This window comes from Ochlerotatus camptorhynchus, unplaced genomic scaffold (genome assembly GCF_037179485.1).
Source record: "Ochlerotatus camptorhynchus isolate MF236.1 unplaced genomic scaffold, CSIRO-AGI_Acam_v1.1 ptg000158l, whole genome shotgun sequence".
Taxonomy (NCBI): domain Eukaryota; kingdom Metazoa; phylum Arthropoda; class Insecta; order Diptera; family Culicidae; genus Ochlerotatus; species Ochlerotatus camptorhynchus.
Window position 1 is genome coordinate 809819 of NW_027040648.1, and position 235097 is coordinate 1044915.

The 235097-nt window shown below is 42.2% G+C and overlaps 5 protein-coding genes across 5 annotated transcripts; 2 read left to right on the forward strand and 3 right to left on the reverse strand.

Annotated features, from left to right (window-relative positions):
- Positions 1 to 32580: 32580 nt before the first annotated feature.
- LOC135701377 (pancreatic triacylglycerol lipase-like) lies at positions 32581 to 36435 on the reverse strand. The gene is made up of 4 exons (XM_065222153.1): positions 36248 to 36435; positions 35297 to 35562; positions 34419 to 35232; positions 32581 to 33026 (listed from the first exon to the last, which is right to left on the reverse strand). The coding sequence occupies exons 1-4, from the start codon at positions 36369 to 36371 to the stop codon at positions 32617 to 32619; spliced, it is 1614 nt and encodes a 537-aa protein (XP_065078225.1). The 5' UTR covers positions 36372 to 36435; the 3' UTR covers positions 32581 to 32616.
- Positions 36436 to 43400: 6965 nt separating this feature from the next.
- LOC135701395 (uncharacterized) lies at positions 43401 to 44796 on the forward strand. Its single transcript, XM_065222179.1, has 4 exons — positions 43401 to 43414; positions 43475 to 43565; positions 44559 to 44706; positions 44780 to 44796. Exons 1-4 carry the CDS (start codon positions 43401 to 43403, stop codon positions 44794 to 44796), a joined length of 270 nt encoding a protein of 89 aa, XP_065078251.1.
- Positions 44797 to 56202: 11406 nt separating this feature from the next.
- On the reverse strand, positions 56203 to 66695 carry LOC135701388 (pancreatic lipase-related protein 2-like). The gene is made up of 4 exons (XM_065222172.1): positions 66117 to 66695; positions 57550 to 57977; positions 56707 to 57485; positions 56203 to 56643 (listed from the first exon to the last, which is right to left on the reverse strand). Exons 1-4 carry the CDS (start codon positions 66232 to 66234, stop codon positions 56346 to 56348), a joined length of 1623 nt encoding a protein of 540 aa, XP_065078244.1. The 5' UTR covers positions 66235 to 66695; the 3' UTR covers positions 56203 to 56345.
- A 17973-nt stretch (positions 66696 to 84668) lies between these two features.
- Positions 84669 to 205805, reverse strand: Grip (Glutamate receptor interacting protein). Its single transcript, XM_065222155.1, has 10 exons — positions 205615 to 205805; positions 180520 to 181390; positions 116400 to 116525; positions 115446 to 115643; positions 99771 to 99961; positions 99408 to 99703; positions 99176 to 99342; positions 86428 to 87244; positions 85247 to 86246; positions 84669 to 85176 (listed from the first exon to the last, which is right to left on the reverse strand). The coding sequence occupies exons 2-10, from the start codon at positions 180842 to 180844 to the stop codon at positions 85066 to 85068; spliced, it is 3231 nt and encodes a 1076-aa protein (XP_065078227.1). The 5' UTR covers positions 180845 to 181390; positions 205615 to 205805; the 3' UTR covers positions 84669 to 85065.
- On the forward strand, positions 122183 to 123327 carry LOC135701390 (uncharacterized). The gene is made up of 2 exons (XM_065222173.1): positions 122183 to 122191; positions 122257 to 123327. The coding sequence occupies exons 1-2, from the start codon at positions 122183 to 122185 to the stop codon at positions 123325 to 123327; spliced, it is 1080 nt and encodes a 359-aa protein (XP_065078245.1).
- Positions 205806 to 235097: the final 29292 nt, after the last annotated feature.

Here is a 235097-nt window from a genome sequence, read left to right on the forward strand (position 1 = left end):
GTATCGATAAATTTTCTGTTGAAAATTGCCACTTGGCGCTACCAGCACTTAGTGTCTAGTGTAATTTGTGCAACTCCAGCGCCTTCAGGATGTCAAAGAGAATTTTCAAGTGGGGAAGTCGCCGTTAGTAGCGCTTAAGTCAAATAGGAATCTTTACACAAGTTTTTAGAGAAATTTTGTTCGAGCCTCAATGTCTGTTCTCTGTGGTGTAAGTACAGCTGATCTGACAATAACAGAATAGCAACCGTGGGCGGTCAATGGGTAAACCTACTTTACTTCATATTGAGTGAAATTTTACTCAATAATGGGTACTATAAAGTTAGAGTGTAATCATGAGCATGAGCATGATTGACCGCCCACGGTTGCTACTCTGTTGCTGCAATTACACAGAGAACCAATAGACGATACTTGGGAAAACAATCATCCTCAATGTGTAAAAACTGGTGATCTCAAACTAGGCAATACCACAAAGAACAAACATCCAATTTCCACCGGAAATTTGTGTAAAGCTAAGTGGGAACTTCACCGTTACGTAGCGCTAGCACCTCCTGATCACCGACAAACCGACATGAATGACCATAGCAAAAACAATAAAATGTCTGACCAAAGCACACTTATGACATCTGGCTCCGGGTTCGCGGGAAATATTTAGCTAAGCCATGAACCCGCATGCAAAAGTTATGAATAAGTTAGTGTCTGATCTATTCTGAACAAATTATTTTTATCTAGATCAAAAAATCCTATGGTTTTGACAATTCAGATCACTGTACATTTAAATCGACCGTTTACGATTTTCGGACATAAGTCAGAATTAAGTGTCATGTCGGTTTGTCGGTGTTCTTATTTCCTCTATAAATTTTCCACTCTCGACCGATTTGGCGCTAGTATCGATAAATTTTCGGTTGAAAATTATCACTCGGCACTACCGGCATTTATTTATTTATTTATTTATTTAATACAAGTATTAAGCGTAGTACAAATAACCACATGTGTTCTCAAAGCTCGTACTACACTGAGAGATGATCAGTTCCGTCTCGAAAATAATTGTTTACATTGATTTTTAAAGTATACGTATGAGGCAGCTTGTTTGCAATTCATAGGCAGTTCATTCCATAATTTCGCAGCACGTTGATGAAAAGAGCATCTGTAGACCTCTGTACGACATCTAGTGAGTGTTAAATTTCTTGAGCGAGATGACATCAAAAATGAAAAGAAATTATGCAAATAAACAGGACCTTCATTCAGAATTTTGTAAGTTTGGGTACATACTCTCAGCTTCACGTAATTTTCATAAGTGCACCTAAAATCCCCTTGTGATTGATGCCAATATGTTCAAAGCGAGGAATTTTATAAACATATCTTGTAACAGCATTAAATGCAAGTTGTAATTTTCGAGTATTATTGGAGGAAGTAGATGTATATAGAACATCAGCATAGTTAAATAGCGGAACTAGAAGACTTTGAGCTAATTTCAAACGAATATGTTTAGGAGTACAGTCTCTCAACAGCACTAATGAATGCAGACCAAAAAATACTTTTTTTGAAACACTAATTACTTGTGCAGTCCAGTTCAGATGTGAGTCCATTATTATTCCCAAATTCTTAACAACATCTGAATATGCTATTGCGGTACCTCCTATCATAATGCAAGAAGCATCTGAAATGTTTACTGATCTATTTTTAAATATGATTGCTTGAGTTTTGTTTGCATTTAATTGTAAGCCGTTTGTTACACTCCATTCACAAATTTTTGAAATATCCGAATTAACACAACGTACGATATTTTGTAAATTTTCGACTTTACCAGAGAGGTATAACTGAACATCATCAGCATAGAGATGGTAAGCACAATAATTTAAATACTTGGAAGGTCATTGATGTACATGAAAAATAACAGTGGACCTAGAACAGATCCTTGTGGCACACCACTTGTTACATTCAAAAGTTCCGATTTTGTATTATTAAATTCAACATATTGCGTTCGTCCCGTAAGATATGAGGAAAGTAAGTTTATAGAAGTTGTATCGAGATAGAAAAAACTACGTAGCTTCCGACATAAAAATTTATGATTGATAGAATCGAAAGCTTTACTAAAATCCAAAAGAACTAGAACTGTTAGATTACGTTTGTCAAGCGCAGTTTTTATATCGTTTTCTATTTTAATCAAAGCTGTTGTAGTACTGCAATGTTTACGATAACCAGATTGTAAAGAACATAGAAACGTATTATGAATCAGATAATCGTTTAATTGTTTAGTCAGAAGACATTCAAAAATTTTGAAAATAGCAGGTAGGATGCTAATCGGTCTGTAGTCCTGGTTGTTCATTGGATTATCAATTTTGCCAATAGGTACAACACGTGCTATCTTCCAAAGCTGTGGAAATGTTGAAGTTGTTATAATGTGATTGTATAAGTTCGTTATGGTAGGAAGAATGACAACAAGAGTTTTTTTTTTCAAAACGCTGAGTGGTAACTGGTCAAAGCCGATAGAATCACTGGACGCGGAATTGAATTCGGTCAGGACTTCTTCATTCGTGACATTCCTAAATGAAAAAGAAGATGACGAGGACCTACCAGCCACAGATTGTTCATCAAAAATAATAGGAGGTTGATTTGACATGAAGAACTGATTCAATGATTCGGCAGTGATGTTACACACATCACCACCACCTGCTCTACTTTGAGTTTTTGAAAGTCCCAAACGTTTTATATTCTCCCAAAGTTTATTGGAAGAAAGAGAAGGGTTAAGGAGCCGAGAGAAGTAAGTGTACTTAGATTGTTTCACTACACGGTTTGACCTATTTCGCAACCTTGCAAAAGCATTCCATTTAGCTGCGCTGGGTTTATCTGTTTTCCATTTATCATAAGCTTCAGATCGTTTTTGGAAGAGATTTTTGATGTATGGATTAATCCATGGAGCACTAGGATCAACAGTAGTTTTCATTTTCAACGGGGCATGATCATCAATGACAGAATAAAGCATATCGTTTAAAATTTGTAATTTTCCATCAACTGAGTTGCAGTAATAAATAGCATCAAGATTGTACCTTTGCAAGTCGGCTATTAAACTATCGGTGTTTATCTTGTGATATTCTCTTATCCAATACACAGCTGGAGGTTGATGAGGTACCTTAACTCTGTAATCGTAGCAGATCAAATCATGATCGCTAACACCTCCTATAGAAGATTGAAAGATGTTGCTAACGTTAAACGTACAATTTCCAAGTGCATAATCAATAAAAGATGAACTGCAGCCTGATTTATGACAAGTGGGGGAAAGAGGTAAAATTTTAACAGAAAGCGATTTAACCATATCGATTAACTTGTTTGTAACAGGTGAAGAAGTGTCACACAAATTTATATTGAAATCGCCCATCAATACGAAATGAGATTCAGTAGCACTGATTTCCAGCGCAAGTTCGAAAATACTGTTAAGTTTAGAAACCCTTACATCTGGAGGTCTGTAGACAATGCCACACACAAGCTTTGAATGAACTAATTTAACAAAAGATAGAAAGCAACTCCTCCGCCTCGCTTCTTATTGTCTAAAAGTCGATCAGAACGAACAATTTTGTAGCCATCTAACTCAACAAATTTGTTTGTTATTGAAGACTTCAACCAAGACTCAACAATCCCCAACACAGCTAGCTTTGAGTTCTGAAAGAAGGTTCTGTAATAATCAATATTTTTAACAATGCTGCGAACATTATGGAAGGCAATTTTAATGTAGTTCCTAGCGGGTTTCTCAATAAAGTGTTTCATGATCGTATCCGAAATGCAACGTGAATTAACCGATTCATAGACATCATCGGGCCTTACCTCGGAACTGATCATCATCTCATTTGTTAGGACTGCTGAAGGCTCAGTGGTCGATTCGCGTTTTTTGATTCGAATTCACTGACCTGAACGCCTTCGGGCCAGTAGAAGGAATCACTGACAATACCAACCAGGTCATCAGATACCGTCACCTTGAAGGAGATGAATGTTAGCTCATCGATGTTTTTGTTTCTCGGAACTAACTTGGCACAGCGAAGTGTAGAATTCTCAGCGTTCGAAATCTCTTTGATGTATTCCAGGATGTCGACTTCTGTTTGATCAATGGCGAATGGTGTTACATAGAAAGACCTCAGCACTTCTTCAGTCTGATCACGTTGACGTTGGTTCCTATTTGCAACTCTCAGACGACATTCCGTTTGTGGGTTTCGTTGTTCATCATCTCCCAGGTTAGTGGTGACCGTTGCAGTAGATGATGAGGAAGAGAGAGCGGTGGAGGTGGAAGCAGTAGCAGCAGTTGAAGTGGAAGCAGTAGCAGCAGTTGAAGTGGCAACAGGAGTACTGGCAGCAGCAGTGGCAGTAGCAGTAGCAGTAGACGTGGCAGAGGTGGCAGCAGTAGTAGTGGCGGCAATGGTAGTTGGAGCAGGTGTAGTGGCAGTAGCAGCAGCAGCAGCAGTAGCAGCGGTAGAAGCAGTAACAGTTGCAATAGTATTGGTAGATGCAGTCGAAACGGAACTTGCAGTATTTTGGGTGGCTGTGAGTTGGTTCACAGAATTGTTTTCCACGATAGGTGATAGAGCTGCCAGACCATCCTCACCAGCTGATGAGTTCTCCAACTGCGATTTTAAGGAACTGTCCAGGTTTATCCGATCAATACTCGAATGAAAATCCGCAAGACCGCCACCAGAACAGCCGGAAAGTAATTGCTGGAGACGATTGGATGCACTGGATTCCCTTCTGTTAGATGGTACAGCCGATAACATAGTATTGAGAACTTTCAAATTTTCTCCATATTGTCCGATGCGCAGGTCCATGGAATCCACACGTACCAGAAGATCCCTTAAAGTTTTCAGCAGCACTGTCTCTCGGTCCATGACAACAGGATTGAAATTTACTCGGCAGATGTCACAAAACCACAGTAGTCCCACATTCGCCGTCCAGGCTTTGTGATTTGTCGCGTTTAATCCAACACAGCAGGGATGAAAAAATTTTGCGCATGATCCACTGCACAGGACGGTCTTATCCGTGGGCTCAGTTTGATTGCCACAAATTCTACATGGATCCATGATCATCAAATTCACCCTACGTTTCTGCAGCACACTTTCAGAGAGAAGTCCCTACCAGGAGAAGTATGTAAATTCAGTTGGAAACAGGAAATAGCAGAACTCAGACATCTACCCTGAAACTAGAACTGCACTGTACAATTGCAAGCTAGGTTTCCTATACAATGCGAAATAACCGTCTCGCTCAGAATCCACCAAAGCATCCGACCAGAACCAGAATCTAGCCGAGCTGATGTATACCAACTTTTGAGACCGCCGATATACACAACAACAGCGACTCTATTCACGCATCAGCACCGCACGCACTGTTTAACTTCTGACCAGGACTGGCTCAGGTTGAACAACACGACTTTTGAGATTGTCGTATATAAACACCTTCGCTATCCCATCTAATCGTAAACACTGGAACGTGTGAATAACTGGAGCAAAACCGAAACAGCAAATTCTAGTACTACCCAAAGAGCAACTAACACAGATACAGTATGAGCACAAAGCAGATAATGAGTAACACCACCGATCGTTCCCTAAAGAAAACACAAACACTCCTGGCAACGAAGTATCACCATAGAGGTAACTCTAAGACCACTGGGTCCCGAAGAAAATCATTATTATTTTTGGCTCACTCAGTACCAGAACAACGGTCCCAAGCAGTCCCAAGCTATTTCACTCACCCCTGCATGTTCTGCATGAATCCACACACCCCTGATGTTATCTGTCAAACTTTCATAGCGAATCAAAACAAACATAGTGTAGTAATAGAATTTCAACTAGAATAGGGTACGTTAATCGTTTGCTTGGGACCAATAGGCTACTAAAGTGGTGAGCCAATTTAAAATCGTTAGTTTCGTATTGATTGTTGGTATCACTATCAATGGCGGCAGAATAGAAGCAGGGAGTGAATTTTCAAACCAGCTCACCACTTCGATCTGAGCAAAACTCGATGCGTACTTTATGTTGGATGGTACAGGAGCTAATTGTTTACCGATTCACTGAAGTTGCAGTCCAAATGGTATTAAACGATACTATTAAAACCGATTCGAAAACAGAGCGCTTATCTATGCAGGTTTGACGATTTAGCCGTTACGTTACGCTTAGTGTCTAGTGTAAGTAGTGCAACGCCAGCGCCATCATGTTGTCAAAGAGATTTTTAAGTGTGGAAGTTGGCGTTGGTGGCGCTTAAGTCGAATAGGAATCTTTAAACAAGTTTTTACAGAAATTTAGTTCGAGCCTCAACGTCTGTTCTCTGTGGCAATACCAGCGCCGGCCACACCCGAACACAGGTCAAAAAAGGAATGGGTAGGAATGTGTTGACGTGACATTCGCTTTGATGGAAGCCGAGAACACCACTGCACTTCCACGAGGATTCACTGGGATATTGGATAAGCGGGTTGGGATTGCAGCAGGGTTCGTTTTGGTAAACGATAAGCTGAATTGATGTCCTAGCCTTGGTCCTAACGATCATATAACGGGAAGGAGCTTGGGATTGAAACCACGATATTCTGCTCAGTAAGCAAAAACGTTTGCCACTAGGCAAACGAGCTCCTTTGTATTCACATTAACAAATAAAGCGATTAACGCATCTTGAATGTGGAGGGGCTTGAGCATGAACTCATGATGTTCTATTCAGTAAGCAAAAATAGTCGCTCTAAGGCCACCAAGCCCCTCATATCACATCACGATCGCATTGTTATTGTATCCATTCAAAATCAGCCCCGACGGTGACTTTAATGACGATGTAAAGTTTCCCAAAACACACGATAATCAAGCAATGTTACTTACAACAAAATCAACAACCAGCACCAAAATCAAAGCAGAAACGACAACTAAGATGTCTACTTCTACAACAACAGTCGTGACAGTGATAATAGTGACATCAATCCACAGAGAACAGACGTTCAAGTTCGGTCAGAAACTTGTGTAAAATAAGTGGGAAAGTCGCCGTTATGTGGTGTTAGCATCTCCTGATTTGAATTTGGCGCTAGTATCGATAAATTTTCTGTTGAAAATTGCCACTTGGCGCTACCAGCACTTAGTGTCTAGTGTAATTTGTGCAACGCCAGCACCATCATGTTGTCAAAGAGGATTTTTAAGTGGGGAATTCGCCGTTAGTGGCGCTTAAGTCAAATAGGAATCTTTACACAAGTTTTTAGAGAAATTTTGTTCGAGCCTCCATGTCTGTTCTCTGTGGTCCTACTAAGCACAACCCGCACTTTACCTCTCTTTTCTGAACGAGCTCAAACAAAAAATTGAATATTTCTTCTAAATTTATTCACCTTTCCATACGTACTGTTGGATTTGATAAAGAGTTACAAATTGTTGAGATATTGTTTAAAATCTGATACTGCTTCTTGATTCTTAATTCGTTCTACGAGTTTCAATTCCGTCCAAACGCCTTGAAACGCCATTAGATTTTCTTCGTCCTACGGATAAACGTAGAAAAAGGGGATTCGGTAGGAGCGGGCATTGTGCAAATTCTGTCTGGCTCGAACAAAATTTCTCTAAAAACTTGTGTAAAGATTCCTATTTGACTTAAGCGCTACTAACGGCGACTTCCCCACTTAAAAACTCTCTTTGACATCCTGAAGGCGCTGGAGTTGCACAAATTACACTAGACACTAAGTGCTGGTAGCGCCAAGAGGCAATTTTCAACAGAAAATTTACCGTTACTAGCGACAAATTGGTCGAAAGTGGAAAATTTATAGAGAAAATCAGGAGATGGTAACACCACATAACGGCGACATTCCCACTTATTTTACACAAGTTTCTGACCGAACTTGAACGTCTGTTCTCTGTGCTAGCGGTACGTAACGGCGACGTTTCCACTTAACTTTACACAAGTATCTGATCAAACTTGGACGTCTGTTCTCTGTGCTGAGTCTCGTCAATTGTGAAATCTTTTATTATGATTTTGGACAACCTTGTAAGAAAATCGACCAAAACTGAAAAAAAAATCCTTACTTGGAAGTAAACAATGTAGAAACCCTTAGCAACGCTTGTTTTATATTATATGCTGTGTAATAATTGTCATCGTGTGCTCTAACGTGCCAATCAGTGCGCTACGATGTGCTTCGGCACAGTGTGCAGAGTTGATAACCCCTTGAGAATTCATCTGTTGACAAATGAAAGAGAAGGCAATCTTTCGAAAACCGTGATGCGAGTTCTAATGCTTTTCTGTTGACGTGACTCATATACACCGACTCTATATGTAGCTTTTGCCAAGACGGGGTTGAGAGTGCTAAGGTTATTTGAAGGTCTGCACAGAAGCTAGAATCCAGTATAAACATGCGTTTGAATAAATTGTGCCGTTAATTTTGAGCTTTGTGCTGTAAGCAGAATGTCTGTTTGTTTTGATTTTGTAGTATGGATTTGGCCGTCGGATTAGCGAATCAAATCCCAATAGTCCGGCCATGGTTCAGTCGAATGAGCGGGGGAATATTGTAGTTCCCCTTAGAAATTTTAACAATTTTATGGCCGTTTTGGCGCTTTCATGCAGGTAACTGAAAATTTTATAACTATGTAGTCATTTATACTTATGATACTAAACACTACAATTGAGTACAAAATTTGCAAACAGCGGTATTCAAAAACTACCCATGTGTTCCACATCCATTAGATTAATTTTGAAGCCATCAACAAAGTCTACAAGTCACTCTGCAGATGTTCCAGTGAGCTGCACAACGACGATGCACGACGGCAGACCAGGCTTTAATGCATATTACATTCCGCTCTTGATTTATGGCTACCACCTGAGCGTGACTCTTATCATCGAAGCTTGTCGTCAGGTTCGATTAAATGATGCACATTTTTCATAAAACCTTATAATTTCGCTTGCTAAATATTTACGAGACCACGGGGGAAATCAAGCATGGTGGTATTTAAATTTTGGTACCCGAAGCTCAATTTGCATCATAATTTTCCTTGTTTATCGTTCGCAGCAAGTGACACCTGTCAGAGTGCTATAAAACAAAAAACCAAGTAACCTCTGGCTGGCCGAACCAATTTGCTATAATGAACGGCGCAACGATCTTGATGGGATATCGTTATAAATTTCGAAAATCACCCAAACCGTATAATTATTCACTTTGCCCCGTTTTGGGACGAAGAAAACCACGCCAACCTCGCCAATCAAAAGGCGTGAATGAAAGTTTGAAACTAGGAATTTACGGTTTCAGAAAAGAGAAGAAAAAATAAGAATTATAAAAACACACAGATTAAGGTATGGAGAATGGGATGAAAAATAAGCGCACCCTTCTCACGTCAAACCAAACAATCACACGACGAAACGAAGGCACCACAGTCAGGGGAACACGAACCCGAAAAAAAAATCGAGAAAAGATAATTGCTTGATTTATTTACGCAAGAAAAAGAAACCAAATAAGGCGTTGAAATGTTAAATACCGGTTCCATGCCAGAGGATGACTGTTAACATGCAAAATCGGACGCGCTCTCATGCAGCATTGGAGCACTGCACACGAAGAGAGAGGAAGATGCACCTTGTGCCCGATGAGTTGGAAGATTGAAAAAAAAAAAACGTGATCCTCCTGATCAGGAAGGAAGGATGCATACAGGGAGAGAGAGGAAGCGCAACATGTGTTTGGGAGATTTTCGAAGGATTTGCAAGAGCCAGGCGTCTTCGAGTCGGAAAACCCGAGAGGGACAAGTGCTATTTTGAGGATATATTTGCAGGGCTAATTTATGCCCGTAATTATGTTACGTTTTATGTTTGCACTCATTTTTCATGTTGAAACGACCGATTGGCAGCAACAGCAGCAGCAAGAAGAGCCAAGGAACGGAAGCCGAAGGCTTCGTCTGGAAGGTGCGAATTGTTTACCTTTTTTTTTCTCCTGAGTTGAAGCAAGAAGTTTGAATGAATTACAAACGAAATTCAATTTACATTTGTTCGGCAGTGTAAGCGCAGCGCTAATGATTTAATTAGCGGGGGTCCAGAAAACAATTTCCGCAATTTTCTCGCTCAGCTTGCTTTGATTGCCGTGTTGTCCTCAAAATTGCATCGCACAATACGATCCCAGTGGTTCGAGAGGTGTCCACAGGAATTCTTGTTCGACAAGTTTTTTGTTTTCTGCCATCAGGGAAGGAATCATAATCACAAAACTGATTGTCATCATCGCGCGCGCACACCAGATCTTCATTCAAACCCGTTCTGCCGGCTCGGCTCAACCTCCACCACCACCACCTCACCGAAGCTACACACAACGCTCACACAAAAGTTATGCTCAATCCAATTAGCGCTGAAAAATGTGACATTTTTATTAACAATTTCGTTCGGTGTAGAACTCGAACCCTAATGGGACTTTTCTCTGCTCTGGCGCGGGTTCATTCCCGTCTGGCGTTGAAGTTTTATTCATACCCATGTTGTTTTGTTTCGTTTTGAGTTTTAATTGGTCATATTTTTGCTCCACGGGATAGCAGTTTACAGCTGTCGGTTTTTTTTTTCGATCTTTATCTGATTTTCCAATGGGGTTTGTTTCCGTACTTATCTGCCAATTGAAATCTTGATTTTAACTAACTCGTTTGGATCGCTTGATGTGACGATTCTTCGGAAATAGTGCACTGCCATCCTTACTATCGTTTCTCTATGCTCCCGCTTATTTTCAGTCCGGTCTGACTATAGTCCCATCAGCTTCCATCTATCCGCACTCCCGTCTATGTTCCTTCCTTACTCTCATCTCTCTGAACTTCCATCTACACTTAACGTTCGCTAGCTGAGAAATGTTTACTTTTGGTTGGTTCTCCGCACAGTGTGCCTAAAACGCAGTTGGAAACACCTAGGCACACTTATTGGCACTGATTGGAACCCATGGTTAGAAATTTTTATGATCTTTGAACATACTGGCAACACTGTACTATCTGTGCGCTTGCGCAGCGCATGTGTCAAATAATTGTTGTTGACACATTCCAATTTATGGATTCGGAGAACCACAACCGCGAATTGTCAGCCCACTATAGATTTCCCAAAACTAAGAACAGATTCCCCAGCATCGACCTGCTGCTTGGTAACAGCTGCTTGCCACGGTGACTGTGGATTTGATATGTAATCAGATGCGTTTCAATATTCCTTTTGCCGAGGTCTTTGTCAAACAGCAGTCGGAGGGACTTGAGGAGATCCTCCAGTCGGGCCAGTTTGTCCAGTGCCCAGTCTTGGTTCGGATCCCACTGATTTTTGTGTGTTGTTTCTTCGCCTTCAAAACAATACTGACAGTTCAATCAGATTAACCGGGTTGCCACAAATGCCATTTATTCGCACTGGGATTGGACCAATTTTCAAAACAAATTTCCACAGTGGTGTAGTATTTTACAGCAGTTTGAAACTAAATTTATTTTTATTAGTTTCAGTTCATTTTTATAATTAATTTCACCTTTTTTTTTATCTAGTTCGTTTATTTGGAAGGCTCAATCGCGTTAGCTTTACGGAGCCGATAATTCATTGTTCACTGTGTGTAACAAAATTCACTTAATTCTATGTCTAGTAGGAGTTGGGCCGATTACTCGCGGCTTACTCGAGGTTAGAAGGGTACATTTTCGAAGGATAGGATCAGGGGAGGAGCTTGGGGTAGGGTAACGTTGTCTCATCAGAGCGTTGTCGCCAGTATGAACGGTAGTGCTGTTCTAGCTTCGTCCGGAGTTCGACCGGCTATGGTGGGTGACCAGTGGGCGACGATGAGACTCATCGAGACGGGGGGACAAGACAAACAAAAACTAATAAAGAGAGACAAAAGACAAAAGGAATTAAATTCTTATACTAGACATTTGAAGAAAAACATAAACGGAATGCATATAGCAGAGATCACGGGTTGCCAACACGTCTCTGATAGGAACATAGGGTTGTCTTCCTTGGGCCTCGAGGGTATTCAAAAGTCGCTCTCTGGCGGCGTCATTATCCGTACATTGCCAAACTGCGTGTTCGATGTCATCGTAACCGTTTCCACACTGACAGATGTTGCTGTCCACGAGGTTTATTCTATTGAGATGAGCATCTAGCGAGTAGTGGTTGGACATAAGTCTACTCAATACGCGAATGAAGACACGACTTAAGCCCAAGCCTTTAAACCACGCTCTCGAAGAAACATTAGGAATAATCGAATGTAACCACCGTCCAAGATTTCCAGTGTCCCAATCGGTTTGCCAACTCGAAAAGGTACTCTGACGCACTAAATGGTAAAATTCATCGTGTGAAATTTGCCTGTCATACAATTCGCCTTCCTGCGCGCCCACCTTTGCGAGAGAGTCCGCCTTCTCATTGCCTGGGATTGAGCAATGTGAGGGGACCCATACAAAGGTAATCATATATGATCTTTCGACCAGCACACTCATCTGCTCCCTTACCTTTGAAAGGAAATAAGATGAGTGCCTACTTGGTTTCATCGACCGAATAGCCTCAATAGAACTGAGACTATCCGTGAAGATGAAGTAATGGTCTGCGGGCATGTTGGAAATCATCCCCAATGCGAAGTTGATTGCTGCCAGCTCAGCAACAAAAACGGAACAAGGTTCCTGAAGTTTGCGGAAGGCGCTAGAGTTTTCATTGAAGACACCGAAGCCAGTGGATCCATTGAGACGGGACCCGTCTGTAAAATATCTTTTCATGCAATTGACTTGTTGGTACTTTTCAGTAAAAATACGTGGGATAATAATAGGTCGAAGTTGATCGGGAATCCCATTAGTTGCTTGTTTCATGGTCAGATCATATTCAATTGAGGAACTGCGATTGGTGAAGTGAACACGGTCTGGAGTATAACAAGGAAGACACATATCTGATGATATGTAGTGGTGGTAGATTCTCATAAATCGAGATTGTGTGTTCAGCCCAAGAATTTCTTCAAAATTTGCAATTATAAGTGTGTTCGTCACTCCGCATTTGATTAGTATTCTGAGAGAGAGCTCCCAGAAACGGTTCTGGAGGGGTGTTACTCCTGCCAGAACCTCGAGACTCATGTTATGCGTTGAGTGCATACAGCCTAGAGCAATACGCAGACAACGATATTGAATTCGTTCCAATTTTATTAGGTGACTTTTTCTTGCCGAGAGAAAGCAGAAAGAGCCGTACTCTAGAACAGAGAGAATAGTTGTTTTATAAAGCGTTATGAGGTCTCCCGGATGAGCACCCCACCATGTGCGAACGGAGAAAGTTGATCCTCTGCTGACATTTTTGCTTCAAATACGTAATATGGGCATTCCAAGTGCACTTTGAATCAAACCAGACCCCAAGGTACTTGAAAGACAATGATTGGGTAATGTTTCTGCCCAAAAGATTAAGCTGCATTTGGGCTGGGTACCGCTTTCGAGTAAACACTACCAGTTCAGTTTTCTGCGGCGAGAAATCGATCCCTAGATTCCTAGCCCAAGACGACAAGTTATCTAAGGAACTTTGCAATGGTCCTTGCAAGTCCTCGGCATGTGGACCTCTTACGGAAACCACACCGTCATCTGCAAGTTGTCTTAGCGTGCATTGTTCTGCCAAACAGTTGTCGATATCTTTGACATAAAAGTTATAAAGAAGAGGGCTGAGACATGAGCCTTGGGGTAGGCCCATGTAGCTAATTCTGGAAGTTGTCAGTTGTCCAAGGGAAAAGTTCATTTGCTTTTCTGACAACAAATTGTACAAGAAATTATTTAAAATTCCAGAAAGTCCACATCTGTGCAGATTGTCTGACAGAATTTCAATGGAAACTGAATCAAAAGCCCCCTTAATGTCCAAGAATACTGAAGCCAATTGCTCCTTGTGTGCAAAGGCCAGTTGAATATCTGTGGAAAGCAGCGCTAGACAATCGTTTGTTCCTTTGCTCTTGCGGAACCCAAACTGTGTATTTGATAGCAAGTTATTTGATTCGACCCAGTGATCGAGTCTCCGAAGGATCATTTTCTCCAACAATTTCCTAATGCACGAAAGCATAGCAATCGGACGGTATGAGTTATGGTCAGACGCTGATTTGCCAGGTTTTTTAATGGCTATTACTTTGACCTGTCTCCATTCAGGCGGTATAATGTTGTTTTCTAGCAAGGAATTGAATAAATCTAGCAAGCGTCTTTTAGCGATATCTGGGAGATTTTTCAGAAGATTGAATTTAATCATATCGCTTCCCGGTGAGGAGTTGTTCGATGAAAGAAGAGCCATAGAGAAATCCAGCATTGTGAATGGTCTATCCAGAGAGCCGCCGCTAGGAGACGCTTCTCGAAGAATATTTTGTGCTGGAACTGAGTCCGGACAGACCTTTTTAGCGAAATCGAATATCCATCGGTTGGAGTATTCTTCACTCTCATTGAAAGATGAGCGGTTACGCATGTTGCGAGCCACCCTCCACAAGGTGTTCATTGAGGTTTCTCGTGAGAGTCCCTCGACGAAATTGCGCCAATAACCGCGTTTTTTTGCTTTGATTAATTGTTTCAGCTTTGTCTCAAGCTTTGAATATTCCTCGAAGTAAGTGGAGGTTTTGTGTCTACGAAAAGCTATGAAAGCATCAGATTTTTCTAAATACAATTTTGTGCATTCTTCGTCCCAACCAGGTGTGGCTGGTCTCCTTTTAAAGGGTGCACTTGGAACTTTTCTTTTTTGTGCTTCCAGTGAGCTTTTGTAAATCAAATCGGCTAGGAATCGATATTCTTCCAATGGTGGAAGCGCATCTATTGATTCGACACCGATTGTCACCGCCGTTGCATATTTCTGCCAGTCGATGTTCTTTGTAAGATCAAATGGAACCCGAGATGGTTCTGCAGAGTGAGGGCCACACTTTATTGAAATGATGATTGGCAAATGATCGCTACCATGGGGATCATTGATAACCTTCCACTGACAATCCAATGATAGCGATCTTGAACACAAAGATAGGTCGAGTCGGCTTTCTCGAGCCGGAGGTTTTGCTATACGTGTCGCTTCACCAGTGTTCAAAATAGTCAAATTGAAATCGTCACATAAATCGTAAAAAAATATTAATTTCACCTTACATTTATTGTTTCCTGATTTTACTTCTTTCTTTACAGGTTACGTTCACCGCAGCACAATCTTTCCACGGTTCACTATGAAATATGTGTACAAACATCGTAGAACTTGAGTTGTGTGCTCTTGAATTTGCGATGTGTGATGGAAAAATGAACTCTACAAGGAAACACCTTAAAGAGACTGAATTGGTAAAGAAGCGACATCTGACAGGTCTTCTGCTCGATTGGAATTATTTTTACCTATGACTTTGACATAGTCGATTGTTTCAATTTCGACATTGACTTAGGATTGGGCTATCTTGGATCGATCTTTGGAAGAACGATCTTTTTCATCCCGATTTCCTTTTCAGATCGATTCTTTGTTCACGAAAAGATCGAAAAAAATCGATCTCTTCTTTCGAACTTTAAAAAATATATTAGTTTTTTTTAAGTGTATTTACATCGAAAAAAGGATTTACTCTCACCCCAGACTGCGTGGTAAATTTAAAGAACATAACGTCAACATCTGCATCGCTCCTTACAATTACGTCACTTTTTACGTTTCCGATATTTACGAACACAGCAACATTTGAAGGTTTGTGCAACCTCCCTCCTGTGCTCATTGCTCCTTACCGTCACGACAACATTTAATTGAATATTATAAAGGAAAGGATTTCTTGGGGTACCAACGTAAGCTAGCCGTTTTAAAATAAAAATAAAAAGATCGATTCTTTGAAACCGATTTATCAGTGGATCGATTCTAGAGTCAAATATAAGATTAATCCGTCAAGATCGATCTTTCTCTGAAAACCTACGCCGCAATATCTCACTAATAAAACGTTGTTAGTGTAGCCATGTAAAATCGATTTCTAATCTAATCTAATCTAATCTAACACAAATGCAGCCAATACGAGAAAGCATCCTTGAAAATGATTAGTTTAGATAACGCCTAATTATTTTTTCTTGTCTGCATTGATGTTTGTCAGTGATGAAAAATATTGTATTACTATCTTCGTCACACTGCAAACAGCGCATGACAAATTGGGTTCTTTAAGGGTATTGAGGTAAATGCATATTCGTAATCTGCATTAAAAATGGAACCCAAACCCGAAATTTCATCAATTTTGGTACACTGGAACAATTTCAAATAAGAACGATTACATTTGCAAAAATAACCTTATTGGCGCCCCTCGGTGTCACTTTGTATGGGAGAGAGCTGTCAGTTTGTCAGTTTAGTGTCAAACAGTGAAGTTATTGTTTTGCTTTAAATTTTGATTTAAAAATCGAGATGAAAGTGTGTGGGTTCGAAAAAAATATCTCTGTGCTCAGCATATAAAACCGATATATTTTTTTAAATTAAAGACCCCAATTCCGAATGAAGGCAGTCCTCTTTCATTTACGTCGTAAAAAAAAAACTATCTCAATGCGTTCTCTCTCTCTTAAGCTGGGTTTAGACAGGGCAAGTCAATTGATCAAGTCAGTTGAATTCAACTGACTTGAACGCAAATTGAACGTGTAAACCATGCCATTCAACTGACTTGATCAACTCACTTGAATTGAAAAAAAGTTGAACCAGGCTCAACTTTTCAAGCCAATTGAATTCAACTGAGTTGATCATTTCTCGATGAACATTTCAAATGGTCCTATCTGCTTTAATCGATTCTCTTCATCGACTTTCTCTTTCGTCAATAACTCAGCTGCAAAACCTTTCCCTGTTGTATTTGACGTTTTGGACGCTAGATAAGAACCTCCTTTATCAAACTATGTGGTAGAATTAACGCGAAATCTGTTTGCATAGCAGTGGTTATGAAAAGAGAAAGTCGATAAAGAGAATCGATCAAAGCAGATAGGACCATTTGAAATGTTCATCGAGATTTGACTTGCCTAGTCTAAACCCAGCTTTAGATCTGTCGGTTACTCGGAGAGGATAAAAAAGTGATCGTTTTGTTTTTTCCTTTAGTCACCCTCAAACAACTCCTCCTCCAGCGACTCCAACCTCACAATAACCAGATATCACTTCTTCCCCGCAACTCACTCCCCTAACAAAATCAATGCACATCGCAAAAACCCCAACAATAGATCCGTGCGGTCAAGTCACACCGGCAACAAAGAGAAGCGAGAACACACCAAGCACCTAATGGGGTGTTTACATCTGTGCGGATTGTATGTACTAGCCAACTATCACGAATTTCAGTTGCTCCTGAAATCTCATGCTGGTAGACGCTGATGCCCTGTTTACATTATGCTAGTGAGCTTTTTTGCTAGCAGCTAGCTCATTAGCGCTAGTGAAATAGCATAAGTGTAAAGACCCCATTAGCAACAGGAGGGAACAAAAGCTCAAACCTAAGAGGAAGAGGAGACAACTGGCTTATTTTTGTCTGTGACATGTTCTTCTTCTCTCGCGGGAACGACCGTGCAAAAACTATGTTGTCGACTGTCAAAATACTTGAAAATAGATTCCCTGTTGTAAAAATTCTCGCGTTTCTTTACGTTCTTCTTCTTCTTATTTCCTTTATTCAACGTCGGTCACCGACGAACATCGATTGCCATCCATTGACGGCAATCGAATGTGCAGAAAGGCAGCTTCCACACCTGCGTAGAATATCGCACCCATTCAAACACACATGGGTCGGGACCAACGGCTTTACTTCCCTTCCGAAGGAAGACGTGACCAGAGATTTTTATACCTCAGACAAATCCCACCGACCTCGGCTGAGATCGAACCCAGACCAATTGGGGTGATAAAGCAGTCACGCTCACCACTACACCACCGGCGCCGGCTTCTATACGTTCGCCCGACCAATCGGGCGCTGATTCGCTTTTGACAGAAAATTGGTTCATAAAAGTCCCCCTATTATCTCCTCTTCCGCTTAGGCACAAACCCCTCCAAATAAAATTATCGCGCCCGGGACACATAACCAATCAAATGCGAGCAACGAAAACTCCACGCCAGCACCATTAAAGAACAAATCGACATAGGTATAAAAATGAAACTCCTTTAGTTTACTTAAATCTTTGGTTTTTATTATTTAGGTAGGTTCCGATTCAACACATTGTAGTTTCATTTTTATACCTATGATCTTGACTTTTTTACCTAGGGGGTGAGTACTTAAGGGGGTTAGATTTTGATAAGTTCTTTAGTGGGAATGACACTGATCAAGACTGCACATTGTAGTCGAAATACGTATCTGTCATGGATACCAAAATTAATTAAGTGGAATTAAATGGAAGATAACCTTTTTTGCTGTTTTATTTAGCATTCCGCTAACAACCCAATTTCATTACTTCATTTCAGCATGCCTTCCTGGCCTGTCATGCTAAGACAAAAAACTCTAGCCTTACAAATGAATTCTCCTTTACATATCAGCTTTTTAACCTTTACAGCATATCCGTGGGTACGCAGCATACCCGGTTATCGAAAGATACTTCGTCTAAAAACAATAAATTTTATAGCCCCAGTTTAAATTGTTCAGTTCGAAGCAAAATCTATAAATGTCATCCTGTCTTATTTGGATAGCTTGCCGCTCAAGCCTTTTCCAGGTAAAGCCATCACTAGGGAGAATCCGACAATTGAGACAGAAATACTAATGTTAAAGTGCTCTTCAAAAGCAGTTCTGGCTTCGTCCAGTTAAAGCAACGGACGTTTTCTGTATAGATCCACTAGCCACAGCCGTTGTTCATAATTGAATTTCCGCGCAATAGCATCATGCTGTATCCGGTCCAAAGTTCCGCTTCGTTCGTAAGTTTGAATCCAGTTCAACATCGTTGTCTTGCCGTAAATAAAAGACAGTTGAGCTCTGTTCAATCCAAGAAAGTAATGCCCATACAAGGCATGATACATAGTATTATCAACCGGTGGAAACTAATGATTTAAAATTGGCTCACTACTTGACTAGCCTATTGGTCCCAAGCAAATCGATTAACGTGCCCTATTCTAGTTTAAATTCCAGTACTACACTATGTTTGTTTTGATTCGCTATGAAAGTTTGACAGATAAAATGAGGGGTTCGCGGATTTTCATATGTTTCGAGGGGTGCATCGATTAGCTTGGGACCGAAGAGAGTACCAGAGTTGAGCCAAGAAGTTGAGCTCGTTTCTTCAGGACCTTCTGGTCTTAGAGTTACCTCTATGGTATTATCCGATGCTCTTCGACATTTTACAGTATTAATTATATCAGCCATTCTGTAATGAATTGTATTCATATTCTAAATTTAGTCAAATGCAATGCCAGATTAAATTCTTACTCGATATGAGAACGGCCATGGGCAGTTGCGGTGATTCAATACCAAACGAACGAAAATTATATACCTACTATCAATAATAAAATAATTGAGAAACAGGAATATGAAATATTAACATTCGTTTTTATATTTATTTGGATGATTTTTTCTTTTATTTGTTGACAATTTCAAGATGACAGTATTTATTTTGACAACCAGATGTGTGCCAAGGGGTGAGACAAGTTTACTCTGAGTTTCTTTTTTGCAGCGAGTAACTCGCGAGTAACTAAATGTACCTCAATATTTTCTCTGCCTACTCCGTTTACTCCTTTTAAGCATATACGTCTCATATTAGACGTCAGTTTTGATAGTAAATAAAGGAATCCCAAGTGTATTCTGAGCCTTTCGAATAACTGGAATATTATGGAAGAACCTGTGCCGGTGCCTGCTTACTACCAATAACAACCTACACTTCCAACCAGCTTTAAGGGTTGTGCTTTCTCTTCAGCAACCAGTCCCAGTCGTCACTCCGAAAGGATCATCTCTGATCAAAAAAGCTCTCCAATATTCTTCTAAACACCTGAAATTCCACCTATAATGCAGCGATCCCATCATCTTAGGTTTCTCCAGTCGTAACAGCTGTCCTATTGGAAAAGGCATCACCAGTCAATGTGGTAATAACTAACTTCGATCCCCTTTCGACTATCATTCCCGTTTGCACCATGGCAAACATAGAGTACCCTAGCAGCACACTTCGATCGAAATAAGCCGCTGCAACTTGATTGTGACTGGAATAAGTGGCACACAAGTAACCACAATTGTTCAGCGACATGTGTGCTGCTAGGGTAGTGAGTAATATTTCAACCATGGCCCCTCCAACGGCACCCACCGCCACAGTTTTCGGTATAGAAAATATCTTCCGGTGGGGCAACAACCGATTTACACCCAATTCCAGCTCCGAAGGCAACGCAACAAACCATTACCCCGTGGAATGTTCAGCCAGAGCATCAATGCAGCCGCTGCCACTGCCGAAGCCGAAGAGGAGGATGACGATGAAGTAGCTGCTGTTTCCGGTGAGTGCGATCCTCGTTTGAACTTCATACCCATTAACGATCTACCGGACGAAACCGAAGTGAAAACCCGTCAGGAAGACGAAGCACAAATCAAGTTGACAGATTCTCTTCATCGACTTTCTCCTGGAGACTTCGGTCGACGGCCGCAGCAAAATCTCGGTGGTGTATAGCAAAAACGGGCCCGAATCACGACCATCCGTAAGGCCCAGCAAAAGCACCAAAATCGAGGATGGATGTCCCCCGTCAGTAGAACGGCGCCGTGGTATTTCAAAGCTCGGTTCGCAGTTCCATCCAACGGCAGTTTGTCAAGCGATGGGACGGGATTGCTTCGACGAGTATCGATTTTGAGTATTTGGTCAGGCAGATCGGGTTTTTCTACCAGATCAACCAGATAAGCATTCGACCGTCGTAAGTGTAGGGTTGCAGCAGGTTCCTTTCAGGTTCACGGTTGGTAAGGGTCAAACGAAGGTTATTAAACTGAGATGATTTAAATATCTCCGAGTTCCGCTTTTATAGTTGTTTCATTTGACAGCAACCTTTTGGCTTCGCATGAAGGTGCACCTTCAAATGTTGCTGTGATGCGAAAAGTGAGAAAGCAAATGAAAGCGATCTTGCTCACTGAGCAATGTGAGTTACTCGAGGTGCCTCAAAGCAATTTTGAAATTGCTCATGATTAGGAGCTGTCTTGCCCCTTGATGTGTGCAAATTTTGTTTTAACGTTTCTGAATAAAAGACAGAAAGTCTAATACCCTGGACAGACTATGGCTTATATCATGTAATATAGGCTGTCTTGCAATGAGCACTCATACATGTAGTTTTCACTGGAAATCCTATGTATGAGTGCTCATGATATAAGCCATAGTCTGTCCAGGGTATAAGCAACAATCAATACGAAACTAACGATTTTAAATTGGCTCACTACTTGACTAGCCTATTGGTCGCAAGCAAACGATTAACGTATCCCATTCTAGTCGAAATTCTAGTACTACGCAATGTTTGCTTTGATTCGCTATGAAAGTTTGACAGATAAAATGAGGGGTTATTGGTTTTTTCTATGTTTCGAGGGGTGAATCGATTAGCTTGGGACCGAAGAGAGTACCAGAGCTGAGCCAAAAAGATGAGCACGTTATTTCGGGACCTTCTTGTCTTAGAGTTACCTCTATGGTATAAGTAGCAATGAAATCGACAATATATTGACATGAAATTTCCTCCTCATATTGGAAAACCTATCTGACACTTGCTAATCCGATGACTCGATAATCTGAATCCGGAAAATGTTGGATTAAAAAGTATAAACACGCATTTGCATACATTGTGCTTTAATTTTTCAGATTTGTGCTGTAGTAGTATGGGTTTAACAGTCGGATTAGCGAGTGAAATCCCGATATTCCGGCTATGATTTCGAGAATACTGTAATAGATGTCTTAAAAATATATATAGGGGAAATGTTGGCTTCGGCAATACCTTAACCTATTATCGTCAGGGGGGTAAACAAAGTCCTAGAGCACTTAAATTTGGCCAATGGATGCTCTCGAACACAATGTATCCACATACCAAAATTGAGCCCTCAAGGACGTTGTTTACCCCCTGACGATAATAGGTTAAGGTATTGCCGAAGCAAACATTTCCCCTACCTAGTTTATGCACTATTGGAACTCATTTTTCAAAATTTGGGTCTCATGACCAAAGCAGCATAATAATTCATGTTTCTGTAACTCAAGCAAATAAATTATGAAGCTTTGTAAATGTGGGCTCAGGCTTCAACTAAACAATATGTTGCAAGAATCTCGAGCTTGAACAAACATTTTTTTTGCTGAGTTATGGGGGGCTACGCTTTGGGCTACACCCATGGGTGACGATTTCAAAATTGTTTGATCAACACCCTTTCAATCTATTTCAACGTGGATTATACACTCGAGTGCCCTGAGGGCGCCATCATGCTAATTACCGACACAAATTGATATGTTCTTAACAAACGAGAACCGAAGGAACTGGATCATCACGATCATCCACCTGTTCCTGGGCACCTTTCCTCTTTTACCACGCCACGCATACTGAGTTCAGGCTTCCGAACCTAATGAGTGATGATTAATCGATAGAGAAGTTGATGAGCATGGACTACTGTGATCGGCCCTCTATTTCCCCCCGCTTGCACCAAAACTAAGAAGATTAATTATAGCTGCAAACTTGACCTCAAATGCTTTCTCGAGTGCAATCCAACCCAGACGCGAGCAGTGAGCATGTCAACGGCCGGAACGACTTGCGCTCAGGCTCAGACGACCACGACGACGACGACGATATCCTCCTTTACCGAATGAATAATTCCCAGGTGATTTAGATAACTCGCAACATGGAATGACCATTTAAATGTTTGGTTATCGCAGTCCAGTTCCTTTCTGCGCACTTGAAGGATCGATGCACCCGACAGCCAGCCAACCAGCCAGCCAGTCTGAGCAGATATCCACACTTCCTAGACTCTTGCTGGCAGCAGCGCACTGGAACAGCAACAACAACAACAACAACAACAACAACGGTCGAAAGCCCAATAAAATTTATTACTTATAGTATAATTAATGCGATTAAAAGCACCCAAGAAGAGTTTCCCAATTTTTGCGCACGCGGGAGTGCCTATATGCGAGAGTGAGGTTCTTCTGGCCGGAACAAATGCATTTTGGATGTTTTCTGTAGCGAGGCCCGATGACGACGACGACGACGATGCACTTTATTTGCCGATAGCATGCGAAGCGCTTTTAATCAAATTTATTCAGCTTTTTTGTTGCCTTGTTTGAATGTGGGGCTTTTAAATGCCTCCGACCTGGGACAGCACAGCGGGGAAGGGTGGTAAACTGCAGGGTGATTAATTATGCCGTTGATAAAAACATACTGCAGTCAATTAAAGCGTTTCGGAGTGCGGCCGGTACCGTGGCGCTAATTAATTTGGTCGAGTGAATTTGGCGAGTGCGATTTTAAGAATTAAGAGCGACTAACTTACAGTTTTCCTAGATTAATATTTTTATTCATTTAATATTGTATTTTAATAGGCCTTTTTAATGCACCACCAACGTGAAGTGCACCACGCGGGTTAGAGAGGAAACGTCAACCAAACCGTTAGTTTACATCAGAATAAGGATTTTTCTCAACGTAAATTACAGCATTTTTCATTATTTCATTTTTACCTAAACTATAGGCTCTTTTGATGCACCATCAATGTAGAGTGCTCTAGGAGATATTGAAAGGAAATGTCATCCAATCCATTTGTTTACAACATAATGACGATTTTCCAATCTCTAAATAATATGTTTTATTGCACATCTTGCAAATTGCCATCGGTAGTGGTTTTATTTTTCGATCTGAACGGATTTACAGCTCAAATAGACACACATTAAAAATCCGGAAGATCATAACCGCTGAGTCTATTTTATCAATCTTCATTTTTCTAATCAAAAGTATATGGAAGCATCAGTCATATCATTGCAAAATCGATACCGAAAACCAAATATTCAACGTGGACATCAACTTCCAGCACCTGTGGTGAATAAATTAATCAGGAAAGGCACAGAGAGCAGACGTTGAGGCTCGAACAAAATTTCTCTAAAAACTTGTGTAGTAGAAAATTTGTAGAGGAAATCAGGAGATGCTAGCGCCACATAACGGCGATGTTCCCACTTATCTTTACACTAGTTTCTGACCGGAGTTGGACGTCTGTTCTCTGTGGGAAAGGTGAACATATTTTCCTCTTCCTATAGGCTTTTTTCATACACCATCAATGTAGAGTGCGCTAGCCGATTTTGAGAGGCAATGTCATCCAATCTGTTTGTTTACATCATAATGACGATTTTCAAAACTCAGAATAATGTACATTTTGTTGCACAACTTGCAAATTTCCATCGGAAAAGTTCTTATTTTTTCATTATCTACAGATCTGAACCAACAAACGATTAACGTATCCCATTCTAGTCGAAATTCTAGTACTACGCAATGTTTGTTTTGATTCGCTATGAAAGTTTGACAGGTAAAATGAGGGGTTATTGGTTTTTCCTATGTTTCGAGGGGTGAATCGATTAGCTTGGGACCGAAGAGAGTACCAGAGCTGAGCCAAAAAGTTGAGCACATTTCTTCGGGACCTTCTGGTCTTAGAGTTACCTCTATGGTACAAGAGCTGAGCCAAAAAGTTGAGCACGTTATTTCGGGACCTTCTAGTCTTAGAGTTACCTCTATGTCTGAACTGATTTACAGCTGAAATATTCACACATTAAAAATCCGGAAGATCATAACCGCTGGGACAATTTAATAAATCTTAATTTTTCTTATCAAAAATATATGGAAGCACCAGTCGGATCACTGCAAATCCGATACAGAAAACGAATTATACCTCGTGGATGATGATTTCAAGCACCTGCGGTGGATAAATTAATCAGGAAAGGTGAAAATATTTTCCTCTTCCTATTGGCAAATCAAAGTTGGCACTCGTGGAGAATAGAAGAACTATGAGAGTGATGATGGTTTCAAAATTTTCCACGGGGAGGTATACGAGTGCAATCTTAAAATGCTTTTATTTTGCAAATGGAGCATTTTATTTAAATCTGGTTGATGCTATTTTAGTAGAAAACTTTAAGACTACTCAATAGACAAATAATACAGAAAAATTAATTTCTTTTCAGATTTTTAGGTGTACACATAGATTCGAGCTTTTCTACCACTGTAGCAGCAACAAGATTTAAATAAAATGTTCCATTTGCAAAATAAAAGCATTTTAAGATTGCACTCGTATACCTCCCCGTGGAAAATGTTGAAACCATCATCACTCTCATAGTTCTTCTATTCTCCACGAGTGCCAACTTTGATTTGCCAATTCTAATTTTACATTTTTCTCAACAAAAATATTCATGAACACCAGCAAGATGCTTGCAAAAACGATACAGAATTAAATTTTTCGACTGTAGATCAAGTTTTGTAGCACCTCGGATGAATCAATTTATCAGGAAAAGTGAAAAAGTGTTCCGCTTCCTATGTCTCACGGCAAAAAATTCTGCTCACACTTTTTTCGAGGTTCTGCTATTCATCACCAGAGGTTGAATCGATCGCTTAGTTTCTATTGAAAAGGCGTATTGGATTCTCCTAATAGCACAAAGAACAGACGTCCAACTTCCACCAGAAATTTGTGTAAAGATAAGTGGGAATGTCGCCGTTACGTGGCGCTAGCACCTCCTGATTTCCTCTATGATTTTTCCACTTTCGACCAATTTGGCGCTAGTATCGATAAATTTTCGGTTGAAAATTACCACTCGGCACTACCGGCACTTAGTGTCTAGTGTAAGTCGGCGTTGGTGGTGCTTCAGTCGAATAGGAATCTTTACACAAGTTTTTACAGAAATTTAGTTCGAACCCCAACGTGCTAATAGGCACATAAGAAATCCGAAAGATCATAACCACTAAAACACTATTCTAATTTTTCATTTTATTTAACAAAAATATTCCTGAACACCAGCAGGATCCTTTCAAAAACGATACAGAATTAGCACAGAGAACAGACGTCCAAGCTCGGTCAGAAACTTGTGTAAAGTCATGTTGTCAAAGAGGGTTTTTAAGTAGGGAAGTCGCCGTTAGTGGCGCTTATGTCAAATAGGAATCTTTACACAAGTTTTTACAGAAATTTAGTTCGAGCCTCAACGTCTGTTCTCTGTGGAATTAGCGAATCAAAGCAAAGCCAAAACTGGTTATGCGAGAGTTTTTAGTTCTGCAATTACAAAAATGATGATGTACTGCAAAAAAATCATGCAATTTGACAGATATCAAAATGTCATTACCATTTTCACCCACTCGCCATCGGTGAGTCAATCGTCATTTTGATTCTTCAATTAAATTTTTCAACTGTAGATCAAATTTTGGAGCATCTCAGATGAATCTATTAATGAGGGAAAGTTAAAAAGTGTTCCACTTCCTATGTCTCACCACAGAGAACAGACATGGAGGCTCGAACAAAATTTCTCTAAAAACTTGTGTAAAGATTCCTATTCGACTTAAGTGCCACTAACGGCGACTTCCCCACTTAAAACCCCTCTTTGACAAAATGATGGCGCTGGCGTTGCACAAATTACACTACACACTAAGTGCTAGTAGCGCCAAGTGGCAATTTTCAACAGAAAATTTATCGATACTAGCGCCAAATTGGTGGAAAGTGATAAATTTATAGAGGAAATCAGGAGATGCTAGCGGTACGTAACGGCGACGTTTCCACTTAACTTTACACAACTTTCTGTACGAACTTGGACGTCTGTTCTCTGTGGTCTCACGGTAACAAATTCTGCTCACAACACTCTTTTCGACGTTCTCCTATTCATCACAAGAGGTTGAATTGATCGCCAAGTTTCTATTAAAAAGGCGTATTTAAACATAAATATTTTAGTTTTAAACATGCTTTCAATTTACTTTGAATAATTCATATGTTTAAAGTATAAACATTTATATTTTTTATTTAAATGAACAAAATTCGTATCCATGTAGAGTAACTACTTTTGAGGCTTCTGAGGCTGTGTTCCATTTGGTGAATTTTAACTTAAATTTGACAGATGGAAAATTTTCAAATAAACCTGCTATTCCAGCAGACTAATTTGTTAATAGGGGATCAGACGGACCCTCCTACAATGCCTTCGATCCCTGGTCTAGCCACGGGGACCATTGAAGGTGGGCTCTCAAGGCCTCTTTTGATTGCTCCCGGCAAGCTCGAGCTTGAGGCACTTTTGCGCTCAGGGTCGGCTTTTATCAAGGGAATCTGCTTAACAAGAGTCCAGTCACCAGATAAAAGCTACACAACGCAAACTAAAGTTAAACACATTTTTATTCTGACTTACAGCAATGGTATGTGTGTGTGTGGGTATGATGGGCCGGCCGGCTACTGCTGCGGATAGCATGATGGGACGTCGTAGGTTCGCGATCGGTTGTTGGTCATGCGGACCGAAAAGCACCTGATCGGCTGCGTTCGTTGATCTGCTGGCTGGATACGACGGCGTCGGTACCCCTGGCCTAACCTCTGTGGACGGAGGCCACGTGGGCTGTGGGTCTATTCGTGAACCTGCGATCACAATGGACCTTTGGCTGGTCGAGGCACCGACAAACCGACATGAATGACCATAGCAAAAACAATAACATTTATGACCAAAGCACACTACTGACATCTGGCTCCGTGTTCACGGGAAATATTTAGCTAAGCCATGAACCCGCATGCAAAAGTTATGAATTGATTCGTGTCTGATCTATTCTGGACAAATTATTTTTATCTAGATAAAAAAATCCTATGGTTTTGACAGTTCGGATCACTGCATATTTAAATCGGCCGTTTACGATTTTCGGACATAAGTCAGAATGAAGTATCATGTCGGTTTGTCGGTGGTCGAGGTTTGGGTTTGGCTACGCACCTCGCACGGGACTTTTATTCCAGGTCAGCTGCCTTAGCTAACCGGTAACGGAACGACTTCAACCGGACTACAATGGGTCCTGGTTGGGTGAGGGATATATGAAAGGGGGCAGGTGTTACCATAGAGTACTACTGGTTTTGGATCCGGGGTCCATAATCGTTTTATGGGTGATTAGGCCTACCTGGTTCGACTTTCTCCAATTTAACAATATAAATTGAGATTATAGTCACTTTTCCACTTCACTGTGCACAACTGGTCTAGTTTCGAGATGTTTCTCACTTGAGGTGTTACTTGGAAAAGAACATTCCATCGCTAATAGGACCACCAGTAGCCTCTCCCTTTCAGATATATCATTTTTCATCGTAGTCCTTTGCCTCCTCTGTGGTAATGCATTTAGCTCTGCATCAGCTTTTCCCAGGGTATCGGTTTTCGTATAGTGTAGTGGAACAAATTGTGTTCTTAGGTTATCAATTTGAATTTGTTTCTTGAGTGTGCATGCAATTAATTTAATCCTAGCTAGGCTTTTATTTAAGAATTATTTAATATAGCTGCATATAATATTCAATATGTAAATAAATAAACAATAAACACTTAGCAACAATAAAAGTTTTACAATTGAACTACTTTTTGACTGACAAACAAGGGATATTATGTTCCAACGGTAACAAATTTCTGACAGACAAGGAATCAATTTTGACAGACGCTTTCTCGAAAATCGGCCGATCAACAGCAGAGGGATTTTCGAACATCTTAATTTATTTTCGAAGTGTCAAATCTAAGTGAAAATTTTCCAAATGGAACACAGTCTGAATGTTTGGCTCTCGTTTGACAGTTCACGTTGACTCCCAGTTGACAATCGCAATGAGTGAGTCCGCAGTACTCACAGTAGGTACACAGAGAACAGACGTTTAAGTTCGATCAGAAACTTGTGTAAAGTTAAGTGGAAACGTTGCCGTTACGTACCGCTAGCATCTCCTAACGCCGCCGGTGGTGTAGTGGTAAGCGTGATTACCTCTCACCCCAGCAGGCCTGGGTTCAATCCCAGTCGGCGCCGCCGGGATGTTCTGAGGCATAACATCTCTGATCACGCCTTCCTTCGGATGGGAAGTAAAGCCGTTGGTCCCCGGTTCATGAGTTGATGGGTCGATAGGTAGGGTCCAGGTGTGCACTGATAAATTGAACTATTCCCATTTTGCTTGAAATTTAATCAATTTGACATTAAACTCAGTTTAATCATATCGAATGATTAAAAATTAATCCTCTCTTTCTAAAAATTAAGCATCTGATATTAATCCCAGTTTAATCATGGATGATTAGATTGTAGATTATCTTTTTTTGAATAAACTTTAATCATTTTTGATTCTATTTTAATAATTTTTGATTGAATTTTAATCTTTTTTGATTATATATCAGTATTGAAAAAGAATAAAATTTAATACTGGAAAGATTATTTCGAATTTAATCATGCATGTTTACTGCCGAAGTAATCATGGCTCGGACTCAATAAGGTGAAGCGGGAATCTGCATACTTTTTAAGCTTTTTTGATTTAATTTATCTTTGAGTGTGGGAGCTGCCTTCCTGGCACGTCGGTAGCATTGGTGCTCAGCACGGAAAACAAGATCGACGGAAAAAAACAAAACAAAGGAAAAAAAAAACGTACTGCTAGCATCTCCTGATTTCCTCTATAAATTTTCCACTTTCGACCAATTGGGCGCTAGTATCGATAAATTATCTGTTGAAAATTGCCACTTGGCGCTACCAGCACTTAGTGTCTAGTGTAAGTTTTGCAACGCCAGCGCCATCATGTTGTCAAAGAGGGTTTTTAAGTGGGGAAGTCGCCGTTAGTGGTGCTTAAGTCAAATAGGAATCGTTACACAAGTTTTTAGAGAAATTTTGTTCGAGCCTCAATGTCTGTTCTCTGTGGAAGGATGTCGACCAGCTTAGGAGTCCAAAGTTAGGACAGTGTTGACAGATCACAACCTACAGCCTTGGTTTAAGCTTTGCAGCGTCGGAACAAAAATATGTGCCCCAGGCTGAAGGAGTACAAGGCTATCGGAAGTTTCCTGAAGGACAACAAGGTGGATTTTTACACGCATGATTTGCCATCGCTGAAGCCACTGAAGGTAGTTTTGCGAGGTTTGCCGTCATTCGAGGCGGTCATTGTGAAGGCTGAGCTGGAGCGGCTTGGTCTACAACCAGAGGCAGTGTATCCGATGAATCGGCGACCCTTGCCGAAGACCTGCTACCGGGACCAGCTATTCCTGGTTCACTTTATCAAGGGCTCCACCACACTTGACGGGCTGAAGGACCACATCCAGGATCTGTTCCAAGTCATCATCTCTTGGCAGTCGTATAGACCTCAACACCGTGATGTAACGCAGTGCATGAACTGCCTCTCTTACGGCCATAGCACGAAAAATTGCCAAATGAAGCCACGCTGTGACAAGTGTGGAGGTACACATGCGACAGCGTCCTGTGGTCAAGCTGATGACAACGAGCCAAAGTGTGCCAACTGCGGTGGAAACCACCGTGCGTCCACTCGCGACAGCCCCAAGCGAGCGGAATTCATTAATATTCGCCAAAAGGCGGCAACAGGCAACCAGACCGGTCGACACCGCAATAATCGTGCGCCCCCGACTATCACTGATGATCAGTACCCTCACAGAGAACAGACATGGAGGCTCGAACAAAATTTCTCTAAAAACTTGTGTAAAGATTCCTATTCGACTTAAGCGCCACTAACAGCGACTTCCCCACTTAAAAACTCTCTTTGACAACATGATGGCGCTGGCTTTGCACAAATTACACTAGACACTAAGTGCTGGTCGAAAGTGATAAATTTATAGAGGAAATCAGGAGATGCTAGCGGTACGTAACGGCGACGTTTCCACTTAACTTTACACAAGTTTCTGATCGAACTTGGACGTCTGTTCTCTGTGATTTTAGCAAACACTGCCCGCAAGATGTTCATCAAATAATAAATGGGATCACGGCACTGTAGTGAAACGATGTTACCAGATCAACTGTATACTGTGACTTTTTTTTAAAATAAATTATTCAATAAAAAATCATGCATTAAATACAGTCACAGAGAACAGACGTTGAGGCTCGAAAATTTTTTTCTAAAAACGAGTGTAAAGATTTGCCGGCGCCGGTGGTGTCGTGGTAAGCGTGACTGCTTTCTAACACCCCGATGGGTCTGGGTTCCATCCCAGCCGAGGTCGGTGGGATTTTTCTGAGGCATAAAAATCTCTGGTCACGTCTTCCTTCGGAAGGGAAGTAAAGGCGTTGGTCCCGGCCCATGTGTGTTGAATGGGTGCGATATCCTACGCAGGTGTGGAAGCTGCCTTCCTGCACATTCGATTGCCGTCAATGGATGGCAATCGATGTCCGTCGGTGATTGGCACTAGATTGCGGAACAGAGACCGACGTTAAATAAAGGAAAGAAGAGTGTAAAGATTCCTATTTGACTTAAGCACCACTAACGGCGACTTCCCCACCTTTACACCCTCTTTGACAAACTGATGGCGCTGGCGTTGCACAACTTACATAGGACACTAAGTGCTGGTAGCGCCAAGTTGCAATTTTCAACATATAATTTAACGATACTAGCGCCAAATTGGCCAAAATTGCAAAATTTATAGAGGAAATCAGGAGATGCTAGCGGTACGTAACGGCGACGTTTCCACTTAACTTTACACAAGTTTCTGACCGAACTTAGATGTCTGTTCTCTGTGGTATCTCTCCCTGAGTGGGATTGAAGGACCGTGCACAAAGTGAGTAAAATTTTCCGAGCTTTTCCAGGAAAAACTTCTTGAATATGCACGGCAGATGAGATCAACTCCAAATTGAGTGGTTTTTCACTCAAACCTGCAAAAACGTACACTCAGAGATAAATTAAATAAAAAAAAAATTAAAAAGTAAGCAGATTTCCGCTTCAACTTACTGAGTCCGAGCAGTAGTCATGCATGATTAAATTTGAATTAATCTTTCCAGTATTAAATGTTATTCTTTTTTAATATTAATATATAATCAAAAGAGATTAAAATGCAATCAAAAGTTATTAAAATGGAATCAAAATTGTTTAAAATTCCTTCAAAAGAAATAATTTTCAAACTAATCAACCATGATTAAACTGGGTTTAATATCGGATGATTATTTTTTAGAAAGAGAGTATTAATTTTTAATCATTCGATATGATTAAACTGAGTTTAATAACAAATTAATTAAATTTCAAGCAAAATGGAAATAGTTTAATATATCAGTGTAGGTCATTCATAAACTGAGTAAAATTGTCTTTGCTTTTCCTCCAAAACCGGCTCGAATATGAGGTAACTTGACGAAAACTTTACCCAGCCTAGGAGCGTGCTAATAGACTCAGTTAAACCTCTCTCGATTTTCCTCATATTAGAAAAGTTTTTCCATGGAAAATAAAAGGAAAATACTGCTTAGTCTATGAGTAACCTACGTTTTTGAAAATTTGAGTGAATGAAACTCAAATTTGGGTTGGTTAATTGGCCGTGTGAGGAAAATCGAGAGAAGTCTCGCTCAGTATATTAGTATACTGCTTGAGTGAGTAAAATTTTCATCGATTTTTCTCATATTCGAGGAGTTTTTCCTGGAAAAGCTCGGAAAATGTTTACTCACTCTGTAAGGAAATCCACTTTTTCACAATTGAATCGAACTCAACTCAATTTTGAGTTGATCTCATCGTCCGTGTAGGTACTGCGGAGAATTTAATGTCGCGCAATTTATCTTACGCCACTCACCGCTAGATGGCAACAACTGTTGCCTATGGAGTTTGTTGCGCGACGTGAATGTGATACATTCTAGTGCCAACGGATGCACGTGTTTCAATAAAAAAAATAAAACGAACAAATCACTCATTTCACCGCTTTATTCTAGAATACTCAACACTCAATCAGTGCAATAATCCTCCCGAAACTCGTTATCGCGATCGGCTTGAACCGGCAGCTGGTTCAGGGGACACAACTTCTGTTTCGACCGGTGCTCCAGCGTTTGGATGATCACGTAAGCCACGTAGACGCGGGGTGCGGCCAGCAGTCGCCAGGTAAGTGGATTCAACGGATTCGTCCGGTACTCCCAGCTGAGGAATGCCTTCTTCGGCATTCCGACATCCTTGCCGGCCATGACGGCGGAATAGTTCTTGCCCGGTTCGAAGTAGATCGGCTCCTTGGAGAATTCCATCTGTCCGGAGCGCTCGCGCAGCTGGCCGAACACTTCCAGGATCATCTTTCCGATTTCACCGCCGTGGACGAGGCTTTCGTCGCTATCCGACAGGGCCAGGCTCACCTTGAAGTGGGTTCCTGTGAAAGAGGAGGGAAATGAGCCATTTGACCGCAGACCAGCAGACGTAACGCTTTGAATAAGTTTTTCTTGAAAACATTGTCCCAAAAAAAATAGGACCTCAGTAACGAAATTTTTGTTGTTGTTGTTGTTGTTGTTGTTGAAAGATGCATTCGTATCACAAGTAACGTGTAACAAGTAACATCTCTCGAGCTTCTCGCGGAAAACAAGCTAGGTCGATAAGTCACTAACAATGTTGCAAACAAGAAAGATTTTTAGGATAATATCTTTTATTTCTGGGCAGTTCCATGAAGAATCAGGGAGGTTCAAAATTGTACAGAACCAAAGAACTGTTAAGTTTGATAGGCAGTTTCTTTTTTTTTTCTGCAGAGTTGTTACTAGTAGTAGATCAGTGAACTTCAAAGCAGTTCGAGATGTTACGAGGGATTACGAAAAATCCAAGAATTTCAGGCATGTTCCAGTCTTCAGGGCATACCATGAATATCAGGAAAATAGATGGAACGATAGAAAAGTACCGAGAACTTTTTGAAAATATAGGGATCTCATGAAGAAACGAAAGCTTCATGCAAGTGAGAGAAATTGAGAGGTGTTAAGGGAAGCTTCGTGAGCTTCAAAGAAGTTTCGAAAACTTAAGGGAAAATAACTTCAAGGCCGAACGGAAAATTGCGGGAACATTTAAAAAGTTCTAAGAAATTCAGAGAAGTTTAGTGAGCTTTATTGAAGTTCAGAGATCTTAAGAGTAGTTCCAATAACTTAAGGGATGCACCGGAAGCTTCAGAAAAGTCTTTCGAGTATCTTTAAATATCTTGAATAATTAGCAATTTATTTCGGATGAAGAAAAACGGAGCGCATGAATTTAAGGTGGGCGGGGTCGCTCATATAAAATCAGTGCTCTAAATCTACCAATACTGTACTGAAATCCATTAGAGTTCTTTGTTCTAAAAATGTCTACAGGAACTGTAAGGAGAACACAAACTAGTAACGAAAGTGTATAAATCTTGGAACGTCCACAGCGCCTTTACAGGGAAGTTTTACGAAATTCTATGAGTCCACAGGATCAATTACCGAAATCAGGGTCAATTTAACACATCTTTGGTCATTCGTGACTTGTTCAGTGATGAGATTTGAGCTCACGACCTGTTTCGTGGTCATGGATGGTGTGGATTCTAACCACTACATCAGGTCCGTCCACATAATTTGAAATCTTCAACATTTTAACCAAAACAATGCATCGTTAAAAGAAGATATTCAAGTCCAGAGTCTTCACTGACCAAGTCCAACTACATTTTGGCTATTTTTCACCTAGTTAGTTCACAGAAGTGTCTAGCATGAACCTAAGATCGGCGATCAATCTAATTTGAACATCTCCTGCAAAAACAAAAAATACTCACGACAATACGGTGAATCATCCCCGGTGATCATGTACGCCCGAATCGGCCTCGGTTCGATCATGATCCCATTCTCGATCAGCCTCCGGTAGCTGTTATATGCATTCGGTCCAAAGTCGATACAGTAATGGCCATCCACGTCACACTCGAAGCAATCGCCGGCCAGGAATTTCTCGTACGACTCACACCCTATGGCCACAAACGGACACTTCTGCGGAATGGCATCCGTGAACAGCTGGTGACACCGCAGGTGATTGCACCCGAAGAACTCCTGGAAACCCCAGAAGAACGAATCCTCATGTTTGGTGATGAACTTCTCGATCGGATCGTTGCACCCGGCCTGGTTGCTGCCTCCGTTCGGGTAAAAATCGACGTGCCCTATGGCCTGGTACATGCCGAGCCCACCAGGGCGAGGCCACCGCTCCACCCATGGTGTGGCATCCGTGTGAATTATGTCCACAAACTTGGCATCCGAAGAATCCAACCGTACGATCGGATCCGTATCGGAAAACATCGGTTCGGCCGGGTCCATACCGGTAATGCGTCCCAACTTCAGGCCAAAGTCCCTCTGAAGATAGTACCCGACGTATCCGCAGACGTGTGCCCCTAGTGAATGACCCATAACGTGCACCTTGTCCAAATTTCGCATTCCCAGTTCCTGGTAGAGCATATGGACCACGTGGGCGGTGATCGCGCCAACCAGCCGTATATCTGCCACGCACTGCGTGTACGGAGGGACGGAAGCCTTACGCCAGTCGATGATCATTACGGTAGCCTCGGGATCGTTCTCCAAGAAAGTGTTAACGAAACCCTGAACCTGAATGTTGAGAATCGATTAGTCATTTGGCATTCAGTCAGGGCCGTAAATACCGTGAACTTACCCAAGGTCGATCGCCAGACTCGATGTACCCATGGGTAACGATGAACAGCCTTCCCTTGGGATTGATTCCAAGACGTTGGACTTCGTCCGGATCGTTGATGTCTACGAACCGGGGATGCTCCCGCACCGGTATGTTGAAAATCGGAAACCGGACGTCCACCTGCGCCGGTGACCGTGGAGCCCAGGCCAGTGGGCGCTTTTCGTCGACCCATGGGTATCCGAGAGGGAAGCAACCGTAAACACCGTAGCATACGGTTTCCTCTGAAGCTGAAAAGGAAAGCATTAGTAATAGTAGTAATAGCATAGAGGTAACTCTAAGACCAGAAGGTCCCGAAGAAACGAGCTCAACTTTTTGGCTCAGCTCTGGTACTATCTTCGGTCCCAAGCTCATCGATTCACCCCTCGAAACATAGGAAAATCCACTAACCCCTCATTTTATCTGTCAAACGAACATTGTGTAGTACTAGAATTTATACTAGAATGGGATACGTTAATCGATTTGCTTGAGACCAATAGGCTAGTCAAGTAGTGAGCCAATTTAAAATCGTTAGTTTCGAATTGATTGTTGGTAATAGTGTTCGTTAAAATAATTTGACAAAATCACCGATATAATGATTTACTACAGTCACTAATTTGCTTTCTCGCTAGAAGTCATCTGAAGTTGATGCTAAATTCCTCTGTTGCCAAGTGAAAGGGAAGGGAACCTTTCGAAAACCGTGATGCGAGTTCCACTGTTTTTCTCTTGACGTGACTCTCATACAGAGACTCTAATTCCGCCACTGTGCACTGCACCAAAAGTTCACCATGAATTCTCGTCACAATCATTGGAAATTTGTTTTCCATCACCCTTTCTCACTATTTTTAGCGCAATCTAGTCCTTTATTCTAGCGATAAGAAGGCAAAAATAAACTAACCATAGGTCATGGCCACCATACAAACTCATATTACTCACGCTCTGTTGCGTTGCTCGTACTGGACACATTGTGGATCGTATTATACAGGCTATTATTCCACTGATGATTCGACATAAACAGCATAGTTTGCAACAGGAATCCTGTCGTGTTGGTAACTTCCATGACGCTGATACTTCTTATCAGTTTGGCACTTCACCGATCGATGGCTACCACGTCCACAGGCAACTCGCTAATTTCGGGATCACGCACTTGTTGACTAGCTGACGATTTTAATCACTTTCGCACCCAAATTAACCAATTGACGAACCTTAAATTGAGCGCACTCTCTTTCCGCTTTGGTGCCTTTCTTCCAATTAATCCACATCCGCGACTACAACGCTTCTCTCCGCACTCGATGGCTTTCATCCGAAGACTGTCGGCCGATCGGTCCGCTACTCTTCATTATCAATTAAAAGTGATGTGTAGCGAAAAAATCATAATTGTTATGATTTGCGCCAACCGAATCACCGTTGTGATCGTCGACTAGTCCCTATATTTATAGCTGTCGAAGCGAGAGAATTCACTCGATTCTACGAAATTGAATTTCGTTAACAACAAAGCCGACAAGGGATGAGTAATAAACGGATCTTCGGTCGGCGAAAAGCCAAATTTCACGAACTGATTTCAGTTAACCATTTCAAACATTTTTTGATAAGGTGGAGGTCAGCAGCGTGACAGACATGTGCGCACTCCTGTTCTGTGCTGTGCTGATGTGTTGCAAACAATCTTTTGCAGTAGGCCATGTGCTCCCGCTTTTGCACATGTGTGAGTGCAATGTGGGGAGAATATTGTCAGTGTAGAGCAAACTTGACAAACGCGTCGAATTTGTAACATTCCATTTTCCCTCAAAAGAGTCTTTGTACAAAGTTTCACGTGGCCTTTGCTCTTAGAAATGAACAACCGCGCCTAATAGTAGGCCACAATGTTATTACCCTTCTACCATAGAGGTAACTCTAAGACCAGAACGTGCTCAACTTTTTGGTACTCTCTTCGGTCCGAAGCTCCCTCGAAACATAGGAAAATCCACGAACCCCTAATTTTATCTGTCAAACTTTCATAGCGAATCAAATCAAACATAGTGTAGTACTAGACTTTCAACTACAATGGGGTGCGTTAATCGATTTGCTTGGGACCAATAGGTTAGTCAAGTAGTGAGCCAATTTAAAATCGCTAGTTTCTACCAGTTTGTCATGGCAGCCGTAGCAACCGTTTTGTCTGTATCGTTGGTTGCTTTATGTGTTTGGATTCGCTGCTTGGGACCGAAGATAGTACCATAGAGGTAACTCTAAGACCACTGGGTCCCGAAGAAAATCATTATTATTTTTGGCTCACTCAGTACCAGAACAACGGTCCCAAGCAGTCCCAAGCTATTTCACTCACCCCTGCATGTTCTGCATGAATCCACACACCCCTGATGTTATCTGTCTAACTTTCATAGCGAATCAAAACAAACATAGTGTAGTAATAGAATTTCAACTAGAATAGGGTACGTTAATCGTTTGCTTGGGACCAATAGGCTACTAAAATGGTGAGCCAATTTAAAATCGTTAGTTTCGTATTGATTGTTGATAGTACCAGCATAGAGGTAATTCTAAGACCAGAAGGTCCCGATGAAACGAGCTCAACTTCTTGGCTCAGCTCTGGTACTATCTTCGGTCCCAAGCTAATCGATTCACCCCTCGAAACATAGGAAAATCAACTAACCCCTCATTTTATCTGTCAAACTTTCATAGCAAATAAAAACAAACATTGTGTAGTACTAGAATTTCGACTAGAATGGGGTACGTTAATCGTTTTCTTGGGACCAATAGGCTAGTCAAGTAGTGAGCCAAATTAAAATCGTTAGTTGTGTATTGATTGTTGGTTATATCGTCTTTTTTAGATCGAATTTACCATGAGGTAGCCACCCGAGCACAGTAAAATAACAACCTGATATAAGAGACAAACCAGCTAAAGACTAAAAGTCTCTAGAAAAAAAACAGCATGATCTTATCTTGAAAACGAGGCTTGTTATTCCAGATATCACACAAAACAGGGATGCCATTTTATATTATATTGTGTGTCATACTAGTCATCGTGTGCCATAACCCACCTATCAGTGTGCCACGATGTGTTTCCACACAATGTGCAGAGTTGATTACCCTTTGCACCGTTCGAAAAATTCATGTAAATTTCTGCGATATATAGCGCACATAAAATTAACGCTAGATTTGGCATAAATTAACGCGATATTTTGTGTAAATTTAAGGGCAATATCGCATAAATTAGCAATATTGTATGCAAGCTTGGAAACGGTTTCGCTGTTTATGCCAAGTATAGCTCAAAATTAAACGAAGGGAGATTTCACGCGTTAGTTAAAATTCAGATTTTTTTTCAGCAATCGATGTTCTATGCTCTTTTGAAAATGTTTGTATACTGAGCTAATTTGTAACCAGTTGGTTACAATCCGTGGATTTTCGTTTGTATGAGTTGTTGTTGTTTGGAAAATTCACGTATTTTAATTTAAAAGACAGAAGGCAACACACAGCAGCGAGAGGGTTAGTACCGCTGCAAAAACACTCGAACGATACTAAAGGGAGGACAATTAAGCTAAAAATGGAGAATGATCGGCAAAAGGCATGCGAGTGGCCATGTTGTAAAAGGAAAAAACCTTCTAATTGGCAGAAGTAATCAGGCGTCCGTGTAGACCGGTATCGTGAAGTGTAGTGCATATACAATAACTCCCCCCCCCCCCCTTGTGGGGGTTTGGGCTGGAAAGCCTACCTCCGTTCAGGACCTCTTGTGCTCTTGTGCTCTTGTGCTCTTGTGTTCTTGTGCTTTGGTACAACATGTACACTTCGTACCGTAAATAAAACGGTCTTACACGGCTCGGCTCGGAAGTCAAGATGGCTTCCGGGCCTAATAGTAAATGATACTCGATCGACCGTCAGGGACGATTCCCTCAGGCCGGCGGCCTTAATTGCCAAGGAGGGTCCCGTCTCGGCTCGACCAAGGTGGCCATGCCACGGTCAGCCGATGCCGTCAACGACGGAAGACGCCTGCCAGCCAAACGAGCCAGCAACGCCTGCTGAGCCGTATGTGGCTGATGAACGCCCCCAGATCCGCCATTCTCCCAACACTGCAACAACACTGTCTGCAGCCCGCGCCGCAAGTTTCCGGCCACACGGTAGTGCAGGAGCAGCCGTGTGGGCCAACGCCAGCGTCGCGACGCCGTAGGAGATCCCGCTGCAGCAGTGAGTACTACATTTTAAACCCTCGCATACACGCCACATATATGTGAAAACCCACACCCACACGCCACAGAAAAGGGCAAATAAAAGTGTTAGAAAATGTGAATATTCCTGTGTGTTTCATACTTTGTTCGCGTAGCCCCTCCGAATACCCAGTAACATGCCGGCCCTGCGACACAGTTCAGGGGTCTCATGCTACTGAGCTAGTTACCCGGGAGTGTCTGGTCATGCCATAGTCACAAATTCACATGCGGTTATTAAAGTACAAATACCAAAAAATAATCTAAAGGTATTTTTTATGGATGTTCTACGACGTCCACATTATTCTGGAGTTCAGAACAAATGATCTACCAGATCAATCATATAACAAGGCCCTTAGTAACGAAACAATTGCAAACAGATGCATAGAGATTGTGCATATCATTTCCGTTTCAATTCCATGTGTGTAAGATGTTCTAGATTATCCAAATTGTCCAGGAGTTAAGGCGTCTTCAGTTACGACACCTGTCCAAACATGTTCAAAGAGTTTTTGGGCATCACTTATAATCTATTTTGATCATTTGTGAGTGGCTACCGACCGAGTCGGACGTGTGTGCTGTTGCTGAGGCGTACAGTTTTTTGTGCTGGTTGGAGGAAAATGTTCTGCGGAAGCCGGTCTGGTGATACGGATTAGGAAGCGGTTGGATAGAGTGGCGATCCGGTGAAGACCGGAGTATTAAATGCGAGGAGTAGTCCATTGTCCATGAAAGAGCCAACAAAAACATTGGGGGTTATTCCGAGAGTCGAAGTGACTTTTGTCTCTAGTGAAGTGAGAAAAGTCACGGGGGGAGAGGTAGCTCATCGATTCTTCCGGTTCGCCTCCTAGTATCGTGCTATAAGGTACCAGGCGATAACCAGGGTAGTTGATCGATAGCTCGATGACGTCAATTCGTTGGCGTCTGCAATGGGAAATTCTCATAGAATAGCAACTATCGTGGTAACTCACCGATTACCTGTCGATCTGCCAAATTTGGAAAGACGTCTGCATTGAATTGTCTCATATAATAATATTCTGCCCACTATATCACAAGAAATTGCGAGTAGCTGAGAAAGAAGATAAGTTAAGCATTGGGTACAGGACCAAGTCTCCCCTGGGTGGTGCAAGAAGATGAGCGCAATAGAATCATCAAGTTGCCATAAGGCACGGAATGAGACTATTGCATGATTGGGTAGTCGAAGTCTTCCATTCGTTAGTCATTTCAGGTGGATTAGAACAGGTTTAGGTTTAGGGTGGGCGTTGGCCAGATTTGGATTTTTCAGATATAATCCTAAATAGGACCTAGATTATTTAATACACTAGTAACCTCAACTTCTGTCACAATGTTTCATTGTGACTAATCAACACTCAATGGGTAAAATACGACGATTCTGAAGCATGACTAATATATATAGATACATTCATACCATTGGCATTTTGTATTTGAGATAAGACAGAGACAGGATGCGGAGGGCCTGCTTAGGGGGAGCGTAACCCATGTTATGGCTTCCATTTACTAAATAGTTCAGATAGGCTGGAAATGATAGGTTCATGGTGAGAAAATGTACCATAGGGTGCCCGTTCACTGATCAAAATTAAATTAGATTCAAATCGTCAGGCCCTGCCCTGTAATAAGGGGATTGACGATGATTTGTCAAGTTTCATTTTACATTTGCATATATTGCATAATTGTAAGTTTAGGTTTGCTTTTGTAATTGTAAGATAGATAGTTTGGCTCAATTGAAACATTGAGTTGTATAAACTTGACGAATCATACCTCTAAAATAGTAGTAGTTACAGTGCCGCATTATCTAACAACCACTGCCTGCAACTAATGTTGGAGGGGTCAGCAGGGTTGATTACGGATCAAAACTAACATAACTCTAACACTGAAATGATCCCGAAACTAACGCTCATCCATTGCACTTTGAGTCATAAAATAGTTTTATTTATTTTCCTACTAATCTATCTACACACTTAGTTTTTTCTACCTAGCTCGGCTGTGCGGGTCTCGGCGGAGTGGTGGTTTCGCTGAGATCTCGGCGGGAGTGACATTTGATTGCCGAGTCTCGGATAATGCCTTTTCTAATAATCTGCCTACGTTTCTTTTATTTGTTATCTACTTCATCCCTTTTTTATTTGTCTGCTCTTCTTTCCTCTTCTCTTCTTTTGTTTTGTTTGTTTACATATAACTAATACTAATACCTCCTTGTTTTCTCTCTAATTTGTCTACTATGTCCCACCATCACGATGAGAGATGAGCTACCGTACATGGTACACGCTCATATACACTCCCAAAATAGTATGCCGCAAGTAAGTATATCACAGAGGCAACTAAAGATCCAGAAACGTAAACCGATAACGCTGAAGATAATGAGCTGTGGTGATTTATATGACTAAAAAGTATTATTTATTTATACTAACCTAAACACAACGTGGGGTGACCCAAATCCAAACGATCACTAACCAAAATAATAGACTTATCTTTTTTCAGCAGCACTACACGAGCCAGCAAAGTTCAACAATCCATCGTTGCTTATGCCTTTGTTGTCGTTTGGAACCAGTTTTGCGAGGTAGGCGACGATTGTGCGTATTTCTCGCGTAACTTTTGAAAAGAGCCTATTTATAGCCTGAACAATACGTAAAGAGCAAATTGAAACATTGAACGTCGCGTGAAAGTGGAACTTAATGAAGGCCTAAGTACTTTTTCGTAGTTTTTAGTTTTCGGATTTGAAAGATCGTCGGTTACAGTGGCCTGCTTACTGAGCAGAAAAACGCGGTCCCAGGTTCTTACATATCAAAGAGATTTATGGTAAAATCGCTTGTGTATCGTGTATTTTGCGAAACTCGTTGTTGTCGTTGGTTCCGGGTTTGAATCGATACAAAAATTTGAGCAACGGTATTATGTGATATGAGGGGCTCGGTGGCCTTAGAGCAACCGTTTTTGCTTACTGAGCAGAACATCATGAGTCTAATCTCAGGCCCATCCACATTCAAGATTCGTCAATCGTTTTATTTGTTAATATGACTACATGGTAATAACAGAAACTCGGTGATTAAAAAGGTGCTCGTCTGCCTGATGGCAAACGTTTTTGCTTACTGAGCAGAAGACCGTGGGTTTAGTCCTAAGCTACTTCGCGTTATATGATCGTTAGGACATCAATTCAGCTTATCGTTTACCAAAACGAACCCTGCTGCAAACCCAACCCTCTTATCCAACATCCCAGTGATTCCTCGTGAAAGTGCAGAGGTGTTCTCGGCTTCCATCAAAGCGAGTGTTATGTCAACACAATCCTTCCCATTCCTTTCTTGACCTGTGTTCGGGCGCGGCCGGCGCTGGTATTGCCTAATTTAAGATCACCAGTTTTTACACATTGAGGATGATTGCTAGTCCCAAGCATCGTCTATTGGTTCTCTGTCTAATTAAAGCTGATCTGGCAATAACAGAGTAGCAACCGTGGGCGGTCAATCAAGCTCAAGCTCAAGCTCAAGCTAGTGAAGTGAGAAAAGTCACGTCGTGGTGACGTGACTCTCTGTGCAAATCAAATGGAGAGTCACGTCACCACGACGTGACTTTTCTCACTTCACTAGTGACAAAAGTCACTTCGACTCTTGGAATAAACCCCATTCAGTCACTCACGAGCAGGCGACGCACACCGCTTGCCTTCGCTCACACAGCTTATGTTTATTCCGCTTCTCGTGTGACGCGTACCGAGTCGAGTCGTTTATGTCACCCAATTCCCGTACTCGAATAGAGTGACAATTGTCGATACGAATGAGCTCCGATGAACTTTCGGTGTATTCCCATAGTCGATGTATATCGACAAAACTCGGATCGGAATGACTTTTTCATGCGAGTGTTGTCGATACGTCAGAAGCAATCGAGAGCGTTTGAAAAGCGTGAAAATGGAAATGAAACGGTAAGTTTTTATTTGTTATGCTTTTGAAAATATTTTGGTAATAAAATCATATTGTTGTAGAGTCCGTGTGACACACCATAAGCAGTTTGCTTTCTTGGTTGATCGGATGGAAGCACATCCGTCGGTTGTTAGAGGGCAAAAATTTTGCGAGGTAGCTGCAATGGACCGGCAAACGTACCACGCTCGCTGGACGGAATTTTCAACTAGTTAGGGTGGAGCGCTACTTCGTCGTAATCGCCCATTTCCGTTCTATCGATCAGAAAAGATCAATAATATCAATGATTTCACCGTGCACAAATCAATAATAGGTTTGTTCCGATGCGTTAGTTCATTAGCTACAACATAAATCCTGTTAGAGCGCATTGTATGAATATTTACGCTCATTGTTCTCAAAACAAAAGAAGCGCTCCTAGCGAATCCCCTTTTTCTACGTTTATCCGTAGGACGAAGAAAATCTAATGGCGTTTCAATGCGTTAGGACGGAATTGAAACTCGTAGAACGAATTTAGAATCAAGAAGCAGTGTTAGATTTTAGACAATATCTCAACAATTTGGACTTTATCAAATCCAACGGTACGTATGGAAAGGTGAATAAATTTGCAAGTCATTTTTGATAGAAATATTCCATTTTTTGCTTAAACTCGTTCAGAAAAGAGAGGTAAAACGCGGGTTGTGCTTAGTAGGACGGAAATTAGATCAAAAACCCTATTAAATTTATTTTCATGCCGTTTTCAAAGAAAATATTTTACCGTTATGCGTGCTCTATTTTTCTCAAATGCAAGCTGGTATAATACGTTCAGACTACAGAGTTATAACATGTTATAGCGCTATCTTGATGGTGGTCTCTGTGTTGCAATTATTTGACAACCGTTATAACATGTTATAACTCTCCAGTCTAGACAGCGTTTAAAACGCTGTCCAGACTGAACAGCCTCTTACATTTATACTATTCGACTCGAAACACTCACCAAATGAAAGGTATGACCACGGTCCCATAGAAAGAATAGTTTCGGAATCGGTCAGATTTCGTCGTCAGGGTTTGCGTAGAAATGAGATTGAGAGTTTCGTGTCCTTCGGCCTCGCAAAACCTGCTTTTAATCTTTCTGTATTATTCATTTTTTAGTATTTTTTTCTGTCTTTGCAGGTTTGGATAGATCATAAAAACACAATTAAACAAAAGTTATCCTACAACAATCGCGAGGCTATAGCTACCGGTGGTGGGCCGAATACAACGATATTATTATCACCAAATGAAGATGCAGTTGTTAAACTGCTGTTCCTGGACAAGACGGGTAATATTTCCAGTATGTATATGCAATCTAAATCAGTTTGGATATGTACAATACATTCATTTCAAGGTTCTAGATTTGGTCTGCCTGTAACTGTAACTTCACCACCATGTCCTGAACCAGGTCCCAGTCAGCCTCGTAATATGCCGTCGTCACCGGGACTGCCAGTTCTCTCCAGTACAATGGAAGCTCACGTCAACCCATCTGAAGGAGAGGACCAAGTTGACGAGATGGTAGAAGAAATTGAGAACGACAATCATAACAGCAGCTCTCGTACCGCGCAACGCAAACTTTCTCCAGGTCAAGAAAACCAAAAAAAGCAGAAAACTCACAACTATTCGGAAAAACTTTCCACTAAACACCGGGTTTGACCACGATTGATTGATTCACACAAAAAACAGATCTTCGAATTAACAACATAAAGCCTCCACCCCTCTCAAAAAAGGACCAAATTACATAACCGGTGGTGCTATCGAAATGGCACAGAAAGTTACTTGGAACCTTAAGTTATAATTCTCAAATGACAGAAAAACGTGTGCTCTATTGTTTTTATCCGTATCTATGATTTTATTTATTGAAAAAAACTGATATTTATACCAAAATGAAATTACTGATTTATCATAGCTTCCGCGATGAACTCTTTCAGTTTAACGTTTCTTGAAATGAACAGCACTTCGCTGTCGATTCATCCTTCCTCTCGATGCAAAATGAACATCTCGCGTCGTGCGAGTCGACATTCGGAATAGAGTGAGAATTGTCACGCGAGAAGGAAACGAGAATGGTCATCTCGATTCGCGCGAGAAGTGGAATAAACACAAATGAACCTGACTGATCGGTGCACTCGTCCATGGGAGCTCTTCGAAATCGCCGTGAAGTCATGGATTGCTTTGCAACACATCGGGTGAGATCTTTCCTTCATTGTTCTCTTAACATTCATTCCATTATTATATGACACATTCACCCCTATTCTGTATTTCGTTTCGAACGAAATTCTCATACAAAAAAATATTTTTTTGTATGAGAATTTCGTTCGAAACGAAATACAGAATAGGGGTGATTATATGCTGGGTATGGGTCCAACCAGGACGACGATCCAACAGTCTCCAATTTCTTGACCGTCCCACATTTCCAAGATCCTGCTCCACATGGTCTAACCACCTTGCTCGCTGTGCTCCTCTTCGTCTTGTACCGGCCGGATTCGAGGCAAACACCATTTTTGCGGGATTGTTGTCCGGCATTCTTAAAACGTAACCCACCCATCGTACCCGTCCAGCTTTCGCAACTTTCTGGATACAAGGTTCGCCATAGAGTTGCGCCAGCTCGTGGTTCATCCTTCGTCTCCATACACCGTTATCACATACCCCGCCAAAGATGGTCCTAAGCACTCGTCGTTCGAAAACACCCAGTGCTTGCAGGTCCTCCTCGAGCATCGTCCACGTCTCGTGCCCGTAGAGAACTACCGGTCTTATCAGCGTCTTGTACATGGTACATTTAGTACGGAGGTGAAGTTTACCCGACCTCAGGGTCTGTGGAATCCGTAGTAAGCACGACTTTCGGCAATAATACGCCGACGAATTTTTCTGCTGTAGTTGTTATTCGATGTCACCAATGATCCGAGGTACACATTCATCCACCACCTCGAACTCATCCCCGTCGATTGTCACGCTTCTGCCTATGCGAGCCCTATCCCGCTCGATTTCTCCAGCTAACAGATACTTTGTCTTCGACGTATTCACCTTTAATCCAAACTTCTCTGCTTCACGTTTCAGCCTGGTGTACTGCTCCGCCACGGCCTAAAACGTTCTTCCGACAATGTCCACTTCGTCAGCATAGCAGATGAACTGCCTGGACTTATTGAAGATAGTGCCCCGCATGTTAAAGCCCACATAACACCTTCTAGCGCAATGTTGAACAGGAGGCAGGAAAGACCATCGTCTTGTCGAAATCCTTTGCAAGTTTCAAACGAGTCCGATAACGCACCCGATATCTTCACGCAGCACTGTACACCGTCACACGTTTCATTTCAAACGTGTCAGCCGGCGCCGGTGGTGTAGTGGTAAGCGTGACTGCTTTCTCACCCCAATGGGTCTGGGTTCAATCCCAGCCGAGGTCGGTGGGATTTTTCTGAGGCATAAAAATCTCTGGTCACGTCGGAAGGGAAGTAAAGCCGTTGGTCCCGGTCCATGTGTGTTTGAATGGGTGCGATATCCTACGCAGGTGTGGAAACCTTCCTGCACATTCGATTGGCGTCAATGGATGGCAATCGATGTCCGTCGGTGATTGGCACTAGATTGCGGAACAGAGATCGACGTTAAATAAAGGAAATAAGATTTCAAACGAGTCCGTTAACGCACCCGATATCTTCACGCAGCACTGTACACCATCCATCGTAGCCCTGATCAGTCTGATCAGCTTCCCGGGAAAACCGTTCTCGTCCATAATCTTCCATAGCTCTTCACGGTCAATAAGTATCATAAGCTGCCTTGAAATCGATGAATAGTAGGTGGTGCGTAGGGACTTGATATTCACGACACTTTTGGAGGATCTGCCGCAACGTAAAGATTTGGTCCGTTGTCGATCGCCCGTCCACAAAACCGGCTTGATAACTTCCCACAAATCTGCTTGCTAGCGGCGATAAACGGCGAAAGATGATCTGGGAAAGCACTTTGTAAGCCGCGTTAAGAATAGTGATCGCTTGATAGTTCTCACATTTTAGTTTGTCACTGGGCATATTACTCCCTCTTTCCACTCCTCCGATAGCTGTTCTGTATCCCAGATCCTGACTATCAGTCGGTGCAGACAAGTGGCCAACTTATCCGGGCCCATTTTGATAAGTTCCGCTCCGATACCATCTTTCCCAGCTGCTTTGTTGTTCTTAAACTGTCGGATAGCATTCTTAACTTCACCTATCGTGGGAGCTGGCATGTCCCACTCATCCGCTGTACCGACGAAGCCATCCTGCCGCCTTGGTCCTCCGCCTCTGCGCCGTTCAGATGTTCATCGTAGTGCTGCTTCCACCTTTCAATCACCTCACGTTCGTCCGTTGTGATACCCCTTCCTTATCCCGACACATTTCGGCTCGCGGCACAAAGCCTTGGTGGGATGCGTTGAGTTTCTGTAGAACTTGCGTGTTTCTTGAGAACGATACAGCTGCTGCATTTCATCGCACTCCAGCTCGTTAACTGATCGTGAATTGAAGGCGGGCTCTTCTTCCCCACTCATTGGGACATCCTCTCGTGCGATGGCTTGTACATTACCGGGTTGTAGGATTTTAATGTTGGAAGGAGATTCTCTTTGATCCCGCGGACTAAGCGTAAGTGTCTCTGCTTACAGGTTCGCCCTCCGTTTTTGGCCCTTCATACAATGGTAAATTGAATACAATCAGGTGTTGTACTTGATCAAGTCGTACGAGGTGGACAGTCCACTGTCTAATGGTTGTGCCTGCAACAATGAGTGGTTTCCTTTACATACATACATCACTTATAATCTATTTTGATGTTCTGGCAAACTGATCTGGCATTCGGTATTTGTTTTTTTTTTTTTTTTTTTTTTTTGTTAATAACTTTATTTGTACAGGCTCAATCGAATAAACTTTACAGAGCCAAGTTATCATTTTCTTTATACATTATAAATGTCTTAAATCTAAAATTAAAGGATTGGAACTGATTACTCGCGGTCTTCTCGAGGTTATTGGATGACAATTATTTGGATCGGGAGAGGGAAAAGGAGATTTGGAATATGATTTATGATTCAAAAATTTCACTATTTCTAAAACATATACTTAATCCTTTCGACGTTATATCAACTCTGTAATTATACAATTATTACAGAAACAAATCTACAAAAAAAAAATACACACACACATACAAAACACAAACTAAACACAAAGTTAATCAAACTTACAATCTATGGTTAATATTCTTCAAGAAAACATATATGAGTTGCATAAACTCCAGATCGCGTCTAGCCAAAATATCCCGAACTGGAACATTAGGTTGTCTACCTCGAGCCCGAAGGGAATCGTACAACTCGGATCTGACTCCACGGTGCTCAGCACATGACCAAATAATGTGATCTGCGTCCTGGTAACCTTGTCCACATTCACAGAGATTACTGTCCCCCAGCTCAACACGGAACAAGTGAGCGTTTAACGAGTAGTGATTGGACATGAGGCGAGACATCATACGAATGAAGTCTCGACCCACATCCAACCCCTTGAACCAAGGACACTTCGACACCTTGGGGATGATTGAATATAACCATCGTCCCAAACTCCCTTCACTCCATTTATTTTGCCAGCTGGCGAGTGACTGTTGACGATAAATGAAGAAAAATTCGTCGTAGGCGATTTGTCGATCGTAAATATCGCCATCCATAGCGCCCACCTTTGCAAGCGAGTCCGCCTTCTCATTGCCCGGAATCGAGCAATGAGATGGGACCCATGCAAAGGTGATGACAAAAGATCTTAAAGATAAAGCACTTAGAAGCTCTCGTATTTTCATGAGAAAATACGAGGAGTGCTTTACCGGCCTCATGGAGCGAATAGCCTCGACAGAACTGAGACTATCCGTAAAAATAAAATAATGATCTGGTGCAAGTGAGGCGATCGTTTCTAGCGTATAATGTATTGCCGCCAGTTCAGCAACATATACGGAACAAGGAGCATGAAGCATTTGAGAGGCGCAATGAAATTCGTTATAAATACCAAAACCAGCGGACGCCTCTATTAGTGATCCATCTGTGAAGAACGATCTTGCGGAATCTACTTGGCCAAACTTTGCAGCGAAAATTGACGGAGCAATCATGGAACGATGATGCTCTGGGATTCCGCGAATCTCTTGCGTCATGGATAAATCAAAATGAACAGAATTGTCGAAGTCGGAGAAGCAAACACGATAGGGATTATGCTGCGAAGGGCTGACATCCTGTGTTATGTACACGTAGTACAATGACATAAAACGAGTTTGAGGGTTTAGCTCAAGAAGCTTCTCAAAGTTTGCAATCACCAGTGGGTTCATAACTTCACAACGGGTGAGGAGCCTGAGGGATAATTCCGAAAATCGATCCGAGAGTGGCAACATGCCCGCTAACACTTCGAGACTCATCGTATGAGTCGAGTGCATGCATCCTAACGCGATACGAAGACAACGATACTGGATACGTTCCAGTTTGATGATGTGAGTTTTAGCCGCCGACTGGAAACAAAAACTACCGTATTCTAAAACCGATAAAATCGTTGTCCGGTACAACGTTAGAAGATCTTGCGGATGGGCTCCCCACCACGTTCCGGTAATTGTTCGGAGAAAATTGATCCTTTGTTGGCATTTCCGCTTCAGATACTCAATGTGGGATTCCCAGGTGCATTTTGAATCGAACCAGACCCCAAGATATTTAAAAGACATGGAATGAGTGATCGGCTTACCCAAAAGTTGAAGCTTCGGTTGTGCTGGGCTATGCTTCCTAGAAAAAACGACCAACTCAGTTTTCTCCGTGGAGAATTCGATACCTAGCTGGATAGCCCAAGTAGACAAATTGTCTAAGGTATCCTGTAAGGGTCCTTGCAGGTCGGCCTAACCTGGGTACTGTCAGAGACACTACTCCGTCATCTGCACGTTGTCTCAACGTGCAGTTGTCCCTTAGACAATTGTCAATTTCTCTGACGTAGAAATTATACAAAAGGGGGCTTAAACATGAGCCCTGGGGGAGACCCATGTAATTAAATCGAGAAGCTGTAGAGTTTCCATGAGAAAAGCTCATATGTTTCTCTGACAGCAAATTGTACAAAAAGTTATTAATTAATGGAGAAAGGCCACAAGCGTGGAGTTTGTCTGAAAGGACTTCAACCGATACTGAATCAAAAGCCCCCTTGATATCCAAGAATACAGAAGCCATTTTCTCTTTTTTAGCAAAAGCCAACTGAATTTCAGTGGAAAGCAACGCGAGACAGTCGTTCGTTCCCTTGCCCCTACGGAAACCAAATTGAGTATCTGAGAGTAGGTGGTTCAACTCAACCCATTTGTCCAGGCGAAAAAGGATCATTTTCTCCAACAATTTTCGAATACACGATAACATCGCAATGGGACGATACGAGTTGTGATCTGACGCGGGTTTTCCAGGCTTTTTAATGGCTATAACTCTCACCCGCCTCCAATCATCCGGAACAATATTTAGCTCCAGAAACTGACAAAACAAGTTCAACATGCGCCTCTTAGCGACGTCTGGGAGGTTCTTCAACAAGTCGAACTTGATCCTATCAGCCCCCGGAGCCGAATTGCCACACGAAAGGAGCGCGAGTGAGAGCTCCAGCATTGAAAAAGGCTGGCTGATCTCGTCTACCGAATTCGTCGTTTCGCGAGGAATCATCTGTGCCGGCACGGAATCAGGACATACTTTTCGCGCGAACTTGAGAATCCACCGATCCGAGTACTCCTCGCTCTCGTTGTTTGAAGACCGGTTACGCATCCTTCGCGCCGCATTCCAAAGCGTATTCATCGACGTTTCGCGCGATAATCCGTCCACGAATTGCCGCCAGTATCCGCGTTTCTTGGCTTTGATGAGGCTCTTGAGTTCGTGTTCAAGAGCCGAGTATGCTTCGAAATGTACGGGTGTTCCACGTTTCCGGAAAAGCTTAAACGCGTCGGACTTTTTACGATAAACCTCAGTGCATTGCTGGTCCCACCAAGGGGAAGGAGGTTTCCTACGGAAAGACGTTCCTGGAACCGGCCGAGTTTGAGCTTGAAGCGCGCTGTCCAAGATCAGATTGGAGAGGAAGTTATATTCCTCCAACGGTGGAAGCCCTTCTACCGACGTTAGGGCATCTTCTATCACATTCTTGAACTTTGTCCAATCGATATTACGGGTAAGATCGTACGCGACGTTAACGGGTTCCGACGGATTGAACCCACTGGCAACTGAAACTTTGATCGGCAAGTGATCACTACCGTGGGGATCTTGGATCACATTCCAAGTGCAATCTAACGATAATGAGTTAGAGCAAAGTGTGAGGTCTAATCTGCTTCCATTCGAGGATGGGCCAGCCAAACGTGTTACTTCTCCATTGTTAAGAATTGTCATATTAAAGCTGTCGCAGAGGTCATATATCAAAGTAGAACGGTTGTCATCATACAGTTCCCCCCAGATATCTGAAAGTTGTTTTCGATTAACAACGGCTCTAGGAGGAATATAAACAGAAGCAATACAAAGGCTCTTACCTTTAATAATAGCCTGACATGCGACAACTTCAATACCTGGAAATTGTGGAAGGTTCACTCTATAGAAGGAATGGCACTTTTTGATCCCCAAAAGTACTCCTCCTCCACGCGAATCCTCACGATCCAGTCGAATAATGTTAAAATCATAAAAAGGAAGATCGATATCTGAAGAGAGCCAAGTTTCACAAACAGCAAATGCATCACAATCATTATTGTGAACTAAAAACTTAAAAGAATCTAATTTAGGAATGAGACTTCGACAATTCCACTGTAGAATAGTGATCAAATCCCCGACCTCGTTTGGAAAATTATCCATCGAAGGAAATGATTGCTGCAATGAGGGGCCACTTCAATGTCAATTGCTTCAAGAGGGTCTTCACAGAAGGAAGCATTGCCAGAACAATGCTTTTGAGAGGATCAGAAATATTGAGGTACTTGAGAATATCGTCCACAATTTTATCAAATGAGAACAACGCGGATGAAGAAGGGGCTTCTGTTCTTAAAAATGGGCCATCAGGGGTTTTTGATGTCCCCGGGAGAGATGGAAAATTCTGGTTATAGTCAGTTCTGCGGAAACCAGGAGGAGTTGAAACTTCCTTTTTTCCATCACTCCTTGATTTGGGTAAGCTGATTTGGGGTTCCTTATCTGCAACTTTCCGCGAACGGATGCGTTTTCGTTTCCGTGCAGAACCTTCCGGAAAACTGAAAGAAACTCCCTCCTCAGCCAAGTCAGAGTCAGACTCGTCATCAGACAAAACAGCAAAGGGATTTTTGTCGTTGGTTAATGGTGTTGCTGTTTTTAGCATGGCTGCAAAAGACTGCCTGGAACGCTCCTTAAGAGAGCGTTCTAGTTTCTCCCCGCGTTGTTTGTTCGCCGGGCACGACGAGAGACCATGAGGAGTTCCCTTACAGTACACGCATTTTGGTGCAGTGACTGTGCAGGCGCCATCCTCGTGCTTCTCCCCGCATTTGGAACAGCGTGCCTTGCTGCCACAGTGAGAGGCCGTATGTCCCAACTGTTTGCAGTTTTGGCAGTTCATGACCCGAGGAACAAACAAACGCACAGGTAGCCGAAGTTTTCCCAACTCGATGTAGTGAGGAAGGGCTGAACCAGAAAAGGTCACCCGAAACGAGTCTGTGGGGGTAAAGCTCTTTTTACCCTCGCTGAAAGATACTGAGTTCAGCTTCTGGACTTCCAGTATCTCAACCGTGGGAAGCAAGGGGTTCTTGAAACGGCCAACCGCTTGCTTCGCCAAGATCTCGGGGGTCAGACTCGCTTCGGTGACCACACCTTCGATCTCCACATTACGAGCTGGGATGTACACTCTATACTCGAGTGTAAAGAGCTGGGAGGCAGCAATCTCGTTAGCTTGTTTCAGGTTAGAGACGACAACGCGAAGTTTATTGTACCTCACCTTCGAGATTTCGGTCACGGCCGAGAACCGCTTCGTCAGATCATTAGTAATTTGCATTACATTCAAAGGTTTCTTTTTGGGCTGAAAGTAAACAACCCATGGGCCAGTCGAGTCTTCTGGGTAGGCTCGCGATCGGGGGCTTATCTGTCCCTGTCCATTACCAGACTGAGATGACGAAGCATCATCTGATTTCTGGGATGACAGACGTTTTCGACCCTTCTTGCTATCGCGTGGCAAAGTGGTGTCATCTTCCGACAAAACGTCCATTTCGTCTTCCGACAAAATGTCCATTTTGCCGTACTAGTGGGAGCGAAAAACGCTCTACCACTGCAACGATAATCAAAATTACTCGGACACAATACACGAAGAAAAAAATACTAACACAGAAACACAAACTTAAAATTTAACAGATGGGTGAAAGAAAGAAACAAGAAACAAAAACTTATCTGATATTCCTATACTACTATCACCGAGCGTTTACACAGCAGCGGAGCGACGCGCAGCTTTGATGATCTTCGATCCGCGTGTGCGGGCGGTCTTCGTTGGTGTGTGCTTGTATGAAGCTCAGCACTCAGCTGAACACACGATGATGGATGAGCGGTTTGAATGTGGAGGCAGATGCTGACACTCGATGACGATGATCCGTGTGCACAGGTATGCGTGACCACGCACCGATGGTGCGCAAAATGATTGGTGAATTGCCAATCGCAAAAACAATTTTTGATGATGCCGAAAACACACTTTCTTCTCAGAAAAAAAACTCACTTTTTGATAAATTTATCGGGAATTATGCCAGGAATCACTAAGCGAGAAAAACTGATAATTTACGTCAGATAATAGCGAGAAAACTTCCAAATTAACGGAGCGCGAAACAAGCCGACCGTACTTCTTGCTAGGACGCAGTGGAGTGTGATTCGGTATTTGTGATGCTCATAAAAAATAAAAGAAAATCCGATCGATGAGCTTTCCGCTTGACGAAAATAAAGAATGGTCTACTTTGATCGATTCGGGTTGCGCCGCGATAGAGCGTATCGTGTTTTGCGAGAGCAGAGAAAGCTCGGCAACAGGTCGGTTAGTTGAGCTTCCGCGTCTTCTGATCGGGGAGAAAGCGTTTAGACCGATGTTCAAAAGAGTACCAAGTTCGCGTGTGAAGAAAAAAACGAATTGTTTAATGAAGAAATACAACAGAACTCTAAAGCGCTGTCCAGACTGGAGAGTTATAACATGTTATAACGGTTGTCAAATAATTGCAACACAGAAACCACCATCAAGATAGCGCTATTACATGTTATAACTTTGTAGTCTGAACGTACTATAAATTCAAGTTTTTTTTAATTTTCCTCAGAATTTCCTTGCCATTCTCCTAAGTAAAAGACCCTTAAGGGTAGCCCACATTAGATTCGGGTCGGACGCTAAATGTATTGTATAACTGTCAAATTTATGTCAACGCAACGCAAACGGATCTAATGTGGATGGCACTTTAGGAAAGATTCTCAGAACTTTCATTCCAAGGATGAATGCTCCGGATTCATTTTCTCCCACAAACTTCATAAAATTATCCTCAGAATGCCATTGGAATTTTCCTCTGACGGTCACAGGAGTTCTGCTCCTTAGAAATTTCTACGAAATTTCATTAAAATTAAAATTTACTTCGAAATAACTTTAGGGTTTTCTTTAAATTTCACTCAAAACCATCTCAGGCTACACATGAAATCAGAAATCGTAGAACCAAGCGGTGAAAAATAACGATTTTAAATTGGCTCACTACTTGACTAGTCTATTGTTCCCAAGCAAATCTATTAACGTACCCCATTCTAGTCAAAATTCTAGTAATACACAATGTTTGTTTTGATCGCTATGGAAGTTTGGCAGGTAAAATGAGGGGTTCGTGAATTTTCCAATGTTTCGAGGGGTGCATCGATTAGCTTGGGACCGAAGTTAGTACCAGAGCTGAGCCGCAAAGTTGAGCACGTTCCTTCGGGACCTACTAGTCTTAGAGTTACCTCTATGGTTGAACTACCTTGACCTTGTTTTTTTCTAATATTCAAAGTTAAGTATTTCAAAAACTTGTTCAACTTCTAATGTGTGGCAAATGTGCATATTCCAGAACCAAAAAAAAACATTTCAAGTCTCTGAATTGAGAAAATTTATTTGCTACTGTCGATTATGTAATCCACTCTGTAAAGTTCAATGTGTGAATGAAAATATCTAGCAAAATTAAATGCTTGTGTTTTAAAATGCATTACTTTCTATAGATTATCCTTTGTTAGAAAATTATTAAATTCCCTACGACTTCCTGGTTTTTTTTTTCAAGAAAAACAAAATTCCATGCATTGATCGCTAACAGCCCTGAAATCCATCCAAATCCAATCCATGCGTGTCGTAATTTATGGATGGCCCCTTTAGTTGAGTGAACGATGAAACTAATACAAATACTGTCAGTATGCCCAAAAATAAACCATGATAGGTCTGCACCACCATCAGACCCAAGTGACCTCCGGTATCTCCGAAATGATGCATGGAAAAATTTCGTTTCAGATCAGAAACCGGATTAAACTGCCCGGCTCTCGGTCGCAGAAATCCACGGTCAATTGCTTGGATGGTTCATCTCGCATCGTACCCCAGAGCCAACGTAAACAACCGTCAGGCGCTTGATGTCAGATAACTACAAAAGACAGAGCTTATCAGTGCGTTCTTTGTACCCGCAGAGTTCCAAGATCAATTCTTTTCGCCGCGCAACCTCCGGTTCGTAATCTCTGAAGGCGCTTTATTATGACGAAATCCCGCACTGTTGTAACAAAATAAAACATTGGACTTTGACGCCTTCGGCAGGGGAGAGGGATTCGTTCTTTCCACTGACTGTCATGGTCCGCTTGATTGACGTACGTTATAATAATACATGGGATGCTTACAATGTTAAATATTCTAGTGCTATTTTCTAAGAGTAGTCTAGTTTACTGGTAAAGTTGCATTGATGCGGTGCGAGTGGCTCAGAGGCCTTGACAATCGAAACTGCTCAACTGAGCACGGTTTCCAACGGTTCCGGATAGTAGCGGCAGTTGTCCTGCGTAAACATACTGTCCACGTTGCTCGTGACTGGCATGTTGTAGTTCGGGCAAAGTCGGATCTTACTTCGGTACTCCAACGACTGCAGGACGATGTACTCGACGTAGACACGGGGTGAACTCAAGATTCGCCACGTCAACGGATTCAGGAAACTGGTGTTGTACTCCCAGCCGACCGTCAGCTTTCTGGGCTTACCAACGCTGGTACCGGCCAGCACTCGGGTGTAGTTGTGACCCGGTTCGTATAATCTGAAATGATGAAGCAGAGGTTAGAAACGAAGTTCTGAACAGCAACGTACAGCAAGAACTTACTCTGCTTCTTCGGTGAATGTCATCTTATTCGAGTGATCTCCCTTGCTTCCGTAGATACTCAGATGGAATCGGCCGATCTCTCCCCCGTGCAAAATACTCTCCTCCGTGTCGGACATCTTGATCAACACTTTGTAGTGCGTCCTGCAGTACGGTTCGCCCGGTCCCGTAATGAAGAACGCCTGAATGGTCTGCTTCCCAATCAACTGATTGGCTTCCCTCAAACTCCGATAGCTGTTGTAGCTGTGGAATCCAAACCGGAAACACAGATGCCCATCCCGATCACAATCGAAACAATCGCCAGCCAAGAACTTCTCGTAGCTTTCGCAAACAATCGCCGTGTACGGACACTTGGTGCGGATGCTCTCGACAAAAAAGTCCACCGATCGAACGTGACTGCAGCTGAAGAACTGATACATGCTGGATATAAATGAACCGTCCTTCCGCTTCCACAGAGTCTGATCGCAACCGGGTTGTTTAAAACCTCCGTTCGGGTAGAAATCCAAATGTCCGATCGGCTCATACAATCCTAACCCGATCTTCGGCACGAACGGCGTCGCATCGCTGTGAACGATGTCGACGAACTTGGCATCCGTAGTGTCCAACCGGACAATCGGATTCGTTTCGGTGAATGCCAGCTCCGCCGGATCCATTCCGGTGATGCGACCGAGCATCAGACCAAAGTCCTTCTGCAGGTAGTATCCGGTGTAGCCGGAAAGGTGCGCTCCCAACGAATGGCCGATCATGTGTACGTTGTCCAGGTTTTTGAACCGGAATTCTTCCTGCAAATGTCGGAAAGGTTAGTTCAATTGGAGTTCGATACGAATCATTTTCAAAACAACTCACCGCAATCAAGAAGATCATGTGCGCCGCGATCGCTCCGACCAGCCGAATGTTGGCACTGGCCTGATTGTACGGTGGGCTTGAACCACCACCCCAGTCTATCACAATACAGGTGGCCGTACCGTCAGTGTCCTGATCCAGAATCAGGTTGATCATCCGCTCGATCCACTTGGCACTGCCCGTCTGCAGGAAGCCGTGGGTGATGATGTAGATCTTTCCGGCCGGGTTGATGCCCACTTCGTGCAGGTAGTCCGGATCGTCCAGGTTGATGAACTTGGGATAGGACCGGGCGAATTGGTTGAACACCGGAAAGCGAACGTTGATCTTGGCAGGGTTTTCCGGATACAGGGCTATGGGCCGGCGCTCGTCCGTCCACGGCGGGGTGATCGGAAAGCATCCATAGACTCCGTAGCACACTATGTTGTTGGGGTCTGGAATGATAGGAGGGAGATTTTGAAGATTCATTTTGGACGTCACGATCACTTCAAAAATTCCAGTAGTGACTAATTCAGTGACAATTTTGGAAAATTAAGGGACTGATATTCCGAAACTCCCACCTACAAAGATCCTCTAAACTTCCCGCGTAGATCTGGAGGACTTTATTAGGTTTAGGAAAAGAGTCCGAAGAGCCTCATTTACAGATTCACAGATCATTCAGAGAACTACCAATTCCGATTGATCGAGCTTCAAGAGTGAGTTCAAAGCACTTCGAAAGCAGAGCTAGGACTCCGTTTGCGTTAATTTCAGAGATCTTTGCGATCATATTTGATCTTCTAGATATTTGTCCTGAGCCTATGGTTGCTGATGACGTGTCTCAGATATTCTGTCAAGATGACAGTTGGATCAGGAATTATTCTTAACAACTGAAATTGATCACAAATTTGAATGAAGTTCTATGGATATTATTTCGATGCAACAATATGATCAGGAACTATTGTGAAGATCTTCAACGGATCAATAACTCAAACGAACTCCATCAGATATTGTCACAGAAAGTCAAATTCTATTCTGAGCTATTCTGAAGATGATCAAGTGATCAAAAATGTATAAGAAGTTCTTTTGGGAAATATTACAAGAGGATCAGGAATGGGTTTGAAGATCTCTAACTGATCAATAATTAAAATGGAGTGCCTCAGATGGATACCTCCAACTGACCAACAGGTCATGAAAAGTCTTGTGAATAATTTTCTCAAACAATCAGGTAAGGAATCAGGAATTATCCTAAACATCTCCAGCGGCTTCAAAATGCAGGTGTCAGACAATCGCTTATAAGATCAGGTTAGTCAGGAATTATTTTAAAGATATCTGAAACCTGATCAAGTGTTGACATAGATTTCGCAATTTCTGGCACGTTCTTTGAAGTATCGTAAAGATCTCTAATCTTCTGTGAAGTTCTGAGAATTTCTGGAATGTTCTCTGAACTTCTGAGGAGTTCTTGGAATTTCTGTGAAACTCGTCGATCTTCTGGGAAGTTCTCGTATTTTTAAGGGAAATTCAAAAATCTTCTGAACAGTTCTTGGAAGGAAGTTCTAGGAAGCTCACAGAAATTACGAATAGTTCTCGGATGTTCTTCGAAGTGCACGCATCTTGTAAGAATCTGTTGGAAATTCTGGGCAGTTTTCGGAACTGTTGGGAAGATCTCAGAATTTCTTGTCAGTTCTCGGATCTTTCGGGAAATTCGCAAATCATCTGAGATGTTCTCGGAATTTCTGGCAAGCTTTCGAAAACTTTTGAAAGCTGTCGAAACTGATGGGAAGTTTTTGAAATTTGTGGGAAATTTTCGCATCTTCTGGGGAAATTCCCAGAAACTCTGGAAATTTTTAAATCTTCTGGAAAGCTCTAAGAATTGCGAGGAAGACTTCGAAATATGTTGTAAATGCACGGATTTTTTAAGAAGTTCGCAGAACTTTTAAGAAATTCTCGGAACTTATGGAATGCTCTCAGAATTACTGGGAAGTACTCGGAACTTTTAGGAAGTTTATAGAATTTCTGAGAAATTATAAGATCATCTGGGAATTTTTGGTAATTTCTGGGAAGTTGCTGTAACTTCTGGAAAGCTCTCGGAATTTGTTGTAAATGCACGGATTTTTTGGGAAGTTCTCCGATCTTCTGAGAAATTCTCAGAACTAATGGGAAGTTCTCGAAAATTTCGGAAACCTCTCAGAATTTCCACAAAGCACTCGGATCTTCTAGGAAGTTTATAGAATTTCAGTCAAATTCTAAGATCATCTGGGAAAATTTAGGAACTTCTGTAAAGTTTCTGGAACTTTTGGAAAGTTTTCGGAATTTGTTGTTAATGCATGGATTTTTTCAGAAGTTCGCAAATCTGAAAAATTCTCGGAACTTATGGCAAGCTTTCCAAAATTCTGGAAAGCTCTCAGAATTTCTGGAACTCGTTCTGGAAATCTTCTGGGCTTGCTCTGAAAATGTTATGAAGTTGCATTGAAACGATTTCAGAACCTGCACAGGACGTCTTCTGTAAGTCCTCTGAACGTATCCTGAAAGGCTTCTCGACTAATTTTGGAATCCTTCTAGACTCGTTCATGAAATGGGCCAAACATTTTCAGAACCTGTACTGAAACCCCTGAAAGTTCCCTGGACCAGAAGTCATCTGAACTTGCTCTGTAAATCTTCTGGACTTGTTCTGAAAGTTTTCTGGACTCGTTCTGGAAGTCTTTCGAACTTGTTCTGAAGATTATCAGCACTTGTAGTGAAAGTCTTCTGGAAGTTCTCTGATCGTGTTCTGGAAGTTTTCTGGACGTGTTCTGGAAGTCATCTGAACTCGTTTTGAAAGCCTAGCTAGTTGATATGTCTTGGAAGTATTTTGATCTAGAAGTTGTCCAGACTCGTTCTGGATTTTTTTCTGGCCACGATCTAAAAATTTTCAGCACTTTTACTAGAAGTCATTGTTCTGAAAATCTCCCAAAAGTCCCCTGAACGTAACCCGGAAGACCTCCGGGTGTATCATAGAAGTCTTTTGAACCAACTAATGATTCTACTGGATTTGTATGAAAATCTTCATAAATAGTTATGAAAGTTTTCTGGAAGGCCTCTGAAAGTAATTTTGAAATTCTCCTGTACTCGATCATGAATTGGTCTAAAGGATCTCTGAACCCTAAAAGTCTTCTGGATTAGATCTGAAAGCCTCCTGGACTTGTTGTGAACGTTTTTTGGAATTGTTCTGGAAGTCTTTCTGACTAGCTCTGAAGATTATCAGAACTTGTACTGGAAATCCTGAAGTTCTGAGAATCCGTCTGAAACTCTCCTAAAAGTCCTCTGAACGTGTCCTGGAGGTTCTCCGGGCGTACCATAGAAGTTTTTTGGACTAGTTAATCATTTTTCTGGACTTGTTCTGAAGGTCTTTTGGAAGTCCTATTCTAGCAGACCTCTGAACGTATCCTGAATGTCTTCTGGACTAGTTCATGAATTGTTCTGGAATCGTTCTGATCATAAGAATCTTCTGGAAGTCCTCGCGTCCTCCGACGTCTATGTGAATTTGCTTTGAAAGTCGTTTGATCTAGTTCTAGAAGTTGTCCAGACCCGTTCTGGATTTTTTTTTTCTGGACAAGTTCTGAAAATTTTCAGCACTTGTACTGGAAGTCTTTGTTCTGAAAATCTATTTAATGTCATTCTGGATTTATTAAGCTACCGGAAGTCCTCTAAACGTGTCCTAAACGTCCTGTTGATTTGTCCTGAAAGTCTTTTGATCTAGTCCTGGAAGTTAACCAGACTCATTCTGGATTTTTTTCAGGACATGTTCTGAAAATTGTCAGCACTTGTTCTTTTCTGGAAGTTCTCTGAACGTGTTCTGGATGTCCTCTGGACTCGTTTTGAAAGTCTTCAGGGCTAGACGTCCTGTGGATTTGTCCTGGAATTTTTTTGATTTAGTTTTAAAAGTTGTCCAGCCTTGTTCTGGATTTTTCTGGACTTGTTCTGGAAATTTTCAGATGTCATCTGAACTTGCTCTGTAAATCTGCTGGACTTGTTCTGAAAGTTTTCTGGACTTGTTCTGGAAGTCTTTCGAACTTATTCTGAAGATTATCAGCACTTGTAGTGAAAGTCTTCTAGAAGTCCTCTGATCGTGTTCTGGAAGTCTTCTGGAAGTCCTCTGAAATCGTTTTGAAAGCCTTCAGGGCTAGTGGATATGTCCTGGAAGTATTTTGATCTATTTCTAGAAGTTTTCCGGACTCGGACACTTGTACTAGAATTTTTTTTTTTTTTTTTTCTTTATTATAGAGATTTTTAGCCTGAGGCTAGTTCATCTCTTACTTGTACTAGAAGTCATTGTTCTGAAAATCTATTAAAAATCCTCTGATCGTGTCCCGGAAGTCCTCTGGGTGTATCATGAAAGTCTTTTGAACAAACCAATGATTCTTCTGAAAATCTTCAGAATTTATTTGGGCAGTCTTCTGAACGTATCCTGAAAGTCTTCTGGACTAATATTGGAAGTCTTCTGAACATCTACAACTACTATCCTTTAAACGTGTCCTAGACGTCCTGTGGATTTGTCCTGGAAGTCTTTTGATCTAGTTCTGAAAGTTGCCCAGACTAATTCTGGAGTTTTTCTGGACATGTTCTGAAAATTATCAGCACTTATACTGGAAGTCTGCTGTAAGTCCTCTGATCGTGTTCTGGATCTCCTCTGAACTCGGTTTGAAAGTCTTCAGGGCTAGTTGTCCTGTGAAATTGTCCTGGAAGTATTTTGATCTAGTTCTAGAAGTTGTCCAAACTCTTTCTGGATTATTTCTTGACTTGTACATAAAGCTTTCTGGATGTCTCCTAAAAGTCCTTTAATCGAGTCCCGGAAGTCCTCCTGGTGTATCACAGAAGTCTTTTCAACTAGCTAATGATTCTTCTGAACATGTTGTGGAAATCTTCATAATTAGTTATGAAAGTCTTCTGAAAGTCCTGTTCTGGCAGTCTTCTGAACGTATTCTGGACTACTTTTGGAAGCCTTTTGGATTCGCTCATGAATCGTTCTGAACATCTGAAACTTCTGGAAGGCCTCTAAACGTGTCCTAGCCGTCTTTTGATCTAGTTCTGGACACCTTCCGTCTCATTTTGAATTTTTCTGGACATGTTCTGAAAATGTTCGACACTTGTGGTGGAAGTTTTCTGGAAGTCATCTGATCGTGTGCTGGATGTCCTCTGGACTCGTTTTGGACGTCATGTGCGTTTATCCTGGAAGTTGTCCAAACTCATTCTGGATTTTTTCTCTTTCAGGAAATGTTCAGCGCTTGTACAGGAAGTTTTCTGGATGTCTTTGTCCTGAAAATCTCCTAAAAGTCCTCTGATCGTGTCCCGGAAGCCCTCCGGGTGTATCATAGACGTCTTTTGAACTAGCTAATAATTCTTCTGGACTTGCTCTCAAAATCTTTGGAATTTGTTGGGAAAGTCTTCTGGAAGTCTTCAGGGCTAGACGTCCTGTGTATTTGTCCTGGGAGTATTTTTATCTAGTTCTGGAAGGTGACCAGTTTCATTCTGGATTTTTTCGGGACTCGTTCTGAAAATATTCGTAACTTGTACTGGAAGTTTTCTGGAAGTCATCTGATCGTGTTCTGGATGTCCTCTGGACTCGTTTTGAAAGTCTTCAGGGCTTCAGACGTCATGTGGATATATCCTGGAAGCTGTCCAGACTCGTTCTGGGCTTTTTCTGGACTTGTTCAGGAAATTTTCAGCACTTGTACGGGAAATTTTCTGGATGTCTTTGTCCTGAAAAACTCCTAAAAGTCCTCTGATCGTGTCCCGGAAGCCCACCGGGTGTATCATAGACGTCTTTTGAACTAGCTAATAATTTTTCTGGACTTGCTCTTAAAATCTTTGGAATTTGTTGGGAAAGTCTTCTGGAAGTCTTCAGGGCTAGACGTCCTGTGTATTTGTCCTGGAAGTATTTTGATCTAGTTCTGGAAGGTGACCAGTTTCATTCTGGTTTTTTTCTGGACTCGTTCTGAAAATATTCAGCACTTGTACTGGAAGTTTTCTGGAAGTCATCTGATCGTGTTCTGGATGTCCTCTGGACTCGTTGTGAAAGTCTTCAAGGCTAGGCGTCCTGTGGATTTGTCCTGGAAGCCTTTTGATCTAGTTCTAGAAGTTGTCCAGACTCGTTCAGGAAATTTTCAGCACTTGTACAGGAAGTCTTCTGGGTGTCGTTGTTCTGAAAATCTCCTAAAAGTCCTCTGATCGTGTCCCGGAAGTACTGCGGGTGTATCACAGAAGTCTTTTGAAATTGCTAATGATTCTTCTGGACTTGTTCTGAAAGTCCTCAGAATTAGTTATGGAAGTCTTCTTAAAGTCTTCAGTGCTAGACGTCCTGCTGAGTTGTCCTGGTAGTCTTTTGATTTAGTTCTGAAAGTTCACCAGACTCATTCTGGATTTTTTCTGGTCATGTTCTGAAAATGTCCAAAATTTGTACTGGACGGTTTCTGAAAGTCATATGATCGTGTTTTGGGTGTCCCCTGGACTTGTTTTTAAAGTCTTCAGGGCTAGACGTCCTATGGATTTGTCCTAGAAGATATATTTTTAAAAGTTGTCCAGACTCGTTCTATATTTTTTCTGGACTCATTCAGAATATCTTCAGAACTTGTCTTCTAGATCACGTTTTCTGGGAGTACCTTGGAACTCTTTTGAACTAGTTTTGGAAATCTTCAGGACTCGATCTGAAAGTCTCCTGGATTTGTTCTGAAAATCTTCAGACCTTGTACCGAAAGTCTCTTGGACCTGTCCTGGAAGGTTCTCTGAAAATTATCATGACGTGTGTACTAGAAGTCTTCTAAACTCGTTTTGAAAGTCTTCTGGGCTCTTCCAATATCTCTTCAGAACTTGTTCTGGAAGTCCCCTCGACTTGTCAGGAGAGTACTCTTTCGGACTTACCATTAGTATCTACTGAAACTGCACAAGATCCACTAGACTTTCTTCCCAGGTCTGGACTCATCCGTGAAGTTATCTAAGCTTACTTCTGAGATCCTCAGAGATTTCCCTGAAAGTTCTCGAAACATTTCATCTGCCATTACACTTGCCCATACGCCTCGGAAGTCAAGTCTATTAATCCACAAAAATCTCAGAATTTCGTATAAAACTCAAAGGGTTTTTGAGGACAAGGTTGATAGAATCTACAGATGGCCGTTGTAATGGCTGAGTTGCCTTGTAAAATCAGCCATGATAGTGACCATTTATGGATTGTCCTTTAACCTCCAAAGTCAGATTTTCCGCACGAAAAATTCTTCACATGTTGATCGTAAATGTGTTGATTCATGAACTATCACGAAATTTTAAGAATCTGAAAATTTTATGAAGTTGCATTGAAACGATTTCAGAACCTGCACAGGAAGTCTTCTGTAAGTCCTCTTAACGTATCCTGAAAGGCTTTTCACCTAATTTTGGAATCCTTCTGGACGCGACTCCTTCATGAAATGGGCCAAACATTTTCAGAACTTGTACTTAAACCCCTGAAAGTTCCCTGGATCAGAAGTCATCTGAACTTGCTCTGCAAAACTGCTGGACTTGTTCTGAAAGTTTTCTGGACTCGTTCTGGAAGTCTTTCGAACTTGTTCTGAAGATTATCAGCACTTGTAGTGAAAGTCTTTTGGAAGTCCTCTGATCTTGTTCTGGACGTGTTCTGGAAGTACTCTGGACTCGTTTTGAAAGCCTGCAGTCCTAGTGGGTTTGTCCTGAAAGTATTTTGATCTAGAAGTTGTCCAGACTCGTCTACAAATGGCCGTTGACTCGATCTACAGATGGCCGTTGTAATGGCTGAGTTGCCTTGTAAAATCAGCCATGATAGTGACCATTTATGGATTGTCCTTTAACCTCCAAAGTCAGATTTTCCGCACGAAAAATTCTTCACATCGTAAATGTGTTGATTCACGAACCATCAAGAAATTTTAGGAATCGTCAAAATTTGCAGTGCTTGTCTTATAAATCTATAGAATTAATTTCCATGTTTGTGTTAGTGAAATGCGTGAAAAGGAACGACTCACTACCACATGCAAATATTGGCTAATATTTTCCAAAATGCTTACAGATTCTCATCGATTTTTTGTTGGGATTTCGCTAGTTTGAAGTCCGCCCAACTAAAAAGCAGTTATCGGTCAGACAATTGTTCCAAGCTAGATTTTACATTTCTAGATAAACATTTCAAAAGGTCCTATTTGCATTGATCGAATCTCTTTATATACTTTCTCTTTTGTTTATAACTCAGTTGAGAACCTTTTTGAAATGTGCATCTTGTTTTCTTTGTTCATACTTGGAAATGATCTACTGAGCTGTTTTGCATGAAAACCCTTTCCAACTGACGAATGACAATCGGTAGATGAAGTGAGGTTACACCCAAACCAGCGAATGAAGACTGTAAAAGGGTTTAATTTAAGAGCTTGTAAACATTAGCAGTGCTGATAAAAGACCAATTAGTACTATCGCGTCCGCTTTGAAGCTGACTTTAAACTAGTAACTAAAGCTTATGCTTACTCGAATCACCATCTACACTAGCTTTACATTGTAAACTCACTGCAGTAGCTTTGAAATTCTGGACCTCAAAAACCTTAAAACTACCGATAGAACACTTATTCCCTCACCTGCTCGGTACTCCTCGTTCATGGCCGGATTCCGCGTCACTAGACTCTCGTTCTCCTTGTAGTTGGCCAGGTACATCAACGTAGGAAACAGCAGTCCCGTTCCGTTTGACAAATGCATCCTGCCTGTCTGTCACGCATTCACCACGGCCGAAATTTCACACAACTCTTCGCTCGAAACGTCACACTTTCTGCGGTCACATACACTGCCCGGATTAGGAACGTAACTTGCCTGCTCACGGCGCCTTGTCAGTGGATCAAGTTCACCCCTTGTAGAGTTCTAATCTTCTATCGCTTAATCGACAACTTCTGCAACTCACATATAACAACGTCACAAGTAAATTTCGGTCAAAAGTTCAGACACGATGCACGCAAACGACTTCTTCTTAACTGAATTTCTTCACCCGAACTGATAAGAACGAACTGTGATACGGGAAGAAAGTTATAGCTCTAGTTACTTCCTCGTTCTCTGATGGTGGGAGATTCGCGTTCTAATTAATTGTATCAAGAGGAGAGGAGATTATTTTTTGTTTTGTAATTTGCGATGTTAACGCGACCAGCTTCGTTGAATGACTGACTGCGGACGTTGCAAAACTGCCAGTATTTAATCCCGACGCAAGCGCGCGTATCCTAGTAGGCGCAACGTGTGAGCTGAGGCAAACACGCGGACGCCGCTTCTCCATGGAAATGTTCCTCTCTCCTTGAATGACGGATGAACTTTCAAATGGAGAGAGGGAACAGCAAGCCGGGAGATTTTGGTTCATTAGTTCATTTGAGCTGGTGAATTTTGAACTGTTGATTGAACGATAGGCTGTCGGCTCTATATTTAGGTGCGGGAAAGTTCATTCTGTTACAGAATTTGATTTGAACACGTGTCTGTTGATTTATTGATTTGGGTGGTGGTAAAAATAACAACGAACTTTGATCTCAATCATTGTAATCGGGAGAAAAATAGCAGGACAAAAACATGTTATTTACAACTATTATCAATATTTACTGCATCGATAGGAATAATGGTTCCATGTGGGCTTGTTGACTGGCGAATGAATATCGTTGTAAGTGAAGAGTGATGTCCTGTTTACACGTTGCACGTCACTAGAGTTTGCGCTCAAGCCATTATCTTAAGGTAAATGCTGTTGAATGACAACCGACCGATGCGTTGCATAGCAACCTAACAATCTAGATATTGAGATCCTGGTAGGCCTTGCCTTCTTCGAATTATGAATTGTTCTCTTTTACCCAAGCTACCGTTCAATAAAGACGCTTTAACTTTGCTCTGCCTATTTTATTAGGTTATAAGCCCAGCAGAGTAGAAGGGAAATTTGAAAAGTTTCGTTTCGTTTGTTCGCGGAAATGGGTGAAGAAAAGTTGTGGCTGTTCGATGGAAGCAACTTCGAAAACTGGAAGTTCCGAGTGGAGGTTCCAATGGAGGACAAAGATGTGTTGGACTGTCTGGAGAAGGCCATTGAAGACGAGGAGTACGCGAGGGAACTCCAAGCGGACACCGTGGCAGTCAAGGCGGAGAAGAAGAAGAAACTCGAAGAACGCATGGCCAGATACCGGAAGTGCAAAAAAATGCTCATCAACCGAATAGCAGAGGACCAACTGAACTACGTGAAGGACAAACGGACGGCGAAGGAAGCTTAGGACGCTTTGAAGAACACGTTCGAGCGGGTTGGGATCACCGGGAAGCAGTACTTGAAGATGCAGTTCCAGGAGCTGCGTCTAAAAGAAGGCGAAAACGTGAGTTTGCAGTTTGAGAAAGTGGTGCGTGAGATGAAGGCTGCCGGGTAAAAACGGAGGACGAGGATGTCGTTTGCCAGCTTCTGTTAGCGCTATCAAAGTCCTATGATGCGTTAATCACGGCTTTGAAAACTATCCAAGCTGACCCGTTGACCCCGGAGTACGTCAAGAAACGGCTGATGGACGAATCTGCAAAACGTGCGAATCAAACGAGCCGCTCGGAGGAAAATTCTGATGAGTCGGCTTTCGCTGGGAAGAAGACTGGTTTCAAAAGCTTCGAATATGGTCATTTCGGGCACAAACGTGTGGATTGTCCAGAATTCCGTAATTCAGCGGCGAAAGAACGGGAGAGCCAAGCGCAAGCAGAAGGGAAATGCAAATGGAAAATGACCTAGTTCCGAAGCCGGCAGGAAAGAACATCGTAGATTGCAAGTGGGTCTTTAAGGTGAAGCGTGATGATGCTGGAAATGTAGATCGCTACCAGGCTCGACTGGTGGCGAAAGGCTATTCTCAGTGGAAGGGGTTCGATTTCGACGAGACGTATGCACCTGTAGCCAAAGTAACCACAGTGAGAACGCTGCTTTCGGTGGCGAACAAGAAGGGGTACTATATCCATCAAATGGACGTGAGAACCGCCTTCCTCAATGGTGTTCTAAAAGAGTAGATATATATGCGACAGCCTGAGGGCTTTGAGAGCGTGAACCCACGGCTCGTTTGTCGCCTCAAGAGATCTTTGTATGTCCTGAAGCAGGCAACGAGAAGTTGGAACGAACAAATCCATTCGTTCGTCCTTATCCTCGGATTTAAGCGATCCAATGTGGATAGCTGTTTGTACTGGAAGAAGGAGAAAGGCTTTGTTATCTACCTGCTGCTGTACGTGGATGATATTATCCTTATATCCAACCGGATGGGTCTGGTGACAGCCATCAAATCCCAGATGTCAAGGCGTTTCGAGATGGTGGACATGGGAGAGCTAAAGCACTTCCTGGGTTTGAAGGTCGATCGAGGTTCGAGCGGAGGTGTTATGAAAATAAGCCAGCCAAAATACATTGGGGATCTTCTTCAGCGATTCGGTATGGCCGAATGTAAACCGGTGGCAACCCCGTTTGAACCTAATCTGAAGCTTGCATTTAGGAAGGACGAGAACGTGATGAAGAAACCATATCGCCAGCTCATTGGCTGCTTAACGTGCTCACTGGTGCCACCTGAAGCGTGTACTTCGGTAGCTGAAAGGTACCGTAAACATGGGTTTGGTCTATCATCAACATGGAGAAGAACAACCGCTGATCGGTTTCGCAGATGCAGACTGGGGAAACAGTCAAGAAGATCGACGATCGATATCCGGCAACGTATTTCAAGCCTATCGAGCAACGGTTTCATGGATGACACGAAAGCAAGCGACTGTATCGCTATCGTCAACGGAGGCCGAGTATATTTCCCTTAGTCAAGCGGCGTGTGAGGCGATTTGGCTCAAGAACTTGGAGTCATCTATCATCATCCGATACCGTTATTTGAAACATGTCGACATTCGGTATAACATTATTCGAGAGAAAATCCAGAATGGTCTTTTCAAGATTATCTACAAGCCAACGACTGAGCAAGTTGCTGATATTTTTACGAAAGGACTGCCAAGGGGACCGTTCGAGGAAATGCGGAACAAACTAGGGTTTTTCGGTTGAGCGGAGGTGTTGAATGACAACCGACCGATGCGTTACATAGCACCTAACAATCTAGATATTAAGATCGTGGTAGGCCTTGCCTTCTTTAAATGATGAATTGTTCTCTTTTAACCAAGCTACCGTTCAATAAAGACGCTTTAACTTTGCTCTGCCTATTTTATTAAATAGTGTCTTCTAGAATGTTTTTGTTTTTAATTTTGGTCAATCTTTTGATGTGAATGAAATTAGGGTGGCCCAGAAGGCTATTGAGTTAAAAATCAACTTGTTAGCTATTTGAAATAGACCAGCATAATGCTAGCCAAACTTGTAGAACAAGCTATTTGAAGCAACTTTGCACAAGATACACGTTTTCTATGTCTAATGGATCTCGTTTTATGCTGGTTTTAAAAAGGTTACTTAGGGTGACCCCCATTAAAAAATGTCACCACTCCCCTCCCCTTCGTAAAACCTGTCACGAATATTAAGGACAGTGGTGGCAAATGTACATTTTGTTACAAAACCATTGGCCGAAGCGAAGCAAAACAGCCAGCAGGATACGGATGGCGTACCGTCGAGAAGCCGAAGGAGAAGTGGAAAAAACACAAGGAATAAGGAAATGAAGACGAACAGAAGAAAGAGATACCCAGGACTCGTCGGGAGCAAAGTAAAGGTCCATTTAGACTATCTCTAGATAGAGCTGGAATTAGGGCGTAACATGATTTCTCGAAAGTCATGGCTCTCGCTGGCAAATCGACATCACCATCGAGTATGGGAAGAGTTCCCGTGCTTGATGGATATGTTGGTTAGTGTAGGCGTGCCTTGAATTGTTACTAATCAACGAGAGAAGTCATTGTTTACAAAGGCTGTTACGCCCTTATTCCAGCTCTATCTAGATCTGATTTCTTGGTCTGATTCGAGCGGACTGCTCGATAATTTTGTCGGATGCAATGTTCGGATGCGTTCACACTTTTTCGATATGATGATTAGATTTGACGTTTGTTTGTCGAACGAAAAAGGTTTGTGTTTAATTTTCATTCGACTCATTCAGCAAAAAAAAATTCTAAAATTTCACAGATTTGAATTGCTAAAGAACGCTTGATTTGTGTTTTGATGGCATCCAGCAGCAAGGTTTTGGTCGAAAGATGCCGTAATGGCTTTGATCATGGCCAGGTCAACAAATCAGCATGTTTTATATAAGAATAAGCACGCCAGACAGTAGGTCTGAGAGCCTTCTAAGATATTTTTAGAGCTTCAGAGAGGTTCGGAGATGTACTGAGGAATTTGTTGAGCTTCAGGGTAGTTCGTAAATCTTGAGAACAAAACTACAAAACTTCAGAAAATTTTACAGAAATTTAAATAAATTCACAGAATTTCAGACAAGTCCAAAAATCTCCAGTAAAATGTAAAGAATTTCACAGAAGGTTCGAGATGTACTGAAAAGTTATTGAACAACAGAAAAGTTCGTAGATATTCAAAACAAAGCTACAGAACTTTGAAAAAAAAATACAGAACTTCTGAAAAAAAAATCACAAGAATGGTCATAGATCTTCAAGTAAATTTAAAGGCCTTCAAGAAAGTGTGCAGATTTTCTGATACATTTTTAAAATCTCAGAAATTTTAATGGATCTTCAGTGAAATTTGCAGAATTTTAGGGAAGTTCGGTGATTTAAAAAAAAAATATTTATACGACTTCCGAGTATCTTGTAAATCTTGAAAGAAACATTTAAAACTTCAGAAATTTTCAGAGCCCGAGACCCTACAGAGGAATTTACAAAACATCAGAGAAGTTTTCAGACCTACTGAGAAATTTATTGAGCCTCAAGGTAATTCGTAGAGCTTGAGAATAGAACTACGGAGTTTCAGACAACTTAATAGAACTTTAAAAGTATTTGCAGAACTTCAGAAATGAAATCTGCAGACCTGCAAGAAATTTGGCAGATTTTCAGAGACATTCATTGGTTCAGAAAGCTTCACAGTTTCAGAAAAATTTGAGATCTTCAGGAAAATTCATAAAATTTCAGGAAAATCTTCAATTCCAAAAATAAACCTAAGCCATGTACGAAAGTCCACGATTTTGCAGAACTCCATGGAAATTGGAAATAGATAGATCTGAAGAACTTCAGATGTGTCCTCACACCTTAAAAGAAGTATATAGAATTTCAGGACGTTCGTACATTTTTAGAAAAATTTGCATAACTTCAGTAGTATGTAGTTAGAAGTATGCTTTATGGAAGTCCAAGAATCCACAAATAAATTTATAGAACTTTAGAGAAGTTCGAAGATCTACTGAGAAATTTATTGAACTTCAGGGCAGTTATTACAAGTTGCTATTATGACGAAACAGACTTGTAGGTGGCTTGATCTTGAAGTTCTATCCCTATCAGTCACCTGGGCTAAAAGTGGCTCGTGGGTGTCCACAGATTCGTATCTCCATAAATGATTCACGAGTGTTAGGTCCAATTCGGGCAGAAAGATAACGCAAAATGAAAACGTAACTGAACGGTAAGGACATACGACATACAATGTAGTAAATAAACAATTAAACATCTTCCTGGTACTCACATTATATTCAGCAACATTTTATCTGCTTTCCTCTTTACGCTAACCCTTTTTACTCTTACCACCATCTTCAGGGGCGTCCCCCTAGCACCGCTTCTGCTGCTCCTCCATAACCGCGCAAGACCATCATACTACAATCCGCTTTCCGTTCCTCCACTACTTGCACTTCGTGGGAATTCGCCCAATGGACGTAACTCAGCTCCTCTTCCGGATCTAACCTCACTTGATCGTCGACCTCGCATTGTCCTCCTCCTCCATTACTTGCACTTCGTGGGAATTCGCCCGATGGACGTAACTCTGCTCCTCTTTCGGATCTAACCTCACTTGCTCGTCGACCTCGCATTGTCCTCCTCCATTACTTGCACTTCGTGGGAATTCGCCCGGTGGACGTGACCGTGCTAGATGTGCTCAACCAAGGACGGGGATGAAATGGATGCCACTAGAATGGTCCTTCGCCGGAAGAAGGCAACCAGAAAAATACTCCTAGGAAGGCCTTTTCTGATCGGTCGGTAGCGGTTGAAATAAGCTGAATCTTGCGTCGAGCCCAGTGTGCAATACAGTAGTTAGAGTCGATTTGTATGAGCCCAGGTTATCCCAGTCCACACTGGCGAGTGCTTTTGTTTTCGGCTTGTGCTGCAAATGTAATGCCGTTAGATTGGTTTCGTATAGTAATTTGGAGGTTAGCAATTTACCACTGTCACTTTCACTTGTACACTGTTGTATGTACGCTGTCAAGAGTTTTAGTACTTGTCGGAGCGCTTGTTGGAGTCTACAGGGACAGTGCTGCCAGTGCGTTTGGTGTTTGATTTTTCGATGTTTATGAAGGAAGGGGTACACTCGCAGAATTGTTACACAGTTCGTGGATCTTCACACGGGAAAAAAAGAGTTCCCATATTCATGAACCACAGCCGTGAACCATAGTTCACGGTGTATATTTGGGAAAATTTTGTTCTGGATAGTTGGCCGTGATTTTTAGTTCATGGTCTGTTCCCGTTTTCGGGAACGGATTTTTTTCCGAGCAGAGCGGAAATACAGCATTTCAGAAAACTTAGCAGAATGTTAATGAAATTTTAGAAACTTCAGAAAAGTTCAGAGGGTAGATCTTAAAACTACTGACAAATCTACAGATTTTTGAAATATTTTTCAGAATTTGATTGAGGTTCTCGGATTTTAAGAGAAATTTCACAGAACTTCAGGGAAGCTCGCTGATCTTTAACGATATTTGCACGATATTCATTTAATCATGAGAAGCAACAGAGAAAATTACAGAACTTTCGAGAAGTTCGTAGATTATTAAAAATTTAGTGAACATCAGAGATAATTGTTGATATTTAAGGATCTTGAATCTGCATAGATTCAGGAACTTTGTAGATTTTTAGATTAAATTTGCAGAACTTCTGAAGAACACACAGAGCATATCGCAATTCTTGAAAGACAAGATGAGTCAGATCCCTTCCGGTGTTCCTGCAGAGCAACCATTTCCTACTGCACAAAGTTCCTCCTTCTCCTTCTCATTCTATTTAAAATAATAAAAGCAAATACGCCTGCCGAAGCTAGAGCAATTTTCCGATACTTCATTATGGAAGTATTTACTTTTGCTTCCTGATACAGTTTTGTTTTGAAATCTTAATTGACAGTTCTTTCGACATGTGTAAGTAGTGTGAACACCAGCAAACAGGGTGGTTTGACAAATGTGTCGAAAGTAAAATCGAGCAGATTTTTCATTATGGCGGTCAAAATCAGACCAAGAAATCAGATAGTCTAAACGCTTAAGCGCGATGCTCTGATCGTCGAAGCAAAAGACAAAACGACGTATGCAGCACTCCTCCGGAAGGTTCGAGAGGATCCGAAGTTGAAGGAACTAGGAGAGAACGTGGTGAAAACCAGGCGCACCCAGAAAGGCGAGGTATGCTCTTTGAGCTGAAGAAGGATCCTTCTTCGATCAAGGGCTCAGTCTTCAAGGAGCTCGTCGAAATGTCTCTTGGTGAAGGGGCGAGCGTAAGGGCTCTATCCCAGAAGACAGTGGTCGAGTGCAGGGAGAAGGAGACGGGCAAAGTCAAGGTTGGGTGGACAATGTGCTCGCTGAAAGCTACTCCTCGGGTTACCAAGCAGCTGGATGGGTTTCGGTCACCAGGCGAGGGACTGCAATGGCCCTGACATATATGATCTGTGCAGGAAATGCGGGGAAAAAGGCCACATTGCAAGAGGCTGCGCGAAGCAATCGAGGTGCATGCTCTACAAAAAAGAGGACGGAAACGATCTGTCGACAACAGAAACAAAGTGCAACGTTGCAATCATTCCGGAGCCGTATCGAGTCCCTCCCGATAACGATAACTGGGTGGCGGCTATACAAGTTATGGGCAGGTACCCTATTCAAGAAGTGATTGCGAGCTCATAGGAAGTCTTCGTGATAAGATGGACTAGATGGACGATGAAGTAGTTCCACGAGATGCTGGATGGACTTACCGAAGAGCTGTTCGGACGAAGACCGGTAGTCATCGGAGGAGACTTCAATGCTTGAGCAGTGGAGTGGGGAGGCAGATGTTCCAACGCAAGAGGACACAATCTGTTGGAAGCTCTGGCAGAAGTTAGACTGTCCAACGAAGGCATCAGCAGCCCTTTTCGCAAAGATGGCCGGAAATCCATTATCAACGTCATTTTTGTCCGGTCCATCGCTGGTGGCAAACATAAATAAGAGCGTTTGCGAAGGATATACACATAGCGACCATCAGGCGGAACGGAATACTGTGTCAGTATGGAGGACGAGAACTTGCGACCAGTAGTGGAACACGAAGGCTTTCGACAAGAATCTTTTCGGGGAAGCACTCCGTGTGGATCCCGCCGATCTGAACGGGGACGAGCTGACATAAACGTTAGTGAGAGCATTTGACACGACCATGCCGAGGAAACTGTAGCCAAATAACAGACGGTGTTCAGCTTACTGGTACGAGGTACTTAGCACCCTTTGTGCAAGTTGTTCAGAGAGCAAGAACAGAAACATGCCAACCCCTGGGGAGACGCATATCGAGTCGTGATAGTGAAAATCAGAGGTTCAACGAAGCCCGCTGAAATGTGCCCAGAAAAGCTTAAAGTCATCGTGGAAGGACTTTTTTTTTCCCGTAGCATGACCCAATGACCTGGCCATCTACACCGTACGGAGAGGAAGAAGGAGGCGTGACGTTGAAAGCGGCAATCCAGGCGTCACCGGACATGTTCAGGATGATGCTGCAGAAATGCTTAGACGAGGGTCACTACCCTGACAGGTGGAAGATACAGAAGCTAGTGTTGCTGCAGAAACCAGGAAAACCGCCGGGGGATCCAGCTTCGTACAGGCATATATACTGGATACACTCACACTGGATACACTCGAAAAACTTCTCGAGAAGATCATCCTAAACAAGCTGAAGAAATGCACGGAGAGTGAGCACGGATTGTCGGAGAGGCAGTTCGGATTCCGGAAAGGGAGATCAACAGTGGATGCAATCCGGACAGTGGTCGAGAGAGCCGAGAAGGCGTCCAATCAGAATCGGAGAGGAGATCGATATTGCGCCATGATAACGATCGACGTCAAGAGTGCTATCGCCAAAGCGCTGCATAAAATAAGGGTCCCAGAGTAGCTGTGCAGGATGCTGAGAAGCTACTTCCAGAACCGGGTTCTACCCTACGAGATATACATGGGACAGAGATCGATTGAGATCACACCGGAAGTTACACAAGGCTCCATCCTTAGTCCAACGCTCTGGAACGGGATATACAACGGCGCGCTAACGCTGAAGCTGCCCAAAGGAGATGCGATCGTTGGCTTTGCAGATGACGTCGTCTTGGCTGTAACAAGTCAGACGCTGAAAGAGGTGGAAATGTTGGCGACCGAGGCGAACGACATGATTGGTAACTGGATGCTAGGACCGAAGCTTCAAATAGCCCACCACAAAACGGAACTGCTGTTGGTCAGTAATTGTAAAGGCCCAAACACAAGCGGAACGGAAACGGCAAGTGTGACAGTTGTCACAAATGACATCAAGATGCCTAGCCTAAGTCGATTAGGTTCCAATTAGTTTTCAGTCCGACAAACAGGCTTACTCAGATCGGGATTTTTGCTGGCGTTGCCGTTCCGCTTCCGCTGTCATTGCGCTTGGGCCATAAAGTGGTGCAGGGGGCAGAAAACACCGTCGGGGAGCACGCCATACCTTCTCGTCGGAAGAAGTATGCGTTATCCTCAGATTGATCCCTATCGGCATCACCCTGGCGGAGGACAGCGAGTGCTACAGGCAGAGAGAAGCCGGAAAAGTACGGAAAGTGGTGAGAACGGAGTCGTTGGAACACATAGATTAATACCGATTCTTTCGACCTGGGGGAACATAAAACACGGCGAAGTCAACTTCCACCTAACGCAGTTCTTGTCTGGCCACGGCTGCTTCAGGAAATACCTGTATCGGTTCAGACACGCTGCGTCACCCCTCATGCCGGAGCATGTGGTCTTCGACTGTCCAAGATCGAAGCAGGGCGAAGGGAGATACCCGTCCTTAACATGGAGAATGTCTTCGATAAAAAGTGTCAAGGGGAGAGCACTTGGAATATGTCGGAGCTGCAGCGTAAATGATGAGAGGATCAGCCTAGAAACGGCACCTAGCGCTAAGAGTATGAGCACAGCGTTTGGTATCCATAACAAATCAAGCTGAACATTGCATTAGGTCCTAAGTAACAATGATCGATTCTCTTCGTCGACTTTCTATTTCGTTGATAACTTGAGCACATAACCATTTCTTGTTGTGTTTGTCGTATTAGATGCTAGACAAAAGCTGAAAATACCTGGGAATGTCTTTACATGGCGGAGAGAATCTGTCAATGTTACTTAGGACCTGCAATGTTCAGCTTGAAATGTTCAACGGAACATTGAAGTGTAACCAGTTGGTTACAATCCGTGGATTTTCGTTTGTATAAGTTGTTGTTGTTTGGGAAATTCACGTTTTGTTAAACCTAAAACAGTAGACACACACAAGAGCGAGAGGGTTTGTGCCGCTGCAAACAACAACGTAACGTTACTGAAGGGAGGAATATCTTGGCTTTAAAATAACAATGGATGCGCAAATTGGATGATGAATAGCTAGCCATCTTAGATTTGGAAGATTAGGCAGAAGTTGAGTGTTAAGTGTAGTACATATATAATACAACCCCCCTCCCCCCCCCCCCCTTGTGGGGTTTGGGCTGGAAAGCCTACCTCCGTTCAGGTAATTGATTTTTATTATCCTGACGGAAATTTTCCTGACTGAATTGTGATAATTCTCAGGACCTCTTGTGCTTTTGTACATTTTGTACACCTCGTACCGTAAATAAAACGGTCTTACACGGCTCGGCTCGGAATTTAAGATGGCTTCCGAGCCTAATAGTAAATGATCCTCGGTCGTCCGTCAGGGACGATTCCCTCAGGCCGGTGGCCTTTATTATCAAGAAGGGTCCCATCTCGGCTCGACCAAGGTGGCCATGCCACGGTTAGCCGATGCCGTCAACGACGGAAGACGCCTGCCAGCCAAAAAGGCAACAACACAGTCTGCACCCCGCGCCGCAAGTTTCCGGCCACACGGTAGTGCAGGAGCAGCCGTGTGGGCCAACGCCAGCGTCGCGACGCCGAAGAAGAATCTGCTGCAACAGTGAGTACTGTACCGTTTATAAACTTATAAACACGCCACATATATGTGAAAACCCACACCCACACGCCACAGAAAAGGGCAAATAAATGTTAGAAAATGTGAATATTCCTGTGTGTTTCATACTTTGTCCGCGTAGCCCATCCGAATACCCAGTAACATGCCGGCCCTGCGACACAGTTCATGGGTCTCATGCTACTGACCATAGTCACAGAAGTGTGCACAGTAGGGTGGTTCAAAATACTCTCCTCAATCGATTCTAAATCAGGTCCTGATAATTCTTCCAAAATTTGAGTTTATTTGGATGCGAACTCACACAGCACTGGCCCTTTTAAGTTTATATGGGAATTACAATGGGAAAAGTGAACTTTTTGTCCTCAACGTCCTAGCCCTTCTTCTTCTTCTTATTTTCTTTATTTAACGTCGGTCTCTGTTCCGCAATCTAGTGCCAATCACCGACGGACATCGATTGCCATCCATTGACGACAATCGAATGTGCAGGAAGGCAGCTGCCACACCTGCGTAGGATATCGCACCCATTCAACACACATGGGCTGGGACCAACGGCTTTACTTCCCTTCCGAAGGAAGACGTGACCCGAGATTTTTATGCCTCAGAACAATCCCACCGACCTCGGCTGGGATTGAACCCAGACCCATCGGGGTGTTAGAAAGCAGTCACGCTTACCACTACACCACCGGCGCCGGCTATTAATTGGTTTCGTATCCGATAATTTTCTGATGTGATTAATCGACTGCTTTCAGGGCAACATTGCATCTTAGTCTTATGACATAGTAGCCTGGATCTTTTGCCCTATTCTTCCCACCAAGCACACCAATGTTGCTTGCTGAACAGTTTGTGGCAGCCCAGTGGCAGGCGCGTAGGCTACATGTTATACAGTGACAGCGGGCCCAGCACAGCAAAATAAATGATTTGAGCCCGGGACATGCGGCCTACTGTCAACGCTGCTGTTGGTATAGGCCTTGTCACTGACCTGGTTTGTGGAGGATGTCAGAAGAATATCATCTTCCTAATTAATTAATAACTAGTTATCCTAAAGGCCCAAACGCAATGTGGACGGAAGCGGAACGGAAACGAAAAGTTTGACAGTTGTCACAAATGACATATCAAGAAGCCTAACAGATGTCGATTTGGTTCTTAATAGTTTTCATTCCGACAAGAAGACTTACTCAGATCGGGTTTTTCCACTGCCGCTGCCGTTCCGCTTCCGCTGTCATTGCGCTTGGGCCTTAACGTTCAATTAAAATGCGGTCTTCAGCAAAGTTGCAGCGGCGAAAATTTCACATTAGTACAGATTACACACTTCAGTGTTCACTCGGCTGTCGACAAAAGCAGGCCACTCTCGATGTGTGCTACGCGATCGTCTGTTTTCTCGGCAGCAACCATTGTGTGGTCCTCCTCATTGTTCTTCATCAGCAGTTCTTTCGGTCGATGCGTCGTCGACTTTGAAAAGCAACCGTTTCCACTGGAAGCGGCTCCAGTTCTGATGGAGGAGGCTTTTTGGATAGCGGAAGATAAAGTGTTAATAGTGTCGTACCTTTTGACTATAGTTTTAAGATCTATTGTATACTGACCAAGAATCCTCGGCTCTGTAAAGTTAATTCGGTTGAGCCTTATCAAATAAATTAATAAACCAAAAAAAAAAAAAGATTACACACTTTTCCGTAGATCATTGCAGCAAAGAGCTTATTAGGGTGGGAGGCAACAATTGCCGAATCCCTAAAACAGCCGAACCCCAGCAGCGCAAAGCTTGTTTGCGTGCTGTCAAAGCGAAAGCACATCTAAGGCTCTGAACCATTTGGTGGATTATTTTAACTTTTGGTTAAAATTTGACAGATGAAAAGTTATCGATTAACCCTGCTATCCGAGCATGGTTATTTCTGACAGACAAGAAGTTAAATTTTGACAACCATGGCTCGAAAACCGGTCGATCGACAGCACGGGGATTTTCGAACATAGAAAATAACTTTCGAAATGTCACTTTTAACCACGAGTTAAATTTAACTCGGCAAATGGTTCACAGCCTAAAAATAAGAGACGCTTTTCTATGCGATTGCGTTGCATTGCATACGATAATTCTAGATAGAGCTGGAATTAGGGCGTAACAGCTTTTGTAAACAATAACTTCTATCGGTGATTTCTAGGAACTAAAGGCACGCTCACACTGACCAACATAACCATCGGATAGGGAAAGTCTTTCCCTACCCGATGAGGAGGTTGGTTTGCGTGGGCGAGCCTTGAGTTTCTAGAAATCATCGTCATTGTTTACAAAAGCTGTTAGGCCCTGAAGTCATTGTTTACAAAAGCTGTTAGGCCCTAATTCCAGCTCTATCTAGAATTATATTATATATATATATATATATTATATTATATTATATATTGTTGTACGTCGACTATGTTGATTGTGAGTCCCGACAACAACGAATATGAGAGGAGCTACTACTAGCTGTCGAAAAGATTCAGGCTCACGTGCCTGGGGGATGTCACCAACTACCTCGGCATACAGATGAAGCAAACGTGTTCCGGCAGTTTCTTGTTGAACCAATCAGCTTACATCCGGAAGATTGCTGAAAGGTTTGACATGGGCCAAGCGAAGTCATCGAAAATACCCATGGATCCTGGGTATCCAAACGTGAAGCAAAAGGAGGAGTCGGTGCTTTGCTATACGTTGCGGGGTGCACCAGACCCGATATTGCGATTGCTGCGTCTATTCTGGGACGAAAGGTGAGCCAACCTACCGAAGCGGATTGGTCCGAGGCAAAGAGGACTTTACGGTACCTCAACGCAACAGCTGACTTGAAGCTTGAGCTTGGCAGAACCGGCGGTCTCGAAGGATTTGTGGATGCAGACTGGGCTGGTGACAAAACGGATTGAAAATCAAATTCCGGGTTCGTTTTTAAGCTCGGAGGTGGTCCAATCAGCTGGGCCGCTAGGAAACAGCAATGTGTCAGCCTGTCGTCACAGAAGCTGAGTACGTTGCGCTATTCGAGTCTAGTCAGGAGCTACTCTGACTGTTGAAGCTAATGGAGGACATAGCATTGGTAGGAGCAACGATCGAGATGCTCTTACCATCAGAGCTGTGCTGTCAAGAATGAAACTTTCTACCTACACCGACAGCACCGCCTTCCTTGTTTTTCTACATTCGTAAAAGCACCATTCAAGTGAGAGCATTGTTGTTGCTAATCCTTAATTAATAAAGTGTTTAATTAACTACAGTAGATCGGAGCTTAGTACTTAATAGGTTATGGGCCCAGCAGTATCGTGGAAGCTGTAGGACAGGAACATTTCCGGTAAAATCGCGTTTGGAGCTCAAGGACATTTTTTTTTCTCGGTTCGGCAGTGGCGTTCCGTTCGTGTGTGAAACAAAATGGCGGACGTTAAAGTATCTTTCGAAAAGTTGAATGACAATAATTTCGCGGTGTGGAAGTTCAAAATGGAGCTCTTCTTGGTGAAGGAGGAGCTGACCTCTGTTGTGATGGTAGCCAAGCCTGCTGAACCGACGGCCGAATGGATCCAGAAGGATGGAAAGGCTCGTGCCATGATCGGGCTAGCTGTGGAAGATTCGCAACTGGTGCACATCATCAGGAAGACGACGGCGAAGGAGATGTGGGACTCATCGAAGAAAATTTATGAGGAGTCGTCTCTTTCTTCAACTTTGCACGTACTGCGGAAGTTGTGTTCGATGCAGTTGTCTGAAGAGGGCAATCTGTTGGAGCATCTGAATGACATGACAACGTTGCACAACCAGTTGGAAGTGATGCGAGAAGGACTAAAGGACAGAGTGTTCATGGCGTTGATTCTCTCAAGCCTTCCGATGTCGTAGCCTCATCAACGTGATTGAGAGCCGACCAGAGCTTGGAAGTGACTGTCGAGTTCGTGAAGAGCAAATTTGAGTGGTAAAACCAAATTCGAAAAGAAGAAGAAAGAAGTCATTTGCCATCATTGCCACCAACACGGACATTTTTCGGCGCGATTGTCCGAAGCTTGCGAAGGAAAAGTCGCAAAAGGAGAAGAACGATGCTGGAAAAGCGAACATAGCGGCAGAAGTTTCTAGTGGTGTGATGGAAATGTGTCTGGTGGTTGCGACTCCGTGTGATGCTGGAAAGTGGTATTTGGATTCCGGAGCGACGTCGCACATGACGAGTGACGTGAACTTGTTGAACAATGTGGACCGTAGTAAAAGTGTTGAGATCTGTTTGGCCGATGGTACACGCATCAGGTCCGGTAGTTCTGGAACCGGAAAAGTAGTGTCGCTAACTGGAAGTGGAATCCGGATGAACGTCACGCTCAACGATGTGCACCATGTGCCTTCCCTCGCAGGTAATTTACTGTCCGTAGGTAAGATTTGCGATCTTGGGTACAGTGTCGTATTCGAGAAGTCTGGTTGTCGAGTCCTACATAACAAGGAAGCAGTACTGGTAGGCGAGAGGAATGGAGGGTTATATCGGTTGAAGCAGTTTCCAGAGCAAACATTGGCGACCACTGTGAAGCATCCTGAATTGTGTGAGCATTTGTGGCATCGTAGGCTGGGTCATCGCGATCCGGAGGCTATTGCGAAGATAATGCGACACGATTTGGGTTTCGGCCTGAAATTGCAGAAGTGTACTGTAGATTGCGTATGTGAAGTTTGCTTGAAAGGGAAGATGTGTCGGAGTTCGTTTCCGAAGCAGTCCCAGAGCAAGTCATCAGCGGTTGGAGATCTGGTGCACTCGGACGTTGGTGGTCCGATGGAAGTTGCCACACCCAGCGGCAACCGATTCTACGTTACTATGGTGGATGATTTCAGCGGTTACACTGTAGTGTACCTGTTGAGGTCGAAATCAGAAGTGGATTCGAAAGTGCGCGAATATTGCAGTATGGTGAAGAACCAGTTCGGACGTTTTCCTCGGGTGATCCGCACGGATGGAGGAGGAGAATATTCCAGCACGTCGTTCAAGAAGTTTCTTGCTGAGAAAGACATCATTCTGCAGCAAACGGCACCCTATTCGCCGCAGCAGAACGGCAAAGCGGAGAGGAAGAACCGGTATGAGGTCGAAATGGTCCGATGTTTGCTTCTGGAGGCAGGATTGGAGAAGAAGTACTGGGGTGAAGCGTTGAACACGGCGAACTACCTGCAGAATCGTCTTCCGTCGTCTGTCATTGAGAAGACACCGTATGAACTGTGGCAGGGCAAGAAGCCGTCGTATGTTCATTTGCGTATTTTTAGTTCGGAGGCATACGTGCATGTGCCAAAGGAGAAGCGAAGAAAGCTGGATCCGAAAGCAGTGAAGTTGGTCTTCGTTGGATACGCAGAGGGTCGCAAGGCATACCGTTTCTTGAATCTCGAGAACGATACGATTCTGATTAGCCGTGATGCGAAGTTTGTGGAAGTGCGTGAAGAAGAGGTGCCCCACGGGTGCCGGCAGGAAGTTCCCGAAGAAGAACCGTTTCTGTTTCCTGAAAAAGTGAGTGAAGAGGTTATTATATCGCTTGAGGGGAAGAAGATCGAAGAGGTTACTATACCCGAAGCTGTTGAAAGTAGTGATAGTGAAGAGGAAGCGGATCCAGAAGAGTTGGACAGTTCGCAATATACGATCGCGTCTGATGGTGATTCATCGTTCCATGGTTTCCCGTTGGATGAAATCGCTAGGCGGTCTTTGAGGTCATCGAAGGGCGTAGCATCACGTCGCCTGACCGAAGAGATTTTCGTGGCAGGCACGCTTTCCCCAGAGGAGGAGATGGAGCCGAGAACGCTTCAGGAAGCTTTGAGCTGTGGGAAGGGTGCTGAGTGGAGAAAAGCCATGACTGACGAGCTGCGATCTCACGAAGACAACGAAACGTGGGAGTTGGTAAACCCCCCTGCTAGGCGAAAGCCAGTAGGGAGCAAGTGGGTTTACAAGATAAAAATGAAATGCTGCTGGAGAAGCTATTAAGTATAAGGCTCGTTTGATCACCCAAGGTTTTAGTCAAAAGTATGGTCAAGACTATGATGAGGTCTTCGCACCTGTTATAAAGCAAACCACTTCGTACCATATCGACAATGTTCAAACCAACCGAACGTGGCACCATATCCAGAGACAGGAAGAAACATAATGACGCTTTCAACCAAAAGCACGGCGCAGCCCAGAGAGGTTTTCAGCAAGGTGATTTCGTATATGTCAAGATACATCGAGCGAATTCTTAGCAGTGGGAACATTACCAGCCATCTGATCCCTTAAGAATAGGCTAGTAAATCGTTTAACGTTTGATGGATACTATTGACGACAAACAAAACGTCAAGATTCCCAATTCCAAGGGATCTTTTGCATTGTTTTAATCAAGCAAAAATTCCCACGTTACAAATATGGGACATCAAATCCATCATTGCGATAATCCCGCATCCCCACTACCAAAGGGAGATAATGATGCAATAACAATACTCAGCACAAGATCCGCCTTCGGAGTAACGTTTCGGACAAAGTTCACTCCTCCTCCGGTCGAGTACGGCGTAGAGGTAGTGCACTTTCTACACAATGTTTTTGTTTTCATATGTAAACTGAATAATGTTGTTTACCCTTGGATGCTCTGGAGGAGGAGAGCAATCGGATCGGTTGTAGCCCATAGCATTCAAACAACAACAGTAACCACATTCTGGATTGATTGTGTATAGTACAAACCACCTACCGCCAACTGCATCGCAGTACGGAAAGCGATTAGTGCTTAGAGATAGGAGGCCGATTAGCGCCATTCATCTCCGGAGATTGCTCGAAAATAGCACGACCTATCGGACGGGACACCGACCGAACACACCTCCCGGCAGGAGCAATGACGTAAATGCACTCCTTTTTTTCCATTGCTGAGGTTTGCAAAAATATAATAACATTTTGTTTAGCGGATTTCTCTATACACAGTAAAACATATTGGAACAAATTTCAGTTGTAAAAATTGGCTTGTTTTTTTTTGTGTTTCAATAACTACTATAATAGACCGTGATGCCTGAAAAACTCTTGATGGAGAACTCGATAAATCTGCGAGAAAAACTTGCACTAACTTTGGTTTTATTGTCCTAGGAGTATTGTAAAAGTTTGGTGTTATCTAAGTTCTAGAAAGTCCTAATTTTAAATGTAGATAATAAATACGATACAGAGAAGGGTGTATAAAATGGCATCGATGAATAGTGAAGAGTGGGAAAGGGAAAAACTTCGAGTTTAAGGAAGAATGATGCAAATGCGCTTACGTGTAAAATATTCTTTGGGACTCGGTTTGGCACCTTCGTTTTGGTTTTTGGTTTTTGCTTTCAGTTTGTGTATGTGAGTTACTTGTTTTGGAAATGGCACTTGTTTAGTATTCGTTGATTCACCACCGGCGCTATTCCACCGTCAGGGGCCGCTGTATGACCAAGTCGATTTTGTCTCCAGCGGCTGCGATCAGAGGTACGGTGAGACAGCAGTCAAAGTCCTGCGTTTTTGTCCCGTTGACCTACGAAAATTAGAAATGGGATTAATACCATCATCGGTCAATATCAGCTCGAACAAAAAAAAAATGCTACCTGAACAATCCTATCGAACGGCCTCAGCATCCCGACTAAATCTGCCGGTCCACCGCTGCGAATCCTGTTGATGTAAACCCCCCGCTCGTACAGACCATCCGACACGGAAAACCCATAGTCATCGTAGACTCGATCCTTGAACAGTGTCACGTGCAACGTCCGGCAGTTGCCAGCCCCGCTGGAGTTCGAGTTCGTTGACAAGGCATCCGTTATCGAAGGACTCCGCGGTCTACGCTGAACCTTTGCATAAACCGCCTGTGGTTGTGGTTCACCTCCGATTCCTCCCAGTCCGTGATTTTTCGAACCACCAACGCACTCTGTCCGTGAAATCTGCAAGTCTACCACGTTTTCAAATTTATGCAACAACTTCGTAGCCGTCGTCAACGGAACACCGCAAATGCTCTCTCCATTAATGGCCAACAAACAATCGCCGACCTTCAACTGACCGGTGTTGTACGCGATTCCACCCTCCGTGAGGGCACTGATCTTGATAGGCTTCTGTAGGTCATCGCTTCCGGCCAAGGTGATTCCCAATGGGCCTCCATTCGGTTCCAACCGAACATTGAAGATAATTTGGTGGATTTGATCGCTGGAACCATTGCTGCCTCCACTACCACCACCTCCGCCGGCAATTCCCGCTCCACCACCACCACCACCTGCGGCCGACACATAGTTTGTGCTATTGATGTTCATCGATGCCATCTTGTAGTGGACGATGTCGTCGTAGCGATCCTCACAGAGTTCCCCCTCGGCGGTGAGAAGCTGGCTCGACTGATGCGGAAGGTTCTCCGTACTGGATGACTGCTGCTGTGATGAGTGATGGATTGCCTTCAACGTACCGGTGCTCTGAGTCATCGGATTTCCCGAACACGGCAGTAGGTCGTACGTGGTAGGCCGGTTCCACATGGGTCGACGTAACTGCTGCTGGTACGGTGAGTTGTCTTCGATTTGAAAGTAGTCCACGTTGTTGTTTGATTTTAGGGAAGGCGATTCGTTGTATCTGAAAGGGAGATGGATTATATGGGATCGATGAGGAACATGCTAGTGGAATTTATGTATTACCGGTACAGTTGAAAACTGGAATAACTTACTAGCGACAATCGACTGTACCGATAATAACATATTTGATTGGTGTGCATCGGAGAACACCCAAAAACAGTGCTGCCAATGTTTCAACAAACCTGTTTCCGTAAATATAGGCATTGTCCTCAGTGCTGCCGTACAGGAGATTCGTCTTTTGCTGGGCATCGAACAGGAAGTCCGGTAGCGAATTCCTCTTCACCGTCAGCGTAATGTACTCGTTCTTGCTTTCCTTCAGCAGCAGATCCAGATTGTAGTGCTGGACGGGATGATTGTCCACCGCCAGCAGAACATCTCCCGCCCTCAGCGATCCCGTCCGATGGGCGGCGCTTCCCGGTTTGACTTCCGATATGACGAACGAACCGTGACTGTTCCCATTTACCGTTATCCCCAAACCGCACTTGTTCTGCCGGATCAGCTTTATGTTGAACACTCCACTGGAAGGAATCACCGCGTCCGCTACATCAAACTCCAGCTCCAACTCCACCCAATTCGTCGTCTGCGGTTGGTTGTGGTAGTGATTGGCAGCCGTTTTCGATCCGAAATCCCCCAGTATCTGCCGGATTGTGTTTGCATCCAGATTGTACATCTTGTTGACGGCCAAAATGCGATCGCCCTTCTGCAGACATCCGGACCGTTCCGCCACCGAATCCGGTAGGATCTGGGCGATGATGTAGCCACGGCCGCAGGGAGTTTTCGGCCCCAAACAGATACCGGATCCCTGCGAACAGTCCAGTACCAGCTGGATCGTTTCCGCCTTGCACAGGCCCACGTTCGGATGGAGGGTGGCTCCGCCGTTTTCCGCCGGCTGCGGCAGGGAACTTTTGCGCACCAGACGGCGGCTTTTGGCGGCAGCGGAAAGGTTCTTGCGTGAGTCCACCGTGTTGAAGCCGTACTTTGGACTGGAACAGGCGATGCCTGGAAAAGAGATGGGTAGGTGATTTTAGAATGACTATATGCGTTGATTAGGGGCGTGCGTAAGTACAGTAGCATTTGCTGGAGCGAAGCTATAGGGGAGGGTGGAACTCTTGTTTGGTTCCAAAAATAAACCAATGCGACGCAGTTTATGCGTCTGTGTCGTGAAAAATAACATACTCATCTCATTAAGTTGAAGTGGAAATGAGATCTTAGCTTGCAAGTTGTTCTCCAATGACTAACAGTATTGGTTTCATTTTCTATAGAAATCCATTTTTGACTTATTGAATGTGGGAATCGACAAGTTATGTTTCTTTGGAACTTCCTGCGCTAATGATAGACTGATATTGTTCGTAGGTATCCATAGAGAAATCAAAAGCTGATAAAACTAATTCTGCTAGCCCGTGTCGTGTACCCTAGAGCCTCGAAAAAATAGTTTCCTACCACTCGAACTTCGAAATAAAACGAAATTTTTAGATTTATCTTCTAGAATCACAAGAAAAGTAGCCAAAAGTGTCATTTGTTGGTCCAGTTTCGTAAAATCGCTGGTAGAAAGTGACGCTAAAACTTCTGGGAATTTAGTAGAACTACCAGGAAGTTCGTAGAACTTCTGGTAAATTAATAGAACTTTTGGAAAGTTGAAATAATTTTTGGGAAGCTCCTCAAACTTCTAGGAAATTCTTAGAACTTCTGGTAAAATCGCAGATCTTCTTGGAAACTGGTAGTTCTTTTGTGAAGTTTGTAAAACTACTGTGAAATTCGTAGAACTAATGGGAAAAGTTGAGAACAACTGTGAATTTTGTTTAGAACTTCTTGGAAGTTCGCAGAGCTTCTTGATAAATTGCAGTACCTCTGAGAAATTTGTAGACCTTCTGCAAAATTATTGGAACTTCTGCAAAATTCGCAGAACTTCTGCGAAATTCGTATGACTTAAATTTTAGTACTGCTAGGAAATTCGTAAACATTCTTGGAATTTTGTAGAGCTTCTGGGAAAATAGTGCAACATACGAATAAGTTGGTAGATCTTTAGAAAAGTTCGTAGAACTTTTGGAAAATTCGTAAAACTTCTGAGAAAACCGTAAAACTTCTTAGAAAACTTTAGAACTACTGATAAGTTTGTAAAAATTCATGGAAGTTTTGTAGAACTTCTGCAAAATTTGTAAAACTTCTAGAAAATTTGTAAAACTTCTAAGAAAATTTTGGAACTAATGAGAAGTTTGTAGAAATTCATGGAAGTTTGTAGAGCTTCTGTAAAATTCGTAAAACTTCCACAAAATTCGTAGAACTTGGTTCGAAAGAGTTTTTAGATCTTTAGAAAAGTTCGTAAAACTTCTGAGAAATTCGTAGAACTTTTGAGAAAATTTTAGAACTACTGAGAAGTTTGTAGAGTTTCTGGATAAATCGTAGTGAAACACATGAATAAAATAATTGATTTTCGTTTCGTGTAGAACTTCTGGAAAATTCGTAAAACTTCTGAGAAAATCGTAACACTTCTTAGAAAATTTTAGAACTACTGATAAGTTTTTAGAAATTCGTGGATGTTTGAAGAAATTCATGGGAGTTTGTAGAGCTTCTGTAAAATATGTAAAACTTCCGTTGAGCTTGGTACGAAGGAATTGGTAGATCTTTAGAAAAGTTCGTGAAACTTCTGAGAAATCCGTAGAAATTTTGACAAAATGTCAGAACTACTGAGAAGTTTGTAGACACTCGTGGAAGTTTGTAGAGTTTCTGGAAAAATCGTAGAACTTCTGCAAAATTCGTAGAACTTCTGCGAAATTCGTTGAAGTTAAACTTTAGTACTGCTAGGAAATTGGTAAACATTCTTGGAATTTCGTAGAGCTTCTGGGAACATAGTGAAACTTACGAAGAAGTCGGTAGATCTTTAGAAAAGTTCGTAGAATTGTCGGGGAAGTTTGTAGAACTTCTGGAAAATTCGTAAAACTTCTGAGAAAATCGTAAAACTTCTGAAAAAATTTTAGAACTACTGAAAAGTTTTTAGAAATTTGTGGAAGTTTCTAGAGTTTCTGGAAAAATCGTAGAACTTCTGAAAAATTCGCAGCACCTCTGTAAAATTCGTGGAACTTCCGCAAAATTCGTAGAACTTACATTTTAGTACTGCTAGGAAATTTGTAGAAATTCTTGGAAGTTCTTAGAGCTTCCTGTTAGATCTTTATAAAAGTCCTTAGAACTTTCAGGGAAATTCGTAGAAAACCTGGAAAATTCGTACAACTTTTGAGAAATTCGAAGAACTTCTGATAAAATTATAAAACTGCTGGGATGTTTGTATAAAGTCTTGGAAGTTCGTAGACCATCTGGAAAAATCGTAGAATGAATGCAAAATGCATAGAACTTCTGCAAAACTCGCAGTACCTCTTTAAAATTCGTAGAACTTCTGCAAAATTCGTAAAACTTCTGAGAAAATCGTAAAACTTCGGAGAAAATTTAGAACTACTGAGAAGTTTGTAGAAATTCATGGGAGTTCGTAGAGCTTCTGTAAAATTTTAAAACTTCCGCAAATTTTTTTGAACTTGGTATGAAGGAATTGGTAGATCTTTAGAAAAGTTCGTAAAACTTCTAAGAAATTCGTAGAACTTTTGACAAAATGTTAGAACTACTGAGAAGTTTGTAGACACTCGTGGAAGTTTGTAGAGTTTCTGGAAAAATCGTAGAACTTCTGCAAAATTCGTAGAACTTCTGCGAAATTCGTAGAACTTAAACTTTAATACTGCTAGGAAATTTGTAAACATTCTTGGAATTTCGTAGAGCTTCGGGGAACATAGTGAAACTTACGAAGAAGTCGGTAGATCTATAGAAAAGTTCGTAGAACTGTTCGTAGCTTCTGGAAAAAACGTGGAAATGCATAGAACTTCTGAGAAGTTCGTAGATCTTTTAGGAAATTCGTAGAACTTCTGGAAAATTCGTAGAACTTCTGAAAAATTCGCAGTACCTCTGTAAAATTCGCAGAACTTCTGGAAAATTCGTAAAACTTCTGAAAAATTCGTCGAACTTACATTTTAGTACCGCTGGGGAATTCGTAGAAATTCTGCGAAGATCTTAGAGCTACAGAAAAATCGTCCAACAACATATAAAGACGTTGGTAGATCTTCAGAAAAGTCCCTAGAACTTTCAGGGAAATTCGTAGAACTTCTGGAAAATTCGTAAAACTTCTGAGAAATTCGTAGAACTTCTGATAAAATTATAAAACTGCTGGGATATTTGTATAAAGTCTTGGAAGTTCGTAGAGCTTCTGGAAAAATCAAAGAATTAATGCAAAATGCATAGAACTTCTGCAAAACTCGCAGTACCTCTTTAAAATTTGTAGAACTTCTGCAAAATTCGTAGAACTTACATTTTAGTACTGCTAGGAAATTCGTAGAAATTCTTGGAAGTTCTTAGAGCTTCCTGGTAGATCTTTATAAAAGTCCTTAGAACTTTCAGGGAAATTCGTAGAAAACCTGGAAAATTCGTACAACTTTTGAGAAATTCGAAGAACTTCTGATAAAATTATAAAACTGCTGGGATGTTTGTATAAAGTCTTGGAAGTTTGTAGACCTTCTGGAAAAATCGTAGAATGAATGCAAAATGCATAGAACTTCTGCAAAACTCGCAGTACCTCTTTAAAATTCGTAAAACTTCTGAGAAAATCGTAAAACTTCTGAGAAAATTTAGAACTACTGAGAAGTTTGTAGAAATTCATGGGAGTTTGTAGAGCTTCTGTAAAAATTTAAAACTTCCGCAAAAATATTTGAACTTGGTATGAAGGAATTGGTAGATCTTTAGAAAAGTTCGTTAAACTTCTGAGAAATTCGTAGAACTTTTGACAAAATGTTAGAACTACTGAGAAGTTTGTAGACGCTCGTGGAAGTTTGTAGAGTTTCTGGAAAAATCGTAGAACTTCTGCAAAATTCGTAGAACTTCTGCGAAATTCGTAGAACTTAAACTTTAGTCCTCCTAGGAAATTTGTAAACATTCTTGGAATTTCGTAGAGCTTCTGGGAACATAGTGAAACTTACGAAGAAGTCGGTAGATCTATTGAAAAGTTCGTAGAACTGTTCATAGCTTCTGGAAAAAAACGTGGAAATGCATAGAACTTCTGAGAAGTTCGTAGAACTTCTAGAAAATTCGTAGAACTTCTGGAATATTCGTAGAACTTCTGAAAAATTCGCAGTACCTCTGTAAAATTCGTGGAACTTCCGCAAAATTCGTAGAACTGCTGCAAAATTCGTCGAACTTACATTTTAGTACCGCTGGGGAATTCGTAGAAATTCTGCGAAGATCTTAGAGCTTCAGAAAAAATCGTCCAACAACATATAAAGACGTTGGTAGATCTTCAGAAAAGTCCCTAGAACTTTCAGGGAAACTCGTAGAACTTCTGGAAAATTCGTAAAACTTCTGAGAAATTCGTAGAACTTCTGATAAAATTATAAAACTGCTGGGATATTTGTATAAAGTCTTGGAAGTTCGTAGAGCTTCTGGAAAAAATCGTAGAATTAATGCAAAATGCATAGAACTTCTGCAAAACTCGCAGTACCTCTTTAAACTTTGTAGAACTTCTGCAAAATTCGTAGAACTTAAATTTTAGTACTGCTAGGAAATTCGTAGAAATTCTTGGAAGTTCTTAGAGCTTCTGGAAAAATCGTACAACTCATGAAGAAGTTGGTAGATCTTTAGAAAAGTCCCAGGGAAATCCTTAGAACTTTTGGAAAATTTGTATGACTTCTGATAAAATTTTAGAACTTCTGATAAAATTATAAAACTGCTGGGATGTTTGTATAAAGTCTTGGAAGTTCGAAGAGCTTCTGGAAAAGAACGTAGAACTTCCAGGAAATGCATAGAACTTCTGAGAAGTTCGTAGATCTTCTAGAAAATTCGTGAAACTTGTGGTAAATTAGAGTAGAGCTTTTGGAGATTCTTAGAATTTCTGGGAAGTTTGTGGGGCTTTTGGTAAATTCGTAGAACTTCTGGAAAATTTTTTGAACTGCCGGAAAGTTCGTTGATATTCTTGGAAGTTCATAGAGCTTCTGGAAAAAACGTAGAACTGCTGGGAAATTTTAAGATCTTCTGTGAAATCTTGGAAGTTCTTAGACCTGCGATTTTTCCGTTAAACTTCTGGAAAATTTTCGAACTGCTGGAAAAATCGTAGCACTTCTGGGAAGTTTTTAGATCTTCTGTGAAATTCGTAGAACTGCTGGGACACTGTTGGGAAGTTGGTAGAAATTCTTGGAAGTTCGTAGAGCTTCTGGATAAATCGTAGAGCTTCTGATAATTTTTAGATCTTCTGTGAAATTTGTGGAACTTCTGGGAAACTATTGGGAAGCTGGTAGAAATTATTGGAAAATTATAGAATTTTTTGGAAATTCGTAGAGCTGCTGAAAAAAATTGTAGAACTTCTGGGAACATTTTAGAACTGCTGGAAAGTTCGTATACAATCTTGGATGTTCGTAGAACTTCTGGAAAAATCGAAGAACTTCTGGTAATTTTTCAGATCTCTGTGAAATTCCTAGAGTTTCTGGGAAACTGTTAGAAAGTTGGTTGAAATTCCCGGAAGTTGGTTGTAATGCTTGGAAGTTCGTAGAGTTTCTGGGGAAATCGTTAAACTTCTGGGAAATTTTTAGGACTTCTGTGAAATTAGTAAAACTTTCGGGAAAATGTTGGGAAGTTGGTAGAAATTTTTGGAAGTTCGTAGACATTCTTGGAAGTTCGCAGACCTTCTGGACAAAACGTAGAACTTCTGATAAATTTTTAGATCTTCTGTGAAATTTATAGAACTTCTAGGAAACTGTTGGGAAGTTGGTAGAAATTCTTGGAAGCTGGTAGATATTCTTGGAATTTTTATAGAGAATCTGGAAAAATCGTAGAACTGCTGGAAAGTTCGTGAAAAATCTTGGAAGTTCTTAGAGCTACTGGAAAAATCGTAGAAATTTTTACATCTTCCGTGAGATTCCTAGAACTTCTGGGAAAGGTTGATTGAAAGATTGATATTCTTGGAAGTTCGAAGAAATTCTTGAAAGTTCGTAGAGCTTCTGGGAAAATCGTAGAACTTCTGGGATTTTTTAGAACTTCTGTGAAATGCATAAAATTTCTGGGAAACTATTGGGAAGGTGGTAGAAATTATTGGAAGTTTAAAGAAATTTTTGGAAGTTCGTAAAGCTGCTGGAAAATTGTAGAACTCCTGGGAACATTTTAGAACTGCTGTAAAGTTCGTATACATTCTTGGATGTTCGTAGATCTTCTGGAAAAATCGTGAAACTTCTGAAATTTTTTTAGATCTTCTGTGAAGTTTTTAGAACTTCTGGAAAACGGTTAAGAAGTTGCTAGAAATTCTTGGAAGTTCGTAGAATTTTTGGAAAAACCTTAGAACTGCTGGAAAGTTCGTTAACAATCTTGGAAGTTCGCGGAACTCCTGGAAAAATTGTAGAACTTCTTATAAATTTTTAGATCTTCTGTGAAATTCGTAGAACTTCTGGGAAACTGTTGGGAAGTTTGTAAAAATTTTTGGAAGTTGGTTGAAGTTCTTGGAAGTTCGTAGAGCTTCTGGGGAAATCGTAGAAGTTCTGGAAAATTTTTAGGACTTCTTTGAAATTCGTAAGACTTTTGGGAAAATGTTGGGAAGTTGGTAGAATTTTTTGGAAGTTCATAGAAAATCTTTGAAGTTTGTAGAGCTTCTTGGAAGTTCGTAGAGCTTCTGGACAAATCGTAGAACTTCTGATAAATTTTTAGATCATCTGTGAAATTTATAGAACTTCTGGGAAACTTTTGGGAAGTTGGTAGAAATTCTTGGAAGCTGGTAGATATTCTTGGAAATTTGTAGAGAATCTGGAAAAATCGTAGAACTTCTGCGAACATTTTAGAGCTGCTGGAAAGTTCATAAACATTCTTGGAAGTTCGTATAGAGCTACTGGAAAAATCGTAGAAATTCTGGGAAATTTTTAAGATCTTCTGTGAGATTCCTAGAACTTCTGGGAAAGATTGGAGAAATTCATGGAAGTTCGAGGACATTCTTGGAAGTTCGAAGAAATTTTCGGAAGTTCGTAGAGCTGCTGGAAAAATTGTAGAACTTGGAAAAATTTTAGAACTGATGAAAAGTTCGAAAACATTCTTGGATGTTTTCAGAACTTCTGGAAAAATCGTAGAACATCTAAGAAATTTTTAGATCTTCTGTGAAGTTCGTAGAACTTCTGGGAAACTGTTGGGAAGTTTGTAAAATTTTTTGGAAGTTGGTTGAAATTCTTGGAAGTTTGTAGAGCTTCTGGGAAATTTTTAGGACTTCTGTGAAATTCGTAAAACTTTTGGGAAAATGCTGGGAAGTTGGTAGAATTTTTTGGAAGTTCATAGAAAATCTTTAATGTTCGTAGAAATTCTTGGAAGTTCGTAGAGCTTCTGGACAAATCGTAGAACTTCTGATAAATTTTTAGATCTTCTGCGAAATTTATAGAACTTCTAGGAAACTGTTGGGAAGTTGGTAGAAATTCTTGCAAGTTGGTAGATATTCTTGGAAGTTTGTAGAGAATCTTTAAAAAACGTGAGATTCCTAGAACTTCTGAGAAAGATTGGAGAAATTCTTGGAAGTTCGAGGACATTCTTGGAAGTTCGAAAAAATTCTTGGAATTTCGTAGAATTTTTGTGAAAATCTTAGAACTGCTGGAAAGTTCGTTAACAATCTTGGAAGTTCGTAAAACTCCTGGAAAAATCGTAGAACTTCTTAGAAATTTATAGATCTTCTGTGAAATTCGTAGAACTTCTGGGAAACTGTTGGAAAGTTTGTAAAAATTCTTGGAAGTTGTTTGAAATTTTTGGAAGTTCGTAGAGCTTCTGGGAAAATCGTAGAACTTCTGGAAAAAATTTAGGACTTCTGTGAAATTCGTAAAACTTTTGGGAAAATGTTGGGAAGTTGGTAGAATGTTTTGGAAGTTCATAGAAAATCTTTAAAGTTCGTAGAGATGCTTGGAAGTTCGTAGAGCTTCTGGACAAATCGTAGAACTTCTGATAAATTTTTAGATCTTCTGTGAAATTTATAGAACTTCTGGGAAACTGTTGGGAAGTTCGTAGAAATTCTTGGAAGCTGGTAGATATTCTTGGAATTTTGTAGAGGACCTGGAAAAATCGTAGAACTTCTGCGAAAATTTTAGAGCTGCTGGAAAGTTCATAAACATTCTTGGAAGTTCGTATAGAGCTGCTGGAAAAATCGTAGAAATTCTGGGATTTTTTTAGATCTTCTGTGAGATTCCTAGAGCTTCTGGGAAAGATTGGAGAAATTCTTTGAAGTTCGAGGACATTCTTGGAAGTTCAAAGAAATTTTCGGAAGTTCGTAGAGCGGCTGGAAAAATTGTAGAACTTCTGGAAAAATTTTAAAACTGCTGGAAAGTTCGTATACATTCTTGGATGTTTGCAGAACTTCTGGAAAAATCGTAGAACTTCTTAGAATTTTTTAGATCTTCTGTGAAATTCGTAGAACTTCTGGGAAACTGTTGGGAAGTTTGTAAAATTTTTTGGAAGTTGGTAGAAATTCTTAGAAGTTCGTAGAACTTCTGGGAAAATCGTAGAACTTCTGGGAAAATTTAAGAACTGATGGAAAATTCGTAAACATTCTTGGAAGTTCGTAGAGCTACTGGAAAAATCATATAAATGCTGGGAAATTTTTAGATCTTCTGTGAGATTCCTAGAACTTCTTGGAATGATTGGAGAATTTCTTGGAAGTTCAAAGAAATTCTTGGAAGTTCGAAGAAATTCTTGAAAGTTCGTAGAGCTTCTGGGAAAATTGTAGAACTTCTGGGAAATTTTTAGAACTTCTGTGAAATTCCTAAAACTTCTGGGAAACTATTGGGATGTTGGTATACATTATTGGAAGTTAATAGAAAATTTTGGAAGTTCGTAAATCTGCTGGAAAAATTGTAGAACTTCTGGGAACATTTTAGAACTGCTGTAAAGTTCTTATACATTCTTGGATTTTTGTAGAACTTCTGGAAAAACCGTGAAACTTCTGGAAAATTTTAAGATCTTCTGTGAAATTTGTAGAACTTCTGGGAAACTGTTAAGAAGTTGCTAGAAATTCTTGGAAGTTCGTAGAATTTCTGGGAATTTTTTAGAACTTCCGTGACATTCGTAGAACTTCTAGGAAACTGTTGGAAAGTTGTTAGAATTTTTTGTAAGTGCATAGAAATTCTTGGAAGTTTGCAGAGCTTTTGGAAAAATGGTACTTCTGGCAAATTTTTAGAACTTCTGCAAAATTCGAAGAACTTCTGGGGAAATTATAGAACTGGTAAATTCTCAGAGCTTTCTTAAACTAGCAGATTTTTTTTCGGATGTTCACAAAATTTCTCTGGAGATTCCAGAATTTCTCAGATTTCTCTGAAGCTCGCATAATATCTCTGCAGTTCTCAGACTTTTACAGAAGTTCCTAGAATTTCTCCGAAGTTCGTTGGATTTTTCTGAAGTTCCCAGAACTTCTTCGCAGCACTTTTAGGAAGATCATAGAATTTCTCTTAAGTCTTCGAATTCCTCTGAAATTTGTTTTCCTCTGCTGTTCTTAGATTCTCTATGGATGTTTCTATAATTTTTCTGAAGTTCTTTTATTTTTGTACTTTTATGGAGATCCCAAAATTTCTTTAAAATTCCCAGAACTTCTCTGAAGCTCAAAAAACTTCTTTCGAGATCACAGATTTTTTTTTCAGGAGACGGAACATCAGGAACATTGAAGTTCTTGTCTGAAGTTCCCAGTGCTTCTCGTGAGATCCCAGAATCCTCGGAAATTTAAAATGTGTTGCTCTGCTGTTCTTAGATTATCTTTGAATGTTCCCATAATTTTTCTGATGTTCCTTGATTTTTGTACCTTTATGGAGCTCCCAGAACTTCTCTAAAATTGCCAGAATTTATCGGAAGTTCGCAAAACCTCTATCGAGATCAAATAATGTCTTTCCAGTAGTTCCCAGTACTCATCTTGAGATACCAGAAAATCTGTAGAGATTCCAGCATTTCTCTGAAAATCTTAGAATTCCTCTGAAATTTGTTCCCAGATTATCTTTGAAAGTTCCCATAATTTTTCTGAAGTTCTTTGCTTGTTGAACTTTTCCGGAGATCCCAGAACATCTCTAAAATTCCAAGAATTCCCATAATTGCTCTGAAGTTCCCAGAACTTCTCCCGAAATCACAGATTTTGTTTTAAGGAAATCTCAATGGTTCAGAATTTCTCTGAAATTATCAAAATGGTTTTACAGTTCCTATATTTTTTGTGGAAGTACCCAGAGCTGCTCCGAAGATCAACAAGAACGACAAGAAAGCTGCGAACAGTGTGTGATCAAGTGTAATTGACGTTTGAACGGTGTTTAATAGTTTTATCTTGGAATGATTTTTTGACGACTAAAGTGTGAGTGCTTGAAAATGCTTGAGAATCTCAAGTGTAAGTTTTTAATTGTAGATTCACACCTGAATGTATTCTCTCAGGAGGGCTCAATGAATGTAAAAGCAAAGCCACGATATTATCAAGCCGTTGGTGGTGGGCTCGATTCCCGGTCCAGTCGAGGAAATCTTTCGGGTTGGAAATGTTCTTGACTTCTCTGGGCATAGAGTATCAGCATAGAGGTAACTCTAAGACCAGAAGGTCCCGAAGAAACGAGCTCAACTTTTTGGCTCAGCTCTGGTACTATCTTCGGTTCCAAGCTAATCGATTCACCTCTCGAAACATAGGAAAATCCACTAACCCCTCATTTTATCTGTCAAACTTTCATAGAGAATCAAAACAAACATAGTGTGGTACTGGAATTTATACTAGAATGGGGTACGTTAGTCGATTTGCTTGGGACCAATAGGCTAGTCAAGTAGTGAGCCAATTTAAAATCGTTAGTTTCGTATTGATTGTTGGTATCAGCGCTTGCCACACAAAATACAAATTCATGCATTGGTTGGCATAGAAGCTCTCAATTAATAACTACGCAAGTGCATCGAGAAAACTATGTTGAAATCCAGCTAAAAGCTCGCTACAGAAGTATGTTAAAAGCCTAGAAGAAGAAAGAACGGCTCAATTAATGAGATTTGAGAATGATTTTCCGAGCACTGGCTACCAAATCGAAATTTTCTTAGGCTGGCATCGCTGTTGCAGGCATTCTAGCTCTATTAAAACTCAACGATGAAATATGAAATACTATTATACACCAAATGAAAAACGCAAAGCCAAATCACCACCGATCCCAAAGCGGATGACGCATTTTAGAATTAATTAGTTTAGACGCGTGCTGGAAAAGTCCCTTCCAATTGCATTTGACATGTTCTGACGTCTCCAGCTTCTATGTTTTTTTCTTCTCTTTCTATTCCATCAGAATAAAATATGGTGCAAGAATCTCGGCGAACGACGACGAAATGACTAATGAAAGTGTGCCTCCACAAATATATTGGGACAGAATTATTGAGGAAAGCGTCGCACAGCACACGATCACGATACTGTACAGTAGTAGATCGACGAAATGTGTCACAAGACGGATTGCCGTCGTCGTCGTCGTCGTCCTCCATTTCTCGGAAACAGTACCCAGCAGGTAACGCAAAAGACAGCAATCTGCCTTTCTCCAATCGGAAAAAGGTTTCAAAGCAGCGAGGTTGTACTGTAGCAGGAAAATAAAACAACCATAATGTTACATCAACCGTGATTTCAGTCGGTTTTTTGCTCCGTAATGAAAACAACATTGCAAGTGGGGTGTTTCCCCTCTACCGTAAATCAGCGCAAACAGGAAGTTGTGCTAGTGGGGAAACGAATGAGCATGCAAAAATAAAAACGCCACCATTGGGAATAATATCAACAAAGCTGCCACCACTTCTGTGGGACAGGACAGGAGACGATTCAAGTGGCGACGAGGACGATGATGAATCACGGCGATCCACTCGGCCGGTCGGCATGTTTGTATTGGCTGATGTCATGAATCCGCGATTAATTAAGCTGGTACGTACCTCTTCTCCGAACTAAAGTGTGAGCCGGCAAAATCTGCAACTGGGTGTAGCCTTTGGTACAGTTGGCGTCCAGCAGGGAGGACACTTCCTCCGGTGAAAAGGCACTGTTTTCCACGATTGTTTCGTCCACGGACAGCAGCTGATCCCCGACCGAGAGGGCACCACATCTGCGTATAAATTTTAAAGAATTTAATTACAATAGACTCTTTTTTTTCGGGAAGCAAAAACATACCGATCGGCAATACTGGCCGGCAGAATGCTAGCAATGTAGATCCCGGCCGGCTGAACCTCGTCCAGCTTGCTGTGATAGATGTCACTCTGATTGACAGCGCTGGAGTAGTTGCTCAGAATCAGTCCCAGCTTTTCGTTCAGCGGCCGTTCAATCTCCAACAGCAGCGGGCCCATGCTAAACTCGACGCTCTGCATTACCGACACGTCGTACTCGATCGTGAGATTTGTATAGCCGGACATGTGACCGTTTTTCAAAATGTGCTGCGCCTCCGACAGGGTTTTGTTGACCAAGGACGTCTGCAATGATAAAGGATCGTTCTACCAATGGCATAGAACCTTCGAAAAGAAAATGGAAAAAACCTACATTATCGACCCGGAGCACCCGGTCACCGGGCTTGATCTGGCCGGTTTTGAATACCGGACCGTGCATCCGAACGTTCGTCACGACCAGTGGATATTCGCCGCCACCGCGCAGCGTCAGTCCCAGGCAGCCATTTTCACGCTCCACCGTGATCTGGGCCAGCTTGGTGGTCACGCATAAGCTGTTCTGTGAAACTGGAACGGAACGGACAGAGAGTGGGAGAGATAGAGACGGGAACGATCAAAGAATGGCGTTGGTTAGTCATTTGTCTTTGGACAGGGAGGGGGGCCTACGCACAAAACGGTTTAGCTAGTGGAAATGGACAACTGTCAGTGTCGTAAATTATCACAGCAATGGGTAGACGCTCCTGCTGCTGCAAGCGGTGCGATACATTTTGAGCTAGTTGTTTTGACACGGGATTGAGTTTTTGAAGCCGTTTAATGGAGGTAAACAGACCGGTATCCTTCGTTCTTGAGAGCTAGGCGGTAAATTATCCATCAAAATGGAATTATGGAATTGTTGAATTTGTCATAAATTTACGCTTGCTAGTCTTGATAAATGTTTACATTTCACCTGGAGGTGGGCAGTTACTGACTAAAAGTACTTCGTACATAAATGGGCACGATAGTTAGTTTGTTATTATAAGATCAGGTAAAATTCTAATGATTACTCTCAGGCCTGTCATGATGGTTACTCATGATTACTACATGAGTATGAATAATACGCTTTTGATCAAGGGGTGTTCACTGTGCACATCCAATACTTTATTTGTGCCGAAAGCTAGGTCAAGCGTTGTGCCGAACGTGCCGAAGTGTGGCAATCAAGGCATCAGTCTCAGTAACCCGTGAGTTTGGCAACCCTGCACTTATAACTTTTGAGATTGTGTTTTTACATTTTCAAGCCAAGAACGGAAAAAAGTTATGAAAACTTAATTCTAAGATAATGTTCAACGAGCTCCTTGCCGGCCATTCGCTTCAAGAGAGTGGCACTCAAAGTTTAGCCCCTCCGCGAGATGGAGAAAGGTGACTGATGGCAGAAGCTGTCCATCCAGGAGAAGACAGTTCGGTACGGTGCGTCAATCTGGCAGACGTTTTCCGAAATCAAGTACCCAACCGGCCACTGGAAGATGAATTTTGTCGGCATTATCACCATGCTACTCGGGCAATGCTACAATCTGAAAAATAGGAAGGACTCGACCTAAAATGCCCATCGGTGGTAGTAATAGCAGCAATAGACCTGCAGTAGTTTCCCAGTGTCAGCAGTCGTGGTTAGGTACTAAATTCGTAAATAATTGGCCTTCCCATTTTTATGGGGAGGGGGTTGGGCGTGGGGGTTCAAACTACTTGGTCCATGGTTTGAAACCTTTAAACACCCTAATAAATTTACAGGAGACCCAGGAAACCACTGACATTGGCCATTTACGGTAACAAATTAACTAGTGCTGGTCTTCTTCTTTCTCATTATTCTCAAATTCTTACTTTTAATCCGTTTATCTACATCTTCCATGCAATAATTTCCAGCATTATCCAAATGGCGGTCCAGGATCTCGATACTGGTTGTAGTCGTTTGATGACTACCTCCTCCTTGTATATGCTTGTCGTTCCTTCATATTTTTTTATCCTTGGTCATGCATCGCATATTAATCTCCCTGAAACTGATGCTGGTTCCAGTTGCGTTCAATAATACCGCGATTCAGATTGGCTCCGTTACCTCCGGCGTGGTTACCTTCTCAATTCTGGTAGCAGGATCTTTCTTAATGTTGCTGTTGCCGTCGGTGATACGAACAGTTGTGAAAGAGTGTAGATGGTCTGCAATCAGGTAATACGGGGTCCACTGACTCCACCAGCCTCCACAGTCAATCGAATCCGAGTTCAGTCCATAGAATGAGCTTATACGGCTGACTGATTGGTCAACCATTAATCGTACCGGGTGGTTCTGCGAAGAAACAGCTGTGATTGCAGATACATCTGAAGAATGGTAGGATCGTTCGACACCAGGCTGTTGTTGACACCGTACATTAGCGCTGCAATGCTTCTTACCCATACAATTGACTCTCGGTCCGGATCCTATGGCCATCGAGCTAATACCTATTCTGACCTATTTTGCGGGGCGTGGTGACTCTGACTAATTTGTTTGGACTTCCCTGAAGCTATGGCCATCTCTCAAAAGTCGTGTGAACTTTCTGTAGAGATTTATCCCATTGAAAATAGTACATAGAGTTTCTTTATTGACGTAGGACTACCTCTGTGATTTCTATATGGATGTAACCTTTGTGAAAACCGAAATTGGAACATGTAACAAAATTTGGAAAGATTTTGAACGTTAATAACTCAGCTGCCCCTGGACTAATTTCAATAATTTTATGACCAATCTATCAGAAATATTTCTACGCATCTGTTAAATTTAAGACTTCATCATTTTTTTTTTTGTCAAAATGTCACTATTGAAAATTGCACGAATGATAATTAAAATTATCATTGATTGCCTGCGAAAAGCGATTTCCCTAACACAGATTTCAAAGTTTAATTCCATCCGGTCTCACCAAACGGTGTTTATTCTATCATCGCATGGTGAGTGGTGGTGTTCATTATTACGCAACGAAAGGCTCCCCGCTAGCAGCTAGCTATCAAGGCTGCCCTCAACCGCTGATCGGATTTAGTCCAATCACCGTGTGTGGTGGTGTCCGGTCGTTGGCATCAGCATCAGCAGCAGCAGCAGCAGTGCTTTCGGCGCGTGGCGTTGAACCTAGTTCTCCAATACACAATGAAAGGCTGCATGCATGAGCATCCATAGAAGGAGGAAGAAGCCGCACCGCTATTGATCGGAATCAGTAGCTCTTCGTGAGTCGCTGTAGGCCATCTATGTGCCAATCGCGTAACCCTCATTCCAAACAACATACAGCTCACCAGCCTCATCTGTGTTTAACACCCTAATAGCTCAGCATTACTCAACCATCACGACTAAAGGGTCCTTTTCAGGACCCCCATAATTTTGCAAAAGAATAGTTTTTGAACATTTGCCAAGGTCATCAATCGGATGTCAGTTCCTATATGAAGATACATAGAGCTGGAATTAGGGTGTAACAGCTTTTGTAAACAATGACTTCTTTTGATGATGTCTTGAAAGTCAAGGCTCGCCCACGCAAATCACCATCACCATCAGGTAGGGTAACACTTCCCCTACCCGACGGTAATGTTGGTTTGCGTGAACGTGCCTTGTATTCCTAAAAATCATCGAGAGAAGTCATTGTTTACAACAGCAGTTACGCCTATTTCCAGCTCTATCTAGATATGAATTCGCTTGTCCATGAAGAGGCGGAAGTTCTCCGCCCTGAAAGCCGGGGCCTTATCCTTCCTTCGTCCTGGTTGATTGTTGGTGGACGCCTGTTTTCGGAAGCGCTTGAAACCCTCTCGTTTAGGGAACTGGTTGTTGGATCCTTGGTGAGCACCACCACAGTTGACGCATTTGGACGTCACAGCTTTACCCGCAGTACATTCGGAGGTGGCGTGGTTTTGAGCGCAATTGCTGCAGCGTGGCTTAATGTTGCAGTTCCGGGTGCCACGTCCAAAATTCAGGCACCGTTGGCGCTGAGTCACATCGCGATGACCACACGATATGGCTCCCAGCGGACGATAATGGAATCGATGGAGCGCGTTGAGCGTCTCCGTTCCCTTCTGGAAGTGTACCAGGAAAAGGCAATCCGGATACGCCTTCACACACTCGTCCCTCCTTGAAATCCGATAGACGGCACTTGGGGCCAGCTTGTACCGGTCCCTGATTTCAGCTTCGATAAACTTCGGGTCGAAGTTCCGTAGGCCCCTGATGACGACATCGAGCGGTTTCTCGCCGGGAATGTCATGGGTGAATAATTCCACCTTGGAAGACCAACTTTGGGTAAATATTATAAGACAGTATTGTTTTAATCCTTAGTTGGCTTAAACCAATAGAGCATTTTATGAGATGTTTCTGATCAGCTGGTTTTCCAATTTATGAATGAACTTTGACAGGAGACAGTACCTTAGCGGCTGTGAGAAGTAACATCAATTGCATAAAATTCTGTCAGGCAAACTGGCTCCTGTCATTTTGTAAAATGGGCTGTGTGTTGTTCTATCAACGTTGTACTGCTGTTAAACTCCGTCATACATTTAAACAGTAGGCGAACAAAAGAGCCAGCAAATTTATATCGACTCACCTGTTTACATCATCATTTGTTGCACTCCTGCTCGGACTCTAGCAACGCACTATTGAATATTTTCGGTGTCCAATGGGAGATGGAAAAGTGTTCTCATCGATTTTGAGAGAGCGATATTTTCATGCACTCACTACGTTACTTATCTTGCAGCTGAGCGAGAATTTCGATCAATGCTATCGACCCATCAATTCATGGACCGGGAACCAACGGCTTTGTTTCCCCCGAAGGAAGGGGTGATCAGAGATTTTATGCCCCAGAAAAGCCCGGCGGCGCCGACTGTGATTGAACCCAGGCCCTTTGTAGATCTGCGAACTTGTCGGAAGCTCTGTGAACTTCTAAGAAGTTCTGGGGACTTGTCGGACGTATTGCGAACTTGACGGTAGTTCTATTAACTTGTCTGAAGTTCTATTAACGTGTCGGAAGATCTGTGAACTTGTCGGAAGTTCAGTGAACGTGTCGGAATTCCATTAACCAGTTGGAAATTGACGGAAGTTCGAAGTTCAGTTAACCTGACGCATGGTATGTGAACTTGTTGGAATACTCTAAGGAAGCCTTAGCGTGAAACTTTAAAGGCACAAATGTCAGCTTCCACAAAACATACAAATTTGAAATTGCTACTCCTTGTTTGCTGTGCTACTACAAACAGAGAGTACCAATTTCATAATTGTATATTTTGTAGAAACTAACATTTGTGCCTTTGAAGTTTCACGCTAAGGCTTCCTTAGAGTATCACCTGAAGTGGATTTATTAGAAGTTCTATAAACACGAACAAGTCAGAAGTTCTATAAACTTGATGAAAAATCTGTGAACTTGTGGAAGGTTCTGGAAACTTGCCAGAAGTTATGCCAACTTGACGGAACTTCTGTGAACTTGTCGGAAGTGCTGTGGAATTGTAGGAAATTCTGTAGAATTGTAGGATCTTCAACTGTTCCAAAAAAAAAAAAAAAACGTCTCACAGATAAAGATCTCCCTAAAGTCCTTTGGATATTTTTTCAAGACTTCAGGTTGATCGGATATTATTCTGAAGATCTTCAACAATACAACACTTCAAGTCATCATCATCTCTCAGATATTTTTTAAAAATATCAGGTTGACCAGGACAACGACTTAGAAAGATATGCCATAATTATTTTCAACTTTACATGATATTTGCAATTAAAAAAAACACATACAAATTTTAAAACCACCTTCAAATATTAGGACTGTTGGGGGAAGGAGGGAGTGTCCGGAAATCTTTTCAGCAGAAAAAGGAATCACATTCCGCTTGCAATTCACGAACGCTCCCTCCTTCCCCCAACATTCTAAAAGATTGGTTGAGATCAATCACGATGGCGAATAGTACTAGCAGTATTGAAAGTGGCAGAGTAAAAAATCACTGCAATGCCTGCAAAGATTCCGATTCTGACCGGATGGTGAGTTGTTGTCACTGTGGTTCATGGTGGCACTATGGTTGCGTAGGTGTAAACGATAGCATTGCTGAGCCGGATCGAACGTTTACATGCCCGACTTGTCAGAAGTCATCGCCTCAAGCTCCAGTGACCGTCTCCACGAAAACCCAGGTTGGTAGCAAAGCGAATTCTGCCTCATCGACCGGCCGCACGCGGACACGAAAAGCTCGCTTACAGCTTGAGCAGCTCGAGGCCCAGAAGGCATTAGCGATGAAGCGATTGGAGTTGGAACGCCGGGAACAGGAACGCCAGAGGGAACATCAGAGGAAAGAAGCTGATATGTTGTTGGAGCAAGATAAGCAAGAAAAGGAAGCGGAATTGGCCAAACTGCAGCTGCAGCTGGAGCAGACGATGCTGAATGAGACGTTCCGCCTACGGGAGATAATTGAGCTAGATGGGGAAGAAAACGATGACGACGGAAGCGTTACATCTGAGCAGAGTTCTTTCAGCAAGGTGAATAAGTGGAGAGAGAACAACTCGACGATGTTGACCTCGACGGGAAAGGCTCCAGAGATTGACCTGAATACCGGAAAAGCGACCGCAACGACCAGTGGACAAGCTAGGCAGGACGGCAAGCAGCAACCAACTAGCAACAACCAAGGTATTTTGTTAGGGCAGACAGATCTGGAGCAAACGTTAGGAGGACTTATCGGACGTCACACAGTCAATCTGAAAGTTGTTAGGGGACAGCCAATCTCTTCTATGGCTCCATACGTTGCGCAGGGACCTAATAAAAACAGTGCTCCCCTCCAGAAACCACCCATTCAAACCTCTTCTAATCAGTCTCTCGGAGGCAATAACGGGAATCCGGGACCCTCAAATATTACGTCAATTTCCGAAGAAAACCAAAGTGGAGTGGGTCAAAGAGAAGGTGTAGTGACATTGGAGGATCTATTAGGAAAATTGTTTCCACAGCCGGTAGGAGGACAGCTAACATCGTTATTGGTGTACAAGGAAGGTGAAGCCAGTGTTGCCACAGCCACCACCAGGGCAGCCGGTATTGCCACCGATACCACCGGGGATACAACCGGTTTTTCCACAGCTACCACCAGGAGTACAGCCGGTGGTTTCGCAGCAACCGCAACCGGTATTCCTTCCGCACAAGCACCGCGGGAGCATCCTCCAGGGATGGGTGGGCAGCCTGACTGGGAACCGACACCACGACACCTAGCAGCAAGACACGTGATGGCTAAAGAGTTGCCGAAGACTGGCCGCTTTTCATAAGCTCGTACACCAATTCGACTCGGGCGTGCGGTTTTTCGGACACGGAAAACTTGGCAAGGCTGCAGAGGTGTTTGAAAGGACACGCGCTTGAGTCGGTACGGAGTAGGCTGCTAATGCCAGCTGGCGTTCCACATGTTCTCGCTACTCTTGAGACATTGTACGGCAGGCCGGAGCTACTAATTCACGCGTTGCTGCTGAAGATTCGAAGCGTTCCGGCACCGAAACAGGACCGACTCGAAACACTGATTGGGTTCGGTGTGGCAGTGCAGAATCTTAGCGACCATTTGGAAGCCGGGGGACACGAAGCGCATCTTAACAACCCGATGTTACTGTTCGAGCTGGTAGAGAAGCTTCCAGCCCACTTGAAGCTGGACTGGTCGTTATACAAGCAGCGTTGTATAGGAGCAAACCTTCGCACCTTTTCGCAGTACATGCAGACGTTGGTGCGAGCAGCGACGGATGTGACATTGAACTACGATCCAAAACAGCAGCCGCAGCAGATGCAACTACGGGGAATCAAGGAGAGGAGCAGTAAGGACAAGAACTTTTGTGGGGCCCATTGATCTGAAGATTCAAGTCTGCTGGGAATCAAGGACGAAGCGGGAGAGAACACGACGCGTCCACCTGGCCCAGCGTGTCTTATTTGTAAAAATCCGGAACATCGGGTGAAGGACTGCGCTGAATTGGGCAAGAAGACTGTCGATGAACGCTGGAAGGTGATGCAGCATTTCAATTTGTGTCGAATTTGTCTTGGAGCACACGGAAGGCGTCCATGCAAGTCACGCAAACATTGCGAAATTGAAGGATATCAACGGCGGCACCACCCATTGCTGCATTCCAGACAAGATCAGTTGGACATCAAATCAAGCAAGGGCAACGGCAAGCAGATCAACGGCAAGGCGGAAAAGAACGAGAACAGAATAGGTTCGGAGGAAGTGAAACCGACTGGATCTAAATCCCTCAACCAATCGACCGTTCCCAATCATCATTACAGTGAGAAGACGACGCTGTTTCGTATCATTCCGGTGACGCTGCATGGGTGCAATCGCTCCGTGTCAGTGTACGAGTTCTTGGACGATGGCTCGGAGAAAACATTGATAGACGAGGAAGTGGTGAAGCAACTGGGCGTTGTAGGAGAACCGCAAGCACTGTGTCTCCAATGGACAGCGAATGTAAAAAGGATGGAAGCTAATTCGCAACGAGTTACCTTGAGAATTTCGGGTCGTACGAGCAATGTAAAACATATTTTGTCCGATGTTCGTACCGTGAGCAAGCTGGATCTGCCAAGGCAATCGTTGAGGTATGCGGAGTTAGCGAAAGCATTCCCTTATCTGGATGGCTTACCACTCGAGGAATACGATAATGCACTTCCTCGTATACTTATTGGGAACAACAATGCCCGTGTCACGTCGACGCTGAAGCTTCGCGACGGTCATCCAGGAGAACCAATTGCAGCGAAATCACGATTGGGATGGACCGTGGCAGGATCGCTCCGTGCAAAAAGCGCATAACTTCCACGTCTGCGAGTGCCAGGATGACGATGCTGCTCTACATGGGCTTGTGAAGCAATTTTTTTTCGGTCGAAAGCCTGGGGCTAATGGAGGTGGAGAAACTACCAGACGAGTCAGCCAGCGATTCGAGACGGGTCTCTTATGGAAGTACGACAGCTTCGAGTTCCCAGACTGCTGCCCGATGGCCGTTCGGCGACTCCAGTGTTTGGAACGGCGCATGCTGACTGATCCAGTAATCGGTGAAAGTGTGAAGTGACAGATTAGCGAGTACCAAAAGAAAGGGACATCACAAGGCACAAGGCAACGCAAGAAGAGCTCCACGATGCTGACCCTAGACGTACTTGGTATTTGCCGTTAGGTGTCACCATCAACCCTAAGAAACCATCAAAGATTCGCATCTTTTGCGATGCGGCTGCGAAGGTGGATGGAATTTCCTTGAATACGAGGCTGTTGAAAGGTCCGGACCTGCTGACTGCTTTGTTGGATGTACTATTCGGGTTCCGGGAGAAGCGGGTTGCCGTCAGTGCTGATTTAAAGGAAATGTTCCATCAGCTTCTGATACGATTCCAAGACCCAGTTGTGTATCTGATGGATGTCGTGACATTCGGAGCAACTTGCTCACCGAGTTCGGCACAGTATATGAAAAATCGCAACGCCGAAGAGTATCCAGAAGCCGCCGATGCAATAGTCCGGAAACATTATGTTGACGACTACCTGGATGGCATGGATAGTGTCGATGAAGCAATGAAGTTAGCGCTTGAAGTCCGGCACGTACACTCACTCGGAGGGTTTCATTTGCGGAACTGGATATCAAACTCCAAAGAGGTTCTCGCACGGGTCGGAGAGAGTGATCCCGTCCTTGAAAAGTGTCTCCTTTGGGATAAGAACGACGATGCGGAACGCGTGCTTGGGATGTACTGAAAGCCTGAAAGGGATGTATTCACCTTCCTAACGACGCTGGTAACCACAACGGACCATCCTACCACAGACAAACAGACGTAGCTCTTTGAAAAAGTTTTTCTTGAAAACATAGTATCTCAAAACATAGGACCTCAGTAACGACATCTCTCGGGCCTCTCGCGGAAAACAAGCTTGCTCCTTAACTCGCAAACAATATTGCATAAAAGATCTATAGAATGTATAGAAACGTCAAAGTGATCCGATGCCAGCACTGCGGCGAGTAGTTCGCGGAACTGATAGTATTCAAATCAACCGTTAAATGCGTTAACGAAGATACACAATGAAGTTTACGTCTGTTTGTCTGTGATCCTACCAAGCGGCAAGCGCTGAGAATTGTGATGAGCCTTTTCGATCCTCTCGGATTGCTGAGTTTCTTCCTCATCCATGGTAAAATCTTGATCCAAGAGATGTGGAGAGCCTAAACCGAGTGGGATCAACCGATTCCAGAGAAGATACTTTGGACAAAATAAATATTCCACGTTGTTACTTTCTTCAACATGGACGCGAGTGGCGCTGATGGGGGGGAAAGTCTAAGGTGGCTCCGTTAAAGGCTCTCTCCATTCCACGTTTGGAACTCATGGCACCGGTAATCGGTGTGCGTCTGATGAAGTCTATTGTCAACGGACATTCACTGCTGGTCGAGAAGGTGGTATTTTGGAGTGACTCTAAGACAGTGCTGGCCTGGATAAACTCGGACCATCGGAACTATCGGCAGTTCGTTGCTTGCCGTGAGGGAGAAATCATATCCAAATCGAAAGCGGAGCAATGGCATTGGATATCTACCAAGAAAAATGTTGCAGATGAGGCGACGAAGTGAGGCAAAGGGCCATGCCTATGCCAGAGCGGCCGCTGGTTCCGTGGAGAAGATGATTTGTATCTACCAGAGGATCAGTGGACTGCGAATGTACATCCAGTCGACGAGACGACCGAAGAATTGAGGGCGTGCATGGTGCATCAGGAGATCAACGTTCCGCATCTCATTGATTGGGATCGGTTCTCAAAGTGGACGCGCTTGTGCCGAGCGGTGGCGTCCGAAGAATTTGCAGCGGATGGTGAAGAAAGAAGCACAATTGGACGGATCATTGACACAAGAAGACTTGAACAAAACGGAAACAACCATTTTGCGTTGGGCTCAACTAGAGCGGTTCCCAGACGAAGTAGCGACTTTGACAGAGGTGTATGGGAAGCAGCCAAGGCGTCAGGTTCCACTGGAGAGAAATAGCCAAATTCGCAAGCTGTCCCCTTATCTGGATGAAGTGAGCCTCATACGTTCCAATAGTCGAATTGCCGCAAGAACGTTCGACACCAAGTTTCCAGTAAGGCCTACCGAAGGAGCATCGAGTAACACGTCTGCTTGTCGAATGGTACCGAACGGCGAGACTGTCGTGAATGAAATAAGCCAGCGATTCCACATCCCGCAGCTACGAACGGTTGTGCGCCAGGTGGCGAAAGAATGTACGTTGTGCAAGGTGAAGAAACCAATTCCAGCAATACCCCGGATGGTTCCGCTTCCTAAAGCTAGGTTACAGGCATACGTGCGACCGTTTTCCTACGTGGGAATCGACTCCTTCGGGCCGATTGGAGTGCGAGTGAACCGAAGTACCGCCAAACGGTGGGTAGCGCTGTTTATGTGCCTGACAACACGTGCGGTGCACCTCGAGGTCGTTCATACACTTTCGACGGAATCCTGCAAGATGGCGATTAGGCGTTTCATTGGACGCAGAGGCGCACCCGTCGAGATCCGAAGTGACAGGGGAACGAACTTCGTGGGCTCCAGTAACGAGTTAAAGAAATAGATGGATAGCATCGATTGTCAGCATGCTAGGACGTTCACCAACGCGAACACGAAGCGTCACACATGGGCGGCGTATGGGAGCGATTAGTACGGTCGGTTAAAGTTGCCCTCGCAGCAATGGACACTACACGTACCCCGAACGAAGAGATTCTAGCAACGGTACTGGTTGAAGCAGAGAGTGTGGTGAATTTTAGGCTCCTGACCTACATTCCACTGGAGAGTTCACAACAGGAAGCCCTAACGCCGAACCACTTCCTTCTCTTGAGCTCGAGTGGCGTGGCGCAGACTCCGAGTACAATTGCTGATCCTAAACAGGCCTGCAGAACCGACTGGAACCTTTGCCGAGTAACGATGGACCAATGTTGGCGCCGGTGGGTGTGGGAGTACCTTCCGACCATCGCACGACGCACCAAATGGTTCGAGGATGTTATGCCAATCGAAGTGGGAGACTTGGTCATGCTCGTGGAGAAGAAGACTCGCAATGGGTGGATTCGAGGACGCGTAGCCGAGGTGGTCGTAGGAAAGGATGGACGAGTACGTGACGCGGTAGTGCAGACTGCTGACGGGATGATACATCGTCCGGTGGCAAAGTTGGCGCTTTTAGACGTTGCAGAGAGTAAAGCAGGACCAACCTTACGGGTGGGGGAACTGTTGCGGTAATTCGCGCCAAACCCCCTCGGACAGTGAAGGCGGTTAAATGACCAAACCGGTGCCATAACGTTGAAGAAAACAAACTGACAGCTGGAGGAGTGTCTTTGATAGGCGACACCGAAAATGTCATGCCAATTTTCTTATAATGTTTAGAATCAAACCAAAATTTTAGGGTAGTTTTATACATACATTTACTTCAAAAATCAAAAGAAAAGTTAATCGATGGAGCCTTGAGTGTAAAATTGAACGCATTTTCGCTTGATGCCCTCCATCAAAGTCTTTACAGTGTCATCCGGTACCAGTTTCTCAGTTTTTTTTCCATTTTCTTAACATGTCCTTCTCGTCTTTGACTGTCTTCTTGCTCTTCCGAAGTTCCCGCTTCATTATTGCCCAGTACTGCTCCACCGGGCGCAGCTCCGGACAGTTTGGCGAATTCATGGCCTTTGGAACAAAATGGACAGAATTGGCCTCATACCACTCCAGGACACTTTTAGAATAGTGGCATGATGCCAAATCTGGCCAAAATAGCGGAGCTTCGTCGTGCTGCTGCAAGAACGGCAAAAGGCGCTTCTCGAGGCACTCAGATATGTAGATCTCGCCATTTACTGTGCCCTTTGTCACGAAAGGCTCACTCCTCAGTCCGCAAGAGCAGATGGCCTGCCAAATGAGATATTTGGAGGTGAACTTCGACATTTTCTTCTTCCTACATTTGTCGTCCACATCGAATTGCTCTTGCCGGTGAAAAACTCCAACCCCGGAATTTGCTTAAAATCGGCTTTTATATACGTTTCGTCGTCCATCACACAGCAGCCATATTTTGTCTGCATCTTCTCGTAGAGCTTCCGTGCCCGAGTTTTAGCCATCGATTGTTGCCGCTCATCGCGGTTTGGGAAGTTCTGTACCTTGTATGTATGTAGTCCAGCTCTCTTCTTTGCATTCTGGACGTAGCTCTGCGACATGCCGATCTTTTTAGCCAAATCACGGCTTGAGACGTTGGGATTTGCTTTAATCATCCGCTTCACCTTTCCCTCCGTCTTTTTGTTCTCCGGTCCCGGTTTTCTTCCAGCTCCTTTGCCGTGGTCCAACGTCAACCGCTCTTGGAACCGCTTCAACACTCTGGAGACGGTTGAATGGTGAATGTTCAACATTTTTCCCAACTGCCGGTGCGACAGGTCAGGAAATTCCAGGTGTTTGGAAAGAATTTGTTCTCTCAACTCGCGTTGGTTCACCTCCATTTTCGTTGAATCGAAAAACACGACTTCGAGTTTGACAGCATGTACACAATACACATCAATGAGAAAGTGTGCAAAATTTGGTTGATTTTTACCCAATGGTAAAAAAGTTATGCCCTGTTGAATGTGTCGCAATAATTTCGTGTTCGCCCTTTACTAGGAAGAGTAGACAGAAGAATCGCAAAAGAAGAAAGAAATAGCAATTCATGCTGCTAAGAAGGCTAGAAATTGTTAATTTATTTAAATTGTATTAATTTAGTTTATATACCGTGAAAATCAGTTGGAGGAGGAATAAAAGGAGTAAGGATATATCAATGTGAGTATTTTTTAAGGAAGAAATAAATATTTAGTATGTATTAATAAGGAAATATAGCTTTTAGTGTTCATGAATTGCACGCCGAATGTGATTCCTTTGTCTGCTGAAAAGATTTCCGAACACTCCTCCCTTCCCCCAACAGCCTTCCAGAAAAAAAAACCTGATAGCAGTTTTACCATCGTCAACGTTTCGATCCAGGGGATAAGATATGAAATCTTCAGCAGGGCTACTTTTAGATTAGGATCGTGATACCTTTTGCGATGAACGGCAGGCTTAACTTGATGTTCTCTGAGAAAGACCAAGTCCAAAAATCGAAACGTTTTAATTAAAACATCGTAGTTTTAACCGTACCTTAGTTTTAGCACAAACGAAGTAACAGACGACTAACTGGCGAAGAGATCAATTAAAATAATGTGGTTCGCTGTAATAGAATTTTCTTAGAAGCTTGTGCCACCAGCCACCAGATGGGCTAGTATTTTTGTTTTGATTTGAAAATAGTTGATTTTGTGTGCAATATGATCTTTGACAGTGTGCAAAGAGTGTATCATTTTGTCATTTTTTTTATGCATTTCAGTTTAGAGTAGAGTGAAAGAGATAGAACCAAAACATTCTAGCACATTTAGTGTTGCCATGTGGTACAATCCATTAGTAGTGTTGCCATGTGGTACAAGCCAGTAGTAGTGGTGTTGCCATGTGGTACACTGAAAAATTGCAATAGCAGGTGCGTCACCAAAGTTTTCGAGCCGCTCCGTCTGTCACTTCGTTTGTGGTTTTAGTTAGACGGAACTAAATTGTGTGTGTATAACAATCAGTGTCTGTTTTTATCATTTACCATCACACGCAAGGAGTATCGCTTCAACCCAGTGTAGATGAATTGCGTTTGTTTTGAAAATCTTCGCTGTTACCTACGAGCGGAATGAATAAATGAGTTCAAGAGCAAATTTTCATTATGTCGTAAGTAACATTCGCACCAATCCGAGAAAAATAAAGTTTTGTTTTGATGACCGAAAAGTTATTCCTATTTCCAAGTAAACACATATAATCTCATAGTGATAGCAATGTTTAACATATTTAGCAGGGTTTTAATCATACAAATGCAAATCGCTAGCTTTCATGCTAAAAAATACTGGTTTTTGAGTCAAAAGTTATTATACGTCGTTTGGTGGCCCCTATTGTTACTTAAGTCAAAGTGTATTTACCAGGATATTCGGGAGAATTATCAATTACGTCTCCTTACGTGCAGCCTATTCATCATTTTAGGACCACCGAACAAACAGTTCGATTTATTCACTTTAATAATGCGAAAGCGAAACGACGAACGTACACTTTTCACGGGTTTCTACGCGCTGTTACTTTTAAGTCAAACGGCATCTCCATAGAAATTGGGTGACTTAAGTAACATCGAAAACTATTTTGATCGGAAGGTGATTACGTCAAAAAGCAATTTGGCTGGCAAATAAATTTAAAAATGGGATTTGATCCTATATTCGGACAGTATATAGTGTAATAGCAGGAGAATCGATTGGCACTGATAGCTCGACTTTGTTTACCTTTGTTACATTCGACGTAATGAAAATTTGCTCTTGAGTTCATTATACATCAACGAGTACACGTTTGTTGATATTCTCCAGTGCTTGATTATCCAACCCAAAATTGTCAAAATCAGAAATGATCCTCAAAAGCAAAATAATCAAATTCATTTTGGGTAAAATGATTATTTTAAATACTGTCGACTTCAGAACCTAAAACCGGGATTTTATCATCAGTTCACCTTGAGGCAATAATTTGCCATCGGTTTGTGTGTAAAAATTAACACGACTCCTCCTTCAGCGCTATATTTGAGTAAAATGAAAATAATCATTTTGCATTTGATCCTCAAAATCATCCCCACCAAGATGAAGACGAATATTAATATTGACAACAACGGAGGCGATAATGAACATCCAGCCACGAACGAATGAAGAAAACGAGAAAAACAAATGTGGACTACGATACTCAGAGGTTGCCTTGATCAAGAGAATGTTGTTATTGTCAAAATTCAGATTCATGCATGTAGTTGATCTATCTGTTAAGGTTGTCTTCATTTTCAGCTATATTGAGTGTAGAAGGAATGATTTTTATCAGCACTGATTACAATCATGGTCGCTCCTTAAAGGAGGCGCATAAATTTGAAATAGTCGGGCGCAAGTATGAAAAATCAGTTAGTAAAGAAGCTCATCATTTACCATGACAAGCACTGATTACTCGGTCTTTATAAATATTGTCCTACTGATTAAAGTCTTTATATAGATTTCCGTTTTCACTTAATATTAGTCAAAAGATTAAGAATAATCACACGAAAATACTCACTATACTCCGGAAACGAGTACTCGATCTCAATCACGGCCGGCCCATCGCCGTGGGCCAATATGCTGAACAGATGCTGATTGGTGAGACCAATCGTCGAAATGCCATCGATCTGGTGAATGCGGTCGCCCGGTGCCAGAATGTCCGCCGCCGGCCCGTTGATGGACTCCACCACCGGTGGATACGAGAGGTCCAAACGCTCTGCCATGGAGAAAAAAAAGGGAAAATCATCCAATAAAATTTGCATATCTTTCGACGATAAATAAAACAAATGGCATGGAAGGATTACGTAGCTGGCAACACTACAGCTATGTAACCCATTTTTGACAGTTAAACCTCGACATTCGTATTTTTTTTTATGAAACTCGATTCATTCTATGGGAAACTCATCCGCAGCCAGCTCCAGTCGCATTAATTGGGGAACTTTTCAACGGTCCTGTTTTATGCACATTTTACGGCATCCATGATCCGCAATCCGCACGCAACCCCTTCCTGCATGCTGTTGTTAGGCAACCCCTTCGCTCTGTCTACAGACGCGCATCGCCCAGATTTTCGCTTTATGGGATATTTTGTGGCTGCCATCCGCCCGGCGAGATGCATTCTGAAGCATCTTAATTGGATTAAACCAATTCGTCTTTTATTGGCGGCGAAAAATCCCACTCACTGACTGACGACGGTGGCGGTGGCGACGGCGCTGACTGCTGTTGCGGTCCTAACTCAAATTAATGACCTCGTTAAAGTGAATAAAATACGCAATACAACAGCCAAATATTTCGCTTCCCCATCTGAATTGGAGAGAGCGGCGCAACTAGAGCTCATTCATCACCCACCCCCCCCCCCCCCCCCCCCCCCCGATTCGGATTCGGTGTGTGTGTGTTTGGGCCCACTGAGATTTGGAAACTGTACTAGAATGGATGCGTAAACTTTCAAAACAGGAAAACGGCGCACGACACTCACCTGTGAGTATGATCCCGAGGGACGCTCCCTGGTCGCGTGGAATCGAAATCGTTGCGTAGGTTGTTCCGCGATCGGCCGCCAAGCCGGAATCCTCGGACTGGGCCGGACTCATGGCCCGATCGATTGCTGCAATGAGCAGAGAAAAATAAAACAAAATTAATGATCAATGTAAACCGAGCACCACTAGATTTTTTTTTTTGCTATCAACAAACAACGGTGCTGCTGCTTGCGGGGAATGAGCACGTGTTGGAATTCCATTTCGAGTTCGAACGTGTTAATTAAGAGGCGGAAAATATACTTTCATGCTTGTTTGTTTTCATTTTTCCAATAGAGTGTAAATTAGGTAGTTCTGTTCTATTATTGCAGTTGTGAAAAATGACAAACTTCCATACGTTGGAAAATCAATATTGGTTTCCATAGATTCCACACACTTGGCTTTGGCTTGACTTTGGTTGCCGTGGCCGAGCTCGGGCAGAGTGGGCCATGTGTATGCGTTTGTTTGCAACAATTTACGACGGGATCGTGTTTTTTGACACCCAGCACGCGTGTGTGTTCTCGGATTGGAGCGTGGAGAAGGAATTCGGTCGTGCTCGTATTGGGGAGAGCAACAACAAAGTATGCGCGGAGAAATGGCCACATGGTAGGAAGAATCCGTGTCGCAGGAGGTGGGTTGTTGTAGAGCATAATGTTTTTCGTGAATGTAGAATGAAAACAACACTAACTAGACACCTTTAGTTTTACAGGGACTAGGCAGAGATGGGAATGGGGACGCACGGCACTCGGCGGCAGCCAGTTCGCTCGTCGCTGTCAGAGTCAATTTGTTTTCGAATATTTCCACCGTCGTCGGCCGTCTGGTGTGCCTTCTTCCGTCGGACCGATCTAAATAGCGTCCCTCCGAGCGTCTCTTCTTCTGCGGTTGTGGTTAATTGATAGGAGGTAGATGTTTTTCACGCAGTCCAGTTGCCTTTTTGTGTTTACTTATTTTTCTTCTTCGTTTTTTTCTTAAGTTACTGTCCATTTACGAATCAATCGAAGTAGGCGCCGAGTGAAAAGTGATTTCGGAAGGCCAAGGTGACTGTTGTATAGAAGAGTTTGAATGCATTGAAGGGCTGCCATCTGTCAAAACAAACTGGGCGCCAACGGATTTTTTAATTTGTATTATTGTTCGTGTAAGCGACGGTTACCCTAAAGGCCCAAACGCAATGTGGGCGGAAGCGGAACGGAAACGGAAAGTTTGACAGTTGTCACTAATGACATCAAGATGCCTAACCGAAGTCGATTTGATTCTAACTAGTTTTCAATCCGACAATAAGACTTACTTAGATCGGGCTTTTCCGCTGCCGTTGCCGTTCCGCTTCCGCCGTCATTGCGCTTGGGCCTTAACCCAAAAATAGGTGTAACCGCGGCTGAAAGTCTCCTTAATAAAGATATAAAAAAAAAGGTGTAACCACTTGATGTTTATTTTTCAGAATTTGTTATTTAAAAAAAAAAACCAAACCTTCCTCCGGTTTGGCCAGTCTGTCCGATATCAGCTGAGGTGCCTCTGGAGCATCGTCTTGGTTAAGATGGTTAGGATCTGGGATAGGATTCCACTGCTTGTCGTTTTGTTTCCTCAAAACAAAACTGTCAAACCGGGTTTTGGCAACCCATTACCAAACCATTATACAAGCAAACAAATTCAGTCTTACCGATACCGATTTTCTAACTTACTTCCGATTTTTGAGTTAGAATACCGATGTACACCGATTTTTTATTAATAATCAAAATGATTACTGCCTGCCCGCACTGAACTGTTAGTGGAAACTATTGTGAGAGACTTTTAACTTTCTGAAAATTAAAATTTTTGAGCCTGCTCTGAAAAAATATCATCTTCAAAAATTCCTTATGCTTGATACTCCTTCAACTAATGCTTTAATTTCCTCGCCGTTTTTGGTTACCAAGGAGTCGAGAAACATATGATGGCTCATCCCAGTAATTTCTGGAAATCGGGAAATACTTTTATACAGTGGAAAAATAGATCCATAAAAACGTTAATTTTGGAACTTCCTGAAATTTCTTTAAGCTTCCCTTCGAAATTTCTTCCAACTTTCCAACCTAGGAATTTCTGTCCACCTTACCCTGTAAATTATGTTACGATTCCTTCCGGAAAGCTATTTCGACTTCCCTTGGAAGCTTCTTCTGGCTTCGCTCGAAAGGCTATTCCGTCTGCTCCAGTCAGCTTTTTTTTTTCAACTTCCCCGGAACTTCAGAAATGCTTCCAGAGTTTTATTGCGGTTCCATTAGTTTCAGGAAAACTTCAGAAACTTTTCAGAAGTTCTGAAACTTCAGAACAGTTCGAACTTTTGGGTAGGTTCTGATAAATTAGACAGTTTCATCTACTACTGTTCATATCCGAGAACCCGAAAGCCCAGAGAACTCCAATGAACTTAAGGAAACTGAAATATTTTGGAAACTTCACAAGCCCAAAGAACTTCAAAGAAATATTATGGTTTTCAGGATACTTCCATTTGTTTTAGGGAAATTAAGATAACTTTAGGGAATCATTAGTACATTTAAATTCAAAGAAATTTCTGCACCTTTAAATGAGTTGCAAGAAGCTCAGGAATTTCCGAAAACTTCAGTTAAGATCCAAGAGGTAAATGAAAATTTTGGAAAGGGAAGGGAAGTTACATGAACAGAAAAAAATTGGGAGAACATTTTGAGGGAAGTTCTGTGTTTTTTATCGGCAGTTTCGAGACCTTAAAAAAATAGGGAAGATCAGATAACTTTAATGCAGATGTTTATTAATTTAAAAAAAAAGCGCTAAGGAAGATCCAGGGACTTTCCGGTAGTTCCATAATAATCAGGGAATTTACGAGTACTTCGAGGATGATCAGAGAACTTCAAAACAACCCCATTAACTTTAGGAAAATTGCAAGAACTTTCAAGGAGTTCCGAAGAATTATGGGATGTTCCGAAGTGCAATTCAGGAATATTCCGAAAACTTCAGGAACATTGTGGGATTTTCAGGGGAATTTTATGAATATCAGGAAAATTGCTGGATCAATAGAGAATGTGGGGATCTTCAGGGAATATTGTGCTAACATCCCCCAGGAATCTATTTATTCCAGATATTTCCCCCATCTTCTCCTTAAAGTATCTTTCGACTGTTCCGTAATCCCTCTGGCGTCCGACTTTTTCCAGAAGTTTCTCCCAGTGTCTAATGAAAGTTTCTTCCGTCTTCTCCAAGAAGTTCAATTAAAGTTCTACCGGATGTATCTATCGAGTTCTCCCAGAAGTTTCTTTCGTCTTCCTCTGGAAGTTTCTCCATAAGTCACTCTCCGTAGGTGTATCCGACTTATTGGAAGGTTTTTTCGAGCTTCTCCTAACTTCCCCTGGAAATTGCTCCTCCGGGATTGGCTTCCGATTTCCAAACTTTTCTGGCTTCTGGATTCTTTCCGAAAGTTTCTTAAAATTTTTGCCAGAAGTTTCTCAATATTTGTCTAGGAAGATCTCCATCTGATGTTTTTTAGACATTTTTTAGAACTTCCTTCAAACTACCTCCACAAAATCTTCTTTATTCTTGGTCTGGAAGTTTTGTCGGTACCATTAAGAAACTAGTTCAAATATTTCCCAGAAGTTTCTTCCGACTTACATGGAAAGTACATCTTTCGTTTTTAGTCCAAAAGTTTGAAAAAAAATTACAATTCGACAGTGAGCATGCATAAGGGCGTATACGCGATGATCGATTCTCTTCATCGATTTTCTCTTTACATTGCTACAGCTAAGCGAAACAATTTTCTGTAATTTGTTCAATGTAGTGCTGTAACAGATTGTATTGGCTTTCAAATGCACCAGCAAACGCACCGAGAATCGTTAATCCAAGCGAGTTATTAACAAAGGAGAAAATCGACGAAGAGAATCGATCATCTTGTTTACGCCCTTATGCATGCTCACTGTCGAATCAATTAAAATAGTGAATACCGATAAATACCGATTTTTTAATCATTTGATACCGATAATCATGAAAACAATCTGGCAACACTGCTTATGACCGACACTTTCGGCACTGTCGCCACAACTGCCGGATACGTGTGCACACTGAGAAAAAAGTTGGTGCAAAATAGGTGTGTTTAGAGTGACCACCCCTTGGAATGAGCCCTATTCAAAATAATAAAAAAAAAAACTACAATATTTGAAACCAATTTAAAAGTTCTGTTTGACTGTTCAGCAGGGTGGTCACTCAGCACAGTGTTTGGCACACTCATTTGGCACTGAATGGCACCCGTGTCAAGCGGATATGTCAAAATTTGTTTGTTGACATAAACAATTTTTGGTATCCGCAACAGATTATTTCGCCGGACCTTGACCTTATCAATAATGGTAAAAAGTTGTTTATAATCCCTGCTAAACTTTAACGGAAATGGTTATGGAGCTTTACATGAACGTTTGTGAGATAAATTTTTAACCTTATGTTTTTTTTTTGAAGTATACCTTACAAATAATGGGTTGTTAAGAACCATTAACATTCCAAATTCTTGTTTTCTCCATACATTTTCGGAAAAGATATTATATTAGAACCTTTTTATTTATGGTTTTATAACTTTAATGGTAATGGTTATGGTAGTCAGTAAGGTCCTTGGATGGTTTTGTAATATCGATCAACTTTATGTGGAATATATCGCGAATTGGTTGCTTGTAAATTAATGATTACCAATTCGCGATATATTGTCTGTTTCATTGGTAACAAAACGCGACGCTCACTTTTTGACAGTTTTAGAAACGTCGCATGAAAATGCGCACGAGTTTTTATCTTTGTGTTAGTGAAACGTCACATTCCAACAGCTAATTGATAAATAAACAGAAGTTTTTTTTTTCTCCTCACGTAAGGGGCTGTCCATAAACTACGTACAGTTTTTTTTTTGGGATTCTTGACCCCCCCCCCCTCCCCCTGCGTAGACAATTGTCCATACAATAAATTTAAAATTTGTATGGACCGTGGATAATTGTTACCCCCCCCCCTAAACTGTCTACGTAGTTTATGAACAGCCCCTAAACTCGAAAGAACCCATTAATGGATAAAATAACAGCAATTAAAAAAGTGGCTTTGCTCATAAAATAAACAAAATTTTACCAAATTAATGAGTAACTGTTACTCGTAAAATGACAGGTAGCAGTTATTCATAAATTAGTAAAAGGCACTCATTAAAAGGGTAGAACATAAAACATTTTCAATGATTTAAACCTCTTTTCATAAATGGGTGAAAATTTTCCAGTTATGGTTTCTTTGGAGTTAGTGTGTTTGTTTTCATTCGTATTTATGGATATTTTTTTTCGTTAGGCCGTTCGCAATGCTGTTGTATTTTATAAGGATTGTTTCAATTTGAAACTAGAACAGAAACGCACCTCTCGCAATGCTGAGTTGCAGTTTCATTATTCGAGCACTATTTTGCACCAGATTTGCAACTGCTCGACTATTCTGTTTTATTTCTGAGCGAGTTTGAAACACGAATGGAACTCTGTTTCAAATTTCTTTGGATGTGTTGAAGATGTTTCGAAGAGCTCCACAAATAAAAAACGGAGAACTTCATAGAGAACAGTAAAGTTTATGGAACTTGATGATTACAAACATGTTTTAGAACTGTGCGTTGCGCTGATCGTGTTGCAGTTTTATTTTTGACAGTTTCAAATTATAGAATTGACGAGTAGTTTAAAACAATTTTGAAACTCAGCATTGCGAACGGCCTTAGTAGGTTCATAAGTTGTTTCAAAACTGTAAAAAACAAGTGACTACGAACAAGGAGATGGAAGCGGTAAAGAAAATGCGGATAGTAATGTTATTTTCATACATATTTACGAAGTTTATTTTCACTTTCAGCTTTCATGCTGCAGCATAAACCTGGAGCTGGATGCTTCCGATGCCGATTATGCAGCTGAGTTCCTTGACGAAGACGATCCTATTGGGAACATTGATAAGTTCCCGGACTACGACGAGACAGAACCTGCAGAACCTGAGCAAGAGCCGGAAGCTGATCATCCTTCAAGTGTTTTGTCAGCACCGAAACGTAAACGATTGGAGGAAAGTACGTTTCATTTCATGATTTCCTGCTACAAGAAGGATTTTCGAGGACAACATCACGACAAAGGTAAAGCGGATGCGAAGGAATTTCACGTTTTTGGCAATTCACCGGAGGAGGTGTTGGAGCAAACTTGGGAGGCTATTAGGAGTCACATTCACCGGGAGGTAACTGTTTATGATGACCAAAGTTTGAAACGAGTTAAGTGGACTGAAGGAGCGGATCCTGAGTTCAAAGACATGGATAAATTTGTGCTGTTCAAGGACCTTCAACGTAAACGCACATATCGAGTATCTGATTTGCAGGAAAAACCGGATGTAATGATAAGATGGAGAAGCAAGGTTATTGATGTTTACCTTCATGTGTATTCGTTGGCGGTGGCAAATCAAAAACTGTACGATCTAGTGAAGAAACTAGAAGCCCCAGATGACCTGGACAGATCAGGAGCATGCAGTAACAAATCATTTCAAGGGTTAATAAACGAGCTAAAGAGAATGCATCCAGAAGTATCAGCAGATTCATTCGTGTGGAACAACTGGGCGGAACATGTGGAAGCAGCACCGGGATACAGACGTGACGATGTGAAGCTGAATCCACCAGAAGACATTCAATCGCACTTGAGACCTGCACCGAATGATGATTCGGCAATTCTGGAAGAAACCCGTCGAGGACTATTTTTCACTAAAACTATAATTCGTGCCATTGAAGTTCACATTCAAGAGCTCAGAGAACAGTCGGGAATGGATATACAGCTTAAAAGCTACAACGAAATGCTGACTTCAATGCAACGTTCACTTGTACCTGTGGAAAACGAGCTCAGTCGAGCACTGGCGAACTCTGTAACAGACGCAGGAGATGTTGATCATGTGTGAAGAAAGATAAAATGGCATTCGAAAGAACCAGATCGTTCAAATTTCCGGATGTGATTGTCATTTGTTTGTTATGTTGATGTTGTAAAATAAAAGCTGTTGAAACAAAGTTCATTTATTTCCTGTATCTGTGATAGAAATAACTAGAATGATGTCCTACATGGAGTCCTTCCTCAGATCACCTCTTTTGATTCGAGTTCCGAACAAAAATCGAAGTCTTCAATAGGTTGATTCAGCCCAACTTTAGGGTCAAATTTTCGTCCTTCTTTATAACCACACTTTCTCATGATTTTTGTGCAGTCATTATTTTTGAAGCTGAGTAAAGCATCGCTCACAACTGTCTTGAGGTCTTTAGAACTGTTTTCTTCGTAGTGCCGTCGTAAGTATCGCTTGATAATTCCAAAAACAATTTCAATGGGGTTGTAAAAGGGACAGTACGGAGGCAAACATATTGGAACAATGCCGATAGACCTTAGGTACATAACAATGTGTCTATCGCAATGTATTCGAGCTCCGTCCATTATCCAGAACGAATAGAAACCCGGGTATGTCTCTACATTACCAGATTCAAGGGCAAACGTACGACAACACATTTCTTCCGTGTAAATGTCCTCTTGATTGTTAGAAAGAACCGGAACAGCAAAGTTTAAAAGTAGAATGGATTTTATTTAACGACTAGCTTGAGTGGAGTCTTGAACAGGAATGAAAAGTTTTTCACCGTTGTTTATTTAAGAAAACTTAGGTTGCTAGGGGTGACGTTCGGTCTCCAAGGAGGTGATCAGCACACTGCGTTACCGATTTACTCCAACACCCCCCCTGAATCGGTCAGTCCTAGGAGGGTCCTCAGTTCGCGGAAACGTCCAGGTTCCAGGGGCTTGGTGAACGTGTCCGCTATTTGGTTTGCTGTATCAATTGCTTCGATTTGAAGTCTTCCTTGTGCCACATGGTCGCGCAAAAAATGATGCTTTACATCGATGTGCTTGACACGCTTGCTTTCGGTGTTTGTGGCCATTGCAATGCACCCACGGTTGTCTTCGTACACCTTGAATGCCGTGTCCGGTCGAACTTGCTTCAGGTCTTCAAGGATTCCGTGCAGCCACAGCCCTTCGGAGGCCGCGGCACTTAAAGCTGCATACTCGGCTTCACACGACGACAGTGCAACGGTTTGTTGCTTGCGGCTTGCCCAAGACACGGTGTTCCCAAAGACCTTAAAGACGAAGCCACTAACGGATTTCCTATCCTCAGCATCCGATGCCCAGTCAGCGTCTGCGTACCCGACAAGTGCCTCGGCGTCGTCGTTTTGCTTGTACTGGAGCTTCAAGTTCTTCGTTCCCTTCACGTAACGGACCACTCTCTTCAGGGCTTGCCAGTGGGCCTCATCAGGTTGAACTTGGAAGCGCCCTAGGTATCCAACAGCGTAGCATATGTCCGGTCGAACACACAGCATCGTATACATCAGGCTGCCCAGCAATTGACGGTATGGATGCGACACAGGATTCGCAGCTTGTGGTGGCAGGAAACAGCCTTTCTCCATTGGGGTTTTGACATGGTTACAGTCTTGCATGCCGAACTTCGTCAGCACACGGTCCACAGCAGCTTCTTGCGCCAGGTACATGCATCCGGTGGCGCGGTCGTATCGGATCTTCATTCCAAGGAAATGATTAACCACGCCGCAATCCGTCATCTGGAGCTTCTTGGAAAGAGCACGCTTGATCTCCTTCACCAGGTCCAGTCGATCGCCAGCAATGAGCAAATCGTCCACGTAGATGATTATGTATACCCCCCCTCGATCGTCGATCCTGGTATATAGACAGTAATCATGCCGGGAACGGGTAAAGCCGAAATCCAGTAGAAGGTCGTTTAGCTTGTTGTTCCAACAGCGGGGGCTTTGCTTGAGTCCGTACAGCGATCGATCCAGCTTGCAAACGAAGTTCGGCGGTGCTGCAACTCCTTCGGGTATGGCCATGTAGACGTCTTCTTCAAGCTCACCGTAGAGGAATGCGGTCTTCACATCGAGTTGGTGAACGTGCATCCTTCGGTGGGTTGCTACAGCAAGAACGGTTCGTATCGTGGCTAACTTTGCTACGGGGGAATATGTTTCGTTGTAGTCGACTCCGGGCTTCTGTTGGAATCCCTTCGCCACCAAGCGTGTCTTGTAACGGATCGGTTCGCCATGCTCGTCCGGCTTGATTCGGAAGACCCATTTCGATTTGAGCGGAACCACACCAGCAGGGCATCTCACCAATCGCCAAGCATGGTTGTCCGCTAGCGACTGCAGTTCCTCACGGACCGCTTGCTGCCAAAGAGCTTCGTCGGCTCGTCCAGCGATCTCCTTGTACGCCTCCGGGATATCGAAGATCGAACGCTCGGCCTCATCTCGTCCAACGGAACCGTCAAATAGTACATCGGAAACGTTATGGGGAACATCTGCAGAATGGGATTGCGCGGCAGTGAAAATTTTTCCAACCAGAAATTCTTTCAACTTACCGGGGAGTCTGCGCTCCCGTTCGCTGCGCCTCGGGGTTTCCATTTCGAGGTTTGAACCACGGTCTAGTTGCGAAGGGAGCGCTCCGGTTTCTTCAACACCGTCGTCTTCAACCTCGCCTTCTTCATCATCAGTCAGGATGTCGTCATGTTGAGCCACCAGCGGCTCATCGGGTTGAACGGACTGTTCAGGGGTTTGCACGTCTTCCTCATCTTGATCCTCGAACTCGTACGGAGCAACAACCAAAGGAGTTTCGTCACGGATCTGGGTGGCAAACGGAAAACTGTTTTCATCGAACTTGACATCTCTGGCTAGGAATAACTGCTTCTTCTCTTTGTTCCACAGGCGGTAGGCGTTCGGCGCATAGCCGATCATCACAGCAGGCTTGCTTTTCGGATCCAGTTTCTTCCTCTGTGCCGTGGACACCCAAGCAAATGCTTTACAGCCGAACACACGTAGTTTACTAACGTCCGGCTTGTGACCAGTCCACATTTCCGCAGGAGTCTTCCAATCAGATACCGCGGTGGTTGGACTTCTGTTCGTCAGGTATACCGCCGCTAGAACCGCTTCATTCCACAGATTCTTCGGAGTTTGGGCTTCAATCAGCATCGCACGCACCTTTTCGACGATTGTCCGATTGAACCGTTCGGACACTCCATTCTGCTGTGGTGTGTACGCTGCGGTTGGCTCGACTTGGATCCCCTTGGAAACGTACCAATCACGCTGGTCATTGGAGCAATACTCGCGCCCTTGGTCGACAGTCAGCTTCGAAATCGAATGTCCCAGAGCGGCACTCGCCATGGCCTCGTACTCTCGAAACTTCTGGAACACCTCGGACTTCTTCTTGATGGGATATACTACTGCAAAGTGCGTGTAAAGGGTGATACGGTCAAAATTTGGTCAATATCAACTTGACGTATTTCTTTCAATTTTGCATTTAAAAAACCTGAACACCCCTCATTTTGAAGGTGTGTGTGTGTAGAATGTTGCTCCTATTTTGATTTTGGAATTCACTCTTCAGTTGTCAAAATGCCGTCCAAGCAAGAAGAGCAGCGTATCAAAATTTTGCTCGCGCATCGCGAAAATCCGAGCTACTCGCACGCAAAGTTGGCAAAATCGCTAAAAGTTGCCAAATCAACCGTTACAAATGTAATTAAAGTGTTTGGGGAACGTTTGTCGACAGCCAGGAAGTCTGGATCGGGGGGAAATCGAAAACCGGAAGCCGCTGAGACGACAAAGAGAGTTGCTGGTAGTTTCAAGCGAAACCCTAACCTCTCTCTCCGAGATGCCGCAAATAAGCTGGGTGTATCGTCTACAACCGTGCATCGAGCCAAAAAACGAGCCGGACTATCGACTTACAAGAAGGTAGTGACTCCAAATCGCGATGATAAACAAAATACGACGGCCAAAGCGCGATCCCGGAGGCTGTACACGACGATGCTGACGAAGTTTGACTGCGTGGTAATGGACGACGAAACCTACGTCAAAGCCGACTACAAGCAGCTTCCGGGACAGGAGTTTTATACGGCAAAAGGAAGGGGAAAGGTAGCAGATGTTTTCAAGCACATGAAACTGTCAAAGTTCGCAAAGAAATATCTGGTTTGGCAAGCCATCTGTACCTGTGGCTTGAAAAGCAGCATTTTCATAGCTTCCGGGACTGTCAACCAAGAAATTTACGTGAAAGAGTGTTTGAATAAACGTCTGCTGCCTTTCCTGAAGAAACACGGTTGTTCCGTACTGTTTTGGCCGGATTTGGCATCTTGCCATTACGGTAAAAAGGCCATGGAGTGGTACGCCGCCAACAACGTGCAGGTGGTTCCCAAGGACAAGAACCCTCCCAACACGCCAGAGCTCCGCCCAATTGAGAAATACTGGGCTATTGTCAAGCGGAACCTAAAGAAGACCAAAAAAAAACTGCTAAGGGCGAGCAGCAGTTCAAGGCAAACTGGCTTTCTGCGGCGAAGAAGGTGGACAAGGTGGCTGTACAAAATCTGATGGCAGGGGTCAAGCGTAAGGCCCGGCAATTCGGATTTGGAAAAGTGGAAGCCTAACTGAATATTTTTCCTGAATTTTATACTAATTGAACTTGAAAAAGAAATTTAATTTGATTTTTTAAATAAACGATTTCACCGATTTACACGCGTTTTCCCTTGACCAAATTTTGACCGTATCACCCTTTAATCATCAATAAAGGTGACGAAGTACCGAGAATCATCCCAAGCCGCTGGTGTAATTGGACCGCACACATCGGAGTGCACTCGTTCTAGAGGTCTTGTAGCACGGACTCTAGTACCCGTGAATGGTTCTCGGCACTGCTTTCCGAGAACACAAACATCACAAAAATCCAATTTATCTGGTTTCTCGGGAATACCTGTTACCATGCCATGCTTCGCGAGTGTCTGCAAACTCTTGCTCCCCAAATGAGCCAGTCGACGATGCCACAGGTTACCAGTCACAGCTCCACACATGTTGGCCGCCACCGTATCGACACGGAGATCGAGCTCGTAAAAATCGCCCCGCATGGGACATCTCGCAATCAGGTCACGACCTTGCTTCATGATCGCTTCCTTTTTCGTGAATGTGACATCAAGATCCGCTTTTGCCATCTTCTTCACAGATAGCAAGTTCGCTCGAAGATCTGGTACGAAGAGGACGTTCTTCAAGCTGATATAGTTACCTTCCTTGTTGACGCCGTTGATCGTGCCACTTTGCCGGGAAATCAGGGATTGATCATCCTTCGCCACGTTTATGACGACAGGGTGCTTCAGCTTCGTGAGGTCGGCGAAACAGTGCTTCACATTCACAAGGTGGTCCGAGGCTCCGGAATCCAGCTTAAAGGAAACTGCTCCCTCGTCCTTTGTTTGGGAGCATATCCCGGTCATAAAAGCCACCGCCTTACCTCCAGCAGCAGCGTTAGCTTCAGCGCGCCCATCTGTCTTCAACTTCACACGACAGTCCTTGGCCTTGTGCCCCTTCTTCTGGCAACGGTTACACTTTCCGGTGAACTTACCAGGCTTCTGCTTCGATCCTTGGAATGCTGCAGGTTTCTCTTGGCAGGAATCCGCTGCCCGGTCGGTTTTCTTGAGCTCCTCGGCAAGAAGGCGCTCGCGAACAACATCCAGTTTTAGGTTTTCCTCACCTAGATTTTCCAGTGCCGTAACCAACGGATCGAACGACTCGGGAAGGGTAGCAAACAGCTGGGACACAATATCGTTCTCTTCAAGCTTCGCTCCGGCCAGCTTCAGTTGTCGGATCAGCTCTTCGAAGGTTTTCAGGTGATCTTTCACAGACGAACCTTCCATCATTCGTAGCTTCGCAAGTTGCTTCCTGACGAATGTCTGCGACGAGACGGACTTCTTGGCGTAGGCGGATTCAAGGCTCATCCACATCTCCTTGGACGTCTCCTTGTCCCGCACCAAATGCAGCAAATCGTCATGAACAAATGACGTCAGCAGGAACGCCGCCTTACCGTCATCTTCCTGGAACTTCGTGAGCTCGGCCGCTTCCATCGGAGGATCCTTCTTGATGATATCCAACAGCTTCACGGACTTCAGATACTTCTCCACTCGAAATTGCCAATTGTCGAAACCGGTGCCCGAGAACTGCGGGATCCCGTGGACCAAATCCTTGCGTGAGTCGCCCATAACCTCTTGATTGTTAGAAAGAACCGGAACAGCAAAGTTTAAAAGTAGAATGGATTTTATTTAACGACTAGCTTGAGTGGAGTCTTGAACAGGAATGAAAAGTTTTTCACCGTTGTTTATTTAAGAAAACTTAGGTTGCTAGGGGTGACGTTCGGTCTCCAAGGAGGTGATCAGCACACTGCGTTACCGATTTACTCCAACATGTCCCTTTCGTCATGAATGAATCAAGAAGGCCACCTTGCCCTAGAAAACAAAGAGCTGAAACTCTCGGACGGCGACGAAATTCGCCACGGAAAATTAGCTTTTTTCCAACAAACCCATATCCCCTATTGCGTAGCATATCGCGGCTATCAAAAGCTACTTCATCCAGAAAAACTAAATTAGGTAAATCCCACTGAAATGATAACTCCTCGCAATATTTTGAGATATCAGCATTACGGATCTGCATGGCGCGACGTTCCAGTTTCTTCCAGCTCATACCCTCCGCGTGCAGGATCCTTACTATCGAAGATCTACTAATTGATGTTCCGAATCTATGAAAAAACCGTTTCTGTGCCTCATCGAGAAACAAGGTTGGTTCGGTCATATACAACTTTACAAGCCACTATCGTTTTGCCACCCCAAACTTTCTGTATACCAATTTCCGTTCCTTTTCCGAAAGGACGCCGTTTTTCTTGTACGATGTAATCCAGGCACTTATTGTAGATTTGCTTTTACCATAGATTTCGCAGAGTCGTTGTCTTGATAGTCCCAGAAAAAAGAATCCATAAATGCAATGATATTTAGTATTGAGACTGGCACGTTGTCGTCGTACATTATGCCAAATAATGTTGGACATTTTCTGAAACAATAACGTCACTTTTTGGAGGAATTTTCATGTAAATAATGTTCATACTTACTGCTAATGTAGCGATACTGATGGTGATAATATTTCTGATTTTTTTTTTTATTATTAATGTAATTCGTCACAATTAATATTTATTTATTTTGATTGGCATGCAGATAAGTTCATCAGCTGTCAGTCAACTTGACACAACCCATGACATTTATACACCCGCGACGATTCCGGCGACGATTTCGTCAGCGACGATTCGGGTGGTTCGTTTCCCAAGCACGCTTTCGTCACTGTTGTTGCTGCAGCCGCGTCTGACCGTTACTTTCGCTCGGTGAATTGTATGGACTGGTGGCGCCACCAACGCAACTGCTGCTACTGGACGGATCGTGCCGAAGTGTCCCTTCCGATCGTTCCATCCCCTGGTCGTCAGCATCACCATCCAACACCACCAGCAGTATCTCACTATCTTCTGTATCACAATTGTTTTCTAGTAATAATAAAGCTCTTGTTGTTGATTATTGGCCAATTCGATCGCCATCGACCAGACTAATGTACGTTCTGTCCGGGTGCCTCAGAGACAGAATGGTTAGACCGGTGGATACAATATTCATCTCTCTGCCGGAGATATCGTCAGACCAAACTCATCCAACTCCTCTACATCCACAAATGGGTTCTCGAAGAACATTAACACGTACAGTCTCACACCGAGAGCCCACATTTCCAGTTCCGGGCTGGAATTGCGGTTGCCCGCCAACATTTCCGGACTGCAGTACTCGATCATTCCGTAGAAGGTAGGAAAAAGATGCCGATCCGGGGCCAATCAGCTTGATATGGAAATTGTGTTCGATGATAACGTTCTAGTATTTCTGCAAATGTATAGTATAAGAATTTAATTCGTTTGTCTTTTGTTTCTCTTTATTAGTTTTTGTTTGTCTTGTCCCCCGTCTCGATGAGTCTCATCGTCGCCCACTGGTCAACATAGCCGGTCGAACTCCAGACGAATCTAGACCCACACTACTGTTCATACTGGCGACATCGCTCTGATGAGACAACGAAACCCTACCCCCAAGCTCCTCCCCTTTTCCTATCCTTCGACAATGTACCACTCTAACCTCGGGTAAGCCACGAGTATTCGGCTCAACTCCTACTAGAGATAGAATTAAGTGGATTTTGTTACAAACAAAGAACAATGAATTATCGGCTCCGTAAAGCTAACGTGATTGAGCCTTACAAATAAATGAACTAGATTAAAAAAATTGAAAGATCGAACAACCCAGCTTCTCCGTCAGCACGGGACTTCGATCGATAAACTCGAACAGATTCATCCCAAAGCCGTGGATTTCCATCACATCCTGGAAAAACTTGTCGTTCTCGAACCAATCTTATGGGCAATAGGCGGACATTTCGAAGTGGAAACGATCGTAGGGAATTCGTAATCACGTTCATACAAGTATAAATATCAGACTTGCAAAACAACGTGTTTTTATTTCGAACTCAACAAACTGATGAGGTTATCTTACTGATGAGGCTGTAATTTTCTCTACTCGCTGTGCTGCCAGCTTCGCTGATGGGGGTTCAGTTGATTCAGCGTCCCTGTTACACATTTGCCAACACTCCTCGCTGATTCACTGAACAAGTCCTTGCTGCTTGGCAAACTGCATCATCTTCGCTGGCCCAAGTAGCTTTGTGAAAGCATCTGCCACCATCTGGTCAGAAGGACAGTACTCCAGCTGAATGACTTCCTTGGAACACAAATCCTTCGCGTGATGAACTTTCGTATCGATGTGCTTGCTCCGCTTGTTCAGCTTCTCTAGAGACACAAAATCGATGCAGCTTCTATTGCCCTCGTGGATGACCTTTGCCTTTTGTGACACGCAACTCGCTCAGTAATCTACGCAGCCTCACAGCATCGGATGCTGTGGCCGATAGCACCACATATTCAGGCTCCATCGTAGATGTGGTGATGCAGTCCTGCTTCCTACTTGGCCAGCTGACTACTGCTTCACCGACAAGAAAGCCGTATCCGCTCGTTGCTTTACGGTCTGCTGAATCTCCTCTCCAGTTAGCATCCCTGTAACCGGTTAGGGTCAGCCTTTTTGTTCAATCACTGGATAGCTTCAACTCGTATTCTGCCGTACCAATCAAATATCGGACGACGCGCTTCACCTTAATCCAATCGCGCTGAGTCGGATAGCTGGACTTCCGACTAAGTATTGATACTGCTACTGCTATGTCCGGTCTCGAGTTTGTCGCCAGGTATAGAAGAGCTCCCACCAAACTTAAGTACTGGATGTTGTTCGGCAAACCTTCACTCTCCTTATGCTTCAGGTAACCTTGGAGCTCTTGGAGATCTTAACCCCTTCAAGACCGAAACGTTCCGCTATTTGCGATTGCTTAGCTGCCTGCTGACTCAGATAATAGAATCCGTTTTTGTCATTACGAACTCTGATTTTTAAAAAATGGTTCACTGTTCCCAAACAGGAAATCTCGAGTCGCTTGTGGAACTCCTGTTCCAGCAGATCTAGCTGATGCTTGTCTCTGCACGCCACAATCATATCGTCTACGTAAATTAGTAAGTAGACCTACTCCATCGGACAGACGTCGGACTTGGACCGCCGGAATTCCATCTCCAGCAACACCTTCTTCACGGTCAAGTGCCAAACCTTGCTTGGCAGACTGTTTCAGTCCATACAGGCTTCGGTGTAGCCTACAGACCAATTCTTCTTTTCCCGGAACTGCACACCCCGGAGGTTGCCGCATAAATACCTCCTCTTCCAGACAGCCGTTGAGATATGCATTCCGAACATCGATATGACTTACTTGTAGATTTGTGTGTCCCACCATTGTCAAGAGAACTCGAAAAGTTGACTGTATTGCGACTAGCACAAACACTTCTGCACAATCCGCTCCCGATCGCTGTCCGTATCCCTGAGTGACCAATCTGGCTTTGCACTGCGCTACATGCCCTGCTGCGTCGCTTTTGTATTTGTAAACCCACTTAGATCCAATCGCTAGTCGTCCGTGTTCATCGGCGACAACGACTGATATTCTTCGTCCATAGCACGGACCCATTTCTCTTTGTCTGGGCTATTCACGACTTCGGTGAAACTAATCGGCTCCATTACAGCAACTTGAGCTATTCCAACCACGAAATCTTCGAATCTTCCCGGTAACGCTCCTAAATTACTACGCTGCAACCTTCTTGGCTCGCTGTTCTCTTGGAACAATCCTTTGAATTCAAAATACTCGTCGTCTGAATTCGAAAACCTTCGAAATCGGCCTACTCAGTGTCGCTACCCGCATGAATTTTTCCCCCAGAAAAATCAATCTCGACTTCTTCTGCATCGGTCGATCATTCTTGGTCTTCGGCGCATCTCGCTTTGGATTCGATTCGCCGAGCTGCGACTCGTCCTGAAGCTCTGAATCAAGCTCCACAAACTTGGCGTATCTACTAATCGTTATTCTATTGGTGCGTTTGTCCAGAAAAAGATATGCCTTTGAACCGCAAGCGTACCCGACGCAGATTAGCTTCTCGACTCTGCTCTGCTCTGCATCTTTCCGCGCTTAGCGTCCGGAATATAGACGAAAGCGTCACACCCGAAAACCTTCAAGTGACTCAGGTCTGGCTTTTCGCTATTCCACAACAAGAACGGAGTCCTCTCTACCGAACGCGATGGTAGACGATTCGGACGCGTTACGGCAAAGTGACAGCTAAATCTATTGTCTAACTGTCAAATTTACGTCAACGCAACGCAAACGGATCTAATGTGGGTGGCCCTTCTCCCCAGTAACGCTTGTCCATGTAGCGTCAAGAAGCATGCAGCCTGCTATTTGCTGCAGATAGCGGCTCCGCCATTCCGCTACACCGTTTTGCTGGGGTGCATACCTGGCCGTCAGCTGCATCTCAATTCCTTCACCCTGGTAAAATTGACTCAATTCCTTGTTGACATATTCTCCGCCCCGGTCGGAACGAAGGTTTTCTTCCGAACTTATTCTCGACCAGTCGCACGAAATCCTTGATACAGCCTTTCGCTTCCGCTTTGTCCTTCAGCAGGTAGAGCACCACCCTAATAAAATGTGTATGGTTATTTTGCTTGACGACGTGTTCGGGGTATCACCCAAACCATTTGTGGAATAGTTCGATCATTTGGGTAATCGTTCGTGTATAGTATTTTACACTTGCTCATTTCAATCAATCACCCCTTGGTTTGACGTTAGGCTGTTACCAGATTTCTAGCTATGGGCATAGGAATCTTTGATTAACAAAATAAACGTTTGAACTGACAGATAATTTCCATCGAAAATCCTGGACAAAAATTCAGTTTATTTTACAATGGATGTTGATGCTTGTAATTTTTTCTCTAATATAATTATCTCATTAATTCCGGAATTATATTTTCAAAAAATAAAAATGTCATTCGACCCACGCTGGTATCCTGGTTGGCAAGGTTGGCAACTTCAACCCGGACAGTTCTAGTGTTATCTGCGCTGGAACCGGGGGCAAGACAGCTGCACTCAGAGTAAATATATTTGCAGCGAGTAAATTTGAGTTACTCATATCATATTTACTCAAAAATGAACAAAGTAGTCTCGATTTTCTGATCAAAGAAATATCGTCTGACAGCATATTTCGTTTGAAGCATCTGTTCGCACATTTGACAGATCGAATCGCTCGTTTAACAAATCGAATTGTGGACAAACGAAATGCTACTGTGGTGGTTTGACTGCACGACGGTTTTACGGGGCTTGGATGCCTTTCAGGCGCCTTCCCTCGTTGGTGAGGATTGACACGGCCTAGGACGATACAGGATTGTCTGGAGTGACCCGTTCCAAAAGGGGAATGCTCCTTTTCGGTTAGCTGAGGTACAACCTGAGCTTGAAACTTCGTTCGTGGTCAATATAATTGGTCCTTGACTGCTGATTGTGGTATATTATGTAGCTGCTGATTCTAGGCCAGATTAGGTCAGCTCTGGCCAGCTTCGCCAGCGGAAGAAAACCACTTCAACTTTAGCGCTTTGCCAGCAATCGTAAATGTATCAGTGAAAAAGCGTTGCCAGATGTATTGCCTCTAGCAATGAATTAAAGTTTATTAAAACAAGCAATTGTGAAGTTTGACTGGATCTATTTAATGGTGAATAAATATCAGAAACTGAATAAATTAAAAAAAGACCATTTAAGGCATTTTAGCGGTTCAATTACAGAATTACAGAAGATTGAATTCAACGCTAACAGGCTCTAAGAATTGAATTTATTGAATTAATTTAGCCTAATCCGAACCTATCGAACCACCCCAAAAGTCCCTACACAGAAATTCCAAGAAAGCACGTCAACTAACTTTGCTTGACAGCATCGGTTTCAATTTTCAATATAACAATCAGGTTGCTATGAGTATATCAGTGCTAACATTTGAAAACGGCACAAAAGCCATTTGTAAACAAATGGTTTGTAGGCCCTTTACTCACTACTTGAAGTACACCCACGCGACACAACAGCAACATCGGGTAGGGGAAATTTTCCCCTTCCTGACGATGCTGTTGGTTTGCGTGGGCGTTCTTCGGGTAGCGAGTAAAGGGCCCACAAACCATTTGTTTACAAATGGCTTTTGCGCCGTTTTCAAATGTTAGCACTGATATAAGACATTGAGCAGCGTGAGTTACTCAGAGTTACTCAAAATTAACTTCGGTTTTACTCATGATCGATAGCTGTCTTGCCCCAGCGCTGGAACTTCGAGCTAATCAAGCATATTTGATACGCATGTTTCGCTACGAGATAATACGCAGGTTATGTTATCCATACTGTTTGATGACCTTTCAGTGGGTTTAGTGCCAGTAATGTCTACATCTTTTTTGTCGTTTCTAATGACGAAATGTGTGAATATTGGGAGCCGTGAAAGTATTTAGTTCGTCAGAAACATACTGTGCAGGTTCAATAAGAAAGCTGGCATCCCTGGTTGCATCTGTCATCTGGCAAAGTTCTCCTTTTCCATGATAACGACAAAATAATGTAGCTACTGAACAACGAGGGCAGCGAGCCGACGCGGTGCCTACTGCGAGAATCACTTCTGCAACCAGTCCATCTGATTACGATCAGAAAAAACGCCAATGCGTGCATGGAAATTTGCCAAATATGGAAAATATAAACGGCAACCCTCTCCCCCTCCCCTCACATGACATTTCCGTTTCGGTCGCCTTCACGCAGTTGCCCATCTATCAACGACTGCCGGGCGATAAATGTGTCATGAGAGCCTCCGTCTCCGGTTTATTACCGGCATCAAAACTGATGGAACAACTCGGTTGCTTTTATCGAAATCAGATGCAAGTGTATTCATGGCATGCTTTGTTGTGACGGGCTCGCGAGTTTCTGTCACGACAAACTTTAAGAGTTCATCTAATGTTTTTAACCGAAGAAAAACAAAGCGAAAAACTTTTGAAAGTGAAAAATATCACCCATTTCAGGCGACGCCGTAGAAAGCGTGAAAATGATTTACGATGATGGTGGAAACATTTTCCCCACATACAGTTTCTTCGAAAACGCTCTGAAAACGGTGAGAAATTCTCCACCCGGCCGTAGTTGAACGGGGTAAAATCAATTACACTTAAAATATTCCACATTGAATTGAAACATAAAAATGTCACTAGGAATAGTCATTTGTTTGTTTTTCGACATTTTTGTCATTCGTTGCTGTTGTCGTCGTCGCATAGAAATGTCATTAACCTTAGAAAAAAGTAATCGAAAATATGTCGTCGTCACGTTTAATGTGGCTTTCCGAATCCCATAATCCCGAACAATCATCATTACACACATAGAGGGCATCAGACAGACAGGCGGACGCTTCCCAGCACTCGGTACCTTCAGTACCCGCTCAGTTCACAGCCTCCTATTCCTAATATATGACGAGCGCGATGACGTACGTTTCAATCACCCGAGCATGAATTTTCATTCCATAATTAGAATTTTCCTTTCCCCCCTTATTTCCACCTCGTGGTTTGTAGGGTTCCCCCCTTCGTCCACGGAACGGTGGATCACAAAATCGGGGAAAACTACCAGTTCATACCATGGGCGCCGCGAGAATAAGGGGGGAAAACCGAAAATAAGTGAATAACAAACACAATACGAAACACCGACTAAAGACAGAAAGCAAAACACACACACCCAAAAACCGTCACTGGAAGAAGGGAAACATTTGTCTCCCATTAAATCACTTAACAGTGAAGCATAATAAAAGTGGAAAATTTTACTCCCATTCCATCTATTCTCGCTGTGCGTGAACAACCGAGAAGAAGGAGTCACTTTTGACTTTGACAGAAGGATGTGGGAGGGGGGATGGTTGGCAGGAGTAAATGAGTAAACAACAAAACGCACGTGGCTACCCGAGCAAAACTGTTGAATGTTAAATTGCATTGAGAAAGATTTGAAGTTCAAATTTCCTTTTTAATCATGTCGAACCTCTAAAACGGAATTCTGGTCTGTTTGGAATTGTTGTTGTCTGGTTGTTGGATTTCCGGATGTGACCAATGCACAGTTAACCCATAGAGGTAACTCTAAGACCAGAAGGTCCCGAAGAAACGTGCTCAACTTTTTGGCTCAGCTCTGGTACTATCTTCGGTCCCAAGCTAATCGATGCACCCCTCAAAACATAAGAAAATCCACGAACCTCTCATCTTATCTGTCAAACTTTCATAGCGAATAGAATTTTGACAAGAATGGGATACGTTAATCGATTTGCTTGGGACCAATAGGCTAGTCAAGTAATGAGCTAATTTAAAATCGTTAGTTTCCACCGGTTGGTTGACCAGGAACCAGGAATAATAACGATCTGGGATTACATCCAATTGAGTTGACGTCCTTAGCAAAGTTTGTTGACTTAGTTAGCACCACAAACTAAGTGACAGACGACTTACTGGCGAAGAAATCCATTAAAATAATGTGGTTCACTGTAATAGAATTTTCTTGGAAGCTTGTGCCATCATCCACCAGATGGGTTAGTTTTTTTGTTTTGATTTGAACAAAGTTGATTTTGTGTACAATGATTCTTTGACAGTGTGCAAGAGTGTATCATTTTGTCATTTTTTTATGCATTTCAGTTTTGAGTAGAGTGAAAGAGATAGAACCAAAACATTCTAATACATTTGGTGAAAATGCTAGTACAATCCAGTAGTAGTGTTGCCATGTGGTACAATCCAGTAGTAGTGGTGTTGCCATGTGGTACACTGAAAAATTGAAATAGCAGCTGTCTGTCACTTCGTTTGTGGTTAGCACTATAATTTGGTGGACAAGATTAGTTAAAGTTTTTGCAATGCCACCTTTTTTATTCGATACACTAGAGGTTTGCTGTCTTGGGCAAAGTTGTAGAGCGTAACATTTTATGAAAAGTTGCTGAAGCCAAAAAAGCTTTATATCTTTAAACAACACGCTTATACCAACCGGTGAACACTCTTGTTTATTTCAGTTACCATGGGGACGTAATTTATGATAAGCCCCGGTCCCTTTCAAATTGTATCATTATTTATGTACGGTCCTTATATTTGAAATGACGTTTCACATTCATCAAGGGATGGCCGTATTTCATTCGAATAATTGATAAATCTATTAACGAACCGAAAAGTAAAATATATGTAATCGGTTATATCGTGCCGATATAAGCATTAACATCTCCATAGGATCATCACCACCGATCGTTTCAAACATGTGCTGCACTCAAGGTTGCAAATACTCATTTCAGCTAAAACAACGTTTATCTAAATTATGAAATAATTAGATGCCATGATCAAATTTTGAATTGGTAGGATACAAGAAGAGGTTGCAAAGAATGTGTTTGACATATTAAACCTGTTTATTTCACTTCATGAGAGTCACAATCAGCGATTTTTCACAAACTCACTCACTCACTCACTCACTCACTCACTCAGCGATCAGAAAATCGCTGATTGTGACTCATAGAAAGCAAAATTTACAGGTTTTATGTTTCAAACGCATACTATGTAACCTCTTCTTGTAAGTTACAAGTTAAACATGCCATCATACCATATTTTGGTTTTATTATTCCGAAAAACATTATTTTAGCTGAAATGAGTATTTGCAACCTTGGCTGCACTCTTATTGGTTGAAAAATGGCAGTACAGCGAACAAAAAATAATCGATTAGTTGTTAATCGAGTAATTAAAAAATGGGACATCTCTGATTTTGGTGTGTTTGTTTTGATAAAAATGAGCGCAACATTTCATCTCTACCAAAGGGGCAGCAAAACCACAAAATTACCTTGAATACGGGGGGTATTCATTGGATGAAAGGGACCGTGAAAGAGGACACTAAAATAGAAAGTTTTTCTTCCGGCAGTTTCATCTTAGTATTCATCATTGCTTATACCATAGAGGTAACTCTAAGACTAGAAGGTCCCGAAGAAACGAGCTCAACTTTTTGGTTAGCTCTGGTACACTCTTCGCTCCCAAGCTAATCGATTCACCCCTCGAAACATAGGAAAATCCACTAACCCCTAATTTTATCTGTCAAACTTTCATAGCGAATCAAAACAAACATTGCGTAGTACTAGAATTTCTACTAGAATGGGGTACGTTAACCGTTTGCTTGGGACCAATAGGCTAGTCAAGTAGTGAGCTAATTTAAAATCGTTAGTTTCGTATTGATTGTTGGTATTACCAACTACGATACATTTAAATTGTCCGTATTTTCCACTTTATATTATGAAATTAGTTCAAAATTATTTAACTGACAGAACTCTACAGGTAAATTATCAAAATTCCAAATCTAATCGGCTACCTGTTAGAGCAGGAGTTCCTCAGGGTAGCATTCTTGGGCCTATATTGTATAACATTTTCACTTCGGTCCTCCCTGATTTGCCTCAGGGTTGCCACAAATCTTTGTTCGCTGATGACACAGGCATTTCCGCTAAAGGAAGAAGTCTTCGTGTTATTTGCAGCACACTGCAGAAAAGTTTAGATATTTTCTCTTCTTATTTACAAAAATGGAAGATTTCTTCCAACGCTTCCAAAACTCAACTTATAATATTTCCACATAAGCCTGGAGCTTTGTTTTTGAAACCTAGTAGTAGTCACATAGTCACTATGAACGGAGTTCCAATTTCCTGGTCAAACCAAGTGAAATATCTTGGATTCGTTCTTGACCAAAAATTAACTTTAAAAGATCACATTGAGGGCATTCAAGCCAAATGTAACAAATATATAAAATGTTTGTATCCTCTTATAAACAGGAAATCCAAACTTTGCCTGACGAATAAACTTCTAATATTTAAACAAGTTTTTAGACCGGCCATGCTTTACGCTGTGCCAATATGGTCTTGTTGTTGCACTACTAGGAAAAAAGCACTTCAAAGGATTCAGAACAAAGTTCTGAAAATGATTTTGAAGTTGCCTCCCTGGTACAGTACTACTGAGGTACATAGAATTTCGAATGTTGAGACTTTAGAACAAATTTCCAACAAATTAATTAATAATTTCAGGCAAAAATCGTTACAATCCTCAATTGCAACGATTAATTCCCTTTATACTTAGATAAGATTTAGTTTTAGTTTTTTAGTTTTAAGATATCAATTGTTATACTGACATGCAGGCTTAAAAAAACCTGTTTAAAATACTGAATTGCCAAGACAGGAACACTGTAAAAACACTTAGATATATATCCTAACAATTAAGGCTGGTAAGTTACTGTAGTACCTAGGTGAAAAATGAAATGTAATTTATTTTGAATTTGGAACAAATAAAGTAAAAAAAAAAATTAAATTGTCCGTTAAATGCTTGTTCGATGAACAACTTTAGAGTGTTGTCTGTTTGTCGTTGCTGGGTTGTATTAAGGGAAAAGATCGAGAATTCCTTCGTTTTTATTTTCTTAAAATAAAAGAAATAGTATGCACTTAAAAACCGTTTTCAAACCCGTTAATTTGAATCCGAAATAGACCCAAATGATGTTGTTCCATTGCTAAGTGGGCCATGCTTTATTCCTCAAAATATCTCAGAGGTATATTGAGCTATATTTGAGTTATTTGTATTTGAACCAAACCGTGACATTATAATTCCTCATCTTTTCGTTTTCCATTGTCTTGCTTCCTTTTTTAACTGTTAAATTCCTCTCTAAGGAATCCGAAATATCCTTTAGTTCCTTTCCTTATACGACCACTAATGTGATGTAAACAGGGGATGTGGATGTCTTTCGTTTTCCGCTGTTTAAATGGATGTCAGAATTTGACGGTTTGATCCCACATCAACCATTCAAACAGCGGGAGAACCTAAGAGGAAGAGGAGACTATAGTCGCTATATTCATAGTCTAGCGGATAGAATCTCGGGAACCAATTGAGCTGTCAAATAGCAGAACCAATCGAGCAAATCACTACCAACAACAGAAAAGCGCACATCAGCTATTGCGAACAAAACTTCGGAAACCCCCCTTGTGACTCAAGGCTCGCCTACGCAAACTAACACCATCTTTGGGTTGAGGAAAGTTTCCCCTATCCGATGATGCCGGTAATTTGCGCTCGATTGGCGAGGAAAGAATATTCAACGTTTTGTTTATAAAAGTTGATAGTACCTTTTCAATTGTTGGTCTAAAATATATTGAATTGGTTCCGCTTTTTGATAGATCGAAATTCTATCCGCCAGACTAAGAATCTAGCGACTATAGAGGAGACAACCGGCTTTTTTTGTCCTGGTGCCGTGACCAGGAAACGCATTGGAAATGGATTTGAAGACGTCGAGTGAAAATCGCCATCGAGGTTCGAGAGATCGATTGTTTTCGCCATGACTTTTATCTATTGAATCAGCTGTAATATCGCCATCATGCATGTATTGGATTATTTTTGGAACGTAACGTACTTACGTATGTGTTGGTCCCTGTCGGATTGCCTATCATCCCTGTCGGACCCCACTCCCAGAATCCCTGCCGGAATATTAATCGTCCCTGACGGATGCACATTGTTACCATCGAACAGACAAGTAGGGTCCCTATCAGATTCCAATATCACCGGAAGAAAGCAATTTCCCCGTCGGACTATCAAATGTCCCTGCCGGATGCCCACCATTCTTGTTTGATCACTTCGTTCCCGTCAGACCTCTGCGTCTCTGTCGGATAGCTGTATTTTGTTGGAAATCGGACACCAGCGTTCCTGCCGGACCCTTGTGTCCCTGCCGGACCACAGCGTTCATTGTTCGGACCAAACAGTTCACCTACTGGACTCCTGCGTCATCATAGTCCGAATTATAACATCGTTGGATCGATGCGTGTACTTGCCAACTCAATGTAAACCGGTGAAAACTAACGATATTAAATTGGCTCACTACTTGACTAGCCTATTGGTCCCAAGCAAATCGATTAACGTACCCTATTCTAGTCGGTATTCTAGTACTACACTATGTTTGTTTTGATTTGCTATGAAAGTTTGACAGATAAAATGGGGTGCATCGATTAGCTTGGGACCGAAGAAAGTACCAGAGCTGAGCCAAACATTTGAGCACGTTTCTTCGAGACCTTCTAGTCTTAGAGTTACATCTATGATGTAACTGCCGGACTCCTGTGGCATCCTACCGAATCTTTCTGTTTAGTAGCCGGACCCGTGCGTCCATCCGTCGTTCTATTATCAAACGAAAATGTCCTACCGCACGATTGTGTAGCATCCTTCTATTGAATGGGATCGGACAGCAGATTCGTCGAAAATCAACATCGGATTCGGGTACCGCCATGCGATCGATAATTCAACTTTCATTATCATCACTGAATCAACTCAAGATCAGCTAAACTGAAAGACTTTATAATTTCTTAAATCGCTAAAAAATTACTTCTATAAGCAGCTTCAGCTGCATTATTTTGGAGAGTTAAATAAAAAAACATTTGTTTAAGGGGGCCGGGATATTGTTATTTGTATTGTTTGCTAATCATCTCTTTCTGTGAGTGAGCAGGCGAATCAAAAGGCCTTTCAGAACACAAGCGAAATTGTCCACGCTTCATATTTGTATGTGTAGGCTGTATTGTAACTGGTTCATAAAATTGTGTTGCATTGTTATTTTCTAATATAATAGGATTTAGACGACCAATATCCAAATTTGCTTATCTCCACAAAACACAACGTAGGGCCACATCCTGGACATGACATATTCTTCTCTCGCGGAAACGACCGTGCAAAATCTATTTCTTTGTGGGCGACGCAGTCGACTGTCAAAATACAAGAAAATAGATTCCCTGTTGTAAAAATTCTCGCGTTTCTATACGTTCGCCTGACCAATCAGGCGCTGGTTCACGTTTAACAGAAAATCGGTTCATAAAAGTTCCCCTATTGTCTCCTTTTCCTTTTAGCCCAAACGAAGTGACAGACGGTGTACCAACAATCAATACGAAACTAACGATTTTTAATTGGCTCACCACTTTAGTAGCCTATTGGTCCCAAGCAAACGATTAACGTACCCTATTCTAGTTGAAATTCTATTACTACACTATGTTTGTTTTGATTCGCTATGAAAGTTTGACAGATAACATCAGGGGTGTGTGGATTCATGCAGAACATGCAGGGGTGAGTGAAATAGCTTGGGACTGCTTGGGACCGTTGTTCTGGTACTGAGTGAGCCAAAAATAATAATGATTTTCTTCGGGACCCAGTGGTCTTAGAGTTACCTCTATGGGTGTACCACATGGCAAAACTACTACTGGATTGTACCATAGAGGTAACTCTAAGACCAGAAGGTTCCGAAGAAACGAGCTCAACTTTTTGGCTCAGCTCTGGTACTATCTTCGGTCCCAAGCTAATCGATGCACCCCTCGAATCATAGGAAAATCCACCAACCCGTCATTTTATCTGTCAAACTTTCATACACGGTAAGAAAAAATACTCAAAATTAAGTTAAAAAAAAGTCAACGCTGGGTTCTATCATTTGAGGTCCGCCGTTGAGTGAATCAGAAAAGCGGCGTTGGTTAAAATTTGCTCAACTATTGAGTTATAATAAATGAACTCAAATATAAGTTTATTTTCATTGAGGTTGCTTTTATGCGCCTTTAACCATTTCATTTTCACAAGCGTTGATAGACGAGTGGTCAACACACGGGCCCCGTAATCTCAACGTCCATGGTTCGGTTCCAGTCTTCTCCGTTTTATTTTTTTTTTGTCAACTTGGTCAACGCCAGGATTACTCACAATTGAGTTTTCTTCTTTAACTTAATTTTACCTAGCCCCACGGAAGCCACGTGATGAGTGAAAGGAACTCGAGGGGGGGCAACACATCTAAATCTCAATTTTAGATGCTCAAAAAATCTCACGCTAGCGAATCAATCTTCGAAAAATCTTCTTGCATTTCTCGCATCTGCTTGCATCGAGCATCATCTTTTTGCAGGAAATCGTCAAAATCGTCTTCAATCTTCTTTCTATCTACTCAGCGTGCGAGCAGCTAGCCACAGCACAACACAATCTTTCCTGCAGCGTAGATAGAGTCGTCCCCCTCGAAGGAACTCAATTTTGGGTACTTTTTTCTTACCGTGTAGCAAATCAAAAAACATGATGTAGTACTAGAATTTCGACTAGTATGATGTACACGGTAAGAAAAAATACTCAAAATTAAGTAAAAAAAACTCAACGTTGGGTTCTATCATTTGAGAGGTCCGCCGTTGAGTGAATCAGAAAAGCGACGTTGGTTAAAATTTACTCAACTATTGAGTAATAATAAATGAACTCAAATATAAGTTTATTTTCATTGAGGTTGCTCCACGGACAAACCGACATGAATGACCATAGCAAAAACAATAAAATTTCTGACCAAAGCACACTACTGACATCTGGCTCCGTGTTCGCGGGAAATATTTAACTAAGCCATGAACCCGCTTGCCAAAGATTTGAATTGGTTCGTGTCTAATCTATTCTGGACAAATTATTTTTATCTAGATAAAAATATCCTATGGTTTTGACAGTTCGGATCACTGCACATTTAAATCGGCCGTTTACGATTTTCGGGCATAAGTCAGAATTAAGTGTCATGTCGGTTTGTCGGTGGTTGCTCTTATGCGCCTTTAACCATTTCATTTTCACAAGCGTTGATAGACGAGTGGTCAACACACGGGCCCCGTAATCTCAACGTCCATGGTTCGGTTCCAGTCTTCTCCGTTTTATTATTTTTTTGTCAACTTGGTCAACGTGGATTCATGATCAGGATTACTCAAAATTGAGTTTTCTTCTTCAACTTAATTTTACCTAGCCCCACGGAAGCCACGTGATGAGTGAAAGGAACTCAATTTTGGGTACTTTTTGCTTACCGTGTACGTTAATCGATTTGCTTGGGACAAATTCTAGCCGAAATTCTAGTACTACACTATGTTTGTTTTGATTTGCTATGAAAGTTTGACAGATAAAATGAGGGGTTCGTGGATTTTCCTATGTTTCGAGGGGTGCATCGATTAGCTTGGGACCGATGAGAGTTCACCCGCATAAACGATAACCAACAATATGCGGTACGGTGGCACGATTTGTGGTATCGTTCATATATGGTGCTCGTTTATTTAGGTAAATAGAGTTGAGCCAAAAAGTTGTGCACGTTTCTTCGGGACCTTCTGGTCTTAGGCTTACCTCTAGGCTAACACCACCACCAGAAATGGTAATGTTTCTCCAACAATATCGATGTTAATTTGCGTGGGAGTGTCGACAAATTTTCAATCTTTGCTTACAATGAATGTCCTATGTTCATTTGAAAAAATAATCGAGAACTAATGTATAAAATTTTAATCGGGTACTGCCGCGGCATCATCATCATCCTCCAATTCTTTCTCCACCCTATCCTCCCCAACATTCCTCCGCTGCTCATAAATATAGACAGATCAGCCAGCCTACTGTGCGTGTGTTTTTGTCGAGGAATGGAAATAATAACAGTAGGCACTAAAAACAATAACGCCATCATCCGCTGGCGAAAGACACACGTTTTATCCGGTCGACTTTTACTGGCGGGGAAAATGTTTTATCTACATGAGCGGTTGAGTTGAGTATACACGTTCAACTTGAAAAGGTCGAAGCAGGTTCACTTCACTTCTGGCCGTGTTCAAATTTATGGAGCTCCTGTAAATCAAATGACTCTCGCCGATCTAAAGTGGCTTCATTAGATGGTAAATAGAGACATAAAGTATAAACTCTTAAGCAAACAAAGCTCGAACGGGGGAAGCAAGGCACAAGAGCTCAATCGAGCTGCGTTCAGAGTATACATCATCGAGAGAAATGGTTTGTTTACAAAGTTTGTTTACGCTTTTCTCAAGTGGAAGGTTTCCCACTTGTTGCCGGTTATCCGAATTGGAATGTATCAAACTTCTGTCGTTGCGCTTTGACAGATCTATTCTAGTACTTTTTGTCTCTTAGCTTGGCGCCGCCATCTTTCCTTCTTTTTTGTACTTCTTTCGCCGCAACAATTTAAACTATTTCCCTCGCAAATCACTTATCATCAATCTGATCCGACGTGCTGCTAACTGCAATTTGCGCTACTCGAGACCGCTGTAAATGGCTAATGGCGCTTTCCAACTTGCCTCCGGGGATCGTCGGTATGTCTGTTTTTACATTTGTTCTCGTTTCGTTTTTTTTTTGGTCTCATTAATTCCTACATTTTCCACTTCACAAAGTACCTCCACAAGAGATGACTAACCAGGAGGAGGAAATGCACTCTCAATCGAAGCCATTGTTTGTGATGGAAGGGGAAGATGCATTCAGAGCTGAAGATGCTAAGTAGCGACACGCTAAGTGACACGTGCTTGGTTACTTAGCAAGTATCGACTTGACAGTTGGCGATCGTCGATGTTGGATTTTAGATTGACCCGCAGAGAATGCTTCTGAACGACAAGAAATTGATAAATTGATCATGATTTAGCTCATGTGACAAAACACTTTATTCTCGGATCAGAGAAAACTACGACAACGAGATGGTTAAGTCATGGGAGGCCAGGTGGGAGGCAGATCTAGACTCGAAAAGTATGAACGGTAGATCGAGTCAAACACAAACTGTCACGAACTGTCATCACGAGCCAAACAGTTTGATGATGCTTTGCTTATATTTGAGCAAGAATACAAAAGGCGGTATTGACATCTTGCGTACAGTAATTTATGAAAAAATATTTTTCGTGCTACCTTATTCAATGGAACACCGTTTTTTAATTTATGTCATTGAACAAAACAAATGTATTCTTAGGCTGTGAACCATTTGCTGAGTTAAATTTTACTCGTGGTTAAAAGTGGCATTTCGACAGTTATTTTCTATGTTAGAAAATTCCCGTGCTGTCGATCGACCGATTTTCGAGCCACGGTTGTCAAAATTTAACTGCTTGTCTGTCAGAAATAACCACGCTCGGATAGCAGGGTTAATCGATAACTTTCAATGTGTCAAATTTAAAAAAAATCGCCAGCAGGCCAGTGACAAAGCCTATATCAACAGCAGCGTTTGACAGTAGGCAGCATGTCCCGGGCTCAAATCGTCTATTTTGCTGTGCTGGGCCCGCTGTCACAGTATAACATGTTGCCTACGCGCCTGCCACTGGGCTGGTTCAGAGCCTTATTGACCAATGCACGGAATGAACTGCATGAACAAATTTGACGTTTGAGCGGTGCCGTGTTTACTAAAAATGAACTCATGAATAATACTCTCGTATCATTTAAAAATGGCCTATCAACTTATGTACACAAAACTTGTTAGGCATTTTTCGAGCGAACAGAAGTACGCCCATAGAAACCAACAACACCATCGGGTAGGGTGAGTTCTCCCCTTCCCGATAGTGGTTTGGTTTGTGTGGGTGTTCTTCGGTTCGCGAGGAAAGGGCCTAACAAGTTTTTTATGAAAGTTGATAGGATCTTTTCTAAAGTTACGCGAGCATTATATCATGGCTTCATTTTTAGTAAACACGGCACCGTTCAAAAGTCATTTTTTTTTCGTGAGTTCATTCCGTGCATTGGTCAATAGCAAATTCGTTTATTATCGGGGTTGGAACCAGTTCCAACCCAATGCGAAACCGAACTTTTTGTCAGTGCGAACCTCAACCTGAGCTAGGTTTTAAAAACAAACGAGCAAACTGACGTTTGTCAGAAAACAAACAGACCCAATCTTGATACCCGATCCAGGTTGGAACTGAATAATAAACGAATTCGTTATTAGATTCATTTTCTCACTGCACATTGAACAACGTCAATCACTACACGCTCAAATAAAAACAACCAAATTTGCTACGTCTGTTTTGATTTAAATTCAAATGTAAAAAATAAATCACGATAAGAAGAACAATCTATGAAATGAATTTCACGTGCTCTAGCTGTGTCTCCCTCCCAGGTTATGTCTATTTCACAAAGTCTAAGATGCCTTGGATGCCCATATCAAAACCACATACGTTTTTCAGCAACCATTGAACGTTTTTTGCGTTAAATAATTCATTGCTACAATTTATGAATTCGCATCAAAAAATCAACAAAACGCGCAACATAAGGCGTGTATGATCGCTGCTACTGGGTTATAAATAAACCACGTATATCAAATTTCTCCCCGCACACTTGACGGCTGTCAGAAGGTTAACATAATTTATAACTCATCACCAGATTGTTTTTCTTTTTTTGCTTGGAAATGATCTTCCTAAACGAGAGCACGAGTCTGGCTCATTATGCTTGGGAATTCCAAATATACTTGCCACTGTTTTTATGCCTTCTGATATGCGACATACTTGTGTCTAATTAGCAGCGACTAACTTCTCAATCCAGTGGGGTTACTCGGAGAGGACGAAGTTCCATTCACTGACGGTACTTGTGGAACTAAACTGCCGAAAATGGAGAAACATGGATTATCGGAGATGCCTACTTCGTTTTTATTGTTGTTGATTTTGTTGTTGTTTGTTCTGCAAACAGCTGACGCTGTCAACGTCTCCGCCCTCTGTCTGAACGGCATGATGCACACAGAAAGAGAAATGCATTTGCGGCGATGCGTCACTTTAATTAAGTGCACGTGGTGATGTACTTTTCGGCAGTCAAACATCGATCAATGTGAAACTTCGTTTTCGGGTGAATTTCATCAAACTTTTGCTCGGTCCAAGCCAAGGTTCGCAGTTGTTTCCTTCCACACTAATTTAGACTAAACCATGCCTCTGACCGCGACCGACGACCGCAACCGACCGCAGATTTGTGTAGGACGATGAAAATGACGGGCTAGCAAAACGAGTCACGCTCGTTACGTTTAGTGAGCGTGTAATTAAAGGCGAAAGTCTTTTGAAAAATACACCCCCGGTGCCGCTGTTTAGTCTTGGTGTGTGACGAATCGGCAGGCAAAATGGCAGGCAGTTTGCAGAAACCATGACATAGACTATCATAAATGTTAATTTTGATTCCCAGAACGCTTTATTTCATTAGCCGTAAATCAGTGTCCTCTACGAAGATTATTGTTTAAACATCTTCCAAAGCATAACAACTTTGCCGAAGATTTCAGAATTTGTCAAATTCGTTAGTTGGAAGGGAAAATGAGATCTGGATTTACTTTGGAAAATGATGCGAACTTTTAAAGCCTGCCTGACAAGAAAATGATGCAACTCTATCAACTATGTAATGTAAAGGAGCCTGGGATTGAACCCTCGATTTTCTGCTCAATAAGGGAAAACGGTCGCCACTAGATCAGCGAGCCCTTTACATCACAACAAACCACTATTATCGACGATTGTTCAAGCCCGAAACCACGCAAATTAAATGAAATTCAAGGAATAAGTTAACTAACTATGTTTTCGATTTGTTTGGATTTAACAAATGTCACAGTTTACCGAGAGAATCACTTTTCTACGTTTTCATCTACAAAAATATGCTCTGACCAGGGATGGAAAATCATTTAAATTCATTTCGGGCATTCATTTACATTCATTTGCCTGTAACTTTTTCCATCATTAACATTCCATATTAACTACAACTTTTGTAAATAATTAAAATCTGAATCTCTTATGCATTACGAACTAGAGCTGGAAGAACATGTTATTGTTTTTCAATGGATGCAATTTACATTCACTGAAAAACAATGGTGGATTCTTATCGAACTGATTCATCATGCATCAGAGATACCGATTTAAGTTGTTTACAAAAGATGTAGCTAATATCAAAACCTACAAAAGCTTCGAACACTATTTTACGGAATTCTGTTGATGAAAAAAGTCAGAGGCAAATGAATGTAAATGAATGCACGAAATGAATGTAAATGATTTTCCATCCCTGGCTCTGACTTTTATTATGAGAAAGACCCTGGGATTGAGCCCATCATCTGCTGAGTAGGTAAAAACGGTCGCTTCTAGACCACCCAGCACCTACAATAACAATAACAATTAGGCCGCTGTTATTGTCGTTTCATACCGGCGGTGACTTAATCGCCAACGATAATATCTCTGTCACGCTAAAAAATATCAGCATGAAAACGACAACAAGGATGCCAATCCGATTGACCTTTCTGGAAAAAAAGTATCAAATTCGGGTTTGTTTTCAACTGCAAGTTGACATCTAAAAAAAATACAGTCTCACAGATCCAGTCGGACCTGCTCATGTGGGGTCTTTGGAGCATCCCAAAAGGAAACCTACGAAATCCTCCCGCTTCTTGAAGCACAGCCCATTTGCATTAGCTCAACCATTTCCATTAAATTGTGTTTCACCATCAGTCAGTCTACGACGGCGAGGGATCGTCACACGGGGACCATAAGAGCGTGCAATTCCCCACGGCCCCAAGTCCCCATTTGCCTTCACGTATACTTATTTCAATTGCGATAAACAACAACAAAGATGCAAAAGTGTAGTCGTCGCGTCGTCGTTCTAACGTTGATTTTGTGTCTCACTAAAACACTCCCTCTCTCTCTCTCTGCTAATGGCCTAAACTGCACAAGCGTTGCATTGCAGAATCGGTATCATCGTCGTCTTCGTCGTCGGTAGGTACGCAAATGCACAACCGAGATGACAAATGCCGCGCGGGACCACTTTCAAGCGGGTTCCAATTTCAAACAACAGAGGGCGGCTACGTCGGAGGCGGCATAGATCACAGGAAGCGTGAGTGAGCTCCGAAAAAAAAAAATGAAGTCAGTCTTGATTTGATCCGAACGACCCAAATTAGACCTCTAGGAAATGGTCGTCACAGTCGTTGGTCGACTATAAAACGATTTCATTAAATTAGACCTCTTAGAACACCAGAAGTCCAATTTCCGCTGCTCCCATCTCGTTTGCCACACGATCGCGTGTAACTAATTTGAAACCCTGCATTTCGCTCAGTCAATGGGATGTGTCACTATCTGTCCCTCTATCTCTCCCTCTCTCCCTTTCTCAGCGACCGGGGGGGGAAATAATAGTTTTAATTAGATCGAAGCGTTAACAGATTTATGTCTCACTTGCTCTTTGATTCTGTTTATTATTATTCGGTCTTGATGTGACATAATTCGCTTCGCACTCTCACGGATGCCAATAAAAAGTGACGAAAATATCAACACCGACCGACTAGAGCAGGAGGACCGAGTCCCTAGTCCGTTTGTCTGTGGCAGTAGTGCAATTTCACACTATTTTCCACGCCCCTGATATGCATGTGCCGTGGTGTAGCCGTGTCGTTCGGCTTCGAAAGATGCAGCCACCTTCGTCATTTGTGTTGCATGGTGCCATCATCTTTTTGAACTCATGTGCATCAAACTCAGGTACCAGAGAAACGGGTTTGAGTGACACTTTGCCTGGCCAAATGAAGGATGGACGAAGAGTAGGCTACGCTGCGGCTTACGCCAGTCATCAGTCGACGGTATATACTTTCCGACGGTTAAAGTAACGGGCGAAACTTTTGCAATAGCAAAGAAAAGCAACTCGTTTTAGTGAACCTGGTGGTAACTGGTTACCATGTAACCAGGTAATTCTCACGCAGACTTTGATTAAAACCTTTCTTCTTATTGACCGCGACCGCTGAATGTGGAAATCAAGAAACTCACCTTGAATTTCCGATTTTACTTTTCTACAAATGCATCCAGTGTTGGCAGACAAGTTGAATTGAAACATGAGTGTAATTTGGTACAATCAGATAAAGCCGTAGGGTTCCTGCAACTTTCCAGATCTTCATAGACCAGCCCTGAAAATCCCAGAATTTTCCTGAAATTCTCGGAACTTCCCTAAAAGTATCCAAACATTTGTGAAATTATCTAGACTTCCTAGAAGTTCTCAGGACTTACCTGAAATTATCTGGGCTTCCTTGAAGTATACTGAAAGCCCACACAACCCCTTAAAGGAAGCATAATTTTTCTGAAATTAATGGAACCGCCTTGAAACTGTTTAGAAATTTTTGAACAAAAAAACTCAGATGCACATAGGACAACTCTAAGGCTAGAAGGTTCCGATGAAACGTGCTCAACTTTCTTGGCTCAGCTCTGGTACTATCTTCGGTCCCAAGCTAATCGATGCATCCCTCGAAACATAGCAAGACCAACAATTGAAAAGGCCTTAACTCCATTTTGTAAACAAACCTTGTAATGCCATTTTCTCGAGAACCGAAACCTACATTCGTAAACCTAAAATACAATCGAGTAGAGGAGAAGTTCCCCTACCTGTTCATTTTGTTGGTTTGCGTTGGCGGACTTCGGCTCGCGACAAAATAGCCTTACAAGGTTTGTTTACAAAATTGAGTTGAGGCCTTTTCAATTGTTGGTCTTGCAGGAAAATCCACGAACCCCTCATTTTATCTGTCATGGATTTTCCTATGTTTCGAGGGGTGCATCGATTAGCTTGGAACCGAAGAGAGCACCAGAGCAGAGCCAAAAAGTTGGGCACGTTTCGTCGGTAACTTCTAGTCTTAGAGTTACCTCTATGGTACTAAAGGGTGATACGGTCAAAATTTGGTCAAGGGAAAACGCGTGTAAATCGGTGAAATCGTTTATTTAAAAAATCAAATTAAATTTCTTTTTCAAGTTCAATTAGTATAAAATTTAGGAAAAATATTCAGTTAGGCTTCCGCTTTTCCAAATCCGAATTGCCGGGCCTTACGCTTGACCCCTGCCATCAGATTTTGTACAGCCACCTTGTCCACCTTCTTCGCCGCAGAAAGCCAGTTTGCCTTGAACTGCTGCTCGCCCTTAGCAGTTTTTTTGGTCTTCTTTAGGTTCCGCTTGACAATAGCCCAGTATTTCTCAATTGGGCGGAGCTCTGGCGTGTTGGGAGGGTTCTTGTCCTTGGGAACCACCTGCACGTTGTTGGCGGCGTACCACTCCATGGCCTTTTTACCGTAATGGCAAGATGCCAAATCCGGTCAAAACAGTACGGAACAACCTTGTTTCTTCAGGAAAGGCAGCAGACGTTTATTCAAACACTCTTTCACGTAAATTTCTTGGTTGACAGTCCCGGAAGCTATGAAAATGCTGCTTTTCAAGCCACAGGTACAGATGGCTTGCCAAACCAGATATTTCTTTGCGAACTTTGACAGTTTCATGTGCTTGAAAACATCTGCTACCTTTCCCCTTCCTTTTGCCGTATAAAACTCCTGTCCCGGAAGCTGCTTGTAGTCGGCTTTGACGTAGGTTTCGTCGTCCATTACCACGCAGTCAAACTTCGTCAGCATCGTCGTGTACAGCCTCCGGGATCGCGTTTTGGTCGTCGTATTTTGTTTATCATTGCGATTTGAAGTCACTACCTTCTTGTAAGTCGATAGTCCGGCTCGTTTTTTGGCTCGATGCACGGTTGTAGACGATACACCCAGCTTATTTGCGGCATCTCGGAGAGAGAGGTTAGGGTTTCGCTTGAAACTACCGGCAACTCTCTTTGTCGTCTCAGCGGCTTCCGGTTTTCGATTTCCCCCCGATCCAGACTTCCTGGCTGTCGACAAACGTTCCCCAAACACTTTAATTACATTTGTAACGGTTGATTTGGCAACTTTTAGCGATTTTGCCAACTTTGCGTGCGAGTAGCTCGGATTTTCGCGATGCGCGAGCAAAATTTTGATACGCTGCTCTTCTTGCTTGGACGGCATTTTGACAACTGAAGAGTGAATTCCAAAATCAAAATAAGAGCAACATTCTACACACACACACCTTCAAAATGAGGGGTGTTCAGGTTTTTTAAATGCAAAATTGAAAGAAATACGTCAAGTTGATATTGACCAAATTTTGACCGTATCACCCTTTACCCTTGGAATCGTTAAACTTCCCTGAACTTATCTGGACTTCCTTCAAGATCGTGGATCTGCTCTGAAGTTCCCGCAATTTTCCGGAATTTAAGAAACTTCCTGAAGTTCGGAAAACGTCACTGAAACTTCTAAAAATTTTTTTGATATTTTCCCTGAAGTTAATGGGACGGCCCTGAAGTTATTGAAAGTCCCTGCAATTCTGTTAAAGTCCTTGGTACTGTTTTTTTATGGAGCAGGGAAAATCCTGCTGGAGTAGAACATTACAATGTATCCCATTAGCAAGCATAAAACCTCCTCATCTTTTCTTATATTACAAATATAAGTTCATAAGTGAGTTTGCGCTCTTTTAAGGAGATGAGATTATGAAAGCTTTTCTAATATTGATACAGATAGGCAGTTAGATAGTATCTAAGGACGATTGTCGGTGCACAGTTCAACTGATGAAGGTGGACAGATGCTAGTGAACGGAACGTGGACTGCGATTAATCGGCCAGACGTCGAAGGTATATGCCAAGCTAGAGCGTCGACTTAGCTAGACATTGGAAGCTTAGGATACCATGCTGACAGAGCGTTGATGATCAATCAGACCGAAGTGCAGATGATGACCACTGGGAGCGTTGGAACAGCTAAACGTCAGGAACGAAGGATACCAATCTGCGGATCTGGAACCATTTGTTGTACGAACCATAAGGGACGTAGTATCACTGGCGGCTTCGGCCAGACATATACCAGTCTAAGTTAACTGACAGAGACCTGGTGATCAACCAGACCGAAGGTGATGGCCGCTTGGAGCGTCGACTCAGTTACACGTCGGGGCGTAGGATGCCATGCTATCAATGTTGCTCACAGAGAGCTGATGTTCAAACCGATCGAATGACAGATGAGGGCCGGTAGGAGCGTCGACTCCACTGACAGAGACCTGGTGATCAACCAGACCGAATATGATGGCCGCTAGGAGCGTCGAATCAGTTACATGTCGGGGCGTAGGATGTCATGCTATCAATGTTGCTGACAGAGAGCTGATATTAAAACCGATCAAAGAACAGATGAGGGCCGGTGGGAGCGTCGACTCCACTGACAGATACCTGGTGTTCAACCAGACCGAATATTATGGCCGCTAGGAGCGTCAACTCAGTTACATGTCGGGGCGTAGGATGCCATGCTATCAATGTTGCTGACAGAGAGCTGATATTTATTTATTTAATTGATTCCATCAACAGGCTTCAATAAGCCCCAATGATGTTAAGTAATACAAAAAACAACATGATTGTCTGTGCTTAAAACTTAAACATTACACTGCTATTCACGGTTACCTGTGCCCGAAAATATCGAAAATCGAACACTGAGGCAACTCTGTTGAAAACTCGCTGCAGTCCGTTTATTGCTCCATTCATTCCGTAGTTCGTGCGACGAAAGGGAAGTCTCAGCATAAGACTGTTTCTTAGTGCACGTGGTCGTACATTCAAATCGATTTTTTCGAGGATAGTAGGACAATCGATTCTCCCTTGCAATGTATCGGCAACAAGTAAAGCCCTTGCAGCGTCTCTTCGGGTCGAAAGAGTTTCCAAACCAATCAGCTGACATCGGCTTTCATAGCTAGGCAAACGGAAAGGATCTCTCCAAGGCAATCGCCGAAGGGCGAAGCGTAAGAATCGGTGCTGGACTGATTCGACTCTTTCAACACCATTGTTGTAGCTTGGATTCCAAACTGCTGAGCAATATTCAAGGACTGATCGGACCAGTGAGGAGTACAATGACTTCAGGCAATAAATATCAGTAAAGTTTTTGGTTATTCTAAAGATAAAGCCTAGTGTTCTGGAAGCTTTATCAACGACATACGAAATATGCTGCTTATATGTGAGTTACGAATCCAAAATGACTCCCAAATCCTTCACGTGGCTCACTCGTTCAATTGCTGAACCCAATAGGTTGTAGTTGAAGATGATTGGTTCTTTTATCCGAGAAAAGGAGATTACTGAGCATTTCGCCGGGTTAACTTCCATTCGGTTCAAGGTGCACCAGTCAGCAAAAACATGAAGCTGGCGTTGAAGAAAGTGACAGTCGGCAATGGAACGAATCCGAAGGTAGATTTTTAGATCGTCAGCATACGATAGTCGAGGTCCGTCAAGCACATAATTCACATCGTTGAAGTAGAGCAGGAAGATCAAAGGTCCAAGGTGGCTACCCTGGGGTATCTCCGATGTAGCAGGATAAGTATCAGATCGGTAATCGCCTATGGCAACCATCAGTTGGCGACCGGTTACATACGATCGAAACCATTGTAATAGGTTACCATTGATCCCAAGTCTGTCTAGTTTAGCAATAGCAATAGCATGGTTTAGCTTATCGAACGCTGCTGACAGATCGGTATAAATCACATCCGTTTGAGCCCGGTCAACCATGCTATCAGTTACATAAGATGTGAGGCATAGCAGATTGGTGGTGGTGGAACGACCTGACATGAAGCCATGCTGATCATCACTCAAAACATGCTTGCAGTGAGAAAGTAGCGGTTCCATTATGACTAGTTCAAAAAGCTTCGATACGGTGCTCAGTGAGGTAATTCCACGATAGTTGTTGACATCTCGTTTGTTTCCTTTTTTGTGAACAGGAAACATGTGAGCAACTTCCAGCAAGAAGGAAAAATACCACAGCGAAGCGATAATTGGAACACGTGACAGAGCGGAGTCAATAGACTATCGATATTCCTCTTGAGAAAAACGGACGGGATTCCATCGGGTCCAGGGTTGCAAGAAGATTTCAGCTTGGAAGCAGCTCTTAAAATAGTCACATCGTTGATGTCGATGCCATTTAATGTATCGCCGTGCATTGGAACGTTGCTTGCTGCGAGGTTAACATATTCGTCAGATAGGCTCTCGTCAGTGAAAACATCGGCAAATTTGAGAGAGAAGAGTCGGCAATCTCCTGATTTGTGGATCCCACTTCGCCATTGAACACCATGGACGATGGAAGACCGGATTCCTTTCGCTGCTCGTTTACATAGTTCCAAAAGGATTTCGGATGTGATCTCATCCTGCGCTGAATTCCCTGCTGATATCGCGAATAGCTTTGGCGACTGATCCATTTGAATTAATGGTTTAGTCGAACATAATAGCATTTTTATTAGAACGTACGGTACTTGGTGTATTTGCGTAGTGCAGCTCTTTTAGTAGATTTCAGTCTACGGAGCTCCTTAGTCTGCCATGGATGATGAGCTGTTTTCTGGTGACTTATCTTCGGGACATGTCTGTCGATAGTATACGCCAAAATGTGTGAGTACGTTCTTGCGGCTACCTCGACATCGTTTTCCCAGTCCAAGCTGGAGAGCAAGTCTGAGATGCTGCGGTAATCTGCTTTTCGAAAATCGTAGGAAACAGCAACGGGCGTTTCGTCGAAATTGTGAAGTAACTTGCTCTCCACAGTCACAATCAAAGGAAGGTGATGTGGAGTTGGTTTCACTAGTGGAGCGGGTGCACAGGAGATGAATGGAGCGACATCCTGAGAACTGACGAAACAAAGGTCCAAGCTGCGGTTGTTCTCGTTGACTACATGATTGATTTGCGATAACGTAGACGTACTGTAGCTATCAAGAAGCATAGTGGCTCCACAATGGAACACTGATCGTTCTGGATCCGGATACAGAAAACCGCTATGGGATGGTTGCCACGAGATACCAGGTAAATTGTAGTCTCCCAAGACAATAACCTCGTCAATAGCAGTTGCGCTTTCCAAGACAGCTTGAATTGAACGACAATGGGCGTCGATTAAATCTATATCTCGAGCTCGGTTTGGAGGTATGTAGACCACACATACAAACAACGTGCGATCCGCTAGGTCCACAGCTGCCCAGACCTGCTCTACGCTGTTCAAACCGATCGAATGACAGATGAGGAGCGTCGACTCCACTGACAGAGACCTGGTCTGCCTGCCTGCAGTCCCATATGGAAAAAGTAGGCATTGAGAAAATGGCAGTCGAAGTTACAAAGTGCAATTCCCATGTAAATATGTGATAAATGATAGCAAATTAATTGAACATTTTTTCAGGTTAAAATCTGTTGCAATGAAGCTTGCATGTTTTGTTATATCAAGGAAAAATATGGCAATTCAAAAAGCAGACTTTTAACTTGAACTATGGGTGATTGAATTTCAGGATGAGACTGATATGCGATTATTTTGCTTGATGGGACAAACTGACCTGATGTTGTTTTCACATTTTTCATGATCAAAATCCATAGTTTTATTACATAATATGAAAGTAGATGCCAATTGATAGTGGATAGCGTTGTTATCTCAAATTTGACGAAAATCCATCAGTTACATGTCGGGGCGTAGGATGCCATGCTATCAATGTTGCTGACAGAGAGCTGATATTCAAACCGATCGAAGGACAGATGAGGGACGGTAGGAGCGTCGACTCCACTGACAGAGACCTGGTGATCAACCAGACCGAATATGATGGCCGCTAGGAGCATCGATTCAGTTACATGTCGGGGCGTAGGATGCCATGCTATCAATGTTACTGACAGAGAGCTGATATTCAAACCGATCGAATGACAGATGAGGGACGGTAGGAGCGTCGACTTCACTAGACGTCCGAAACGTAGGATGCCATAGACGCGAAGTTAGCGATGTCACCTAGAGCACACTGTCTTCTTCTTCTTCTTCGCATTTCAAGCTTATAGCATATCGCATATTAGCTTATTGAGTGCTCTCAACTTAGTGTTCTAGATGCACTTCCACAGTTATTAATTGAGAGCTTTCGATGCCTGTACCATTTTTACATTGGTATAATTGTGTTGCAAGTCCAATCATACTTCTATGCCCAGGGAAGTCGAGAAATTTTCCAACCCGAAAAATTCCTAGACCGGACCGGGAATTGAACCCAGCCACCTTGCTTTGTAGCTGCGCCTTTACCGACTGAGCTAAGGAAGGCGCCATGTTTGCACACTGTCCTGAACATAATTGAACTGTACTCAGAAATCCCCAAACTTCTGTGAAGTCTGCAGTTTTTTAAACTCTCTGAAGTTCTCTGGACTTCTTAAAAATCTGGGAACATAAATTTTCTGAGTTGCCGGAACTTTTTTAACTTCTTGCAATTTCCGTGAAATTTACTTATTAACTTACTTACTTACTTACTTATCTATGCATTTCTGTATTTGTGTATTTCTGTATTTCTGTATTCTGTATTTCCGTGCTGACCACCAATGCTACCAACGCTAGGGAGGCAGCTCTCACACCTGGACCCTACCTATCGACCCATCAACTCATGAACCAGGGATCCAATGGCTTTACTTCCCTTTCGAAGGAAGGCCTTAGAACATGCCGGCAGCGCCGACTGGCCACTTGCGTGCACAGGAATCTTGTGAAGGAGGGGCAATTGTTTTTTCTATGGTGCATTTAATCTGGGGATGGTGAGTACTCCAAAGTGCGTGGGAGATGGTGATGTCCACCCACCACTGTTTCCTTACTGTTCAATTTAGCTAATTTTTTTTTATTTTTTACTCCGTTGGTGGTTCATCTTCTTCAATGGATACTGCTTTCAGACAGCCAATGGAATTGACAATTTAATCCCATGTCGATGATGATCAGTTCGTCAAATGGTTGCAATAGTAGGGCTTTAACCGAAATGATACATTTGCTGCAATGTTGTTGCCTTGGTGGTTGGATTCAGCTGAAGTCACATCAGATGGTGGTGATAGGTGGTACAAACCGATATGAATGACCAATAAGAATCGCATTCTCCTTTCGCATGCACACTGCGTCGACAAGTACAAGGTTCAAACAGTGCGCATAGCAGTTAATACAGTATATTGCTCTTGATCAATCCAATCTTGATCAGTGGTGTTGAGTACTTGGCACTGATGAAGTCTGCAAGTAGTAGACGAAATACACGTATCTGTCAAAAGAAAATAAACACACACACTCAAAGTTCTTCATAAAAGTATATTGCTGTTTTCGTCCTTGCACTTGGCTTGTACTCCAGCAGTGCTGCCATCCATTGGGCTGCCACCGTCAAAATATACTGCCAACACCTGCTCCCAAGAAATCTGCATCGCTGTCAGGACCTCAGCAATAGTATTGAAGATCGTCGTCACGTCTGTTGTCAACACCCGTCTCACACCCACGAATGTTTCCGTCGGCTGATCATTATCAATATACCTGATGACAATCGCCAACTGCTCGTGGTGCCCACAATCGCTCGTATCATCTGCAATGATTACCACTGGTTTTCCTCGCAAGGATTTCGCAATGTTCCGCAACATTACATTGTGCAACGATGTAATCATGTCATTTTGAATACGGTTACTTGTGTACTGGAAATTTTTGGCACCTTCCTCCAAGTGTTTTTCCAGCACAGGATCGTAGTTAGCCACCAACTGGGCGGCACACTTTCCGCTCCTTCCTAATGTTCACGAAGTGGTCGGCCACCTTTACAAAGTATGCGCAAAATATCGATTAAACGTTCCATTATATAGCGATTTTGTAGCCGCTTTGCCTTACTAGCAGCAATCATACCTCTTTTTTTGGTGGTCCAGTTCTTCGTCGATACCCTTCCTGATTTTGAAATTCTTCCACGCGTCCATACTACCGACATGGGTATCACTGCGATACCTTTCTGAAATTTTGTGCAATACGTTTTTGTATATTTTGAAGGTATCGTTACAGTTTATTTTTGACTATTTCAAGGTTTTGTAAGCCCTTATATGCTGTTGTAGTTACACTTAACTATTACCGTTGCGAGTAATACGATTATTAAAGAGGTTTAACAAATATGTAACGTCTGGAACAAACACGCACAAAACTATTTTGACAAGCGAGTGCATGATTGTTAACGGAATGACGACTTGTGCGAAGGATTGAGCATGTCAACCCTGTTCCAAAGTACCGCCAGTCGGGGTGACAAAAAATAATGCCGAACATTCAACATGTTTTAAAGATGGTATAAAGGACAAACCCGAATTTATTGCAACGCACATAAACAGCTGTAATTTTTTTACCACGGTAACAAATGACTTTAAATTTTCTGAGAAGATTCTTAGACGAATTTTTAGTAACACAACAATGTACCAAAGTTCAATGGCAAACTAATACCCACTTTTCAATTAGGGAATCCAAAAGCTGTCTTTAGACTTTGTAAAGTTGCAAAAAAGTCCATCCTCAGAATTCTTTGAGGTTCTTTTTGAAATTTTTAGAACTCTATGAGCTTTTTTGAAATTTTTCTCAGAAGTCCTCTGGAATTAATTTTAGAACTCTTCTTGACTTTTACTCAGAACACCTTGGAACTAAAATTTCCTTTGGAGTCTCAGAAGAATTTCCTCTGTATTCTCCAGAAATTCATCCCAGAATTGTGTGTGTGTGTGTGTGTACAATCTAACCCCCACTGTCCGGCAGTGTTATTATGGAAGAAAACTGCTTTTTATTACCAATTAAAGCAGGTTTAGTCCGGGAGTTAGAAGGTGTTAGCTCTATTGCAGCTCCAGTGACCCATTTCAGAATGCCTGGTAATTCACGACCACTCCGAGGTCACTTTTACTTACAATAAGCCCCGCATGTTCACTCTACCTTTATCAAATGGATAATGGTATCATAAACACACTTCCAGATTTAAAAAATATTATTTCCAAATCTGGCACGTATATAGTTTTGAAATTTGTTCAACTGTATTAAATCGATTTGAATGGACATTTCTTACCAATTTTGTTTGGAATACCTCTTGATTCATCTGTTGGCAGCACTTACTGGCCCTTACCGGCGACCAACTCGTCTGCCCGCAAAAGCAACAACGCCTAAATCTCAAAGCTCTTCGGACGTCCCCTCGAAAATGCAATCGAGATAGGTTTAAGAACAATCTTCAACTGGAACGTACTCACCAAATCAATACATCCGGGAGCACATTCCCGATGCTTATTTTTCACTCGCATGCCCGTCGTCGTTGAACGGCAAAAAAAAAACGGGAACTCGGTGAGCAATTTTGTGATACGGAATTTTCACTGAACATAAACCGCGAATTTACGAATTTCACCACTCCCAACTGCGAAACACGTTCAGAAGCACTTTTGGTACACTTTTGATCAATTACTTTTGAAAACACAAAAAAAAAAAAAAAAATTGCAAGCAGCGAGCCAACATCAACACCGATTATGCCAAACTCTTTCACGCACCTTGCAGCGCGTAAATAAACTGAAATTAAAAATTATCACTCGTGATGCCACTAATTTCTGGTCCGGGAGAAAATCAAATAACGCAGATTGCGACCTCTCTTGTGATGCTTGCAAACATGTTGAATCACGTTTTCTTTCTCTATTCTAAAACTTCCCGGAAAGCGAGAAAACTACCAATCACACACGTATAAACGTCCGGGTGGCAGAGCGCCAGCGCTAATCCGGCAAATGCAGCCGAAAACTATGAACGCTAACGCACGCACAAAACAGAGAACAAACAACCGTATCCAAAGGCGTTCGAAACTGTCAAGAAATTCATCCCAGAATTAGCTTGAAATTATCCTCGGAATTCCCTTGAAATTATCCTAACATTCTTTTGGAATTTCATTCAAAATTTGATTATCTCGGTATTCTTAGAACTATTTGCAGGATTCACCAGAAATTATTCGCAGAATTTTCATGAAATCATTCCCAGAAATATTTTCTTTTGGAATTCAATACCCTTTACGTTCTTCTTGGAAATCAAGTTTAATTTGTCTGTCCATTCACCAAAACGTTGTAGTTTTTCTACCAGAAATGTTTAATAAAACTTGCCGCTCCATTCACCAGAACTGTTCAATTTTTAGATCAGGAATTCTCAATTCAGCTTGCCCCTCCATGCAGCAGAATGTTGCAAATCATACACCAGAAATTTTCAATACAAACTTGCCCCCAGAAAATTTAACACCAGAAAATTTGAATTGACCAGAACGATGCAAATTTTCCACCGTTAGTGTTCAATTAAAATTGCTTCTCCAATCTTCTGATTGGTGCCGATTTCCTTTTTCCATTTTCCACCAGACATTTTCAAATAAAGCTTGCCCCTATTTTCACATTTTTCACCATAAATTTTCAGTAAAGCAGCTTCCCTCCAATCATCAGAATGGTGCAAATTGTACACCAGAAATTATTATTAAAATTTGTTTCTCTATTCAGTAAATTTAAGACCAAAAACTTTCCGAAAAGCTTGCCCATCCGTTCACCACAATGGTGCAGATTTTTCACCAGAAATTTTAAATTAAGCTTAATTTTAAATAAAGCTTGTGCCTTCATTTACCAGACAAGTGCAAGTTTTCCACCAGAAATTTTCTGTTCATTTCATTTATCAAAGTGATGCAAATTTCGCAACAGAAATTTGCAATAGAGCATGCTCCTCCATTCACCAGAACGGTGCACCAAAAATTGTCAGTGAAGTTTGTGCAATTTTCAGGCTTTGCCTCTTCATGCAGAATGGTGCAAATTTTCCACCATCAATTTTCAATGAAGCTTGCATTCATCAAAACGATGCAAATTATGCACCAGAAAAATTAAGAAACCTTGCTTTTGCATTCACCATAGTATTGCGAACTTTCCACCAAAAATTTTCAGTTAAATGTGCACTTCCAAATTTTTAGCGCGATTCAATTTTAGAATTAGAACCAGAAATATTCAATAAAAAGCTTTTTCTTCGATTTACCAGCACGATGGTGAATTTTGTTGGCCTTAAATTTATCCTTTTCCTTAAAACCCTCCATGAACAATCTTGAAAAAAAATACACCAGAAATTTATTGTATACACCAATGTGGTGCAATTTTTTGACCAAAAAATTTCATTGAAGTTTGTCCCTTCATGCACCTTTGTGGTGCAATTTTCAGGCACCATATCAAAGGAATTGACGCAATAAAAGGGTTTCAATTTTACCTTCAAATCAAGTTATCAAGAACTCTTTATATTTTTTTATCATAACTTTGAAAATGTGGAAAATAAAAATCTTATTTATAAAAGGTGGGGCAATTTCCCCACCTTGCCCCACCCTGTGCACGCCAGTGCGACTGGCATTGAACCCAGGCCTGCTTCGGTGAGAGGTAATCACGCTTACCACTACACCACTGGCACCGCTTTTCTGTATTTATGTATTTCTGTATTAAAGATATATTCGAGATCAAAATTGAGGATGATACGGCATGATGCTTAGTAAAATCGATGATAATTTGAGATTGGCATATTATCGAAGACAACAAATCAAGAAGACTGGCAACTCTTCCATTTTCTCATACGAACGCTATGAGACAGGTACAATCGCGTCATCTGCCGCTCAAAGATAAATGCTTCGAACGAATTTGATAGCAAAGATTACATCCTCAGACAAAGGGTATGTGTATTTACTCATTTTTCTATGCGTTGCTTCCACCTTCACTCAATCGCAGTGCTACACAGTAATCTGTCATTTGGATTCTGGCAGAGTTGCCAGTCTTCTTGATGTGTTGTCTTCGAGTCAGTAAATGAAAATATCGAAACATAGTTTGATATACTCAGTCGAGGTGTCTGGCCTCCTGGTTCAGTCCTCTGTATATGTATTTGTCTCAAGACTTCAGATTGATCAAAAAGATCTTGCACTGATCATAAAATTCAAATGACATTTCTTAGATATTCTCTCAAGATTGCTGGTAGGTATCAGATATTATCATGTGAATCATTTTTTTCTGGCCAAATTTTCAAAACTTCATGTTGATAAAGATGAAAATTTGAAGATCTTAATACTCTCAAACATTCAAATCTCGTCTTTCAGCTATTCTGTCCAGATGACTGGTTGATCAGGAAGTATTTAAAGATGACCAGCTGATCGAATATCAATAATATCCTCCGTATATTTTTTCCAAGAATTTTTTCAAGAGTTTAGGCTAAGCGCTTTGGAATTACGAGTACTGCATATAAATGGTTTGAAAGCTATTTATCCGACAGAACTCAACGGACTGTTTTTGATGATTCTGTTTCCAGTCCCGTGGGAAATAACCTTGGAGTGCCCCAGGGAAGTGTATTAGGGCCCCTTTTATTTATTATGTATATTAATGACATGAGACGTGTTTTACGATTTTGCGACATTAATCTTTTTGCAGATGGTACTGTGTTATTCGTTGCAGCTAAGGATTTAGATGATGCCTTTTTACACTTGAATGAAGATTTGCGTTCTCTAAGTAGATGGTTGAAGTATTAGCAGTTGGAATTGAAACAAGTAAAACTTAATTTATGGTAATTTCGCGGAATCGAGTAAATGAGAACGTCTCTGTTGTAATTGATGATGATACTATTGATCGCGTTCGGGAGATTAAATAGCTTGGCGTGATTATTGATGACAAACTTAAGTTCAACTCTCACCTTGACAATGTCATCAAGAAAATAGTATGGAATTCTATGTTGACGGAAAAACGATTTAACTATTTCTAGTAAAATACAGCTATACAAATCAATCATCTCTCCTCATCTAGACTTTTGCCCTTCCATTTTATTGTTGGCCAATGCAACACAAATATCGAGATTACAGCGCTTGCAGAATAAAATAATGCGTTTGACTTTGAGATGTAATAGATTCACTTCCTCAACTTTGATGCTAGACGCCTTACAATGGTTGTCGGTGAAACAATGAATTGTATATTTGACTATGGTGTTCATGGTTAAAGTATTTAACGGTTTGCTGCCCCGATATTTGTGTGATCGAACTGAAAGAGAAAGTGACTTTCATAGATATAATACTAGAAACACAACTGGCTGAAATAAGAACACCACATTTCTTGACTTGTGCTTCACAAAATTCATTATATTTTAAAGGAATAAATGTTTTCAATTCGATGCCTAGACATATCAAACGTTCAGCAACACTTAAAGAATTTAAAAGACACTGCATTTCACACGTTAAAACTGTCTTTTGAACAGTTATCCAGTGATTTTTTTTTTATGAATCGACAAATTATGTATCTTGGCGAAGTTATCTCTAACACGTCGCAGCATTTGGCTACACAATACAAGCGCCGATCACGTAAGCAAAAGAAGAGCAAGCGGACAAACCTCCGAAGAAGCAGCCGAAAACTGATGCTGAAAGAAATCGGTGTTACCGAGACAGGATCAGAGCGGCTAGAGACAACATTGCTTTATCTACTGGTTGGGATGCTGGAGAAGGGTCTTTAAGACAAGGTACGACATTTGACTATATTCCTTTGAAATAAAGATGTACATTGTTTGTAACGCATCTGAGGTTAGTGATAATTCACGATTATTTCTAGAAAAATACGTTTCAAAAGAATAAATTGGTAAACAACATGAGTAAACCTGTTGTTTGATTTGCGGAATTGCATTGCAGATCGTTTTGTATATTTGCATCAGTAAAAAAGTGTTATTGCTGATTTTAAATATTATAAATAAGGATACAGTGATGACTCGATTCTATCGCCCCCTCTGCGCATCATACTTTTAGTTCTCAATGATAACACATAACCGTAATTTTAAAATCTTTCTCATTCGTCTTAAAGATGGATGTTTATGGTGCACTTTGGTGCAATTACACCACTGGACAAGCGCATGGTTTTCGAAGAATATAAGAAATTATTTTCAAAAACGGGGGTGTTAAAATCGAGTTATTACTGTACACATTTACTGATTCAAATATAAGCTTTTGTTTAGTTATTCTTTATTGTTGCGTTGGTAAATCAATGTTATTCCACTGTGTAATCATTGTGTCCAATTATTTTAAACCACCTTTAAATTAAAACTAAAACCATTAGGCTGCATAGCCACCAGTCATATAAAAGAGTAACTGTTATAGGATTGTATTTTTAATTGTATGGTATATTTATGAACAATTCATAACCTTTTGATTGAAGGTTTCGTTTATATATTGGATACATTATCATGTGTTCAGGATACCCGAGCAAAGTAAAATATCAAATTATCAAACAACTTCTATTACCCGATAACTGAATATGTTATCATTATGGTTGAATTAACAGCCAACATAACAAAAATGATAACAAAAAATTGCTTGTTGGATATCACAAAAATAACTAATTTTGTTATCATTGATAATATCTTGATAACAAATTCTGTAAGCCATACAAATTTATTCATAAATTTCAAATCATGTTATCATTTTGATATCAAAGCCTTACGCTGATAACTGAAATATGATTAGGGATTAAAAGCACTATTTTTTTATTGTTTCAATGCGAATAATATTTAAAGTTTTGAACTAACCTTGCATCGTTAATAAATATCTAGTGAATTTTTCATGATAACAACTGATAACAAAATTGATCAAGGCTGATAACTAAATAAGTTATGCGATAACAACTTAAAACAAAATGATATCTGGGATAACAAGACTTGTTATCTAGATGATATCGGATTGTTATTCTATTTTGCTCGGGTACATAACAGGCTGTACAAAACAAGATAAACTTGTGCCTATAAAGTATGATATTTAATTTAATATCGCCAAACCAAGCAGCTCAATATATATTCCACTAGTAGCTCAATACAAAATCAATTTATTATATTATATTTTTATTATTATATATTTATTATTTTTTATAATCAATACAAAATTAATTTATTATATTATATTATATTTATTTAAACATTACGTAGCGTCTTCCACAGTAAAACCAGTCCACAGTACAACCAAAATCAATAATTTGGTAAATATACCGTAATCGTTCACAAAATGTTGAAAATTCTAGTATATAAATATTCTTTCAATCATTTGACAGAATCTCAATCATCTGTATGCATCGGATGAATACTGCTTGCACCTTCTCCAAAAACATCACTATGCCAGCGCCCTTCACCAAACTGTTCACCGAAAGCTCCAGGTGCAACGCATGAGCACCGCTATCATCTCCAAGAACATCGAGGAAAAAATTCCACAGCATTGTTTTAAACTGGCTTCCAAGCATCGGTCCTTTTCAGGACCACAAATGATTGATAAAAGAGTTTACTAAAGACTTCAAATAACAGAGAGAGCACCTCAAAAACAGAACTCTCAAATTGCTTCCGAATTTCAACCTATCGAAATTTTTCACTAATAACGAGTTGAGAAATCATTTTAATATTTACAATACTTTTGCTGTGACTACCTTTCGTAATCCTACGGCAAATCTAGGTCGTGTCTTGGATACAACCTCTTACTTTTTTACTGTTCAAACATTCAAATGCCGTCCTCAGATATTCTCGCTAGTCCGCAGGTTGATCGGAAAGTATTCGAAAGATTTTTTCTAGACTTCAGGTTGTTATTCTGAAGATCTTCAACTGTTCAACTAGTCGGCAGATTGATCAAAATCTTAAGTAATGCCCTGTGCATTGTCAGGTCAATCTATTATTATTCATAGAAAAAAACACTGATTTTGATTCGAGGGGGACGAAAGTCCCAGATTTATTCAAATTTTATCCAAAAATATCTTTTAGTTTGATGAATTGATTTAAATCCATGCACATTTATTTTATCCGAAATAATCGCGTTCAAATCTTTAAAATGAATAATATCGGCTTTTTATCGATTACATATCTAATATATCGGGTCACATCTCTATCTATCTTTTTTTCCTCATGATTGTCGTAAGCGTGATTGCCTTTCACCCCAGCAGGCCTGGGTTCAATCTCAGTCAGCGTCACCGGGATGTTCTGAGGTATAACATCTCTGATCACGCCTTTCTTCGGAAGGGAAGTAAAGCCGTTGGTCCCCGGTACATGAGTGGATGGGTCGATAGGTAGGGTCCAGGTGTGGGAGCTGCCTACCTGTCGTTGGTAGCATTGGTGCTCAGCACGGAAAACAAGATCGACGGAAATCAAAACAAGCAAAAAAAACAACTCTCTGTTGCTTTTTCATAAGGGCCAATGTTTAAAACGTAATCAATGACTTCTTCCGCGAATTTCTCGAAGATGAAAACTCGCTCAAGTAAAATATCACAATGATTGTGTAGAGGGAGTGTGCTCCTATCCGATAGAATTAGTGGCTTGCATGGATAGAATTTGAATTAGGAAAATTTAAGAAAAAAACCCATTGTTTACGTTTAAAACATTGGCCCTTATGAACGCTCAGTGTAGAGATGTTGAGGTTGATTTCGTCAGAGTTCGATGAGGAATATGGGTGCTTCGAGCTCACGAATCGCAACCTGGATAACGGGTTCTGCCCAAATAGGTGCAACCGACGTCTGACCGAGCAGCACCAGGTTTGCTTGGATACTTGCATGGCTGAGAATCATTAAATAATTGAGCATCCTCCGGGTGGGAGGCTGAGGTGGTTGTAAAACCCTCGGTAAGACCAAACGAGTTTTGGTTAACGGCTTGATTTCGGGAGTACTCGTTGAGGGGTTGTCTCGATATTGAGAGGGAGGTTGTTAGTTGGGAGTGGTTTAGGCGGAGTGCCGGAGTTAAGCTTCTTCTTCTGCTGCTGATGGGTTGCGAACCGGGGAGTTGTTAGGGGATTTGCCAGGCGTTGTCGCTGATATTTAGGTAGATTAGCGCGATCGGAATCTGTGGGTCAGAGAATGGGACGGCGGTAATGGACCAGAGAGGATGAGTATTTAAGCCGGATACCCTTTGGAGTGCAGATTGGCTAACTTGACCCCGGGGGTGGACTAGTCCTCGATGATTTCTTTCAAACGTTGGAATTCAATTTAGAGAACTGAGAAGCGCATTTGCTGGATCCTTTTCCGGTCATGTTTCCAGTAATCTAGTATCCGATCGTCTGCCACTGTTTGGGGTCCAAAACTGCATTAACTAAACGGAACTGCTTTGCTGAACGGAAGATTGGCAGGTAAGGGTGGTTTTTGTTGTTGCTCCGGGGAAGAGTGTAGTGGCTTAAAAGAATCTTCCGCTCGATTTGCGATGTTTTCGAAATTGACGGAATGTGAAATCCACGTGGTCATGAATGTGACAGTAAACATAAACACACTAAAACATATTAGAGTAAACAGATAGATAATTCTAACTCATCCAAGATTATCGAAGAATAGTGCATGAAATCGGATGCTATCGGCAGGCGCGTGTTATTATTCATTATGAATCAAGTTTATTCCGAAAATCTGAATTATTTAGCTAATTTTGGTTAAATCTGCTAAAAGAAATGTAGAATGGATTACTTTCGTCCCCCTCGTTTTGATTACATTATTATTCTAACATTTTCACAAAACCTGGAATGTCTTCAAAATTTCTGCTGGAAAAAAATGTCTTCGAAAGTGTGGCAACCCTGGACGGGACGCCTTCCCTCAAGAAGACATGCCACAGCCAGACCGAACGCATAGTACTTGATGAGAACAAATGAGGCACGATCAAGTACCAGGAAGCCATCAGCTTGCAAGATGGGAGATGACTATAAAGATAAAAATTGTATGGTGATAAATGAATTACTGTTACCAAACAAACCACACAACAACAGAAGCCGCCGGAGATACATGAGCGCGTATACAAATAAATAATTCAATTAAACCAAGTAAGGGCCGGGCCGGGGCAGAATCGCTTCCCTTGTCTCGACGATATCTTGCTCAATACTCATCGAGTTAAGTACACTGGCTCTGTACTCCATTCTGTTGCCACATAAAGTTCTGACAGAGGGGAATGAATGAACCCAAAGTCGGTGAGTACATACTAACTAAACAAACATGCTCTCAGCATAGCTTCGAGTGCACACTTCACTTTGGCGAACAATCGACTCTCTTCCTCCGGAGGTTCGATTTTCCACGCTCCATTCCCATACCGTGCGATCCGCGCTGATCGTACATATTACATGCGTGGGGGAGGCAACGACCGGCCGAAGATGGTCCGTTAAGTGTGTCATCTGGCGGCGGCCGAGGGGACGACAATCACCAGAAATGTCAGAACCAAAGACTTCAAAAAGCTTCGGCCGAGAAATTTTGAATGCCGCCAAAACTCCGCTCATTAGTCAAAGAGCATAGCGACAAATTGGTCGGTCGCATTGTGCGGAGCTACAATTTGTCATTTTAATTCACTAATTAACGTCACTTTCGGGCATGAATTATGCGCCGGTGTGTGATTTGTAAACGTCTTAATTTGCCTCTCGAAAGGTCAAATTTCGATGGTCCGTCTTCCTGCATGCATGTAACCCTCAACTGCGCTTGTTAAAAGGAATCGAAGGCGAGAACGAGGGCGAGAAAATTATCAGAATTTTTATTGATGATCTCGACTCGGCCAGTCAGTGCAGTAGGTGTTCCCCGCTCGAAGTGTATACGAGATGGCAAGATGGAAAATGGGCGATAAATTTAATCGAATTAGGCCTTGTGCATTTCCGACGATGTGGACGAAGTGGAGATCGGCCTCGGTCAGAACAGCCGGTCCTGTGCGGGGAAATGTTCACACTTGTGTTGAGCAGCGTAGCCAACTGACAAGTGGGCCTGGTCGCTCCGGTCCGGTCTGTATTCCGCGGATATTGGAAGAGGCGGTTGTGTGGGGATCACTTATGGTGCAGATTATGATCGTAAGTTAATGTTGCAGTTGTGCATTGGTGGTGGATCCAATGTGATATGTGGAGACCATATTTTAGATATGACTAGATGTTGGTTTTGAAAGTAAGTTCTGAGAGCTGAACAATTAGGATAGAACTGGGGTACTACTGAACTGTGCACCTTTTGAAATTTGGAAAGTCTAAATAAGCAGTATGCCGACCATCTATCCACTTGCTATATAAAGAGACTTTATTATAGAGACATTCAGCCGTTGACTAGTTCGTCTCTTTAAAATAGGGAGAGCCTTAATAATATTTGAAATACTTACTTAACGTCAATATCAGACTGATGATAGATGAGGGGATGTAAGCATAGAATTGATAGTTCCGTTATAGTACGGCAGCGTTAAAATTGTATATAGAAAGTACAAAGCGAACAAAGGACAATTTTGAGGAAAGTACGAATTGTACGAAACCAAACTTTACCAAACTCATCCGTTTATGAGGGGCGGTGAGGGGTGTTTCCCTACACCACCACTGGTCCTGAATTTATTTAAAATTACAGGCGCTCAGCGCTTAATAGCTGCAGGTTTTAGAAATTTCTCATGCAACTGAGGTGAAGTAACTCTCTCTCTCTCTGAGTTATTCTCATTGGCCGTGTACTCTTCGTTTTCAGTGACTGAGCATACATTCTCTATAGTCCATTCCAAGGTGACTACATATAGGTGTTCTAATGTGTCAAATTTATGATTCAGCCATGTTGGATTTTTGTATGGGACAGCGACCGAGTTTGTTTACAATTTGCTCTAAAAACGCACCCTGACCCCCCCCCCCCCCAACCTCCTCGCCTATATAGTGACAAAGCTGTATCATCATGTATATACCCACCATAGTCCATTCTATGTGTACTAGACTGATGCAAAATTTGAAATTTTCGCTCCTCAGTGTTCAAACGATTTCAAGTCGGGTCCTGATTAGCCTCCGAAAGTTTAAACTCATTTGATAAGAAACTGACTTGGCACAAACCATTTGAAGTTTATATGGAAAGTACTATGGGAGAACAAAATTTTTTGTTCATTGTCTTCTAGCCTTTTTACATATTGTACTGTTAACAAATTCTATTACTATTCTGATAGGAATTTTTATAAGCTACAACTTTGCAGGCAATAGTTTTTCAGCCAAACGTCAAATTAAATAGTTATTAATTGTTTAAGACATTGATAATCTTATGGCAAGATTAAGCAACTGTATTGTGGGCAACACTGTATTCTGCAGTGTGACATAGTAGCCATGATTTTTGTCCTCTATTCTACGCGCCATAAACACCAATGTTGCCTGCTGAACAGTTGATTGAGCATAATCATAAGACATCTGTGACTTGAATCATTAATAATTTTTGTTCCTTACATTTGATCGAAAAGTTGAAGATGAGAAAATTTTCAATAAGCTCAGCTATCATTTTTTAAAGTAGAGTGAACTGGTGAATTTTGAGATAGATATGAACCGAAATTATGGTTTCTCCATAGTAATTCCCATATAAACTTCAAATGGTTTGTGCCAAGTCAGTTTCTCACTAAATGAGTTCAAATTTTGGGAGGCTAATCAGGGCCCAATTTGGAACCGTTTGAGTACTGTGGAGCGAAAATTTCAAATTTTGCATCAGTCTAATGTGCACGAGTATAGAGTTCTCTACGACCGGTAGTATTAGTGAGAAGTTTCACTAATACATGCATTTTGCTGGTTTAAAATAAAAAAAAACAAACCGCTGTCAAGTCGAACACTTTGACATCTGATTTCGTGGTTGAAAATAATAAACAAATCGATTTTACACGGCTACGCTAGCTAGGTTGTATTAGTGAGATACTGCGTCGAGAAGTCAATAAGGCTGTCCACGAGACAGTTGCGATCAGCTGACTTTTTTGTCTACCAAGAACTTTTGACAGTTGACAGATCACAGTAGAACTGGCAGTTTATTCTCATATAAATTTCTGCTTTGTTTATGTTTACATTCAGCACCATAAACACCAGATCACTCACACACTCTAGATTTATAGCTATTAGTTCCACTGAGAAACGTCTTTTGGATCACCTTATTGATGGTCGAAAAGTGAGGATAACAATAACAAACCAAACTTTTTGGCTGAAGCGAAAGTGAAGATAGCAAAATTGGCACTTGAAAATGGGATTGAGCAAGTGTGCGTGTTATAGTACGTTCAGACTACAGAGATATAACATGTTATAGCGCTATCTTGATGGTGGTTTCTGTGTTGCAATTATTTGATAACCGTTATAACATGTTATAACTCTCCAGCATGAACAGCGTCAAAGCGGACTTCCGGCAGCTTCCGGGGCTACTGTTCTTCACCGTCCAGCACAAGTTTGATGTTCCGGAGGAAGTAAAGAAGCAGAAACTTTCAAAGTTTGCCAAAAAAATACATGATTTGGCAAGCGATCTGCTCATGTGGCAAACGGAGTGCGCCGTTCGTGACTACCCGGGACTGTAAACGGGGAGATCTACCTCAAGGAGTGTCTACAGAAGCGTCTGCTTCCTCTTGGATCATCTGGCCGGATCTAGCTTCGTGCCACTATTCAAATGTTGTCCTGGAGTGGTACGAAGCCAACGGGGTCACTTTCGTACCCAATGACATGAACTCCCCCCACGCACCGGAACTAAGGCCCATCGAAAAATACTGGGCTATCATGAAACAGGCACTACGGAAGCATCCCAAGGAGATCAATCTGAGGAAAACATGAAGAAAAATGGGGTTTCCGTACAGAAGAAGCTGAAGCCAGATGTTGTTCAGAACCTAATGAGTGGAATTAAGCGTAAGGTGAGAGCGTACGGTTATGATGGTATTGAAGTTGAATGAAGTAAATATGCCAAAATCTTACTAATGGGTTATATTTTATTGTCTGAAAGTTTGAAAAAGATCGGTCAACTTGGTAATTTTTTTACAGCGCTTTTTTCCGTGATGCAATTTGATGTGGGACACCCTTTAGAACTATTTTAAATAAGTTCGACTTCATTAGTAAAAATCATAATAAATAAAAAAAATAATAAATAAATAAATAAATAAATAAATAAATAAATAATGCGCAAAATTTAAAGTAAGTTGAATTGATCTAAAACAGAATTTGAAACTAATGATTTGTGATTGATAATCCTCAGACGAGTTTGAGTCATCCGAGCGGTTAGTGCGGAACATGAAGAAATGCGTTGAGGAGAAAGGTATTCTCTGTTCACCCAATCCCAAAAAAGGCCATCCTCTTTCACTCCACTTTTTTTCTATTTTGTACCCAAAATAACTAAAAAAAATAAACATTTATATTTTAAATTCGAAGTGTTTTTATGTTACTTCATACGCGAAGTTTCCCATTTTCAAAATTGGTTGGAAATCCTATCTAACGTGAAGCTTTAGTGTTTTAATTTATAAGCTAGAGAATGGTCTGGAATGGAATGGAGGTTAGGTATATAGTTTCGTTAGAGTACAGCAGTATGAAAATTGAATAAAAGTTGAAAATGAGCGAAGGGTCATTAATGCGACAGTACGCACACTTCTTTGCATAACGCGTACCATGTACACAGAGATTTGAGGTATGTCTTCAAATCTACAGGCAAAAAAATGTGCGCTTGACTCATATACTGTCTGCAGCTGTGGAATAGTTCTAGCGACGTTTCATCACTACCTAATACCTCGTTCTCATTACGCTTTATATCACGTGATATAACGAAATGATATCGATATCAAGTTGAGGTGTTCACATTACGGTGACTTAATATAGTTTGTCATTTATGAAAGTGAGAAAAAAGAACAACTTTGTTATTGTTTGCATGTGCCGCATCAGGGATTTGAGTTTGCTAACCTATCCTTGCTAAACCTATTCTGACGGCGGTATCGTGTGGAAGCTTTCAGAGCGTACGAAGCCAGTACCGAGGAGATCCGGATACTTTTGACCAATGAGCATCGAAATATTTGCTGCAGCCTGACCAGTTTCATATCATACAAATGGAAAGCTGTTCAACGCTGCATTTTCACTTTCAAAACGATGGCTTCCTGGATTTTGCAGGCTACACAGGACAGCCAGAGCAAGGAAAGGAAAGCCCACATGGGCATTCTTTAAATACGGATCTTTTTAGTATCATCGAACGTCTGAGGCGGAAACAATATGCGCAGCGCTCAGCACCATTGATTACAGTTGGATCACGCTCGTGAACAATCTCTTATTTACCAACTTTCACGTTGATGTTGATGACTTCCCATCGGGAGAGCTTCTTGATTTCCTCCTACGGTACCAGGGCAGTCGACACAAAACGGCGTCCGTTCTGGTGACGGGACGTTTTGGTTGGGTACCGGAGAAAATCTTTGATTTGCTACATTTTTTGTTCGACGGGCACACTCCGAAGGCGATCACCACCGTGAAACCTTCCATTAGTTGACGACAGTTGAATGGAGCCAATCCGATGGTATTGATTGCGGAAGAACTTCATCTCGGGTAGGTGGGTCAGGAGATTTAGAACGGTTGCTTGAAACTGCCAGTTCGGATTTTTTTAAATGTTTTTATTGACTCGACGGAAAAGTGACATTTGAAGCTGTTGGCGCTTTCCCCTGTTACGTTGTTGGGAAGCTCTCCCTCGTGTAGTACAGACGTTTAAATAAACTTTTCTCCGTTTTTCCTGTTAAACCGTATACTTCGTTTGGAGTCTCCCGTTTGTCCCTTCAAGAGGTTATGGGCACCACCGCGAAGGATGTTTCGTCCTTCAGTCCATCCCGTTGCTGCGTGGAAGCGGAGCTGACTTCCAAAACTGGAGTTATCGAGTGCGCCTGTTCCTGGAAGCCAAAGGCGTCGCGGATGTGCTGACCGAGGTGGCTCCAACGGAACAAGCTGCAAAGAAGAAGTTTGAAGAAACGGACCGGATCTCCAAGGCGTTGCTGGTGGGTTGCCTGTCGGACGAATGCCTCGAGATCGTTCGAGAGACGGCGACCACGAAGGAGATGTGGGTCAGTCTGGAGGCGGCTTATGCGAAGAAGTCTGTCGCGAGCCAAACGTTAGTACGGAAGCAGTTGGCTCGTTTGCGGAGAAAATTGAAGACGACCGGAGCAACTCTGGCGGAAAGTGATCTGGTGTCGCAGCTTTTCTTCACGCTTCCAGACTCTTTCGATCCCCTAGTCACGGCCCTGGAGAACTTTGCGGAAGAAGACCTGAATTTGGACCTCGTCAAGCAGCGTCTATTGGCTGAAGAAAGGAAGCGATCCGACCGGCAGTTGAAGACAAGTCGGCAGCGTTCTCGGGTGACTCAAGATCCCAAAAGAAGTCCCAGAAATTCCTCGGTAAGTGCCACAAATGCGGGCGTCGCGGCCACATGAAACAGGATTGTCGCCAGCGTGAAGACAATTCAGCGAAGAAGGATGCCATCAGTTTCATGGCCGATGCAAACATTGCGGAAAAGCGGCCTGGACGAATCCTTTTCAAGCTTGATTCCGGGTGCAGTGACCACCTGGTTGGCGACAAGTTCGTTTTTGCTGCCCTGAAGAAGATGACCAGTCGCGTGGAGAACAAGGTCGCCAAGGAAGGAGAAGCTATGCTTGCTGAACAGATTGGTGAACAGCAACAAAGGTGTACATTTCAATCTGAAGAATGTGCTCTACGTTCCAGAACTACGTGAAAACCTGATATCCGTCAGGAAGATGGCCAATGCTGGGATCGATGTCTTGTTCTCTGGAAACGTAGCAGTTCTGAAGAAAAGTGGTAAGTCACTGGCCACTGGACACCTGCGAGGCAGCCTGTACGAGCTTGAGCTGTCGTTGGAGGAAGATTGAAACGATTGTAAATCTGAAGAAAGCCCTGAGTTCGACGTTCAAGATGACGGACTGCGGTGAGATCAGTCGAATTCCATGAAACTCTCTCAAGAAACGAATATCGACAAAATATTGATACGCTTTAAGATGACGGATTGTAACCCGACCAAGACGCCTATGGAGAAGAACCTGGTGTTTCTCGTGATGGTGAGTCAACCCAAGAACCGTACCGTGAGCTGCTGGGCACAATTATGTACGTAATGCTGGGCACAATTATGTACGTAATGCTGTGCACCAGGCCTGATTTGTGTTTCCCCGTCGGATTTCTGGGCCGTTACCAACAGAACCCAACAGTTAACCATTGGCAATGCCTCAAGCGTATAGTACGGTATTTGAAAGGGACGAAAACGGGACCACATTGCGAATGGACGTGTAGCGGTGAAGTATATCAGTACCGAGAAGCAACTGGCGGATTTGTTCACCAAACCGGTGGACGCGGTGCGCATGGAGAAGCTGTGCCAAGGCCTTGGAATGGCCGATTGAGAGGGGGTGTTGGCGTAGTAGGCAATCAGCCGTCGCTTTCCCCTGTTAAGTTGTTGGGAAGCCCTCCCTGGCAACGACCCGTTACCTGTTTGTGAAAATTAATAACTGTTCATTCCACAATCGCACTTCGTGTAGTACAGACGTTTAAATAAACTTTCCTCCGTTTTTCCTGTTAAACCGTATACTTCGTTTGGAGTCTCCCGTTTGTCCCTTCAAGAGAAGCCAAAAAATAGCAACCAGCTGTATCGTGGCCTGGTTGCCAGTCACTACTTTTCAGGATTTTATCAAGTACACAACATGATATGAGCTATATCAAGAACTATTCATGATATAGATTGACAAATCGTTTGTATGGGATATCACGTAATATAGAACATGATATAGCTGCTATATCACGAATCACTCTATATCACTTGATATAGAGCGTAATGAGAACAGGGTATAAAGCCCCAAGTGCGTTTGACTTTGTACTGTCGCATTAATAACCCTTCGCTCATTTTCAACTTATATTCAATTTTCATACTGCCGTACTCTAACGGAACTATCTACCTACCCTCTTCTAAGACCATTCTCTAGCTAATAAATTATCACACTAAAGCTTCATGTTAGATAGCATTTCCAATGTATATTTTTCCTAAAAATGAATTATTAATTCCTACAACAGAGATTCAAAAGTTTAGCTCAAATGTAAATGATTGACCAAAACAAAAAAAAAATGTCCAAAGTTTCATGCAAATCGAAGCAGGACCAGTCTGATTTTTTTTTTGGCCTGGAAATTGCGAAAGATTTCTTAGACCGGAGCGGAAATCCAATCCGGCTTGCTCCGTGTCATTATCGACTGGGCTATCTGTGGCCCGACAAAGCGCACTTCTAATCTTGGAATCACCCCCGCAGTTGGAGAGGGGGAAACCGTTTCTTATAAGGTAAGTTGCATAATAATGACACATTCCATGAAATTATGCACCACTACTATTCAACTACATTTCAAATTTTCTGTCGTTTATTACTTTTAATTATAATTTATTTAATTAATTTACCAAAAATTTTAAACACATGTTTGAAACTATCCTACTAATTTCAAGACATATTTCTTTATCGCAAAATTTCTCAAAAAACAGAGCTAAATTTAAAAAAAAATGCCATTTTCAGCTCACGTTGTCACATCATGCAGTGTTTTACTTCCAGTAGCATTTATTAGTGACTATATTCGTAGCTATTGATTGGAAAACAAAGTAAATCATGTCTACTTTCTATTACTGCACATAACATTACCATAGTAAGAAGTTCAGTATAGGTTTAAAACTAATCACGAACTGAAAATCTAGTTGTCCCATCACCTGGAATGAGTCTAACAATTTTTCAAATTATGCTGATGCTCAAAAGATATATATAATCCATAAAATGTATGATTTAAATATTACGAAGCATCGTAAGTTGGCAGGCTTTTTCAAAGTGGATCGTTTGCAACAAAATAAAAAAGGCTGCTCTAACTCAACTTGAAGCCTAACCTGCAAACTTTAATCATGCTTCCAAACCAAACTTCTAAAAGTTAGAGAGAACGTGCTTGGTGACCTCACAACTGGATCTCAAACTCCGAGCTCCATCGTCGAATCATCAGAAGCCAATATCAACGGAAATCCGAGGACGAAATCTGCAAGCGAACAGTGCATTGGAAACCAGCTGGACATCAACAAAGAAACCAAGCAAATCGACAGAAATCTGACCTGTGCCCAGGTTAAGGCAAAAGCAAGCAGCCACCAAAATGAAAGTATTTCACGTTCACTGGAGATGCGCAGGAGATATGTGTGACATGAGTGAGTGAGTGAGTTCATAATTTACAATCACTTCAATGAAAGCTTAATGGCACGAAAATTATCCCAGAAATTAACTCAATTAGCCGTGTGGGCATTGTTTTTGGCCATCCCGTCATCCAACGACGGATACGTCGAGAGCTACTGAATTCAACTCTCAAGCTCAGCAATAGGAAATAAATGCACAATTTCATGGTTCAACGAATACATGCGCCTTCGTGAAGCCAAGTACATACCTACAGATATGTACACAGATTAATTCGACCGGAACATTGCGACCGACTGGCGCGCGCTTCGGTATGACCTCAAAACAAAGCCCCAAGCACAGGAACCTAAACGGTACGACACAATGACAATACAAATTTTGTCTTCATTGTTTAGAGGAATTAATGCTGCTGTAATAATCTTGGGAGATATCATCGTCATCATCAAGAACATAATGTTACAACGAGCGAAGCTCCAAACGTTTTTCTGAAAATATGCTCGCCGTCACAAGCGATTCCAACCCGGCTAGCAGCAGCGTGCGAAACAAAAAGCCCAAAAATAATGCCAACTCACCCGACATCATGCTCCCGGTGGTGCCTGCTCCTGCTCCTGTTCCTGCCACCGATGCCGACTGCATCAGACCAGCCGACGGCGTCCCAGCGGTGGTTATTGCTGCCGTCGCCACTCCACCACCGCCCGTCGTCGGGTTGATGAACGACGTCTCGACGCTATTATCCTCGAAGCTGTTGTTGCTGCTGTGGCTATTGAAATTGCAGCTTTTCGATAATGTCCCTCCCTTGCCACTTCCGCCGGCACTGGGAACGCAACTGCTGCTGCTACTGCTGCCCGAGCCCGAGCCGGAGCCGGAGGAACTTTTCTTCGATTTCCACAGTTTCATGGTTTTTCGCACAACTCGTGTTTTTTTGGCACAACTCTTCCCTTCTCAATGCGGTCTTTTTTTTTTATTTTGGGAGATTTATCCTTGCGGTGGGAAAATTGCTTTTCACTGTTATTTCCTTCCGACTTTTTTTTTTGCGCTATTCGATTGCTTCTAGGAATTGTACGAATTTCACTTGAACAGATTTTCTGCGAACGCACGCACGGATTTCCGTCGCCAGCTTGAAAATCAATCCGTCAACAACTTTGCGCTTTTTTTAATAGGTTATTCACCACTTTTATTCGCGATGAGCGCAAATAAAATCCCGTCGTAAAAGCGACATCCCTGCCTCGCAACGTCAACAAATCACTACACTGTTTGTTTTGAGTACCCCACCGCCTACTGGAGGTGTCTTCATCGACTACCAGCTTGTCAAAAACGACGCACTCCTCGCTGCCGCCATGTTGCTAAAATGACTGACCGTCCGCCATTGTTGTTTGACTTATGCTTTACTACAATGTTTGTTTTTTCCGTGTGTTCTACAAAATCGCTGAATGAATTTCCACTCTGAAAAAAAGACCATTTTCTAATGAAAAAAAAGAACACCACGCTGCACCGCAAGCCCCATTCAGAGACCGACCACTCTCCTGCGTATTCTTCGGCAGTCTTCACCTTCTTGTCATAATTTTCCAAGCGCCAAATGTCTATTTTTAAGACCCTTCTCCGAGGAAAAAAGAAAAATCACTGCGCCGTCCCTTGCAACCGACCAAACGACGACGACTATTTCATAACCCAAGTCTCCCGCCATAAAGTAGAGGTACCAACGACCGATCTACCTTCTTTTTGTTTTTTTTTTTTTTTTTTGTGGGCCCCATAACGTAACGATCGCTTTTTCTTCTTGCTTGCCATGTATTTGGACATTAATTAACTCTCCTCCCGCGATTGACCACTTTCGCGTGCGACAGCCACGATGGGGCAAAATAAACTACTCTGTCGAAGAGGGAATAAGAAAAGTGTCCACCCACGCGTGCCCCGCGTCGCGACAACCACGACCGACGTCGGCGATGGGTTTTACAAATTTTTCATTCAAGAATTGATCGTGGCAGGATCGTGTCGGGTCGTCCGGTGGGAAGTCACGTCCAAGCGAAAAAAAATAAGTTTTTGTTTTGTGTAAATATAATGTTGGAAAGAGGCTGATCTGATGTCGAATTGAATTCGCTTCTGCGATCTTGACCAAGCCCAACCCGTTGGCTTTCGCTAGGTATTTCAGTGTTATACCCTGTTCTCATTACGCTCTATATCACGTGATATGGAGGTGTTCACATTACGCTAGCGTGATACAGCATGATGTTCATACCAGATCATAAACGAAAACAACAATGCTTCAGAATCATTTGAATCAAAACATAAATGCGATCAATGCGAACTTTTAAGTGTTATTTAACTACAATATTTACCATTTGTGTGCTCGTAATACATATTAACAGGATGTGTGTGGCACGGTGAAGAATCTATAATTATTCTTGTTCTGCAATACAACCGATTCAACGGAAATGTGTTTCTGAATTAATCATTATTATTATTTAGTTGAATCGAATTCTAATCAAAATATCAAATCTCCGGAATTCAGTGAATAAGTGATAATTCATCACCGATTTTTATCCAAAGCATTTTTTACATGACGTGACGAAATGATCATTCAGAAAATTAGCAAAACTACTGGTGTCCAGGATAACTGAGATATGTTGAGTAAATAGGACAACGTGGAAGACTTACATAGTACATTATCAGCTTTTGCTGCGAGCTGAAACTGTGATAGATTTCTGGCTATGTTCTTTGATTTCCCTGTGGATTCCGACGAGGGTTCCGATCATGCTTCCATACCTTCATATTATAATGATAAACAACTTATCTAAGTTGGGAAGTCAGCTTGACAACTCCTGTGGCATCTTGAAATGTTTTGTACCACCCTTAATTAGTGGTCTTTTTTAATCCAAATGTATAGACTAGCCAAAGTGAAATAAATCAAGCCAAAATAGACCGACCTTTGTGTCAATAAAAACGGCTGTATCTTGTTAACCTGAAAAGGTAAAACTTGAACTTCTCAGAAAAGACTGTTCGGGAAAGTTCAAGGTTTTTCTGAGGATTAGATAGAACCAAGCTTCCCATGACTAGCAGTAGATTTCGTTCAACATTACACCCCAACATCAAGCATTTTCAAGAGTTAATAAACTACTCGCGTCGAAACTCTTGCTTATGACACTCCTCCAACCGCTTGATAGCAGCATGTGCACGGTAGGCAATGGAATCGGTACTGTACTGACTGAGGAGGAGAATTACCTCAGACAGCCTCCTGGGTTCAGTGTTCATGGACAAGAGCACTAGGTGTTACGTCTCAAGAAAAGTTTATACGGTCTGAAGCACGCTGCGAGGTCTTGGAACCAGAAACTGCATCCGGAGCTACTACGGCAAGGCTTCAAGTGGTGTGATTCCGATCCATGTCTGTATCGGAAGAAAGAAGATAGCCTATGGTGCTTCATTTTGGTATACGACGACTTCAGCCAGCAGGAACGACCGAAGGACTACAGAAAAACTTCAACGTAAAATCCCGTACGCATACGTCAGACTGTGTGTGAAACATTTTTTTTTTTTAATAATGAATTTATTTGTACAGGCTCAATCGCATAAACTTTACAGAGCCAAGGTATCATTTGCGTTATACATAATTGATTTCTTAAATCTAGATTTAAAGGAACTGAACCGATTACTCGCGGTCATCTCGAGGTTAGTAGAGATTTACATCCATAAGGATGGGGAGAGGGAGGAGGAGGTTTTAGTTATGATTTACGATACAAATATTTCATTATTCTTAAAACATGAACTTATTCCTATTCAATTTGGTATCCACAGTGTAATTACAATTATTACAGAAACAAACATTAAAAAAAAAACCCACACGAACAAAACAAAAACTAAACACAAGGTTAGTCAAACTTACAATCCAAGGTTAATATTCTTAAAGAAAACATATATAAGTTTCATATACTCCAGATCGCGTCTACCCAAAATATCTCGAACTGGAACATTAGGTTGTCTACCTCGAGCCCGAAGGGAATCGTACAGTTCAGATCTGACTCCGCGATGCTGAGCACAAGACCAAATAATGTGATCTGCGTCCTGGTAACCTTGTCCACATTCACAGAGATTGCTGTCCCCCAGCCCAACACGGAACAAGTGAGCGTTTAACGAGTAGTGGATTGACATGAGGCGAGACATCATACGAATGAAGTCTCGACCCACATCCAACCCCTTGAACCAAGGACTCTTCGACACCTTAGGGATGATCGAATATAGCCATCGTCCCAAACTTCCTTCACTCCATTTATTCTGCCAGCTGACGAGTGACTGTTGACGATAAATGAAGAAAAATTCATCGTAGGCGATTTGTCGATCGTAAATATCGCCTTCCATAGCGCCCACCTTAGCAAGTGAGTCCGCCAGCTCATTACCCGGAATCGAGCAATGAGATGGGACCCATGCAAAGGTGATGACAAAAGATCTTAAAGATAAAGCACTTAGAAACTCTCGTATTTTCATGAGAAAATACGAGGAGTGCTTTACCGGCCTCATAGAGCGAATAGCCTCGACAGAACTGAGACTATCCGTAAAAATAAAATAGTGATCTGGTGGAAGTGAGGCGATCGTTTCTAGCGTATAGTATATTGCCGCCAGCTCAGCAACATATACGGAACAAGGAGCTTGAAGCATTCGAGAGGCGCTATGAAATTCGCTATAAATACCAAAACCAGCGGACGCCTCTATTAATGATCCATCTGTGAAGAACGATCTTGCGGAATCAACTTGGCCAAACTTTGCAGCATAAATTGACGGAACAATCATGGAACGATGATGTTCTGGGATCCCACGAATCTCCCGTCATAGATAAATCAAAACTAACTGAATTGCCGAAGTCGGAGAAGCATACACGATGAGGATTATGCTGTGAAGGGCTGACATCCAGTGTTATGTACACGTAGTACAATGACATAAAACGAGTTTGAGGGTTCAGCTCAAGAAGCTTTTCAAAGTTTTCGATTACCAGTGGGTTCATAACTTCACAACGGGTGAGGAGTCTGAGGGACAATTCCGAAAACCGATCCGATAGTGGCAACATGCCCGCCAACACTTCTAGACTCATCGTATGAGTCGAGTGCATGCATCCTAATGCGATACGAAGACAACGATACTGGATACGTTCCAGTTTGATGATGTGAGTTTTAGCCACCGACGGGAAACAAAAACTATCGTATTCTAAAACCGATAAAATCGTTATCCGGTACAACGTTAGAAGATCTTGCGGATGAGCTACTGTTCGGAGAAAATTGATCCTTTGTTGGCATTTTCGTCTCAGATACTCAATGTGGGATCTCCAGGTGCATTTGGAATCGAACCAGACCCCAAGATATTTGAAAGACATGGAATGAGTGATCGGTGTACCCAAAAGTTGAAGCTTTGGTTGTGCTGGGCTATGCTTCCTAGAAAAAACGACCAACTCAGTTTTCTCCGTGGAGAATTCGATACCTAGCTGGATAGCCCAAGTAGACAAATTGTCTAAGGTATCCTGTAAGGGTCCTTGCAGGTTGACCCCTTTGGGCCCTGTCGTAGACACTACGCCATCATCTGCAAGTTGTCTCAACGTGCAGTTGTCACTTAGAGAATTGTCAATTTCTCTGACGTAGAAATTATACAAAATGGGGCCCTAACATGAGCCCTGGGGGAGACCCATGTAACTAAATCGAGAAGCTGTAGAGTTTCCATGAGAAAAGCTCATATGTTTCTCTGACAGCAAATTGTACAAAAAGTTATTAATTAATGGAGAAAGGCCACATGCGTGGAGTTTGTCTGAAAGGACTTCAACCGACACTGAATCAAAAGCCCCCTTAATATCCAAGAAGACAGAAGCCATTTGCTCTTTTTTAGCAAAAGCCAACTGAATTTCAGTGGAAAGCAACGCGAGACAGTCGTTCGTTCCCTTGCCCCTACGGAATCCAAATTGAGTATCTGAGAGTAGGTGGTTCGTCTCAACCCATTTGTCCAAGCGAAAAAGGATCATTTTCTCCAACAATTTTCGAATGCACGATAACATCGCGATGGGACGATACGAGTTATGATCTGAAGCGGGTTTTCCAGGCTTTTTAATGGCTATTACTCTCACTTGCCTCCAAACATCTGGAACAATATTGAGCTCCAGGAACTGACAAAACAAGTTCAACATGCGCCTCCTAGCGACGTCTGGGAGGTTCTTCAACAAGTTGAACTTGATTCTATCAGCTCCCGGAGCCGAATTGCCACACGAAAGGAGCGCGAGTGAGAGTTCTAGCATTGAAAAAGGCTTGCTGATCTCGTCTACCGAATTCGTCGTTTCGCGGGGAATCATCTGTACCGGCACGGAATCAGGACATACTTTTCGCGCGAACTTGAGAATCCAACGATCTGAGTACTCCTCGCTCTCGTTGTTCGAAGACCGGTTACGCATCCTTCGCGCCGCGTTCCAAAGCGTATTCATCGACGTTTCGCACGATAATCCGTCCACGAATTGCCGCCAGTATCCGCGTTTCTTGGCTTTGATGAGGCTCTTGAGTTCGCGTTCAAGAGAAGAGTACTCTTCGAAATTCACGGGTGTTCCACGTTTCCGGAAAAGCTTAAGCGCATCGGACTTTTTACGATAAACCTCAGTGCATTGCTGGTCCCACCAAGGGGAAGGAGGTTTCCTACGGAAAGACGTTCCAGGAACCGGCCGAGTTTGAGCTTGAAGCGCGCTGTCCAAGATCAGATTGGAGAGGAAGTTATATTCCTCCAACGGTGGAAGCCCTTCTACCGACGACACGGCTTCCTCTATCACGGTCTTGAACGTTGTCCAATCGATATTACGGGTGAGTAATCTCTATAATACAGTTTAAAAAAAGCTAGTTGGTCAGTTGCTATTTGTGTCGGTCAATACAAGACCGGACATATCGGCAGAGGTTTTCATCCTCAGTAGGAAAACGAGCTGCCCTACACAAACCGACTGGAACGAGCTCAAGTGGCTAGCTTGCTACCTGGATGGAACCAGGGACCACTGGTTACGAGTGAGCAGCAACAACGAACAGAAAGGCCTGATCAATTTCTCGGACGCGGATAGGGCCTAATGCAGAGCAGACCGAAAGTCCAACTCCGGATTAAATTCAATGATGGTACCATCAGCTGGGCGTGCACGAAATAATCCTGTGTCATTATCCACCACATGGGCAGAATGCGTGGCGCTCTCCGAAGCCGATGTCAATCATACAAGGTCTGGAACAACAGGCAGCTTGCTGGTATTGTAATCAAAAATGTTGTAAACATTGCTGAGCAAACGAATGACGATGTCACGGCAGCACAACATTCCATTTTGCGAATAGCAGACGTGTCGTCACAGAAAACAGCTGTTATGTGTAAAAAGATAAACATTGCGATGAAATACGAACACCACTAAACATTTCCACATTTCACTAATACAAATAAGCCGGTTGGGTCAGACCTTGTATAATTGACATCGCTCCGAAGCCACACAGATGATATTGTGGCTCAAGCGTTTGCTACGTGATCTCGGCGAAGAACAGCAGAATCCCGTTATCTACGAAGACAACCAGAGTGCATGTTGGTATTAGTTGGGACGAATTTTTTGAACCCAAGTCATGCCGAAGGCAAATCTCTCGATGAACTTTTTAATGTATTCTAGCGTTCAGAATCGTAAGAGCCTAAAGGGCCACCCACATTAGATCCGTTTGCGTTGATCGATTCTTTTCATCCATTTTCTCTTTTGCTAATAACAACTCGGTTGGATTAACATTTCTCGGTGCGTTCGATGTTGTTTTTGCGAGCTAATACAACCCTCTGTTTTGAAAAAAGGAGTAATTCTTCACGTAACTGTAGTAATGCAACGAGAAAATCAATGAAAGAAACGTTTAGAGCATTTCCAGCCCAAAAAGTAAACCGGTTGGACGTGAGTGTTTCCGATTTGAATGAATGAAAATTACTCATATGTTCGCTGCTACACTCAGAATAATTTTCACGTTAATGCTACGTGAAAACATACTTAGATTTTTTCCATCGTATTTTTCCCATAAGAGCTATGTGATTCTCATGTACACACTTAATTTTTTTCACCGAGATTCCAACAGCCGAGTAGTTCTGCAATTTATTTTGCTGAGATTCGGTAAAACATTTGCCGAGACTCAGCTAACACATAAAATTTTGCTGAGGTCTCAGCTAACAAACACATATTTTGCAGAGATATCAGCAAAAGTAAATGCCGAGATAATCGGCTGTTGGAGATTTTACCGAACTAGATTAAGTGTGTAGGGACACTCATTTTATGAAACTTAACCGCCATAGGATTATCACATATACACACTTAGAAATTTATACAGAAATCTGTAAAATTTTACCGAAATCTCAACAGCTGAACGTTCGGTAAACAGTTTTGCAGATTTGCTGTAATTTTTCACAAATATCTGTGAATTTTTCACAGATATCTGTAAATAAATACAGGAAAACTATTATAAACTATAAACAAGAGGAGCGAAGAAAAAAAAATCGTGCACAGTCACCTGGAAAATCCATCGAGGTCCTCGTCCAAGCTGTCTAAAGTGTTGAATTTTCCTAGAAACACCGTATGGCACGTGCTCAAAACGTACAGGGAAACCTTGACGACGAATCGGAAGCCTCAAAGTGAACACCGGAGTGGAACTTCCAACCGTCAGCTCCATGCAGGCATGGAAAATCATTTGCATTCATTTCGTGCATTCATTTACATTCATTTGCCCCTAACTTTTTTTTCAACAGCATTCTACAAAATGATGTATAGAACTTTTGTAGGTTTTGTTATTAGCTACAACTATTGTTAACAAGTCAAATCCGTATCTCTTATGCATGACGAAGCAGAGCGAACAGAAGCCACTACTGTTTTTCAGTTAATGTATTTTACATACACTGAAAAACAGTAACAAGTTCTACCCGCTCTAGTTCGTGATAAATAGGAGATACAGATCTATACATCATTTCGCAGAATGCTGTTGATGAAAAAATAGAGGCAAATGAATGTAAATGAATGTATGAAATGAATGCAAATGATTTTCCATGCCTGGCTCCATGGAAAGGTCGTGAGGTCCTTCAGAAGCAAACCAGGTATGCCCGATCGCGATTTTAATAAAAAGTTTGATGCCGCCCGTAGTACAGTGCAGGAAATTCGCTACCGCGAAGGCTTACAGGCATACCACCGACGAACCGACGTGACAGCTCATACAAGCTACTTTCAAATTCGTGCCCAAGACGTCATATTTAAAATACGTGAAACACTACCGACATCTACTCATCCGATCTCGTCATACCATGAGCAAGGACACGAACCCACGTATAATTAATATTGCCTACGTTTGCGTCTCACCTCGTTTGACAGATTTGATCGCCCGTTTGAAAGCACGAATCGCTCGTTAGACAATTCGAATTGTGGACAAACGAAATGCTCCTGTGGCATGTCGGTTCGTTGGTGGACATACTGCGCCAGTAGACAACCAAATCGATCACTCAAGCAGAATACCGTAGCTAGAACCCGTGCTCGAAAGCTGTATGACAACCTGCTGACCAAGCCCGGTGGGTGCATACTTATGGATAATGAAATGGCCGACTTCGGACAGCTTCCAGGACCAAAATTTTACAAGGCGAAGGCTCGAGGAGGTGTCCCTGGGAGATTCAAATTTGTTTTTGCGGATAATTTGCGCATTGGCTGCGGCCAGAAGAGAAAGGTTTTTGTCACTGAGAAAATGATGAATTCGGATGTTTACAAAACCGAATGTCTCCAGAAACGAATTCTGCCCTTCATCAAGTCACAACATGGTCCGGTGGCCTTTTGGCCGGATCTTGCGAGTTGTCACTACAGCCGGGAAGTACAACAATGGTACAATGCATAGGAGTCCAGTTTGTTCCGAAAATCCTCAATCCGCCCAATTGTCCCCAGTTCAGGCCCATTGAAAACTACTGGGCAATCCTCGGGGCAATCATGAAGGGGAAACTGAAGGTAAAAGGTACAGCCATCACTGCAGCTCAGATGAAAAATTTGTGGGGAAAAATTGCCACAACAATGTACGAGACCGTTGTGCGCCGCTTTATGAGTCATATTAAGGTAATGGTTCAAGAATTCCTTCGAAACCGCGACGAATAATTCGTTTCTAGCTCAGCTTTTGATCATGAGTTAAAACCTAGGTGGGTCTGGGTTCAATCCCAGCCGAGGTCGGTGGGATTTTTCTGAGGCATAAAAATCTCGGGTCACGTCTTCCTTCGGAAGGGAAGTAAAGCCGTTGGTCCCGGCCCATGTGTGTTGAATGGGTGCGATATCCTACGCAGGTGTGGAAGCTGCCTTCCTGCACATTCGATTGCCGTCAATGGGTGGCAATTGATGTCCGTCGGTGATTGGCACTAGATTGCGGAACAGAGACCGACGTTAAATAAATGGAAGAAGAAGAAGAAGAAGAAGAAATGCAAGCATGTGAATGGCAGGTTTATTTTAGACTCAGACCACCCAAGTAACCAAAAGTTCTGATAATAGGCTATTTGTGGCTTAACCAGCTTGGTTGAAGGTGGTCTATAGAATTCTAAGCAGCTTCATTTTTAAGTCGTTATAAGAACTTAAAAGTTCCAGTACCATAATTTAAGAGCATTCTAAGCAGCTTCTGGTGGAACTTGAACGGAACTTTCAGAAAATAAATTAAAAAAGGTTTTTGTCCTTTACACCAATTATACATTTAGTTCGCACTTATATGAATGTTAATTCTAAAGTCAGGTCTTTATGAAAGTTATTGCTAAATGCAGCTATGAAGTGTATTGGTTTACCAGTATTAGTAGTAGTATTGGAGCTGTTTGAAGAATTAAACCCAGTCCTTCTACGCCATCTGAGATATATTAAAGTGAGCTGTTGGAGTTTTCAGTACCAGCTGACTGACTTGAATACAAAACACAACACCTTGATGAATTTTACATTGGTGTTTGCCCGCATTGTATTCCAACACACTTGTGGCGCAGTGGTTAGCGTTCGTAGATCACATGCCAAATACAAGGGTTAGAATCCAGGAAATCTCTTTATTTTTTTTTTTACGTTTGGATGGAATATTGATATGCGGATTGCTTCATGTGGGATATGACGGACCTTTTTAGAAACTTTCAAGTTGCTAAGAAGTTCCACAGGGAACTTTTAATATATTTTAAAGTTGCTAAGAAGGTCCACTGGGAACTTGTTCGGAGCTTTGTTGTGGTCATGTTTTCAGCTTTGCCTGAAGTTCCTAAGAAGTGCTTAGAGGTGCTTTGTGGAACTTTTTTTGAACTTCAAAAGCCTGAAATTCCTCGTGTGCTTTCTATAGCTTCTAAAGTAGCCAGAAAGTTGTGTTGAACCTTTATATGCACTTTATGGAACTTTAAAGTGGGTTGTATCGTTGAATACGGAACTTTTGGTTTCTTGGGAAGAAAGTCCTGTCTAACGGCGCCGGTGGTGTAGTGGTAAGCGTGATTACCTCTCACCCCAGCAGGCCTGGGTTCAATCCCAGTCGGCGCCGCCGGGATATTCTGAGGCATAACATCTCTGATCACGCCTTCCTTCGGATGGGAAGTAAAGCCGTTGGTCCCCGGTTCATGAGTTGATGGGTCGATAGGTAGGGTCCAGGTGTGGGAGCTGCCTTCCTGGCACGTCGGTAGCATTGGTGCTCAGCACGGAAAACAAGATCGACGGAAAAAACAAACCAAAGGAAAAAAAAAGAAAGTCCTGTCGGAACTTTATTTGAACTTTATTGAACTTTGAAGTTCTGTCGGAACTTTATTTGAACTTTATGGAACTTTAAAGTTCTTTTGGAACTTTAATTGAACTCTATGAAACTTAAAAGTTCTGCCAGAACTTTATTCGAACTTTATGGAACTTGAAGATTCTGTCGGAACTTTATTTGAACTTTATGGAACTTGGAAGTGAGTTTTATCGTTGAATTCGGAACTTTTGGTTACTCGGGTAATCACGTTGGGATGAAATCTTATTTATTATTGCTCCCCAGACAACCAGAATGCATGTATATTCAAAGTTGTTTTCGTGATATACAAACATATATACAAACCGACAAATCGTATAGAATGCAAAAAATTGGCTTATACGTACAAAAGTGGAGGCCATATACGTGCAAATTTAAATTTAATTTTAAACGAGTTGATTTAACATCATATACGATTTAATCTGTAATAACAAATTCACTTTGAAAAGTCTTACGATGTAACCCGATTTGATTTGTGATACAGTACGACGGAAAAATGAATCATTGCATATAGGTCGGAAATTTGCATTCTATACGATTTAAATTAAACATAATGCGATGTATGCCATTCTTATATGCGATTTTGACTTAAACTGTAGCAATTTATGATACTGTCTGCACATTGTTATACGACTACTGGTTGTCTGGGTCTCCATATTACTGAAAATTGGGCTGAGGATTCTGCAATGCTTAGCCGACGCCCCTAACCGTTAAGAAGGTATCTCCTTATCGGTTCTGTCAATGACCGATATAATCAGAAGGATCATATTAGGACCTGTTCCACATAGCCACGAAACTGCCATACCAGTCCACTACCAAACTGCCATCTCGCTTTAATTTACGGTACACTATAGGCTGCCTTGCTGATAGGATAAGAACAGTATCATCCACCATATCCGGAATCGGCTCCGGAATCTAATCACAAGAGTTCATTGGATAGCCATCGATGATTATTCAACCTGTTTTCACTTGTTGACATAGGACTACTTTGATCACTTTTGAGTAATTATGAGCAACTCAAATTTACTCGATTTAAAAATATTAGCTCGGAGTACAGCTGGCTTGCCCCTAGATTCATTTCGTATTTTTTTCTTAAACGATAAAGAATACTATGCACTTGAGTGAAACCCGTTTTTAAACCCGAAATAGACCCAAATAATGTTGTTCCATTACTAAGTGGGCCATGCTTTAGACTTTTCAGAAGTTTTCGGTGCATCTGTGAAGTTATTGGAACTGCCGTGATCTCTTAACTTCAACAAATTTCTCATACCTTCCAGAATGTTTCTGAACTTTTCTAAATTCCCGCAATTTTCCTGAAGTTAATGGAACAGCTCTTAAGTTCCTGCAATGTTCCTAAAATTTTCTAAACTTCCTTGGAAAATCTCTAAACTTCCCTAAACATCTTTGGACTTGCCTGAAGTTTACGTTTCTCGATGGTAATTTCCCTTAATTTTCAAGAAGTTCTCGGAACTTCTCCAACGTGCCAACAATTTTCTTGATGATCATGGATCTTCCCTTAAGACCTCGCAATATTCCTGAAATGCAGGGAACATTCCTGAAATTCTTGGAATTTTCCATAATAATTATTGAATTATTCCTCGGTAGTTCTTGAAAGTTCCTGAAATTGATTAATGTATCTGCGCTGAAGCTTTTCTGATCATCCTTCAAGTACTCGGAACATCCCTGAAAATAATGAAAGTACCGAGGGGGTGACTCTATCTAAGATGCAGGACAGATTTTGTTTTGCTGTACTTAGGTGCACGCACACTGAGTAGATTCTGCAGATTTCCTGCAAAAAGATGACGACGATGCAAGTAGATGCGAGAAATGAAAGAAGATTTTTCGTAGATTGATTCGCTAGTGTGAGCTTTTTAGAGCATCTAGAATTGCGCTTTAGATGTGACGCCCCCCTCGGAAAGTTCTTAAAATATTCAAAACTTTTCTGAAATTCTGCGGGCTTCCCTGAAGATCTCAGAACAAGTTTTTGGAAATTTCTTACAATTTCCGCTTGAAATCCTTCTGGTCAATTGCAGTTCCACCCTTATTCTTCAGTATGTGCTTCACAATTGACCAGTATTCCTCAATTGGCCTTAGTTCCAGAATATTGGCCGGACTCCTCTCCTTGGGAACCACTGTGACGCCATTTTAGCTGTCTCTGTTGGATGGAATTTGAGTAGTGGCAGCTTGCCAAGTCCGGCAATCCACCTCATGCTGCACCAGAAAAGTAGGCACTCCTCCTAATAATTTTGCTGTTTGATGGTCCCAGAGGTAACGAAAGTTTCGCTTTTCGGCCCACAACTGCACATTACTTGCCAGACAAGGAACTTTTTGGGGAATTTCCACTTCTTTTTGATTTTACTTTCTTCCGGTCAATCGAGGTATAAAATGTCTGCCCAGGAATTTGATCGAAAACTGCCAGGAGTGGATAGACCAGGATTTTCGTTTCGAGCGGATGATTGAATCACGACGTGCTTGCTCCTGTGAAGCCATGATGTAAACAAATGAATTTATACTGACAACCAATGCCTATTGTGAATCTATAAACGCTTAGCTTGATTCAGTGAAATTTTGAAACAAAATTACTCAAAACATGTCTTAATGCCAGCGTTTTTAATGCTCCGTATTTTGTCGTGTTCAACTTTCAAAACCTCATGTACTGGTACCATCCGACGGCTCAAAATGTATGATTTTTCATCCAGAAGTAAATACACATCATGCCACGAACAAACAGGTGGATCTGGCCACATCTGGACAACCAGAATAAAGGGTGATACGGTCAAAATTTGGTCAATATCAACTTGACGTATTTCTTTCAATTTTGCATTTAAAAAACCTGAACACCCCTCATTTTAAAGGTGTGTGTGTGTAGAATGTTGCTCCTATTTTGATTTTGGAATTCACTCTTCAGTTGTCAAAATGCCGTCCAAGCAAGAAGAGCAGCGTATCAAAATTTTGCTCGCGCATCGCAAAAATCCGAGCTACTCGCACGCAAAGTTGGCAAAATCGCTAAAAGTTGCCAAATCAACAGTTACAAATGTAATTAAAGTGTTTGGGGAACGTTTGTCGACAGCCAGGAAGTCTGGATCGGGGGGAAATCGAAAACCGGAAGCCACTGAGACGACAAAGAGAGTTGCCGGTAGTTTCAAGCGAAACCCTAACCTCTCTCTCCGAGATGCCGCAAATAAGCTGGTTGTATCGTCTACAACCGTGCATCGAGCCAAAAAACGAGCCGACTTACAAGAAGGTAGTGACTCCAAATCGCGATGATAAACAAAATACGACGGCCAAACCGCGATCCCGGAGGCTGTACACGACGATGCTGACGAAGTTTGACTGCGTGGTAATGGACGACGAAACCTACGTCAAAGCCGACTACAAGCAGCTTCCGGGACAGGAGTTTTATACGGCAAAAGGAAGGGGAAAGGTAGCAGATGTTTTCAAGCACATGAAACTGTCAAAGTTCGCAAAGAAATATCTGGTTTGGCAAGCCATCTGTACCTGTGGCTTGAAAAGCAGCATTTTCATAGCTTCCGGGACTGTCAACCAAGAAATTTACATGAAAGAGTGTTTGAATAAACGTCTGCTGCCTTTCCTGAAGAAACACGGTTGTTCCGTACTGTTTTGGCCGGATTTGGCATCTTGCCATTACGGTAAAAAAGCCATGGAGTGGTACGCCGCCAACAACGTGCAGGTGGTTCCCAAGGACAAGAACCCTCCCAACACGCCAGAGCTCCGCCCAATTGAGAAATACTGGGCTATTGTCAAGCGGAACCTAAAAAAGACCAAAAAAACTGCTAAGGGCGAGCAGCAGTTCAAGGCAAACTGGCTTTCTGCGGCGAAGAAGGTGGACAAGGTGGCTGTACAAAATCTGATGGCAGGGGTCAAGCATAAGGCCCGGCAATTCGGATTTGGAAAAGCGGAAACCTAACTGAATATTTTTCCTGAATTTTATACTAATTGAACTTGAAAAAGAAATTTAATTTGATTTTTTAAATAAACGATTTCACCGATTTACACGCGTTTTCCCTTGACCAAATTTTGACCGTATCACCCTTTAAGTTTCGATAGGGCCCCAAAAACGGTACTTCCTAAACCTCATATACTGGTACCATGCGACAGCTCAAAATTTATGATGTTTCATCTATAAGTAAATACACATCATGCCATGGCCCAAAACGTGTTACAAGCATAGTTACAAAAAATCATAAAAAAGCTATGTATATATATATATTTTTAAATATCAGGTTTTTTTTTATTTTTGTTTGGTGTTCACAGTGAAAAGTTCACTACAAGGGGTGGTCACTCTACACACTTATTTTGCGCCAACTTTTGTCTCAGTGTGCCGGCAGTGCCAAGAGTGCCATCAGACTGAATATTTTTATAATGATATGTTTGGCAACCCGCTTAATTTGACAGTTCACATGTTTTATTTTGAAGAAGCAAAACAACAAGCAGTGGAACCATAGAGGTAACTCTAAGACTAGAAGGTCCCGAAATAACGTGCTCAACTTTTTGGATCAGCTCTGGTACTATCTTCGGTCCCAAGCTAATCGATTCACCCCTCGAAACATAGGAAAAACCAATCACCCCTCATTTTATCTGTCAAACTTTCATAGCGAATCAAAACAAACATTGCGTAGTACTAGAATTTCGATTAGAATGGGCTACGTTAATCGTTTGCTTGGGACCAATAGGCTAGTCAAGTAGTGAGCCAATTTAAAATTGATAGTTTCGTATTGATTGTTGGTATCGTACTACCGCTCATTCTGGCATATGCTGATGACCTCCTGTTTTTGTGTGAAAATATTGACGAAGTCGAACATCTGCTATCTGTATTGGAACCATTATTAGCATCGATTGGTTTGGAAATAAATACCTCCAAAACCAAAGTACTGTTTAGGGACCCGTACAATATAAGGAACGTTAACCCAGACCAGACATATGATTTTGGAAAATACAAACTAACCCTAGTAACGAAACTGACATACCTGGGAGCAACGATTACCAGCAGTCTAACCCGGAAACAGACAACATCAGATCGAATAAAGAAAGCATACAAAGCCTTCCATACACTATGCGGTTTTTTGCGACAACACCCAGTAAGATGGCCTGTGATAAAGAAACTGTATCACGCTTTGATAACGCCGGTAGTGACGTATTCAATGGAAGTGGCAACGGTACTGAAAAGTAATAGGAACTCCCTCCGTAGAATGGAGAGCACGATGTTGTCTACACTAAAAAGATTGAGCAGGAGTAATGCAGGGTCTTGTGAAGGAGAAGAATCTGAAAACATGGAACAGTCACAGCAGCAACAACCACAAGAACAACAATTAGTCAATGTAGAGACTTCACCGAACAATGAACAGTCTGATTCACAGTATATAGCTGTACGGGAGTTGGAAGGAAGAACCATAAACAATAAAATCAGGGTTTCTCGTCTAAACTTTTATGGACACGTCGTTAGAAGCGCACCTCAGGGGATTATCAGGAAAGCCCTAGAGTATAGGATCCCGGAGAAGAAAAAAGATGGAAGACCCTGCTTCACTTGGAAAACCAGCGCAAGGCAGGATGTAGAAAGAAGCGGTCGATCGGTGGATTATTGCAAGAGGTGGCTAATAACAGAAGTGAGTTCAAATCAGCCACGACAAGATTGTTCACTGAAATGGTGGAATCAGAATACGAAGACTCGGAAGTTACTCTCAGCGATTCAAGTAGCGATGAGCAACTGAACATCCTGGATTTCAGAGGTTTCTCTGAAGACGAGGATGATGGTTTCCAAGGATTCGACTAACTATGTGATGGTAAAATCTACTAACAACTTCCCATACTTTTCACCAACCTCGATCATTATTAACAGGTAAATATTCATTTTATTAAATTACTATATTATACTGTCATTACTGTTAACACTATCATTGCAACTAATTCAATTAGGCATATTCAATTGACCTGCATCGGGTTATTATTTTGCATGTAATGATATGGGAAAAGGGGGGACTCACGATTCAGCATGGAGAGTGTATGGGAGCCGTTCTAGGGGTTGGTTGGGGCATGTGGTTCATTTTAGACATTATATTTAGTCTGACGCGAGAACCATGTTCCACTCAAGTTCTGGAATTTGGCCTTGAGACTTGAGATCTGGCCTTCATAAGACCCCCTTCTGTCTCGCAAAATCAAAATCAAAAATCAAAATCAAAAAAGGTAGTTGGTCAGTTGCTATTTGTGTCGGTCAATACAAGACCGGACATATCGGCAGTGGTTTTCATCCTCAGCAGGAAAACAAACTGCCCTACACAAACCGACTGGAACGAGCTCAAACGGGTAGCTTGCTACCTGGATGGAACCAGGGACCACTGGTTACGAGTAAGCAGCAACAACGAACAGAAAGGCCTGATCAATTTCTCGGATGCGGATAGGGCCTAATGCAGAGAAGACCGAAAGTCCAACTCCGGATTAAATTCAATGATGGTACCATCAGCTGGGCGTGCACGAAATAATCCTGTGTCATTATCCACCACATGGGCAGAATGCGTGGCGCTCTCCGAAGCCACACAGAAGATATTGTGGCTCAAGCGTTTGTTACGTGATCTCGGCGAAGAACAGCAGAATCCCGTTATCTACGAAGACAACCAGAGTGCAGTAAAAATGCTGGAATCCGAAAAATTCAGCGACAGACAAATAAGAAAGGTGATATCCAGTTCGTCTATTGCCCAACCGAGCAAATGACTGTTGATCTGCTAACGAAACCGATAGGAGGGATCCGGATGGCCAAGCTTCGGGTGATGAGCGGATTGGAAGTCCAGTGTTGAGGAGTGTTCGCCGATCGTAGCAACACCGTGGACCTAAACCAGATCGAAGCAATATATAACTTTTCTCGGTAACTTTCAAATTTCATTCTCAAATAAATCGTTCACTACTAAAGCCGTGTTTCCTTCAAGTAGATATAGAGCGTAATGAGAACAGGGTATTAGTAGAGACGAATTTTTCGAACCCAAGTCATGCCGAAGTCAAATCTCTCGATGAACTTTTTAATATATTCTAGTGTTCAGAATCGTAAGGGCCTAAAGGGCCACCCACATTAGATCCGTTTGCGTTGCGTTGACGTAAATTTGACAGTTAGACAATAGATTTAGCTGTCACTTTGCCGCAACGCGTCCGATCCGGATCTAATGTGCCTTGGCATAACTGCATTGATCGATTCTTTTAATCCATTTTCTCTCAACCGAGTTGTTATTATCAAAAGAGAAAGAGAGGTTTCTCGGTGCGTTCGATGTTGCTTTTGCTAGCTAATGCAACCCTCTGTTTTGAAAAAAATAGGAGTAATTGTTCACTTAACTGTAGTAATGCAACGAGAAAATCAATGAAAGAAACGTTTAGAACATTTCCAGCCCAAAAAGCAAACCGGTTGGACGTGAGAGTTTCCGATTTGAATAAATGAAAATTACTCATATGTTCGCTGCTACACTCAGAATAATTTTCACGTTAATGCTACGTGAAAACATACGTAGATTTTTTCCATCGTACTTTTCACATAAGAGCTATGTGATTCTCATGTAGGGTTCAACAACAGTTCATAAAACGCTCTTGTTTTGAAAACAGCCACCACACAAGAGGAGCGAAGAAAAAAAAATCGTGCACAGTCACCTGGAAAATCCATCGAGGTCCTCGTCCAAGCTGTCTAAAGTGTTGAATTTTCCTAGAAACACCGTAAGGCACGTGCTCAAAACGTACAGGGAAACCTTGACGACGAATCGGAAGCCTCAAAGTGAACACCGGAGTGGAACTGCCAACCGTCAGCTCCATGCAGGCATGGAAAATCATTTGCATTCATTTCGTGCATTCATTTACATTCATTTGCCCCTAACTTTTTTTTTCAACAGCATTCTACAAAATGATGTATAGAACTTTTGTAGGTTTTGTTATTAGCTACAACTATTGTTAACAAGTCAAATCCGTATCTCTTATGCATGACGAAGCAGAGCGAACAGAAGCCACTACTGTTTTTCAGTGAATGTATTTTACATTCACTGAAAAACAGTAACAAGTTCTACCCGCTCTAGTTCGTGATGCATAGGAGATACAGATCTATACATCATTTTGCAGAATGCTGTTGATGAAAAAATAGAGGCAAATGAATGTAAATGAATGTATGAAATGAATGCAAATGATTTTCCATGCCTGGCTCCATGGAAAGGTCGTGAGGTCCTTCAGTAGCAAACCAGGTATGCCCGATCGCGATTTGAGTAAAAAGTTTGATGCCGCCCGTAGTACAGTGCAGGAAATTCGCTTCCGCGAAGGCTTACAGGCATACCACCGACGAACCGACGTGAAAGCTCATACAAGCTACTTTCAAATTCGTGCCCAAGACGTCATATTTAAAATACGTGAAACACTACCGACATCTACTCATCCGATCTCGTCATACCATGAGCAAGGACACGAACCCACGTATAATTAATATTGCCTACGTTTGCGTCTCACCTCGTTTGACAAATCTGATCGCCCGTTTGAAAGCGCGAATCGCTCGTTAGACAATTCGAATTGTGGACAAACGAAATGCTCCAGTGGCATGTCGGTTCGTTGGTGGACATACTGCGCCAGTAGACAACCAAATCGATCACTCAAGCAGAATACCGTAGCTAGCACCCGTGCTCGAAAGCTGTATGACAACCTGCTGACCAAGCCCGGTGGGTGCATACTTATGGATAATGAAATGGCCGACTTCGGACAGCTTCCAGGACCAAAATTTTACAAGGCGAAGGCTCGAGGAGGTGTCCCTGGGAGATTCAAATTTGTTTTTGCGGATAATTTGCGCATTGGCTGCGGCCAGAAGAGAAAGGTTTTTGTCACTGAGAAAATGATGAATTCGGAGGTTTACAAAACCGAATGTCTCTAGAAGCGAATTCTGCCCTTCATCAAGTCGGGAAGTACAACAATGGTACAATGCTTAGGAGTCCAGTTTTTTTTCCCGAAAATCCTCAATCCGCCCAATTGTCCCCAGTTCAGGCCCATTGAAAACTACTGGGCAATCCTCGGGGCAATCATGAAGAGGAAACTGAAGGTAAAAGGTACAGCCATCACTGCAGCTCTGATGAAAAATTTGTGGGGAAAAATCGCCACAACAATGTACGAGACCGTTGTGCGCCACTTTATGAGTCATATTAAGGTAATGGTTCAAGAATTCCTTCGAAACCGCGACGAATAATTCGTTTCTAGCTCAGCTTTTGATCATGAGTTAAAACCTAGGTGGGTCTGGGTTCAATCCCAGCCGAGGTCGGTGGGATTTTTCTGAGGCATAAAAATCACTGGTCACGCCTTCCTTCGGAAGGGAAGTAAAGCCGTTGGTCTTGGCCCATGTGTGTTGAATGGGAGCGATATCCTACGCAGGTGTGGAAGCTGCCTTCCTGCACATTCGATTGCCGTCAATGGATGACAATCGATGTCCGTCGGTGATTGGCACTAGATTACGGAACAGAGACCGACTAAGAAGAAGAAGAAGAAGAAGAAGAAGAAGAAGAAGAAGAAGAAGAAGAAGAAGAAGAAGAAGAAGAAGAAGAAGAAGAAGAAGAAGAAGAAGAAGAAGAAGAAGAAGAAATGCAAGCATGTGAATGGCAGGCTTATTTTAGACTCAGACCACCCAAGTAACCAAAAGTTCTGATAAAAGGCTATTTGTGGCTTAAGCAGCTTGGAAGAAGGTGGTCTATAGAATTCTAAGCACCCTTGAACTTGAAAGTTCCGGTACCATAATTGAAGAGCATTCTAAGCAGCTTCTGGTGGAGCTTGAACGGAACTTTCAGAAAATAAATTAAAAAAGGTTTTTGTCCTGTACACCAATTATACATTTAGTTCGCACTTATATGAATGTTAATTCTAAAGTCATGTGTTAGTGAAAGTTATTTCTAAAGGCAACTATGAAGTGTATTGATTTATCAGTATTAGTAGTAGTATTGGAGCTGTTGGAAGAATTAAACCCAGTCCTTCTGCGTGAGGGCCCCAGAACGAACCGCTACGCCATCTGGCATATATTAAACCCTAGTAGCACGCTTGTCACATATCGGTTGTAGAAACTTCTTTACGACTTATTTCAGTCATAAACAAATTGCTGCAACTTTTATTAACGGAAGTGTGCTACTCGGGAAGTCTGATTGATTATTGATTATTTTTAAGATCTGGTGCGTGATTTAATGTGGGTTGAACACGTTTTTCGTCATATATGGTTTGAAGGTCAATATTTACAAAAACTTAATCCTATCTAATCCTCTGAACCAGTTGTCCAATTTCAAAAATATTCGATAACATTCTATGGGATCATAGTACTTTTCATTTTGCGGCTGGTGCATTCAATTTGGTGCAGTGATTTTTGAGGAACAAGAACGGTATATATATATCTACTCTTTGTAAGAAGGGAAAAACATATAATGTTCAGCTTTACGCCATATTGAAATGTTAGTCTAGAGTGCAAATTTGAATGTTTGTCACAAGCAAATATTTGTTAATTAAAGAATTCAAGGCCATACGAGCCTAATAATAATTGATGCCAACTATTTTCCTATATGAACCATTGTGTGTCGGAAAGTTCTTAAAATCCTCAAAACTTTTATTAAGTTCTGCGGGCTTCCCTGAAGATCTCAGAACTTTTCTGATGTTTTTTGAAAATTCCTGTGTTTCTAGTTAACCTTCCTGTTGCATTAGGAAAAAGTTACACATTGTGCATTAGCGGATCAAAAAAGTCCCAAACTGCAATTTGCTCCCAAAAATCTATTTTTATGAAAGATGAAAAAGGATTGAATAAACACCGTTTGGTGAGACCGGATGCAATTCAACTTTGAAATCTGTGTTAGGGAAATCGCTTTTCTTAGGCAATCGATGATAATTTTAAATATCATAGCAACAGTTTCACATTCGTGCATTTTTCAATAGTGACAATTTGAAAAATGATCAAGTCTTAAAGCTGCGTAGAAATATTTCTGATCGATTGGTGATAAATTGTATTGAAATTGGTCCAAGGGCAGCTGAGTTATTAACGTTCAAAATCTTTCATAATGTTGTTACATGTGCCATTTTCGGTTTTTACAAAGTGTACCCCCATATAGAAATCACAGACGTAGTCCTACGTCAAAAGAACGCTAATTAAAAATCGTATATCCAGTGAATTTAAGGATTTGTCAAGTGTCGACATAATTTGTATGACAATTGTTTGTAATTTGTATGACAATTTTAAGCATCTTCGTTACGCATTTAATGAACGGCTCCTTCTCAAGGGAACTGGGAATATATCCGTGAGTGGACAACCCAAGTTATCAACAAAGCTCGCCAATTCGCCTGATCGCACGGTAAGACCCAAATGTCAGGCCGTCCTGCCATGATGGAGGCATACGATGTACTTTTATTTGACCAGTAAATCCCGATTATCAATTTCCCGTTTTTTTTTTCAGAATCAAAGCAATTTTCCCGTTTGTGCGGTATATTTATCTTAAGCATAAAACCGAATGCGATTGAGCTGAAGGGATCACTTGTAGACTGATGCAAAATTTGAAATGTTTGCTCCACAGTGCTCAAACGGTTCCAAATGGGGCCCTGATTAGCCTCCCAAAATTTGAACTCATTTAGTGACAAACTGACTTGGCACAAACCATTTGAAGTTTATATGGGAATTACTTATATTACGGTTCATATCTATCTCAAAATTCACCAATTCACTCTACTTTAGAAAATGATAACTAAGCTTGTTGAAAATTTTCCCAGCTACAACTTTGTTGAAGACCACTTTTCGATATAATGTAAGAAACAAAAATTATTAATGATTCAAATCACTGATGTCTTATGATTATGCTCAATCAACTGTTCAACAGGCAACATTGGTGTTTATGACTATGTCACACTGCAGAATACAGTGTTGCCCACAAAACAGTTGCTTAATCTTGCCATAAGATTATCAATCTCTTAAACAATTAATAACTATTTAATTTGACGTTTATCTGGAAAACCGATTTTCTGCAAAGTTGTAGCTGATAAAAATTCCCATAAGAATAGCAAAAGGATTTGTTAACAGCACAATATGTAAAAAGGCTGGAAGACAATGAACAAAAATTTCCATATAAACTTCAAATGGTTTGTGCCAAGTCAGTTTCTTATCAAATGATTTTAAACTTTCGGAGGCTAATCAGGACCCGATTTGAACCCGTTTGAACACTGTGGAGCGAAAATTTCAAATTTTGCAACAGTCTAATCACTAGGTTAAACTGAGACAACAGAATTTTTCCTAGATCTTGAATTTGCTTTTGCGTTCGATGTTTTCAAGATTTGTCTAACTACCTTGAAATTTCGCTGAAAGCGTTGTACGTGATTCTATTCGATTGTTCTCATGCATTTCCTTTAGAATCATTTCCCTTAACAGAGTTTTTTTTTCAGGATTCCTCTTAAATCAATTTGAGATTATCTCTGGGAATCTCTTGAAAATTTATTTAAAAAAGTTCAGAAAATCTCTAAAGATTACTCCTCAGTCTGAAACTCGTCCTAAGATTATCTTTGAATTTTAAATTTTTTTTCCTTCTAATAATTCACTAAAACTTCTTTTATTTCACATCAGAATTTTCTTGAAATTTTGTTGAAAATTATTTTGGAGTTATTCTCTAAATTCTTCTGAAAATTCACATGGAATTCTCCTTAAAATCTTCTAAAAACTCTTTCCGAAAAACCGTTGGAATTATCCTCGGAATTGCCTTAAAGCTTTTCGCAGAATTCCTTGGCATTTTACACGGATCCTGGAACTCACAGACTCTTTACAATCGCCATGGAATTCTCCACAGAGCTACTTAAAAATGTTACTCTGAACTGTCACAAATGAGTTAGAGTTGAGTCAAAACTCTTATTTTTTTATTCTTAATTAAGGTGATTTTTAGCCACCTCTGGGTTACTCGACCTTGGTGTGATCCCTAGAATTGCTTTGTAAAAATCTAATTCTTTTTTTTTTTTCTCAACAAAAATAAAATAAAATGTAGTTCCATCCGAGGATCTTAAATATCAATATGAAAATGAAAGTCCAAAAGACCCCACTAGCGACAATCGATTTTACTCTCATTCTGTATGTATCGGAAGTAATGCGCTGTATAGCGCAACATTGTGCGAATACAGCGACACTATGTATAACTTATAGAACGAGAGTTAAATCGATAGTCGCTAGTGGGTTTTTTTTCCGGTTTTCAACTGTATCGATAATAACGGTATTAACATCAAGGCCCGTTTACAAATTCCCATAACACAAGAGAAAGTGGGGGTAGCCACCAAGATTATGATTTTCAAAGCGCGTGTGATTCAACAGGACTTATGAAATCATGAACAACTTTTCATTACTTCTAGAGTTCACGACCGAGTCAGGAACTGCAATTCTGATTTCAACGATAGAATAAACTTCTATGCGATTATGATACAACTGAATTGCTCAGATTCCTCAGCGAAACCAATAAAATATAACTAATTTTCTTCAGTCTAATCAAATTGTTAAATGCTTACAGTTCTTTATGCTGTTCAAGCTGTTCGAAATGTCCAACCATCTATTAATGCAGCAGTTTCACAAAAATCTCTGAAAATCACAAATCTTCACCGCAAATGCACCCTTTGGCAAACTTCATCACAACACATCTAATCCACACAGTCCCAAAAGAACGTTTTCACCGTTCACGACCACAGGAAAAACTGGCGCAAAGTATTCGCTTCGCACATCTCCTCACTCCACAAATCCCATACACAAGTTGTGACACGGCGTGTCACGATCACCAAGCACAAACACAAGCGAAGCTTCACCTCGCACTCCTCCAACGCAATCGGATGGTAGATTTTTCTTTAAATCCACCCTGGCTACTTTCGCAATTTAACGTTCAAATGAAATTGACACCACGCGATATCCGCACTGACGACGATAAGCACCTTCTATCAACGATATCGAACAAATTGCCCGAATTCCTTCCGCAGAAAAGATCCGAATAATTTATCGCGTGAAAAGTGTGTTCTTAAGCCAAACTCACACAAACACGCGCGCACACACACCGCATACGAGCGACGTTCCGCGCGACTTGAGCGAAAATTGCTGCTACCGCGCCGACCGAGTGCCGAAATTTATCTGACTGGCTAACTGAATCCTCCTGCTGCTCTGAACAACAACGGATGCGCTGCGCTGAACGGGAAAAATGTGATTCAATCGTCGACGGACGACTCTCGTTTTCCCTCTCTCACAGTGGGCCATGCCGTCGTCGAGACGATATTATGCCGCTGCTGCTGCTGCAGTAGGCAATGGAAAAGCGGCGGAAAATCCGCAAAGAGACTGAGAAGCGACGGAGAGAAATGTTGACGCGTGAGAGATACACGGTCGAATGAACCACCTCAAGTTTAAGTTTCGTTCACTCCTAGAGCGTGTAAAGTTTTCCTAGATTTTCCAGGAAAAAGTGTTTGAATATGAGGAAAATCGATAGAGGTTTCACTCAGTCTATTAGTATACTCCTAGGCTGAGTAAAATTTTCGTCTATTTTCCTTATATTCGAGCAGATTTTTGACGTGAGCGATTACTCAGTCAACGAGTAACCACGGTTAGGCACTCGTGTCTCTAGGTGTCTCTAGTATATTATTATAAAAAATCAGTATCGCTGAAAGACCTACCAAACGAAAACTTAGGTGTCACTCTTTCGTTTGAGGCTAGTTTCAAAATGTCCTATCGGGTGTCATTTTTCCATACGTTTGCTGGGCTTCAATGGTTGATAGAGTTAATTGTTGAACGGGATTTACGCCAAAAAATTGTTCTGGACCCCCCGATAGAACATTTCCGCATTAGTATCATATGAAAGTGGAGACCCTACGATTTCGTTTGGCGGGTTTTTAAGCGATACTGATTTTTGTTTAAATATGTTTTTCTTCCAGAGTGCGCGATTTAGAGAGAAAAATCACTAAATTTTGAGTCGATCTCATCGACCGTGCAGAGAGCGAGCGTGCGACGGGTGCTGTGATTTTTTGGCAAGCATTCCTTCACACAACAACCAGCACCAGCCAGCCCAAGCAGATGGGTAGGTAGAAAGCGGTTTGGTGGGTGGTGCGCGGATGCGAGAGCGTATTCTACGACGACGAGGAAAACCTTCTAGGCAGACGAATAGTGGAATGATGGAAAGAGGGAAAATTAAGTTTTTCTAGTTTTTCTTTGCCACTCGGCTTTCCATCGCAGACATCGCGGGGAGTTGTTGGAGGAAAATGAAAAACGATGAACGGTTTGTAAATAGTGCTACAACGCGGCGAGTCGATTGTAAAACTTTTTCGAATCGTTATTCACCCCTATTCTGTATTTCGTTTCGTTCGAAACGAAATACAGAATAGGGGTGATTATCTCCTTCGAATGTCCAAATTCCGAATCCAATGACAGTTCTGTACGACTTCTGTGTACAGCAAAGGACCTTTTCTAAATATTCTGCTTCTTTTTTCCTTCGGCTGTAGGACAAAAGGTCGAAGAACAAAAGTTAAAATTGAATCCTGATGAATGTGGGCGTCTTAGTGGAATGAGATAATAGTATAATGAGAGAGAGAAGGATTAGTAATTTCCATTTAATTCCACTACCTTATTTGCTTATCCTTGACAGATACGCGTATTTCGTCTACAATGTGCAGACTTCTTCAGTGTCTTGTACTAATACTCGACTGAAGAAAAACATCGCATTTACCGAATATATATTAACACAGGTACATTTTCACTTAGAAACTAGGTAAACTTAAATTAAATTTCCTGTAGGAACAGGATCCCTGTTGAGTAAAGTTGAATTACGTTGTTTGTTGATCTCGAGGCTTTCAACAACATCCAATTTCCATGGTGTAGATACGGTCCGTAAAATCGTGATGTCCTCCGTCGATAGTTGGTGGTCCTCTGTGAAGATGTGTTCTGCAACCTTTGATTTGAAATCATATATTAGGCCTTTTTCCTCTTGCTTTTTGGCCTTATTCACCTCCGCTATATATTCTTTAAATCTAGTTGCTAAAGTTCTCTTGGTTTGTCCTACATATACTTTGTTACAATGATTACAGCTTATTTTATATACACCTGCTTTACCTAAAACATTAACTGGGTCTTTAGTGGATCCTAACAATGATTTCAACTGGTTATGTCTACTGGTGAAAACTAAATCTAATCCGAATTGTTTTAACTGTGGTCTTAGCTTACAAGTAATATCTTGATTAAATGGAACGGGCACTCGTTTCAATGGTTCAGGTGATACGGTGAGGGTTGTAAATAATCTCCTTTGCAGAATTCTCACTTTTTTATCGATGATTGCCTGGATTGTGGTCGCCTTGTAACCGTTGAGTCTTACTGTTTCGAAGATGTACTGTAATTCCTTAAGCTTTCCTGTATCGCTGAGTGAAAGAGTCTGCATTCGATGAATCATGTTGTGAAAGGCGGCCATTTTCTGCTGGAACGAATGGTTGGAAGTATAGGGGATAACTCTTTTGGTGCTTGTTTGTTTCCTGTAAATTTCGTATTGAAGCGAGGAAGATGATGACGATTCCCTGATGACTAGAAGATCGAGAAATGCGAGTTTCCCGTCTTTTTCTACCTCGTGAGTGAATTTGATATCCTTGTGAGTTCTGTTGATCTTATCTAAAATTTGTGGAAGGGCTTCCCGTTTAACTACGCTGAAGATATCGTCAACAAACCTCCACCAACGGTTTGATAATAGTCCTTTCTCCTTAAGGATTGTCTCCAAGTTGGCCATGAAAAGTTCACACAAGAACCCCCTTCCCATAGGGGGTTTCCCATAGGGGGTTTCCCATTAGGGCTCCTTTCGTCTGCTTGTAGAAGTTACCTCGGAAAGAGAAGTTGTTCTCTTCCATACAAAGCGGGTCAGCTTAAGGTACGTCCGAACCTTGTTTCTCCATGCTGCATCCTCTCATTGTGTTAATAGCCAGTCCTCCAAATGGTTGATCGCTTCCTTGACCGGTACGCTGGGAAAAAGAGCTGTGACGTCGAAAGATACCATAATCTCGTCCTCGTTGATGTCTCCTGAAGATTGTAGTTGCTGGGCGAACTCCTGGGTCTTACTAACTGCTTTACTCTGGAACTGATTCGGCATACTCTGGAACTCTTTGACTAGCCACTTCGCTAGTTTGTGGGTGGGGGAACCAACTGCAGACTTCTCTCTCACAAATTGAACTTAAAGGGACAAAAGGTCGAATGCACAAAAGTTCGAATGCATAAAAGGTCGAAATGTAAAAAATGTCTAAATGGACAAACTGGTCAAATTATTTGAGGATAAAATGGGTGACAAACTCTCAAATATTTTTCATCTTTAAATCTTGAGCAATTATTTGAAAAATTAAGATAACAAATAGTATCTGTGTGTGTCACTCCAATTTAAGAGACAAATAACTGCCTTTCTCTGTAATGCTGTTCTTTGGTAGTATTTGCACAGTATTTTTTAAATTCTTTTAAACTCTGAGCGAAAATTGTCTAAACAATATTTTGTTAATTTTGATGTTGGGTTTTTTGAACTTTGGTTCACTTCGACTTTTTGTTCATTTCAACCATTTTTCCATTCAACCTTTAAGGCCCAAGCGCAATGACAGCGGAAGCGGAAAAGCCCGATCTGAGTAAGCCAATTTGTCGGATTGAAAACTTGTTGCAACCAAATCGACTTCGGTTAGGCATCTTTATGTCATTTGTGACAACTGTCAAACTTTCCGTTCACATTGCGTTTGGCCTTTATGTAAAATTCGATCTTTTGTTCATTTGACCTTTTGTTCCTCTAAGTTCAATCCGACCTTTTGTCCATTCAACTTTTTGTGCAGTAAACTTTTTGTCCACTCGACTTATTGTCATAGATTCGTCCCTTCTAGGACGTTATGCCGGCCCTCAACTTAGGCTGCGTTCCATTTCCGGAGAACTTCGAGATTTGGGTGTAATTGCTTTTGCAAACAAACACGTCAATCGCCGATTTCTCGCGAATAAAAGCTATATCTCGGAATCAAATTACACCACATGCTATATGAATCATTCCTTTACCTGTTTGTGTTGTTAATTTTCTAGACTGAGCTTTCATTCGCGAGAAATCGTCAAGTAAAGCGTTTGTTTACAAAAGTAATTACGCCCAAATCTCAAATCACTCCGGATTTGGTGAATTATCACTTAAATTTTACAGATGGAAAAGTTCCAAATAAACCTACAACTCTAGCAAACCAGGGGTGGGATGTGCTGTCAAATCGGCCTACTGAACATTCATCATTGAGATGCAATATGTAAGGCTCAGTCATATTTGTCATCTCTTTCGTTCTCCCGCTGTTTACACGGTTGAAGGAAAGTGACATCAAACTCCGTCATCCATTAAGGCTCTGAACCATTTGGAGGATTATTTTAACTTTTGGTTAAAATTTGACAGATGGAAAGTTATCGATTAACCCTGCTATCCGAGCATGGTTATTTCTGACAGACAAGAAGTTAAATTTTGACAACCGTGGCTCGAAAACCGGTCGAGCGACAGCACAGGGATTTTCGAACATAGAAAATAACTTTCAAAATGTCACTTTTAACCACGAGTTAAATTTAGCTCGACAAATGGTTCACAGCCCTAATCAGTCGGAGAACTTATAGCTTGTTGTCGTTTAGAACCAGTTATGCGAGGTAGGCGACGATTGTTCGTATTTGACAGCCACCTCTCCCCTTGTAGCAAAGCTATTTCTGGTAGACGATGAATCAATTTTGACAGACACGTTCTCGAAAATCGGACGATCAACAACAGAGGGATTTAAATTTATTTTCGAAATTTTAAATTTAAGAGAAAATTCACCAAATGGAACACAGCCTAGTTTTCATCGGAAATCCTATGTATGAGTGCTCATTGCAAGATAGCCTATATTACATTATATAAGCCATAGTCTGTACGGGGTATTATCAACCGGTGGAAACTAACGATTTTAAATTGGCTCACTACTTGACTAGCTTATTGGTCCCAAGCAAATCGATTAACGTTCCCCATTCCAGTCGAAATTCTAGTACTACACTATATTTGTTTTGATTCGCTATGAAAGTTTGACAGATAAAATGAGGGGTTCGTGGATTTTCCTGTGTTTCGAGGGGTGAATCGATTAGCTTGGGAGCTTAGAGATAACTCTAAGACTAGAAGGTCCCGAAATAACGTGCTCATCTTTTTGGCTCACCTCTGGTACTCTCCTCGATCCCAAGCTAATCGATTAACCCCTTGAAACATAAGGAAAACCAATAACCCCTCATTTTATCTGTCAAACTTTCATAGCGAATCAAAACAAACATTGCGTAGTACTAGAATTTCGACTAGAATGGTGACGTCAATCGTTTGCTTGGGACTAATAGCAACAATCAATACGAAACTAACGATTTTAAATTGGCTCACCACTTTAGTAGCCTATTGGTCCCAAGCAAACGATTAACGTACCCTATTCTAGTTGAAATTCTATTACTACACTATGTTTGTTTTGATTCGCTATGAAAGTTTGACAGATAACATCAGGGGTGTGTGGATTCATGCAGAACATGCAGGGGTGAGTGAAATAGCTTGGGACTGCTTGGGACCGTTGTTCTGGTACTGAGTGAGCCAAAAATAATAATGATTTTCTTCGGGACCCAGTGGTCTTAGAGTTACCTCTATGACACTACCATGCTGTACATAAATTGTTTATATGAAAGTTATTCAAAAAATCAATTTACCTTGCGCCTGACATCCACCTAGCCAAGCACGTTTTGCACGAACTACATAATACTTTTGGAATCCACGGTTCGTCAAAGTCTCCAGGATCAATTTTAAAATAAAGCCTGTATGCAGTTTGCAACGAAGCAGTGAAATTGACCGATTTTGTAAATATATAGTTGCCAGTGGCGACTTGGCACACGCGTAACAAAACTTTTGAGGATCATTTTTACACTTGAATTCACGTTTTGTCGTATACATCGTTAAGCAATGTTAAAGAAAGAAAGCTGTCAAATTGAGTTGGTTGCGTTAGGTTCTTGCCGAGCGGTCTCACAAACACTAGCGTAAATTATATTGTTGAAAATATCCCATTTAATTTTGCGTGACAGCTGGTAGTGTTAGTGAAATGCACCGTATGCGTACACGTCCGCAGAAAGGCTTACTGGAAGTGGTGCATGAACCTAGGAGCGGGACAACGGCCAATCTTGGAACATTCAATTTCCATGATTTTACAAAAAATTTCATAACTTCGACAATTTCCAACCAATTTCATCCATTAAAGGCTCATTTTCTCCAGTTTTTAATGGACTTTAGGAATAAATGCAGACAGAGGAGTCCTGACTACAGCGGACACTTTATCCCACCCATGTTATTATTCCCGCGGGCACGACTGACAGAACTGCTACAAAAGGGAGCGCCACCGGAAACGTTATTCAGTTGTAACACGTCGGGTTGGATGACAATTGCCGATTTTTCAGCATGGTTCGAACACTTCTTGGCACATACAAGGCCTACAAAGGAGAGCCCGGTACTGCTTCTACTGGACGGACATGCTTCGCATACAAAAAATCTAGATTTTCTGGATAATGCCAAGCGTTCTTATGTTACGGTGATTTCCCTACCTCCACACTGTAGTCACAAACTGCAGCCTCTTGATGTCAGCTTCATGGGGCCTCTTAAAACTAACTTATCGCAAGTTATTGAGGCATACTTAAAGAAGAATCCTGGCAAGGTCATCACACTGAATGAAATAAGTGCACTTTTCGGAAAAGCTTATCTTCGCTCTTTGACAGCCTCTGTTGCAGTAAATGGATTCCGCAAAACTGGCATCGTACCGTTCAACAGGTCAGTATTCACCGATGATGACTTTGTGCCAGCGGATGTATCGGACATACCCTTCGTTCGCATCAGCGGATGTATCGGACATACCCTCAAATAACGAAACTGAAAAAGCATCGAGAAACGATAACCAGTCAGACGACGAAGATGAACCGCCATTTCTAGGTTTCGACGACGTAGGCCGTGTTTTTGCAAACAACGCAGCTGTTGAGGAGAGAAGAGATGTTTCAACCAAATCCTTGAATGGGTTAAACAAATCGTTTTCCATAGGGCCATTAGAAATCCGGCCTTTACCTAAAATCGCGCTGAAGGAACGAAAGAGAGGAAGAAAGAAAGAAAAATCTGCTGAATTGACATCTAGACCACATCGAAACGCGCTGAAGTTATTGCAAGCTACCAAGGAAATAAACCAACTGAAAGCAACAGAAAAAGTATGTGGAAAGCGTCCTCAAGGCAAACCTATAACACGAAAAGGACAGAAGGAGAACAGGGATGTACGGGACATACTATGCGAGAGTTGCGGCATCTGTTTCAGCTCATCAGGAGATGGAAATGGTTGGGAGAAATGCATCAAATGCCACATGTGGTTCCACAAGTCTTGTGCGAAGACTTGTATTAGTTGTTCTTCGTAATAACTATGAATTAATTGTTTGTTAACTCATGTTAAGCAGAATTATTATCGCTTTTGTTCTTTGATTATAACCTGTTATGAATTTAATTGTTTGAATTTCTGAAACTGGTTACTAAAATTCATCAAAATGTTGATTGAATAAAACCATTTGTATTGATATGCACAGTTCAATGATTTAGCTATACCACAAAAACATCTATGGAGTAATTTCGTTTATTAAAAAAAAACTCTAGTACATAATATCAACTGCTCATATTACCCCGATAGGGTGCTCATATTACCCCAACAGTATTTGGCAGGCTACAAATCCAACATTTTTTAATGCTAGTAAAAATGTATCAAAATGTTATTTTAAAGAGCTTTTGCTAATGGGACATAAACTCTAACACTGTAAATCAATGATTTCTTTGAAAACGATATTTTATTTGCTGCTTTACGTTATGTTATGGAGCATTTTTCTTAAGGTGGCCAAACTGCCCCACTTTCCCCTATTTGCCGCCGATGATTCCTTTCGGGCGTTTCAAATGTGATTTGTGACTCAATAATCTGGTGTTGAGCTTGTTGTTAGTCATGCCAATGTAGCAACTATTGCAATTTTTGCATGGTATTTTATAAACAACACTATGTTTATTGAATGTGTTTACAGGATCATCAACTCTGGAGTGGAGTTGGTTGACTGTATGAGTTGTCCGCTGGCTATTTGGTATTGTGGATAATCGTGTCTATGCATTTTTGACAGTCGTTCTGTTAGCATTGGGACGCATGGTACAGACTGATATAGTTTTACCTGTTGTGTGCTGCTGGGATGCTGTTGCAGGATGAATTGCGGTATCTGTGGTATCATGTCGAGATATGGTAACTTACCGTCTTACTCAACATCAACTGTGAATTGTAACCTTGGTTCTTTTTTTTTTTTTTTTTTTTTTTTTTTTTTTTTTTTTTTTTTTTTAACTCTTTATTTGTTCCAAATTCAAAATAAATTACATTTCATTTTAACCTAGGTGCTCCAGTTACTGCAGTAACGTACCAGCCTTAATTGTTATGATATATATCTAAGTGTTTTTACATTGTTCATGTCTTGGCAATTCAGTATTTTAAACAGGTTTTTTAACCTGCATGTCAGTATAACAATTGATATCTTAAAACTAAAAACTAAAACTAAATCTTATCTAAGTATAAAGGGAATTAATCGTTGCAATTGAGGATTGCAACGATTTTTGCCTGAAATTATTAATTATTTTGTTGGACATTTGTGCTAAAGTCTCAACATTCGAAATTCTATGTACTTCGGTTGTACTGTACCAGGGAGGCAACTTCAAAATCATTTTCAGAATTTTGTTCTGAATCCTTTGAAGTGCTTTTTTCCTGGTAGTGCAGCAACTAGACCATATTGGCACAGCGTAAAGCATGGCCGGTCTAAAAACTTGTTTAAATATTAGAAGTTTATTCGTCAGGCAAAGTTTGGATTTCCTGTTAATAAGAGGATACAAACATTTTATATATTTGTTACATTTGGCTTGAATGCCCTCAATGTGATCTTTAAAAGTTAATTTTTGGTCAAGTATTAATCCAAGATATTTCACTTGGTTTGACCAGGAAATTGGAACTCCGTTCATAGTGACTATGTGACTACTACTAGGTTTCAAAAACGAAGCTCTAGGCTTATGTGGAAATATTATAAGTTGAGTTTTGGAAGCGTTGGGAGAAATCTTCCATTTTTGTAAATAAGAAGAGAAAATATCTAAACTTTTCTGCAGTCTGCTGCAAATAACACGAAGACTTCTTCCTTTAGCGGAAATGCCTGTGTCATCAGCGAACAAAGATTTGTGGCAACCCTGAGGCAAATCAGGGAGGTCCGAAGTGAAAATGTTATACAATATAGGCCCAAGAATGCTACCCTGAGGAACTCCTGCTCTAACAGGTAGTCGATTAGATTTGGAATTTTGATAATTTACTTGAAGAGTTCTGTCAGTTAAATAATTTTGAACTAATTTCATAATATAAAGTGGAAAATTAAACTTTTTCAATTTAGCAATCAAACCTTCATGCCAAACACTGTCGAATGCTTTTTCTATGTCTAGAAGAGCAACTCCAGTTGAGTGGCCTTCAGATTTGTTTGAACGAATTAAATTGTTAACTCTTAAGAGTTGATGAGTAGTTGAATGCCCATGGCGAAATCCAAACTGCTCATCTGCAAAAATTGAGTTCGTATTGATGTGAAGCATCATTCTATTCAAAATTATCTTTTCAAAAAGTTTACTTATTGAAGAAAGCAAACTTATTGGACGGTAGCTAGAAGCTTCAGCTGGATTTTTATCCGGCTTCAAAATTGGAACAACTTTTGCATTTTTCCATTTATCAGGAAAGTATGCCAAATGGAAACATCTGTTAAATAATTTTACCAAGAAAGACAAGGTACTCTCTGGGAGTTTTTTGATGAGGATATAGAAAATTCCATCATCACCTGGAGCTTTCATATTTTGAAAATTTTTAGTTATAGACCTTACTTCGTCCAAATCAGTCCCCCAGGAATCATCAAAAATATTTTCCCGAGAGAAAATATTCAGAAAATCCCGAGCAACCTGATTCTCAATAGGACTAGTAAGACCCAAACTGAAATTATGGGAACTCTCGAATTGCTTAGCAAGTTTCTGAGCTTTTTCCAAATTTGTGATCAAAATTTTACCACCTTCTTTAAGCGCTGGAATAGGCTTTTGAGGTTTTTTCAAAATTTTTGTGAGTTTCCAAAAGGGTTTGGAACTCGGGTCTAATTTAGAAATATTATTTTCAAAAGTTTTGTTCCTCAGGGCAGAGAATCGCTTTTTAATTTGTTTTTGCAAATCCCGCCAGATAACTTTCATGGCAGGATCGCGTGTTCTTTGATATTGTCTCCTACGGACATTTTTAAGACGGATCAAGAGCTGAAGATCATCGTCTATTATAATTGAATCGAATTTAACCTCGCATTTTGGTACTGAGGCAGCTCTTGCTTCAACTATAGAAGTAGTCAGAGATTCAAGAGCATAATTAATTTCATCTTTGGTTTGCAAAGGAATGTTTGGATCGAAGTTATATTCCATAAATGTTCGATACTGCTCCCAATCAGCTCTATGGTAATTGAAAGTAGAGCTGTTTGGATTACAAATTATTTCTTGGGATATTTCAAAAGTTACTGGAAGGTGATCAGAACCGAAGTCAGCATGGGTAACCAATTGGTTACAAAGTTGACATGAATCAGTTAAGACCAAATCAATAGTGGAGGGATTTCTTGCAGAAGAAAAGCATGTTGGGCTGTTTGGATATTGAATAGTGTAATAACCTGCAGAACAATCATCAAACAGAATATTACCATTGGAATTGCTTTGAGCATTATTCCATGAGCGGTGTTTTGCATTAAAATCACCAATAATGAAGAATTTAGACCTATGACGGGTAAGTTTCTGGAGGTCACCCTTGAGAAAATTCTTTTGCTGGCCTACGCATTGGAATGGCAAATAAGCAGCTATAAACGTAAGTTGTCCAAATTTTGTTTCAACAGAAACTCCCAAAGTTTCAAAAACTTTGGTTTCAAATGAAGAAAGAATTTTATGTTTGATTCGTCTATGAATAATGATGGCAACGCCACCACAGGGTCCATCAAGACGATCATTTCTATAAATCAAGTAATTTGCGTCCTTCTTAACCTTATGGGCAGGTTTAAGGAACGTTTCAGTTATAACGGCAATATGCACGTTATGAACTATCAAAAAGTTAAATAGCTCGTCTTCATTATCTTTAAGAGATCGAGCATTCCAATTTACAATATTTAATGCTTTAAAATCCATTACTGAATTTTAAAGTCATGACAATATTATTTGCAAATTTTACTCCAGTTTGAATAGCATCAAACATGGAGTTAGATTTAAGCATATCAGAAATCATGTCAATTAATGAATTCTGTAAAAATTCCATTTTGGGGGCAGTAACGAGGGGGGCGACACATCTAAATCTCAAGTCTAGATACTCAACAAATCTCACACTAGCGAATCAATCTTCGAAAAATCTTCTTTCATTTCTCGCATCTACTTGCATCGCGCATCATCTTTTTGCAGGAAATCGTCTAAATCATCATCAATCTTCTTTCTATCTACTCAGCGTGCGCGCAGCTAGCCACAGCAAAACACAATCTTTTCTGCATCGTAGATAGAGTCGTCCCCCTCGGGCAGTAATGCTTCCTAAGTCAAAATTGTCAAAATTTCCGTTAGAACGTTGGTTAGTATTTTGATTTCTACCCGCTGCAATAGCAGCATAGGTAGCTCCATTAACTCGCTGAACATTGTTAGCAGCGAGGGGAGTAGGTACAGATGAAACATTTGAAGCAGGGGAGATATTTGTACCTACGGGTACGAATGTAGAATTTGTTCCTCGCTGACCGTTGTTAACAGCAGAGGAATTTGTACCTGGTCGGAAACGTGGAGCGTTTCTTACCTGGCGGTTAGAACGAGATTGTAGGATCGGTTTGCGAGTCTTACATTCCCAAAAATTGGATTTGTGGTTTTCACCACAATTTGAACATTTAAATTTCTTAGGATCTTCCTTCACAGGACAGTCGTCCTTTCCGTGAGAGGAATCACCACAATTCATGCATTTAGCTGGCATGTAGCAATTTTTAGTTCCGTGACCCCATCCCTGGCACTTACGGCACTGGGTGAGGTTTTGGAAATTTCCTCCAGTCTTCCTGAAGTGTTCCCACTTCACTCGGACATGGAGCATAAGGCTAGCTTTTTCTAAGGCCTTAAGGTTGTTTAGTTCACTAGACTTGAAGTGAACTAAATAAAAATCATTAGAAATCCCGTTGCGCGAATCGCCAGGACGGGATTTCATTTTCATTTTGATTACTTGGAGTGGCACAACTCCAAGTAATTTTGCCAGTTCATCTTTGATCTGATCCAGGGATTCACCACTGGGCAGTCCTTTCATGACAACCTTGAACACACGTTCAGTTTTGGTGTCGTAAGTAAAAAATTTGTGCTTCTTCTCAGTAAGATACTTGAGAAGACATTTAAATCCGTCCAAGGTTTCAGCCAATACACGGCATTCACCCCGACGTCCAATTTGTAGTGAAAACTTAACTTTCACGAAATTCAAAAGTTCCATGCGAAGAGCATGGAAATCGGTAGTGGTTATCACAATAGGGGGAATCTTTTCCTTCTTGGCATTAAGCCGGGAAAGTTTACTAGAATTTTTCTTGGATGATGGATCATTCTCATCATCCGTGAGCAAATCAAATTGATTATTCAAATTAATTTCATCAGAAGGGGGGTCAAGAGTTTGCCCCTTTCTTTTGCGTTTAGGCGCCATGGCGGCAGTAAATTTTTATCCAAATCGACTTCCAAGCAGATTACTATAAGAATCTGAAGGATCGAAGAGGAATTTTCCAAATCGATATCCAAGAAGGATTACCTCGGGTAGGGTCCAAACAAGGATCGAAGAGGAATAAGAGTTGAACAAGGTAGAAAATTTTTACAGGTTGAGCACTGAAAAGTGCTGTTTAAATTTGTTGTAGCTTTAGGTAGTAGTAACACTTCCTTCAGCAAAAAGCAAATAGATCCGCACGGCAAGAGAGCACGATGCGGACTGTAACCTTGGTTCTTGTTTGTTGAACGCTACTAGGACCACAGGTACCGCATGTTTTGGATTTGCTAGAAATAGATCGTCGACAAATTCCCTGCGCTTTGATCAGAGAGCGTATAGATCATCGTTGTGCCAGGTTGGTCGTGGCACATTTCGAGTATCTCAGTGATTGCAGTTTGCTCAAAAGTGCCTGAGTAAAATGCAAGTACTTTCGATGATTACCCGTAGTTGCGATAGTGACCTACTTTTTGCAACTGGGTCAAGTGAACAACTAGCCGTGACCCATATTTGGATCAGCTGTTATCTCAACCACTCCAATTGTGTTGTGTTGAATTTGGTGCCACATAACGCAGATCGTCGACGGAATAAGGGAGAACATGGGTGTAACAGTAACTAGTTGCAGCAGTATAACACCATAGTAACAGTAACAACGGAAACTAATCGGATACATCCAGAAGACCCCTATCGGATGACGTCGTCGGTACTAGGAGATACCCACGGAGGCCACAGGGATAGCGTTTCTAGGCAAGTTCTTTCATGATTTTGATTAACAAATGAAAAAGCAGCTATCGCAAGTCATAAAATCTCTGCGAAGCTTTGGGATAAGATGACATCAATTGAAGCGCATTAAACCGTCACCGCTGCTGCCAATTACCTGCAAATACACCTTTGCATATACTATAGGCCAATAGGTGTTCAATCCTAAAATCTACACAGAAAACTCTTGTATCAACGTACCGCAAGCGCACCATCAAACAGCATAGTACCCAAAAACAACCGCTGAAGAAGTAAAGTTCTCCAATGCTGCAGTAGCGCAAGCATAGCACACTCGCGCCAACTGTCGCGATACTATATTATTATGAAGCCATCTCTTAGTCGTCGTCGGTTCATATAGTAGCACTTTCCATCTATTCCAATCCAAAAGTGCCTCCCCATGTCTAGGACTAGGCCTATGCCACGAAGCGACAAACGAGAGAAGCACTACTTACCGTTCCCTACACTTGCCCTGCCTACACCCATTACTTGCTTGCTCTCACTCTCTAGATATACAATCGGCGTGGTCGTAAAAAAAAAAGCAGAACTTGAGTCACACTGCATCATCATCACCGTTCTTAAGTAGAAGACAGACGGGTCGGGACGGAGCTGAGCAAGAGCAAAGTGAGGACAACCCCAGTCACGAGAAATCACGACGACAACGACGGCGACGCCAATTTCTTCTCGGTTCAAGGAGACCGCATCATCAGTGACTCAAAACCGAAGATGGAGTACAGCAGTCCCTTTCGGTCGTACTACATATGCTAATGTGGATTGAGAGGAACGAGCGAAGAGAGCACAAATTACACTTATAACTGGATTATTATGTAAATACAGTCGTAGACTTTGCCCATCAATTACTCAAAGTAATGGATGGACACATTCGACTAAATTGCATCACAAATGCGGAAGGACATTATGATCCGTACAATTGGTCTACATTTGTAAGTACCTACTTGCATGCCATCATGCCATGCCCTTTCCATGTCTGACAACGGTTGACCTAGTGCAAGGAACGATAAGTTCCTGCCCCGAAAATAAAAAAAAAGTATTCCTTATTTCCTTCCTTGTCGTCACTCGTGTTCTTATCTAAAAGTGTGCCACTTACAGGAACTAGTGCTCCGTTTCTTCGCTGGTTTCCTTTCCGTTCTCGTGTATCTGAAGTCGTCGTCGTCGTCGTTGTGGTGATTCTTTAGCCGCTGTCGCTTTTTATTTGATTGGCGTACTTCCTTCTTTTGCTGGCGACGAGTGGGTTTCTAGGATTTCTAGCGATGCGCATGTTTTTTTTTTGTCAATGCAAAATTACAGTAACGTTATAATTTTTCAATTAGAAAATGTAAAACTGTAAAGGTAAAACATTTTTACAACCGACAATAGCCTGCAAATCAATTAGAAGCATAGTAGAGGAAATAGGGACAAGTGTGCTTGCCCTAATGATTGTGTGTATTGCAAATCGAAGATATTTATATGAGTGTACATGTCATCTTTTGTTATCTACCATTTAAATGTGATTGAATTATTTACTTATTTTGAGTGTGATTGTGATTTTGTAGTACAGAAGGAGTTCAAGGACCAGGTCACAGATGCTTTTAGGCACCGTACATGCTATACCAGTGGACAAGGGGTGGCATCACAGCATCTTTACCCGCAGGTTAAATATGTTCTGTGTAATCCATGAATGTGAAACAGGGCGAGCCACAGTGACATCACCGATCATCGAGATACTCGGAACGTCCTGTCCGATAGATAATTTTGGATGATCTTCACGAGGAAGATTGGAAGACCGTACCATCGTGCCAGACATTGTCGAATGCTTTTTCAACGTCCAACAATACCATGGCAGAAGTTTTTGAAAAATACTTGTTCCGTCGGAGAATATTTGTCATTCGAGTCAGCTGGTGGACGGTAGAGCGACCTTTCCGGAAGCCAAACTGTTCCTCGAGTAACAAGTTGAGATCTTCGGCAGATGTTAGTAGCCGAAGATAGACTGCCCTTTCGAACAGCTTGGTTAACCATCAGAGAAGGCTGATGGGTTGGCCACTTGAAGGAGAAGAAGGTTCCTTTCCAGGTTTCCGAATGGGGATGACTTTAGCTAACTTCCAGCATGCGGGGAAGTAGCCAAGCACCAAACACTTATTGAAGACCGCTGCAAGAAGTCAACACTCAAGTTTTTCAACTCGAGGTTGACCACTCCATCGACACCAGCGGCCTTCACCTCATCAGGCGATATTCTACTTTCGTCAGGGACAACTACGGAGGTGGCAGCGACTCTAGACATTGCCTCCGATACTGCAGGCTTGTGGCGAATCACCATGGCTTGCCGTTGAGAGATGGCAGGAAAGTTCTGCCCGTTGTTTTCCGGCACCCTTCTGCAGCCAGGTTGATTCTGCGTAGAGGATTTTTTGGGGATGTTAATGAATTCCGCTCGCTTCAGGCATGTCTTTTTAGTTGCCCGATGTGTTGCACCACAATTGGCACATTTGCGATCTTAGAAGAGATCGAAGTAACCTACGATCATAGAGGTAACTCTAAGACCAGAAGGTCCAGAATAAACGAGCTCAACTTTTTGACTCAGCTCTGGTACTATCTTCGGTCCCAAGCTAATCGATTCACCCCTCGAAACATAGGAAAATCCACGGACCCCTCATTTTATCCGTCAAACTTTCATAGCGAATCAAAACAAACATAGTGTAGTACTGGAATTTATACTAGAATGGGATACGTTAATCGATTTGCTTGAGACCAATAGGCTAGTCAAGTAGTGAGCCAATTTAAAATCGTTAGTTTCGTATTGATTGTTGCTACGATGTCCTATGCTATGTACATATTACCTTATATCAAAGACAACAAATCAAGAAGACTGGCAACCCTTCCATTTTCTCATACGAACGCTATGAGAAAGTACATTCGCGTCATCTGTCGCTCAAAGGTAAATGCTTCGAACGAATTTGATAGCAAAGATTACATCCTCAGAAGAAAGGTTTGTGTATTTGCTCATTTTGCTATGCGTTGCTTCCACCTTCGCTCAAGTGCAGCGCTACTGTATCTGTCGCTTGGATTCTGGCAAAGTTGCCAGTCTTCTTGATATGATGTCTTCGCTTATATACTACTGTACCTTAGCAACCTACGTAGCAACAGTAGTTGTTGAATCGAAATAAATTTTCAATAGTCTTTAGCCACTCAAGCCGAGCGGACTTATTTCTTTTACTCTGCGAAAAGGTTACGGGCCCAGAACTGGTTATAGCCGGAAAAAAAAGAAGTTTCTTAAAGAAGTGAACAATTAACTTAAGATGCAATCAAGTGAAGTCGGATGCGGTGCTGGAAACTCCTCCAGAAACGGAGCCGGAGAGCCGGAAGCAAGAAATGGAGCTGAAGTGCTGACCGCTGGGAACGGACGTATCAGTGGAGTCGGCATGCCGTTTATCGAAAAGTTGAAGGGTCGCGAAAATTACACGACGTGGGCTTTCGCCATAAAAATGACACTCATTCGCGAGGGATCCTGGTGTGCTGTTCGCCACGGGACGGCCAGGAAGTCGACGGAGAGGTTAGTTTGCGACCAACGCGGCCACCATCTGTTTGTGCCTGGAGACGACAAATTACAGTCTGGTCCAGGACGCGAATGATGCCAAGGAAGCGTGGGAGAAGTTGCAGAATGCTTTTCAGGATAACGGTCTGATGCGGAAAATCGGGTTGCTGAGGAAGCTAATGTCGATCCGGTTGGACAATTACGGTAGCGTGGAATCGTACGTCGACGAACTGATGTCCACGGCACACAAACTTGCGGGAATCGGGTTAAAGGTCGATGATTCATGGCTTGCTGCGTTGTTGCTGATGGAACTCCCGGAGCATTACGAACCCATGATTATAGGACTTGAGGTATCGGGTACTGCGTTGACGTCTGACGCAGTTGTTATTGTTATTGTTATTGCTCAGTTCACACCCTGGCAGGCTACTGCCTACCGATCTGCACTTAAGCCAGGCATGAACCTACGGAAATTTAGTCGTGGCCTATGCTAGACCGTATAGCATAACGACTTTCCTTTCACTAGCAGGCTTTTTGGTCCCACTAGCGTCCGATTAGGGGATAGTATAGTAAGAGATTAAAAGAATAAAGAAGAGAGATAGAGGATGTTGTTGTTTTGCTGAAAAAAAAAACACGTTGGCTTGTTGTGCAACATCAAGTTTGTTCGCTTTCATTCCGTTCCAAGGGGCAACGTCCATCGTCGTCGTACTCAAATACCTGGGAACATCCAGAGGTGCACAGGGCCAACGTGAAAGACTTCTGGGCAGCTGCTTGACCAGGGCACAAGTCAAATTCCTATCGGCTTGCTTAATTTACTTGTTGACGCTCCGTCGCCTTAGTATTTGCCTTTGCTGCGATGTTCTGGCGGATTTAATTCATAATCAAATGCTTGCCTGCAGACTTCGTTTCTATTGCTATCGGCTTCTGATGACATTTACATCTGAGATCCATTTGTGAGGCCACCAGCCACAAGTTATATACCACAGGCAGCGGTTGATGAGACCTGCAACTTTTGGGTGTTCTCCACTGGTGCTGCACAGATTCCACGTTTTAATCGAAGTTTCGAATTTTGGTACGTTGACAAAAATGATTTGATCTCCGCTTTTGTGTAAATGTCATATTATCACCGACCTTATTACCATCACCTTAGTGTGTGACATCAGGTGTACGCTCCTCTGTGTTTTCGTTACCAATGCAGTTAATTTGACACGTTTGTTGCATTCCCGTATGTCTCAATATTATTCTTGCTGAACCACCGTCAAACCCACTATCCAGAGGCAGCGAGCCACCTTAACACCTGAAATTATACAAAAACAAATCAAACATTAGCACCAACCCCCCCCCCCCCTTCCTCGATTGCAACAGCTCCAAGCCATGCAACAGGATCATTTCGTGCCCCATGACAACTTGATCCAGTTGCTTAAAGGTTCATTGTTTTGGCACCAGCCGGGAGAGACTTGGTCCTGTACCAAATGCTTTCCTTGTCTCCATTCCGCTCAGCTACTCGCAATTGATTGTGATATAGTGGGCGGAATATTACAATGTGAGACAATTCAATGCAGACGTCTTCCAAATTTGGCCGATCGTCAGGTAATCAGTGGGTTACCACCTGGCACCTCTTAGGAAGCATTATGCTACGAAGCGGACCGGAAGTTTCAATGAACAACCTCCCCCTGCGTTGACGTCTGACGCAGTTAAGACAAAAAATTTGCAAGACGTAAAGGTGCGGACCGAAGAATCGCAGCGGAGACGGTGCGTTATACTCTATCCAAAAATCGAAGCGCCGTGGTGGCAACGGTGGTTCTGCCACAACTGCAAGAAACGGGGACCTTTTGCAGCAAAATGTCCACAGAAACAAAATCCTCCAAGAACGTTTGGTAAAGCTTTGTGTAGCGTTTTTGCGATAGGCGACGTAAGCGCATCGGAGTGGTACTTCGATTCTGGTGCCACATGTCACATGTCCCGAAGTGGCAACGATTTTGTGAAGCAACAAGAATTGTCGCGTTCTGTGGGAACGGCAAACAACGGCAGCATGAAGTCGGTTGCGAAGGGACTGGTCAATCTCGAGCTGTGTGAAGGCCCCAATCGAAGTCCAAGAAGTGCTTCAAATTCCGGAACTAACCACTAATCTCCTATCGATCAGCTAGATTTGTCGGAAGGGATTAACGGTAGTCTTCAATGCGGAGAAATGTGAAGTACTCGAAGGTGATGGCAACGTAATTGCATCGGGTACACATGTAGGCGGCCTGTACATACTCAATCGGAGGAACGAGGGATCGCTACTTACAACGAGCACAAGCATCTGGCACAGACGACTGGGACACCTCAACCATCAAAGCTTACAAAAGCTGGCAACGATGGCAAACGATATCGATATGGCGAAGGAAACGATCCCCGAATGCATTGCTTGTATCGAGGGTAAGCATGCACGTAATCCATTTCCTTCCAGTGTGTCATCAGCCGAAGGGCTGCTGGATTTAGTCCACTCCGACCTGGTTGGTCCTATCGCTTCACTAGTTGGAAGTCGTTTCATCATGACGTTCATCGCCGATGCGAGTCGAAAGGTCTTCCTGTATTTTCTGGACAGGAGAAATGAAGTATTCGAAGCATACATGAAGTTCAAGTCCATGGCCGAAAGGCAGACCGGGCGGAAGCTGAAAGTTCTGAGGACGGACAATGGGACCGAATACGTCAATGTACCGTTCAGAAGCAGCATGCGGAAGGATGGAGTGCGTCACCAAACGACTTGTCTGTACACACCTCAGCAAAACGGTGTAGCGGAACGGATGAACCGGACGCTCATCGAGAAGGCCAGAAGCATGCTGAACGATTCACGTCTCCCGAAGGAATTTTGGGCCGAGGCGGTTTCAACGGCAGCGTACCACGTAAACGAAGTCCCTTGAGATGACACCAGATCTGAGACATTTGCGAATTTTCGGATCGTTAGTACTGGTCCACGTACCGAAGCAAAAGAGGAAGAAGTTCGACACAAAATCCCAAAAAGCAGTTTTCGTTGGATCCTTTTAATTCGTTTACTGGTAAAGTTGTTTCACCCCAGCCCTCACCGATACAATCTGAGATGCCGTCTGATGACCCCGAAAGCTACAAGGAAGCGATCAATGGACCGGACCGCGAACAGTGGATCGCGGCCATGCGTGAAGAAATCACTGCTTTGGAAGAAAATGAGACGTGGGAGTTGACGAACCTTCCAAGCGATCGTAAGCCTATTCGGAACAAGTAGATCTTCAGAACAAAGCGAGGAGCAACTGGTAAAATCGAGGAGTACAAGGCTCGTCTGGTCGAGAAAGGGTGCTCGCAGCGGCCAGGCATCGATTTTGACGAAGTGTATTCCCAGGTGGTGGTACGGCAGATGGATGCTGTCACCGCGTTCCTTCAAGGGAAGCTAACGAATGAAGTAGTCATCTATATGAACTTACCGGAAGGGTTTGCCGGTAATTCGAAGGAAGTCTGTCTTTTGCGAAAAGCACTATATGGCCTCAAACAATCCAGCCGTGTGTGGGACAACCAGCTGGATGAAGCGCTGAAGGAGTTTGGACTGGAGCGGTCCAAAGTTGATCCATGCCTGTACTTTCGGATCGACGGTGAAAAAATGATTTTCGTCACCATCTATGTCGAAGATTTCTTAATCTTCAGCAACGATGCCAAGTTGAAGCCGATGTGGAAGATGTTCCTTCACAACCGCTTCAAAATGAAGGACCTCCTAGGTGAAGCGACTTTCTGTCTGGGATTGAAGATCACACGAGATAGGAAGAACGGAAAGCTGTGGGTAGATCAGGAGCACTACACCGACAGCATTTTGCGATGGTTCAATCTGGCGAACTGTAATCCAGTCTCCGCAACCAGCGGAGGCTAGCGTCAAACTGGATAGGTCTATGGCACCGACGATGCAAGAAGAGATCAGCGAAATGAAGCAGGTTCCTTACCAGGAGGCAGTTGGCTGTCTCACTTATCTGGCGCAGGCAACGCGGCCAGACATCAATTTTGCGGTCATCCAAGTTAGCCAATTCAACAGCAATCCCGGACGTAGCCATTGGAATGCTGTCACACGCATCATCCGGTACCTGCGATGTACAATCTACAATCCCAGAACCAAACATCTAGGCATCAGGTATCATTCCGCCAAAGAGGTGCTAGAAAGAGGAGTCGTCGAGCTGGGATATTTTAGCACGAAGCAGCAGCCAGCGGACGGTTTCATCAAACCGCTGATGACTCAGAAGCTGGAAGAATTAAAAATATTATTAGAATTCGTAGCTTAGGAAGGAGTGTTAGAAGAGATCGAAGTAACCTACCATGTCCTATGCTATGAACATATTGCCTTATATACTACTGTACCTTAGCAAGCTACGTAGCAACAGTAGTTGTTGAATCGAAATAAATGTTCAATAGTCTTTAGCCACTCGAGTCTTCTTCTTCTTTCCTTTATTTAACGTGGGTCTCTGTTCCGCAATCTAGTGCCACTCACCGACGGACATCGATTGCCATCCATTGACGGCAATCGAATGTGCAGAAACGCAGCTTCCACACCTGCGTAGGATATCGCACCCATTCAACACACATGGGCCGGGACCAACGGCTTTACTTCCCTTCCGAAGGAAGACGTGACCAGAGATTTTTATGCCTCAGATGGGATTGAACCCAGACCCATTGGGGTGTTAGAAAGCAGTCACGCTTATCACTACACCACCGGTGCCGGCAATTAGCCACTCGAGCCGAGCGGACTTATTTTTTTTACTCTGCGAAAAGATCTGCCTGCTCCATTAGCTCGCAGGCTTCAGGTGCGTGCTGCTTGCCACAATTGTTGCAGCGATAGGCCATGTGGCAGTTTCTCGTTCCATGTCCGAAAAGCATGCAGTTCGCGCATAAAGTGACATCACGGTGGACTGGCTTGTACCGCGATGTGGAAAAGGGCCCGAATGCTCTGAACCATGTTGAATTCCTTTCCAGGTGGACCAGATACAGCTTGTCACGGTACTTACGTGAAGCGTCATGACGATTCATCTTGAAGATGCTGTTTGCCTTGAATCCATGTTGCTTCAACTCATCTGTTTCTATGTCGGGAAGGCCACGCAAGAGCGATTTTGTTGCCTCAATATCGTGGAAGAAATACTCCACGTTTTTCTGCTTCAGCAACGCCTCGACGGCCTTGCAGCGGTTCATCGCTGGGACCATTAGTTTGATACCGTCAGTGCACAGACGCATGATACACTTGAGAACTTTACCGATGTAAGAGTCGATTTACTCCCGCAAGCCTTCCGGCCTTCCAGAACGGTGGAACTTTCTCCTTCTTTTCCACCTTCGGCTCATCGCCGTTTTCAAAGATGGCGTAACTATTGTTCGCCAACAGCTTCTTCGAAGCCAATTACACACTGGCGGTGTCCGATCGGGATCGTTTCCCGGCCAGAATAACAGTCCCGTCAACACACCGCGAAAAAAGAGTGCGAGCACTACCGCAACGAACTAGCGAACAACTCGAGAGAGCGAGTAAAAATCGAACTGTACTGTTTGACGGTCAAGCAGAGAATCCCATGTTCGTACCAACTCTGATAGCGATGGTTATGCCACAGACAAACAGACGTAACTCTTCATTGTGTATCCTCGTTCACGCATTTAACGGTTGATTTGAATATTATCAGTTCCGCGAACTACTCGCCGCAGCGCTGGGAGCGGATCACTTTGACGTTTCTATACATTCTATAGAACTTTTATGCAATATTGTTTGCGAGTTAGCGAGCAAGCTTGTTTTCCGCGAGAAGCCTGAAAGATGTCGCTACAGAGGTCCTATGTTTTGAGATACTATGATTTCAAGAAAAACTTTTTCAAAGAGTTACGTCTGTTTGTCTGTGGTTATGCTTCCACCTCGTTTGTCAGCTTAGATCAGCAAATGACGTTCGATGCTATTGCGTTGAGCTTGTAACAGAGTAATTCTAAGATTGCATACTGACAACTGTCATGTATCTACTATTCTGGTTGCTTAAGGAAAACTATTTGAGAATGAATAACTTTCCAATCAGAACAACAGCCATTGCCGGCCACGCCCATCTTCTCCGTTACGGGGAAAGGAAGGATATTGTTGGTGTAACATCTACTTAACGTGATGCCAGCGATTCACCGACGTCCCCGTAGATACTACCCAACAAACAATTTGGGTTGATTAACAGCTGAATAAGCCATTTTTTAGCTGAAGAAGCTTATTTTTGCCTGAATAAGCTCTTATTAAACATGCAATGTTTGTTGGGTACGGAGTTGGCTAGTTGGGTAGGAGATGGGTCTGGATTCGCTTAAGCAGGCGATACGACCATAGTAATTATTTTATTTTGAAATAGCATGAGAGTAAACCCACGATCTTCTTCTCAATAAGCAGCTATCAAGCTAACCGAGCTAACCGAGCTGGGACATAATTTGGTAATGTTTTATAGCTTAAGGTAATGTTTTATAGCTAAGCTTAAGATCAGTTGTTCTCCCAAATCGAGCTCCATCTTCTTAATCCTGATAAAATAATAAAATCAGTTTCCCCATGCTGGCCTCGGGAAGAAGTGCATCGCAATAAACGCACCGTCTTGTAGCATTGTCACTATGAACCTTAAGATGTTGGCCCACTTGACCCACGATCTCCTTTAGATCCTCGTATCCGATCAGCTCTAACTGCTCCAATACGCAAAAACACATATTCGCAAGCAACTTCACAATTTTTTGTTAATTTTAAACACATACATAAACACGGAAGCAAGATTCAAACATGTCACTTCTTCGGCGCGACCTACTTCGATCCACCACAAAGTGGAAGTGTTATTGGTCAGTAACTGTAAAGCGGTGCAGTGGGCAGAAATCACCGTCGGGAGCACGCCATAGCCTAGAAGCGCGTGTTAAAATACCTGGGAGTAATGATCGATGACCGGCTAAACTTCAACAGCCACGTCGAATTGCCTGTGAGAAAGTTTCGAAGGCCATCAACGCGATAGCTAGAACTATGCTGAACAACTTTCTTCCCAAGCAAAGGCGTCTTGTGGCCTGTTGCAGCGCTGGAAACCAAGCAGAACCAAAGGAAATTAAGCAGTACGTTCCGGCTCATGGCCATGTGAGTCGTGAGTGCGTACAGAACCATCTCGTCGGAAGCAGTATGCGCTATCGCCGGAATGATCCCTATCGGCATCACCCTGACGGAGAACATCAAGTGCTACAGGCGGAGAGAAGCTGGAAGACTTCGGAAAGTTTTGAGAGTCGAATCGTTGGCTAAGTGGCAACAGGAGTACTACTCCTCCCTAATCCGAGACAACTAATAGTTTGCAAACGGCTAATGGCTTTGTGAAACCATCAAATCGTGGTCTACAGAACCCTCATAAAACCCTAATTGTTACTTGGGCAGCTGCGTCGATCCTTGTTGTAGGCTATCGTGCACAAAGTGGTAGCGAATGCTAACGTGCTTCGTGCGAGGGTTGTATGAGCCATTATTCGCGATGCTGATTGCAGATTGGTTGTCACAATTGATAATCACTAGCCGCTGCTCGAATATCTGCGACCGCAAGTTGTTCCACCACATTGCTTCCTGAATTGTTCGAGACAGGGCCATATACTCTGATTCACAGGATAAAAGAGCAACGGCGGGATGCTTTTTTACATTCCACGATATGGCTCCACCTTGTAACATGAACACGTAACCCGTCGTTGACCTTCGGTTATCTGGATCTCCTGCCCAATCGGCACCGCTAAATCCGACTAGTTTCGATGATCCTCGCTTGGAATACTCCAACTTCTTCGTCGATTTTCTTTTCAAGTACCGAATTATCATCTTGACGGCCTCCCAATGCTGACGTCCCGGATTGGCACTGAACTGACTAGCTGCATTCACCGCAAGGGCGATGTCCGGACGAGTCACCTGGGCTACGAAAGACAGACATCCAACAGCTTCTTGGAGAGGAACTTTCTTCAGTTCCTCGGCTTCGTTCTGGTTTCTCGGTCCCATGGATTTGTCCAGTCTTAAACTGGGATCAGCTGGCGTTGCTACTGGATACGATTTGATCATTCCAAAACGCTGAATGGTTTCCTCGATGTACGCCTGTTGATCGAGCCAGAGCTTTCCCCCTGCTTGATTCCTCGTAATCCGGATGCCCAAACAATACTTGGCTTCACCGAGATCCTTCATCTTGATTCGTTCGCTCAAATACGTCTTCAGCTTTCGCTTCAGATTCTGATCGTTAGTGAAGATAAGAAAATCGTCTTCGTAAATAGTGATGATGCTGATAGCTGATGTCTACTCACATAATCCAGTACAGGCAACAATCTACTGAGGAACGAATCAGTCCGAACTTCTGAAGCACGCCATCCAGATGCGCATTCCATACTCGGCTTGATTGCTTCAAGCAGTAAAGAGCTTTCTTCAAGTGGCATACCTTTCCATTTCCATGGTCTATCCCCTGCGGCTGCAGCATGTAGATCTCCGCATCGTTCAGCTCTCCTTGCAAAAAGGCTGTAACTGCGTCCATTTGATCGATGTCCAGATCGTATTTCACCGCCAACGCCATGAGGTAACGAATCGTCGCATACTGTACTACGGGAGAGTACACCTCGTCGTAATCTAGTCCTGGCCTCTGCGAGCATCCTTTCACGACGAGACGAGCTTTGTACCGCTGAACGGTTCCATCAGGTCCACCCCCTTTTGTTCCAAATCGCATTTCGCCCTTCAGGCAGATCCGCCAGCACCCACGTGCTGTTCTCGCTCAGTGACCTCAGCTCATCGTTCATCGCTTGAACCCAATGATCTCTGTCAGGCTGTTGCAGAACTTCTTCGTAAGTCGTTGGATCGTCCATCGTACATTCACCGTTGGTTAAACTAGGAGGTAACTGGGGGGAAATGGTATCACCAGAATATGCTCCAAAGCTAATATAATCATTGTCCTTGTCTGGATAACTGCGCTCCCGCTCACTGCGCCTTAACTCTTGCTGCGAATCAGCTGGTCTATTCAGTTGCGATGGAAGCGCGTTTTCAGCTGCATCTGCAACCTCTTCGATGTCTTCATTTTCACCATCAGAAAAAACTACAACGACTTCGTATTGCTGCTCTTCATTGCTTCCATCAGCAGCGCTGATTGGTACCAACAGCTCTTGGAAATTCAGCTCCATGAACTCCACTGGCTGTGCATTTTGATCACTCGTTAGGCTTGGACTTGATTCACCTTCTGCTAGGATTACCACATCTCGACTGATTTGAAACTCACCGCTGTCAGGAGCGTACAAACGGTAGCCTTTGGTGTCCTCACAATAGGCCGACGAAGATCGCTTTTCTGGCCTTTTTTTTCCCTTTGGTTTGTTTTTTCCGTCGATTTTGTTTTCCGTGCTGAGCACCAATGCTACCGACGTGCCAGGAAGGCAGCTCCCACACCTGGATCCTACCTATCGACCCATCAACTCATGAACCGGGGACCAACGGCTTTACTTCCCATCCGAAGGAAGGCGTGATCAGAGATGTTATGCCTCAGAACATCCCGGCGGCGCCGACTGGGATTGAACCCAGGCCTGCTGGGGTGAGAGGTAATCACGCTTACCACAACACTACCGGCGCCGTTGCTTTTCTGGCCTTGGCATCGAACTTTTTCCGCTTCACTTTCGGAATGTGTGCCATCACTTGAGATCGAAAAATCTTGAGATGCTTCTTTTCAGACCACGCCTCTTCTGGCTTTATTTTCTCCAATGACCAATGCGTTGGACATCGATTGATCAGATAGGCAGCTGTCGAAACTGCTTCTGCCAAAAACTGCTTACCAAGCTTTGCATCGTTCAGCATGCACCGTGCTTTCTCCACCAACGTACGGTTCATGCGTTCTGCCATTCTGTACAAGCGTATACGGACACGTGGTTTGATGCCGGATACCTTCACGTTCCAGAGCTTCATGGAAACTTTCGTTGACGTACTCCGTCCCATTGTCTGTACGCAAAAGCTTCAGCTTCTTCCCGCTTTGTCTCTTGGCTCTAGCTTTGAATTTCTTGAATACTTCAAGCGCCTGATTCTTCCTTTCAAGAAAGAACACTACTACCTTCTTACTGGCATCGTCCACGAAGGTAATAAAGTAGCGACTTCTTCCAAACGATGGACCGTACAGGTCGGAGTGCATCAGCTCTAGCAATTCCTTCGCTCTTGAACCACTGGTGGGAAACGAAAATCGTGCCAAGTGCTAAGTGCTTCATTCTTGAAGTCGATTCCGCTAGCCACCTCAACCTTGCTTCATTCAACTGGCCAAGACGTCTATGCCACAACTCTATGCTGTTAACCAGAAACGATTTTTTCCGGTCGACTGACACGACCGCCTTCTTCAACTCCGGTAATGACAAGCTCACCGCTTTCATCCCAGACTACGCACTTCTTTTTTTTTGTTAATTACTTTATTTGTACAGGCTCAATCGAATAAACTTTACAGAGCAAAGTTATCATTTTCTTTATACATTATAAATGTCTTAAATCTAAAATTAAAGGATTGGAACCGATTACTCGCGGTCTTCTCGAGGTTAGTGAATGACAATTGTTTGGATCGGGAGAGGGAAAAGGAGATTTGGGATATGATTTATGATTCAAAAATTTCACTATTTCTAAAACATATACTTAATCCTATCGACGTTATATCAACTCTGTAAGTTCAACACGGAACAAGTGAGCGTTTAACGAGTAGTGATTGGACATGAGGCGAGACATCATACGAATGAAGTCTCGACCCACATCCAACCCCTTGAACCAAGGACGACACCTTAGGGATGATTGAATATAACCATCGTCCCAAACTCCCTTCACTCCATTTATTTTGCCAGCTGGCGAGGGACTGTTGACGATAAATGAAGAAAAATTCGTCATAGGCGATTTGTCGATCGTAAATATCGCCTTCCATAGCGCCCACCTTTGCAAGCGAGTCCGCCTTCTCATTGCCCGGAATCGAGAAATGAGATGGGACCCATGCAAAGGTGATGACAAAAATAAAGCACTTAAAAGCTCTCGTATTTTCATGAGAAAATACGAGGAGTGCTTTACCGGCCTCATGGAGCGAATAGCCTCGACAGAACTGAGACTATCCTTAAAAATAAAATAATGATCTGGTGCAAGTGAGGCGATCGTTTCTAGCGTAGAATGTATTGCCGCCAGTTCCGCAACATATACGGAACAAGGAGCATGAAGCATTCGAGAGGCGCTATGAAATTCGCTATAAATACCAAAACCAGCGGACGCCTCTATTAGTGATCCATCATCTGTGAAGAACGATCTTGCGGAATCAACTTGGCCAAACTTTGCAGCATAAATTGACGGAGCAATCATGGAACGATGATGCTCTGGGATTCCGCGAATCTCTTGCGTCATTGATAAATCAAAATGAACAGAACTGTCGAAGTCGAAGAAGCAAACACGATAGGGATTATGCTGCGAAGGGCTGACATCCTGTGTTATGTACACGTAGTACAATGACATAAAACGAGTTTGAGGGTTTAGCTCAAGAAGCTTCTCAAAGTTTGCAATCACCAGTGGGTTCATAATTTCACAACGGGTGAGGAGCCTGAGGGATAATTCCGAAAACCGATCCGATAGTGGCAACATGCCCGCCAACACTTCGAGACTCATCGTATGAGTCGAGTGCATGCATCCTAACGCGATACGAAGACAGCGATACTGGATCCGTTCCAGTTTGATGATGTGAGTTTTAGCCGCCGACTGGAAACAAAAACTACCGTATTCTAAAACCGATAAAATCGTTGTCCGGTACAACGTTAGAAGATCTTGCGGATGGGCTCCCCACCACGTTCCGGTAATTGTTCGGAGAAAATTGATCCTTTGTTGGCATTTCCGCTTCAGATACTCAATGTGGGATCTCCAGGTGCATTTTGAATCGAACCAGACCCCAAGATATTTGAAGGACATAGAATGAGTGATCGGTTTACCCAAAAGTTGAAGCTTTGGTTGTGCTGGGCTATGCTTCCTAGAAAAAACGATCAATTCAGTTTTCTCCGTGAAAAATTCGATACCTAGCTGGATAGCCCAAGTAGACAAATTGTCTAAGGTATCCTGTAAGGGTCCTTGCAGGTCGGCCTCTCTGGGTCCTGTCATAGACACTACTCCGTCATCTGCAAGTTGTCTCAACGTGCAGTTGTCACTTAGACAATTGTCAATTTCTCTGACGTAGAAATTATACAAAAGGGGGCTTAAACATGAGCCCTGGGGGAGACCCATGTAGCTAAATCGTGAAGCTGTAGAGTTTCCATGAGAAAAGCTCATATGTTTCTCTAACAGCAAATTGTACAAAAAGTTATTAAT

Excerpts from the sequence above, each read along its gene's own strand:
- LOC135701377 (XM_065222153.1), bottom strand. The coding sequence starts at position 36,371 with ATGGAAGTTACCAACACGACAGGATTCCTGTTGCAAACTATGCTGTTT. Across the intron at positions 35,563-36,247 it reads TACGAGCAACGCAACAGAGC|CTTCAGAGGAAACCGTATGC; the intron begins GTGAGTAATATG and ends TTTCCTTTTCAG. Across the intron at positions 35,233-35,296 it reads AGTCTGGCGATCGACCTTGG|GTTCAGGGTTTCGTTAACAC; the intron begins GTAAGTTCACGG and ends CTCAACATTCAG.
- Grip (XM_065222155.1), bottom strand. The coding sequence starts at position 180,844 with ATGAAACTGTGGAAATCGAAGAAAAGTTCCTCCGGCTCCGGCTCGGGC. Across the intron at positions 116,526-180,519 it reads CACCGGGAGCATGATGTCGG|CAATCGATCGGGCCATGAGT; the intron begins GTGAGTTGGCAT and ends TGCTCATTGCAG. Across the intron at positions 99,343-99,407 it reads CCGGCCAGTATTGCCGATCG|ATGTGGTGCCCTCTCGGTCG; the intron begins GTATGTTTTTGC and ends ATTTATACGCAG.
- LOC135701388 (XM_065222172.1), bottom strand. The coding sequence starts at position 66,234 with ATGCATTTGTCAAACGGAACGGGACTGCTGTTTCCTACGTTGATGTAC. Across the intron at positions 57,978-66,116 it reads GAACGAGGAGTACCGAGCAG|ACCCCAACAACATAGTGTGC; the intron begins GTGAGGGAATAA and ends CTATCATTCCAG. Across the intron at positions 56,644-56,706 it reads ACATTCACCGAAGAAGCAGA|ATTATACGAACCGGGTCACA; the intron begins GTAAGTTCTTGC and ends TCATCATTTCAG.
- LOC135701395 (XM_065222179.1), top strand. Across the intron at positions 43,566-44,558 it reads GAGGGCAAAAATTTTGCGAG|GTTTGGATAGATCATAAAAA; the intron begins GTAGCTGCAATG and ends CTGTCTTTGCAG.